Here is a 288358-nt window from a genome sequence, read left to right as displayed (position 1 = left end):
CCCCACCCCTACATGGAAATTAGCGGGAAAAAGACCCAGTTGATCGGCCATTTGCCGGGAAATCAGTTGCAGTGTGTTGAATATTGTTAAAACAATTTAGAAAATGTGTATAATATTTTTTTAACAATTTATGGGATACAAGACCGTGTATGGAATATAGTTTATTTACTTATTTAAAGAATTTGGTGGGAAATCGATTGCAGTGTATGGAATATTGTTTAAACAATTTTGACAATGCGTGGAATATTGTTTTATAAACAACTTAGGAAATATGAGGTGGTGTATGGAATATAGTTTATTTAAAGACTTTGTCAGGAAATCGGTTGCAGTATGGAATATTTAAACAACTGTGGCGCTTTTTTATTCTGTTCACACAGGGAAACGCTGAGTAGGCTGTTTGTATTTGCTGCCACAGTCAGTGATGTTAAGGTTCTTATTTTTTATTTTCTTCACTTTTCGAAGTACAGTGGTGTCGAAGCACAGATTGATACCTGTTACACCATGCATCACAGGACTAGAATATCAAACTCACTTTTGGCTCATGACGGAATGCTAAGGACGCATCCTCACTTTCAAACTCTCTCTTAAGATAACCGAATGTCTCGCCACATACAAAGTCTCGTATCGAGCGAGGTGGCACGGTGGTAAGTACACTGGACTTGCATTTCGGCATTCGGGAGGATGACAGTTCAAACCCGTGTTCGGCCATCCTGATTTACGTTTTCCATGATTTCTCTAAATCATTCCAGGCAAATACCGGGATGGTTCCTTTGAAAGGCCACAGCCGACTTCCTTCTCCATCCTTCCCTAACCCGATGAGACCAATGACGTCGCTGTTTGCAACTCCCCCCCCCCCCCTCTCCCCACCAGATCAACCAACCAACTAATAAAGTCTCTTAAGGTAACAACATGGAGAAACTGTAAATACACTACTGGCCATTAAAAATGCTACATCATGAAGAAATGCAGATGATAAACGGGTACTCATTGGACAGATATATTATACTAGAACTGACATGTGATTACATTTTCACACAATTTGGATGCATGGATCCTGAGAAATCAGTATCCAGAACAACCACCTCTGGCCGTAATAACGGCCTTGATGCGCCTGGGCAATGAGTCAAACAGAGCTTACATGGCGTGTACAGGTACAGCTGCCGATGCAGCTTCAACGCGATACCACAGTTCATCTAGAGTAGTGACTGGCGTATTGTGACGAGCCAGTTGTTCGGCCACCACTGACCAGACGTTTTCAATTGGTGAGAGATCTGGAGAATGTGCTGGCCAGGGCAGCAGTCCAACATTTTCTGTATCCAGAAAGGCCCGTACAGGAGCTGTAACATGCGGCCGTGCTTTATCCTACTGAAATGTATGGTCTCGCAGGGATCGAATGAAGGGTAGAGCCACTGGTCGTAACACATCTGAAATGTAACGTCCACTGTTGAAAGTGCCGTCAATGCGAACAAGAGGTGAACGAGACGTGTAACCAAAGGCACGCCCTACCATCACGCTGGGTGATGCGCCAGTATGGAGATGACGAATACACGCTTCCAATGTGCGTTCACCATGTTGTCGCCAAACACGTATGCGACCATCATGATGCTGTAAACAGAACCTAGATTCATCCGAAAAAATGACGTTTTGCCATTCGTGCACCCACGTTCGTCGTTGAGTACACCGACGCAGGCGCTCCTGTCTGTTCAAAAATGGTTCAAATGGCTCTGAGCACTATGGGACTCAACATCTTAGGTCATAAGGCCCCTAGAACTTAGAACTACTTAAACCTAACTAACCTAAGGACATCACACACACCCATGCCTGAGGTAGGATTCGAACCTGCGACCGTAGCAGTCCCGCGGTTCCGGACTGCAACGCCAGAACCGCTAGACCACCGCGGCCGGCGCGCTCCTGTCTGTGATGCAGCGTCAAGGGTAACCGCAGCCACGGTCTCCGAGCTGATAGTCCATGCTGCTGCAAACGTCGTCGAACTGTTCGTGCAGATCGTTGTTGTCTTGCAAACGTCCCCATCTGTTGACTGGGATCGAGACGTGGCTGCACGATCCATTACAGCCATGCGGATAAGATGCCTGTCATCTCGACTGCTAGTGATACGAGGCCGTTGGGATCCAGCACGGCGTTCAGTATTACCCTCCTGAACCCACCGATTCCATATTCTGCTAACAGTCATTGGATCTCGACCAGTGCGAGCAGCAATGTCGCGATATGATAAACCGCAATCGCGATAGGCTACAATCCGACCTTTATCAAAGCCAGAAACGTGGTGGTACGCATTTCTCCTCCTTACATGAGGCATCACAACAACGTTTCACCAGGCAACGCCGGTCAACTGCTGTTTGTGTATGAGAAATCGGTTGGAAACTTTCCTCATGTCAGCACGTTGTAGGTGTCGCCACCGGCGCCAACCTTGTGTGAATGCTCTGAAAAGCTGATCATTTGCATATCACAGCATCTTCTTCCTGTCGGTTAAATTTCGCGCCTGTAGCACGTCATCTTCGTGGTGTAGCAATTTTAATGGCCAGTAGTGTATAAGGTTTATAGTACATAGAAGTTATTGGTAAGAGAGAAGTAACGGATTAGCTCAGTCAGTGACAGGTATAAAGAATGTGCCGACCTGTCTGATCTCACTCACGTCAGCGAGAGTTTGCAAAGTGACCAGTGTGATGGCTGAGCACTACAGAAGTGCACGTGTGTGTGTTGCGTGAGAGAAGATTCAAAATTATGAGTGTTTGCACTGGACGTGTTGATAACAGCCGAGTTCCTAGCACTCCAGTCATCCCCAGATACCCTGTGTGGCCAGGGGTTGTGCACTCTGGCATACACGTGGGTCCACGATTGCGACTGCAATCGCAGCGGTAGTTTTCATCAACCTCTGATTGTTAGTGGTGGTGCAACATGAAGGGTTTGGCATGATGCCTATGGATCTCGGGACATAAGCATGTGGGATGTGTGAATGTTTCGGCAATCTTCAACATCTACCTGTTGCTATTACTGCTATGGACTGGCTCATGGTTTAAGCATGTAGTGTTTAGCGCTTCTCTATACATTGCAGTGGACTCTGTCTTGCATTGGTATTTGCTGTTGTCTCTGTTCTACCACACAGCAGAACCTTCCTCCGAATGTAGCTTAGAGAACCAATTTAGGAGTTCTCTACTACTTTTAGAAACTGTAACGTCTCCTGGCAAAACACATATGTGGTCAAAAAGGAGAAAAGAACAATTGAACTGGATGACTGTAATTGCCTGGACAATGATTGTATGAACTTTATGTAATGAAGAGAAACCATTATGTGTCATGTTTATACTTGTACAGAACTATGTACCAATTTTTTGAAGACAATATCTGTGTCGGCGAGTACTGAAACCGCCACAGACGATACTTATTAAATATCAAACAAAGATGAGAATATGTCACAACGAGTATAAGTAGTAGTGATCGAGCATTAATTTCTCTGTCATCTTCTTGGAGTTACGTGAGTAGGAAGAGCCTGTGACGTTATACTGTATGCTTGTGTAGCATTCTTTTGTCAAGACTGAGAGAAGGACGCCCTTAGGTACTGATTTGTAAAGGTGTGTAATAATTTAATCTGTCTAAATATTTTGAATAGAGTTACTTAGTGAAAACTTGCATTATGATTTGTAATAAGCTTGCTTGGTATTTTATTCCATCCTTTTAAGACATTTTCAGCTATTTAAATATTATTCGTGGTGCAGATCTGCGCTACGAAAGAACAAACCGCCGCCGCGGCGCATTCAAACTGCATTAAATGAAACCAATCATACCGCAAAGAAGCGGACAGGTAAGAGTGAACTTGAATTATTTCTTTCAGCTTTCGGAATTGCAGGGCAGAGCAGCAGATTTTGTGATGTGTTCAGGTGGACGCGGGCTGCGGATGGTATATTATTAACAGTGCAAAAAGATAATTTACCTTCATGCCATAAAAGAAATCTTGCTGTGCGCAGTTCTGGTCTGCCAAACATTATAGTAAACACATATTTTTCTCTGATAATAGTCTCATGTCCTCGTGTTAGTCGTGGTACTTATTGGTGTTTTACTATTAACAAAAATCTACTGCAAAAATTTGATGTTGAACAAACATTGCGTACTGTAACATCAGTATTGATAACGAAATAATTTTCAGTAACCTTTTCAGTAACTGTAAAGTAAGGAAGGTATGTTGAACTTTGTAGCGAGTTACAGTAACGAAACAATGTTACAAGCCAGATTCAGAATAATAAGAACATAATATACCGTATTTTGTTTTGTTGAAAATTAATTATCCAAAGAAAGTCACAGCACAGCACCACTAAAAAGTATTTCGGGGCTCTTTTCGTAGCAACATATTTTATCTCAGATGTTAGTTGTTACGCGAGCAATAACAAAGCAAAGAGAGCAGCCAAAAAACCCAACTGCAGCGCCAAATTCCCGAGTGATCAATCTGTTTCCGATAGTTGTATTGTGTGCATGCATGCGTTTGGTACAGGCAAGCATGGCCTGCGTGGGGTGGGTCTCTCTCCAGGCTGTGCGAACATGAGCTACCGTGTAGAAGGCAAATGGTGCATGCTACATGATCGCAAGTTTATGTGATTGGTGGGATTTTTTTTCACAAGGTATGTTTGGTGGAATGTTGTGGTGGAGGAGGGTGTTTGTGCTCTAAGACACTGGCGCATACAAGACCTCGGATATGTTTAGTGCTAAGATACGTTAGAGGTGGAAGTTTCATTAATTGATTTGCGTAATGCTTGTATGTGATACTCAAACGTTGAAAATATGTTTCATTATGGGGAAGGATCATCGTAAGGTGGAGGTGAGAGTTTTAAGCAATATATTTGACTCCTGTAAATTTTGGAACAATTTGGTAGGGTAGTGCAAATAGCTTATTTCACTCCAGTTTTGATATCGAAATTGTGTCAGCTCTCCCTTCGTCTCCAGCATTAGCCAATAAGACCACTGTATTGTGAGGAGAGATGAAAACCTCCGTCTGCATGTTTTGGGATGTTGGTTTACAAAGACAAACAGGGAGTGGCCTCTTGAGAAAGACAGGAAGCGAGTCTGGAATTTCCCAATCAACAGAATGCTGCCACTTGATGCTTTGTTTGGAGGCTGCAAGATCAAAGGAGGCTGATATGTGGTCCATGGTTGGTGGTATTTAGTAACATGATCTGTAGTTAGGATATTGGACGTTTTTGACCTTCGTGGTGATGCCATGACAATAGACGCACGCACGGGAGACCCCAAACAGTGGCTACTATACAGCACTTCATGCCATTCATGACCTGTAGACCACTTATGCAGGGTTTTACTGTCAGTGCAATATGACTGCTGTATGTTTCTCGATCTGCATAAAAAAATTTGCTCTGAAATTCTAGTAATTTGTCCGTCTGCAGAGAGTGGCAGTCGGTTTCGAAATATGTCATGAAACTTTAGATATGTACACTACTGGCCATTAAAATTGCTACACCAAGAAGAAATGCAGATGATAAACGGGTATTCATTGGGCAAATATATTACACTAGAACTGACATGTGATTACATTTCACTGAGAAATCAGTACCCAGAACAACCACCTCTGGCCGTAATAACGGCATTGATACACCTGGGCATTGAGTGAAACAGAGCTTACATGGCGTGTACAGGTACAGCTGCCGATGCAGCTTCAACACGATACCACAGTTTATCAAGAGTACTGACTGGCATATTATGACGAGCCAGTTGCTGGGCCACCATTGACCAGTCGTTTTCAATTGGTGAGAGATCTGGAGAATGTGCTGGCCAGGGCAGCAGTCCAACATTTTCTGTATCCAGAAAGGTCCGTACAGGACGTGCAACATGCGGTCGTGCGTTATCCTGCTGAAATGTAGGGTTTCGCAGGGATCGAATGAAGGGTAGAGCCACTGGTCGTAACACATCTGAAATGTAACGTCCACTGTTCAAAGTGCCGTCAATGCGAACAGGAGGTGACCGAGACGCGTAACCAATGGCACCCCATGCCATCACGCCGTGTGATACGCCAGTATGGCGATGACGAATACACGCTTCCAATGTGCGTCCACCATGTTGTCGCCAAACACGGATGCGACCATCATGATGCTGTAAACAGAACCTGGATTCATCCGAAAAAAAGACGTTTTGCCATTCGTGCACCCACGTTCGTCGTTGAGTACACCATCGCAGGCGCTCCTGTCTGTGATGCAACGTCAAGGGTAACCGCAGCCATGGTCTCTGAGCTGATAGTCCATGCTGCTGCAAACGTCGAACTGTTCGTGCAAACGGTTGTTGCTTGCAAACGTCCCCATCTGTTGACTCAGGGATCGACACGTGGTTGCACAATCTGTTACAGCCATGCGGATAAGATGCCTGTCATCTCGACTGCTAGTGATACGAGGCCGTTGGGATCCATCACAGCGTTCCGTATTACCGTCCTGAACCCACCGATTCCATATTCTGCTAACAGTCATTGGATCTCGACCAAAGCGAACAGCAATGTCGCGATACCATAAACCGCAATCGCGATAGGCTACAATCCGACCTTTATCAAAGTCGGAAACGTGATGGTACGCATTTCTCCTCCTTACACGAGGCATCACAACAATGTTTCACCAGGCAACGCCGGTCAACTGCTGTTTGTGTATGAGAAATTGGTTGGAAGCCTTCCTCGTGTCAGCTCGTTGTAGGTGTCGCTACCGGCGCCAACGTTGTGTGAATGTTATGAAAAGCTAATCATTTGCATATCACAGCATCTTCTTCCTGTCGGTTAAATTTTGCGTCTGTAGCACGTCATCTTCGGGGTGTAGCAGTGTTAATGGCCAGTAGTGTAATTGTTCCAATTTCAATCTGTGTTTAGACACCAGTGTGCTTTGAAAAGTGAGGAAAAAAAAGAGCGTTAAGATCCCTGACTGCGGCAGCAAATATAAACTAAGCCTACTCAACGTTTTCATGCGCAATCAGAATAAAAAAGGGCCGCGATTGTTTAAATTTTCCATACTACAATAGATTTCATGACAAGTTCTTTACATAATCTACACTCCTGGAAATGGAAAAAAGAACACATTGACACCGGTGTGTCAGACCCACCATACTGGCTCCGGACACTGCGAGAGGGCTGTACAAGCAATGATCACACGCACGGCACAGCGGACACACCAGGAACCGCGGTGTTGGCCGTCGAATGGCGCTAGCTGCGCAGCATTTGTGCACCGCCGCCGTCAGTGTCAGCCAGTTTGCCGTGGCATACGGAGCTCCATCGCAGTCTTTAACACTGGTAGCATGCCGCGACAGCGTGGACGTGAACCGTATGTGCAGTTGACGGACTTTGAGCGAGGGCGTATAGTGGACATGCGGGAGGCCGGGTGGACGTACCGCCGAATTGCTCAACACGTGGGGCGTGAGGTCTCCACAGTACATGGATGTTGTCGCCAGTGGTCGGCGGAAGGTGCACGTGCCCGTCGACCTGGGACCGGACCGCAGCGACGCACGGATGCACACCAAGACCGTAGGATCCTACGCAGTGCCGTAGGGGACCGCACCGCCACTTCCCAGCAAATTAGGGACACTGTTGCTCCTGGGGTATCGGCGAGGACCATTCGCAACCATCTCCATGAAGCTAGGCTACGGTCCCGCACACCGTTATGCCGTCTTCCGCTCACGCCCCAACATCGTGCAGCCCGCCTCCAGTGGTGTCGCGACAGGCGTGAATGGAGGGACGAATGGAGACGTGTCGTCTTCAGCGATGAGAGTCGCTTCTGCCTCGGTGCCAATGATGGTCGTATGCGTGTTTGGCGCCGTGCAGGTGAGCGCCACAATCAGGACTGCATATGACCGAGGCACACAGGGCCAACACCCGGCATCATGGTGTGGGGAGCGATCTCCTACACTGGCCGTACACCACTGGTGATCGTCGAGGGGACACTGAATAGTGCACGGTACATCCAAACCGTCATCGAACCCATCGTTCTACCATTCCTAGACCGGCAAGGGAACTTGCTGTTCCAACAGGACAACGCACGTACGCATGTATCCCGTGCCACCCAACGTGCTCTAGAAGGTGTAAGTCAACTACCCTGGCCAGCAAGATCTCCGGATCTGTCCCCCATTGAGCATGTTTGGGACTGGATGAAGCGTCGTCTCACGCGGTCTGCACGTCCAGCACGAACGCTGGTCCAACTGAGGCGCCAGGTGGAAATGGCATGGCAAGCCGTTCCACAGGACTACATCCAGCATCTCTACGATCGTCTCCATGGGAGAATAGCAGCCTGCATTGCTGCGAAAGGTGGATATACACTGTACTAGTGCCGACATTGTGCATGCTCTGTTGCCTGTGTCTATGTGCCTGTGGTTCTGTCAGTGTGATCATGTGATGTATCTGACCCCAGGAATGTGTCAATAAAGTTTCCCCTTCCTGGGACAATGGATTCACGGTGTTCTTATTTCAATTTCCAGGAGTGTATATTCCATACACCGCCTTGTATCCCCTAAATTGTTTAAATAAACAATATTCCACAAATTGTCTAATTTGTTAAACAATATTCCATACACTGCAATCGATTTCCCGCTAACTGGCCAATCAACTGAGACGTTTTCCCGCCGATTTCCAGGTGGGGGGTTGAGGGGGATGGTTTGAGGGTTTTCCAGTGGGGGAGGGATCAATCAGTTGATCGATTTAATTAATTAGTCAATCAAATTGATATCAAAAGTGTGTTTATATTAGAGGGAGGAGTTCGCTGAGTGGCGAGTGGGAGGAGGGGGAGTAGGTTAGCCAAATCATGGGTTAAGGACCTGACAAGCAAAAGGACGGATTATTTCCAGAGGGTCAATATTCTCTTAGCAGAACATTAGGTGAAGCACCTGTCAATCAAAAGAGAGCAATAGGTTTTCCCCTGAATGTACACTTGCCCCTACTGTAGGCAACCTGCAATGTGCGCTGATAGCCCCCTTGGCTCAGTACTGTCAGAAGCCTTTTCTCATGTATCACCTAAATACACATGACAGCTCCGCCAAGGGCACTGCCCTTTTATACCTCGTGTACGCAACGCTATCACCATCTGTGTATGTGCCTACCACTGTTCAATGACTTTTGTCATCTCATTGTACTTTGCCCATAAACAGCCTTCAGTGGCTGTTATTATTGCGATAGCATATTTCCTGTTAAGGCTGTAACTGAACTGTGTAAGGGACCTGACTGATAGCACAGTCTATACACTTGTTTTATTGGAAGCCAAACTGGTGTTGGCTGAGACCATAGAGTCCCCTGTGAAACTGTGCACTCACACATTAGACATTCCTGCATTTGGCCGATGAGTTTAAAAGGCATATCAGCCTGGTGGACTTGGGATCCAAAGGGCCTATGTCTGTGGATTTCTTTATAATTACGGTGTCAGCAACACTTCTCTTAAAAGTGATGTTACTGTAGAGCAAATTCTGTGGTGTCTCGAAGTGAATCCTGTCAGAACCTAGTGCTGTTTTCAATTTTCACATTTGTAATTGGATTGATACCTCCTCACACGTAAAAGGACTTTCACTTTTGTAATTGCACTGATACTTGTTCATACGCAAAATGATAAGTTACTGTGGCAGTAATGTACTTGGCGTTAAGTTCTCTTCACAGTTCTGTGTGCCCTGGTTGATCTGATATCCAGTCGTCATGTGGAAGAAGTTTGTGTAGAGAATGTTCTGGTGTGCCCCTCCACCCTTGTGTCATGATACCATTCTCTTGCTTTAGGATGGAAATTATCATAGAACATTTTGCTTTCTCAGTCAGGAGTATGTATGGCATTCCCCATACATTATCAGTTAATAACTTCCTAACAAAGATGCACCAGTGCTGCTTCCTTGCCAATAGTAGTTGTTCTCTATGGTTATTTCTTGCTTTTCGATATTCGTGCGATAGGACATCCTCTTTCCTGTGCAGATACTGTCCTTTGGTAAAATCTTCATTTCTTCCTCAATCCTCATTGTAGTATTGTTAGTTCACATGAAAAAGGTTTAACGTCCTGTTGACATTGAGGTCATTCGTATTTCAAGGATGGGGACTGAAATCGGCCAAGCCATTTCAAAGGAACCATCCCATCATTTTCCTGGAGTTATTTATGGAAATCACGGAAAATCTAAATTGAGATGAACAGACGCGGATTTGAACCATCATCCTCCTCATATGTCATGAGTGTTCTTGTCCTGGATTGATTTTTGGATTTGTGGATTACTTCCTCTTGTGCTTTGACTAATGATTGTATGAGGGAATGTATTTTGTAGCCTGTGTCATATCATTCCAAATTTAAAGGAACGGCCCAGTCGACATGTCGAAGGCTACACTGAAATTTTTCACGCAGGAAGAACTGCACTATCAGAATTTTAAGTTGCTAAGATGCACTGCAAGTATTTAAAAAAATGTTAAAGTTACTCATTTTTTCCACACCAAGAACAGCTTAAAACAAAGGTTTCTACAGCCCTTCCTGCCTATAGCATGAATTTGTGATTAGGCAGAGCATCTGTGACAGGAGGACCTAGTGCCGGCTATCACAAAGCCTAAAGTGAATATACACAAATTTCAAACATTGAAACCATACCAAAAACGTCTAAAATCATTAATTTTTTGAACAACTTGCAGTTCATATCGACAGCTAAATTGTTGTGGAGATTTAGTTGTTACACAAGTGACTAGCTGATGAAAGAAAATCAAGGCAGTGTGTGATGTTACATTGCAAATGACTTCTGTTAGTCAGGGCTTTAATTTGTTGACATTAAATATTTTATAACAATTCCTGTAGCATAGTTATTATGATAATTTTTGAATAATGTATATTTTGCTAACAAAATGGTTCAAATGGCTCTGAGTACTATGGGACTTAACTTCTAAGGTCATCAGTCCCCTAGAACTTATAACTACTTAAACCTAACTACATCACACACATCCATGCCCGAGGCAGGATTCGAACATGCGACCGTAGCGGTCGCGCGGTTCCAGTCTGTAGTGCCTAGAACTGCTTGGCCACCCCGGCTGGCTTTTGCTAACAATGAAACAGTTCATTTTTTATTTCCAGCAGTCACCACAAAAATGCACCAGTAGTCACCGAAAAGCATCTATTGGATGATGAAAATAAACATTTTCTTACACCAGATACACATGACAAACGAAAAATTAATGCATTCGGGCACTTCAGAGTAATTACTAGTTTTATTTAGACAGAATCAGAATGGAATAACAAATGGACAAATGGTCATGAGCTCTGTTCTGCATATTGCGCTGCGTACCAAGCATACTTGATCAAATTCGTAAAATGTGATGGTGCCAACTGACAATGCAGAGATGACTGAAGTTTAACACTAGTGGTCCACTGATGAACCTGAAATGACAAAGAGCTAACAGAAATTAAATTTCCCAACAATTTTCTAAAAAATGCTTTAGACTGCGTTTTTTTTTTTTTTTTTTTTTTTTTTTTTTTTTAATTGAGAGGCTGAATGAAACTAGTAGTTCCAGGTGGAAACAGACTTCTATTAACAATCTTTTCATTGTCCTCCTAAAGACAGAGATGTCATTATGCCCAGGCCATGAATCCAACAACAGAAATGATTTTTTTTCTGTAAATGGTAAGAAGATATTTTGGGTGTAACACTGAAAATTATTCTCTCCCATTTTTCCGGATTTTGCTACATTGATTGTAGGATTTTTGCACAGAACAGATTTTTTTTTTTTAATTTTTGGTCTGAATTTTCCTTGGTATTCCTGAAGACAGCTGTAATGCTGCAGAAACATTAATCCACTGATAGTTGCATTGGCACTGTTGTATGCACATGTGTCATTGCATTCATCGACTGCACAAGTTACCTTGTCTTTTTTTCACATGAAATGTTAAAGAGTGCTTTGCACACTGTTCTTGCCTGAAACCTGACTGACTGGCTTTATCTGCAGCACTTAGGGGATAACAAGAAGCTTCATCTTCACTTTAGCTACAAATTTCTTAGTAGTATCATGTGTTAATGATATCTCCTTTAGATGTTTACTTCAGGTAAACTGTGTCTTCCCTTTCCATATAATTTCCTGAGTCTGTTTAACCAGGTCAAAGAAGGCTGGAAATGATTAATTTCAACTCACTTGTAATTCAGAGTGCCCACTCTCATAGATCTCCCTCAATAATGGTGCACTGATTCTCACAAACAGTTCTAAATCTTTGGAATGGTTTTTCTATCACACTTTTTTGACTTTCATTTCAGCGCGTCTTTCATACTCCATGTAAACCTTTCTGCCATTTGTAAAATTCATCTTCAGATTTTATGAAATGAAACTGGCTTTCCACACTGCTTATCTATAAATATTTCCTCCCTCCTCTGTTTAACCAAAAAATTTACAGCTTTTTCTTTCTCACTGAAAGCTGTTACTGCCCATGTTTTCTTTGGGCTTGGAAGATATTTTATTTTTGTTCCGGTCTTTAATATTTTTTTTTTTTTTGTCATCAGTCTACTGACTGGTTTGATGTCGCCCACCACAAATTCCTTTCCTGTGCTAACCTCTTCATCTCAGAGTAGCACTTGCAACCTACGTCCTCAATTATTTGCTTGACGTATTCCAATCTCTGTCTTCCTCTACAGTTTTTGCCCTCTACAGTTCCCTCTAGTACCATGGAAGTCATTCCCTCATGTATTAGCAGATGTCCTATCATCCTGTCCCTTCTCCTTATCAGTGTTTTCCACATATTCCTTTCCTCTCCGATTCTGCGTAGAACCTCCTCATTCCTTACCTTATCAGTCCACCTAATTTTCAACATTCGTCTATAGCACCACATCTCAAATGCTTCGATTCTCTTCTGTTCCGATTTTCCCACAGTCCATGTTTCACTACCATACAATGCTGTACTCCAGACGTACATCCTCAGAAATTTCTTCTTCAAATTAAGGCCGGTATTTGATATTAGTAGACTTCTCTTGGCCAGAAATGCCTTTTTTGCCATAGCGAGTCTGCTTTTGATGTCCTCCTTGCTCCATCCGTCATTGGTTATTTTACTGCCTAGGTAGCAGAATTCCTTAACTTCATTGACTTCATGACCATCAATCCTGATGTTAAGTTTCTCGCTGTTCTCATTTCTGCTACTTCTCATTACCTTCGTCTTTCTCCGATTTACTCTCAAACCATACTGTGTACTCATTAGACTGTTCATTCCATTCAGCAGATCATTTAATTCTTCTTCACTTTCACTCAGGATAGCAATATCATCAGCGAATCGTATCATTGATATCCTTTCACCTTGTATTTTAATTCCACTCCTGAACCTTTCTTTTATTTCCATCATTGCTTCCTCGATGTACAGATTGAAGAGGAGGGACGAAAGGCTACAGCCTTGTCTTACACCCTTCTTAATACGAGCACTTCGTTCTTGATCGTCCACTCTTATTATTCCCTCTTGGTTGTTGTACATATTGTATATGACCCGTCTCTCCCTATAGCTTACCCCTACTTTTTTCAGAATGTCGAATAGCTTGCACCATTTTATATTGTCGAATGCTTTTTCCAGGTCGACAAATCCTATGAAAGTGTCTTGATTTTTCTTTAGCCTTGCTTCCATTATTAGCCGTAACATCAGAATTGCACTCATCTCATCCCTTTACTTTTCCTAAAGCCAAACTGATTGTCACCTAGTGCATTCTCAGTTTTCTTTTCCATTCTTTAATTAGTACAATAATTATTGTTTGAGCCACAGTTAACAGAATCATCAGAGTTATTTCCTATTTCCTCTAATGTTTCCACAATATCCCAAAAAATTGTTGACATCATTTGAATGAATGTCCCAGAAATTAATTTGTAAATAACACATATGTGGATCTTCAGGAGAAGTAGGTGATATCCTGTAACGTACCAAGTTCTCCTTATTCTGTCTTTGGGAGGATGAAAAATGAAAGCATTAACTGGATACCATATTTCTGTGAAATTCTGGAACCTGTTCGGAGGTAGATGCTATTAGCAAGGATGTATGAAGAAATCACAAAGAAAATTAATTCAGTTTTTTCTCCATGGTTAAAACTTAATGATGCCACAAAGGCAACTTCTAATTATTATAGATATTAAATTAGTAGCAAATTCAAGTGGACAGTAATTGTGAACAATTTTCAGATACTCTGTCAATGGATACTGAAATTTGCATTTTAAATTTTGATCGCATTTGCTGTATTATCTGTTTACTATTATCTGTTATCTGCTTGTTAGCAGTGGGTATGATAAGAAATCCTGTGGAGCTTTATGAAATGCCTTCTCAGAAAACTACTACTTAGAACAGATAGTTCGGAACCCCACTCATTATGGAAAAATATTGGATCTAATGGCAACAAATGGACCTGACCTCTTTGAGGATGTCCACATCAAAATTGGTATCAGTGACCATGAATCAGTTGTGGCAACAATGATTGCCAAAACACTAAGGGTAACTGCTTGTGTCTGTATATGTGTGGATGGATATGTGTGTGTGTGCGAGTGTATACCCGTCCTTTTTTCCCCCTAAGGTAAGTCTTTCCGCTCCCGGGACTGGAATGACTCCTTACCCTCTCCCTTAAAACCCACATCCTTTTTCTTTCCCTCTCCTTCCCTCTTTCCTGATGAGGCAACAGTTTGTTGCGAAAGCTTGAATTTTGTGTGTATGTTTGTGTTCGTTTGTGTGTCTGTCGACCTGCCAGCACTTTCATTTGGTAAGTCACATCATCTTTGTTTTTAGGTATATGTAGGCAGTAGAACAGTTCATAATGGTATGGAACCGCTACGGTATACAGTCACTGTAGAGAAACTTCTGAAGAAACAAAAATTACTGCAAAACAGGTGTAAAACAATGTGTAGGATTATAGATAGAGATGCTAAATAAAATGCATTTGGCTGTCAAGAGAGCAATGCATGATGCCTTCAATGACTACCATAGCAGATTATTGTCAAGTGATCTTTCACAGAACCCAAAGAAATTCTGGTCATACGTAAAGGCTGTTAGTGGCATCAAAGTTGTGAATGAGACAGGAACTGAAATTGAGGGCAGCAAAGTAAAAGATGAAATGGTTAATTCCATTTTCAAATGTTCCTTTACAAAGGCAAACCCAGGAGAATTGCTAAGTATTAGTGTCAATGGTATTGAGAAAAAACTGAAATTGTTAAAACTGAACAAAGCTCTAGGTCCTGATGGAATCCCTGTCAGATTCTATATTGAATTTGTGATTGAGTTAGCCCCTCTTCTAACTATAATCTATTGTAGATGCCTCAAGAAAAAAACTGTACCCAGTTCTTGGGAAAAAGCATAGATCACACCTGTCTATGAGAAGAGTAATAGAAGTGATTCACAAAACTACCATCCAATATCCTTGACACTAATTTGCTGTAGAATATTCCGAGCTCAAACATAACAAGGTATCTTGAACAGAAGGACCTCCTCAATGCCAACCAGCATGGATTTCAATCATGACATACTGAAAGCTTTAATCAAGGCAACCAGGTGGACGTAGTATTTCTTGATTTCCGAAAACCATTCGAATCAGTACTGCACCTACGCTTATTTTTAAAAGTATGATCATATGGAATATCAAGTGAAATTTATGACTGGATTGAGGACTTTTTGGTAAAGAGGATACAGCATATTATCTTGGACGAAGAGTAATTGTCAAATGTAGAAGAACCTTTGAGTGTACCCCAGAGAAGTGTGTTGGGACCCTTGCCATTCATGTTGTATATTAATGACCTCGCAGGTGATATTAATAGTAAAATCAGGCTTTTTGCAGATTATGCAGTTATCTATAAGCTGCATAAATATTCAGTCAGATTTTGTTAAGATTTCAATGTGGTGTAGAGATTGACAACTTGCTCTGAATGTTCAGAAATGTAAAATTTTGCACTTCACAAAATGAAAAAAAAAACATAGCAGCTTATGATAATAATATCAATGACTCACTGTTGGAATCAGCCAACTCATACAGATACCTGGATGTAACACTTTGTAGGTATATGAAATGGGATGATCACATAGGTTCAGTCATGGGTAAAGCAAGTGGTAGACTTCAGTTTCTTGGTAGAGTACTCGGGAAGTGCAATGAGTCTACAAAGGAGATTTCTTACAAATCACTTGTGTGACTGGTTCTAGAATGTTGCTCAAGTGTGTGGGATCCATACCAGATAGGACTGACAGGGGATATTGAACATACTGGTATACAGAGAAAGGCAGCACAAATGGTCATAGGTTAGTTTAATCTGTGGGAGAGAGTCACAGAGATACTGAAGGAACTGAATTGGAAGACTTTTGGAGATAGCTGTAAACTATCCCAAGAAAGCCTATTAACAATGTTTCAAGTACTGGCTTTAAATAATTACTCTAGGAATAAGCTACAACCCACTATGTATCTCTCACAAAGGGATTGTGAGGATAAGATTAGAATAATTACTGCATTCACAGAGGACTTCACACAATCATTCTTCCCACATTCCCTACGTGAATGGAATAGGAAGAAACCCTAATAATGATACAATGGGATGTACCCTCTGCCATGCACCTCACAGTGGTTTGCAGAGTATAGATGTAGATGTACACTCCTGGAAATTGAAATAAGAACACCGTGAATTCATTGTCCCAGGAAGGGGAAACTTTATTGACACATTCCTGGGGTCAGATACATCACATGATCACACTGACAGAACCACAGGCACATAGACACAGGCAACAGAGCATGCACAATGTCGGCACTAGTACAGTGTATATCCACCTTTCGCAGCAATGCAGGCTGCTATTCTCCCATGGAGACGATCGTAGAGATGCTGGATGTAGTCCTGTGGAACGGCTTGCCATGCCATTTCCACCTGGCGCCTCAGTTGGACCAGCGTTCGTGCTGGACGTGCAGACCGCGTGAGACGACGCTTCATCCAGTCCCAAACATGCTCAATGGGGGACAGATCCGGAGATCTTGCTAGCCAGGGTAGTTGACTTACACCTTCTAGAGCACGTTGGGTGGCACGGGATACATGCGGACGTGCATTGTCCTGTTGGAACAGCAAGTTCCCTTGCCGGTCTAGGAATGGTAGAACGATGGGTTCGATGACGGTTTGGATGTACCGTGCACTATTCAGTGTCCCCTCGACGATCACCAGTGGTGTATGGCCAGTGTAGGAGATCGCTCCCCACACCATGATGCCGGGTGTTGGCCCTGTGTGCCTCGGTCGTATGCAGTCCTGATTGTGGCACTCACCTGCACGGCGCCAAACACGCATACGACCATCATTGGCACCAAGGCAGAAGCGACTCTCATCGCTGAAGACGACATGTCTCCATTCGTCCCATTCACGCCTGTCGTGACACCACTGGAGGCAGGCTGCACGATGCTGGGGCGTGAGCGGAAGACGGCCTAATGGTGTGCGGGACTGTAGCCCAGCTTCATGGAGACGGTTGCGAATGGTCCTCGCCGATACCCCAGGAGCAACAGTGTCCCTAATTTGCTGGGAAGTGGCGGTGCGGTCCCCTACGGCACTGCGTAGGGTCCTACGTTCTTGGCATGCATCCGTTCGTCGCTGCGGTCCGGTCCCAGGTCGACGGGCACGTGCACCTTCCGCCGACCACTGGCGACAACATCGATGTACTGTGGAGACCTCACGCCCCACGTGTTGAGCAATTCGGTGGTACGTCCACCCGGCCTCCCGCATGCCCACTATACGCCCTCGCTCAAAGTCCGTTAACTGCACATACGGTTCACGTCCACACTGTCGCGGCATGCTACCAGTGTTAAAGACTGCGATGGAGCTCCGTATGCCACGGCAAACTGGCTGACACTGACGGCGGCGGTGCACAAATGCTGCGCAGCTAGCGCCATTCGACGGCCAACACCGCGGTTCCTGGTGTGTCCGCTGTGCCGTGCGTGTGATCATTGCTTGTACAGCCCTCTCGCAGTGTCCGGAGCAAGTATGGTGGGTCTGACACACCGGTGTCAATGTGTTCTTTTTTCCATTTCCAGGAGTGTATTATCAACCAAGGATATGGGTCCACTGTGTTACCTACAGCTACAGAAGGGGTTGACATTTTTTCAGCCAAGTTAAGAATTCTACATTTTTTAAAAATATTTGCAATCTTTCAGTGTTTTCTTACTGTAAAAAAAAAAAAAATCAGGGCACATTTCAACATGCCATATTTGACAGTTTCCTTCTAAGTCAAATATTTCCATTATTTGTCTTAGCTTTGTCCAGTCAGATTTCTGTAGGTTTAGTAGTTTTTCATTATTTTCCTTGCTTTCTTTAAATGCCAGCAGTTGTATTATGGTGGCATTGTGGTCAGTGTGTGTCAAAACTGGTTGTAACTCCCATGTATATCAAGATGGTAGTGCTGTATCATTTGCTGTGGTAATGTCGATGTTCCTCTCTGATATACTGTTGTCAAACATTGGTGGTTGTCCTTCTTTATTTATTATGTACAGATTGAATTCACAAATAATTTCATTTATGACGATCACTCTAATGTTAGCAGTATCTGCATGCCAAAGTGTTGATAACACATTTATATCTGCTGTGAACAAGAACCTTCTGCTTAAGCAGCCATTGTTTTAATCCATTTGGTATATTGTTGAATGGAGGTCATGGAGTACGGGAGATAGACCGAGGCTATCAGCCAAGTATCATCAACTGTTCTTAACTCTGCCGCTACTGCTTGTCTTGTACACAACTGTGTGTTTTTGGTCACCTCCAACTACTAGCTGCTGATACTGGCACAACTATTCAAAACCATTGATTGTTGTACCCTTACTTCCTCTCTAAATCCATCAATATATGAATCTCTCATACCTAAATTCTACCCTCAACACTTCTCTGCTCAACTCATACAATCAGTTTATTGCATCATAAAACAACTTTATGGGAGTAGAACACATGCCCAACATTTACACCAGTACTGAGAAGAATTTCAGCAAAAGGGTACCATCAAAGGTACTTCCTACTCTGCTAGAGCTGCAATAAACTCCCCATAAAAATAAAAATTGTGATTTGCAGATACAGACAAGAAATGTTTGCAATTACAATTTCTCCACTCCTAACCCACATAATCACCACTACGCAACTCTGCAAATGTTGTGCACACGGCCAAGTTCTTTTGCTAAAGTACAGATTGCAGCTTATTGGCAAAGTTTTTTGAAAGAAGCAAAAAAATAAATAAAAATGGGAGGGGGGCATGAGACATTTTGAGTTTGCAAATGGGGGCACCAGGTAGAGCAGGCATTAGAAGAAAGAATTCAAGTGATGGAAATTTTCAAGATTTACTTTTGTTTAGTGTGAGTGCAGGTGACAAAGTGTTGGAGAATTATGTAAATCAGCAGCAAAGAGCAAAAAGTATGCGAGCATTCAAAAAATTTAGTAAGAACATGTGGTTGTGTGTTACAACACAAGATTTTTGATGAGGTAAACAGATTGCTAGTATTTTCATTATTGGCTGATGAAATGGCTGACATTAGAAGGAAACAACAGCTGTCAGTGGGGGTATGATTTGTAGACTAGAAATCAAACTTTAATAGTAAAAGAAAAATGTTTAGGGTTTTCAGAGCTAACTACAATGAATACTGTGGGAATTTCTTCATCTACTTTAAAATTTGTTGAAAATTTGGGCCTTGACATGAATAAGTTGAGCAGTTTGGGCTTTGATGGCTGTTCTACAGTGGCAGCTCATGAAACTGGAGCACAGACTAGGATTAGGGAAAAGTATCCTTTAGCTGTTTATTTCCACTGTGCATCTCATGGACTAAACTTAGTTGTCAATGCCCTTAACAATGTCCATCAAATTCATAAAACTATCAGAACAATGAAAGAAGTTATTAGGTTCTGAAGAGGAAGTGTATTGTGTAGGAAAACAATAGCTAACATTCCAGTGTTCTGTGAAACTTGGTGATCACATAAGTACACATCAGTCAGAGTATTCTCCTTGTCAAAAAGGATAATCTCAATCATATTAGAAATAACAGCGAAAACAATCAAGACACTATATCACTTGCCAGCCAACCAGATAGTGAAACACCATCAACTACATTTATTATTTGTCTACACATTATATCAAGGTATTTTTCATATCTAGAACCAACAGTGAACTAATTCCAGTGTACTGATATGGATTTTGACTCAATCTACAGATTCATTAAGAGTGAGCTGCAGGACAATTTTCAAAAGCAGGAGGAAAGCATTGATGAATTCATAAACATTTGTTGTAAGGAACTTGACTTGTCTGGAAGGCAGAGCAACAGATGAAATGTGAACGTACAATGCTCACTGCCTTAAGACTGTTTCAAAGTGGCAATTTTCAGTCCATACATGAATTCTATAATCACATCATTTGTCAAAGATTTGAAAAAGATAAAGACATATCTTCCAAAGGAGAAATCTTTCAGCCACATTAATAAAAAAGAAGAAGAAGAAAGAAAATTTCATATGAGACATAAAAAGCCTGCAAAAGTTTTGTCAAATTGAAAACTTGGAAGCAGAAGCCAGATTATGGTATGATGGCTGGACAAATAAGGAGTGTTTGGAGAAAACAAAGCTCCATGATACATTGTACTTCAGAAACTATGTTTTACCCAGCAGTAAGAGACTGTTTATATTCTACCAAACAACTTGCACCATAAGGCATTCCTTCAGCACTATGCACTGAGTGAAGATGTGGCTAAGGAACACTACTGGCAAGAACTGTCTATCAAGCTTGTATCTTCATAGTGTCCATAGGAAAAGAGCAAAAAACCTCAGTTTTGTGCACAAAATGATTGACTTGTTTAGCAATAAGAAAAGAAATTTACAGGTTGCTTTTTCAGAAAAATATTTAAGTCAAATCCATAAATAAACGTGATTTTACAATATCATATTATAATATGGTATATTTGGAAAACAAAAGCAGATAATCACTTTTTTTAAAATACCTTATTGTGTATAGCTCTAGATATGTTATAAATAATTCTTGTATGTATTTCAACTGGTGGTGGAATAAAAGAGTGAGGGAAAGAAAAAAATTGGACACTCTTCTCTTCTTTTTGACAGTGAGCTAGATCATTGCTGCAACAAAAGAGTTGATGGCCATCTCCGATGTAGTTTTAAGTGCCCATTAAACAATATGCCACCCTTATTCTGTGACACCTACCTACCCATAATATCCAATACTTTATCAGAACATTAATAAATTCTAACAATGGAAAGTCCAGAATGGAATAACAACAGATTGATTTTCACCATATAGAGGAAACCACTCAACACCTCCTCTACAGGATGAGCAATAATCTATTCTTTCCATATTGTCATTAACACATTCTCTCAAACCAGAAACCAGGCTCTGTCCTACTCCTCCAAACACATTCTTAACCACTATAGATTACACACCGCTATCACAAGGTATCTAACAAGCATTTGGCCTATCTGCTGTCAGACATTTCACTCGCCAATGTCAATATGACCCCATGTTATTTCATTATCAATATAAATTACTGCTCTTTAGTAAATAGACGTAATTACTTCTCTTTAGGTAGCAATTATTTCACTTCTGAAAAACAAAGATCAGGTATGATCTCTCTTCTCAGTACAGAAGATTAACAGTGTGCTTCCAGATGTTCTACCATGCTTTCTTCTATTTTATGCACTTTATAGAAAAAAAACTTCCCAGAACACCCAACAGCAAATTATTAAAAGTATTTAGTTTTAATTTCTGTTATCTCTATGAGAGACAGATGTCTCACTAAATTTACCAACAATAAAGTGAATATTATTATGTCGCAACACTATCCGTAAGGATTTATGAGCTATCCCAGCTTAGTCCCATTCATCTTACCAGACAAACAATGAATCACCATTTTGTTGTTAAAATCTTCAGTCTGAAGACTGATGCAGCTACACTAGTCTATCCTGTGCAAGTATCTTCTTCTCTGCATAACTACTGCAGCCTACATATATCTGAACCCACTAACTGTTTTCAAGTCTTGCTCTCCTTATATAATTTTTAGCCACCCACTCACACACTTACCTTAAAAATAGAAGAATTGAGTCATTGACAGGCAACAAGGCATATTGGCAAGTGGACTATGTTGGTGTGGTGGTTGAGATGGGTGGGTTCAGTAGAGGGAGAGAGAATTGGGAGACAGGTGGTGGGGTTGGAGGGTGGGTGACTAGCAGCTCAGAGGGAGGCAGCCAGTTTGCCAGCTAGGAATGCAGTGGGGAGGAGTAGCAGTTGCACAGGCTAGGCATGTGATGCAAAGATACTGTAGCTGATGGGGAGTGGCACACCTTGAAGGTGTCTTGAATTGGGAGGGGATGATATGATGGAGGAAGGGGAAACTATTGGGTGGAGGGTGTGAAAACAGTTGGTTACCAGAGATTGATTCCAGGACAGATACAGGAGCAAATGATGTGTTGCAAACATAATTCCCATCTGCATTGTTCAGAGAAGCTGTTGACGGAGGGAAGGATTCATATGACCTGGGTGGTGAAGTGACCATTGAAACTGAGCATGTTATCCTGACCTGGATGTTATGTTAATGGGTGTTCAACTTTGTTCCTAATTACTGTTTGGTGATGACTATTCATACTGGTGGACAGCTGGTTGGTAGTTATACCAACATAAAAACTTGTACAGTGTTTGTAGCATAGTATATGAAAAGGCTGCTTTCACAGGTGGCCCAGCCTCAGACGGGGTAGGATAAGCCTTTGACAGAACTGAGGTAGGATGTTCTGGGTGGGTGGACTGGGCAGTTCTTGGACCTGAGTCTTTCCACAGGAATATAATACCTGCGTCAAAGGGTTGGCTGCGGGAGTGACATAAGAATGGATAGGGTGTTTGGTAGGTTGAGTGGGTGATGGAACACCACTTTAGGAGTGGTGGAAAGGATTTTGGGTAGGATGGCCCTCATTTCAGGCATGTTGATGGATAACCAAAGCCCTGATGAAAGATGTGGTTCAGTTTTCCCACTCCAGGATGATGATGGAGGCACTCCTTTGTAACTGATTCTCGGGGTGGTGAGAGGATTTGGTGTGTGTGTGATGATATGACACAGTGCCTGTCTGTAAAGGCCTTCATGAGACCTCCAGGATATTGGACACAGCAGTTCTAATCACTCCATATATGTTGTCCAAAGATGGTAAAACTGCAAGGGAGAGGTTTTTTTTAGTATGGAAGGGATGGCAGCTGTCGAAATCCAGGTATTGTTTATGGTTAGTGGGTTTAATGTGGACAGAGGTGTGTATGGAGCCATTAGAGAGGTGGAGGCCAATGGCCTGGAAGGTGGCATGTTGGCCTGAGGAGGACCAGGTGAAGTGGTTGGAAGAGAAGGTGTTGAGGTTGTGGAGGAATGAGGATAGGGTGACCAGGCACTGAGTCCAGATCATGAGGTATCATTGGTAAACCTGAACAAGACTAGAGGTCTTACCAGGTGAATAATTCTCCCCAGTCTCAGGATTCTGGGTGACTTTTCCAAACTCTACCCCTTTTCCTTAACCTTTCCAGTTTCTTTCCCTCCCCCCCCCCCCCCCCCCCTTTTCTTTCCCCTTCAACCCTTCCGCCAGAAGAAGGAGCCACTGCTTGCATAAGTAAAACCTTTTTTTGTAAGTGTGTCTTCCTCTGCTATCGCATGGTGAGTAGATTTTTTATCTACCCATTTACATTAAATATGAATATAATAGAGGGAAACATTCCACGTGGGAAAAATATATCTGAAAAGAAAGATGATGAGACTTACCAAACAAAGGCGCTGGCAGGTCGATAGACACACAAACAAACACAAACATACACACAAAATTCTAGCTTTCACAACCAACAGTTGCCTCGTCAGGAAAGAGGGAAGGAGAGGGAAAGACAAAAGGATTTGGGTTTTAAGGGAGAGGGTAAGGAGTCATTCCAATCCCGGGAGCGGAAAGACTTACCTTTGGGGGAAAAAAGGACAGGTATACACTCGCACACACACACATATCCATCCGCATATACACAGACACAAGCAGACATTTGTAAAGGCAAAGAGTTTGGGCAGAGATGTCAGTCGGGGCGGAAGTACAGAGGCAAAGATGAAGTTGGAAGACAGGTGAGGTATGAGCGGCGGCAAATTGAAATTAGAAATTAGCGGAGATTGAGGCCTGGCGGATAGCGAGAAGAGAGGATATGCTGAAGGGCAAGTTCCCATCTCCGGAGTTCTGACAGGTTGGTGTTAGTGGGAAGTATCCAGATAACCCGGACGGTGTAACACTGTGCCAAGATGTGCTGGCCGTGCACCAAGGCATGTTTAGCCACAGGGTGATCCTCATTACCAACAAACACTGTCTGCCTGTGTCCATTCATGCGAATGGACAGTTTGTTGCTGGTCATTCCCACATAGAACGCTTCACAGTGTAGGCAGGTCAGTTGGTAAATCACGTGGGTGCTTTCACACGTGGCTCTGCCTTTGATCGTGTACACCTTCCGGGTTACAGGACTGGAATAGGTGGTGGTGGGAGGGTGCATGGGACAGGTTTTACACCGGGGGCGGTTACAGGGGTAGGAGCCAGAGGGTAGGGAAGGTGGTTTGGGGATTTCATAGGGATGAACTAAGAGGTTACGAAGGTTAGGTGGACGGTGGAAAGACACTCTTGGTGGAGTGGGGAGGATCCTGTAAGTAGCAATTTGAACTATTATTACGATATAGAAAATCAAACAGTGCAAGAATTTTGTATAACCTCAATATGCAGAGTCTACCGAAATAGTGTACAGTGTCAAACATGTAATGTATCCACATTTGAATGTATACAAATAGATATGTATATATTTCAGGCCACTGATGATGCCTTTCAAAATATAAAAGTGAAACATTTATGGCATGTTAAAATTACTTTCTTAGACTTTCCCGGCGATTTGATGACATCTTGTGGAAATCGGGTTTTCTGACGGATATCAGCATCTTCTCGCAGCTTGTCCAGTTTCTTCATATTGCAGCACATTTCCTCCCCGTAGAGTCTTGTGATGTAATTTCTTAGACTTTCCCGGCGATTTGATGACATCTCGTGGAAATCGGGTTTTCTGCCGTATATCAGCATCTTCTGATATCCGGCAGAAAACCCGATTTCCACGAGATGTTAAAATTAGTTTTACTCAGTTGTATATAGATGACCCTACATGAAAGTAATCAACATGACATATATCTGGAAATTTTTATCAATAAACCAATGTGTGTGCTTATTCATGGTATGTGTAAACTGTCAAAACATGATACCGCTTCTGTCTTTCTAAGAGGCTGTGGTATTAATACGATGTTTCATTTAGTTGGCAATATGGCTTTGTATAATAGTACATAATGTATGATTGTTATAAATAAAGATGAGTATAGAAAAGCAGACCATCCCAGTTACTGAACAGTGACAGTATGTTCCAGTGACCATTGACTATAGAGTACGTAACAACAGGTTTTAATTGTGTAAGCTGTGGCAAAATGCTGACCAGCCAACTGTACGTGCATCTAGTCTTCATAATGCACATTGCCAGGACAGCAACTCCGGTTCAGAAAGAGTTTGAAGCAAACAGCACCTGGTGCCATATAAGTAAGTGCACTGTGACGTACTGCTCTTTTGCCAAGATAGCTCACTGTCATGATCATTGTGTGTATAGGTGACAGCTGACTCTTTTTGATTGTTATTGACGTTGAAAGTGAATATAATATGATTGTTGATACTTCTAAATTAACTGATGTGCTTTTTGGACAAACAGTTTTTCATGGTGGCAATACAGTAATTATTATAATGTTAGGAGACTTTAATATAAACACACTAAGCGACAGCCAGGAATGCAAAGGTTTACAAGACTGCATACGATCCTATGATATTAAAGATCTACTGGGTCATGTGCCCACTAGAATAACTGAGTCAAGCAGCAGTTCCATAGATCATGTAATGACCAATTATGAAAATGTTGTGTCGGCACTGACTGTAAACGAGCACATATCTGATCATCTAGGACAATTGTTAGTGATTGGTGATCTTAATAAACTTAAACAAAACAAAAAATATGAGAATAGAAGATTATTTTCTGAATACAACATCACCTTGCTAAAGAAAACTTTGGGTCAAGAATCTTGGGAATCAGTTTATAGAGAAAGGGGAGTTGACAGCAAATTGGAAGTATTTGTAAAACTTCTAACTAGACGTATTGATATTACTATCTCAGAAAAGAAGATCAATGTAAATAAAAATAGACCTCCAGTAGTCAAACGTGTAAAACTGGATGAAAAAACGAAAAAACTCAAAGAAGGGATGGAGTATATGTATAAGCTACACAGAGAAACCAGTCTTGATTCATATAAAGAGGATTATAAAAAATATAAATATGAGTATCGCAAGGAAGTAAGGGGAAGGAAAGTAGAACATATTAGTAAACAGATCAGAAATTCTGACTGTGTCTCAAAGTCGTGCTGGGCAGTAGTTAATGATATGAGGAACACTGATTCAAAAACTAAAATTAATAATATAGAGTTAAGTATACATAATGATAATTTTTCTGATTCTTACATAGTTAACAATATATTTAATGATTACTTTATAGATGCTATTGAAAATGATACTTGCATGAAACAGGAGAGGCAGTTTAAACATGATAAGGAAAAGGAACGGGACTCTAGAAAGCTACCTACAGTAACCATCAGGGACGTAACACAGCTAATTGACAGCCTAAAAAATAAAAGATCAGCTGGATGGGATGTATTTTCTCCTTTTCTATTGAAAAAATGCAAGGGTGAGTTAGCTAGACCATTAGTCCATCTAATAAATTGTGTACTTGAAGAAGGTGTGTTTCCTTAGAAACTGAAACTTGCTATAGTTAAACCTTTATATAAAAAAAGGGGAAAGAAAACAACCACAGAACTACAGACCAGTCGCCAAACCTCAGTGTTTGGTAAACTAATTGAAAAAATAATGCTAGAAATCTTAATTGAGCACTATAATATGAATAACTTAATAGGAGATTTCCAACACGGCTTTAGAAGTGGTTGGAGCACCATATCTGCAGCAGTACAGTTTGTACACTGTCTGATGGACAAAATAAATGAGGGTTACGAAATGGCTGGAGTGTTTTTAGATCTTTCCAAAGCGTTTGACAGAGTTCATCATGGCGCTCTTTTAAGTAAACTTGCTTATAATGGTGTCAGTGGGAAACTTTTGCTTTTAATAGAATCTTACCTTAAAGATAGACAACAATGCACAGAAGTGGTGCATGATAATGGAGAGGTAATCGAAAAAGGAAGATCCAAGATAAGAAATATAAATTTTGGTGTGCCACAAGGCTCTAACTTGGGCCCCTTCTTGTTTATTTGCTACATGAATGATTTCCCAAAAGTATTAGACACCAGTCATCGTATTACTATGTATGCTGATGACACCTCCGGGGTTTGCTGGGCACGTAGTAATGATGACCTAAATTCAGTGGTACAGAATTTTGTTGAAAAAGCCCAAACACATTTTGAAAAAGAAAACCTGAGGGTCAATGTTAACAAAACTAATTTAATTTATTTTAAGACAAGTGGTTCAAATAAAAATACTGCTGTAAATGAGGACATTCAGGAAAATACCTGTTAAGAATGTAAATTTCTGGGAATATATATAGATGACAGACTTTCGTGGAATCAGCAAATAGATCATGTCTGTGGTAAAATAATATCCAGTCTGTATTTACTAAGGAGATTAGTTCAATATTTAGATATTGAAGCAATAAAAATAGCGTATTTTGGGTTGGTGTATCCCCATCTATCTTATGGAATCGTATTGTGGGGTGGGTGTAGCCAATACAATATAAAAAGGGTATTTGTATTGCAGAAAAGAGTAATAAGAACTATGGCAACAGCAAGACCCAGAACTTCATGTAAAAACCTGTTTATTAAGTTTAATATTATGACTATCTATGCAGTATATATGTTTCAATCAATATTATTAGTGAAAAAAGACAAAAAAGTGACAAACAGGAATATGGAAATCCATGATTACAATACAAGACAAAAATCAGACTTTCATATGGTGAGCAGACGATTGAATCTAACAACAAATACCCCATTCATTAAGGGAGCAATATTTTATAATTCTCTGCCAAACGACCTGAAACAGCTTTCTGGTAGAATTTTTAAAAATGAGTTAAAAAAATGGCTTATGTTGAAGTGCCCACACAGTATGGTGCTGACATGATTTGACCTCAGGAATGCTATGTTAAATATACTTAAATGATCTTTTACTTAATAGCATGTAATCTATTTACATTGTGTATCAATAATCTAAATGTAATTATTATAACGTTGCCCATGCATGTTAAATACATGTTTCGAGCTGTAAGATAAATAAATAAATAAATAAATAAATAAATGGTGGTCATATCAATTTTGCAGTGACTAATGATGAAGTTACTGCTCATCAAGAATGGCATTCTATTGATTTGTTCACGTAGGCTCTACTTTACGTCATTAGCTACTAGCTACAATTGACAAAGGTGTTGTTACCTCTGCTGCAGAAGTCTATTACAATAAACCAGTGGTACTGCAGCCAATTTTACATCTGTATGAAGCAGACATCTACCTGTTTGATACTAAGGTAACATTTGTTGCTGGAGGAGTGGGAGAACAAGGCTTGATTAGCCAGTTTGGGTGAGTAGTGTCAAGATATCTTTTAATGGATTGACTGGACTAGAGGGCCATGATACTGGAGACATGTAAAACTCAGAGGCAGCTGAGTTGTGATTCATTGTCATAAGTGCCTCCTAATATTTTTCTTTAGTTAGATTTTTTAAATTTTTATTCAGACTCTCACATTACCTTGTTGTCTTAAGCAGTAGCTTATACAGAGCTACAGAATCAAAGCAAAAGTATGTTTCCATGGCTGGAGAGAGCTAGAGCAGCACATGTGTCACAACATATGGTACTTATAGCATATTGGTGGTGTGAGGAGGAGTTTGCAAGGTGGAAACCTATATGGGCTGTGTTCTCAGAGTGCACGGCACACATCAATCACCACTTTTCATTTTTTAATAATTAATTATGGCTGTAATGACAAGTAATAGCATTGGTGTGAACAAATAGACAGTTCATCATACTATGCTAACAGAGGTGGGTAAGGGCTGGGCAATGAGGATGTACTGCATTGGATTAAGTGCAAATAATTTTTGCAGGCAGAGTTTCATGTGAGATGTTACTTGGATAGCTGGTGGCATGAAGCCAGCTGAACATTAGCCTGTAGGTTGAATTTTACAACCTGCAGCACCTCTGAAGATGCTGGCACCATCAGGCTGGTCTCCAGTCACAGGGCTTTGATACATCCTCATGGGCAGGTGGCATTTCCGGCAGAACACTGAAAGGCAAGCAGAACATCTCCACAAACTGAATAATGCAGGGAGACACTGTTTCCCCCATGGCCATGTTGACCTGGACTCATAAAAGCATCGCAGTCAACATTGCCGGCAAGGAATGTACCTCTGCAAACTCCCCACTCCATTTTTTTTAGCATGGGACAGAGGAACGGAACGTGTCTGTTTAGACGCTGGCACCAAGTGAGCATCTGGAAAGTTTTTTGGACGAGCAGCAGCTTCCACAGGTGACTGCAATTGGCCAGATCAGTGTGACATAAGCAGTGTTTCCCATGCACTCACAGTCAGGTGGGAGTAGTGCTCATTGTTTAAAAGTTTGTTGAAAGGTTGCGTATGGACAGCAGCAGCAGTGAAGCGGTAAGCCACTCTAGATTTTGGCAGAAATCAGACACTCATGTTTCAGCATCTATCTGACAAGAGTGCAGTACTCTCTAGTGGGCAAAACAGAGTAATTGTGGAGTAGTTGCGTACATTATGCAGAACTCTAGATAATATTGCAAAATTGTGTCATGAACGCATGTTGCGGTAGTTGCAGCAACATAACAGCACAACAAGAACAGCTGGCTGTGGACCTTGTCATTGAGCAGAGGAGCAGAATAGGTAATATTCATGGCTCCAGCTGTAGAACAATCAGCCTTGCAGCTTGTAGAAGTTAAACAGGTGGCCATTGACCTATTGAGCATCGCAGCACATTCTCGCATTATTTTTGTGATTAAATAACGATGGAAGGAACATGACTTAGAATCTTGTTATGGGGAAGTGCCAATCCATATTTCTAGGCTTTATAGATGAAGATCATGTTTTACTCCTTTTTCTGTATTAAGATATTAATCTGCACACACTGAAGAGGCATCACCTCATTAAGGTAATTTATGAGTATATGTAAACTGCCAAAGAGAGTAAATCTTATTACACTAGCCAACAATGAAAATGTTTTGGCTCAAAAATATTTAATTATTATGCATTTCCATCTGCTGATTTAAAAAATCACCATAAAATGACAGATTAGCTCTTGCTTTGGAGACACTTCATTTTTATAGTCAACATTTTCAGTTTAGGGAAAATTTTGTTTTCAGAGTTGCCACACCTATCCAATAACAAAACGCAAATGCTCTCAAGCTGTTTGTGAGTCATAAACACAGGTACTGTTGTCGTGACTGTGAGTTTCATATAGTTTCCATTATAATTAAAACAGAATTTCTGGTTTGAGAGTGCTTTTTTGGTGTATATTCATAAAAATGGTGCAAAAATGTGTAAATAAGGTGAATAATTTTTGTTACATTAGTGATGAAATAACATTTTCCTCACAGAAACGCAATCTGACACATCTTGTGAAGACTGCCTGTCAGTATTATTTCAGTATGAAAGTAGGCGACCAGGATAAGTCTTGGGCCCCACATGTATGTTGAAATGCATTTTCAGTTACACTGCAAGAATGGCTGAAAAGTAAGAAATGATCTGTGGCTTTTGTTGTGCGAACGGTTTGGTGGGAGGCTACAAACCTTACAGATGACTACTATTTCTTCTTGACTCCATCTATAAAAGCAGGATTGTCTATGAAGAAAAAAACGAACATTTCAGTACCCTAATCTTTGATCAGCTGAGCAACCCATTCCGCATTCAGATAATTTACCAGCTCCTACTCCACCCAAAGTTATGTTTTTGAAGTAGAAAATGAAGACAGTGTGAAACAAGAAGAAGAAGAAGAAGAAGAGGAACCAAACAAGCCTTCCACATCCTGTACCCTGATTTTGAGGGAAAATATGATAAACCACACACTGTGGGGGTCCGGATGGGGGTTTGTCGGGGATGGCCAGCTCGTCCCACGCATCCCCCGATCGGACTACGACTGTGGTTGCCCAGGATACTGCCCGCATTGAGGCTGATCCCTCACCTGTGGTAGAGTGGGAGGTCGTCTCAAGGTGTGGCAGGGGGCGAAAGACATTCCGGAGGGCTGAACGGAAGGCCTCTCCAGTTTGTCTGACGAACCAGTTTCAGGCTCTGTCTCAGGCTGATACTGATCTTCAGCCTGATATGGCTGCTTGTCCTGTTCCAGAGGTTGCCCCTCAGTCTGCAAGATGCGGGCAGTCCCAGAGGGTGGGCTTACTGGTAGTTGGGAGCTCCAACGTCAGGCGCGTAATGGGGCCCCTTAGGGATATGGCAGCAAGAGAGGGGAAGATAACCAATGTGCACTCCGTGTGCATACCGGGGGGAGTCATTCCAGATGTGGAAAGGGTCCTTCCGGATGCCATGAAGGGTACAGGGTGCACCCATCTGCAGGTGGTCGCTCATGTCGGCACCAATGATGTGTGTCGCTATGGATCGGAGGAAATCCTCTCTGGCTTCTGGCGGCTATCTGATTTGGTGAAGACTGCCAATCTAGCTAGCGGAATGAAAGCATAGCTCACCATCTGCAGCATCGTCGACAGGACTGACTGCGGACCTTTGGTACAGAGCCGAGTGGAGGGTCTGAATCAGAGGCTGAGACGGTTCTGCGACCTTGTGGGCTGCAGATTCCTCGACTTGCGCCATAGGGTGGTGGGGTTTCGGGTTCCGCTGGATAGGTCATGAGTCCACTACATGCAACAAGTGGCTACACGGGTAGCAGGGGTTGTGTGGCATGGAATGGGCGGTTTTTTAGGTTAGATGGCCTTGGGCAAGTACACAAAGGGCAACAGCCTCAACGGGTGCGGGGCAAAGTCAGGACATGCGGGGACCAAGCAGCAATCGGTATTGTAATTGTAAACTGTGGAAGCTGCGTTGATAAAGTACCGGAACATCAAGCGCTGATAGAAAGCACCGAAGCTGAAATCGTTATAGGTACAGAAAGCTGGCTGAAGCCAGAGATAAATTCTGCTGAAATTTTTACAAAGGCACAGACGGTGTTTATAAAGGATAGATTGCATTCAACTGGTGGTGGAGTGTTCGTCGCTGTTAGTAGTAGTTTATCCTGTAGTGAAGTAGAAGTGGATAGTTCCTGTGAATTATTATGGGTGGAGGTTACACTCAACAACCGAGCTAGGTTAATAATTGGCTCCTTTTACCGACCTCCCGACTCAGCAGCATTAGTGGCAGAACAACTGAGAGAAAATTTGGAATACATTTCACATAAATTTTCTCAGCATTTTATAGTCTTAGGTGGAGATTTCAATTTACCAGATATAGAATGGGACACTCAGATGTTTAGGACGGGTGGTAGGGACAGAGCATCGAGTGACATTATACTGAGTGCACTATCCGAAAATTACCTCGAGCAATTAAACAGAGAACCAACTCATGGAGATAACATCTTGGACCTACTGATAACAAACAGACCCGAACTTTTCGACTCTGTAAGTGCAGAACAGGGAATCAGTGATCATAAGGCCGTTGCAGCATCCCTGAATATGGAAGTTATTAGGAATATAAAAAAAGGGAGGAAGGTTTATCTGTTTAGCAAGAGTAATAGAAGGCAGATTTCAGACTACCTAACAGATCAAAACGAAAATTTCTGTTCCGACACTGACAATGTTGAGTGTTTATGGAAAAAGTTCAAGGCAATCGTAAAATGCGTTTTCGACAGGTACGTGCCGAGTAAAACTGTGAGGGACGGGAAAAACCCACCGTGGTACAACAACAAAGTTAGGAAACTACTGCGAAAGCAAAGAGAGCTTCACTCCAAGTTTAAACGCAGCCAAAACCTCTCAGACAAACAGAAGCTAAACGATGTCAAAGTTAGCGTAAGGAGGGCTATGTGTGAAGCATTCAGTGAATTTGAAAGTAAAATTCTATGTACCGACTTGACAGAAAATCCTAGGAAGTTCTGGTCTTACGTTAAATCAGTAAGTGGCTTGAAACAGCATATCCAGACACTCCGGGATGATGAAGGCATTGAAACAGAGGATGACACGTGTAAAGATGAAATACTAAACACCTTTTTCCAAAACTGTTTCACAGAGGAGGACCGCACTGCAGTTCCTTCTCTAAATCCTCGCACAAACGGAAAAATGGCTGACATCGAAATAAGTATCCAAGGAATAGAAAAGCAACTGGAATCACTCAACAGAGGAAAGTCCACTGGACCTGACGGGATACCAATTCGATTCTACACAGAGTACGCAAAAGAACTTGCCCCCCTTCTAATAGCCGTGTACCGCAAGTCTCTAGAGGAACGGAAGGTTCCAAATGATTGGAAAAGAGCATAGGTAGTCCCAGTCTTCAAGAAGGGTCGTCGAGCAGATGTGCAAAACTATAGACCTATATCTCTGACGTCGATCTGTTGTAGAATTTTAGAACATGTTTTTTGCTCGAGTATCATGTCGTTTTTGGAAACCCAGAATCTACTATGTAGGAATCAACATGGATTCCGGAAACAGCGATCGTATGAGACCCAACTCGCTTTATTTGTTCATGGGACCCAGAAAATATTAGATACAGGCTCCCAGGTAGATGCTATTTTTCTTGACTTCCAGAAGGCGTTCAATACAGTTCCGCACTGTCGCCTGATAAACAAAGTAAGAGCCTATGGAATATCAGACCAGCTGTGTGGCTGGATTGAAGAGTTTTTAGCAAACAGAACACAGCATGTTGTTATCAATGGAGAGACGTCTACAGACGTTAAAGTAACCTCTGGCGTGCCACAGGGGAGTGTTATGAGACCATTGCTTTTCACAATATATATAAATGACCTGGTAGATAGTGTCGGAAGTTCCATGCGGCTTTTCGCGGATGATGCTGTAATGTACAGAGAAGTTGCAGCATTAGAAAATTGTAGCAAAATGCAGGAAGATCTGCAGTGGATAGACACTTGGTGCAGGGAGTGGCAACTGACTCTTAACATATACAAATGTAATGTATTGCGAATACATAGAAAGAAGGATCCTCTATTGTATGATTATATGATAGCGGAACAAACACTGGTAGCAGTTACTTCTGTAAAATATCTGGGAGTATGCGTGCGGAACGATTTGAAGTGGAATGATCATATAAAATTAATTGTTGGTAAGGTGGGTACCAGGTTGAGAGTCATTGGGAGAGTCCTTAGAAAATGTAGTCCATCAACAAAGGAGGTGGCTTACAAAACACTCGTTCAACCTATACTTGAGTATTGCTCATCAGTGTGGGATCCGTACCAGATCGGGTTGACGGAGGAGATAGAGAAGATCCAAAGAAGAGCGGCGCGCTTCGTCACAGGGTTATTTGGTAACCGTGATAGCGTTACGGAGATGTTTAACAAACTCAAGTGGCAGACTCTGCAAGAGAGGTGCTCTGCATCGCGTGTAGCTTGCTCGCCAGGTTTCGAGAGGGTGCGTTTCTGGATGAGGTATCGAATATATTGCTTCCCCCTACTTATACCTCCCGAGGAGATCACGAATGTAAAATTAGAGAGATTAGAGCATGCACGGAGGCTTTCAGACAGTCGTTTTTCCCGCGAACCATACGCGATTGGAACAGGAAAAGGGAGGTAATGACAGTGGCACATAAAGTGCCCTCCGCCATACACCGTTGGGTGGCTTGCGGAGTATAAATGTAGATGTAGATGTAGACTAGTCAAGCAGAATTGAGTGATCTCATAAGAGACCTTGACCTATCAAAGAAGGTAGAAATCCATGGGTCTTGACTACAGCAATGGAGCCTTCTTGAAAGTGATGTCACAGTCTCACAGTACAGAAAACAACACATGGAAATGCTTTCCTTTTTGGAGAAGGAAAACAAACTTGTTGTTTGTTGCGACATTAATGGCTTGATAAAATCTTTGAATATGAACCATGATCTAACTAAATGGAGACTATTCACAGACTCCTCGAAGCTTAGGCTGAAAGCTGTGTTACTTCCCAATCGCAACAATCTTCCTTCTATTCCTGTTGGTCATGCAGTTCACATGAAGGAGACATATGCAAATATGACAATCCTTGGACTCAATCAAATATCATGAACACAAGTGGAAAATCTGTGGTGATCTAAAAGTCATTGCCATACTCTTAGGGATGCAACTGGGGCACACAAAATATAGCTGCTTCTTATGTATGTAACCCTACTGAGAAAAATGTCATTGCCAAGCCTCTCGAGGACCCAAAAGATGTTCTTCTTCCACCCCTGCATATCAAACTTGGTTTTATGAAAAATTTTGTCAAAGGTATGAATCAAGAAAGATGGGTCTTTCAGTATGTAAGACAGAAATTTCTGAAATTAAGTGATGCAAAAGTTACGGAAGGTATTTTTATTGGCCACAAATTTGAGAACTTGTAAAGGATCCTGCATTTGACGAAGTTTTGGAGGGAAAAGGAAAGGAAGCTTGGGAAGCCTTCAAGAGAGTTGTTCATGGATTTTTAGGCAACAGAACAGATGATAACTACACTCAGTTGGTGACAGTGCTCCTGCCAAAATATCATAATGGATGCAACATGTCCCTGAAAATCCATTTTCCCCGCTCCTACCTAGACTTTTTCCATGCTAGTTGTGGAGCTGCCAGTGATGAACATGGAGAAAGACTCCATCAGGACATTTCTGTTATGGAACAAAGATATCAGGGCCATTGGAACGAAGCAATGCTTGCAGATTACTGTTGGTCTTTGTGTAGGGATGCTCCAGAACTCCATTACAAGAGACAAGCTAAAAGACAACAATATCATGCAGCCACTATATGTTTCTCTTCAGACCCAACCATCTGTGAGGTATTCTTCCAGCAATGTAGAACTCTTAAAATGTAACTACCATTTTAAAAAATTCAAATACACATTCAATCTTGGTAGCATATGTAATTATAATGTATATTTTTCTCTTAATCCGTTAATATGAAATACTTCCACCTACTGTGTATCACAGAAACTAGAACTAAGGAAAATTTTTCATTATCATATTCGTTTTTCTCAACCCAAAATTAGTAAAAATTGACTTATGAAGTGCAGGAAACATTCGAAAATTGTTTTTTGTTGACCAGTGTTATACTATGTGATCAAAAGTATCCGGACACCTGGCTGAAAATGACTTACAAGTTTGTGGCGCCCTTCATGGGTAATGTATGGTGTTGGCCAACCCTCAGCCTTGATGACAGCTTCCACTCTTGCAGGCGTACGTTCCATCAGGAGCTGGAAGGTATTCTTCACGGAGTGCTGCACTGAGGAGAGGTATCGATGTCAATTGGTGAGGCCTGTCACAAAGTCGGTGTTCCAAAACAACCCAAAGGTATTCTATAGGATTCAGGTCAGGATTCTGTGCAGGCCAGTCCATTACAGGGATGTTATTGTTGTGTAACCACTCCACCACAGGCTGTGCATTATGAACAGGTGCTCAATCATGTCGAAAGGTGCAGTCACCATCCCTGAATTGCTCTTCAACAATGGGAAGCAAGAAGATGCTTAAAACATCAGCTGTGATAGCACCATGCAAAACAACAAGGGGTTCAAGCCCCCTCTATGAAAAACATGACCACACCATAACACCACCACCTCCAAATTTTACTGTTGGCACTACACAAGCCGGCACATGATGTTCACCAGGCATTTACCATACCCACATCCTGCCATCAGATTGCCACATTGTGTACCCTGATTCATCACTCCACACAGTGTTTTTCCACTGTTCAATCATCCAACATTTACATTCCGTACACCAAGCAAGCCGTTGTTGGCATTTACTGGCATGATGTGTGACTTATGAGCAGCCGCTTGACCGTGAAATCTAAGTTTTCTCACCTCCCACCTAACTGTCATAGTACTTGCAGTGAATCCTGATGCAGTATGGAATTCCTTTTTGATGGTCTGGATAGATGTCTGCCTATTACACATTATGATCGTCTTCAACTGTCGGCGGTCTCTGTCAGTCAACGGACGAGGTCGGCCTGTATGCTTTTGTGTTGTATGTGTCCCTTCAAATTCCCATTTCACTATCACATTGGAAACAGTGGACCTAGGAATGTTTAGGAGTGTGGAAATCTCATGTACAGACATATGACACAAGTGACACCCAATCATTTGACCACATTCAAAATCCGTGAGTTGTGCGGAGTGCCCCATTCTGCCCTCTAATGATGTCGCTGATATGAAGTACCTGGCAGTAGGTAGCAGCACAATGTACCTAATATGAGAAACGTATGTTTTTGGTGGTGTCCAGATACTTTTGATCACATAGTGTATCTTTCCTGATATTTCAGACCATATACATTGAAACACCAACCATATCCTGCAACCAAGTCAAAAAATTTTGGTGGCATTAACTTGATGATAATAATTTACATAATTCTTCTGTAAAGTTTGGAATGTAGGAGACGAGATACTGGCAGAAGTAAAGCTGTGAGTACTGGGCATGAGTCGTGCTTCGGTAGCTCAGATGGTAGAGCACTTGCCCGCGAAAGGCAAAAGTCCCGAGTTCGAGTCTCGATCGGGCACACAGTTTTAATCTGCCAGGAAGTTTAATAATTTACATGCAAGACATGGATTGCATAGTCAGATGTCATTAAGTGCATAACAATTGCATTGGCAGAATTTATAATAGAATTCTGCATTCAGTTAATAGTTCATTAGCATATCACCTCATGGTAGCAAAGGAGAACTTGGAGTACCCTTCCCACATTCACTGTGTTTGAAGGTGTTTTACATGCTGACATATAGATCAAGGGTGACCAGAGGATGAGGACAAAGTCACCTGAGGGTATGAAGCAGTATAATGTATAGTAGATTTCATAACACACCACGTCAGTTAGCCAGGGCTTAGATGCTATCCATCTGAGATCTCTGTGTAGGCTATGATCTTAATATTTTACATTTTGAGTGAATTATGTTAGTTATTATCAGAAGTGTATTTCTGTAAAATTCACTGTGACTATTTTCAATAAAGTCATTGTGATGCCAACCCTATTTTTCATTTATTAATGATAGCTACCCTAACAGAAGCAAGCACAATTTTGCTGCTAACTGTGAGACATCATAAGGGGAACTGCAACACAGAGCAGGTAGAAGAAGGTCTAAATGCTTACTCAGGAGGTTAACTGAAGGATGGACTAATCTCACCTTACCTCCCTTGGTTACACTGGTTTGACCTGTGTATCCATACCTAAGACACTGTCCACATGCAAAGTGTCTAATTAAATTTAGGCTTGTCCAGGAAATGGTAACCATTTTGGGAAAAAGTATTAAAAACTTTTTTTTTTCAAGCCAAAAGTTATTTTTACAAGAAGGAGCATTTCTTAAACTATTTTTCTACATAGTTGCCATCATTGCTCAGACATTTGTCATAGCACGAAGTCAACTTTTCTATGTCCTCTTCACATAAAGATGCCACCAGTGAAGACAGCCACTGCAGAACATTTTTTGTATTGTCATTTCTGTCAAAGCACCTTCCTTCAAAACCATGTTTCAAATTCAAGAACAAGTGGTAGTTAGAAGGTGCAAGATCAGGGCTGTATGGCAGGCGATCGAACTGTCCTAAACTGAATTCTTGAATAAGGCTTTGAGTGACACCAGCAGAATGGGGACTTGCATTGTCATGAAGCAACACAATGCCTTGACTGAGACATACACACCTTCTGTTTTGAATTGTGTGCCGAAGTTTTCTCAATGTTTCACAGTATTATACCACACTGATAGTTTCACCTCTGCAAAGGAATTCAACAAGCAGACTGCCCTGTCTGTCCCAGAAAACAGTACACATGATTTTTTGTGCTGACAATGTTGTTTTGAATTTTTGTTTTTTTGGGGGTTGTCGGTGCCTCCACTCCATCAACTGTTGCTTTGATTATGGAGCGAAATGACAAACCCAAATTTTATCATCAGTCAGAATTCTGTTTAAGAATTTATCTCACTCATCACTGAATCAGATAATAAATGTCAAAGCAGCATCAAGTCACTTCATTTTGTGAGCATCAGTAAGCATTTTTGGAACCCAACGGGAACACAGTTGGCAAAAATTTATGTGATTTGTGATGATCTCATGCAAAACTGTTTTTGAAATTTGTGGAAACTCATCACAAAGCATTCTTACTGTGAACTGTCTGTTTACACAAATTGTCTCATTTACTTTCACAACCAAACTATCAGTTGCAACAGAAGGCCATCCATTCCATTGTTTGTCCATCACTGAATTGTCTCACCCACTTTCTCACCATTCCACCAGCCATTACATTTTCACCATAAATCTCTGCAAGCTGATGATAAATTTCAGCTGGCTTAACATTCTTTGCATCCAAAAACTGTATTACCGAACACACCTTATTGTCACGGGTCTCAGAGATTACTTTAAACATTTTGAACGATCAAACAAATGTCAACAAAACACAATCCACTTATAATGACATCAGCGGAAAGACAATGAACCAGAGAGATGAGTGTGAATGTGAGGAACTGTGACACTAGCATTGCAGTGACAGTAGAATGAATCCGTACTTACTTTCCAGTCACATCTCATATTACCGTAGGACCAAAGTGTCAGATGGACATTGCAAGATGGTCCAGTACTCATCCTTTGCTTGTTCATATATAGTCTGTGGCAATAATTATTAACAGATTTGACATTAAAAAGATTAAGCCAAAGATATTTGAGTCTATGACACACATCAGTGGCCAACACTTGCCATTATGCAACCTCATCGCTCATAAGCAGTCACTGAAATTGCAGTAATATTGAGAAATATGGGCAAAAGACTGCTGAAAATGGTACACACATGAAGAAATCAGCTATGTGTGATTATAAGAGGAAACGTTTGCAGTGTGTGCTTCAGCAGGTATTCAGAACTGTGTATCACTGAAGAACTGTTCATTTCTTAGATGGGTATTAACATAGCTTGCAAAGTGACAGCAAAAATTCTTTATTTGGGAAGAAGTAAGAATCCTGAAAGATGGCAAGTCCTTTGGACCTGCCTTTCTTCTGCTTTATTTTTTCAGTTGAGGAGACATATACGTTTAGTCCTTTTATTATGTTACAAAGGCTCTATGGTCAAGTAGAGTATTAAAGAGGGTTGATAGGGGTCATGATACTGTATTCAATGGTAGCTAGGTGCATGAAGTTCAGAGGTGGTGGACCTGAATGCTTGTTTTGTTGAACAGCCACATCTGTGGCAGGTGAGGTTTATTGGTACCAGTTTGGAGAACACTGAAAGACACGAGAGCAATTGCCAAAAGACTGAACGTAGACTTTACCTGGCACTTTTTCACAGTGGAAGCTGAGGCAGAGGGCACAGCCTAAACTACAGGGGATCCACTACCTGTGGAAAGCAGTATCCACAAGGAAGCCACAGTGTATTGTTCCAGAGACTGGAGGCAGAATTTCTTACAACAGCTTTTGCCAAGTTGCAATGGACCAAGGGGCATTTCTGCATGGGTCCTCACATTGTTTCCTAGGAACCTTCATGTAAGATTAGTTAGACCTGTGAAAACATTCTGCTGAAGTGGCCAAAATTGGGCGGCACTGCAGGATGCCCAACACTGTGTCACAGGGAGAGTTGTTGCATTTTTTTGAAGCAATGTAGGCACACAAGCCCGCTGCTTCCCATGCACATAAAATAACAGTATGTTGATTGGGACCCTGACATGGCGTCAGAAAACATAACAGTGTATGCCTGTTTGATGCCTCAAGATGTGTTAGGATTGGAGGAACACTTCTTTTGTGTGTAGGGGGGTGGGGTGGGGGGAACTATACAGTACACAGGGTGATATGCAACTGGCACAGGAGAGTGCCACCACTTTTGATTGGTGGTTTTTAGCTTTTTGGAATGTACTCCACATGGAGTTTTTTGTGGACTTGCATTAAGTGTGAGGAAGCAAGCGTTTTGGTTGGATGCTGTGGAGCAGGTAAGTCGATTCAGTCTCGTACTGTGGAGGAGAAAAAATCTCTCTACTTATAAAAATAAGTAGACATACCAATTTCATTTGCTTCAAGTAATGACATATATTTGAACTTCAGACATATTAAAAATCTCACTCTTCATATAAATATATACTGCTTCATAAGCCTCTTGTATCTTCAAACATTAGAAACAAACTAATTTACATGTAAGAGAAAGTCGGCTTAAACATCCTGTCCAGTCTCAACATGAACTATAATACATGTCTTCCCTTCAACAAGGCTAAGACAAAAGTTTTTCTCAAGAGTATCTTCTCAGCTGTTCTCATTATTATAACAATGGTCACTGACAAAATTAGCACAGACTAACATAGAAGCTCCACAATTCTTCTGTACACTCACTAAAACTTCCATGGATCACTCAACAAGTACTTGTCATTGTCGTTCGACCGCCACATCTACATTCTTCTCGCGACTGAATTTCAAACCTGCACACACAAACATGTGACGAGCAGTAGGTAGGATACTATCACCCCACACTCACTTCTAAAATATCGTGTGTTTGAGACAGTAGAAGGCTGAGTGGTTCTAGAATTTACGCAGTAGTTCTCAAAACACTACAGTGGGGGTCACTATTGTTCCAACTTCTGCGACATAAGATCTGTGTTGCATTGTGAAATAAAATGCAATAAAAAGTTTCTTGGCGCATCCTGAGTTTATTTCACTTTACACACTGTATAAACCTAAAATGTGAATCAGTTCTTGGCAAGATCTCCCGGACAGCAATCAGATCCCAAGCTACATATTATTTATATTGGGTTACACCACCCACATAGTCACTTTATTTCATCAAGCATGTTACACACTTATAAGCAAATAGATACATAACAATTTCCAATCTGTCTGTCTGCTTGTAGAATTTGCCCTGATATAGGCATGTAGAAAACAGAGATGATAAGTCAAAGTTGACTATTACCATATGGGCTGGGTGAAGTCCAGTATGTGTTCTCTAGCCAAAAGTTTTATGAGATGTGGGCACAACAGTATAAACATATGGCCACAGAAAAAGTCCTGTGGGATCTGGACTTTTTGCAACAGGCTAATGCCACCCCTGGATACAAGCTACTGATTTGTTGTTGCTTATCAATAACCTCCTAAACTAGCACAGGCAGTAGCATACCTTGCAGCCATTCCTCCATTGAATCTTGATTTCAAATTGTCCAATGACATAACATAATAATGTGTCTGTTGTCACCTGGCAAACAAAATAAAACAGTATACATGGGGAAGGCCAACCACAGCAGTTTTGTCGCACTGAAGACGATCGCTGCAAAGATGGTCCAAACTGGGACTATTTAGTTGTTTTAGTGTTTTATAAAGCTGTAGCCTAACACCCAAATGAATTTTATTCAGATTGACACTGGCTGTGGGAATCTATGAATTTACAGAATTATATCTTTTTACTTATTTTTTGACACTGTACTATTATGTCAAGTCAGCTACCAGTCTTTACACTATGTGTTGATCATCTGCAGTTCTTCTTGCATTTTGCAGGAATTTTCTTGAGATGCAGGCTACCTGCACACAACTGTCATCTGCATATAATCTCAGAGAACATGCAACATTATCTATTGTCTCACTTTTATATCTCTCATTGACAGTACCATACTACGTTCTGCTGATTATTAAGTTTTCAGTCTAATTAAATACCTGATTTGATATTCCACAGTCACATGTTAACCATAATAAAGAACCAATACGTGTGTGTGTGTGTGTGTGTGTGTGAGAGAGAGAGAGAGAGAGAGAGAATACATGCACATTTTCAGGTCTCTAATGTAGTGTATAAGAATGTGTGAACTTACGTAAGTGCTTTGATTATTATAGGCTCAATATGATTGTTGCTTCAAATTTTGACGGGTAATACTCTATAAGATGGTTGAAGCACATTCTGTTTCCATGTGCTATTAGGCAACACAACTGTGCATAACTGTTAACAGGAAGTCACTACACTATGATCAGTGAACAGTTGACTAACCACAAGGTTGTTTTGCATTTCATATGTGAACATATTGAAAGCCCATCTTTACAAAAATAGAAGACTACCTCAGTTTCCATTAGCCATCCTCACAGCATTACTTCTGCCAGCAACTCATCTCCTATGTTCAAAATTTTTAATATATTGCTAAAAAATCTTCACTAATAATAAAAATGTAAAATAGTCCCACGTCTGATTGAACATACTAATCTCCAGAACTACTAGATGAATTTTCATTGGTAGCTTGAGTGTAGCTTGGGGCAACAAATAGGCTTGTGGCATGAGCATTGAGTTCAATGGTCAATGACTGAGATAGGTCGAATTAGTAACAAACATACATTATAAGTGTGTGACATATTTTAATTTTATTGAGTTTTGCTTTTCTAATTTTATTTGGGGTACCTGGTGTATATTTCTCCTCTTGCATTTAATTAACACTGTGCTGTGTTAACAAAAGAATATTATCAAAGTGCATGTTATGTGACTCCTCACCCCACAGTGGTGACTCTGACATGATTAGTGTGTAGATTTCTCTCTTCTGGTCATAAACGATGTTTCGACGTAATGACAATGACGCCCATCCCTTTCAAGATGGACCACTGGCAATAGGTTCTTCTCTACAGTCACCTATTGTGCCTGGGCCACCTTGTGCCTCTCCTAGTGACACCTTATTGAGATTGGGTGATTAAAGCTATCACCTTTTTGGCCTATCAAGCCTCAATAATGGTTTGTGCAAGTGGACATCATCTCTCTACTGCACAAAACTGCTCCAGATGCAGACCAATTCATCTCTGTCATTTTGCACCTTGACTTGAACGTTATGGAGCAAGTTGAGGATATTGTGCCTAGATACTCTTTTGCAGTCTTTGGGGAGACTGTCTTCCCCCAAGAACCATGGACCTTGCCATTGGTGGGGAGGCTTGCATGCCTCAGCGAAGCAGATAGCCGTACCGTAGGTGCAACCACAATGGAGGGTATCTGTTGAGAGGCCAGACAAACGTGTGGTTCCTGAAGAGAGGCAGCAGTCTTTTCAGTAGTTGCAGGGGCAACAGTCTGGATGATTGACTGATCTGGCCTTGTAACACTAACCAAAACGGCCTTGCTGTGATGGTACTGCAAACGGCTGAAAGCAAGGGGAAACTACAGCCATAATTTTTCCCGAGGGCGTGCAGCTTTACTGTATGGTTAAATGATGATGGCGTCCTCTTGGGTAAAATATTCCGGAGGTGAAATAATCCCCCATTCGGATCTCCGGTGAGGACTACTCAAGAGGACATCATTATCAGGAGAAAGAAAACTGGCGTTCTACGGATCAGAGTGTGGAATGTCAGATCCCTTAATCGAGCAGGTAGGTTAGAAAATTTAAAAAGGGAAATGGATAGGCTAAAGTTAGATATAGTAGGAATTAGTGAAGTTCAGTGGCAGGAGGAAAAAGACTTTTGGTCAGTTGAATACAGGGTTATAAATACAAAATCAATTAGGGGTAATGCAGGAGTTGGTTTAAAAATGAATAAAAAATAGGGGTGTGGGTAAGCTACTACAAACAGAATAGTGAACGCCTTATTGTGGCCAAGATAGACACGAAGCCCACACCTACTACAGTAGTACAAGTTTATATGCCAACTAGCTCTGCAGATGATGAAGAAATTGAAGAAATGTATGATGAAATAAAAGAAATTAGTCAAATAGTGAAGGGAGACGAAAATTTAATAGTCATGGGTGACTGGAATTCGCTAGTAGGAAAAGGGAGAGAAGGAAACGTAGTAGGAGAATATGGATTGGGGCTAAGAAATGAAAGAGGAAGCCGCCTGGTAGAATTTTGCACAGAGCACAACTTAATCATAGCTAACACTAGGTTCAAGAACCATAAAAGAAGGTTGTATACATGGAAGAAGCCTGGAGATACTGACAGGTTTCAGATAGATTATGTAATGGTAAGAAAGAGATTTAGGAACCAGGTTTTAAATTGTAAAACATTTCCAGGGGCAGATGTGGACTCTGAGCACAATCTATTGGCTATGAACTGTAGATTAAAACTGAAGAAACTGTAAAAAGGTGGGATTTTAAGGAGATGGGACCTGGATAAACTGACTAAACCAGAGGTTGTACAGAGTTTCAGGGAGAGCATAAGGGAACGATTGACAGGAATAGGGGAAAGAAATACAGTAGAAGAAGAGTGGGTAGCTTTGAGAGATGAAGTAGTGAAGGCAGCAGAGGATCAAGTAGGTAAAAAGATGAGGGCTAGTAGAAATCCTTGGGTAACAGAAGAAATATTGAATTTAATTGATGAAAGGAGAAAATATAAAAATGCAGTAAATGAAGCAGGCAAAAACGAATACAAACGTCTCAAAAATGAGATCGACAGGAAGTGCAAAATGGCTAAGCAGGGATGGCTAGAGGACAAATGTAAGGATGTAGAGGCTTATCTCACTAGGGGTAAGATAGATACTGCCTACAGGAAAATTAAAGAGACCTTTGGATAAAAGAGAACGACTTGTATGAATATCAAGAGCTCAGATGGAAACCCAGTTCTAAGCAAAGAAGGGAAAGCAGAAAGGTGGAAGGAGTACATAGAGGGTCCATACAAGGGCGATGTACTTGAGGACAATATTATGGAAATGGAAGAGGATGTAGATGAAGATGAATTGGGAGATATGATACTGCGTGAAGAGTTTGACAGAGCACTGAAAGACCTGAGTCGAAACAAGGCCCCGGGAGTAGACAACATTCCATTAGAACTACTGATAGCCTTGGGAGAGCCAGTCCTGACAAACCTCTACCATCTGGTGAGCAAGATGTATGAGACAGGTGAAATACCCTCAGACTTCAAGAAGAATATAATAATTCCAATCCCAAAGAAAGCAGGTGTTGACAGATGTGAAAATTACCTAACTATCAGTTTAATAAGTCACGGCTGCAAAATACTAACATGAATTCTTTACATACGAATGGAAAAACTGGTGGAAGCTGTCCTTGGGGAGAATCAGTTTGGATTCCGTAGAAATATGGGAACACGTGAGGCAATACTGACCCTACGACTTATTTTAGAAGCTAGATTAAGAAAAGGCAAACCTACGTTTCTAGCACTTGTAGACTTAGAGAAAGCTTTTGACATTGTTGACTGGAATACTCTCTTTCAAATTCTGAAGGTGGCAGGGGTAAAATACAGGGAGCGGATGGCTATTTACAATTTGTACAGAAACCAGATGGCAGTTATAAGAGTCGAGGGGCATGAAAGGGAAGCAGTGGTTGGGAAGGGAGTGAGACAGGGTTGCAGCCTCTCCCCGATGTTATTCAATCTGCATATTGGGCAAGCAGTAAAGGAAACAAATGAAAAATTCGGAGTAGGTATTAAAATCCATGGAGAAGAAATAAAAACTTTGAGGTTCACCAATGACATTGTAATTCTGTCAGAGACAGCAAAGGACTTAGAAGAGCAGTTGAACGGAATCGATAGTGTCTTGAAAGGAGGATTTAAGATGAACATCAACAAAAGCAAAACGAGGATAGTGGAATGTAATCAAATTAAGTCGGCTGATGCTGAGGGAATTAGATTAGGAAATGAGACACTTAAAGTAGTAAAGGAGTTTTGCTATTTGGGGAGCAAAATAACTGATGATGGTCGAAGTAGGGGGGATATAAAATGTAGACTGGCAATGGCAAGGAAAGCGTTTCTGAAGAAGAGAAATTTATTAACATTGAGTAGAGATTTAAGTGTCAGGAAGTCATTTCTGAAAGTATTTGTATGGAGTGTAGCCATGTATGGAAGTGAAACATGGACGATAACTAGTTTGGACAAGAAGAGAATAGAAGCTTTTGAAATGTGGTGCGACAGAAGAATGCTGAAGATTAGATGGGTAGATCATATAACTAATGAGGAGGTATTGAATGGGATTGGGGAGAAGTTTGTGGCACAACTTGACTAGAAGAAGGGATCGGTTGGTAGGACATGTTCTCAGGCATCAAGGGATCACCAATTTAGTATTGGAGGGCAGCGTGGAGGGTAAAAATCGTAGAGGAAGATCAAGAGATGAATACACTAAACAGATACAGAAGGATGTAGGTTGCAGTAGGTACTGGGAGATGATGAAGCTTGCACAGGATAGAGAAGCATGGAGAGCTGCATCAAACCAGTCTCAGGACTGAAGACCACGACAACAACAACAACAGGGAGATTGTCTTGCAGTGATGACTTGTCACTCCACAATCTTGTTTGAAAAAAATTATTTGATAATGATTTTGATATTGGGGAATTCCTCATCTCAGCTACTACTCTCATTCTGTGTGCTCGCAGATTAGTAACTCCTTTCAGAGTGGTCCATGAAATTATTTCAGTTACGGCAGGTACTGCAGCAGTTTGTGGAGTTTTATCTGCATTCCGTGAACTGTCTATGATGAACTGGCTCGGAAGGCAAATGCTGTGGACTTCCATGTGGTCAAACTATTATTTCATGCTCAGCAATGGATGTGGTTATGGGTTCCAGCCCCAGAAATGTGCATATCCGGCGTAGCAAGTTATGTTTCACACACTCTGTGTTCTGCTGAGCAACTGACAGAGCCACCTAAGGAGCGAATCCTCACTGAGCTGGTGAGTCTCAACGCAAAGATGATAGTGACAGCCCTTGGAGCATACGGCACACTGACAATCGGTCTCCATGCTGTGTCAAGTGGTGTTGGTATTACAGAGCTTCAGGTGTAAGAGCTTTAGGCATAATGCTAGGCAATATTCATAACCTTGTGGATTCCCAAATGACAACAACAGATGCTTATAGGCATGTGAGGCCATTCCAAAGTCGCCAAGTGCCTTCCTGAATTGCATAATGCCCCCCTCATGGCGTTTATCAGTGGCTGACTTCCTTAAATTTTTCTTGTTATCTACAGACCTCCACAATTATTTCCTTGTACAGCCTCTTTCTAATAGCCACACTCCCTTCCACATTGAACCATGCCATTCTGCCATCATGGAAGGCATGAAAATTTCCGCGTCTCCTGCTTTGTGACAACTTCTCTCCATTACGTGCACGTCTCACTGCAGAATGCACACATGTGTCATGCAAGAAGACTGGATTATGTGATGCATATGAATACACAGAGTGGCTTCATTCCAGCAATTTTGAACTATGTTACAGCAAGAGATGATGCTTTTCACTGAACTTTTCCACAAAGAAGAGGAGTCCTTAAGAATCCGGACTGGCAGAAATGATTGTCTAAAGCAGCTGATTGGTGATACCGAGAAGGCTCTTCACAAGGCCCAGGCAAGAAGTTTAATGACAACATCTGACGGTGTTGTGGATAGTGCCCCATTCTTGCCTCCATCTTTCTCCTTGCCATCCTCTCTGCCCAACGACACTGCACAGCTGTTGATTTGAGAATTCTCTGGTATTACCTACCTGCTATTGGTGCAGTGTCAGCGGAAACATTCCACTGTCCACCACATTCACACACCACCTGGACAACCTGCCACACACCACCCATGGATGACCACAACTGGAAAAGTAAAGAGAGGCTTAAGTCATCTTCAAAGCAATGCTGACATTATAGAACAGTGTCTCAGTAAGACAGTGCTTCGCATCCCCATTACAGATGGTTCATAAGAAAGATGACTCTTGGCATTTTCGCAGTGATTATAAGGGAATGAACTCCCGCACTACGCCATACTGGTACCTAATACTGTTAGATTTCACAATCAGTTTTAGAGAGTGCCTCTGCATTCAGCATCATTGACTGTACTACAGCTCTTTGTGCAAATCCCAGTGGCAAAAGCAGGCAAGACTAAGAATGGCATACAACGCCTTTTGGGTTATTTCAACAAAATTATGCGACTTTCGTGCTTTGCAGTGCTACCAGATGTGGCAGCGATTTATAGATAAGCTTTTGCAAGATATAAATCGCATTTTGTGCTATGTGGATGATGTGTTGATTTTTTTCTGACAATATGATTGACCATGTGCTCCATTTGCATGCACTTTTCTCTCATCTGAATGCATACAAGCATCAAAATTAATAAAGACAGGTGTGTATTTGACAGGGCAGAGGGCATTTCATGGGTTACCGTATATCCAAAGCTGGTATTCCTTCCAACCCTCAGAAGGTGACAGATATTTTGCTTGTGGCCCTTCCCACAACATACAAAAACATATTTAGGTACATTGGATTGATTGATTATTACCAGCGACACCTGTCAAGGTATGTGGGAATTAAAGAACCTATTAACAACCTGATGAAAGGCAATCACACCTCTGGTGTCAGGAAAATTCTGTGGACGAGTGCCCAGGAAGGCCTTTGAGACCTTGCAATAATGTCAGTGAATGCTGTATTATTATAGTGCATTTAAAATAAGTTGCAACTTTTGACAGTTCAGTACGGAGTGAGTGGAGAGAAGCATAGCTGCCAGCGTGTGCTAGGCGCGTCAGCAGCTCGCTTGACTGCGTGCTGTGATCTTTCTCAAAAGCTTTTTAAGGAAACAAATCGGTAATAAATTCTCATTCTTGCACATCTTAAAGTTTAATTAGTTAGCTTCATGATGAAACGCCTATAATTTCCTTAATGGCCATAGTTACTGTGCTATTTCATTAGTAGGTAACTACTGCTACAAAATTCTTAGTTTGAAGTTAAAAATAGGTTGTTGTTGTTGTTGTGGTCTTCAGTCCTGAGACTGGTTTGATGCAGCTCTCCATGCTACTCTATCCTGTGCAAGCTTCTTCATCTCCCAGTACCTACTGCAACCTACATCCTTCTGAATCTGCTTAGTGTATTCATCTCTTGGTCTCCCTCTACGATTTTTACCCTCCACGCTGCCCTCCAATGCTAAATTTGTGATCCCTTGATGCCTCAAAACATGTCCTACCAACCGATCCCTTCTTCTAGTCAAGTTGTGCCACAAACATCTCTTCTCCCCAATCCTATTCAATACCTCCTCATTAGTTACGTGATCTACCCACCTTATCTTCAGCATTCTTCTGTAGCACCACATTTCGAAAGCTTCTATTCTCTTCTTGTCCATACTAGTTATCGTCCATGTTTCACTTCCATACATGGCTACACTCCATACAAATACTTTCAGAAACGACTTCCTGACACTTAAATCTATACTCGATGTTAACAAATTTCTTCTTCAGAAACGATTTCCTTGCCATTGCCAGTCTACATTTTATATCCTCTCTACTTCGACCATCATCAGTTATTTTACTCCCTAAATAGCAAAACTCTTTACTACTTTAAGTGTCTCATTTCCTAATCTAGTTCCCTCAGCATCACCCGACTTAATTCGACTACATTCCATTATCCTTGTTTTACTTTTGTTGATGTTCATCTCATATCCTCCTTTCAAGACACTGTCCATTCCATTCAACTGTTCTTCCAAGTCCTTTGCTGTCTCTGACAGAATTACAATGTCATCGGCGAACCTCAAAGTTTTTACTTCTTCTCCATGAATTTTAATACCTACTCCGAATTTTTCTTTTGTTTCCTTTACTGCTTGCTCAATATACAGATTGAATAACATTGGGGATAGGCTACAACCCTGTCTCACTCCTTTCCCAACCACTGCTTCCCTTTCACGCCCCTCGACTCTTATAACTGCCATCTGGTTTCTGTACAAACTGTAAATAGCCTTTCGCTCCCTGTATTTTACCCTTGCCACCTTTAGAATGTGGAAGAGAGTATTCCAGTCAACAATGTCAAAAGCTTTCTATAAGTCTACAAATGCTAGAAACGTAGGTTTACCTTTTCTTAATCTTTCTTCTAAGGTAAGTCGTAAGGTTAGTATTGCCTCACGTGTTCCAACATTTCTACAGAATCCAAACTGATCTTCCCCGAGGTCCGCTTCTACCAGTTTTTCCATTCGTCTGTAAAGAATTCGCGTTAGTATTTTGCAGCTGTGACTTATTAAACTGATAGTTCGGTAATTTTCACATCTGTCAACACCTGCTTTCTTTGGGATTGGAATTATTATATTCTTCTTGAAGTCTGAGGGTATTTCACCTGTCTCATACGTCTTGCTCACCAGATGGTAGAGTTTTGTCAGGACTGGCTCTCCCAAGGCCGTCAGTAGTTCTAATGGAATGTTGTCTACTCCCGGGGCCTTGTTTCGACTCAGGTCTTTCAGTGCTCTGTCAAACTCTTCACGCAGTATCGTATCTCCCATTTCATCTTCATCTACATCCTCTTCCATTTCCATAATATTGTCCTCAAGTACATCGCCCTTGTATAAACCCTCTATATACTCCTTTCACCTTTCTGCCTTCCCTTCTTTGTTTAGAACTGGGTTGCCATCTGAGCTCTTGATATTCATACAAGTGGTTCTCTTCTCTCCAAAGGTCTCTTTAAATAATAGGTGTCGCTATGAATTTGTGTTTGGCGCATGTTAGGTTACATATTGCTGCGTATTAAATGAAGATAATATATTCAATCATTCTTTAAACTTGGAGCGATATCACTGTCTGTTTCCAATCTCGAGAAAATGCAACATATGTTAAGTGCTCAGTCACGAAATCGTGTATCAGTGAAAGAAAACTAGAATGAAATATTCATAAATTCCTAGTATCTCATAAACGGTTTGAGATATCAAAACAAGATTTTGGGAAATGGTAGCACACAAACCTGAGAGTTTTTTGCCACATGATTAATATAAGAAGCTTCCATACCTATTGCGATATTCAAGCAACTACAGATTTTTTCAATGAAATAATGTAATTATTGAGGGCAATCAATAACTGGCGGAATGAGAACTGCTGTGGGTTGCTGTGAGAATGGGTCATTTCATAAACTAATGACTTCACTCAGCTCAGTTGTTAGCTTAATAACAAGGATTGTGTTGCAACTTCAACTGCATTATAATTTCAAGAGATGAATTTTTCTAAGCTCTAATGTGTTTAAAAGAAAGAAGTAGAATTTAACATGGCAACAATAGAAGCTACATATTCTTGAAAACTCGTTACAGTCCTTCATGAATCGGTCTCTCCTCAACTATCTTTTTGATATGGCTGACAAGTCAAAACCAGTCCTGTCATGTAAAATTTTCAATGGCTTCTTTTGTCAGCATTCCAGCCTCAGTGAGCGTAAACTTCTTGCTGTTTTCTTGTCACATTACTTTTCACCTAGGCCCATATATTTTCAGTCAGATTTAAAGGGGGAAGCCTGGTTCAACTATGCCCTTAGTCGTTAGGCTATTCGTCGACCTGGTAGCGTGAAATCTTTCCTTTTACAGTAGTACAAGTTCCAATAACTTCAGCTTATACATGCTAGGTTCAACTTTATCTTGTGGAACATTTCTTTGCAAAATATCCGCATTCCTCCACCGCATTGTTGGAGCTTTATGCCATGCAACAAAGTGGTACAGTGTTTCGTCCATTCCTATTGTCGAATTCTGCGAGATGTTTTGCAGCAAAATGTTATCTTACCAGTCGGTGGATGTGTTCTTGGACGACACACTTATTGCAAATCATGTATTCAGATGTACTGCACTGTTGTTGTTAATGCAATGCCAACACAAAACACTTGTTCACAATAACTGACAACTCAGAATGCTTTAATGCCATAGCATAAGACATAATGAGAGCTGACGAACATTGATGCATCTAATGCATAACACCATGTCATACTGTTTACTCAAGGTGTAGCAACTGGGGCCCTTTACCAGCAGAACCACAGGCAGTGTGGTAGGTAAAACCAGCTTGCCATTAGTGTTACCTGGGCAATGGCGTCACGTCCCCCTCCAGTCAGCCAAATGTCAAAAGGCCCAACTAATTTTAAATGCACTATAGTTCATCCTGTCACTGGTGCTCAGGTGGCACTTTTTGTCAGTGCTAGCCAGTCTACTGTAGGTGCAGTACTTCAGCAGTGGGCATCAGGAGCTAGGCAGCCACTAGCCATTTTTTTGAAAGATCTATCTCCACAGCAAAAGAACTGGGAATGCATTTGACATAGAGCCCCCCTTGCTATATACCTCTCTGTCAACCATTTTTTACACTACTTGGAAGACATGCTATTCAAAATCTACACTGACCACAAACTCTTAATTTCACTTTTTCAATGGGTTTCTGAATTAAATTCCCAATATCACTGCAGATGTCAGTGTTTCACAGTAGCATTAATGAACAGGTGCTCAAAGCTTTTCAGGTACGTATTTTAGAACACGTTTCTTAGACTGCTTTGCTTCAAATGATTATTCAGTTTACATTCCTGAGTACTGACCATTCCTCCTGGGGCACCCTGTACACTTGAATGATTTTGTAGCAGTTGCCCTAGTGGCTAAACAGCACCTAACAATGTAATTTAGAAAGTAGTAGTTTGTTGGTAAAGATGGCACATTTTTCTACCCTTAGAATAAAATATGTTCAAAAATCTACAAGAGTAACTAAGTGCAATTCTAGAGAGACAAAAAAACAACTCATAATTACTAATAGATAACACAGCACGTGAAAAGTTTGTGACAATGGTTTGTGTGCAGTTATTATTGCACCATTCCTGAAGGTGATTTTTTTTCCGTTGATTACAAGACATTTATAAATGGGCCTCTTTTTCAGTATGCTCAGATTTTCTGGTGTTTTTGAATCTTAGCATTCACCAAGTAAAATGATTATTCAAGACTGCACTCCAGATACTTCACCAGAAGCTACATTTTGTAGTAGGTGGATATGCTTACAAGCAACTCAAAATCTGTCTCATGTCTTTCGATTCCTCCTCTCAGAAGGTCTTTGAAAAAACATGAGACATACTTGGAAATGAGAAGAAACAAGCAAGAGTACTACATGTATGTTCTAATGTTGAAGGCCAACAATATACAAGAGGACGAGAGGTAATTTAGATCACTTTGCCAACCTGTTGTTTAGTGCAATGTCTTGTTATTTATTACAATTCTACTGACGCAGGAACCTCCTACTTGCAAGTTCTTGACCCGTTTACCCATATCTCCATCAGTTGACTATCCAATAGTTTGAGATACTGACACTGTATGTATTACTGAAAACAAAATTAGTTTTTTCCTCTTCAGTACACTCACATTTAAAAAATATGCATTGTCTATCATTCTATCAAATCTTTAGTGACATCCACAAATTCAAATTTTTAAAATTTCAAGCATTCACTCAACTGTTTTTCAGGTCTAATGTCTTTCTTTTAATTTTTTTGGCAGTTTTCAGGAGGGTGAAATGAGATTTCTGCAAGGTTTGGGCAACAGAGAGTTGCCTCTTTTTAAAGGAGGTGAAAATAGTAATCGCCCCGAGGAAAGCGTGCATTGTGAGCAGAACTTCCAGTTACATACGGGTCACTCTTTTTAAATGCCAGTAGGTGAAGGGATTGTTTGTAGTAACCTGTAGTCACTTTCTGAACTCTGCGATGTTAATATGAATACAACACAACTAAATAATAAAGAAGTCATCACTAAAACTTATTTTGTTGAACATGAGATTCTTCTTTCCAAGGAACTTCTTTCAATACTCTTGGTTTTAGTTCAGGACTGTGGCATTAAATGTGGATTTTCAGCAATGGTAATGGTTTCTTACTCAATCATCCTGGGCACACTGTTCCCAAAAACTGCATGCATTAATTTGATCTTTTTCTTTGAAACACAGCAGTCTTGAATCCAGCAAGTACAAATCAGTGACATGTTTAGTTGGATCTTAATACACCAGTGAGTAATTATCACTGTTGTAACAGGCTTTTATGTGGGATTCTTGATGGTCACAAGCCTTTAACAAGACTGGACTATGGTGTGGACTCCCTCCTACCACTGTAGCTCTATCTCTGATCTTTAAAGACTATATATCAATGCAAAGTGGGTACATTAGCCTATTCATGTGTTCCTTACCCAGTTTTCTTTATTAGAATGGAAAAATGTCTTGCATATCACAGCTCTCAATTTTCTACCATAAAAAAACTTAACAACATTTCAAGCTTTTAGCATGTCTATAGTACGTTCATCAAAATGAATGTGTTCATAAAAGTGTAGTGCCAAGTTGCAGTTCAGTACTGGAACTTTTGATAAAATAGTGGCAGCCTTTAATAAGCAACTCTTGTATGAAGTATTTAATTGCAGCATAGTTTTCACCAGCTTTCAAATCATGGTCTTGACTGCTTTTCCTTTGGTCTGAGAGTAGATTGCTGGTAGTTTGCTATTTTATAGTGTCCCACCTTTTAATCTGAGGTTCCCTAATGTTACCTGTACCCTCCCAAGATAAGAATCTGTAGGATCTAAACAATCCTCATTCACATACATGTGTATATGAATATATTTCACACTTAATGTGGTACCAAACATTAAGTGGCAAACCACACACCACCTGTTGTGGGGTAAGGTACAAGAAATACTTAGAAATGTATGAAAAACAACAATTGACATTTCACAAAATGACTACAAATATCTTCACGGTTTCTGTGTACTGCAACAAATTTTTGATTGATTTATAAAACAAGAGCAATAATAAAAAATGGAAAATCACCAATGGAGGAGAAAACTAGGGATTTTCCCCTTTTCATTATTTCCTCATGCATTATCTCTGTAATTACAATTCCCTTGTCTTGTAGTTGTCATGTTCTGCAGCTTGCAAATACTATAAATGTCATTTTTATATGTACATACATTGAAATGAGCTGCCTAATAATGAATATTTTTATTTATTTATCGCCAGACTGGCATAGTTGGCATGTGCTAAGAAAACAATATGTATAAGATGATTTTAGCTTGACAATAAATATTCACTATTAGGCATCTTGTGTCAACATACATATAAAGACTGGCATATTTTCAGTAAGACTGCTTATCTGACAGCTAATATATTATTTGAGAACTAACATTTGTTCAACAGATGCAGTGTCAAATGACACAAAAGGAGAAGAGAAAACAATATTAACTTTAGAATGGTGTCTTTTATTCAATGTTATACACGAATTTTTTTCTGTGCTCAAACAGGCACAACTCAATCTGTGCTTAAAACAATGCATTTTGAATACAGTGAAAGTCAATAAATTAATTTAGCACCTTACAAGGTCAATATTAAAAGCAAATAGCTAAATTTTTATAACAGTACAAGGTATCTCCATATAAAAAATATTCAGATTACACTCTGATGCACAAATCAGTGCCATGCTCAATGCAATTTTTAAAATCATGATGCAAAATATGCAAATTCACTGCATATATATGGTACCAACATCATCTCTCCATGGAAGTGTATCAATAAAAAAATAGTGCATTTTTCAATTGTAATTAAATTACATAAACTATCAATAAATGCAGTTCATAACTGAAAAGTATATACATTGGTTACAACATTATCCAACATTTTTGCATATTTTCAAACAGGAATTTTATTTTTATCACAGTTCATACTGCTGAACTATTCCTCAAGCTACAGACAATCTTTAACGATTCAATATATGTAAATTTTTCCAAAATTTGTAATAATAGAATATGAGAGAATAAGGAGAAAATGTGTGTCAGGCAGTCTCTGTTGGGTCAATATTTAAAATGACAGTCAACAGGAACTGGCTGAGTTATCTGTTGATAAGATAACAGCAAATTTCGTTTTGGAAAAAGTAATTATTCAAGTAACACAAGATGCTAGCAATGCACAAATTTCACCAAGGATATTTGATTCATTGACTTTTCCACTGCTTGCTACGGTATTTTCCGTGATATGACCCCAATATATCACAGGTTGTTTCATACGACACCAGAAAACAGTTTCTGGTGTCACATCATATCAATGTGGTTTTCCAATACATACTGTTCTTGTAGCTTGCAGATGAGCAAAAGTCAACAGTTTGCTCAACAATACAACTTTATTATTTAAAGTAAAACATCTTCTTGATATCGCACAATATAAGAATTATGTTCATTAGAGGCATTTGATTATTACCTTATGAAAGTTACCCTGGAGAATAATGGTCTGCTAACACTTAAAGCCAATGAAAATGTTGATCTACAAAATAAACACATTTGCAGACATTATCAGATAAAACAAAGTTACCATGTGACATAAATAGGGGGGAAACTATGGCACAGTGATCACAGTTGCTAAATTGGATGAGAGAGCAAGGGTTCCAGCAAATTCACTTAAATGATTATATATATATATAAAAGAGTTTAAAAAAGATAAGGGAATGTACCAACAGTTACTTATTTGCGTTCTTTTCTGATGCAATAAATAATGAAGAGGCTCTCGAGCACCGTACCAGATTACATCAACATGATTTCTTAAAATTCCAGCAAGTCATTCTTTTGTTCTCTATTACTGAAACCTACAGCAGTTTTAAATATCGAGTATTTCAGCTCTAATGTAATACTCCTATTTTACGTAACATAAAATGTACACAATGTGTACCCAGGCCTCACTATTTCTCTGCTTTTCACACTTTATTGATATATGTTTTACACACATATAAAATAAAATAGCAATACATTAATGTGGCAGTATTTCTGGATAATAGGGAAGAATGAGGCGAATTGTGATCATGAGAATAGTTTTGTCTTACTGTAATAGAAATGATTAAATACGCAAGTCATTACAAATGACAAGCAACCTCACTATTTGATAGTAATGCAAAATAATGACAGCATAATTGAAAACAGAGATTTCAGGTTTTTGCAATGATAACAATAGCACATCACAGAAAGCATGACAGGTTGTCCTTTTGATGACATATTACAATTTTGTATATTCATAATTCACATAACCAAAAGCATCAACATCAAGGTGCCAGATATGGCTACAGACATTTAATCCAAGAGGAACAACCCTGCAATTTGCTAGCTAACCCAATTTTAATAGCAAAGCATAAGTGCATTGCTAATGCAAATAAAATGAGTGTAGGGTGGAGTAATCTACAGTTAAATGTTTTTGGAAATATATTGTTGGGACTTTTTGTTGATCACATAGAAAACACCAATTTGTACATTAACAAAAGAAATACAAATCAAACTGTAAGTGTACTGTGAAAGCTATTCTAACAAAATAATAAATTGAAATATGAATTCCGACACATTACTCCTCACTTGAACATGACAGTGAATTAGAATCTCAAATTAAAAGAGAGCTCGAACCAGTTTGAGTATTATTTTCTAATTTTTAAGTTATGATATTGTCAATGGCTGCACAGGGAAAATTCTGCGCATTAGGCAACAAGCTTACTTCTTACTGAGATCCAGACACCTCAACTTCACTGACAGCTCCCAGCTGTGCATATAGTTTAATGGCGGGTATGGCACGTTTAGATATAGTAATGACTCACTCCACTGTGCATGTCCATGTACACATTCTGGGAAATGTGAATAGCTAGGATATTTCAGGATGCTTAATTTTACAAACAGAAGACACTTTTCCTTAGCAGGTGGCCTTCATTTGCAAAGAGATAGGAAAGGATTGGGAAAAAAAAGAGACATCTTTTGAATTAAACAGCAAAGCTGCACGAAATGAAAGAGGAAATCAGTGATGAAATAAAAGCAACTTACAAGTTGTGAAAACAAAAATTTACACACGACATAGTGTGCAATCAACATCTAAAAAATGATAATTGTGCACACACTGCAAGTGTAAAGCACCTATTCCACTGTAAAAGAACTCTGCCAATTAACTTTTACAAAAGATATTTCACAAAATACTTTACGATACATTGGGGTACTTTCATCATATCTTTTATAAGGTCAGGGAGAGGCCCTAGCTTTTATAAATGCTTTGTCAAAGAATTCTGACACTGTAATGTGAGCCTAAGAAAGGAGAAGTTAAACTGATTAATAAATGTGGAAGAGTGACAATAACAAGAACATGGGAGATGGAGAAGTGAGAAAACAAAAAAGTTAGAATGAGGAGTAGTTTAAACTCAAAGTAGGTGGGTACCACATCAGATGCAGTAGATCTAATGAATAAGATGGAAATAGCATTTTAAACACTTTCTAATTCAACACTGACACAGACTAAACAGTCTTTAATACACAAATGCCACTGTGAAAAGAAAAAAACGAACCACACACAATATTTACCAAAGAGAGGGATAAAAAAGGCTGAACTGCAGTTTTGAGTCTTAATTGTTCCACATTTCTGCCAGGTACAGAAGAAAAATAATGAAGAGTAAAGTGACAAAAATGAAGAACTATAGGATAAAAAGAAACCAGACAATACTATTTACAATATCTTGTCAATATGTGGAGTACAGGAATTAAACTGAAGACAGTTTAAAATCGGAGTGGTGAAAAGTGCGATGCAGGGGAGATGAAGATAAGAGGTAAAGAAGAATAACACATGAACAAACTAGGAGTAACTACATAGGACACACAAATATGAAGTCAGAGATAATGAACAAAAGATACGGCGGTAAGAAAAAAAACGAAAGATAGAAAAGAAGGAGGGGGTGGGAGAGACAGAAACCATATGTGCTGTGCATTATCATATCCCACTAGTGTTTATGGAGGGTTACTCTTTTTCTTGCCACACCAGATAGTGGCACGCACACGCGCGCGCGCGCACACACACACACACACACACACACACACACACACACACACACAAATTTCCAACAGTGGGAGGGAGGGGAAAGTGGAAAGATGCTGGAGAAAAGCAGGCAACTACTATGTCCATTATCTCAAATTGTTTAAATGTACATATATATGAAGTAACTTTTGTTTTTGATGTTATATATTTTGGCTCATGATAAGGGGTGTTATTATCAGCTCAAAATATTAAATGAAAGATCTGTCCAAGGGGGGGGGGGGGGTTTACATTCCAGTATTATTTAGACTTACAGCTGAGTGAAAGAGTACATTTTCAAGAATCAGGCTAATATTTGTAACCACCACTTTCATGTCATGAACTACAAACTCACCGGTCAAGAGGCAAGAGTTACGGAGTAAAGACTTATTTATGATGCATGCACTGGTAAATCCAAATATTTCTGTAGCATTATTTGATGGAGTATCCAACAAAATCAACATCAAGCATATGCTGAAATACTGATGTGATGATGATTGGTTTGTGAGGTGCTCAATTGCGCAGTCATCAGCGCCCGTACAAAGTCCCAATTTTCACACAGTCCCAGTCCAGCCACTGTGAAAGATGATGATGATGATGATGGCGATGATGATGATGATGAAATGATGAGGACAACACAAACATCCAGTCCTCGGGCAGAGAAAATCCCCAACCTGGCCAGGAATCAAACCCGGGACCCCGTGATCCAAAGGCAGTAATGCTAGCATACTGAAATATTATACCATACTATATCTACAACTCATCTTAAGGAATATGATACACCTCTGAAGGGCTGGTGATGAATGGAATGCCAGTGAATAAAGAAAATGGAAGGCCAATGAACAAAGATTGAATGGCATATACAAAAATACAGACAATGATACAGTTAAGAACATGAAAACTAGTTATTACAAATTAATTTAGTATGCAGAGACAAAGAACTGTTGGAAATTTGTGGTCATGCGCTCATAGCTTGAGAGCAGCACTTGCTTGTATTTTTTAATGTTTTGTGACACAGGTTTTACAACTAGCCAATACAGCGTAAGAAGTTCACATAATGTGGAAAAAATGGAAACAAAAAAATGAGTGATACATCTATCAAGAGTGTTATTGTAATAGTAATTAAAGTAGATTCAGTCTTTGATGATATTCTGTACGGAGATCACAAAGTGTTACAGTTAGCTCAGATCAACAAAGAGGAGAGATCAAACTACCTTGTTGGGAAGGATATAATTTACACATGGAGTGTGGAATTTAGCCTGAAGCCAACAAAAAATAGCAACATTGATGATTTCCATGGCAGTTTTGACAATGATGGTGACACCGATTACAATTATAAAGTGAGCATTACATAAAAATAAAGATATATAAAAAAGATATTAACCCTGTCATAATTTTGTAGCTACCTAAAAACTTAGGTATATGGACGAATCATTTGCATGTTTCTCATCACTAAAATACAAGTGTTTTCTTTATCTAGTTGTGTTTCTCACTGTAAAAAGTTGATGGTCATAGTATGTATAAGAGCAAAACAAATGGGAACTACTATGAGTATCAAGTGTAAATTTTTCCAACGCCCATTCCCACACCCTGAAAGGATATTTCTCAGAATCTATCAGAGAAAGAAACAACCATGAAGACATGCAGCCTTTGTGGTACCAAGCACTTTTTCACAAAGTCAATGTTTCATATTTTATCACTACATACACAAATTTTCTGTACTGTACAAATAATAAAACTTTAGAAGCATTAATTGTATTAACTGGCAACAAACTATGGCAATATGGAAATGATGTACAACCTTGAAGACACTAATCAAATAACAGGAATTCACTTATCCATGCCAGTATATCAGCAAACTTCACACACACTGGCTTTACAGACATTGTTTTACAAATGAAGTAAATTACAGTTCTTTTTTCACAATTAAGTATGGTGAGCCATGGACAAATTACTGCTCCTTACAAGTTATTACATTTAAGAACAATTCCCCATGCCTGTAAATAAAATTTAACACAACAACTAGAATGTTTATGGTTTATGAATTATTACAACAAAGATAGGCATCCTGGATAAAATTCTATTATGAGGACAGTATTTCACCTGTCAGGGAAAAGAATTGACAAATGAGGGCTTGCTGAATATGTGTAGATTTATGTTTGATAATAAAGTTAATTTACAGCTAAAGACACAGCATACATTACATCTTCTGACCAGAATAATAGAAAAATAAACAGAATAAGTCGTATCTCACTTATGGGCATAAACTCCCAAGTGCCAAATGCAGAAAAATAATAAAAAAGCTGGTACTGTATATAAATGCAAGAGTGATGTATAAATGTTGTAACAGAGAGATTACACCACTTGAAATGTAAAAAAATAACAACAATGAACAATTGTGTCATATATACACTGATAGATCACTAAAAACCTACTTATGAAAGTATGCATGAAATATGACAATATGTACAGTGAGCAATATAAGTGCATATTATAAACAACAAGATTTGAATTCTTTAAAACACAGATGCTTAAGACAGATTCATATATCATGGGGGCCATTTAAATTCCATTAGTTATCAAATATAGTGCTTCAGCACATTATTAAATCAGTAGGCCTATGTCTAGCACACACAACAGACAATCACATAGCAACAAGTATACTCTCGAGAGATTCACAAGGTGACAACATGACAAAAGTGTCATTAAAATAGTGCGTATTGCTTTGAGAAAATATTAACAATGCAATTTAAAATTAAAATCAGATGTGACAAAGATTCGTTATATTTAGGCCTGTCATGCAATGGCATTATTTTCTTATGAGAGGTAAAATATTGAAAGACTTTTCTGACATGTGCAACTTTATACTTAACTTTGCTGCAGACTGACAAGCAACTGCATGCCAAATTATACACAAATATTATGAACTGTGACATAAATCAAGTCTTCATATGTCATTAAAATACCATTAAAAAAATATAAATTGTATCATGTTTTGCTTAGGACTAGAAACCGTCATCTTAAAGGTCACATACGTATGAAATATAAATACTGTTATCTCCACACAGCACACATACATTAAAAAAGACAAACTAGCAGTTCTACTCAAAGTGTACAATGATTGTGCGTGCTCCAGCCACACACGTGGCACATACAACAGTGTCTATCTTGTGATGACTGGTACTGCAAATTGTAAAAATGCAATCACGTGGGTTTAAGAAGTAACATTCTTTCCTGCATACTGCTACAGCATATTCATCTTCATATCTTCGGGTTCCATTGTTTGATAATGTACGATTATCATAAAACTTTGCATGCTTCTAAATTGTCACTCACACGCTAACTTGCTATCAAAACTGCTTAAAGCAATAGCAAACGCTTGTAGTGCACACATAGGATATCGGTAATCCATCGTGAAGACATCTTCGGAAATACGACCAAACTGCATTACTATGTAATCAACTGAAAATATAAATGAAACATTACTGGCAATGGCAGCAGTAATAATGTATACATTTGGCGAGAAGGCTAATAAAGAATAAAATTTAAATTATTCTAACATATCAGGTCTGCCACAATGAAAATAAAGGGCTTTTTCTTAAATTTAATTATATTTTATGCCTCAGCTTGTAATGGGACACCCTCCTCTAACATTACTTTTTTATTTTTTTATAGAAATAGCTGATACCAGGAATATTTTTGTATCTTGTATAGGTTAAAATTATCTCAGCTGTTTCACTATTAGAATTTCATATAATTTTGTATATGATGTATTATATTTCGGACTACGATGTATAAAACGCAATTAATCTGTTTCAATCAATGTTCTAGCTCTATTTGTACAGTTAAAATTACTTTTCTTTTAGAAATATTTGAAATTACGAAATATCTGGCCTACTTAAAATTCCTATTATTAATTGCACAATCTGACGATATTTATCAAATTTATTTCTGGACTCATTTATAAAATTGTGATATAATTTGGTGAAAATTCTTCTTTTGTCAAGAAAGTTTGTAAACTCTTTTGATCTGTAAACTCTTTGGAATATTGTGAGTACTGCAGAATGTTGGGAGTAGTGGGCATGCATGCCTCTGATGGAAACGGATGTGTCTTTAATTTTGACAATAATAATATAATTTTTGGTTTTATGAAAATGGAGATTGTCACATCAGTGTGATATAGAAGAATGGGATAAAATAAGAAAGTCATAGAAACAGAAAGTACTTCATCAATTATTATGTCAACTGGAATGCACAAAGTCAAAATTGCAGCCTCAAGAATCTACCCCTATATGTACTGCAGCCAACAACAAGAAAATGAAGATAAGTAAAATTTTTTTTTTGTGTTTCTTACATCTCTCGAAGCTTTTAAAAGCAACAAAGAGACTGAAAATTTACTAGTGATGTGTGGGAGGGTAAAATTACAAGCTGAAAAGCCAAATACTTACTTTTATACAGCAAATATATTTCAAAATCTGCAACTATACGTAAAAAGAAAATTTTATTTGAAATCAACTTAAAACATTTCTTTAAAAAATATGAGCAAGACAAGCAGGAAAAATGTATTGTTATATAATATACATACCATCACTGTCATGAACAATCTGGAAATTTTTTACTGATGCCTGAGTGACTCTCCCATGGAAGTTCAGCACATATGACTGTGTGTCATCATTCCATACTGGTGTTTTATTATGAAGCTCTATGAGATTATCCATATTTTTATTTCGCCAGCACTCTAAATTCACAGACCAATATTGAGTTATGAGTTATTTTGATCTTTCCTGTGATTCAAGCTGTACAAGAACGTATAAAAATTATCTTACCCAGCAAACCTTCATGTTCATCTTGAGGGCAGATTTGTACCCTCTTGTGCTCTTGAGTCATCCCTGGCAAAATAACTGTCATTTTCCTTGGACCTTTGAAGCCAAGAACATTTGTATCCTAATAAAGAGTAAAAAGAAATGAATGCAATTCAGAAAACATGTAAATTATCTCAAATTAGAAAGGTGGAGTAATATACAAGTGGTATTCACACAGTTAATAAATTGCTGATTTGAATAAGGCATAAAGAGCTCTTATGGGCTGATTTTATCCCACAACCAATTTTTCTGATGTACTGTAGTATGGACTGGTAATAATGATTTTAAATGATGGAAGTTGCTGGTTGCTAGGTCAGACTTGAAGGGAGGATGGTTCTGTTTTGGGTGTACTGAGGAAGCACATTACTGCCCAGACCACACAGAGATTTTCAACTACATCTCCACAGATAATTGAACAAGCATTTAGCTGGACACCTTCGCTGAATATGGACTTTCAGAATGTAGACAGTGTATGGATAATGAGACAGAATTTCCTTATGCAAAATGTGATGCCGGTGCAACAAATGTGTCAATCAGTATCAAACTACATTGAAAAGCAATGAACACCATTACTGGCATAACTGTCTGTGGAAAATAAACTGTTCGTAAAAACACCTGTAGCCTTACTTACTTTATAGTTCTTACACACTTTATAACACATATTCAGACTGTCAAACTGCCAAAACAGCATAACAAAAACCTATATTGCTTGTGTAACAAAAACCATTTTTTCAGTGGCCTGGAAATACATTGGGGATTTAACCATAATAATAATAATAATAATAATAATAATAATAATAATAATAATAAAAACAAAATGTAAAATTTCGATCTCCTTGCTATCAAAGGGAATGATATACTCGTCAATGAGAAATATAGCTGTTCCATTGTTTCTGTACCCAGACTATGAAAAATATGTACCTACCACTGCAGTACAGAATTACCTTGATCAGATGGCAAATCTAAAAATGATACTGTTCAAGTACAAAATGTTGAGAATAATCACAAAAAGTGTTTGAGTTATCCTTTTGATTGCACTTCTCTCTTGCTTCAACAAATTATTTTTCAACCCTGTAAGAAATTTAGCACTACCTGCTCTAACACTCAGACACAGTGATCAATGACTTCTTTTTCTTTAACAACAATATAAGGTAGAATGGATTGCACAAAAAATAGGAAAGGTATTAAGCAGGAGACAGGCATACTTAAATGTAATTTTACAGGTGCCTGTCTGCAACCCAACACCACCTCTTTGGAGGTGTAACAGCACATTTAGCAAAATTCCCTTTCTTCCAAACAACAGTAACTTTCTTAATATAAGGGGGCCTCAAATGAAGATAAGACGGATGGAAAAAAGTAAATAAACTGTTTATTATTCCAAAAATAACTGCCGTGACTGTTAATACGAGGTGGTTGTAATTAAAGTTCAGCTACTCACAGGGATCCAGTGTGGGCTGTAATTATCATAGGGCACCGAAACTTGGTAGATGATATACGAGGTGCGGCTAGAAAAAAACCGGACTGATGCTGGAAAAAACATTTATTTACAATTTCATGTTATCTCCTTCAATGTACTCTCCTCCTCGATCTCTACACCGCTCCATACGAATTTTCCAGTGTTCATAGCAATGATGCAGATCATTTTCGGTAAGTCCATACATTACTTCCGTCGCTTTTTCTTTTACTGCTTCAACAGTCTCAAATATAGTTCCTTTCAAAGCTGACTTGACTTTAGGGAAAAGAAAAAAGTCACAGGGGGCCAAATCAGGTGAGTAGGGTGGATGATCTAAGATGGGAATGTTGTGTTTTGCCAAAAACGTCTTCACTGACAACGCACTGTGAGCTGGGGCATTGTCTTGGTGAAGGATCCATGACTTTTTTCTCCACAAATCGTTCCGTTTTCTCCGTACTCGCTCACATAGGGTAGCCAGGACGCTAATGTAGTAATGCTGATTCACTGTTTGTCCCTCTGGTACCCAATCAATGTGCACAATCCCTTTGATGTCAAAAAAACAATCATCATTGCCTTGAATTTCGATTTTGACATTCGTGCTTTTTTTTGTCGTGGAGAACCAGGAGTTTTCCAATGCATCGATTGGCGTTTAGTTTCGGGATCGTAAGTAAAAAACCACGATTCATCGCAAGTAATAACATTTTGTAAGAAGGTGGGATCACTTTCAATGTTTTCCAGGATGTCAGAACAAGTCATTCTTCGGCGTTCCTTCTGTTCAATTGTGAGACACTTTGGAACCATTTTTGAACACACTTTGTTCATGTTGAAACTTTCATGAAGAATCTGCCTAACACTTTCCTTGTCAACTCCTGTTAACTCAGACACTGCTCTGATTGTTAAATGGCGATCTTGTCGAACAAGTTCACCGATTTTTTCAATGTTTGCATCAGTTTTTGCTGACAATGGTCTGCCAGTGCGAGTGTCATCACTGATGTCTTCGCGGCCATCTTTAAATCGTTTAAACCACTCAAACACTTGTGTTCGCGATAAACAATCATCGCCATACACTTGTTGTAACATTACAACCGTTTCACTTGCAGATTTTCCTAGTTTGAAACAAAATTTGATGTTAACACGCTGTTCTTTCTGTACACTCAACATTTTCCGACGCACAGACAAAACGTCAACTACTTAAAACAGACGCCACGGGCAGACTGAGTGCAGGAGGCAGATGAAACTCGAGCAGTAGGCGGAGCGAGAGTCACGTGACAGGCCACGCGACTTTCAGCCTTATTGCATTCGTTTTATTGTTTCACCAGTACTAGTCCGTTTTTTTTCTAGCCACACCTCGTAATGTATTAATGTGGAACCCATTTACACTGGAAAACAAATCAATTCCAATTTTAGCCACCAGGTGCAAATCTAGTGCTGTGAATGCAAGCAAGAAGTAAACAAATGCTTCCATGTCATGGAATAGTAAGAGGATGTGGACAGACAAGGTCAATCAACTGAGAAAGCTGTAATTTGATTTTATTGTTAACTGCCAACTATACAATTTGTTCAATATGAGCACTGGAGATGTTGACCAGATGCTGTATACCATAAGACAATGTGATCAGTAGTTGCTCGTAGCAGTTACAGGGGAATCTGAGCAACATGTTCACATGTACTGGGATTCAGTTCAGGTAGAGACTGAATGTGTCCACAGTAAACATGTTCTATTAGATATATCCACAACTAAAAGTCACGTAGATTCAGATCAGGTGATCTTGCAGGCCATGATCTGGAAAACCTCTAGAAATAACAATTTTGTGGAAGATTGCATTAAGCAAATCTTTCACAGGATGTTGTCCCATCATGCAAGAAAACAGTGGTTTCCACAGAGCTGCACTCTTCCAAAGCGGGAATTACATGCTGTACACGAATGTATCAATAATGTGCAAACATCATGGTACACCTGACAGCCCCCTGGGTGTTTTCTCTTCAAAGAAGTGAACTATAATAAAGGTGCTTGTGAACCCAATATACACAGTCACATAAAGTGAGTGCAATGGCTCTTCATGCACAGTGCATGGTTTACAGCATCCTGAATTCAGTAATTCTGTGTATTCACTGCACTCTGTAGACAGGGTGTACACATGGACAAGGAAAAAAAAATTCCCGGGTTTTTCCTGGATTTCCCGGTTAAAAATACATTTTCTCCCATGTGAAAATACAGTTGTTCCATGTTAAGGGACAGTATACTTTCCCTCGGAACTGTAAAAGTTATAAATCCTTTGAATGGCTCTGGTTTTATACACCGGCGTAGAATTACTCGTCACTTTAGAAAACGAAACTAAGGGGGAAAAAAGACATGTTCCGGAAGGATCTTTGATGTGCAGCAACATGTACGCTACATATTTTCGTATTACGAAAGTATAAATGCGAATTCCACCAAACACCGCATGTTACTTTACAAAGCATAGAAGTCAAGATTGTGATGCGCTTTTGTAAGCCAGACACAGCTCATGTCATGTTAGCTCGGCAGCCAATGACAGCGGAAATTCACAGTATAGGACACGTGATGTAGTCAGCCAATAGCAACATCACTGTTAAGTAGCGCGAACATACAAATAGGAAAAGTTATTGGTTTAAATTAATATACATAGTGTTGTTACAAGAAGAAGCAAAGCTTTTACATATAATATTGATCTCGAAGATTTGTGGGGATGTAGAACCACTGGCTCACCCCGCAATAATATCACTACCCTACCGCAGCGAGAACTGTACCTTTGCCAGATAAGTTCTCTGTAGTACACACCCTACGCTACACGTATTGTGTATACACTGCAAGAATAATAGTATTCATAGTAAGTGATGGGAGTGCGAGCTATTATTTATTGTCTGAATTACCACGACCGCTCTCCACTACCTATAGATTAATAAGCTGCAAGAGAAGCTACACTTTCACATATATTGTTGATCTTTTTTGCGTGCATTACACTGTAAAATGCTTAATAATGACATTAATGTCTGATCTGGGCTTGAAATTCTTCTAAATAGCTCGTCTTCAAAGGGTTTATTTTTAAATGAGAGTCAACACTCTGTGATTTACGAAAATCATCGTACATACTCACACACAGTTCATCTTGCATAAAAGGAAATTTGCTTGGAAAGTAAAGCCTAGTTTACATGACGACATGAGGTCGCAGGCAACTGCGCTACCGGTGACTGTAAATGCATGTCGCATCTTTGCCCAACTCGTTGGTGAAACTAAAAGCTTTCAGTGTGTTCCAACTTTGGCAACACTAGTTGTATGAGTTTTGAGGTTATGTGTGTTCATAGTGTGTGGACAAACTGAAATATGAAGTGGGGAACAGAGAATACTGTTCGCTTTTTGGATATCCATGCTTTGCTTAGGTGTTTGTGGAAATTGGAAATTTGTAGGAAGGTTCTATGGGACCAAACTGCCGAGGTCATCGGTCCCTAGGCCTACACACTAATTTAATCTAACTTAAACTAACTTGCACTAAGGACAATACCCACACTCCCATGTCTGAGGGAGGACTCGAACCTAGGGTGAGCCGCGCGAACCGTGGCAAGGTGCCCTAGACAGCGCGGCATTGTTTGTGGGATTTCAGTTATATTACAAAAATAAGCAACATATTGCTGCTTCTCAGAGCATCATTGCCAATCAGAAGATAGATGGTTTGACAATATTAGAGCTGCAGGGCAAAATTTATTGTACTAGGAACACATACACAACATAATTACGAAAAATACAAGCAAGTACAATTCTAGCTGTGGAAATACTCTCGTCTATTAGACTAAAATCCCATTTCGAGTTGGTCGACTCTTTTTTAAGGAATATTGTTGACAGGAGGAAAGGGTACACAAATCAAGAAGCGGCATTCTTTATCCAGTATTCATCTATTTTAAACGCCGCAGCAGTGCTCCCCATTCACATATGTTTCAATTTTGAAATATTGCCACTCTACAGATCTGTTTCAAAACAGTTGTTTGCAAACCATTCTCTTCTTAATGTGGCCTGCTTTGAATAATTATTGCTGTTAATATTAATAATTATTACTGTTAATGTTAATAATGATTGATGTTAATGAAAAACCATCATCACCAATTAAAACTACATCTTCTAGCATGCATAGTAAAATGCATAATTCGGCTTACAGTGCACATTCGTATTTTCAGATTCCCAATGAAGTAGGCCTTGACTTGATGTTAAGCTTTTCACTGTGGTTTTCGGGATGTAAATTTTCTTTAAACACCAGTACTGTATTATATCAAATTTAGTTCTTTATTATGGCATACTGCCATACATGCTATAAGATGAAAACATACATTTGAAATGCAACGAGCAGTTGAAACTAGCCAATAGTGTGAATAAAACACTTTATTTCAAATAAATTGACTGCCTCAGCGGAAAAAAAAAAAGCCAAATTTCTTTAGCAAACCGACAAACATAACTTCATTGTCCCACAAGGAGATTAATGCTTGACTGCCAGTAAGGTAGAAATAAAATAAGATCTGAAACTAATAACATTTTAGCCCTCTGTAATTATGTGAATATATTTTAATTCACTTGATAGCTCCTGGCCACAGAAATACATTTTGTTTTTATTTCACGTGAGAGCAGTAAACAAAGAGGAAGCAGCAAAATCACCGAACGTAAACACGGGTCACGTGAACACTACCCACTACAACTCGGACTGCTCTGCACATCTGCCTCGGATCTATGATATTTCCGAACCCCCCCCCCCCCCCCCCCACCCAAGTGTTTGAGATAGGATGCCAAAAATTTTAAAAATTAACTTTACAAAAAAAGTTCATTTTGTAGCGCACATCTTTCTGAACAGTCTGATACATAAAACATATAAATCCGAGGAAATGCAAAGCATGTTATTCACTCTTAAGTGCGCCAAAGTGCAGTGCCACGCCTCACACAACATTTTTGTATCACATGTCACTGTATTTTGCTCTGTGGAGTTCAAACATGTCTATTTTGTAATGGGTGCCATCAAATTACATTCACGAGAGTGGAAATTAAAATGTCCTGTGGTGCCTCTCCTGCTCCCAGTCGGCCGGTTTTACATCGTGCCCCTCTTACAAAACTCACAATTAATACTGGATGGGATTACTTGTAACCGGGAGAACTGGAACTCTTCAGAAAATCTGCACTCTTTATTGCCTATTAGCTAATAACTTGCTGTTTTGTGTGACAAAATTAAGTATAAGAAGCATAAAGACAAGACACAAGCAAGACTGTTCATATTTCTTCAATCCTTAGGTCCTAGCATTTTTTCTCTCTCTAATCTTGCTACAGTTTTACATGGCGTGCTTTCCTTTCTGTGAAATGATCTATTACCTCACCAAAGTTCGTAAGATGTTTTGCTGTATGAAAAATAGAAATGTCATTGTCTAATACTGAGAAAGCTGTTAATACAAATAGTATCCAATGCTGGAGTGATTTCTCGATCTGATTATGTATATTTTGTCACTGTCTGCTAGATGAAACGAAACAGGCCTGTCTAACATTCCAGCGATTGTAACACAAACCAAATAAATGAGACTGTTTTGGCACAAATGGTCATTTTTATAGCACAACAGAATATAATTCACATAATGCCAATATTAAATGCTTATTAGGCCTAATAAAATCAAAAAGCTTTATGTTAGGAAATAGTTTCATATTTCATTCATACGCTCCAGCTTCTCAAGCATGAGAGCAAAAAGTAGTAGTACGACATTTTTGTATAAATTTGGAATAGTCACATTCTTCCATAATTTGTGTGATGTCCCCATTTCTTCTCCTTCCTTGTTCTAACAAACAATCTTGTAATGACTAATTCTGAACCGAGCGAGGTGGTGCAGTGGTTAGCACACTGGACTCGCATGTGGGAGGATGACAGTTCAATCCTGCGTCCGGCCATCCTGACTTAGGTTTTCTGTGATTTCCCTAAATCGTTCCGGGCTAATACTGGGATGGCTCCTTTGAAAGGGCATGGCCAACTTCCTTCCCCATCCTTCCCTAATCCGATAAGACCGATGACCTCACTGTTTGGTCTCCTTCCCCAAAAACAACCCAACACTAATTATGAAAATATTCCTGCCAGTGTCAAGACTCATTCTCTGGTGAACTTCACTAATCCTGCAACAATCACCAGTTTTGTTATCCTGCATTTATTCTCCGGTTAGGCGTTATTACATGTTTATATAACGCATTTTCTGTGCTACTCCCAGTATTGAACTTAAGCAGCAACTAGCTAGGGACTGTGCAACTGGCCCTTACTAGTGGAGCGATCTGGCCAAACCTTTTATGTCAAAATTTCATTTTCTTGGATACACCGAGAAGATAATACATAATCTTTCTTATCAGTTATTCCTGTTTGTCGTTTGTTGCTACTCTGGTAGTCCGAGTCTATGGATTTTACTAGTAATTATAAAAAAGCTGATCATTCGCAAACCCAGACAACCACATAACAAACACTGATTGGTATTCACCCGTTAGGCTTTCTTCCACTCATCTCGTATACCCCATCCCCTTTTGAATGCAGGAAAGTTTATTTGCAGATGCAACCAGGATTCCTCTGAGAGGCATCACATACATTATACAAGCATTCAAAAATCAACTTATGATTCATTTAGAAATCAATCAAAAATAATTAAAAAATCAACAGGGATGCGTTTCAGAATCACACGAATAATCGACAGACCAATGTGCGCTGGATGCTAGGTGCTTTGTGAAACCAGGTTTTTCCCTCAAGAATATGAATTTGCCCCCCCCCCCCCCCCCAAAATTGCCGCCCGAGGCGGACACCCCAGCTTGGACGTCATACTGTCATACAAACAGTGAACAGCACTATATTTCCACCTGTTGGCCACAACTGGAACTAATTTTCTTTTCCAGCTTAAATCGGTACCACATTAACACTCAAGCATATCTACCAAGTTTCACTGCTATACAATCACCACAGCCGACACTGAACTTCTGTGCGTAGCTGCACTTTAATTATAATTGCCCGGTACATTAATCCCGCTGTGAGACAAAACAGTTGATGCTTTCAAGGAAAAATGTTTGTGGTTGCCTGCAGAATCTTGATTGTACTCAGGCATCCACCTCTGTCTGAAGCAAATCAATGGCTACAAATGTCTTCCTTCAGGCCACCAAATACAGGGTGTTTATAAATGATTATCAGGGTTTTAATGCTTTATAATATTTATTATATTAAACTTACAGTTATAAATGATATGTCAAATGAACACTTTTACCAAGAACCTTATAAATGTTCAATGTGAGTACCAATTGTCACACGGCACACATCAAGTCTATAGCTTAGTTCTTCCCAAACGTTGATAAGTGTGTCTTCAGTGATTGTAGCAACAGCTGCTTATCTGGTTTCTTAAGGAGGCCCATACATACAATCCTTGATGAAGCTCCAATGGAAAAAAAATCGCATGGCGTTAGGTCGAGTGAACATGGAGACCATGCAAAGCAAGCTTGCGGCCTATCAAGCGTTTGGGTACAATGAATGTGTGCTGTGTGACAAATGGTGCTCACATTGAACATTTATAAGGTTCTTGGTAAGACTGTTTGAGTTGCTATTTATAAACACCCTGCATTTGGAAATGGCATGGGGAGAAGTTGGGACTATATGGATGACATGTAAGAGCTTCCCAGTGAAACTTCTGCCATGTGGTAGAAACAACTTTAGCAACATTCTGTTGCAGGATAATGCCCACCCACATGTTACGAAGGTTGTTTTGACTACATTGCAGAAGCTTTGCTGCCAGCCCTTATACATCTTCCATACAGTCCTGATCTCTCCCCATGTGAGTTTCATATTTTTGGAGCCTCAGGGAAAGGTATTCATGACTGTCAATTTGCTTTGGACGAAGCAGCACACCCCTGGATACAATCATAGTTTTATAAGGAACCACAAACACTTTTACATGAAGGCACTGCCCATCTTGTCTGCTAGGGGTAAATGAATTAATAATTATGGTGATTACTTTTGAAATAATAAACAGCTTATCTGTTTTCATTTGACTGCCCCTAATATAACAATTGTTGATCCAGGATTTCCTATGGAAGCTGAAGCCATGAACTGTAGCCATTTTAAGGAACCTTCATGGCATTAGCTGGCCACAGACAAGCATATTTTAGTTATTTTAGCTATTAACTCTGACAGGCTCCTTTTGTGCATTTGTGGACACACAACCTTTGCGTTATTAGCTACAGTTCTCAGAACCAATGATCCCACCTCATCTGTTGGGTATACACCAACACATTTCTGATGCAGGTCAGATTCAGAAACTCCATACAATTTTGCTGTGTATTTCATGTGACAGCAAGTTTTAAACCTGTCAGACAGTACCACAACAGAAATATGTCTGTGCTAAATCTTTTTAGTTTTAAATCCTTGTAACTCCAACTGGCAGTTAAATAACTATAATCGTGGTGGCCTCTCTTTGTTCTGGTGAAATGTTTTCATGAATTACTGTCGTTTCTGTGGCATTCCTAAAAATAAAAACACAACAAAGTAAAATTTCCACGGCCAGTTTCTCTACATAAACTATCAAGTGCTAACAAAAATGAAATGCACACACTTCAAAGTGCTCCAAATAAAACTGACTCATTCTTAAGTAGTTACGCAGTTGTCATGTTCAGTAGTTCTGACAAGGGAATAGTCCACTCTGACATGTCTAAACTTGCCCTGAATTTTTTTTATACAGGAAGAATACACTGGAAGAAACACAATGTCAAAATTGTAGCTGCTAAAACACACTGGAAGTATTTTTTTAAAACATGTGGAACTTTGCGAAATTCCTAGCTCACCAGGTGGCTGGAGAATGTACTCCCCTGCAATAGCTGTAACAGATGGAGCATGTGTGGCACATGTGTGCTCCCTGCCGCCGTTGGATAAGCAGCTGCAGCAGCAAGTCGTATACTCCTAGCTCACTCATTTGTTACATAGTTTAATTCTTAATTTATTTGCGTGTTTTTGGTACTTGCATTGTTAAATTCATAAATTTCGTGCGTATTATAGTATTTGAGAGTTGTAGCATCGCGTTTTAGTACCTGAATAGTGTAAATTCGCGTAGTCGTCTGTCTTATGTTTTTGTTTTGAACGGCCAGTGTCGGTTGGTCACAGTCAGTGTGCTCCCTGCCGCCGTTGGATAAGCAGCTGCAGCAGCAACTCGTATACTCCTAGCTCACTCATTTGTTACATAGTTTAATTCTTAATTTATTTGCGTGTTTTTGGTACTTGCATTGTTAAATTCATAAATTTCGTGCGTATTATAGTATTTGAGAGTTGTAGCATCGCGTTTTAGTACCTGAATAGTGTAAATTCGCGTAGTCTCCTTCCGCCGCCGAGCAGTGTGTCAGCAGTGCACAAGTTACTGCATTTACTAGACAATCTCGTATTTTAATAACCGTTTAAATTTTGTGTCGATTTGTTTGCGCTCTGTGTAGATTAGTTCAGACGTTCTTTGCACAAGTTTTTAGCATGGATAGGGACTGCAACTGCTGTGTTCGGATGCAGGCTGAGTTGGCATCCCTTCGCTCCCAGCTTCAGGCAGTGTTGGCTTCGGTCACACAGCTTGAGGCTGTTGCCAATGGGCATCACTGTGGGGGTCCGGATGGGAGTTTGTCGGGGACGGCCAGCTCGTCCCACGCATCCCCCGATCGGGCTACGACTGTGGTTGCCCGGGATACTGCCCGCATTGAGGCTGATCCCTCACCTGTGGTAGAGTGGGAGGTCGTCTCAAGGTGTGGCAGGGGGCGAAAGACATTCCGGAGGGCTGAACGGAAGGCCTCTCCAGTTTGTCTGACGAACCGGTTTCAGGCTCTGTCTCTGGCTGATACTCAGGCTGATAATGATCTTCGGCCTGACATGGCTGCCTGTCCTGTTCCAGAGGTTGCCCCTCAGTCTGCAAGATCCGGGCGGTCGCAGAGGGTGGGCTTACTGGTAGTTGGGAGCTCCAACGTCAGGTGCGTAATGGGGCCCCTTAGGGATATGGCAGCAAGGGAGGGGAAGAAGACCAAAGTGCACTCCGTGTGCATACCGGGGGGAGTCATTCCAGATGTGGAAAGGGTCCTTCCGGATGCCATGAAGGGTACAGGGTGCACCCATCTGCAGGTGGTCGCTCATGTCGGCACCAATGATGTGTGTCGCTATGGATCGGAGGAAATCCTCTCTGGCTTCCGGCGGCTATCTGATTTGGTGAAGACTGCCAGTCTCGCTAACGGGATGAAAGCAGAGCTCACCATCTGCAGCATCGTCGACAGGACTGACTGCGGACCTTTGGTACAGAGCCGAGTGGAGGGTCTGAATCAGAGGCTGAGACGGTTCTGCGACCTTGTGGGCTGCAGATTCCTCGACTTGCGCCATAGGGTGGTGGGGTTTCGGGTTCCGCTGGATAGGTCAGGAGTCCACTACACGCAACAAGCGGCTACATGGGTAGCAGGGGTTGTGTGGCGTGGGCTGGGCGGTTTTTTAGGTTAGATGGCCTCGGGCAAGTACAGAAAGGGCAACAGCCTCAACGGGTGCGGGGCAAAGTCAGAACATGCGGGGACCAAGCAGCAATCGGTATTGTAGTTGTAAACTGTCGAAGCTGCGTTGGTAAAGTACCGGAACTTCAAGCGCTGATAGAAAGCACTGAAGCTGAAATCGTTATAGGTACAGAAAGCTGGCTGAAGCCAGAGATAAATTCTGCCGAAATTTTTACAAAGGTACAGACGGTGTTTAGAAAGGATAGATTGCATGCAACCGGTGGTGGAGTGTTCGTCGCTGTTAGTAGTAGTTTATCCTGTAGTGAAGTAGAAGTGGATAGTTCCTGTGAATTATTATGGGTGGAGGTTACACTCAACAACCGAGCTAGGTTAATAATTGGCTCCTTTTACCGACCCCCCGACTCAGCAGCATTAGTGGCAGAACAACTGAGAGAAAATTTGGAATACATTTCACATAAATTTTCTCAGCATGTTATAGTCTTAGGTGGAGATTTCAATTTACCAGATATAGACTGGGACACTCAGATGTTTAGGACGGGTGGTAGGGACAGAGCATCGAGTGACATTATACTGAGTGCACTATCCGAAAATTACCTCGAGCAATTAAACAGAGAACCGACTCGTGGAGATAACATCTTGGACCTACTGGTAACAAACAGACCCGAACTTTTCGACTCTGTAAGTGCAGAACAGGGAATCAGTGATCATAAGGCCGTTGCAGCATCCCTGAATTTGGAAGTTAATAGGAATATAAAAAAAGGGCGGAAGGTTTATCTGTTTAGCAAGAGTAATAGAAGGCAGATTTCAGACTACCTAACAGATCAAAACGAAAATTTCTGTTCCGACACTGACAATGTTGAGTGTTTATGGAAAAAGTTCAAGGCAATCGTAAAATGCGTTTTAGACAGGTACGTGCCGAGTAAAACTGTGAGGGACGGGAAAAACCCACCGTGGTACAACAACAAAGTTAGGAAACTACTGCGAAAGCAAAGAGAGCTTCACTGCAAGTTTAAACGCAGCCAAAACCTCTCAGACAAACAGAAGCTAAACGATGTCAAAGTTAGCGTAAGGAGGGCTATGCGTGAAGCGTTCGGTGAATTCGAAAGTAAAATTCTATGTACCGACTTGACAGAAAATCCTAGGAAGTTCTGGTCTTACGTTAAATCAGTAAGTGGCTCGAAACAGCATATCCAGACACTCCGGGATGATGATGGCATTGAAACAGAGGATGACAAGCGTAAAGCTGAAATACTAAACACCTTTTTCCAAAGCTGTTTCACAGAGGAAGACCGCACTGCAGTTCCTTCTCTAAATCCTCGCACAAACGAAAAAATGGCTGACATCGAAATAAATGTCCAAGGAATAGAAAAGCAACTGGAATCACTCAACAGAGGAAAGTCCACTGGACCTGACGGGATACCAATTCGATTCTACACAGAGTACGCGAAAGAACTTGCCCCCCTTCTAACAGCTGTGTACCGCAAGTCTCTAGAGGAACGGAAGGTTCCAAATGATTGGAAAAGAGCACAGGTAGTCCCAGTCTTCAAGAAGGGTCGTCGAGCAGATGCGCAAAACTATAGACCTATATCTCTGACGTCGATCTGTTGTAGAATTTTAGAACATGTTTTTTGCTCGAATATCATGTCGTTTTTGGAAACTCAGAATCTACTATGTAGGAATCAACATGGATTCCGGAAACAGCGATCGTGTGAGACCCAACTCGCTTTATTTGTTCATGAGACCCAGAAAATATTAGATACAGGCTCCCAGGTAGATGCTATTTTTCTTGACTTCCGGAAGGCGTTCGATACAGTTCCGCACTGTCGCCTGATAAACAAAGTAAGAGCCTACGGAATATCAGACCAGCTGTGTGGCTGGATTGAAGAGTTTTTAGCATACAGAACGCAGCATGTTGTTATCAACGGAGAGACGTCTACAGACGTTAAAGTAACCTCTGGTGTGCCACAGGGGAGTGTTATGGGACCATTGCTTTTCACAATATATATAAATGACCTAGTAGATAGTGTCGGAAGTTCCATGCGGCTTTTCGCGGATGATGCTGTAGTATACAGAGAAGTTGCAGCGTTAGAAAATTGTAGCGAAATGCAGGAAGATCTGCAGCGGATAGGCACTTGGTGCAGGGAGTGGCAACTGACCCTTAACATTGACAAATGTAATGTATTGCGAATACATAGAAAGAAGGATCCTTTATTGTATGATTATATGATAGCGGAACAAACACTGGTAGCAGTTACTTCTGTAAAATATCTGGGAGTATGCGTGAGGAACGATTTGAAGTGGAATGATCATATAAAATTAATTGTTGGTAAGGCGGGTACCAGGTTGAGATTCATTGGGAGAGTCCTTAGAAAATGTAGTCCATCAACAAAGGAGGTGGCTTACAAAACACTCGTTCGACCTATACTTGAGTATTGCTCATCAGTGTGGGATCCGTACCAGATCGGGTTGACGGAGGAGATAGAGAAGATTCAAAGAAGAGCGGCGCGTTTCGTCACAGGGTTATTTGGTAACCGTGATAGCGTTACGCAGATGTTTAACAAACTCAAGTGGCGGACTCTGCAAGAGAGGCGCTCTGCTTCGCGGTGTAGCTTGCTCGCCAGGTTTCGAGAGGGTGCGTTTCTGGATGAGGTATCGAATATATTGCTTCCCCCTACTTATACCTCCCGAGGAGATCACGAATGTAAAATTAGAGAGATTAGAGCGCGCACAGAGGCTTTCAGACAGTCGTTCTTCCCGCGAACCATACGCGACTGGAACAGGAAAGGGAGGTAATGACAGTGGCACGTAAAGTGCCCTCCGCCACACACCGTTGGGTGGCTTGCGGAGTATAAATGTAGATGTAGATGTAGATGTAGATGGGCACCATATCCTTGATTGATGACACATCACTAAACAGATAACACAGCACAACGCAATCGTAATTTGTACATCAAATTTCAGTTTCCACTCATAGGTTTTCCAACACAACTGTTCACAATCACCATTCACTCAAATTTGTAGCTCATTTAATATTCATAATAATTAGCAGTTGCCTTTGCAGTATCTCCAAGTGTTAACAGTGGAGATAAAACTGAATCAACTTCCTTTGTGATTTCTTGGCATATGCCTGCTAATAGCATCTGTCATTGTGCAGGTCCCAGAGTATCACAGTAATGTGGAATCCAAGTTTTCAACTTTCCAAAAATAAAATACAGAAAACAAGGTATGCAATAAAAATCACCTATTTCTCCCGAAGACCTACATATATGTTATTTATTTGTTAAATTCTTGGACGTTCATGTGAATGGCATCAACATTTTGTTAGAAATTGTGGTAAAATTAAAAGAAAAAGAGATAACCGTGACAATTTGATGAACTGTGGTTCAAACGATGACTGTTGTGGTAACTAAAGTCCAGAACAAAAATAAGAGCACCTCCTAAGCTGAAAGAAAATATGTGCAGTAATATCTTTCAGTGACAAAGAAAAGGTATACTTTTTTTCCTGGAAGGAGAAAACACTCAAACTTAGACAGCGAGCAAAACCAGTTTCATTTAGAAAAATTGGGGCACGAATTGAATAAATGGAAGAAAGATTTACATGAAGTACGAAATATGCACTAAAATGAAACCCGCAAAAATCTAAATCAAGGTTTCTTCGACCTGGTTAAATGGATTCAGGAAATTATACGGAGGAGGAGGTCACAACACACTGTTGCTACTCATCAAAACCAAACTGTGATTAACATCTTACGCACCTCTGGTTCGACAGTAATTGTCCCTGTCAAGCAATACAGTGGAGTGTTAAACATAATAATTTCTTCTTTTACTTAAGACTTACACACAGTAATGGACAGTCATGGTGGATTGTAAATAATTTATGGAGTAAAAGTAACAACTTACTGAATAGTAAAAATACTAAATGAAAGGCACATAAACAAGACAGAACTTTGCTAGCTTTTGGATGAATTCGTTTTCAGAAATACAGAGGCCTCCCCCCCCCCCCCCCCCCCCCAACACACACACAGTGTTGAAAGGGTTCCCCTCCCAAAGTGATATTCTGGCACGAACACCATCTACGCAATGCCTCAGTCCAAACTTACGCCACAGCCACTCTGAACCCCCTGCCATGTAGGTCATACACCTGTGGAAGACTCTTCTTTCCCTCTGATCTGTTTTTTCCTCCCAATGTACTGTAGTGTGTCTTCACGCATTGTACACAACTCCCCTTCTTGTGGCCCGAATGAGCTTATGGTGCCACACACTGTTGTCACATACACCTGCTGCTCTCATTCCCACCCATTAGCCACTCTCCCTCCCATTTTCAGGCACCTTTACTTCTAATTTCATTACTTATAATTATTACTGTAAATTCAAAATAAAATAGTACTGTAATTAAATATGCACAGAGACAGCAAAAAAGCAGCTGAATAACCAGGTATAATACAATTATAAATATATACTTAATTTTAACTTTTTGTTAATCTTTAATATTGTCATAAATGTGTTCCTTTGAAATGTCTAGATGAGGAAACTAAGTACACAATTTAAACAAGGAGTTGTCAGCAAGCTAGCAACATTCTCAGCCTTGTTCATGTTTATTTGCTTATAAATGACTGACTGCATCTTCTACTTGATGGGTAATTATGTTTACTCACTACATTATTGATATTCAAATCTAGATTTTCCATTGGCATATGAAACTAAAAATGGAAATACAGAGAGATTGAGAAAGTCCCTATAACTATCTAATTTGTACAATGGGGGAATTAAAAATTTGTTTTTTAAGTACCCCAAATTTGCATTTGAAGACAAGCATAGTTGTCAAAAATGTATTATTCTGTTTCAGTACTGCTTCATTTTAGTTGCGAACCACAGCTGATGTGAGTGGACACAGTTACACTGTTTACAGACAGGACACACAAATGTTCACAAATATGGCAAAAACAAGAGAGATAAGTGTGCATTCAGCAAGCACTTTGACAAGGGCCCCCTTGTGAAGCAACCTTGCTTGATTAAGGACAACATACTTTAGTTTTAGGTGGTCCACTTAGCACACACAAGAAAAAGGGAGAGGAAACCTTTGCCGCCATCACTCATTCAACTGAGCACTCTCCAATGAAATCCATTCACAAAAAGGGCAGCTGAACTTCAAGTACTGTGATCAACAGTGCATGACCTCATTAAAAAAGATTTGAAAATGAAAGGATTTACATTGTCATTTGTGACATGGAGCAGCGAGCTGCAACCTGCTATGCTTTGTTGGCAAAATTTCGAAATGCCAAGTTTGGCTGAAGAGTGTCATTTTTTGATGAATGTGTGATATACTATAGTTCACACATGAGCAATATGCTTTTCTGGCCTTTGCAAAATTTTCATTATATGCAAAAGGTGGATAAGAATCCACCTCATGTTAGCATATGGGGAGAGATGTCATTATGGTACCTGTTCAAACAATATTTTTTTGAATGGATTGTGAATTATGTGGACATGGTGCAGACCAGACTCTCAAGCAGGCATGCCTACGTGTAAAGTGTGCCAGCCACAAATAAAATTGTTTTGCCCTGTTCCATTGTTGTTTCACAGTTAAGACACCATACCTATTCCTTCCTCGTTGCTTCAGTTAACACGGTAATAAATTGTCTTGTCATATGTCCAACTGAGCACCAGTAGTATAAAATAAAAAGAGAGCTAGGTGAGAAAAACATTATGTTGCATTCAAGGAAATGATTCAGATTATGGGCTAGCAGCACACTCCCACTAATTATCTATGAGATAATTAACAGCTAAATAAGTGGATGGCTAGGATCTGATGCAACTGCACTATTTAATGCTTTGTGTAGGTCATTACAGTGGGGTATCAAATGTCCGTGGCAACAGAGTGATGTTATGAAAGTTTATTTCATTATTGTTTAATTAAACAGTGTTTTCCTCGTATTACGTACCAGTAAGTGTATTTTATCACAGTTTAGTTATATAAGATTAAACAGTGATTTTACTCATACATGTTTACCTTGGTAACATAAAGACAGCTATTATTTACATGCATACAAAGTATGTCACATATCCATACATGTTACAGAAAATGGCGTGCTTGCTCAAGGATTAATACCTACACTCGAAGACAAGAAAGTCATGGATGATGTGTTGTTACAGCAGGATGAAGCTTTAGCACACTCTTTTATTCAGCTGCACGAGTTCCTTGATGAAGAATTTCAAAGTCGCTGGGTTGGGTGTGGGTCTGCACATATAGACCCACTGAAATGGCCACCATGTAGCCTGGACCTTACCAAGCCTGCAACTCATTATGGGAAATAACCAAACCTCATGCATTTCAATACTGATGTAAGACTAATGAAAGACGACACAAAAGAGGAAGGCTTTCGAAGCATAACTCCCAAGATGTTCTGTAAGTTTTCTAGGAGGACATAAATAAACAAAGATCTCTTTGTTAATGCACGATGGTACACACAATCCACTAGATACATATTTTTTATATGTGAGTACAGTAATATAAAACATACTGTTTCACCTAGGGTACAAGGACTTCTGCAAAACACTGTAGATGTACAAAAACAGACTTCATAAATAATTAACTTACAGATTTTATTTATTTATTTATTTATTTATTTATTTATTTTTTTGCACACTGCATACATTGATGAGCCGTAGTATTGTGACTACTTGCTTCATGGCAAGTTGTACATCACTGGGATGCAATACAACTGTATGGCATGTATTCGACAATCTTTGACAGGCTTCTGGAAGTACATGGCAGTTTATGTCTATGCACAGGTCATGTAATTCCTGTAAATTAAAGACATGGTGTTGGCACTTGTTAACATATCAGATGAGTTCCATTAAGTTCATATCAGGCAAATTTGGTGGGCAAAACATCAACGTGAGCTCACTATCATGCTCCTCACTGTAACATGATTCTGGCTTGTTACATGGACATGGGAAGATGCCATCACTGTTGGAGAAGACATCAAGCATGAAGGGATGCAGGTGGTCCACAAGAATGTTCACATAGAATACAGCTATCCTTAAACCTTCAATTCCTACCACAGGTCCCTTGAAAACCCAGATGAATGTCTCCTACAGCAAAATACTTCCCCCACCAGTTTGCATCTGTCGTGTAGTGCATGTTTCAATCAGCAGTTCGTCTGGATGACAGCATATCCTGACATCACCACCAAGCTGGTGTAGCAAGAAATGTGATTCATTCTACTAGGTGACTTGTTTCCACTGATGTACAGCCCAATCCCAATGATCCTGTGGTCAATGTAGCCATACTTGACAGTGTCACTCGGCTAAAGTGTGAACACATAGTGGTCTTATTCTGTGGAGTCTAATGATAAACAATAAGCCCTGAATGGTGTGCTCAAAACATGCTTGTGACTGCACCAGTCATGTACTCTATAGATCTGCCACAGATTGCTGCCTACCCTGCTTCACAGATATGGCAAGCCTTCGACCTCCACATCCTGTGATGAGGTGTGGACATCCAGCACCCCATCATCTATCCATGTTTTCACCATCCTTCAAGCACTTTCCAAAGCTGTTCACAACAGCAGCAATGAACAGCTAACCAGCTGCACCTTTTCCGTGATGCTCATTTCTAGGCACCAGGTCATAGCGATTTGCCCCTATTCATCTCTACTCCATTTATGTACACTGGTGTCCAAAATTAAAGCAACAAACTGCTGTTTACCCACCCTGTGTCTAATTCACGATACAATCGTACAAACTGTCATCAGATGTTAGTAACAAACTGTCAACAGATGTTTGTACAATCATGTTCTGCATGAAAGACGGCATTTCGGGCCACAGGCAACCACACCAACAATGATGTCAGGGCACCTATCAAACAGGGTAGCGTTTGCTGGGTAGTCTCACATCCACATTCGCTGTGTCCACAGCCACAGATGGTGCAGTATGGCACAGAGAAGACGTCTACCAGACTCTGCAGTGGAGAGCCATAGGAAGAATGGAAGCAGGACAGTTGCAACTGACAAGACCCAATGGCTTAATGTAATCATGCTGGTGTGCTCAGATGTGGCGACAGTTTATAGAGATCAAAACTGTGTCCTGAAGGGCCGACCACAAGTGACATCAGAAAGAGAGGACAATTATTTGGCTGTAAGGGCACAAAGGTACTGCCTCAGTACTGCATGAAACTGGCCTCTGACCTTGCAGCATCCACTGCACATGTTGTAATGAGGCAAACGTCATACAGAAGGCTTTGGAAGAGTGGCCTTTATTGTCAGAGACCTGCTGTATGTGTATCTCTGACACATCTTCACATAAGGGAATATCTTGAGTGGAGTCATCCACATGCCATTAGGACGGTCTAACAGTGAACCAATGTCCTTTTCACAGCTGAGTCCTGGTTAGTTCTGGGGAGTGATTCACGATGGATTCACATCTGGAGGGAATGTGGAACATGATTCTGGGACTCGAGGAGGATCTCTAATAGTGTGGCCAGGGATTATGTTGATCACTCGAACATATTTTCATGAAACTGTTTACGAGAATTGGCAAGGTTTAACTGCTGTCAGGTATAGCGACGAGATCTTGGTATCTCATGTGCGATTGTTGTGAGGTGCTGTGGACCCAGACTTCTTACTGATGATCGATAATGCTCTATCCAATACAGCTTGATGTTTTCTTGGAAACAGAAGATATTGCACGCATGGAGTGGCCTGCTTGTACTCCCGATTTCAATATCATAGAGCATCTCTGGGATGCGCTAGGGAGACGGGTTGCATTATGTCAGCATACAACAACCATTCTCCAAGACTTGCCAACAGCTCTGCAGGAAGAATAGGTGTTATTGCCTCAACATGAGATTGATGATATCATTCACAGCATGTCCTGTACTGCTGCCAGAGGTGATCACACCTCATACTGAGCAAATTAATCAGCTGTCGGAATGTGTGTGCAAATCCATTAAGTAGGAAAAAGTGAAGAGTATTTTTGTCTACTGTTATGCATGTTGCAGTTTTTTATGTTCTGTACACTCTACATTGTTGCTACTTAACTGCCATCCATTTATGATGTTTTGTGGAAAAATAAACCCAATCTTGCAAAATTTCTGTGTGTTGCTTTAATTTTGGACATTGGTGTACTTTCCTTAGTGTCATATGCCTGCAATGCCATCAAGTGGAATTCAGTCTCTCGATGTACTGTGATGAATTTTTGGCTCATCAGTGTAAAATTCATGGTAAAGTTGGAGAAAGGGAGCGTAAGGATAAATGGGAAGAAAGTAAGAAAACAACATTCAAAGATAGGAAGGAAGGAAGAAAGAAAGACAAGAGATTTAACACCAAATAAGTGACAAGGTCATTACAGATGGAACTCAAGCTCAGATTGGAGGAAGACTGAAGAACGAAATCTACATGTTCTTTTCTAAGGAACCATCCAGGCATTTGCCTTAAGTGATTTATGGATATCATGAAAACCTAAATCTGGATGGTGTGATGGGGTGCCTTTCTCCCAAATGCAAAAAGACTATAGGGCACTCTAAGCACTCATCAGCGACTCGAAATAAGCGGGAGAGAAGTAGATACATAATTAAGGCCTTCCTTTCTTCTTCTAAAGCAATGCAAACTGATAACCCAAGTACAAAAATGAATTCAGTTAAGATTTTTAAATTAAACTCACATAGACTACAGCAGCCAATTCCTGTCGAGGTGAACGTTTCCAATCTTCTTTTGACTCAGCTTTTTTGGGAGAATAGCCATTGTCGTAAACTGTGAAATGAGTTCCTAGCAGGTTGGATCTTAACTTCCCAACATAGGACTCTCCAGTTCTTGATAAATCAGTTGGATCTGTAGATATGAGGTAGTTACTTGTTGTGCTCTTCTTACGTTTTCTGCCAGCTAGCAAAAACACCTGTAATATTTGGCAGTAGATAAAAAATATAATGGCTCCATACATTCAAATCTTTGCATTTCAAGTATTTCTGCAATATCATTTGTCTCACAATACTAAAGATAAAAGTATATGTTACAGTCAAATTTACATGAGATAAGTAAAACAAAGATTATAATAGCAATTACAATAAGTAAGCTGTGAAACACTAGGAGCAATGAAGTTAAAATAACAACAAATAAAATAAATAATAATAATAATAATAATAATAATGTGTGTGTGTGTGTGTGTGTGTGTGTGTGTGTGTGTGTGTGTGTGTGCGTGAGAGAGAGAGAGAGAGAGAGAGAGAGAGAGAGAGAGAGAGTGAGTTGTGTGTGTGTGTGTGTGTGTGTGTGTGTGTGTGTGTGTCGGCTATTTTTGACGAAGGCCTTACTGGCCAAAAGCTTTATTTGTGACAGTCTTTTTGTTGTGTCTATCTGCGACTCAGCATCTCCACTATGTGGTGAGTAGCAACTTTCCTTCTCGTAATATCAGAATAATAATAATAAAAAAGATAAAGCTGAAAATGTAATTTGCCCCAACTGTCTCTCAAAAGCCCAATGTGTCGTCCACATCATGGGATATGGCATGAGTAGTGGAGAAGTACACTTGGGACTACGTGCCCCCTGCGTGCGTAGATGTGAAAATCCTACAGGAACCCAAAAAAGTGATGGCTACTGAGACTCTCATGAAGCTACGATACAACCAACAAGCCAGTAGTGGATAACCCTCTGCTTTCTGCATTGGAATAAGTCTCAGAAAGGACAGTTACAACAAATGATGACCTGGCAGAAATATGAATTATGATAGGGAATTTTCAATATTCGGACACTGACCGGGGAGGTGAAGTAAATGGTGGATACCATGGAAAGATGGAAATTCTATTTGTTGGGTTGGCAGAAACAAGGTATAAAGGAGAGAAGTGAGAAAAGAAAAAGACTGTTGATTGCACTGGAGTGGGAGTGACGATGCAGTGGAAAATGGGGTGAGAGTAGTAGTGAGTGATGGGTTAAAAGAATCAGTGGAGAGAAATAGTGATAGGATGCTGAAGATAAAAATATCAGAGAAGAGGAAGACTGTGGAGCCATTACAAGCATATGCCCCACAGCTTGGCTGCACTTCTGCAGAATAACAGGAATTTGAAGGGGAGTGCAGAAACAGATGGGAGGAAAGTGTCATAGTAATGAGATATTTTAACACAGATGTTGGAAGAGAAAGACAGGGGTATGAAAGTGTGCTATGACCAGAGGATTGGGGCAGTCGAAATGAGAAAGATGAAAGAGAATGGTTTGTTGGTCGGGAACTCCTGGTTCAAGGACAAGGAAATCCACAGGTTTGCCTGACACAGTAATGATTTGAGCTGAAAGTCGGTAGTTTACTATATCCTCCATGACAGAAGAATAAATAGGAACATCATAAATATCAAGGTAATACCATCAGAGGCCTCAGATCGTGACCACCAATTTCTAATAATGAACCTGAAAGGGGCTAAAGATAAGAGAGGGACAACACAGGCATATAAGGGTATGGAAGCTGGAAGAAGAAGAAGAAGAAGAAGAAGAAGAAGAAAAGGGCACGAAACTCTCCCAATGGATGCACCACAAATAGTGCAAGAGACATAGGGGAATATTTAAGAGGACATTTGTGGATATGGCAAAAGTAGTATGTAGGAGGACTTAAGCAACAAAAAGAGAGGGGAGAAACCACCACAGTGGAATGAAGAAAGAAATATACAGTGCAGAAGAAGAACACAGCCTTTAGGATATGGTTCCAGAACAGAATATGAAAGACAAGAGAAGAGTACTAGACAAGAAAGAAAGAGGTAGAAAGAATCATGGCAGAAGAGAAGGAGGTGGATGGAACAGTACGCTAGAATGAGGGAGGATAGTGAAGGTTTAAAAAAGATCCTATATGGAATGGTTAAAATTAGAGGTGGAATATATGGTTGACTATGACTGGAAATTTTGAACCCAAATGAAGGCCTAGGAAAGAGGGAGAAACTGTGGAGATGAAGAGAAACTGCAAAACAGAAAAGGAAAGGTGTTAACATGGAGAGAAGTGCAATATCCGTGGAAAAGATGCCAGGGGGAAGACACCAGGTTTGGATGAACTGAATGTAAAGATGGTGACAGCAGCAGGAGACCCTTTTTTTTTTTGGGGGGGGGGGGGGGGTGTTTACAATGGCTCTATTAAGTTATGAAAACTGCGTGAAAAGAGAAGAGGACCCCAGGGAATAACAGTCCTGATCTTCAAAAAATGTAATAGAAGAGAGGGCAAAAACTATTGAGGAATCACACTAATGAGACATTGTGCAAAGATCTTTGAGAAAGTTTGGGAAATACAAATTCAGATAAAAATTGAAGGAATGATGAGAGAAGGACGACGTGGGTTCAAAGTAGGAAGGTCCACAGCAGATCTAATTTTCCACTGTAAGACAGCTACAGGAACACACTATAAGTAGGACAGACCTACTGATGGCCTTCCTGGACACTGAAAAAGTATGCATTAACAGGGTGTATACGTGGACAAGGAAAAAAAACCCGGATTTTTCCCGGTTAAAAATACACTTTCTCTCGGGTGACAGCATATTTTTCCCTTACCAATCCTTTGAATGGTTATGGTTTTATACACGGGCGTACAATTTCCCGGCACTTTAGAAAACGAAACTCAGGGAAAAGGACACGTTTCGGAAATATCTTTGATCTGCAGCAACATGTACGCAGCGTATTTTCGTATTACGAAAGCATGCATTGGAATTCCACCAAACACCACCAAAAGCAAATTGAGATTTCGATGCGCTTTTGTAAGCCGTTCGTAGCTCATGTCACGTGAGCTCGCCAGCCGATGACAGCGGATATTCAGAGCATGGGACACGTGACGTAGTCAGCCAACAGCAACATCACTGTTAAGTAGCACAAACACACAAAAAGGGAAAGTTAATAGTTTGAACTAATATACATAGTGTTGCTACAAGAAAAGCAAAGCTTTCACATGTAATACTGGTCTCAAGCTGCAAGAGAAGCTAAGCTTTCACATATAATGTTGATCTTTTTTGCACATGTTATACTTTAAGATATCTCACGCAAATGTGCCAGTACAATTTTTAATAATGACATAAATGTCTGATCTTCAGGGTTCAAAATTCTTCTAAATGGATCATCATCAAAGAGTTGATTTTTAAATGAGAGTCAAACACTCTGTGATTTAAGAAATTCATGGTACATTCTCGCACATAGTTCAACTTACGTAAAAGGATATTTACTTTGAAAGTAATGCTTTTCAAACCACCATTTGCAATATTTTCCAGCGATCTGTTAGAAATAGGTTTGTTTCAGCAGTTGCCAGAAAGCGCCAGATAACAGGCGACACTGCGCTTGCGCAGCTACCATGATATAGGAAGCCCGTATATACGTACATGTAAAACATTGAAAGATCGGACATCACAGGATACTCCCAACCGCATCGAAATTTCATGAACTATACTAAAATGTGCACATTTAAAGTGCACATTCGTATGTCTAGATTCCAAATGAAGTAGACCTCAGCCTGATATTAAGCTTTTTAGTGTGGTTTTCGGGATATAAATTTTCTTGGAGCACCAGTACTGTATTATATCATGTTTGGTTCTTTATTATGGCATAATGCCATACATCCTAGAAGATGAAAATGTGCACCTGAAATGCAGCAAACAGTTGAAACTAGCCAGTATTGTGGAATTAAATATTTCATTTCAAATACTTTGACTGCCTCTGCGGAAAAGGTTAATAAAAGTCAAATTTCTTTAGTAAACAGACAAAAATAACTTCATTGTTCTGCAAGGCGATTACTGCTTGACTGTCAGAAAGGTGGAAATAAAATCTGAAACTAATGACGTATTTTAGCCTTCCGTAATAACATGAATGTATTTTAATTTATTTGATAGCTCTCGGCCACAGATATCCGTTTTGTTTTCATTTGACGTGAGAGTAAACGAAGGGGAAACAGCAAAATCATTAAATGTAAACACGGGTCACGTGGAGAGTACCCACTATAGCTCAGACTGCTCTGCGCATCAGCCCTGGATCTACATTTGCGAACCAGGTCAATACTAAAAAAACTGAATTTTCAAGATATGTTCATCTTGTAGCGCACATCTTTCTGAAAAGTCTGAAACATAAAACATATGTATTCGAGAAAATGTAAGACATATTATTTGCTCTTAAGTATTCCAAAGTGCAGTGCCATGCCTCTTCATAAAGCATTTTCTACCGTACGTCCAAACTGTATTCAGGAGAGTGGAAATTGAAATGTCCTGTGGTGTCTCTCCTGCTCCCAGTCAGTCAATTTGACAGCCTGCCCCGCTTTAAAAAAAATTTCGCAATTAATAGCGGATGAGATTATTTGTAATTGAGAGAACAAGAACTCTTCAGAAAATCTGAACTCTTTATTGCCTATTAGTTAATAACTTGCTGTTTTGTGTGACATAAAATTAAATATAGGATATATAAAACCAATACTGACAAGAGATAAGCAAGAAATTACACATTTCTTCAAACCTTAGCTCCTAGCATTTTTTCTCTCTAATCTTGCTACAGTTTTACATGGCGAGCTTTCCTTTCTGTGAAAGAATCTATTAACTCATCCAAGTTCGTCAAATGTTTTGCTACATGCAAAATCGAAATGTAGCTATCTAATACTGAAAAAGCTGTTAATACAAATAATACCCAAGACTGCTGTGGTTTCTCGATCTGATTATGTCTATTTTGTCACTGACTGCTAGATAAAACGGAATAGGGCTTTCTAGTATGGCAGCAATTTTATAACACACCAAATAAACGAGACTGTTTTGGCACAAATGGCCATTTTTATAACATGACAGAATATAATCCAATAAGTACCAATCTCAAATGCCTATTAGGCCTACTACAAGCAAAAAGCTTTATGTTAGGAAATAGTTTCACATTTCATTCATACGCACCAGCTTCTCAAGCATGATATCGAAAAGTAGTATTACGAAATGTTTATATAAATTTGGAATCTTCTTATTCTTCCATAATTTGTGTGATGTCCCCATTTCTTCTCCTTCCTCGTTCTAACAAACAATCTTGTCATCATCAAGGCTGGCCAATGTGGCCAAGCAGTTCTAGGTGCTTCAGTCTGGAACCGTGCGACCGCTACGGCTGTAGGTTCAAATCCTGCTTCAGGCATGGATGTGTGTGACGTCCTTAGGTCAGTTATGTTTAAGTAGTTCTAAGTTCTAGGGGACTGATGACCTCAGATGTTAAATCCCATAGTGCTCAGAGCCATTTGAACCATTTTTTGTCATCATCAAATTCTGTAGCTATTGTGCCAATGTCAAAATTTGTTCGCCGATTAACTTCACTACCCCTGCCAGAATCACAGATTTAGTTATCCCGCGATTGTTTTCCGGTTGGCGTTATTACGTGTTCGAACAACAACTTTTCCGTGTTACTTCCAGAATAGAACTTACGCGGCTGCTAGCCGGGGACTGCGCTAATGGTCCTTACTAGTGTAGCGATCTGGCCAAAAATTTTCTGTCAAAACTTCGTTTTCTTGGATACACCGAGAAGATAATTCGTAATCTTTCTCACCTGTTATTCCTTTCAGTTGTTTATTTCCACTCTGGTAGTCTGAATCTATGGATTTTGCTAGTAATTATAACAATGCTGATCATTCGCAAATCCAATCAACCACATAATCAGACAGCGATTGGCATTCATCCGTTCGGCTTTACTCCCTCAGCTAGTATAGCGCCCCCCCCCCCCCCCCTTTTGTCCACGGAAAGTTTATTTCTAGATGCTACGAGGATTCTATTGACAGAGACATCACATACACTATGCACGCATTCAAAAATCAACTTAAAATGTGTTCAAAAATGTTCAAAAACCAACAGGAATGCGTTTCAAAACCATATGAATAATCGATAGACCAATGTGAGCTGGATGCTAGGCGCTTTGTGAAACAAGTTTTTTTCCCCATGAGAATATGAATTTGGCGTCCCCTTTTCCCGGTAGCATCTAGCTGCTTGCTGCGACTGCTTGCACAGCCAACAGCCACATTCCTGTTGCCAGAAGTGGGAGAATCTACTACTCAAACGTGACTCAACTGCGCATATGCATGAGTCCGCATGTAACTGCTAAAACAAATTGAATGTAAACAGTTGTGACTTCACGCTCATTGGAAGCAATTTGTTGTTATGAAACACTGCATAGTCTTCCTAAAGCCTTTGACACATTTTCAATGGGCAGACGCTTGCACGAGCACTGTGTGTCGTCGTATATGGCGCATTTCCTTTGCAATTTAAGTTATTTTCCTTTTTTTCTCTTGTTTATGTTTTATTGTTGAAGTATTATTCTGCAGTAGCGGGATACAGCAATATCCTTTGTTAGAGTATCGGTTCTTACCAGTCAAAATTATATAAATTTAACTGAAAACTACAACAATGAAAAATTCCCAGAATTCTAAAAATATCTCAGGTTTTTCCCGGTTTTCTCCCGGATGAAATAATTCCCGGGTTTTCCCCGGATCTCCCGGTTTTCCCGGGTCGTATACACCCTGATTAATGGATTTCGAAACAAGGTGAGGAAGTCTTTGGAGAATAGAGGTATAATGAGCTGGGGTACAAAGACTGCTATGAAGAGGTGTAGGAGCCGATCTTCTCTGTGTCAGGATGGTGTTCTGGATTTGATGGGTTGGAAAGTGCTTTTTGCCAGGAAGCTGACATGAGGAGTAAGGTGGTTGCAGCAATACGGGCATTGTGCTTGAAAACTCTTTACTGTTCCAAAAAGCTGCAGGAAAGTGACCTCGTCTGGTGGCACAGCCTGCGGTCAATCCTTGCTATCCTGGTTCTATGGCACTGAGAAGCTGTGATGCAAAGACAGAAATAGCCACTTGGCTCTGTGCAGTCCAAGTACAGAGCAAGATAGCCTAGACAAGCTTTCCCCAGTGGTGCTGTCAGATGCTGATGTGGCTGACTGATATTTTCGCACTGTTGGAAGGGTAGCTGAGTATGTGACATGCTGGTTGGCAGCTGGTGCAGACAGAGCCAGTGGCACGAAGGCCAGGTTCGGCCGCAGGTGAGATTTTCTGGTGGACAGTCTGGTGCAAGGCGATAGAGGCTTCTGGGTACAAACACCGGATGTGCATGTAGCTGGTGGCAGTTTGATCGGAGGCAGTGGAGTGATCTAACGGCAGAAGCCGATACAACAATGGTAGAGGTCTCGATGTTTCACCGATGCTTAAATGACCTGCCTGACTGGACAGCCTGTGGTTATACTCACAAAGTGGGTATGCTGTGGTGTTGTGGCTGTCAAAGCCACATATGGCTGTCTATCAATGGGACCCTGGTTACAGTGCAAGCTGGGACTATAACTGGCACATGGGCATGGACGCTGTGACATATTGCTGTGTTGGTGAACTGCCACAAGTAGCCTACTTATGACACCAAGCCCATGTAACTAGACCTGTGAAATTTCAGAGGAATGCAAAAGCAGATAACATGCAGTATAAGAGAAGTAAACCAGAAGTGTGAGTGTGTGAAAATGGGAAGAGGGGGGGATCAGACTGGCTGGAAAAGAAGAATGGCTTGAGGCAGGGAAGTACACTTTCCCACTGCTTTTCACTGTGGTGGTGGATGAGGTGAAGACCAGAGTGGCCAAGTAACTGGTGAAGAAAAGATGAAAGCAATGATATCTGCAGACAATTTGATGATCTGTGGAAACAAGGACAAAGAAGTATGGAAACAGTTGCATGTAGGGCACTGAATAGTACAAGGTTATGGGATGAAATTTAGCAAGGGTAAATGTGAAACTATGATCACAACTATGAAGGAGGAGAGTCAGAACTGGAATAACATTGGTGGGGATCAACAGAGGGAGGTGGAGAGTTTCAAGTGTCTGGGAAACTTAATACAGGAGAATAAAAGAAATGACAGAGAAATAAATGAGCAGGACTGACAGCAGGAACATACTGGAAGGGCATTAGAAGCCTGATATTGAGCAAGGATGTCCCTCAAAAAAGTGAAAGGGTTATATATAAGGTATAGTATGCTCCAATGCTGATGAATGCCTTAAAGATCTGGGCAATGAAAGAGAGAGAGAGAGAGAGAGAGAGAGAGAAGCAAATACAAGTTTGTGAGAGGAAATTCTTGAGACATAATATTGGAGTGAGAAAGATGGACAGGTTATAAGGAATGAGAGGACCAAGGAATTAATGAAGGAGGAATCATTAGAGGATAGAATGTAGGAATCAAGGCTTAAATGGTAGGGACTTGTTAAGCAAATGGAGGAGAAAAGGATACCCAGAAAGATATATGAGATAAAAGGGAAGGGAAAAATACTAACAGACAGGTGGATGGAAGGAGTGAAGGACTGGGTGCAAAACAAAGGGGAAGACTGGAGAGGTAGTGGAAAGACAGAAAATAATGATGAAGCCTGTGTTCTACGGAGACCTGTCCAGCGGCTGGAAACTGTACAAGATGAAGATGAAGTTGAGGAAGAAAAAGAAGAAGAAGAAGATTATTATTATTATTCTGGATAAAATGGACATTACTAGGTGGTTGAGTGGCTTAGTGTCAGATTACAAATTCGAAGGTCAGCATTTCAATCCTCAGAACATTCTAAGATTTTTACTATCACTTATAACCTCTTTAATTTCTAAAATTGACATGTTAATGAGAAAAACAACAAATGGTAAAGTGATTGGAGACCATGCCAAACTGTAGGCTCTTGATAAGTGGTGGGGTAAGTGAGTTCAAAAACTGGAAGGATAGGGCGGGCATACCATCTCCTCTAGAACCATGTTTAGTACTTCGTAAGGTACTGTCAACTCTTTTTTTGTTTTGTAAATAAAAGCTGCCTTTTCTTGCTGCACTGTAATTTATTTCTCCTAGATGTGTTTCGCCCTTTTTTACTCTAAGGTATCTTCAGTGGGATAGTTTGTTGAGATCTGCATTTCCTCTCATCTGGTCTGGAGGTCAGACTACCAGTCCATTTCCGAAAAATATGCACTTTTTCATATTCCAAACTTTTTCCTTCACACTGTTCCCCATATTAACCCCTATTTTTGTGGTTCACCACTACTCTTTTGCCACTAGTTATAGATATTTGTTCAAAAACTGTGCTTTTAAAGACAAACAGCAATCACTTTATTAATTACTATTCATATTGCATGTGCAAATAATTTATCCTATATTAACCTTCTGTACAGAATTTTAATAATAATCATAAAACTCAAATTCTACGCTCCTCATATCCAAGAATTCTCTTTAATTGTAGACTGGATTGTTAATTAACCATTTACACGACTTTTTTTCAAAATTAGTGAGAGTTGTACTGATTGCAGAATGTGGCAGTTTATTAAAATATTTTAATCAGTTCACTTTGTGAGAGTTGCCAGTTTTTGTCAGCCTATGCTTCTTGTTTCTGATGTAACAACATTTTATGTTCTCTCTGATGCCAAACTCTGCTAGGCTGTTTTTCACATACATCAATGATACATGGATATAAAGATTTATCACTGTCATTATTTTGGTCTTAATGAGTAAAGGGTGAGAGTGTACCCTTTGACCAAACTTACACATTACTCATAGCACCCTTTCCTGAATCAGTAATGCATCACTGACCTGACTTGACTGATCCCGTAACAACGGCCCCTAAGGTATGTGAGACTGGAAAAGTCCAAAGTAAGCTATTCTAAGATGTTCACTTCTCAACAGATCAGGTAATTTCCATATGAGATAGGACACCCTTGACAATTTTCCGTAGACATGATTAACATATCTTGAGAAAGTTGTGTTGCATGCATAGCAGATAACTGACTGAAGCCCAACATAATATAGCAAATTGTTAATTACAACAATGAACAAGAACAATCCAAGGACCGAGCCCTGGGGCACACCAGATGTGACTTTATTCAGAGAAGAATTCCTGTTTTGAATTGACACAAACTGCGTCCCGTTATTTAGATAAGAATTAATTGTTTCTAGTGCTATGTTATTTATTCCATAATACTGTAGTTTGGCTAATAAGATGCCAGAGGGGATACAGCCAAAATCCTTACTCAAATCTCATAGCTCAAGTGAGACCGTATTCTTATTTTTAAATGCAGTTAACAGCTGTTTAATAATTTCAACGACTGCAGAAGAAGTACTTTTTTCTTCTCGAAAACCATGCTGTCTACTACAAAGAAGGTTACAACAATATTACAAAAAGGATAGCTGCTACTCACCATGTAGCAGAGATGCTGAGTCACAGATAAAGACTGTCAAAAGTGAGCTTTTGGCCAACAAGGTCTCCATTGGAAATAGACAACATACAAACACGCACTCCCGCAAACACAACTCACACACAAATGACCACAGTCTCTGGCTGCTGAGGTCAGACCCAAAGTAGTTTACGTTTTTCAAAGTAGTTACAAAGTTGTATGTGAAAAACAGCTTCAAATACTTTGGAAAAGATTATAACAATAAACTCTGGCCTGTAGTTCTTAGGGAGATGCTTTTTCCCTTTTTGTATATAGGTACAACTTTTGAAATTTTGAGCTGGTCAGGAAAAACTCCCAACTCCAGGTATTTATTCATAATAAAAGCAAGTGGATTGCAAATAAAGTGTATTATCCTTTTTATTCTGTAGTTAGTTAGTCAGCAGTAGTCCTTGCTTTTCGATTCAGAAAATTTTGGAACAGCATTTATTGTATCTATGGGCGTGACAAGATTCCAATGAAATTCACATTATATAGGATGCTGATCAGATAGTGTATCAGTTGCTAATTTGTTTGAATGATTAATTTTAGATCTTAATTCATTTACTATAGTAGTAAAGTATTTACTGAACTTTCCTGGCTTAAGCAGAATGTCTTTAGTTTGGTAGAAGTGGGTTCTTGTGTTATAATACCTTAGTAAGCCTTACATTGTTCGAAACTCCTTCCACATAGTTTTCATATGCAACTTGTTTGGAAAGTTTAAGTCCAGCTTTATAATGTTTTTTACAATTCAGGTGGGATCTATAAGAAATGTCATACTGCTCTGTGCCTTGTTTGCGATTAATTTTATAAATCTTGTGCAGTGACAGCATCTTTTCCCCAATACCAGAAAGCAAAAATTTCTTTTCAAAGATGAACAAGAGTGCCATAAATCAATATATATCTTAAAGAAATTATTAATGAAAGTTTCAACAACTGATTTATCTACATCATAATCATGAACAATAACTTATATATTCCTCTTTCTGACCTCTAACCCATGTCATGCTTGGCTTCTTATTGGCAGTCACATAATCATTATCTGACTGTTGATAGTGACATTGTGGGGAGTAGTGGATCATGATCTGCAAAACATTCATCTGCTACGATAACAGTGCATAGGTCTCTTGAGAAATTAACTATAATACTGTCCAAACTGGCATTCCCAAGTGTTGGGCTATTGTTAGTACAGGGTGCAGCACATATAACAGGCCCATAAAGTCTACATAACATAACTAATACTCCTCTTCTGTCAAGTTAGAATGAACTCCTCCAGGATTCCCAAATAAACATCACTGTTCATTGTTGTCTCAAAGAATATGGGCCCCAAAAACGCATGTGGCGGAAATGGCACACCAAACATTAATCTTCTCGTCACGCGAGGGCGCCTGGTGGATTGTGTGTGGATTTTCTGTCGACCAGTACTGGTTGTTTTGAGAATTTATGTACCCAGGCAGGTGGAACCACGCCTTGTCACTCATGCTGAACCTTCGTGCATCCAAGGCACCACTGGCAACATTTTTCAACAGCTGAGAACAGAAATGCACTCTCTTCTGCAGGTGAGGCTCCTCCAGTTCTTGCACAACACTTATCTGAAATGGTTTCAACATCAGTTCCCTTAAAACAAATCTGCAACTTCTCTCATTTGCATGAACCTATTGATTCAATCTCATGGTTGACTTATGAGGGCTTCTTGTCATTATCTTCTGCATCTGGCTTTTTAACTTAGGTGTGCAGACAGTTGGTCATCTGTTCCTGGGAGCATTTCAAACCGATACCGTACACCAGCATTTTTCAATCAATTTCTGTATGGTGCTTTTTGCTGGCACAGCAATTATTCTGTCAACCTATTCACACAGAAAAAGTTTCCCTTTAGAACTTAAATGTATCCCATGTTGGGTACGCAACGATCAATCAATATTGCCCGCATCTATAATGTCACACGGCGAGAGAGAGAGAGAGAGAGAGAGAGAGAGAGAGAGAGAGAGAGAGAGAGAGAGTAGCAAGAAGTCTTCTCATTCACCTGAATTTAAAATACCCCTGTGTCATGCTTTCATGTTTGTGGAGTAGTGGAGCAGTTGTACTATCTTTTCAGAGAAGAACAATGTCTCTGTGTTTGAGAAACATTCCTCTGTAATTACTGAATTGGAGGTGGAGGTGGTTGGGGGGGGGGGGGGGGGGGGAAGCACCACAGCTATTTACAATGAAACTTTATACAGAAATGCATATAAACAACATTTAAAACTAAACTGGAAATCTCAAATTAAGCAGCTGATTTCGTCACTCAACATTTCTCTAAAGATCGTAGTAGTGTTAATAAGCTGAATACTAAAACCAATCAGTTTTTTCTAAATTTTACTGGCTTACCTTTTTACCATAATCACGCTCAAGATGTAAAAAGTATGTTGGATATAAGCCCCGATCCATTCCCTTTCTGTCCCTTGTTATTCTACACTTATAGTGAACACCTTGAGTTCCTGGTTCCAAAACAAAAGTCTCCAGGCTTCCTTCAACATCACCTTCTATTTCCCGCTCCTGCAGATAAGAATTATTAAGTGTGATTTAGTTACACTCAATGATTAAGCTTTAAAACTAGTGTTCTAGAAAAATAAAATTCATTATTAGAAGGAGATATTCATAAATTTTACAGAACATAGGCAATATTAAATGAGAAATTGTGTGTCATATTATCAAAGTCATTCTTAGTCTAGCACTGTTTTTCATTGCTCACTGAGGTACACAATTACAATTTTACAACAATTGTGAATCAAGAAGAAAAGTAGTTGATACAAATTAGTTTTGTTTCAGTGAGAGATTAGTGAGGGAGGAGAGACTGAGAAACTTTAGATGAGTACCAAAACTGATATTAGTTTACATAAATATAAAAGCACAAATGATAAACTCATAATACTATTAGCCTAGGATAGGGAGTGTTGAAGAGCAGTAGACACATGTAAAAGACAGAATTGCTGAGCTATTTATCTTCCATGCCTTAGAAAACAATAGATAGTGATCTACTTGTGAAAGTGCGGAAGGGAACAAAATCTCATTCGATACCTCAGCTGACAAAGCAGACAAAAGCTGCTGTAAATAATCTGGAAGTAGAAATGGATATACGAACCTGGCTTGAAACCCCACATCTGTCCAAAGTCAAATTTTGCCATCTCTTTTTCCTCACATACATATTAAGTTTTCATTTTCTTATTGGATGCTTCCTAGTTCCTTGATGAATAATTTCTTTGAAACTTCCTGGAGGACTTAAACTACGTGCTGGACTCCAACTCAATCACTGCTTTCATGGGCAAATGCTTTACCAACTGAGCTATCCAGGTACAACAAGATCCTTCCTCACAGCTTCACTTTCACCAGTAACTCTCTTCTACCTTTCAAATTTTACAGATGTTCTCCCACATACATAATAAGTGTGTTACTCCTGGAACGCTACTGCAGAGAAATGGCTGTTTGTGCCAATCACTGACACTGAGTCTTGTCCACACAATCTCACAAGCAGCTTCAATTACTGTCTTGGGGGAACTTACTAAGTCTCTGGTTCACACCTTCCGCTTGACTTACAAGCAGGGGCTACGATCAGTTCTGCAGACAACACTGCAAATTTTGAGCTTTGTTGAAACACTGTGGGGAGGCTGGTCTTCTCAACCTCCTCTGTCAGCATTGTTTGTTCCAATAAGTTCCAGAATCTGTAACTGGTCACACCCTGTTTACTGAATGATTGCCTGAACAGCCTCTTCAAAAAGCTGAATGAAGATCCTGGCATAAACACAGATATAATTCTTTCTCTCTCTTGCCACTATTTCCCTCATGCAAACCACTATGCACTGTACATGTGAACAGCTGAGAATTAAGAGCCCCAATTCTTTTTTATTTGCTTCCTCTTTAACACAGGACACAGCAGGTTTACCCACAGGTGAAGTGAATCTCACTGGCAGAGATTCAGTTTCAGTGCAAGCCACCAGCTCAGACTTTTACTTTTTTTAAGCCATATATTTTCAAATTGTTTGCAAAACTAACTTATCCTCTTCAAAGTACTCTCCACTACAACTTATACATTTGTCCTACTGGTGCTTCCACTGCTCAAAACATTTTTTGCAGTCATCTTTAGAAATGGCTGACAGATCCTCCCTCATTTTTTTTCTTGACAATCAGTGTCCTTTAATGCCCTTTTTCATGTGTGGAAATAAGAAAAAGTCACACAGATCCAGATAAGGTGAGTAAGGTGCATGGGGGCAGTGTCTAAGAAATGGCTGTGTGTGCAGGTGTACTGTCGTGGTGGAAGTCTCCTGTCTGCTGCAAATCAGGTCTTTTCCGATGAACACTGTTGCTCAATCTTCCCAAAACTTCCAAATAAAACATTTGATTGATGGTCTGATCTGGGGGAGCCAATGTTGAATAAACTTTCCAATATTTTCGTTGATTTGGGCAGCTGATGGATGTCCAGAATGAGGTGTCATCAGTCGACATGTCGCCATTTTTAAAATTGAGTGAGCCACTTGTACACTTGAGTTTTTCACATAGCCTCATCTTGGTACACTGTTTTCAACATTACAACAGTTCCAGCAGCATTTTTACCAAGTAGAAAACAAAATTTCACAGCTGCACTTGTTCACTTAGACTTGCCATCACAAAAAATGAACCAAGAACAAAACAGCAATAGCAAAAACAATCACTGCAGATGAACAGAACAAGCCAGGTCAACAACACATGCTGCACTATACTGGCAATGAGTTGCACTATACATGCACAGTGTTGGTAATACATACTACACAAGCTCCGTCCACAGCAATGTAATTTCATTCTTCTTTTTTTTTTTTTTTTTTTTTTTTTTAACTTCATGCAAGGGGAGTGGTGTAATACCCTAAGTTCCTGAACCCTGCCTTCTCTGTACAGGGGCCCTGAACCTACCATTGATAAGCCACTCACAGTCACGTGAAATACTGGTGATAGCTCCTACACTTGCTGTGGAGGAAACAGCATCCGTAGGAGCACAGTATGTGAAATACCTTTGATATCCTTGGTGCGCGTCTCTCGGTAGCCCTCCCTATTTACCTGTACACAGCAGCTTCCAATCACTTGACAGTAGTCAGGGCGATTTACAGCTGCTCATGAACAAGAATGAACTCATTCCCTTTCCCAGAACCACATTGAAATTCGGGCTAGTGCAATGTTTTGGAGAACAGTACACAAATAATGTTGAACGAAGCTTGCTGAGTCTTTTTTAATTTCCTGGAATGTTACGCAACAAGTATTACCAGTTCCATTTAATAAATGAAGTGATAAAAACCAAACAAAAATATTTCTACCATGACAACACAAAACCCTAGCACACAAGTTAATTGTTTGCCAAAACTAATTGGAACCTTTCTTGAGGTTACTGGCATTAACAAGTACTCTCAAGTAACAAACTAAAAAATAGTGACAATGTTTAATAAATGCATACAATATACCATCTTCTGACTGGTTTGATGCTGTCTGCCTCGAATTCCTTTCTTGTGCCAGCCATTTCATATAAGCAAAGCCTTTGCACTCTATGTTCTCAATAATTTGCTCGATATATTGCAATCTATGTATTCTGCAACAGTTTTTACCTTCTATAACTCCATCCAGAACCATGGATGTTATTTCTTGATGTCGTAAAACATGTTCCATAATCCTGTCCCGTATTCTCATCAGTAATTTCCAAATGTTCCTTTCTTTGTCGCATCTACACCTCCTAATTCCTTATCATATGAGTCTGCCTAATTTTCAATATTCTTCTATAGCACTAACACTCAAACACTATGATTCTCTTCCTTTCTGGATATCCCACAGCCCATGGTTCACTGCCATACAATACCCTGCTCCAAACGTACATTCCCAGAAATTCGTTCGTCAAATTAAGGCTGACATTTGATACTAGGAGGAACATGATGGTATAGTTATAATATGCTCTACATTAACTCACAATTGCTGATTTACTACAAAATATGTTATGCACAACACTCACTATACTCTAATCGAGTCCCAACTCTGTTGGCCCAGCTACATCACAACAAGCACTGACAAGCTGTTTCACAAGGTTATCCTGCCTTTTCTGTAGTGCATGTTTTGAATTACTGGTGACACAATGTTTTGTCATGCAAGGAGAGTGTTTATTTACCCCTATATGTGCTAACGCATCATGGAATAAAGAATTAGTAATTAATATAACAAATGGTAGAAAAAAAAACACAAAAACAGAATCTACATAAATCACTGTACACTATGTCCGCAACACGTGGCCAAGTGTCTAGCGTTGCTGCCTCTGGATCATGGGGTCCCGGGTTCGATTCCCAGCCAGGTTGGGAATTTCCTCCACTCAGGGACCAGGTGTTTGTGTTGTCCTCATCATTTCATCATCATTCATAAAAGTGGTGAGATTGGAGTGAGTAAAGACTGGGAATTTGTACAGGCACTGATAACAGCACAGTTGAGTGCCCCACAAACCAATCATCATCATCATCATCATCATCATCATCATCACTTTATGCTGTATGCACTGCTAGTTGGAAAACTGATTCTTAGTCATTCTGTGAAGCAGCTGTAGCATTCTTCCGGGGAAGACCAGTTCCCCACTACAATGGCTGCTTGTTCTTTAGTTTATAGAAATATTATACTTACATAATTTGTAACTTCCAAAAATTTTCAAAAATATGTGGTTATTAATGTAGCAATACAGAAAAATTTGGGTTGAGCATTTTTTTTTTCAGAGAGGATACCATTTCCAAAATTGTAGAAAGCACAAATGTAGATTACAACTGACAATATAGCACAAAATACGTTTTCTGCAGCATCAACAATCAAAAATACACTCACTCACTCACTCTCTCTCTCTCTCACTCTCTCTCTCTCACACACACACACACACACACACACACACACACACACACACACACACGTTTTAACACAATTAACATGAAAATAATGTTTACATTATATGTGAATTATTTGGACTTGCATTTTTAGAAGTGAATTTACCTAACACACATGATTTTACTCATATGCAAAGGAAATACTGGAAGTCTGCTTATACACATTAATAAATGTGCAAGGTGTACAGACTCTGCACTTAGCTGGTTTCATGACGTCGTCTACACAAGTTTACCAAAGACCTACATCTACATCTATACTCTGCAAACCAACCGTGTGGTGCATGGCAGAGGGTACTTCCCATTGTACCAGTTATTAGGGTTTCTTCCTGTTCCTTTCACATATGGAGCACGGGAAGAGTGACTGATTGAATGCTTCTGTGTGTGCAGTAATTATTCTATCTAACCTTATCCTTACGATCCCTATATGAGTGATTTGTAGGGGGTTGTAGTATATCCCTAGAGTAAGGTGAACACTGTAGCATCAGTATATCCCATTAAAAGAATGAAAATCGTGGAGCACATCAAAGCATGTCTTCTGTATAAGACGGCTTACAATCCCAGAAAAAAGTGCCGAGAAAGGAACTGTGTGTAATGAGATAATATACAATGCAATATTTCTTCCTAATAGGATTTTGCAAAGTGGATCAATAGAAAACCCATACAGGAATATAATTATCTGAATATATATCACCATTTTCTGAATGCATGAGGTTTTGAGCAGCAGACAGCTACACAAAGAAAGATAACAACTAGCTAGATTTTGGATAAATCATCCTCCAGATAAAAAGCAAGCCTATAGCATACTAGACTTCTGAATTGCCCCCTGCCCCCCACCCCTCAGGCCAAACTAGTTTTCCCAAACTCTGGGGATGGGAATTTGCTCTCCAATATTTCCCCTCATCAAGGTACCCTTCTGGATTTAGCCTCTATTAACACCCTCACCTCCAATTCCTCCATATGGTACAAATTTATTACTTATGTTTACTTTTATCCCCCTTCTCTCTTCTTCCATCTTTTCCCCTATTTCTTACCTGTATTATATTTTTCACCTTTCATTTCTCTTCCTCTTCTAATAATTATTTACTTCTCACAGTGGCCCCTATCACCTTTGAAATGAAGATGGCAAAGTGATTACCAAAGTATTATCTTTGACTTCTTACAGCTCTTCCTTTAATTTTGTGTCAGGTCTTCCTCCAGAAGGTTGGCTCCTGCCCATATAAGGTCTGAGTGACCTGCCACAGCCCATCCCTCCCATTCTTTCCAAACAATCCATCTTTTCTCACTGAAGTAAGATCATGCAAGATGCAAAACATAGGATTATTGTTTTCTGTCTTACGTATTTTTTATTTGCTATACTGGGAATTACACCTGCTGAACTTCCATCCTGTTATAGTTTTCTCAGTATTTTTTTATACTGTATCACCCTTTACATTTACATCTACATCTATACTCTGCAAAACACTGTGAAAAGCATGGCAGAGGGTACATCCACTGTACTAAAGAGGGTATGTCCTATTGACCAGTTATTGGGTTTCTTCCTGTTCCATTCATGTATGGAGCATGAGAAGAATGATTATTTAAATGCCTCTGTGTTTACAGTAATTATTCTACTCTTATCGTCGTGATCCCTACGTGAGTGATATGTAGAGGGTTGCAGGATATTCCTAGATTCACCACTTAAAGCTATTTCTTGAAATTTGGTTAACAGACTTTACATCTATCTTCAAAGTCTTCCAGTTCAGTTTCTTCAGGATCTCTGTGACACACTTCCATGGATCATACAAACCTGTGTCCATTCATACTGTCCTTCTCTGTTAGTCTGATTTGGTATGGGTCCCACACACTTGAGCAATATTCTAGAGCCAGTTGCATGAATGATTTGTCGGTTGGTTGATTCGGGGGGAGGGGACCAAACAGCAAGGTCAAAGGTCCCATTGGATTAGGAAAGGATGGGGAAGGAAGTCGGCCGTGTCATTTCACAGGAACCATCCAGGCATTTACCTGGAGTGATTTAGGGAAAAATCATGGAAAACCTAAATCAGGACAGCTGGGTGCGGGTTTGAGCTGTTGTCCTCCTGAATGCGAGTACAATGTGCTTACCACTGCACCACCTCACTCGGTGAGCAACTTGTAAACAATCTCCCTTGTCTGACTGCACTTACCCAGTATTCTACCAATAAACCAAAGTCTTCCACCTGCTTTACCCACAACTGAGCCTATGTGATCATTCCATTTCATATCCCTACAAAGAGTTGCACCAAGATATATGTATGAGTTACTCATTGATTTTATAGGCATAGTATACTACATTTTTCCATTTTGTGAAGTAGACAATCTTACAGTTTCAAACACTTAAAGCATGTTGCTGATCTTTGCAACACTTGAAACCTTAATCAAGCTCTGACTGAATATTTATGCAGCCTCTTTCAAACAGTACTTCATCATAGATAACGGTTTCATCTGCAAAAACTCTGACGTTACTTTTAATATTGCCTGCGGGAACATTGACTTACAACATGAACAGCAAGGGTCCCAACACACTTCCCTGGGGCACATCTGATGACGACTCTCCATTCAAGATAACACACCGTGTCCTCCCAACCAAAAAGTCTTCAATCCAGTCAAAAATTTTACTTAATACCCCATATGATTGTATTTCTGAAAATACGTGTAGGTGCAGTATTGAGTCAAATACTTTTCAGGAATCAAGAACTATCTCCTGCTTTGATCCAAAGCTTTCAGTATGTCATGTGGAAAAAGTGCGAGATGGGTTTCACATGATCAATGTTTTCGGAATCCACGATGGTTGGTATTGAGAAGGTCATTCTGTTCAAGATCCCTCATTATGTTTGAGCTCAGAATATGTTCTAAGATTCTACAATAGACAGTGAAAACTTCTGAGCAAAGCAAGATTTTATAATGTAATTGCAGCATATTTCCATGTATTAAATTACATTGCACATTCCAAAAAAGAGACTGGAGTCCAAGAAGTACATATATTCAAAGACATTTTGGGATTGCAGCTGGTCATCGTAAACTTCATTCCACGATATTTTGGCTGAAGAACTGCCAGCTGAAATATCATGGAATGAAGTTTACGACGACCAGCTGTAATACCAAAATCTCTTTGAACAGTTGATTCGCAGTGAAAATTTTAAATTTTACAAGTACATAAATCTGATCAGTTTAAATTAGGTGTAAAGCATGTCTTTGTGTTATCCATATGTCTGGCAACACATGCAAAAAATAATAATAACTATTTACAATGATTATCAGTTTGTGTAACTAAGGTTACTGAGTCAAAAACCATGCACTCGAATATTGACTCAGCTGCAAGTAATCTTTTTTTTCACAGTGGTTACTGAAATACGATGCAATCAAAATGGGGTTTTAGCTTTTTTTTTAGGCTGTAAGAATACAAAGATTCTTAATAATCTTACAATGCAACTTATACTGTTGGGTTTACAACTGTTAGAAATAAAGACCCTCAAACAGTCAAGTATATCTTTAAAATAGTGGGGTTTTTGCTCCTTTATGTCATTTGTCCTATGATACTGGAAACTTTAGGTAAGATTATTACTTGGCCATCTCACAAATCTGTTATTCACGGTGTATATGTGGACAAAAAAAAAAAAAATGAAGCCCAGATTTTTCCTGGATTTCGCGGTTAAAAATACACTTCTTCTGGGTGAAAATTCACTTTTCTCCAGGTGAAAATACACTATACTCTGGGTGAAAGTACATTTTTTTTCTCATTAAGTGACAATATACTTTTTCTTGGAGCCATAAAATGTATAAATCTTTTGGACAGTAAAGGTTTTATACACCAACACAGAAATTCCCGGCACTCCCAGCAAAGAGCAACACATTTTGGTAAGATCTTTAATGTGCGCCAACATGTACAGCGCTTATTTCGGTATTATGAAAGTATAAATATGAATGCACCAAATACAGCATGGTAGTTTCTGAACACAGAACATCAAAATGTAAGAAATGTGATGCCCATGTTACGATAGGGGAAACAGAAACCGTAGTAGTGCTTTGAGTGGCCCGGCAGCAAATTTCGAATTATGGAAAATATTGCTCAATAATAAGTATTCTTCCTTTGCGAACATGACTACTAGATGATATTTTTCATCAAGAAAAGCTAAGCTTTCACTGGTCGGAAATTTTTTTTTGCTTTTTTTCCAGGCATGTGGTTAGGCAGTATCCTAAGACCACAGCTTAAATTGCAGCAGCTGAATATTTCTGACAAGCATGATTGTAAATTTCACTGCAGTGCACCAAACATTTCGTGAGTTACTTTATTGAATACATATCCCGTTGAGCACTTCAACCTTTCCATAGAAAAGCCGATTACATGGCTGTCAGTGAATTTCATTGATAATTATACTTTATGCCATCGGTATTGCATAATTTGAAATCTGTGAAAAAACTGAAACAAATATGAAAAACTAATCTTGAAGCTTGGTCTTTTTAGTGTATGTTACCCTTTAAGATATATCAAACAGAAATGTGCCATTAAAATTTTAAAACATGGCATCAATGGTTGGTCTGAGTGGCTGATCCTCAAAGCGTTAGCTTTTGAGAGAGTCAAACGCTCCATGATTTAAGAAATTCATCGCACATTCTCACACATAACATAATTTGTCTTGTGTGAAAAGGGATTTACTTTGAAAATAATACTTCTCAAACCACCATTAACAATATTTTCCAACAGCCTGTTCAAATCTGAAAGCAGTTTGTTGTTACGAAGTATGACATAGTCTTTATCCTAAAGCCTTTGCACTATGTTTTGTTGTTGTAAATAGTGCATTTTCTTTGCAACTTAACTTTTATTTTGGTGTTATTCTCTCATTTTTGTGTTTTATTGCTACAATATTATTTGGCAGTAACAGGCTAAAGTCAATTCTTTGTTACAGTATCCATTCTTACCAGTCAAAACCTACAGAAATGTAAAATAATGAAAAAGTCCTGGAATCCTAAAAGAATTCCCAGGTATTTCCCAGATGAAAGAATTCCCAGGTTTTTCACAGATTTCCCAGTGTGTATACACCATTTTATTGTTCAGATACTTTCAGAACCATTACTTTAAAGTTTTTAGCATTATTATCAATTTTAATAAATAATACTTGGTTTAAAAACACAGGAACAAGTGATGACAGCATAGTTCACGCCTGAGCAAGTGATAACGGGCAATCTGTAAACAAACAATGGAAAACAATGGAAAATCCAACGTGGACTGTAACAATATTATGAAAGGAAAGTTGCTACTTACCATATAGCGGAGATGCTGAGTCGTGAAAGTTGTGAGCAGTCTTTTTGTTGTGCCTATCTGCGACTCAGCATCTCTGCTATATGGTGAGTAGCAACTTTCCTTTCATAATATTGTTAGAGTCCACCCTGGATTTTCCATTGTTTGATTTTTAAGAAATTAAACTTATAAAAATAACTTGCTCAGAGAACAGCAATTTAAAAAATCAAACTAAAACAACATTTAAAGCACCCTGTGTAAAGTTAAATTAATTTAAAATGGCAATTGTTTTCTGAAGGGAGCACATACACTCTTCTGAAAGTTAATAGGTTTTCCCTGCAGAAATGTCTGGAGATTCAACAATAATTGACACCTTGCAAATATCCTCTCTCTCTCTCTCTCTCTCTCTCTCTCTCTCTCTCTCTCTCTCTCTCTCTCTCTCGCTTTTTTTTTTTTTGCCAATGAATTGATGGAAAAGTTTCTGTAGGATACATAAACTGAATAGGAACATCATCAATGAAACTATATGGTTCCAGTGACCTTTTCATGTCTCAAACTTCTATGATGTTTATATGCAGAGTGAAGTGAGAAACAAAAATTTGTGCCAAGACCAGGATTTGAGCGCCCATGTCTCTTGCTCACTTGCAAGATGCGCTAACCACTATACCACAATGGTACACCAGCTTTGCACAACTGCATGGACTACATTAGCAGGCCTCCCTCCTCAATCCAAATTTCCATTCATGGTTTGGCATAGTGGTTAGCGCATCTGCCTAGTGAGCAGGAGATCCGGGACTGAATTCCAGCCTTGGTACAAACTTCCATTCATCTACACAGTAACATAATGTTCTGTTGCATTTATTTCATTTATGACCCCTAAGCATCACAAATTGTAATATTTACAAGTTTACCTATCTATATGGGACCAAATTTTCTTCTCTCACAACAAATGTCAATTTATTCCTTAAATTTTATTTCCACTTAGATCCACATCACCACTGATCCTCCTTGCTTCAGACTTTCCAAATCAAAAGTTCTGGAAACTTCTGGGTCCTTGAAGCGTTTAAAGTTTGGCAAAATATTACACAAGATTTGAACATGTCTGATTAAAAGGCTCTTCAGAAATAAACTACAATAAAAACTAGCATAGGCCATGTTAACTCTAAGGAACTGAAACAAAACTGGTACAGATAATATTTGATTTTGTAGATTATATCAAAACTATTGAATTGCCCTGACCGAGATGAGATGTTACTTGTAGACACTATGGAGAAAAGGAAAGATGAAGAAGAATGTGAAGTTAGTGAAGAAGCCGCTGAGGAAGTATCAGTGCAGTAGCGAGTCGCATATTTAGCTTTCATATTTGTTTTGTAGTTTGATTCTTAATTTTTTTCCGAGGGTTTGTGCACTTGCATATTTAATTACATAAAATCCTTGCGTATTCTCGTATTTGAGAGGAGTTGTTGTTGTTGTTGTTGTTGTTGTTGTTGTGGTCTTCAGTCCTGAGACTGGTTTGATGCAGCTCTTCACACTACTCTTTCCTGTGCAAGCTTCTTCATCTCCCAGTACATACTGCAGCCTACATCCCTCTGAATCTGCTTAGTGTATTCATCTCTTGGTCTCCCTCTACGATTTTTATCCTCCACGCTGCCCTCCAATACTAAATTGGTGATCCCTTGATGCCTCAGAACATGTCCTAGCAACCGATCCCTTCTTCTAGTCAAGTTGTGCCACAAACTTCTCTTCTCCCCAATCCTATTCAGCACCTCCTCATTAGTTATGTGATCTACCCATCTAATCTTAAGCATTCCTCTGTAGCACCACATTTCGAAAGCTTCTATTCTCTTCTTGTCTAAACTATTTATTCTCCACGTTTCACTTCCATTCATGGCTACACTCCATACAAATACTTTCAGAAACTACTTCCTGACACTTAAATCTATACTCGATGTTAACAAATTTCTCTTCTTCAGAAATGCTTTCCTTGCCATTGCCAGTCTACATTTTATATACTCTCTACTTCGACCATCGTCAGTTATTTTGCACCCCAAATAGCAAAACTCCTTTACTACTTTAAGTGCCTCATTTCCTAATCTAATTCCCTCAGCATCACCCGACTTAATTTGACTACATTCCATTATCCTCGTTTTGCTTTTGTTGATGTTCATCTTATATCCTCCTTTCAAGACACTGTCCATTCAGTTCAACTGCTCTTCCAAGTCCTTTGCTGTCTCTGACAGAATTACAATGTCATCGGCGAACCTCAAAGTTTTTATTTCTTCTCCATGGATTTTAATACCTACTCCGAATTTTTCTTTTGTTTCCTTTACTGTTTGCTCAATACACAGATTGAATAACATCGAGGAGAGGCTACAACCCTGTCTCACTCCCTTCCCAACCACTGTTTCCCTTTCATGTCCCTCGACTCTTATAACTGCCATCTGGTTTCTGTAAAAATTGTAAATAGCCATCCGCTCCCTGTATTTTACCCCTGCCACCTTCAGAATTTGAAAGAGAGTATTCCAGTCAACAATGTCAAAAGCTTTCTCTAAGTCTACAAGTGCTAGAAACGTAGGTTTGCCTTTTCTTAATCTAGCTTCTAAAATAAGTCGTAGGGTCAGTATTGCCTCACGTGTTCCCATATTTCTACGGAATCCAAACTGATTCTTCCCAAGGTCGGCTTCCACCAGTTTTTCCATTCGTCTGTAAAGAATTCATGTTAGTATTTTGCAGCCGTGACTTATTAAACTGATAGTTGGGTAATTTTCACATCTGTCAACACCTGCTTTCTTTGGGATTGGAATTATTATATTCTTCTTGAAGTCTGAGGGCATTTCGCCTGCCTCATACATTTTGCTCACCAGATGGTAGAGTTTTGTCAGGACTGGCTCTCCCGAGGCTGTCAGTAGTTCTGATGGAATGTTGTCTACTCCCGGGGCCTTATTTCGACTTAAGTCTTTCAGTGCTCTATAAAACTCTTCATGCAATATCATATCTCCCATTTCATCTTCATCCTCTTCCATTTCTATAACATGTCCTCAAGTACATCACCCTTGTATAGACCCTCTATATACTCCTTCCACCTTTCTGCTTTCCCTTCTTTGCTTAGAACTGGGTTCCCATCTGAGCTCTTGCTATTCATACAAGTCGTTCTCTTTTCTCCAAAGGTCTCTTTAATTTTCCTGTGGGCAGTATCTATCTTACCCCTAGTGAGATAAGCCTCTACATCCTTACATTTGTCATCTAGCCATCCCTGCTTAGCCATTTTGCACTTCCTGTTGATCACATTTCTGAGACGTTTGTATTCCTTTTTGCCTGCTTCATTTACTGCATTTTTATATTTTCTCCTTTCATCAATTAAATTCAATATTTCTTCTGTCACCCAAGGATTTCTACTAGCCCTCGTCTTTTTACCTACTTGATCCTCTGCTGCCTTCACTACTTCATCCCTCAAAGCTACCCATTCTTCTTCTACTGTATTTCTTTCCCCCATTCCTGCCATTTGTTCCCTTACCCTCTCCCTGAAACTCTGTACAACCTCTGGTTTCGTCAGTTTATCCAGGTCCCATCTCCTTAAATTCCAACCTTTTTGCAGTTTCTTCAGTTTTAATCTACAGTTCATAACCAATAGATTGTGGTCAGAGTCCACATCTGCCCCTAGAAATGTCTTACAATTTAAAACCTGGTTCCTAAATCTCTGTCTTACCATTATATAATCTATCTGATACCTTTTGTATCTCCAGGCTTCTTCCATGTACACAATCTTCTTTTATGATTCTTGAACCAAGTGTTAGCTACGATTAAGTTGTGCTCTATGCAAAATTCTACCAGGCAGCTTCCTCTTTCATTTCTTAGCCCCAATCCATATTCACCTACTACGTTTCCTTCTTTCCCTTTTCCTACTAGCGAATTCCAGTCACCCAAGACTATTAAATTTTCGTCTCCCTTCACTATCTGAATAATTTCTTTTATTTCATCATACATTTCTTCAATTTCTTCATCATCTGCAGAGCTAGTTGGCATATAGACTTGTATTACTGTCGTAGGCGTGGCCTTCGTGTCTATCTTGGCCACAACAATGCGTTTGCTGTGCTGTTTGTAGTAGCTTACCCGCATTTCTATTGTTTTATTCGTTATTAAACCTACCCCTGCATTACCCTTATTTGATTTTGTATGTATAACCCTGTATTCACCTGACCACAAGTCTTGCTCCTCCTGCCACCGAAGTTCACTAATTCCTACTATATCCAACTTTAACCTATCCATTTCCCTTCTTAAATTTTCTAACCTACCTGCCCGATTAAGAGATCTGACATTCCACGCTCCGATCCCTAGAACGCCAGTTTTCTTTCTCCTGATAACGACTTCCTCCTGAGTAGTCCTCGCCCGGAGATCCGAATGGGGGACTATTTTACCTCCAGAATATTTTACCCAAGAGGACGCCTTCGTCATTTATCCACACAGTAAAGCTGCATGCCGTCGGGAAAAATTACGGCCGTAGTTTCCCCTTGCTTTCAGCCGTTCGCAATACCAGCACAGCAAGGCCGTTTTGGTTAGTGTTACAAGGCCAGATCAGCCAATCATCCAGACTGTTGCCCCTGCAACTACTGAAAAGGCTGCTGCCCCTCTTCAGTAACCATACGTTTGTCTGGCCTCTCAACAGATACCCCTCCATTGTGGTTGCACCTACGGTACGGCTATCTGTATTGCTGAGGCACGCAAGCCTCCCCACCAGCGGCAAGGTCTATGGTTCATGGGGGGAGTAATATGGCTTATTGATAGCTGTAGAGTAAAAATTCGTGGATTCGTTAGTCAGTTGTTTGTTTTGGACAGCTCAGAGAGCCTTGAGCAGCCGTTGGTGAAGTATTAGTGAAGCAGCAGTGCAGTAGCGAGTCGCATATTTAGCTTTCATATTTGTTTTGTAGTTTGATTCTTAATTTCTTTCTGTGTGTTTGTGCGCTTGCATATTTAATTACATAAAATCCTTGCGTATTCTCGTATTTGAGAGGAGTAATATTGTTTATTGATAGCCATAGAGTATAAATTCAGGGAGTCGTTAGATATTAGCAGTAGGATGGATAGGGTGTGTGCGTGCTGTGTGCGGGCGCAGGAGGAACTGGCCGCTTGCGAGCAGCTGAGCATGCTGTTGGCCACGGTCAGCCGCCTTCAGGCTGTTGCCTTGAGGTGCAGTGACGGCAGAGGGTCTGGCGCGTCGCTTGAAACACCCCATTTGCTGCGTCCGCTTACTCAGCTGCCGAGGCACCTTCTAGTGTACCCGGCATGTTGGGGCCACCCTCACCTCAGGGTGAGTGGCGGACTGCAACGTGTTTGTGTCGCTCGAGGGGGAGGGCCAATGTAGAGGCTGGCCTCGCCCCTTCATCCTGTCAGCCGGCCGCTCCTTCAGCAGGGCCCGAGCAGGCACACGGGGACAAAGGCTTGCTGGTTATTGGGAGCTCCAACATTAGGCGGGTGATGGAGCCCCTTAGGGAAATAGCGTACAGGGCTGGAAAGAAATCCAACGTGCACTCGGTTTGCCTGCCGGGGAAAGGGGCGGGGGGGGGGGGGGGGGGGAGGTGGGGGGGGGGGGGGCTCATCCAAGATCTGGAGGCAGCCTTGCCTGCGGCTATCGAGTGTACGGGGTCAGTCGTCTGCAAGCAGTTGCTCACGTCGGCACCAATGATGCCTGTCGCTTGGGTTCTGAGGCGATCCTGAGTTCGTGCAGGTGGCTGGCAGATTTGGCGAAGATCGCTGGCCTCGCACGCAGGCTGCAAGCAGAGCTCTCTATTTGCAGCATCATTCCCAGAGTGGATCGGGGTCCTTTGGTTTGGAGCCGAGTGGAGGGTCTCAACCAGAGGCTTCGTCGACTCTGTGACGGTCTTGGCTGCAGATTTCGAGACTTGCGCTATTGGGTGGGGAATTGTAGGATGCTCCTAGGTAGGTCAGGGGTGCACTACACAAAGGAAGCAGCTGCTCTGGTAGCAGAGTACTTGTGGCGTGCACATGGGGTTTATTTAGGCTAGGCAGTAGTGCGAGGTGTCCTGATGAACACTCACCAGTCAACGTGCAGGCAGGGAAATCAGGACGCGCTCAGTGTAAAGACACAACAGCTATCACGATATTAGCAATAAATTTTCAGAGTGTTCCGAATAAAGTTCCTGAATTTACTGCCCTCCAGGAAGCATGTGGCGCACAAATTATTCTTGGGACTGAGACTTGGCTGAACTCTGAGATAGGAAGTTCTTAAATATTTAGTGAGGGTTGGAACGTGTATCGGAAAGACAGATTAGACACCGTAGGAGGTGGTGTCTTCATTGCAGTTAACAAAAATATTGTGTCAACTGAGGTCGAAGTAGAATTTGATTGTGATGTTATCTGGACATGTTTAACAGGGCTAGGGGAAATAAAGTTAATTGTTGGCTGTTATTACCGGCCACCAGGTTCCACCGTGACAGTTCTAGAATCATTCAAAGGGAGTCTACATTCTGTATCGCAGAAGTACCCGGATCACACTATATTAGTCAGAGGCGACTTCAACCTACCTAGTATAGACTGGGATGTCTATGGATTCATTACAGGTGGTACAGACAAGCTGTCGTGTGAATTACTTTTGAACACATTATCCGAAAACTGTCTTGAGCAGCTAAATCGACAGCCAGGACAGAATAACATCAGAATTAAGCAAGGAGAGAGGTGAGAGCTTACACTAAAAGATATATGGTTGATATGGGAGAAGGAGACACTGCTAGAAGAATGGAAATTGGCTATAATATCTCCAATATAAAAGAAGGGAAGCAAAATGGAATGTGGTAACTACAGAGGAATCAGCTTGTTGAAAGTAACACGTAAAGTACTGTCCATCATTATCCTCTGAAAATTTCAACCATTCATAGAAAACAACATACACGAGTACCAAGTTGGCTTTCGACCAAACCGATCGACAATAGATCACATTTTCACACTAAGACAATTGTTTGAAAAGCACTGGGAATATGATAAAGATATCTGCAGCCTGTTCGTCGATTTTCAATGTGCATATGACAGCATCCACAGGAATAGCCTATACAATGCAATGAGTGACTTCAGAATCTCTGATAAGCTAGTGAGAATGATGCAAGCTTGTATGGAAGGGTCAAAGGCAGCGTTATGTTTTCGAGGAGCCACATCAGAAACATTTGTGGTTGAGACAGGCCTCAGACAAGGGGATGCTCTCTCATGTGTTCTGTTCAGTGCCATCTTATAGAAAGTAATAAAAGAGTGTAGGCAACAGTAGTGGACTGGAGTACAGGTGGGTGAACTTTTCTAGTTATAACCATGTAGTTAAATTACTTAACAATTTCATCTAAGAAATAATTTGTATTTAGTTGTGGGGAGGAGTTATTCACAGCACTTCAGAAAGTCATTCACTTTATGATATCTCTCAATCTTGGGAGTGAATCTTCATGGTGACGAGCTTATAATAAAATTCTGTGGAATTAACTTACATTTGAGCTGAGTGTGATGAAGTTTGAATCAGCCGATGGTGCCACAGCAAGGGCCAAGGTGTTGACTGGGGTTGGTGGAGATACTGGTGTAGATTCTTCATCTTCAACATCTTGGTCTTGATCCCCTAGTTGCAAAGTCTCTACTTGACAAACATCTGTAAATATAAAACACATGATACTTTCGAAACATTATTCGTATTCAAAATTTTTAAAAAAAGTAGGCAAACAATATTTGTGGTGGGACAAGTGGCTAGTAGCATTCATTAAAACTATGACTAGTACCGACACATAAGCGAATTTAAAAACAGTAATCAACATCAAGCTTTCAGAAGTTATAAAAATTCTTGGAAATACGGAAGCGTCCGATCCCGCCCGTCTACTTTGACCCATGACATCACAAATATGGCGGAAACAAACACACACACACACACACACACTTTCCACAAGAAGCCTAATGACACTAACGGGACAAGTGCGGGAAATGGGGTGTTTTGGGTGGGGGGGCAAACTAAATACAAACAAATTTAGGCGCCTTGTGTAGCTACAACGTGTAAGTGAAGACAGCCATGCATGAATACCCGCCCACCTCCCCAGGGGTCGTAACCCCTGCAACCCATAGAAGATAAAGATGCTTCAGTAGCTGATTAGTGTTTTTTGTCTTTAAAAAAAAAAAAAAAAAAAAAAAAAAAAAAAAAAAAAAAAAAAAAAAAAACCCTCACGGGATAGAACGAACAGATCAGAAAGATAAATATAATAAACTAAAACAGAAATTGGAGGAAACCGATAATTAAAATAAGTGATAAGTGTTTTTAAATTAAAAAAAAAAATCTCACGAGATAGAACGAACAGATCAGAAAAGTAAATAAAATAAGATAAAACAGAACTGGAGACAGCCACACTCAAACCAAACTCCGCGCCGTCATGACGTCACACACGACAACACCCTTACGTCACGGGTCAAAGCCGATGCGTGGGATCGGACGCTTCTATCGACCCAAATTCTTTCATTGGCAGACAGGGGAAAGAATCTGGGTGGCTAATCAAACTCGGGAAAAAAAGAGTTCTCTGAGAATTCCTGGTCTGAGAAGGAAGATGGTGTCAAGAGGCTCCTGACAAATTAATGGTGAATGGGGTGCAGCATACCACAACACAATAAAGACTCTTTCCTCTTAGTCCAACCATGTATCAGCAATAAGCAGTAATTTAACCAGTTTTTAAATAATGATAGTTTATAGGGAATAATGATCATATAATTTACATACTTCAAGATAGTAAGCATTTTAAAATTTGTAATTTACGGAACTTTATAAAATTCCATTTCTATGCTAGGTTAAAAACACAGAATTCCCTGAGATTTTTTGAAATTCCTGAAATTCCCTAAGATTCCCCTGATTTTTCAATTCTCTAAGATTCCTCTGATTTTTCCAGAAAAAATTAATTCCCTAAGAATTCCAAGTTTCTCTGAAGAATTGCCACCCTGAAAATGTATAATCAAAAGGTAAGATGCAGGTATCTTGAATGCTAAGAAACACAACTTCAAAACTTGAATGAAAAGCAATGTGCATGAAGTGATTGAAAGAAACAGTGGAATAACGGCCATAATACAAATCCCATTGTGTGTAATAATGTTCTGTTACTAATAGGATAGCAGCAGAGCTGAACAAACAAAGGTACACAGTGCAAATGGAAACAAAAGAAATAAAGGACAAAAAAAGCATGAGTCTCCTAATGAAGACAATTATTATTACACAGAAAAAGCCTGTGGAAGGGAAAGTAGAAACTAAGTGTGATTAAATTATTGTAAATTAAGATCAGATTGCTAACGAGATAAAAATCAAGATGCAGACACTGCTTCTGGAGCACTACACAGCCCTGTTCTGAAGACGACAAAGAAATCTGTTATGGAGGTGAAGTGCCCCGGCCAGCAAAAAAATTAATCAGAATGGTTTCAAATGCAAAAATACTTCCAAAATAGAAAGGACTGAATTTAATGCCTCATCAGCATGCGTAATTCAGAGAAAGTGGCAGTAGGAACTAATTAGGAAAGTGATTTCATAAAATTAAAAACAGGATGGTCACATAAGTATTCAAACCCCGACTACTTTGCTGGGTAGCATACATAAGTGAGTTTTTAATTTTTTATCCATTCCCATTTTTTTGGTGGATGGGGTGGAGGTTATTAAGATCTTATTTCAAAACATTTTCCATCATGGGTGTAAGCAGGTGTCTATCTAATCAAACCACTTGGTGATGACTCAATGATATTCCTCCATGTTAATACTGTTCACAAATATGTAATAATTAAACACAGCTTCTGTCAGGCATTCAAAGCAATTGAGTTGAAAAGAGAGTTACACATTTAGATTTTGACCAAAACCTTCTTCAGAAAAGGAAACACACACATTCATTCACACAAGCAAGCGCTCCCCATGCACACATAACCACCGTCTCCTGCATCTTGGACCGGAATGCCTGTTGTAGCACTGCAAGGCCCTCTTTTTCGTTTGTAGAGTAGCTCCTCTCAGGCTTGAGAGTAGTCTGGAAGTGTAAGCTACAATCTATTCAGCACCTTCCTGCATTGTATTAGAAATGTAACTATGATAAAATGGCTAGCATTAGTGTGAAGTTCTGGGATTCTCATTATACAATGGTAGGACTGGAGCAGATGATGGCACATCCTTAAGGATGCATCTCATTCATGGAAAATTTGGTGTCGCTCAGCAGTAGTTCTTGCTAGGGATGTGCTTTGGTGCAGAAGTCTTATAAGCTGCCAGCAATACAAGTACATTCTGAGAAAACTTCTTGCATCATGTTGTTGTTGTGGTCTTCAGTCCTGAGACTGGTTTGATACATCCCTCCATGCTACTCTATCCTGTGCAAGCTTCTTCATCTCCCAGTAACTACTGCAACCTACATCCTTCTGAATCTGCTTAGTGTATTCATCTTTTAGTCTCCCTCTACGATTTTTACCCTCCACACTGCCCTCCAATACTAAATTGGTGATCCCTTGATGCCTCTGAACATGTCCTACCAACCGATCCCTTCTTCTAGTCAAGTTGTACCACAAACTTCTCTTCTCCCCAATCCTATTCAGTACTACCTCATTAGTTATGTGATCTACCCATCTAATCTTAAGCATTCTTCTGTAGCGCCACATTTCGAAAGTTTCTATTCTCTTCTTGTCCAAACTATTTATCGTCCATGTTTCACTTCCATACACGGCTACACTCCATACAAATACTTTCAGAAACGACTTCCTACATTTACATCTATACTCGATGTTAACAAATTTTTCATCTTCAGAAATGCTTTCCTTGCCATTGCCAGTCTACATTTTATATCCTCTCTACTTCGACCATAATCAGTTATTTTGCTCCCCAATTAGCAAAACTCACTTACTACTTTAAGTGTCTCATTTCCTAATCTAATTCCCTCAGCATCACCCTAGTTACCTCGACACTACATTCCATTATACTCGTTTTGCTTTTGTTGATGTTCATCTTATACCCTCCTTTCAAGACACTGTCCATTCTGTTCAACTGCTCTTCCAAGTCCTTTGCTGTCTCTGACAGAATTACAATGTCATCGGCGAACCTCAAAGTTTTTATTTCTTCTCCATGAATTTTAATACCTACTCCGAAATTTTCTTTTGTTTCCTTCACTGCTTGCTCAATATGCAGATTGAATAACATCGGGGAGAAGCTACAACCCTGTCTCACTCCCTTCCCAACCACTGCTTCCCTTTCATGTCCCTCGACTCATATAACTGCCATCTGGTTTCTGTACAAATTGTAAATAGCCTTTCGCTCCCTGTATTTTACCCCTGCTACCTTCAGAATTTGAAAGAGAGTATTCCAGTCAACATTGTCAAAAGCTTTCTCTAAGTCTACAAATGCTAGAAACGTAGGTTTGCCTTTCCTTAATCTAGCTTCTAAGATAAGTCGTAGGGTCAGTATTGCGTCACGTGTTCCAACATTTCTACAGAATCCAAACTGATCTTCCCCAAGGTCGGCTCCTACCAGTTTTTCCATTCATCTGTAAAGAATTCGCGTCAGTATTTTGCAGCCGTGACTTATTAAACTGATAGTTAGGTAATTTTCACATCTGTCAACACCTGCTTTCTTTGGGATTGGAATTATTATATTCTTCTTGAAGTCTGAGGGTATTTCACCTGTCTCATACATCTTGCTCACCAGATGGTAGAGTTTTGTCAGGGTTGGCTCTCCCAAGGCTGTCAGTAGTTCTAATGGAATGTTGTCTACTCCCGGGGCCTTGTTTCGACTCGGGTCTTTCAGTGCTCTGTCAGACTCTTCACACAGTATCATATCTCCCAATTCATCTTCATCTACATCCTCTTCCATTTCCATAATATTGCCCTCAAGTACATCCCCCTTTTATAGACCCTCTATATACTCCTTCCACCTTTCTGCTTTCCTTTCTTTGCTTAGAACTGGGTTCCCATCTGAGCTCTTGATATTCATAGAAGTCGTTCTCTTTTATCCAAAGCTCTCACTAATTTTCCTGTAGGCAGTATCTATCTTACCCCTAGTGAGATAAGCCTCTACATCCTTACATTTGTCATCTAGCCATCCCTGCTTAGCCATTTTGCACTTCCTGTCGATCTCATTTTTGAGTCGTTTGTATTCCTTTTTGCCTGCTTCATTTACTGCATTTTTATATTTTCTCCTTTCATCAATTAAATTCAATATTTCTTCTGTTACCCAAGGATTTCTACTAGCCCTCGTCTTTTTACCTACTTGATCCTCTGCTGCCATCACTACTTCATCCCTCAAAGCTACCCATTCTTCTTACACTGTATTTCTTTCCCCCTCCTTGTCAATTGTTCCCTTATTCTCTCCCTGAAACTCTGTACAACCTCTGGTTTAGTCAGTTCATCCAGGTCCCATCTCCTTAAATTACCGCCTTTTTTAGTTTCTTCAGTTTTAATCTACAGTTCATAACCAATAGATTGTGGTCAAAGTCAACATCTGCCCCTGGAAATGTCTTACAATTTAAAACCTGGTTCCTAAATCTCTGCCTTACCATTATAGATTCTATCTGAAACCTGTCAGTATCTCCAGGCTTCTTCCATGTATACAACCTTCTTTTACGGTTCTTGAACCAAGTGTTAGCTATGATTAAGTTGTGCTCTGTGCAAAATTCTACCAGACTGCTTCCTCTCATTTCTTAACCCCAATCCATATTCACCTACTACGTTTCCTTCTCTCCCTTTTCTTACTGACGAATTCCAGTCACTCACGACTATTAAATTTTCATCTCCCTTCACTATCTGTATAATTTCTTTTATTTCATCATACATTTCTTCATCATCTGCAGAGCTAGTCGGCATATAAACTTGTACTACTGTGGTAGATGTGGGCTTCGTATCTATCTTGGCTAGAATAATGCATTCACTATGCTGTTTGTAGTAGCTTACCCGCATTCCTATTCATTATTAAACCTACTCCAGCATTACCCCTATTTGATTTTGTGTTTATAACCCTGTAGTCACCTGACCAGAAGTCTTGATCGTCCTGCCACCGAACTTCACTAATTCCCACTATATCTAACTAAGCTATCCATTTCCCTTTTTTAAATTTTCTATCCTACCTGCCCGATTAAGGGATCTGACATTCCAAGCTCCGATCCGTAGAACGCCAGTTTTCTTTCTCCTGATAACGACATCCTCTTGAGTAGTCCCCGCCCGGAGATCCGAATGGGGGACTATTTTACCTCCGGAATATTTTACCCAAGAGGACGCCATCATCATTTATCCATACAGTAAAGCTGCTTGCCCTTGGGAAAAATTATGGCTGTAGTTTCCCCTTGCTTTCAGCTGTTCGCAGTACTAGCACAGCAAGGCCGTTTTGGTTAGTGTTACAAGGCCAGATCAGTCAATCATCCAGACTGTTGCCCCCGCAACTACTGAAAAGGCTGCTGCCCCTCTTCAGGAACCACATGTTTGTCTGGCCTCTCAACCCTCCGTTGTGGTTGCACCTACGGTACGGCTATCTGTATCGCCAAAGCATGCAAGCCTCCCCACCAATGGCAAGGTCCACAGTTCATGGGGGGGGGGGGGGGGGGGGGGGAATGAATGAATGAATGAATGAATGAATGAATGTATCAAGGAACTGGAAAATCTTTGATTGCCCTCCTTTTCAATTTGCTGGGTGCCCCTAGATTTTTATTACTTTGGCAAGAGAGAGGCACTTTAATGGATTCAGGTGGAGGCCAGCAGTATAAAAAAAAAAGGGAGAGAGAGGGGGGGGGGGGGAGAGAGAGAGAGAGAGAGAGAGAGAGAGAGAGAGAGAGAGAGAGAGAGAGAGAGAGAGAGAGAGAGAGAGAGAGAGAGAGAGAGAGGGGGGGGGGGGAGGGTTTTTAACTCTTCACGGACCAACATATGTTATGAAGGCAGTCTTTTCCCAGTTAGCTTTTTCAACCTGAATTTGACAGCAGCCTGTCTGCATGTCCAAAGTTTAGAAATACTTCCCTCCTTTCAAGCAGTCTAGGGTGTCATCAATGCACAGCACAGGGTATACATCTTTACTTGTGATTGCTTTTAGTAGTTGGTGATCAATGCAGAAACTCCATGTGCCATCCTACTCTTTCACAAGAAGGTTCAATGCCATCTTGCAGCAGCATCATCTCCACTTTCTCCTGGATTATCAACAGGCGACACCCTACACGAGTAATAGGTACTTGGTGGATGATCCCCAGTTTTGATAAGGTGTTTCACCAATAGCTGCTTGGACTGTCTTTTCTCCACCCTGGATTTCAAAGCAACCAAAAACTGGCACAAAATGGCCAAAAATGACCGACACTGCTCCATGGTCAGGCCAGATCCCATTGGCAATTCAGTAGGAGCTCCCTTCCTCTGAACTGTCTGTCATGATAGTGGAGCATTGTCATCGATGGCATTACACTGCCTTTCCTCAACTGGATTGGCTGTCCCTACAAACATACCTTTAGGCTCCCATCCAATGTTGTATCTCATCTCTTACAGCCTAGCATATGAAACGGGAGAGTTCATGCTAATCTTCCACAACTGTCATACTATATTTTGTTGCATTTTCTCAGTGTGCTGACACCACTTGTATTCTTTGGTTGCTACGACATCTGTTACCAGAATAGCTTCTGTAACAACTTTCATCAAGTCTGATATTTTGTCAACTTGTGTAGTATTAAGGTTAAAAATGTGGCACAGGGCCAAAACACACTGTATGTAGGTCTATTGTTTCTTCATTATGTTTCAAGTCTCTCTTCAATTATTTTTCTGCTAAATAGATTTGCTGCCGATTGTCACCAAATTATTATTATTATTTTCAGTTTGGCCCAGAAATTATCCCAGCTACTGAGCTCTTTGTTGCTCTCAAACCACTGTTGAGCTGTGCTGTACATGTAAAAGTATACTTTTGTCAAACGCATGATGTCATTCCACCTGTGTAAATGGGGACTTGATCGATGTCTTTTTGTTAGGTCCTGACCAGTATTTCCAGAAAACACTGAAGCATGCCTAGCATGCAACTGAGTTTGTGCTGTTTTAGATCCATTTTCCTGAATATATGGACTTGGGAATTATGTCCTGCTTGAATCTTGGTTCCTGTCCATTTACTTGACAGCTTTTATGTTGCCTAATTGGAGCCATGTCAATGTAGATGTTTTGAAGTACCCAGAGACTCCACTAAACAATGTCCTGCATAACCAGAATCAAGTTCATATCCAAAAGCAGGATCATCAATGAAATACAACACTAAATGCATATTTATTATGGAGGCCAATGTGCAGCCAGAACAGAACAGAATTGAACCATTGGACAGACAGTATTGCTATTAATACACAAACTGAACATTCCAGAATACACAAACATAAGAAATTTTGAGAACCTTCCAGAAGAAATAAAACTAAATTACAAATAAATACTGAGGGTAAAGTTTAACTGGTGATCTGCAGCTTCCAGCCAGTGACACTAACTGCTGTGCAACACCACCTGCTGCGTTGTTTGAAGCAATATTAATCATTACTTGTTTTCCCATCTTAATCATAACACACTTTATTTACAAAGAATCTTTAGTCACCATTTTATAAATATAGTAATCATGCGTTTATACATTTTATTACTTATACATTAAAAACAGTATTCTTCATGAATTTCGCATAAAATTTACTTACAGTGTTTATCAATGGGCTTTTCCCTTGTTAACAGAAGCTGAAGTCAAAACTTAGTTACACTGGGCAACTTTTTGACTTTTATTAAAACACTTCTTTAGCGCAGTGCGAAAAATGTGAGGACAATCTTACTATGTACATCAGACTTTTTCTTGAAGCCAAATGCATCAATATATTTTGATAACAGTGAGAGTGAATTATATTGGTTACAGCCATGCATATATTTACCTCTTGACTGTTATCCATGGACAAATCAAAGCCAACTGACCATGGATATGGAAAGAAGCCATATCAAGGATATAGTTGCAGAATTTTTAAGGTACAACATAAATAGCTATAAAAACATACATTATTCTTTTGACAATAACATACTGAGTGAAATTGTGTAGTGTTAAGGCAATGGACCCATATTGGCAAAGGGTGGCGTTCAAACTCCCATGGGGCCAATATGAAGTTGTAGTCTTCAGTCTGTGAACTGGTTTGATGCAATTCTCCATATCATAAAAGTGGCATGTCCTTTGAAAATATGTTGGCTGTTGTTTTCCACAGGTTTCAGCAATGTTGTAACATCAACATATCAGGGCCATAATGGGTATGTTAAAAGGCAAAATCCTTCGATCAGCCAGACTGTAGTTGCTGCAAATGCTGAAAAAGTTGCCATCCATCTTGAGGACCAGACATACAGAAACACAAAAACACTATCTCTGTGTGATGATGTAACCACAATAGGGCTCTATGCATTGTTGAGACATCCATACTACCTCACTATGGTAAGATTGAAGTTTTGTATGGGACGAATATGAATCAATATCTAATTTATTTCAGAAGTCCGATAAGATACATCAAATGCTCAAAAAATGGTTCAAATGGCTCTAAGTACTATGGGACTTAACATCTGAGGTTATCAGTCCCCTAGACTTAGAACTACTTAAACCTAACTAACCTAAGGACATCACACACATCCATACCTGAGGCAGGATTCGAACCTGCGACCACAGTAGCAGCACGGTTCCGGACTCAGCCACAGTGGCCGGCTTTTGTGCTCAAATGACAAAAAAATCAACATAACATGTCACTCAAATGGGATAATTGCTCATATTCCATAGATTCTAATGAACTGAGTGTGGTGGTGAAGTGGTAAAACAATGGAGGCATTTCAAAGAAAATCCCATCTGGCCATCCACATTCAGGTTTTCCCGATTTCTCTAAATGGTTCAATGCAAATGCCAGGACGCTTATATTGCATGAGTGTAGCCAACTTCCTTCCACATCCCTCCCTAAACTGAGGTAAACTGTCAATGGGATGAGAAACCCTAATCTTTTTTATGTCATTTTTGATCTGTGAAATAGAAGATTCTTCAGGTGTGTAAAACAAGTCAAAACACAAGTTAACAAAAGAAGAAACAAAAAGGAAGACAATAAGGGCAAGGTATTAACAATATGGCTATATTGCTTAGTGCTATTTGTGTTTATGCTAGTTATTTTTAATGCAGCAAATCAAAAGACATGTCAATTACACAGATGGCTGCTGTTTGTTTTCTGCAGATACCTGAATATTTACATACTTACATTAGTGCTTTTCAAAGGAAATGGCTACCAAAATGTTACGAGACTGCTCTGTCAATAATGTGCTGCTATTTGACATACTTACAGTAAAGCCTGATATGTGCCACTACCAAAGCAAAAATATTCAGTCATTGACTGTAGATCAGATAATTTGTACACAGAGTGGGTCTTGCGGAAATTTTTTAATTTTCTTTCCGATTCGTAGAGATTCCAAATTTCTTTCGTTATGTTAGCTGGAAGTTTGTTAAATACCTTTGCACTAGAATACAAAACTTCTACATTGACATACATACTCCACAAGCCATTGTATGGTGCATGGCTGAGAGTATCTTGCACCACTACTTCAGTCCTAACCATAGACACTCCGACCTCCTTAAAAAGACATTCACAAGAAGTGTAGTTATATAAAACAATTGGGTAAATGCTTGCAGAAAATGGGGAACTGGACAGGATTTCAAACAATGATTTGTGCACTAATCAGTGGAGTAGGACAATACACTGCTAGATGATGTCTTATGGACAACTTGTATTTAGCAAGATCATTCCCAAGAGTTATATTACATATTAGTATTTCACCACAACTAAGATTTTGTATTCACTTTCCTTGGCTTTGCTGACTCAACCAAATTGTCACTATCAATAACCTACACGTAAACCTACTCTACAGGTTAGTGACATCATAAACTACATTAAAAAAAAAAAAAAAAAAAAAAAAAAAAAAAAAAAAAAAAGGCAGTTTGTTCGCTTCTTGTATCTGGCTGCATATCTTTGTGTCATGGAGCACGTGACATTTACTATCTGTAAATGAACATAAGACATAATCCACTTTTAGCAAGATTTCTCTCCAGTAAGAAGGTTATCTTAGGTTTCTTCTTTCTTTTAAAAGGCTTAAAATACCTTTCTGACTGACGGCAAGGATTCTACAGGGAGTGTTCATGGCGGGAGAGGCCAAGAGCAGGAGACGGATACATGGCTATCAAAAATTAAATCGACTGGTAGTATGATGATTGTTATAATGCCATTAAGAGCTGCGAAGTCTAACAGTTCATACAAGAATGTATCAGTGAGTTTGCTCTTTTTTTTTCCTCTGACTTTTCTTTCGGTTTTAGTTGTGTGTGGTGCCATTGCCCCAGTTAGAGCTTTAACAACAAATTAGTGTCAACATTTGTTTAAATGTTTGAAGTAAACTATTGTTCTTGCAATGAATTAAATGTTGCAACAAAAGTCTATGCTACTCTGAACGATAAAGGTGTTGCTAATATATGGCATATTTGATATTTAAAAGCAACAGTGTTATTACAACGGCCCAGTTTAATTACTCATATTTATTTCACTTCATTGAGAAATATTTATTGGGCAGGTAGGGAGTAAAAGGCTATCATCAGTATCGACGCACTGACAGTTATGGCTACGTGTGTCGTATCGTCTGAGTGATAAATAGGAATTGGACAATACGATTTTTACCGTTTTCCTCGCGGTGTGAAGCCTCTGAACCATTCGCCGGTAATGATATCACCAGATCTGGATTCCCTGGCTCCATTGTGAACTGCAGGGGCCCGTCATATCCTTTACGAAAAGAGGAACAAACATATGATAATTATTCAATATTACACAGTAATAAAAATTACAACAATTATAAGTACAAACCATGCAGTTCTCTTCCTCGTGATGGGAGCGAAAGCCTCGGCTGAAACCCATTTGGGCCTTTAGCTGAAGAAGCACGGGCGTCTGAGGCTTGAACCATACCAAGTGTTTGCCTTTTCTGGCGCATCTTCTGTTCCATCAATTGACGCTGAATAACAAGAATTATTAGTACTTGACACAGTAATTACGTAGAACAATTTTGCCGATATGAAACAACGCATTACCTGTTGCTCCAATTTCTGTTGGCGCAGATTAACGGCGCTCATCCTGGTTTATTTTGTTGAAACCATTCGCAACGAGAAACGTTAACTACCTGTCAACAAATTGTTAGTACTACCAATGACAAGAAACGTGAAGACAAAAATCAACATTGTACGCGCCAAAGATATAATACATTATACACAATAAGCAACATACCGAAAAAAAATTTTTTTGGTATAATTCTAGAAATAATACGTAAGGACTGCATAACTGGACTAGTATGTAAAAGACGACAGAAAAACGTATAATTACATACAGTATAGAAGGATCAGCTAGTACACGTACATGTTACTTTTCTAGTGATGTCTGCGGATCAATGTATCACACTATAAAATCAGAGATGTTTATGAACGTGGGCCATGTGGTCATTTGCGGTAAACACTCGTGCTGTTGTTGTTATGTTTTTGTAATACAAAGTGTTTTTTAAACAAGTATCTTGTTGACAGCATCATTCGTCCAGTAACATAGACGTAGAATGGCGAAAAGTAAGCATTTTATATACTAAGGAAATGCGGATCTGATTTAAATCACCAGTCTAAGATAATCGATAAAATATAGCATTGTACGTCTAATTTAACTTTATTGCTGAATTTATTAGTTTGATGATATTAGTATTACAACTCTATGTTAGTTACTTCATCAAGTTACACTTACGATGTATAACAAAAAATCGTTTTTGTTGACAGCTATATGTATTCGATAGACGATTTTGTTGCCTACTTGTAATACAGGTGATCTGAATGAGTTATGTAGTGACTGATGTAACTAAACGCAAAATAAATTTTAACTCTAATAATTCCAGTCTGTATCAACAAAACTTTTATGTCCTCTTAAAATAGTGTTTTGTGCAATAGAAAGTCCTGCAGACGAACTTCGTTACATATTCTAATGCACATTGTGTATGGGCCTAACACTTAATGTGTCGTAGTTACAAAAGGCATTTCTTGCATGAAAATGCAAACATTCTTTATACTCTGAGCTTTTTTTTCGTAATTACGGGAATATAAAACTTCCAATGAATCTGTAAAGGAAAGCATAAAGTCAATATTGGAAAGACAGAAAAACAAACATGCAGCATACCAAAGTAGAAGATGTAATTATGACTGTGATGAAAAAGATATGGTTGTAGACAAGACATTCAGGTAGGTGAATGTCTGGTAGATGGCGCAAGGATGTTGTTTGCTGCAATGCAAGAAATATCAAAAGATTGAAACAAAAGTCTGATGTAAAACGGTAGACAATATTAGAGAACAGCCATGAGCTACAAATCGATCACTGTATTTTTTGACAAAGTTTGAAAGGTAACTTTATTCAGCAGTGAAAGTCAAGTCCCTATTGAAGATGGTGTTGATGGTAATATGTGAATTGAACAAAAACTTACTGTATTAAGTTCTGTATATTGTGGAAGTTTATTTAGACTACAATACTTTGTCATCAGCAAAATGAATGTAGTTCATATATATTCTTTAATACATATTCTTTCTTTGTTTCAGCAGTTGAAGTACTGGTATGTGAACTCTTAAGATCTGCAGAGAATAGTGATGGTCATATGGATTTCATTGCCAGATACTCTTTGTAATTCAAGGTTTCCCATTATCTTGATGAAGTTTATTGAAGTAATGATAATTAAATCGAAACCCTCCTCCATCATTCTGGTCCACTGTTCCATCCACTTGATTCTTTCCTCCGCCACCACTCTTTTTACTTATTTCTTTCTTGCGTGATATTCTTCTCTTGTCTCTACTGTTCTCTTCTGGAACCATACCCTAAAGACTCTATTCTTCTTATGTACTATATCCTTTGTTTTATTATTCCACCAGGGTGTTTCTTTCATCTCCTTTTGTTGCTTGGCCTCCCACATATTGCTTCTGCCGCACTTATTAATGTTCGCTCTTCTACAATTTTTGGTTCATCCTTTGCAATGCTTTCCTTTACTACTTGTTGGTACTGTAGCCTGCTTTCTTCCTCCTTCAACTTCCATACCTTCATACGTCTTTCCTGGTTTTCTGTCCCTTTAATATCCTTAGTCCCTCTCAGGTTCATTACCAGCAAACAGTTGTCGCTACCCAAGGCCTCTGATGGTATTACCTTAATGTCAATGATGATCCTATTCATCTCACTATCATACATGAAGTAGTCAACTATCAAATTTCTCTTTAAGACTTGACTGTACTCTCTTCCTGAATCAAGAGTTCCCAACCAGCAAGCCATTCCTTTGACAGAACTCCAATAGTCTTTCACCTTCCTCATTTCGGCAGCCCCAACCCTCTGGTCCAAGCACACTTTCACAGCCTTGTCTTTCTCTTCCAACGTGTGTGTTTAAATCTCCCATTACTATCATACTCTTTGTTCCCATCTGCTTCTGCATTTCCCCTTCAGACTCTTGCTTCCCCTCAGAAGTGCAACCCACCTGCTGCGCATACACATGTATTACCTCTATGGTTGTGCCCTTGAGTGATATTTTGGTATTCATCATCCTATCACTTATTCTCTTCACTTCCACTTTTAATCCATCTCTTACTACTATTCTGACTCCATTTCGCCTTCCCTTGTGATTTCCACTCCAGTACAATCAGTAGCCTTTCCTCAGTTCTCTCCTTCCTTCTCCTTTCCATCTCATTTCAGCTAACTCCAATAGGTCTGACTTCTTTCTTTCCATCATGTCTATCATCTCTTCCACATTTCCAGTCAATGTTTGTATATTTAATGTTCCAAATCTTAGTCCTTGTTTGTAGCCAGTTCATTGTCGATTAAAGCTGTCCTTTCCGAGGGCCGTCCTATTTTTGAAAGCAGAAATCGTAATCCTCTACCGGCTTGCTGGACCTGCATAGCTTCACCAAAGCCCTGTTAGCTGTCACTTTTCAGGGTTCCTGTAGGACCTTCACAGCTACCGTAGTGGTCCCGGGGCACACACAGTCCCCACTGTACCTCACTTCTACAGGCAATCCCCTACTTCACACCATTGCCCATTTCCCACGACTAGGATGAGGGGTTGATCTACATAATTAAAAAAGTGCATTTCTGTCAACATTGTAAAAAAAAAAAAACAAAAAAAAAAACTTTCTATACGTCTACAAATATTATGAATTATATAGTTTTGCTTCTCTGTAACCTAACCTATCTTCTGAGATAAGTCGAAAAGTCTTCCTCCTAAGCAGCTTCTCCAAGTTTTTTTTTCCCATTCTACAGTGCATAATTTGTTTCAAGTATTTTGCTAACATGAGTTATTTAACTGATAGTTCAGTAAAAGTCATTCCTGTTGACACTTGCTGTCTTAGGAATTGGAACTATTACATTCTTCTTGTAACCTGAGGGTATTTTACCCGTCTTGTATATCTTGCTCAGTAGATGGAATAGTTTTGTCATGGCTGGCTCTCTCAAGGATTTCAAGAACTCTGAGAGAATAATACCCTCAGTATACAACTGATTTGGCATGGTCCATATGCTTGCCACTAATCTTGCAGTTGAATACTATCAGGTTCTTTTTCTGTATTATAGTCTTAATCTTGCATTTATCCATGTTTCCGTAGAGGTGCTGTTTATTATACGAAGTAGAAATTTTATTCATGTCTTTCTGCATTTCCTTGTGATTCTGCCCTGTGTACAATTACGTCAGTAAATGAACAGATGCTGCTGCTGACCATGCCTGAAATCACTCATAGATGTTGAGGACATTAGAGATCTGCATAATGCTCCCATATCTGATGTCACTGTAGTTTTTGCTGAACGTTTACCGTCTATTATAATATGTTGTGATTTAGTGGACAGAAATCCATTGCTCCACTTACATATCTCTGAAGATAATTTTTACAATTGGATTTTGCTTGTTTATTGACAGTATGTTACAGCATTGAATGCCTTTTGAAAATCTAGGAGTGCAAAAACATCCATTTCATCTGCATCTAGCATTTTTTCAAGTCTTATTTGTGTGAATATCATAAGTTGTGTCCCAAACAAGCGGTTTTTTTCCGGAATCCTTGCTGATTCTTTTTCAGTCTTGTGATTTGTGACTCCATGCCTGATTGATGTGTTTCTTTTTAGATCTGTATCTTTTTTTTACTTTGCATCTTATGGGTTACGATCTATTTAGAATTAAAAAGTGTTTTAGTACTGTTACCTTTGGTAGAGTTTCTTTATTGTTTGGTTAAACATACCCAGTTTCTTTGTGAGCCCTATTTGCTCCTCACCAAATTAAGTACTAACAGGTATAGTATAGTATGTTATTATAAGAATTTCTTACTGTCCCGTTACTGATGATATCATGAATAATATACCTTTGTTTTCTGAAAGATATACCATGAGATTAACTTTTTTTGTTTCTAATGTGTAGATTGCAATTGTCATTTTCATGTTTTTAATAAAGATAGTATGAGTTTGAATATTTGCATTTATATGTTTGTGAATGTTTTCAGAAGGGAAGATCAGATCGAAGAATGGAACATTTAAGCCAAAGAAAAAGTCAACAAACCTCATTAAGAAAGATTTTAAGAAATGGAAACCAAAGAGTAAAGTTGGAAGGATTGTTTTAAAAAACCTGCCATTTAAGGTATTTCATAACAGTATTATAGCTTTTGTGTGGCAAGTCATGTAAACTATTTTGTTGCTGCCTGTAACAAGCAGTCAGTGTCTGTTTCTCTTTCAGTGATGCAGACTATTAACTATGGTAGAGTATTCATTATTGTAGAGTATGATTATGCTATTGTGTTGATTTATACACTATTGAATTTATAACCAGGATACAACCTGTCACATAAACTATAACAAAATGAAACTTGTGGCGTTGATGCTTGGAAGGCCATGGTTTCATATCAGTGAGTTGAAGTAGTTGCTTAAATCCACACTGTAGCAGCACCACCGTTTAGTTTTGTGCGATATTCAGAGCACGAGTTACAGCCAGGTGCGGGCCGGATTGCAGTAAGTTACGCATACCAGCAGTTGCGAAGGCAAATAGAGGCCACAGGGGTGTAGAACTGCTGGAGAGGGCGCACACAGCGGTTTCCATGGTGCAAGTCACAGGCAGAAGAGGGCCACTGGCCAACCTAAGTGTTATGTATGTGACGTGAACTGGCATGCTTGGCAAAACAGCCAAGTATAAATAGGTGCTGTTTTCTAATGAGATTCATTCAAGTGTGGCAGCTCTCCTGGACGGTGAGGTGTGTCACACCGTCAGGCTACAAGCAGTAACAGATGGGGGTGACAGCGTCCCAGTCCACGGCGGGTCATTAGTTCGACCCTCTGAGGTCGATGCAGGGTCGGCAGCCAGTGAGGGCGGGCCACTCCTTGGCTCGCTAATGCGGGCAGTCATCTCGGCTCTCGATACACGCCAGAGACTTTCGAGGCAAGGGCCAAAGATTCGGACGCCAGATAATGGGCACTTGTTTGTCACCATGTTCTCAGCCACGCCGGCGAGAAGAAGGAGCAGCTGCCATCCGCGGCTCTCACTGAGCATCACTGAGTCTCCTGGGACGCAGACCACTGAGTCAACCGTGGCATCCTGACGACGATGCACTCCGCTGGCATACAAGGCCGGCACGACACTGCGTTGCGTTGCACAGGCCGCGTGGGGTGCGCCCTCAGCATTGCGGGGCCTGTGACGCAGACCGAGGTGAACGGTGCACTGTAGTAGAAGCAAATAAATCATTTGGAAAGTTCTCGCCGAGTTTTAATACGGCACCTCCTGGCACCCATCCACTACAGTTGGTGTCAGAAGTGGGAGGAAAATAATGTGGTATCAGACGCCAAACGTGGCATATTGACACCAAGTTAGTGGGTGGTTGCCAGGAAGTGCTGTATTAAAACTCGACGAGAACTTTCAAAATGAATTATTTGCTTCCACAACAGTGCTCCATTCACCTCGGTCTGCGTCACAGGGCCCCGAAATGCTGAGGTAGCACCCCAGTGGCCTGTGCAATGCAATGCTGTGTCGTGCTGGCCTTGTACGCCAGCTGCAGAGTTCCGATTACGTCAGGGTGGCTGCGCCAGCAGCCGACTCAGCGGTCACTGTCCTTGTTGTCTCCGCGCCATTCGGCTGGGAGCTGTAGGCTGGCCCCGATGGTGCTTCTTCCTCTGCTGGCATAGCTGTGAAAGCGGCGGCAACAACCACCTGCGATCCGGTGTCCGAGTCTGATACCCTCGCCTTGGAAGTCTCTGGCGCATGTCAAGAGCCGAGGTGACTGCCCGCGGTAGCGAGGCGAAGAGTGGCCTGCCCTGGCTGGCTGCGGACCCCGCGTTGGCCTCAGAGGGTTGAACCAATGACCCGCCGTGGAATGGGACGCTGTCGCACCATCTGTTGCTGCATGTAGCCCGGCGGTGTGACATGCCTTGACGTCCAGGAGAGCTGCCACACTTGAATGACTCTCGTTAGAAAATGACACGTATTTATACTCAGCTGTGCGCCTCTATTTTGCTAATGCACTGCTTCTCATTATGTACGCGTAACACTTAGGTTGGCCAGTGGCCCCCTTCTGCCTGTGACTTGCGCCATGGAAACTGATGTGTGCGCCCTCTCCGCCAGTTCTATGCCCCCATTGCCTCTATTTGCCTTCGCAACTGCTGGTATGCATAACTTACTGCAATCCGGCCCGCACCTGGCTGTAACTCATGCTCTGAATATTGCACAAAACTAGCTTCCCCTATCCTAAACGGTGGTGCCGCTACAATCCTTTTTCTTGCACAATCGCATACAAAAGCAATACTGAAGCCACCGCATATTACTAATCTATGCTGCTTCCTATAAAGTGAACCAAAAATCCTCTCTAGCTTGAGCACTAATGATCTGAAGTCAGAGTTGAGGACCTATAAACAACAACAATTAGAAGTTTAGTTTCACTAAATTCAACTGCCCTTGCACAACATTCAGTACCTGTTCAGTGCAGTGCCATGATACGCCAATGGATTCAAATGAAATACTGTTTATTATGTACATGGCCATGCCCCCATTCTGCTAAGAACTCCTTGAAAAACAGCCAGCTAATCTGTATACTGGTAAAGGAAGCCTCTGAATTGTCAAATTATTTAAGTGGTACTGTGATAAACCAATAACGTCAGAGTCAACATATATAAGCATTTATCTCTAATACCTCTTATATTTTGATGAAATATGCTAATTCCTTCTCTATTTGGATACCTGACCTCCTCTGAAGGTGATTCCTTTGTTACAGCAATTTCCTTTAAGCAAGTATACCTATCAGCTGTCTGGACCACTTCAGCAAAGAATCCCATCCCTGGCCAATACCCAGTTGCTCATCTTATTTCTTAAATACTACCTGAACCATGGAATCAACCCCATTGGCCTAACTATAAAAATTCTTTTCTATGGATCCCACCACTCTTATCACAATGACCTTCACCTTTTCAGATTCTGCCAGACCATGTCCCTCACAAACCTGGTGCTGCAAAAACACATTTCCATGGCATAGGGTTCTCAGAACCACCTCTGCTCCCTCCGTGCAATATCTAGTTCGTATATCACATCTCTGAAACCGAATCCCTTGCTCTCCAGCACCAGCATTCCAGACACCACCCCCGTAGTAAGTTATCCAACCTAATGATATCCTGCTGTTGCCACTATCCAACCCCTGTACTTCCCACAGTGTATCTCCTCGTCGAGCCCTCGTAATGCCCAGACCCTGCCTAGCTGACCTTTTCAACTTTCCACACTCATCCCCCAAAACTCCCTACAACACTACACCAAATCCAGAGCCAAAATGGTCCGGGAACATCATTGTTAATCTTTGCACCAAAAACCACAGCCTGACAGGAGTCTCAGTCCTATCTAAAGGCCTCAGCTTCAGTCCTACACCCAAATTGACCTACTCTCCCTCTTCCAATTCCAGCAATGAAAACACTTGTCCCAAGCCAACGTAATCCCAACACTGAACCCTGGCTCTTCCAGTTCATTCCACCATCCAACCGTGATCCTCCCACCTAGCCATCCCCTGTTGCCTTCTAGGGATTTATTACCTTCACAACATCCTTCCCAAGGTCCCTTCCTAAGAACAGTAAACTTTCAGCAGAAGAAAAGACAGCCATACACAACCTCAGAACAGATCCTCATCTAAAGACAAAGGTTCCATTGCTGTTTTTATGAATTACAGTGACTATCTGGTGGATGCCTTTCCTAGGTGTCTGACTCCTCCAACTGTAAATTCGGCAAGAATGTTCCCATCCTAAAAGTCCAGCCTAACTTCCAGTCCCAGCTTAAAATGCTACGCCTTTCCAGAACCTCTCCCCTGAAGCTGTTTCCCTCCTCTCCCCAACGACACCCCGCACATCCACATTCTACATGCACCCCCCCCCCCCCAAAAAAAAAATCTGCAAACCCAACAATCCTGGACACCCTATTGTAGTTAGGTATTGTGCTTTCTCCTACAGAATTTTGACTGTCAGTGACAAAACCTACAACCAGTTGCCCAGGATCTAGCATCGTACATTAATGATACCAACCACTTCCTTTACCGACTCTCCACTATCCCTACCCGTTTACCTCCTGGATCCCTATTTGTCACTGTTGATGCCATCTGCATGGCAACTTGCTTGCGGACCTGTTTATGGGCCATCCCCTAAGAAACCTTCCTAATCTCCCAAAACCCTAAACTCCTGGTCTGCTTCAAATTCATTGATGATATATTCATGACCTGGAACCAGGACCAAGACATCCTGTTGTTCTCATTCCTTCACAAACTCAACACCTTCTCTCATGTCTGCTTCACCTAGTCCTCCTTAGTCGAGTGTGTCAACTAAGTAGACATTGAGCTCCTACTCTCTGATGGCTCTGTCCACACCTCTGTCAGCATAAACCCACCAACCACCAAAAGTACACGTATTTCGACTGCTGTCATACCTTCCACACCAAAAAATACCTCCAATACAGCCTGGCCACCTGTGGACGGCATATCTGCATTGGTAAGCACTCCCTTGCCAACCATGCAGGAGAGACGCTCAGTAGCTCGCTACGGGCTTTTGTTGAAGTTTCAAGAACATACCTTCACCGAAGAATCAAACAGTATATTGCTCCCTCCTACGTATATCTCGTGAAGAGACCATGAGGATAAAATCAGAGAGATTAGAGCCCACACAGAAGCATACCGACAATCCTTCTTTCCACGAACAATACGAGACTGGAATAGAAGGGAGAACCGATAAAGGTACTCAAGATACCCTCCGTCACACACCGTCAGGTGGCTTGCAGAGTATGTATGTAGATGTAGATGCTGAAGATCTCACAAAGGTCTTCACAGACAGGCATTACCCCCCTCCCCCAGCCCCCCCTCCCCCCAGATCTAGTCTGCAAACAGATTTCCTGTGCCATATCCCATACACACCCAATCATCCCACCACCCCCCAAGAACTTGCTACAAAGAAGTGTCCCCTTTGCCACCAATTGCCACCTTAGACTGGAACAAATGAACCACATTCTTCATCAAGCACTGATTACCTATCATCATGCCCTGAAATGAGGAACCTCCTACTATGATGCTTCTCAAACTGCCTAAAGTGGTTTCCCATCACCCACCCAACCCTCATAATGTCCTAGTCCATCCCTATGCTACTTCCAATCCCAGCCCCATGGCACAGGGATCATATCCCTGTGGAAGACCCAGGTGGAAGATGTGCCCAATCCAGCCACCCAGCATTTCCTATTCCAGTTGTTTCACATGCTTGCTGAACCCCATGAGAGGCTGAGCCACCTGTGAAAGCAGCTATGTTATATACCAGCTGTGATGCAGTTTTCTATATGGGTGTGACTACCAACTAGCTGTTCACCAGGATGAATAGCCATTACCAAACTGTGGCCAAGAGCAAAGTGGACCATCCTGTTGCACAACATGCAGCTGAACATAACATGTTTGATTTTAATATCAGCTTCACAACCTGGGCATCTGGATCCTCCACTTTGCCATCAACTTTTCTGAGCTGCACAGGTGGGAGTTATCCTTACAACACAGTCTCTGTTCCCAAAATTATCCTGGCCTTAGCCTACGATAACCTACTGTCACCACAGGCTCCACCCAGCAGTTTCCAACCCCTCTGTCCTAATATCTCCTCCCAGTTCATGTCTTCTCACCCTCAGTTTGCTCTTTTTGTGCAAAAGCACCCTCCAGTCTTTTCCCCATTTGCTCCTCTCCTTCTCCGCTACCGTATTTACTCGAATCTAAGCCGCACTTTTTTTCCGGTTTTTGTAATCCAAAAAACCGCCTGCGGCTTAGAATCGAGTGCAAAGTAAGCGGAAGTTCTGAAAAATGTTGGTAGATGCCGCCACAACTAACTTCTGCCGTCGAATATATGTAGCGATTCACATGCATGTTTTTCAGGCACAAAGATAAATACTGGCGCCAAAACCTCTGCGTCAGTAAATAAATAAAAAAAAAGGTGGAAGACGAAATTTTTTCTCCGCCCCGAGTTTCGACCACTGCATTTTCACACATTATCCAACGAAGTAAATACAAATTCCGTATTGTTCGTCTTCGAATGTAGCAACATTTCAATGTACTGTACTACGAAAATCCGACTGGCAAGACTGTTTGGGATGTTTGTCAATATGGCCAACTCTACGTTCTGAATTTTTTCTACCTATGAGAAGAGATGGTTGCTAATAGGAACTTTTATGTATTGTGAATCACATGAAGTATTCTCTTCACCATAAGAATAATATGTATATAAACATTTTGCCATGTATTCTTTCGTGTTTGCTGCTATCTCATTTAAATCCTGTCTGCTTAATAAACTACGAAACTAGAGTGAGACAACAGCAAACGCCGAAGAATATACATATCATTTCATGTTTATATTCGTATTATTCTTATGCCTAATAGTGATACAGTCAGAAATGAAGCACGTCAATTGACTAGATTTTTAAATCTAAGATGACTAATTTCTGTGCAGAATGTTATGTACTAAAGACGTCTGCAAAGATTTTCAAACAGAGAAAAATTTTCGCTAAACTCTCGTTCAGAACATCTTCTATCATACGCAGTCTATTATTTGGTTCTTGTTGATCGTCAAAGAAAGCAGCAGTGTTAGTAACAACAAATAGCAGTCTCTTGCCATTGTTTCGCTAATGAGACGATTCCTCTCTTTTTCTTTTTTTAATTGTAAGCGGCGGTAGTGCGCACAAAAGCAAGCCACGCCGCGAGCGGCGACAGGCCGTAAACACTGATTATCAGAATGTGACAAACAGTGCATGACACAGTACAGTAATGCATTTTCAGCTTAGAGTGACGTAAACACCTATAACAAAGAGAACGGCACTTATCAGATCAAAGAAAAATAAGCATTCGATCCAAACCAGACGAAGCACATGAAAAATGAAGGGTACCCGTATAAATATGGACGGAGCACCTGACGCATAGCAATGGCTACCTGGTAAAACCTAACTGCTAAGCTTACTACGAGAACCAAACTACTGTAGCAGTATCGTCATCCATTCGACCTAAATTGTGTCTCATATTACAATGGACCAACTTTGTTTTGATTTGGAGGTGCGGCCTAAAACTTTACTCTCCCCTTGAATTTCGAGTCTCATATTTCAGGTGCGGCTTAGATTCGGGAAAATTTTTTTTCCTTGATTTCGAGTCTCATTTTTCAGGTGCGGCTTAGATTCGAGTGCGGCTTAGATTCGAGTAAATACGGTACTCATTTGCCCCCCCCCCCCTTCCCCACAATCTCATAATGCTGTCTTTTAGTCTCTCCATGCTCCACCAGACAGCTATCTTCTCTCTCCCCATCTGTACTGTGCTATCCCTCCCCCTTCCCTGCCCCATTCCTGATTGCTGCTTTTGTTCAACCTAACTGTTGCAGCCTGGCTAGAGCAGCTGGAGATAGCGGATATGTGTGCATGTGGTGTGCCTGCTTGTGTGAATGTGTGTGTATGTGTGTGTGTTTTCATTTCTTTCCTGAACAGGGCTTTGACGAAAAGTGTAGTGTGTAACAGTCTTCTCATCATGCCAGTCTGCAGTTTGTCCAGAATGCCATTGCCCCTATTGTAAATTTCATCTGGTGGAATGAGCATACTTTACAGAATACCTCCGTCAAAAGATGTAGTGTCACAACAGAAAAACTTCATCAGTTTATGATAATCAAGGGAATTTCAGTTCACTGACTTACCTGTGAGCCTCACATAGTTAGGACAAGTGCTGTTGACCGGATTTCTTGTGAAATTTTTCTGGTACCCTTATCCAAAAATTTACCTTGAGCAGTTGAAGAATCATCTTGTGATGTTAACCTTTTACATCTTAACGTGTGTGTGTGTGTGTGTGTGTGTGTGTTTTTACTCTAGCTCGAAAAAGGATTACTCCAAAAGATAGGAAGCTCTCTCTCTCTTCTTATGTGTGCCTATCAATGACTCAGTGCTTCTGCTTTTTAGTGAGTGGTCACCTTTAATCCAAAAGTATTTTTATATGTACTGCGGACTTTTATGGTCAATACTTGAATCCTTGGTGTATTTTGTTAAATGGGCATTAGGCCTTGTCTAAGGCATGTTTCTGTGTCTAAAGTTCCAAAGTTCCATCTTGTAAAACTGATGATGTCTACTGCATTAGGAAACAGTGTATTAGGCATAGAAACATGCCTTACACCAAGATCTGCTGCTCATAAGAAATGAGCATCCGAACATGTGAGGATTGTGGTAGAGAAGACGAATGATCATCTTGGTCGCCTTCAGTTTATTGGGAGAATTTTGGGAAAGTGTGGTTCATCTATAGTGGCGAACATGAATGATTGGCTTCAGTTTATTCTGAGAATTTTAGGAAAATGTGGTTCATCTGTAAAGGAGATTGCATATAGGACACTAGTGCAACCTATTCCTGAGTACTGCTCGAGTATTTGGGATCCCGACCAGATTGGATTAAAGGAAGACATTGAAGTAATACAGAGGTGATCTGCTAGATTTGTTACTGTTACGTTTGAACAACACTCAAGTATTATGGAGATGCTTCTGGAAATCAAATGGGAGTCCTTGGAGGGATGGAAAACATTCTTTTCAAGGAACACTATTGAGAAAATTTAGAAAACCTGCTTTTGGAGCTGACTGCAGAATGATTATACTGCCACCAGCATATATTTTGCATAATGATTTCAGATATAAGATAGAAATTAAGGCTGATACAGAGGCATATGGACAGCTGTTTGTCGCTCGCTCTATTTGTGAGTGGAACAGGAAGACTAGTAGTGGTACAGTGTACCCTCCATCACACACTATATGGTGGCTTGCAGAGTATGTATGTAGAGCAGATATAACAAAGATCACAGAAGATACTAGCTGCAGTTTTGAACTGTCTTCTAGTGATTGGTATGAAAGACCTCACAGTAGATAGAACTAAACATGTTGCTCTCAGTTTGTATAAAGTCATGATGTGTGAAAGTAGGTCTAATAGCTTTGTGCTTATGCTGAGAGAGGATTATAGTGCTGTTGCTGTTCATGATGCTTGTAAATGATCTTGTGAATAAGACTGAAATTTCCATATCATTTTTACAGGTGATAACACTGTATACAGGGAAGTCACAATGCAAGGAAATTGTAGTTGTGTTGAATGATTACATGAAACTAGTTGTATGAAAGGCACAGTCCAAACCAAGATTGGCCCATCTTCCTGGAAGATAGGGCCGAGCACGGGGGATGTGTTAGCTGGTCATTGCATTGGGAGCTCCAGTATTAAGCAGGTGCTGGAGCCTTAGAGAAATAACAGCCATGTTGGGAAGCAAGGCCAGTGTCCACCCTTTTCATTTCTGCTTGTCTGGAGGAGGGCGGGCAGCTTGTCCTCGTCTGAGGTGTGAAGGAGGCTGTTCCAGCAGCAGTTGAGTGCAGAGTGCACCAGTCTGCAAATCAAACCTCATTGTAGGCACAATGCCTGCTGCTTGGGTTCACAGGCTGTCCTTTGTTCCCGTAGATGGCTGGCTACTTTGGTGAAGACAGATAACCTCGCTTGCGGGGAGCAGAACTAGCATTTTGCAGCACTGGTTTGGGGCTAACACCCAAATCTCCAGATGTCAGACACTCAGAATGGTGCCAAACATTATTTGTTGATAGAGACGCAACCAAAACTCCAATTTAGTGTGTACTGTGTGCTGTCGTCTGGCAGAAAGGGGATTAAACATTAATTAAAAGTGACACCAGAACTATGGAGCACAGGAAAAGCATAACTGTGAACAACTAATATGTATAGCTTATGTGTAGTAGAGTGTACCAAGGATCCTGGGTTCAAATCCCAATGATGACCTTTCTTTTTTTTTCCCCAGTATTATCATGAAAGTGTTATATGGGACTATTAATACTCACACATCTGTGATGTTGTTGTTTCTTTATTCTGCTGTACCAATTGTTTAAGTTTATTCTGTGAAACTACATGCTCCATCTCAAGAGTGTGTCTGTTCTGTTGTACATGTCTGATAGAACACCACACCTATCTATACACATGTACTCTGTAGGTTTGCTACTTTCAACTAACGAAACAAAAGCAGACTGCCAAAATAACATTGCTACAAACTCTGAAAAGTTGTTTTACACGCCAGGAAAATGTTCTCCCATGTAATTCTTTCACACTCAAACGGAAAGGAAAAAAACTGTCATCAGTGGGGTTTGAACGCAGGACCTCAGGTATGACGACTACACACTCTACCACCTCACTCATGAGATATATAGAAGGCAATTATTCACAGATACGCTTTTCCTGTGCTGCGTAGTTCTGGTGTTACTTTTAATTACCATTTACACATGTTCTACTGGACAACAGGACATAGCACGAACTAAATTGGTGTTTTGGTTGGTACATACTCTGTCAACATACAACTCTTGGTACCAGTCTGAGTGTCTAACATCTGGGGTTTGCGTGTAAGTGGAATGCTTAAACCTGCATCTTGGATGCAGATTTATCGACCTCTGGTATCAGATGAAGATTTTTAGGACCTCTCTGAATAGGTCAGGTGTGCAGTGTGCACAGGAAGAGGCTATGAGGGTGTTAGTATTATGTAGTATCCACATGTTTATTTTTTAGGATACAGAAATCCCTCCAAAGGCTGGAAAGGATACATTTCTATTTCAGGCAGAGATGAATGTCAAACTCATTAATTAAAGAGAGAAGCGTTCATCTTGGCAGAGTACAGAAAGAAAATATGTTAATGTAGTATTAAATAACTGCTGGAGTATCCATGGAAAGTCTCCAGAACTCGACACATAGTACTAGCTGTCTGAACCCAGATGTTAAAGCAGTGAAATTTTAAATTCCAGTTGGAATGTACACCGCAGAGATAGGCTGAACACTGGTGGTGGAGGGGTGTTTGTATCCACAAATAATAAATGAAATGTTGTCAGTTTATCGCATATCGTGGATGTTAACTAATTTGGATGACTGTAAATGTTAAAGGTGGATCAAACATGGTAATTGGATGCTTTTATATGTCCCCCAATCCCAGGGGCAGCAGTGGGGGAACATTTTAAGGAAAACATACAGGAGGTTGTGCATAAATTTCCTGTTCTTGTTACAGTATTTGGGAAATGTTTCAACTTACCAGCTATATACTGGGAGACTCAAGTGATTAGAATGGGTAGTAGGGATAGGGAATCATGTGAAGTTGTTCTAAGTGCCTTATCCAAAAATTCTTTGATCAATTGATCAGAGAACCAACAGTTAGAGTTAAAATCTTAGATCTCCCAGTTGCAAACGAGCCTGAACTTTTTTATTCAGTTAACGTAGAACAGGAAATCAGTTATCATAAGGCCACAAGTATGGAGTATGGCTGTAAAGGTAGGTAGAAAGATATTTTTGCTTAGCAAGTGCAATAAAAAAAGAGACTTAAAATTACCTGGTCAGTCAACATGAAACATTTATTTTTGAGACAGGAAATGTGGAATATAATTGGACAGAAAGCAAAGGAAGCTTCGCTGCAGATTTAGACATAACTAAAGGATGACAAGACAAGCAAAAACGGAATGAAGCAAAAATTAGCATAAGATGAACCATGCTTGAAGTGTTCAATTTTATCTATTGATCCAACAAAACATCCTAAGAACTATGGATGAACAGCAACAGGCAGATTCCGTATTGCAGAATTTCTGAAAGGCAGTGCCCCACTGCAGACTGTTAGCGAAGGTACAAAAATATGCAATACATCCTCAGGTATGTGAGTGACTCAAAGACTTCCTAAGTAATAGAACCCAGCATTTTGTCCTCAACGGCGAGTGTTCATCAGAGACTGGGGTATCATCAGGAGTGCCCCAAGGAACTGTGATATGATGCTATTCTCTATATCCATAATCGATCTGATGGACAGGGCGAACAGCAGTCTGGGCAGTTTGCTGTGGACGCTGTGGTGTGTCAGAAGGTGACATCATTGAGTGACTGTAGGAGGATACAAATGACATAGATACAATTTTTAGTTGGCGTGATGAATATCAGCTAGCTCTAAACGTAGAAAAATGCAAGTTAATGCAGATGAGTAGGAAAAACAGTCCTGCAGTGCTCGAATGCAGCATTAGTAATGTGCTGCCTGACACAGTCACATCATTTCAGTATCTAGACATAACATTGCAAAGTGATATGAAATAGAATGAGCTTGTAAGGACTGTAATAGGGAACTTTAGGTTATTGGGAGAATTTTAGGAAAATATGGTTCTTGTTTAGAGGAGACTACATGTAGGACACTAGTGCAACCCATTCTTGAGTGTTTGGCATCACCACGTAGTCAGATGGAAGGAAGACATCAAAGCAATTCAGAGCAGGCTGCTAGATTTGTTATCGGTAGGTTCAGACAGCATGCAAGAATTATGAAGATGCTGCAGGAACGCAGATGGAAATCACTGGAGGAACACTATTGGGAAATTTTAGAGAATCAGCATTTCAGGCAGACTGCAGAACAATTCTGCTGCTACCAATGTACATATCATGTAAGGACCACAAAGATACGATGAGAAATTAGGGCTCGTACAGGGGCATATAGATAGTAATTTTTTCCCTCGCTCTATTTGCATGTGGTCATCCACCATGTGGTGACTTTCTTAGTAAGTATGCAGATGTAAATTAGAAGTTTTGGTCTTACATTAAATCAGCAAATGGATCAAAACCATTTGTCTGGTGTTACACCCCGCCTTCAGTTAAATAAAATTGCATTTGAATTGCATGTGCTTACACAATTACAAGATGTGGCAAGTATATTGTGGCAGAGAAGTATCACAATTGTGTTTGGGATACTTAACTGGAATCTTTAGTTGTTGGAGGTATTCATCGATTACATCTGCTTGCTGCAAAAATGTAGTTTTGAGGTGTATTATTTGGTATAGTTTGTGTTCATATAAAAATATGAATGCATCAAATATGTACACACACTTCATTTGATGACTTTTAAACCTTTTTTGCCTGAATATTCGCAAAACAAAATCATCTTTGACACCATATGTGCATGCTGTCATGATCTTGTGCCATTATATTAATTAAACTTGCACTGCTTAGGTGGGTGTTGAAACCTTAAATAGGGTTCAACCATATCAAGTGATCCAAGAAAAAAATAATTGGTTGGTTGACCATCTCAGAAAAATTTTATATTTGCTGGGTGAATTCCCCAAAGTTTAGTAGTCACAACAACATTTTTTTTTTTAATTTATTGTTTATTATTTTGAAATAGTCGCCATATTTGTTCCAGACCGCATGCGTTCTTTCATATTTGCAAGCATCTACATTTTTTACAATTATTCAGTAATGGATTGTCCTAAGCCTTTCAGATAAAATGCATTTAGTTCGGCACACTCTGGGCTACAAATTAACATCATTATCACTTAGCTGAATGTATTCTTCAGTGTATTTTTAATAGTTCAAAGTTATCAGCCACAAATTAAAAAACTCCATTTTTGAACAGTAGTTTTCCAAAGAAAGATTAATTTCTCAGTTTTAATATGTTTTCTGCTATTACACTGTTAGTGTAGTTACTTTTTATAGAGTATCGATGGTGAGCAGCTTACACCTAAAAAAATACACTATTTTAAAAAAATGGATTTAAAAAATTTTTCCATTTTGTGGCCTGCAATATCTTTGTTGGGAGACCAGATAAAAAACTGAAAATTTCACAGTTAATAGACCTGTATTATGTCAAACTACAGTATAAATTTCAACTTTGAGATTCAGTTGGAAGTTATGGAAAAAAGATTACAAACACAAGTCAAAAATACGTTTTTTAACATCTGCGATATTGGTAGGCTAATCAAATAAAGTATACCAATTGCATAATGTAACACACCACACACAACTATTAAAAATATATTAAAGAATACATTCAGCTAAATGATAATGATGTTAATTTGTAGTGCAGTGTGTGTTGAACTAAATGCATTTTATCTGGAAGGCTTAGGACTATCTACTACTGAATAATTGTAAAAAATGTAGATGCTTTGCAAATACGAAAAAACACCTGCGGCCTGGAACAAATATAGCCACCATTTCAAAATAAAAAACAATAACTTTTTAAAAAAATCTTTTTGTGACTACTAAACATTAGGGTATTCACCCAGCAAATATAAAATTTTTCTGAGATGGTCAAGCAACCAGTGCTGGACCACTTGGTATGGATTGACCCATAGGTGTACTCTTAACAATTAAAACCAGTGCGAGTATAATGACAATAATGTTTTAGCTTATTTATAATTACAAAAATTGGTTACAGAGCTATTGAAACACACCATTGCGTGCTTAACAAATTGCAAACATAAATTGTATAGTCAGAATTAAGTAATATACATTATTTCAGCTTCAATTTCATAATGTATGTGTTTGTAACAACCAAAATTGTCTTATATTAACAAAACATAAAAGTACTTTACCAAATATGTTACTAATATTTGTGCCAGGACTTAACAGTGTATTGAGTCATTGTCATATTTTTACTTATGTTTGAAGTTATTAAAAAAAATATATTAGAAACATAATAGTGTTTGTGTGGCGAACATCTGTATCTTTTACATATTTGAGTAACAGTGATGTTGATTATGCTTACAAATAAGCTAAAGAATAGTAGTCAGCAGTAGTGAAAAAAAAAGTTGTATTATTCAGCTTTTGCATTTGTGTGAATAGATGTATTAGCGTGATTGCTAAAGATATGTATCACATTCTTCAATTATTTGTATCGATCTGTTACGTTACATAGATGGTCTGTGACCATAATAGTGGGGAATGACACCAAAAAGGAGGATGACAGAGAGAGACTGAAATACTAAATTCCTTGTTCCAAAATTGTTTCATTGAGTAAGATCATTCTCCAGTTCCTCCTCTAAACTGCCTTGTGACCAGCAGAATGACAGATGTTGAAATAAATGATCAAGGAACAGAAAACAAACTAAAATTGCTCAAGGAAATGCGATTGAACCTGTAAGGATACCTAAATGTTTCAAAGTAGAGTATGTGACGGAACTTGCTCCTTGACTAACAGCAGTGCACTGTAGGTTGCTATAAGAGCAAGCCATTCCCAGTGAATGGAAACACACGTAAGCCACTCCCGTTTTCAAGAAAGGTTGTTGAACAGACGACAAAACTATAGACCTATATTGCTGATGTTGCTATGTTACACAGTTTTGGAACATGTTTTATGCTCTCTTAGTATGACATTTCTTGAGACTGAAAATCTCCTCTGTAGGAATCAACATGGATTCTGCAAACAATTCTGTGAAACTCCCGCACCCACCCCCCCCTCCCTCACCCCACCCACCCCATATTATGTGATTATAAGATTGTAGACAGTCACTGAAAGCAGCTGCATCCATAAATTATCTGGTAGTATGCATAGAGGGCAATTTAAAGTGAAACAACATAAAACTAGTTGAGACTGAGCTTCATTGGAAGAATTCTCAGGAGGTGTACTCAATCCATGAAGAAGGCAGCTTACAAACCCTTATTTGATCAATACTTGAGCATTGCTCGTCAGTCTGGGATTCCTACCATTTTCATTTGATAGAGGAAACAGGGAAGACCTGAAGAAAAGCAGCATGGTCTGTTGTCACATGTTCAGTTAATAAATGCAAAAGCATCATGGAGGTGCTAAACGGACACCATTGGTAGATATTACAAGATAGGTGTTGTGCATCACACTATGGTTTGCTGTTACAATTCTGAGAGCATACATTTGTAGAAGAGTCAAGCAATGTATTGCTTCCTCCTATGTGTATCACATTAAAGACCATGGAGATCTAATCGGAGAAATTTGAGCTCACATGGAGACTTCCGACAATTGTTCTTCCTGTTGAGCCGTTCTGACCAGTTCCAGTGGAAGATTATAAAATAGTCATTTTTCATAAGGAAGGTTACTGATGTTGATTTTCTGAGATGCATTTTACAAGAAGAGTCTAGCAGCTTATTACTGCTTCACACGTTCTTCTCATGATGTTACTGTGACGAAAATTGTGTAGAGGTTTACTGGCAGTTTCTTCCTGGTAACGGTTTGTCAGCGTGATCACGTGACATTTGCCAGCGGAGCAGGAAAGAGGAAAATAATAGTGGACCATAAAGTAGCCTTTGCCGTATGTTGTAATGTGGCTTTCAGAGTATTTATGTAGATCTAGACATTTATTACAAATGTTTGTTACACTCAGAAAATCCAGCAGTAACAGTATATATTTCATTGCTTTCCAGGCATCCAGAGAGGATATACAGAAACTTCTACTTGCATATGGTGACCTTAGAGAAGTGAAACTGCTTGAGAGACCAGATGGTTCTTCAGTAGGGTGTGGATTTGTACAGTTCACAAGGAAAGAAAGTGCAGAAAAAGCAATTAAAATGTGCAATAACTTAGATTTTATGGGTGAGTGTGTAAGAGACTTCTCATATTTACAATTTTTTTGATTTTTTTGTTTTTGAGCTCCAGGACATTTTGAAAAAAAAAAAAAGATTGATTTATCTTACTTGTGTCACATACAATGTGTGTTTATTTTACAGTTATTTTGTAACCAACAAATTATAATCCTACTAGACTTCTAAAATATTTTAAAATTTATGTCTGATTAGCCCTTAATGGCTACAAACTCGTCTAATTGCAGTAGCAAAAACATGTTGTATTTGTGTTGCGGAAGAGCAGTATGTGAATTCTGGTTTATCAACTTTATCTTGATACTGACATGTACAGAAAAAGAATCAACTGTGGTCATAATTAAAAGAGAAATGTGACAGTGATTTGTTGCAATCAAGGTAGATAACACACCTTGACTGCAAAAAATCAGTGCCATATTTCTGTTTTAATTCTCTGGCCATTGGCACAAGGAATATTGTTATGGAAAGATGTGCTGTCTATAATCATTGGAGAGAAAGGTGATGGTGCTTAGAATCGACGAAGTTGGAATAAATATTCAGTTTAGGTATTGAGGGGTGGAAGTTGCCAATCATTGGCCTGCAGAAATGAATGGAAAGACAAGGCACCTCACCTTTAGCCCTACACCCAAATTTAACCATACTGAACTTGTCAAAGATATAGTCTCCTTCTCCTAATCCCTGCAGTTGAAGCACTTCTTTGCCACCAATCCCTCCAACCGTAACTACCCTAATTCCAATATTGAACCCTGTCTCTTCCAGTTAATACCAGCATCCAACTGTGATCCACCGCCCCATGTAACTGCCCACGGGAATTCCTTACCTCCAACTTCGCCTCACCATCCTTCCCCAGGTCCCTTCCTCAGAACACTAACTTTTCAGTAGAAGAAAGAACTGCCATGCACGACCTCAAAATGAATCCATAGCTAATCATCCTACCTCCTACCTGCAGACAAAGGTTCCACCACTGTTATGAATCGCAGTGACTACCTGGCAGTAGGCCTCTGCCAATTATTTGGCTCCTCTACCTGTAAACTCTGCCAGAGTGAGCCCAACCTAGAAGGCCAACACAACCTCCAGTCCCCGCTTAAAGCCATAGGTCCTTCCCAGAGTCTCTCCCATGAATCTTGTTTCCCTCCTCACCACTGTGACACCCCGCACCCATCTTCTACATGCTCCCCTAAATCCACAAACCCGACAATTGTGGACACCCAGTGTGCTGGTTGTTGTGCCCCCACTGAAAGAATTTAGCCTTCATTGGCCAACACCTCCAACCACTTGCCTGCAATGTAGCCTCCCACATCAAACAACAACAACTTCCTTCACCAACTCTCCACCATCCCCACCCCTTTACCTGCTGGATCTGTACTCGTCACTGTTGATGCCCCTCCCTATACACCAACATCCCTCATGCCCATGGTCTTACTGCTATTAAACACTACCTTTCCCAACATCTTTCAGACTTCAAACCAACTACCTCATTCCTCATACACCTTACTAACTTTATCCTAACCCACAGCTACTTCTCCTTTAAAGGGAATGTATTCAAACAAATCCACAGCACAGCCATGGGCACATTCATGGCACCCTCCTATGACAACCTTTTTATGGGCCTTCTAGAGCAGACCTTCCTACCCTCCAAAAGCACCAAACTCCTTGTCTGCTTCAGGTTAATTGATGAGATCTTCATGATCTGGACTAAGAGCCAAGACAACCTTTCTTCATTCCTTCACAACCTCAACACCTTTTCTCTTCACATGGTCCTTCTCAACATTCCTAGATGTTGACCACCTCCTCTCTGATGGCTCCAACCACACCTCTGTCCGCATTAAACCCACCAACCACCAACAGGACTTGCATTTTGGCAGCTGTCATCTCTTTCACACCAAAAAAATCTCTCCTATACAGCTTGGCCAGCTGGGGATGGCAAATCTGCAGTGACAAAAACTCCCTTGCTCAGTACATTGAGGATCTCACCAAGGCCTTCACAGACAGGCACTATCCCCCTGGCCTAGCCCACAAACAGATCTCTCACACCATTTCCCCTCATAACCCCAATCCTCCCCCCACCGCCAAGAACCAGCCATCATCACCCAGTACCACCCTAGACTGGAACAGATGAACCACATCCTTCGCCAGGGCTTTGATTACCTATCATCATACCCTGAAATGAGGGACATTCTACCCGAGATAGTTCCCACCCCTCCTAATGTGGTGTTCCGTCACCCACCCAACCTCCACAACATCCTAGTTCATCCCTATGCCATTCCGAATCCCAACCCCTTGCCACAAGGGTCATACCCTTGGGAAGACCCAGGTGTAAAACCTGCCCAATCCACCCATCCGGCACTTCCTACTCCAATCCTTTCACAGGCTTACCCAACCCATCAGAGGCTGAGCCACCTGTGAAAGCAGATGTGCTATATATTAGTTGTGATGCAATTATTGCACAGCTTTCTATGTTGGTATGACTACCAACCAGCTGTCCACCAGGATGAACAGCCACCACCAAACTGTGGCCAAGAGAAAAGAAGATCTCTGCTTCTATAATTATTCTGGTCTCAACCTACAGTAACATGCTGTCCCCACACTCTCTACCCAACAGTTTCTACTGCCTCTGCCCTATCATTCCTCCCCATTCTCATTTCCCACCCTGTTTATTTGCCACCCTCTGCCAACACATCCGTCTTGTCTTTCACCACTCCTCTCATTTTTTACTCCTTTTTTCCCCACCTCCCTGCCCTACAACCTCCTGATGCTGTTCCTTTTGGTTTTCTAGTGCCTGCACAGTCCACCAGACAGCGCTCATGTTTCTCCTCACCCATACACTACTATGCCTTCTCCTTTCCTGCCTTCTCCAGACTGCTGCTTGCATCCCACATGATAGTTGCATTCTGGCCCAAAATGCTGGAGTTGGCAGTGATATGTTAGGTGTGCTTGCTTGTGTGTGTGAATGCTGTGTGTCTGCTTTTGCTGATGAAGGCTGTGGCCAAAAGCTTTATGTTAGAGTCTTTTAATTGTGCCTGTCTGCAACTTAATGTGTCTGCTTTACAGTAAGCAGCAATCTGTCTTTTTCTGCAGTGTTAGTACAATTGCTGCTGCAGGCATTCGTATTACTTGTCTTCACACTGCATATATGGCATAATTGCTCGTATCTGGTCAAGTACTACTGAGCACTGAATTTCTTTTCCTTGAATTTCTTTTTCCTGTTAAGTGCACACACTTTGTTTTTGGGTAGGCGAGTCTGGCTGATAGAAGTCTTTGCCCTGATGCTCACCCTGGTACCCACAAGTAAATGGCAGGAAAAGCAAGGGACTGATGACCATGACCTAGCAGTTTGGTGCCTTCCCCCCTCTTTAAACCAACCAGGAAAAGCAATGATGGGGCAACATCATCATTGTCACCAATATCAAATAGTAGCCTTTTACAGCTATCATTTGCAGGCTTCTCTCCTATAATTTTATTAATTCAACAGCATTAATATTTAGCTGTGATTAATTTATACTTCTCACTGTTTGGTGAATGACAGTGCCCGTAACATCCTATTAAACTATATACTGGCATTGGTTGTTCACAAGCTTGCCAAATGTGTTCATTTTCTATTATGTCAAGCATTTGAATCAATAGTCCATCAGTTTAGCAGTTGAAATGCCCCCTCTGTTGCCAGCATAACATGTGTCCCATAAGTTCACGTGCATGTTGCATCACCCAGATTTCTTCTCCCATCATGAGCTATAACTCACAGCCTGGCATAGGCAGCCAGAGTCAGTGTTTGTGTGTGTGTGTGTGTGTGTGTGTGTGTGTGTGTGTGTGTGTATGTGTGTGTGTGTTTCTTGTTAGGTAAGTAGGCATAGGGAAGATTTTTATTACTCTATTCTTGCCATGGTTCAGAGTCCTTATTCATCTGTAGGTTTCCTATAACTTGCTGGATAAGTCAGTTCAAAGGCCAGAGGAAGACAAAGGCATCCCACTCCCTATAATATCATGTGAGGTATTCATATTAGCCTGTTGGGTGTTTACATCTCTATCTTCACTGTCAAGAAGTGACAAAGTGATTGATATATCACCCTTTCACAACCTCACAGTAAAATATTAAGCACAAGCTGCAGGAATATTTCAGTCCATTTGCTTGTTTCTTATTCTCTAAATAATATTTGTCATGGTGAGAAAAATGTTTATGAATATGGCAAATTGTTTATTATCTCTTTGAATCAATGCAAATAATCAAACATTGCGCATTGTTTTTTTGGAACAGTATAAGCATTTAAAACAGTTCAACTCCCTTAACACTCACTCATATGGATTTGCTTTTGTGTAGAATTTGGAAATGAGAATCTGTGTACTGATTGTTTCATGGAGAAATCTTTTCCATTTGTCGCCTCTGAACTGATGTGTATTGTCTGACAGTAGGTTTCCAGGCTTGTCAATCTTCATCAGATAATCTTTATGACTATGCTCGATAATAGACATCTCCCTTTACCTATTAAGGAATTTGCTTTGAGTACTTTGAAGTGACAATGTACAGCAATAACATATAATTTATGCCTCCCTGATCTGTTGGTAGGCATCCATGAATATTGACTGCTACAATTGTTCGTGGAATAAGAGGTCATGCAGTGACTTAGTAGGATTGTTTCTTCACTTATAACAAATGTTTTTATCACATTCTATAACATGTGTCTTATTCCAGGAAAATAGCAATATCCATTCAATTTGTTTCCACACTTCACCACACCAGATTGTCCCCATTGTCTTCAAGATTAATTTTTGAAAAGGATAGTTTGCTACTCATGATATAGCGAAGATGCTGAGTTGCAGACAGGCACAACAAAAACACTGCTAAACAACTAAGCTTTTGGCTTTGGTCCTCACGGTCTGTTGTAATCCTCTTGTGCCTGGTTCTGGGCCTGTTAACATGCAGACGGCGAATTTCTCAGTAGCGTATTGTATAGATCAGTGTGAAAATTTCACAGTTTTTGAAATCTCCACCTGTGATTTCCCTTGCTCATGAAAAGCTTTATCTGTGTCGCTTTTCTAAATTGAGTTTGTTTCTTTTAGGCACAGTGCAGCAGTATCACCAATGTTACAGATTTAAACAGGAAAAGAGCACTAGATTAGTGATATGTGTCCGCAACGAGTGGATGTAGCAAATTGATTAGTACACAGAAAAACTTTCAAATGAGGAATTATGTGACACGAGATATTTTATTGGCGGCTTAGAGGTGGATCATTATTTCTGCTGACAAACTACTTTTTAAACGTAATGGTTTATTCTTTACTGTTACATATAATGCACAAGTGCAAAATTTGTAGGATGCGCAATACTTTGGTCAAGGGTGTATTACACTTAAGCCAGTGACTGTATCCATTGTCACAAAAAGTGTGACACCTCCATTTGTAATTGGGACAGCTTACTGCATTATACCTATGGTTTCTGACATAGAGCTTCTTTTAGATTCTTTAGTGGACAACATCCGAAGTTTATGTTTCACTCAACAGCCTTAGTGATTGCTCACCAGATGCATGGGCCTCTTCTTGGGTGTGACATGTTTTTTTTTTTTTTTTATCATTCATATGACTTGCTGTCTGGCATCTCCTGCTCTTATTATTTTTTCACTAGGAACATTATGACATCTGCATTCCATGTGGTAGCTATCTCTCTCCACCAGTCATAATATATCGTATTCTCCTGTTTGGCAGTCACAAGCTTCAATTCTCACCTCTGTCTGCAATAGAGATCTCATGAACGAACACATAAGGACAGTAGTAGGAAAGTTGAATGGTCGACTTCGGTTTATTGGGACAAGTTTAGGAAAGTGTAGCTCACCTACAAAAGAGACTTCTTATAGAATACTAATGCAACCCTTTCTTGACTGCTGCTGGAGTGTTTGGAATACCTACCAGCTCGAAGAAAGACCTTGAAACAGATCAGAAGTGTGTTGCTGGATGTGTTACCAGTGGGTTTGACCAACATATGAGTGTGGTAATTTAAATTGGAATCTGTGAAGGGAAGCCGATGTTCTTTTCGTGAAACAGTATTGAGAAAGATTACAGAATGGGCACTTGCAACAGAATACAGAAAAGTCCTAATGCCACCAACATACATCTAGCATAAGGACCTTGAAGACAAGGTAAGAGAAATAAGAGCTCATAGAGAAGCACGTAAACAGACATTTTTCTGCCTCTGCATTTGTGGGTGCCATATGATGGCTTGTGGAGTATCTATGCAGATGTAGATGGCACGTAACTTCTTTGTTTGTATCCAGTTTTGTGAGCTAACATACGTGATTTATGTCCAGATTGTATGCTTTTATCTTTTTTCACCAAATTTAATCTGTTGGTTACTGCCAGAAATATCATCTGAATGGTAATCAACTTCTCTTTGATTTTTAGGTATTACATGTTTTTTAAAATTTGCATTATATTGCTGTAATAAATCATGGTTCTGGTGCTTTACTCTGTTTAAGTATTTTTCAATGTAAAGTGCCTCATATGCATTTATAAGCTTCCAGATTTAAAACTACTTTCCATACCTTTTCCTATATCTTTCTGACCAATATTGTACCAAGAAGATACGCGAGAAATCCTCATAGGTCTCAAATCGGTCAGTTGCTTCCGTGGCCAATGAGGTACAATCACCCTGTGTGTATTTTCTGTCCGTTGCTCCAAATTCATGGTAGCTGTGATAAAAACTGCTGGGTGCAGTTCTCTTATGATAGTAAATGATCTAAAATGATTTTTTTGAATCGTGATGTCTTTGGCTCAAAGCCATTTCCTGTGTTATTGGTTCCATTCAGATAATTTTATGAAGACAGAAACTACTACTGCACTCTTGCCACAAAAGAGACTGCAAGGAAACTGGCAGAGTAAAGTTAATGAAAACATATGATTTGTAATAAGGGCTATGTGTGAAGTCTACAGTGATTTTCACAGTCATATGTTGGTGAAATATCTGTCAGACAATCTTTGGAAATTGTGGTTATATGTAAAGTCAGTGATGAGATGCAAACCTGCCATTCTATCTCTTATGGATCCATCTGGTTTTGAAACTGAAGACAGGAGACAGAAAGTAGAAATTTTAAATTACGCATTTAAAAAGGTATTCAAGCATGAATATACTGCTGTACTGGTGTATTACAACATCACGTATGAGTCAGTGATATCGACATAAAAACTATCAGTATTGCAAAACAGTTAACTGCTTAAATCGAATGAGGCACCAAGCTCCACATAATTCCAGTTACATTTTACATTGAATACACAGACTTAACTCCTTTCATATCTATCTTTATCCAGAATTTCTTGCAGAGCAAATAGTCCCGCATGACTGAAAAAAAAGTGCATGTCGCTCCTGGTTGCAAAAAGGGTAAAATATCGGATGCACAGGATTTCAAACCTGTATCACTAAACCCATCTGTTGCAGGGGCCTAGAGCATATTTTAAGCTCAAATGGTATGATCTTCATGGAGTAAAATGAGTTTCTTTCAAAGGATCAATACGATTCAGGAAAATACACAGCTGGCTTTATTCATACACAACATCCTGCAAACAATAGATGGAGATGAACAGGTAGATTGTCTCTTCCTAGATTTCTAGAAGGCATTTGGCGCTGTCTAACATTGTCGAACCCGGGTCTCCGGCTTACTAGCTAGACGCATGCTGAACACTGCACCACTTAGACACAGTGATCTTTACAACTGCATGGACTACACTAGTATGCCTTGCATCAGGCCCGAATCCTCAACTTATCCACACCTATACTTTCTTTGTGTCTTGACAGATTCGTAGTGACTGTGGGCTCAAAGAGTGTCTGTTCTTTCGGTCATGTCTGAAAGAACATATATAATTAAGGTGAGGATGACCAATTGATCACTTCAGTGCAGATGTGCACCATGCTCGACCTCTTATGGAAATCAGTGAAATGCTGCGAGTAATGAGGACAGTGAGCAAAGGGTGCTACGTTAGTAGTGTATGGATAAGTTGAAAACCTGGGTCTGACGGGAGGCGTGCAAGGGTAGTCCGTGCAGCAGCGGTGACCACTGTGTCTAGATAGCACTGTGGTCAGCACAACTGCCTTGTAAACCACAGACCCAGATTCGAATCCTAGCCTAGCAAAAATTTTCAATGTTCTCCATTTATTTAAAGAGTGCCCACTAACAGCTGATGTCAGTCCTTTGTGACTTGATCAGTACAGTAAACAACCTGTATCTTTTGATGGTCAGAGAACTACTAACACTTCCTTTGATTCATATTTCAGAGTTGGTTTATAATGAATAATTATTTTTTATCATTTTTACAGTAAGGGACATGCACAATCATGATGAAGTGGTTGTTAAAACACTGCAAAGGACTACCTCAAATGATAAAGATGATACTACATTGTCTTGTTTTTATCAACTCAAAATCAAACAAAGAAAACCACATTTGCACAAATACAGGATGAGTTAAAAAGGACTTTACAACTTTGGACTGATATAAAAATTTATTGAGATAACTTACAGAATCAGTAGATGCGCCATTTTTTAGCGAACAACCTCAAGTTTGATTCATGTAGTACATGAGTACCCCATTTTGCCACTAGGAGTGCCAATGTAATGCACTGTTAAAAATGGCTACCGTATTTACTCGAATCTAAGCCGCACTTTTTTTCCGGTTTTCGTAATCCAAAAAACCACCTGCGGCTTAGAATCGAGTGAAAAGCAAGCGGAAGCTATGAAAAATGTTGGTACGTGCCGCCACAACTAACTTCTGCCGTTGAATATATGTAGCACGACACAGGCATGCTTTGTAGGCACAAAGATAAATACTGGCGCCAAAACCTCTGCGTCAGTAAATAAATTAAAAAAAAAAAAGTGGAAGACGAGTTTTTTTTCTCTGCCGCGAGTTTCGACCACTGCATTTTCATACATTATCCAACGAAGTAAATACAAATTCCGTATTGTTCATCTTCGAATGTAGCACAATTTCAGTGTACTACGAAAATCTGACTGGCAAGACTGTTTTGGATGTTTGTCAATATGGCCAACTCCACGTTCTGAATTTTTTCCTATCTGTGAGAAGAGATGGTTGCTAATAGGAACCTGATGAAATTTGAATCACATACAGTATTCTCTTCACCATAAGAATAATACGAATATAAACATTTTGCCATGTATTCTTTCGTGTTTGCTGCTATCTCATTTAAATCCTGTCTGCCTAATAAACTACGAAACTAGAGTGAGACAACAGCAAATGCGGAAGAATATACGTATCGTGTCATGTTTATATTCGTATTATTCTTATGCCTTATAATGATACAGTCTGATATGAAGCACGGCAAGTGACTAGATTTTTAAATCTAAGATGACTCTAATTTCTGTGCAGAATTTGATGTAATAAAGAAGCGGCCGCAAAGATTTTCAAACGGAGAAAAATTTTCGCCTAACTCTCGTTCAGAACATGTTCTATCATACGCAGTCTATTATTTGATTCTTGTTGATCATTATCAAAGAAAGCAGCAGTGTAAGTAACAGCAAATAGCAGTCTCTTGCCATTGTTTCGCTAATGAGACGATTCCTCTCTTTTTTGTTTTAATTGTACGCGGCGGTAGCGCGCACAAAAGCAAGCCATGCCGCGAGCCGCGACAGGCCGTAAACACGCACTATCAGAATGTGACAAACAATGCATGACACAGTGCAGTAATGCATTTTCAGCTTAAGAGTGACGCAAACACCTATAACAAAGAAAACGGCACTTATCAGATCAAAGCAAAATAGGCAATCGATTCAAACCAGACGAAGCACGTGAAAAAGGAAGGGTACCCGTATAAATACGGACGGAGCGCCTGACGCATAGCAATGGCTACGTGGTAAAGCTTAACTGCTAAGCTTACGACTCGAACCAAACTACTGTAGCTGTATTGTCATTCATTCGACCTAAATTGTGTCTCATATTACAGTGGACCAACTTTGTTTCGATTTGGAGGTGTGGCCTAAAACTTTTCTCTCCCCTTGAATTTCAAGTCTCAAATTTCAGGTGCGGCTTAGATTCGGGAAATATTTTTTTTTCTTGATTTCGAGTCTCATTTTTCAGGTGCGGCTTAGATTCGAGTGCGGCTTAGATTCGAGTAAATACGGTACTTTCACTGGTGTGGAGTGTGCTCGCTGTGTGTTTTGGTTTCATGAAACAAACTCTGCAACAGCTGTTTGGTGCCAATTTTGCACCGAATATGCTAAATAACCTCCAAATTGAAAGTGTATGGCTCTTTCTTCTTCATGGAGAAAACTGTCACTGGTAGTGTTTATCTGGATATGCTTGAGAACTTTTTAATTCCCCAGGTTGATGAAAATGACCAAAACAGGATGGTTTACTACCAGCAAGATAGTGCACCACCCCATTTCCTCATGGAAGTTTGAGGTTTCTTAGATAATTGCTTTGCAGGTCAGTGGATTGTCACATGGTCACATCGCTGCCCAAACTGGACACCATTAGATTTGTTTCTCTGGGTTTTCGTTAAAGACCATGTGTATGTTGCTCCCCTGCCAAACAATTTAACCAACCTGAAAAATCGCGTCTATACTGCCTTTCCAGAAAATCGGGTGTAACTTGTGCAATGAATGTAGGAAGAAATTAATTACTGTTGGAATGTTTGCCGCATCACAAATGGTAGTCATATCAAACCGAAATGACACTTCACACTTATATGTGAAACCTGAGGTTGTTTGGTACAAGGTGACACATCTACTGATGGTGTAAGTTATCTGAATAAATTTCTATTTAATTCCAAAGTTGTAAAGCCCTTTTTGACTCAATCTGTATATAAAAACATAATTATTGTAAACATGTCTCCTTGCAAGTGGGAAAACAGTTATCTCACTAGCACTTATTTTGTAACCATGCATCATTTGATAGCAAACTCGCAGCTGTTACATTGTCATTATACGTACCCTCATATTTAATCTCCTTCACTTTAAGTTTGATTGTGCAGATCCTGATTTGTACAGCTTTGAGATCAAGATCAACTTCATCGTGTACCATTTTTAAATTCGATGCTGCTGATTCTTGCACTCTGTGTTTTCTATCACATTACCATGCTTAACTTTGAGTCCAGCCATTCTTTTCACCAGTTCTTATATTTCACACACAGTGCCCTCCTTTCAGTTGGCAAATATCATTTTGAAACTATTTTTCAGGTGTGTATCATTCATGTTCTTCATGCCATTCGTCTAACTTCTTACTCTGGGCTTCTTCTCCAGTCACTGTTTTTTTTTTCTTCTCCTAGACGTTTGCTGATAGCCCATCTTTCCAGTTAGCAAATTTTCTTTGTACTGCCTCACACTGTTTTTAATTTTTTTGCTGAGAACCATCTCAGGTTATGCTGTCATTCAGTTATTTTTGTTTTTTTGTTTTTGATTTTGGAAATTGATTTATTTTCTGCACTCATGAAACACTGTTTCACTCAACACATTTCACTGTGACACTGATAGTATCTGTTAGCGTTTTTAATTAATTTATTGGCAGTGGTGAATATTTCAGATTAGGCCCGATTAAAAATTGTAGATTAAATTTTGGGTACAGAAGTGACCACCTCTAATTCGAATTGTAATATCTAATCACTATTGAATTACAGTGAGAACAAAAAATTGTTTGCCAAGTGGCTTGCACACTGCTGTTTCTGATGTTTGTGAATGGTGCTATCACTGTTGCAGGAACATTAATCTCAAAGTTAACCGTTTATTATTTAATATAGTTCCAAGTAGTTGTAATTACATAGGTGGCTTTTCTTTTCTTTTTATTTTAGGTAGGAAAATAACTGTAGACTGGGCTGTACCAAAAGCTGAATATATTTTGAAAAGAGCACCTAATGATTTTGGAACCACAGAATTTCATAAGCAAAGCCCTGACAATGCACTTGACATAAGTGAAGCTTGTGAGTCCGATGTTCCACCTGAAGCAGACCTTGTTGAGGCGCAGAATCACCAACTCAAGAAAAAAATAAAGGTTTGTTGGATTTGAAATTAATCAGCTTTTTGAATCATGATACCTTCTAGATATTTATGATTTAATTTGGAAGAACACTGCCCAAGTGTTTGAATTCTGGTCTGCTACACAGTGTCGCATTTCTGTGTTCCACAAAGCAAGGGATCAGAGGAACAATCCAAATCAGATTTGAGTAGGAGTAAGGATTTCATTCAATTTGTGTCTGACTTGATGGTCTGCTGCACTATAGGAATGTCCTTTTGGCTGTTAGCAATCCAAGACCCAGTATCCGATACCAGGTGGCAGTTGGCTTTGTCTGTAGGGCCAGAGTTGACAGGTTGGTTTTTCCCTTATGAAGTATGCAGTAGGTGAGATACACAATACATTCTGGGCATTGTGGTCACATATTATAGGTTCACTTAAGGATTACAGACTTTCTAATGACATTGAGTATTTTCTAACATCATTTACCACAGTTGGGAATGTGAGAAGTCATGGCAGGAGGCAGCACTTTTCAGAGGAATGCTGTTGATAGGAAATGGGGATAGATTCAGTGAAAGCCTTGAATGTTTAAACAATTTTGGGTGTGGCTGGAAGTTTACAAAATCTGGGAGCTTGTCAGCAACTCTTGCTGGGTGTGGGAGGAAAGAGTAGCCCCTGTAGGGCAGAGTTCATGCATGTGTAAAAGTGTTGCTTATTTCTTATCGGCAGTGGCTGATAAAGCTATTATTGCGATGTGGAAATGTTACGAAAATTTGCAATTTCATTCCTGTGAGCAGATATTGGAATTCTGATTAGGCATTTCCAATTTTATAGGTGAGTGTTGCGATCTAGTGTGCGAGTTTTTGGTTGTTTGTGTTGTGCTGTGCATTCATACTGCGTGGTCGCCACACATAAGACGTGGCCACCTTTTTCTCGAGCACCATGTGCCAATGTTCCGGTGGCAGTGTACTTCAAAGTGCTCACAGTGGGGGTGCCACAAGAGATGTGATCTAGTGTGTGAGCTTTTGATTGGATGTGTTGTGCTGTGCATTCATACTGCTTGGTCGCCGCACATAAGACGTGGCCACTGCCTTCTTGAGCACCGTGTGCCAATGTTCCAGTGGTGGCATACTTCAAAGTGCTCACAGTGGGGGTGCCAGCAGTCATACTGCTGGAGTCAACGGAGCCAATCAGGGATGCAGCTCCACAAGATTAAGTTGTGTTGTCGTGGCCCAGAAGGGGAGTCATCTAGTTGGCCTTCTGGGATACGGAGTAGGTTTCCTCTGTCACAACACTGTTACTGTGATAGTGCTTACAGGAGATGAACTTTGGCTATGAATGATTATGCTGAGTTATGTTTCACCTTGTTTTCATAATAAATCTTCTAAGTTGTAATTTATTCCGACTTTTCCATTTGGTAGTTTGTATCAAATAGTGCCACCATTAGCTAGCTGGAGGTGATATTTGATAATCAGTGGTAATTAATGACATTTGTTCCCATCCCAATTTGAAGTGCTTCATTTTTGGTGTGACTGTGACTTACATAGCAGTGAACTGCTACTTTATTTTTGCCTTTGTGGATTTGTGCAGAAATTACAATATGCAGGTTGGAGGCAGTATATTGATTGTTATTGGTGCATGTCTAACAGTCCAGTGGTCTAATCTCAGAATCCTCCTGAATGCGGTTAGATTGCCACATGTTAATTATCATTGCTATTAGAGTAGTGCCAATTGTAACAGTTTTCCAGGTCAAAACTGGGCTGAACCTTATTCAGATTGTTTTTGCTGTGTTGCAGTGCATAGAATTAATCTGGATGTGCCTGTCAACATTTTGTTATGATTCAGCATTGTAGTGCATTGCGTAATTTATCTGGTGCACTACTCACATCTAAGAGGGTGTGGATCCTGGTTGCAAACGTGTTGAGACTTTTGACAACACATTATCTTTGAGGGCAAATTGCAGAAATTTTTTCAACTGTTTTAATTTAGTACCATAGTGGAATTTTATGAAATAATCTTGTATATTCTTTAAGTGCACAAAAAAGAGGATATGTGACAAATGATGAAAAGTAAATGTTGAGACCTGGCAAGCATTTGAAGGCTATTTTTTTTTTTTTTTTTTTTTTTGTTCTGATATTTTGCAGTTGTAGTAGGTTTGAACAAAACTATCAGAAAATTCCAGTGATACAGTATTTGGTTACTGTTTGCAGTTTTACCACGCACAGAAGTTTTACATACATGTAGTAATGAATAAATATGTTATGACAGTTGAAAACTTGTGCCAGATCGAGGCTGGACCCCATCTTAACCATTAGGCTATATGAGCATGCCTATAGGCCTTATTCAATCTCTTGTAGCCACTGATGATTCAGCCTATGATTTCTGAACACTACATCCGGAGATGATTCTCTCAAATGCATCTGGAAATACCATCACCGGGGAACAGATTTTAGTGATTTGAATATTTGGGGAGTTTCAATTTCCTACTTGACATTTATTGATAACTTGTTGAAGAGATTTGAACCAGTGTGTAAAAATCTATTCTTAATCGTAGACTGGGATGCATCATCTGTATGAAAATTATTTTTAAGTCTATTTTTATAGTTGTGCATTTTGCAGCACATCCTAATTTCACGCTTACTACACTCGTAAAAAAAGCTGTTGGCACCTGACATGATATTTACTTTTTATTGTACAGTTTTCCTAGCTGATTTCAAATCTGTAATACCATTTTGCTTTATTGTGTCAGGTTTCGAAAATATTTTATTTCTCATTGGGTGCAGTTTGTAGGAAATTTTTCATTGTTTCTGATTATTTTTTGTACAAGGCTGTAAATTCCCTTGGCACCATATCCAATGAAACCATTCTTTGCGTGCAGTTTATACATACATCTGCACATTTTCATGTTCAGTTACTGTCAGGTGGGCTCACATTGTGTGCTGGGGTAACTGTGCCCACTTGTTACACAGTTGGATAAAGATGGCAAACCGTAGCTATGCAGCATTTGGAATTCCTATGCTACGATGTGAGTCATGAAACCAAAGTTTTGAATTTAATTGTCTTTGCCAAACATCGCTGGATTCTCCTGCAAAAGTTGTTGATTTGTAAATTATACAGGCCTTTCCTAAGTTTTTACACAATTCCAAATGATCTCATTACTTTTCGGTTACATACTGCAACATAGATGATGAAGTAGTGCAAAAAGACATTTCTCTTTCATCACTTTCCAAGGACTCAAACTCTGACTACCAATCTGTTGAACTTACTTATCTGATAATTGATGATGAACTTGCTTGCGTCAAGTACAGTTTCTCACTTTCAGTATGAACACAAAGAACGTATGCAGCCTCAGTGTGCAACACAGCCTTTGAAGAGTGGTGACGCTTCATCAGTTCATATAAGATAGGTTTGAAGGCAGTGTTATTACACAATGAAAAAAGATATGCATCTGTACCAGTTGTAAATTCTGTCCACATGTGAGAGACATATTATAGCCTGTTACTCATGAAAATATATCCTGCAGCAAGCACAAATGGTATATCTGCAGTGATAGATATTCTCATGGGAATGTAGGCAGGTTACATGTCTTAGAGGGACAGCAGAGGTAGAGAAACACCACTAAATCAATAAGAATTGGCCAGTCAGAGATAAAATGCAGCCAGGATGTAAAACCATATTTCATGCCACCACTTGTATAAGGTGGACATTATGAAGTTCATAGAGATAAAATGCATGTCAGGATGTTAAACTGTATTGCATGACCTACCATTGGTTGAGCATGACAAAGATTTCATGCCACCAATTATATAAACTGGGGTTCGTGAAGAATTTCATAAGTGTGATGGAAAAACACTTGCATGCTTTTCAGAACCAGTGTAACAAGTTTCTCAAGTTGAGTTATGCAAAAGTAAAAGAAGGTGTGTTCATGGGTCCACAGATATGGAACATCATTGCAGTCAGCCACTTCCAAGACTTACTGAGTGGTTTGAAAGACATGCATGAGTGGTATTCAGGTCAGCCAAACCAAGCCCCTTGGAAATTATAAGTCTATTAAGATGTTGTGCAAAAGAAGTTTAGTATGTATAGACACCTTTATTGCATTCATCTCCTTGCCTCACATTTTGACTTCTTCCCCATGAACCTAAGTTCAGTCAGTGACAAACACTGTGAAAATTTGCACCATGACATATCAGTAATAGTCACACTTTTGGAGCTATTGGAGAGCAGCGGAGTTGGCTGAGTACTGCTACACAATTTAGTGTGACACACCACATGTTCATCACAAATGCTAGTCTACGGGTAAGAAATTGAAACCAAAAACACCTTAATGTTCACACTCAGTCTTTCTTGTAGTGTGTGCCCATTGATCTCTACTTTTGGTACTTATAAATCATTTTTATTTGTTTAGAATTCCATAATATGACTTTTTGTAAGATTAAAAAGTTAAATTATTTACTGTGAATGAGTTGTAAACCTATTCAGTGTTCTCTTGATTGTGTTTGGCATGTGCTCTATAACAGTGTAATTGTATCAACAAATGTCACAGTTTTTTAAGAGTTCTTATGTATTTTTTTGTAAATCATTTATTTAGGTCAAGATTAGGAGAGGATCAAGTACTGAACCTTGCTTAACATCATATTTAATGTTCCCCACTCTCAATTTAGTTTTATTACTGTGGTAATATGTGTTAAGTGACCCTCTTATTTCTGATGTTGTGATATGACCCCATCCATGTAAGGGATACGTTTAATGACATAATGTTTTAATTTCGCTTCCAGAATATGATCTGACAATTGAAGGCATGCAAGTTTACAGAAAATGCCACCAGGGTAATTTTTCTTATTTAGTGGTTTCAAAACTAAGTTTGTGAGATCACATATTACTTTCTTTGTAGATATATTTTACAGTAACCAGACTAAGTTGTTGTTAAAAGGTGATTGTCAGGAAAAGGGTTCATTATTCTGTTGAAAGCTGTATTTTCTTTTTTTTGTTAAAAAAAAAAAAGAGAGAAAGGAAAGAAAAAAAGAGAGGAGATAGGGAGAGAGACATGTCTATAATTATAGGTCACTAACTTATCTCCACTTCGTAAGTTGGTATCATTGTTGCGTATTTTACTGTTTTAGTAAAGATACCCTGACTGATTAACTGATTACAAAAGTAAGCCAATAGTAGCACAAGATTTCAGTACTTCGGTTGAAATACCACAATAGCCACACAAGAATTAATGTTTTTCGGTTACCTAATGATTTTTATGCTCTCTCTAACTGTTAAATTTGCAAAACTGAAGCCTGTTGCTATCTATATTAATGTAATGGACTTGCTTTCACTCTCCATTTTTTGTCCCTGTGTCTTCAACTGTGATATTAGGAAGTATTATTGAATTTGGTGGTCAGTGATTTGAATCGAACCTCACTTGTCACAGTTAGTATTATCTAGAAATTGAGTGTTACTGTTTCTTACCAAACCCATTGCTACTATGACCCAGGCTCTGACCAGTACATTTCTCATCATCCAGTGCCACCCAGGTCGTGAATTGTTGATCTGAATACCTTGCCAGGTCTACAGATACTCTGGTTATGCCCTGAAATGAATGGTATCCTACCTCTACCTGTATTCCCTAAAGTAAAATTTCATGCTACATCCACCTCACACAATGTCCACCCCTATGACACACCTGCTTCCAAACTTGCATCCAAGAATCATTCCCCTGTAGATGAGACAGGTGTAAGATCTAGCCCAATGACTCATCCAGCAATTCCTATTGTAGTTTTGTAATAGGCAGTTCTTATCTGATGATACGTACGCAGTAAGTGAAAGTGCCCTGGTAAGTGTAAGTATTGTATAACATTATATGTGAGCATGCCTGGCTATTGCCAAACTGTGACTAACTGCAAGTTTTACTACTTTGTTTCTGTATGTGTGGCACAGAGTTGATTTCCTGTCTGTTCTCAAACCAGCTCCATCTCCTGCTTCCCCCTCCCATTTCCTGGAGTTTGTGATTATTACTTCTCCTGACCAACCCTTTCCTCACCTCATATACAGGGCTGCAACACACACATATATGTGCATTGTGGGGGTGGGGGTACAGATGGATGCTACTCATATACATAACTGCAACACACGGAGAGCTGTGTGTGTGTGTGTGTGTGTGTGTGTGTGTGTGTGTGTGTGTGTGTGTTTTTTTTTTTCCTGATTTGAATTACAATTTAAATACATATGTGTGTGTCAGTGTCAGTGTATTTAAAATATTTTGATCATCTTAATGTGTTACTAATTTAAAGTTATTTTGTGGGATAATATGTAAAAATAAAGGAAAGGCAACCTCTCAACTGTAGCTGACTTTCTAGTAAAAACACACACACACACACACACACACACACACACACACACACAAGGCTGACTGTTGATTATACCTTGTACAGCCTTCCACTGCCCCATCTGGGTATTCTCCCTCCCACTCTCTCCCCTCCTCCTTCCCTCCCTTTCTCCTTTTCGCCCCCACTCCCCCCTCTCCCTTTTTCTACCTCTTAAATGCTCTACCTCTGAACTCCTCTCATATTGTTGTGCAGCTCCTGAGTCATCTGTCGGGGTACCTGCCTCACGCTGCCCAGCTACCAACTCCTTGCCTCATGCGTTCTTCCCTACTCCCACCCTACCTCCATCTGTCCAGGCAACTGCTATCAATAATCAACAGTTAGTGTTGCAGTTGCATTTGGGGATCTGTGTGGTTGTGTGTGTGAATGTGTGTATTTATGCTAGAGAAAGAGCAAGAACTTGAAAAGCTAATGCAAATACTATGTTTTATTACTTGTTACTATGTGCCACAAATCAGTCAGCTGTAGGTGAGTGATTGCCTTTCCTTTTTTATGTGTTATTCCATTCTTGAGTTTCTGTTATTGTTATAAAGTTATTTGATGCTTATTCTCTTTGTATATGTAATTGGTAATTGACGAAGTAAAGCTATAAAGTCTGTTGCACTTGGCCAGCAGTTTGACTCTCTACAATATTATGAAGACTCCTTGTGTGGTCTCCTGATTGTCATAATGGTATTGTGCATATAACACACTCTTATGCAAGATGATTTCTTTTCACAGAAGAAAAATAAGAGTTACGATCTCCATACCAAAAATATGTCTAATTCAGCAGTGAAAAGTCAGCAATATTCTCCTAAAATTGAACAGGATGAAGCAGGTTGGTTCCAGCATTATTTTTATCTCATCCAGTAAATATACAGATTAAATAAAATTTGTACCTATTTCTATGGTTTTGTTTCCCCAAAACAGGAAATTTCATAACCAATACAGAAGGCTTCAAGCAGGAGCATGAATCATCAGATAGTAAAATGGATGCCAGCAACACTACAGATGAAATAAAAAATGAAAATAGTGAATCATTTAAAAAAGAGAAGAAAAAAAGGAAGATGGAAAAACGTCCAAAGAAAAAGGGAAGATTGATAGTTAGGAATCTCTCATTTAAGGTGAGTGTGAAATGTAGTTTATTAACCTGTTAATGTTTTTTGCCTCCTGTATTTAATTAGCAGGCTACATCTAAATGAGGGAAAAGTTTATTGTCCCTAGATATACCTCACTTTTCAAACTGTACATTGTTATGGAGTATTGGCCAGGTATTTCACTTAGCTTTTAATAAGTAATATCTTGTTTGAATTGGGAAAAGCAAATCGACACATGCCTAACAATAGGTGTATCTCAAAAATTGTGACAGGGCTGATGATTTTTGGCATATAATATAGCTACTAGGTTACTCTTGATATGTGAGGCTCCAACTGCGTAAGTCACTATCTAGGTGAGAGTTCTGTGGATCAGTTAATGTCAGCAGATGTCACAGTGGAAGAAAAAAGAAAACGAGTGTAGTACTCTTTTTCTCAAGAGGTGATAAAAGGTCGGTTCTTGGAGGAATAGTGTTAAATTGGTTCTAGGAGTACAGTGTTAAATTGGCTCTTGGAGAATAGTCCTGTATCGCTTTATAGTATTCATATGATTTGGAAGATAACATAACTGATAACTTAAGCCTCAAGAGTGGTTCTCACTCCGTTTGGTTTGCTTCATCAGTTTGAAGAATGTGCTACCATAGTATGGAAACTAGTAAAGGAGATTAGTCTCAGTACAAATGCTTGTGCTCAAATACACTCTCTGTTCATACCAACTTACAAGATCATATGAGAGTGAGAAAGATTCATTATTGTAAGTATGTGCCTCTTAAAACAGGAGCGTATGAGGCAACAAGTCTCACAGTATAGCACAGTGCTTAAATGTTTGAATCTTGATGATTGCAAAATTACTCTTAAAAATTAGTTTTATTACTGCAATGTCAAGTAAAAGCTTCAAGGAATAAGAAGGTGAATACTTGAAAATGCTACAGATACCACAATCACAACATCTTGCTTTCTCAAGACAATGCTAGTTCCTTTCATTGCCTTAAAAAGGACTGTTGAAAGTAACAGGTCCCGAGCTACAGCCTTGATTTAGCATGATTTACTTCGTGTCCGCAAGTGAAGGCAACACAGACGAGGACCTCAAGCTACTGTCAGAGTGTGCCAGTTGCCAGAAGAGCCTCTGGAAGAATAGTTTGGTTTAATAAGTTTTACACATATAGAGATGCATTGAATGGTAAGGAAATTATTCTTAAAAGTGAAACAATTGGGGCTTCATTACAAAACATCACTGTTGTTAGATTTACCCAGATGGCTTGTGAGATGAATAACATCCTAAGAGTGTTCAGTTCATTGACATTTCTGTATATGTACTGAAAGACGCAATCCAGAAAAAGATCTTGTGTGATCTCTTAATGATAAACAAGAAATATGAAAATCAAAGGCTGACAGCTAATCCAAAATATACAGCTACTGTACCTGTAGCAAAAACAGTAATGAATGAAACCGTCACTATATAACATTATATCAGTGAAAATACTCAGTATTTGAAAATATGATATAATATGGATAGATAAAAAAATATATATATATGTTCACCAGGTGACAGTAGAAGAAAACTGTATAAAAAATATACTAATGTGCAAACTTTCAGAGCTAGTGGCACCTTCTTCTGGCATCAGGGTTGAAGGGAAAGGAAGATAGATCAAGGAAACTGAGTGGTGACATTTGGGAAATGAGAAGTGTTACGGAAAAGTTGCCCAGAACTGTGGATCAGGGAAACTTACTAGCTGGGTTCAGTCCAGTAAGTCTCCCCCGACCAAGGGTTCTGGGAATTTCTCGTAACTCTTCCTGTATTCTAAACTTAGCTCGTCCTTTACCTTCTCCCCTATTCATTTCCCTTCAACCCTTCTGCCAGAAGGAGGAGGCACTGGCTCTGAGTACTTTTCTCCTGGCACTGCTTGGTGACTCTATGAGATTAGACATTCTACAATCATCTGCCATGTGGCAGATATATACAGTACCCTCTACAGAAGCTGAAATATTTGCTAGTGTTCAAGTAAGTCAGTTGGTTAGCTAGTTAGTTTGTTAGTTATTTGCATACTCTATGCATCAAAATTGCAAACTCTCACATTGATATTGAACAAGTCAGTTTTACAATTATGACTCACTTTCTCAGTGCAAAATATAGCAACATGCTGTCCATTTAAATCATTTATTAAGATTTTTTTTCTTCTTCTTCCTCCCCTCCTCTTTCTCTTTCTTTTTCTCCTTCTCCTCCTCCTCCTCCTTTTTCTCCTCCTCTCCACCCCACCCCCCCCACCCCCCACTCTCTCTCTTTCGGGTTCCGTATCTCAATCAGTAAAATCGGAACCATTCTAGGGTCACTTTGTTGTATTTCTGTCTGTCTGTTCAACTGTTCAAAACCCCGTTTCTCAGGAACAGATAGACATATCAAGTTGAAATTTATGTCACATATGAAGAGCTTGGGTTCCTTAGCAGTGAAAAAATGTGAAGCTTCTAAATTCATGCAGTCAAACACTATGGCCATTTACGTCACATGCGTTGATACCCACACACTTACTTATTAAAACCTAGAGGGTACTCCCCTGATGTAGACTCAAGAAATTTCACAAGAAGAAAGGTTTCACAGCACAAGTAAAGGAAAAAAATCAGAAAATTGTTAATTTGTAATTATTTCTTGTGAAAAGAATATTTCTTTTGTTATTTGTTAGCTTACTTCAAACTTGAAATTAAAATATTCTTGAAAGTCTTGGAATCCCTGTCACTGATATCTTGCTAGTATCAGATGTCAATAACAGACTAAAATAGTTAAGATCCTCTATTCCTGAAATGGATAAACTGTCTACATGCAAAACTGAGTTTGTATGGAACCCACAGTGCACGAGTCCTACTCTCACTTGTCCCATTTTTTCGATGTATCTTATCTGTGATCATTCTCTCTCTCTCTCTCTCTCTCTCTCTCTCTCTCTCTCTCTCTCTCTCTCCCCCTTTCTCTTTTACACACACACACATCATATTACTACACATTCATAAATTCTTATATGGAGTAGGAGGAGTGAAGCAGATATGATTTCAGTTTGTGTTTGAAATGAATTTTATAACCAATTAACTTCTTTGCACCCAGGGTATGTGGTCAAAGATTTTTATGGCCGAATATCTCATGTCTACATCTACTTTATTAGCCTCCAAATTACAGTTAAGTTCCTCAAACCTCCTTCAAGCTGTTTCTCTACTGTTCTGTTTGTGAAGAATGCGTGGGAAAAATGAGCACTTAAATCTTTCAGTGCAACCTCTGATTTCTCTTATGTCTCTCAATGTAGGCTGGTGCCAACAGAATACTTTATCAGTCAGAGGAGAAAGTTGGTGATTGAAATTTCATGAGGAGATCTAGTAGTAATGAAAAACACCTTTGTTTTAATGATTGCCACCCCAATTCATGCATTATGTCCTTGCCACTCTCTCCCCTAATTCGCAGTAATACGAAATAAGCTGCCCTTCTTTGAACTTTTTTGATGTCCTCTGTCAGTCCTATCTGAAGCGGGTCCCACAATGCACGGCAGTACTCCAGAAGAGGGTGGACAAGTGTAGTCTAAGCAGTCTCTTTAGTAGACCTGCTGCACTTTCTAAGTGTTCTGCCAATAAATCACAGTCTTTGGTTTGCTTTACTCACAGCACCATGTATGAGATCATGGCAATTTAAGTTAATCATAATTATAACCCCTAAGTATTTTAAATAAAAGCACCACTAATTGTAACCCCCAAGTATTTAGTTGAATTTTACAGCCTGTAGACTTGTGTGAATTATTGTGTGACCAAAATTTGGTGGGTTGCTTCTAGTACTCTCTCTCTCTCTCTCTCTCTCTCTCTCTCTCTCTCTCTCTCTCTCTCTCTCTCTCTCTCTTTTTTTTTTTTTTTTTTTTTTTTTTAGTATATGCTTTTCAGTATATACAGTTAATTGCTACTTTTTGCACCATACAGATATCTTGTCTAAATCATCTTGCAGTTGGTTTTGATCATTTGATTACTTTACATCATCTGCAAACAATCTAAGAAGGCAGCTCAGATAATCTTCTATGTCATTTATGTAGATGAGGAACAGCATAGGGCCCATAACACTTTCTTGGGGAATGCCAGATATTACTTCTTTTTTACTTGATGCTTTTCCATCAGTTACTCTAAACTGTGATATTTCTGGCAGAAAATCACAAACCCAGTCACACATTTAGGGCGATACTCCATAGCCTAGTAGAAACCCTTGGGTAACAGAAGAAATATTGAATTTAATTGATGAAAGGAGAGAATATAAAAATGCAATAAATGAAGCAGGCAAAAAGGAATACAAACGTCTCAAAAATGAGATTGACAGGAAGTGCAAAATGGCTAAGCAGCGATGGCTAGAGGACAAATGTAAGGATGTAGAGGCTTATCTCACTAGGGGTAAGATAGATACTGCTTACAGGAAAATTAAAGAGACCTTTGGAGAAAGGAGAACCACTTGTATGAATATCAAGAGCTTTGATGGAAACCCAGTTCTAAGCAAAGAAGGAAAAGCAGAAAGGTGGAAGGAGTATATAGAGGGTCTATACAAGGGCGACATACTTGAGGACAATATTATGGAAATGGAAGAGGAGGTAGATGAAGATGAAATGGGAGATATGATACTGCGTGAAGAGTCTGACAGAGCACTGAAAGACCTGAGTCGAAACAAGGCCCCCGGAGTAGACAACATTCCATTAGAACTACTGACAGCCTTGGGAGAGCCAGTCCTGACAAAACTCTACAATCTGGTGAGCAAAATGTATGAGACAGGTGAAATTCCCTCAGACTTCAAGAAGAATATAATAATTCCAATCCCAAAGCAAGCAGGTGTTGACAGACGTGAAAATTACCGAACAATCACTTTAATAAGTCACAGCTGCAAAATACTAACGCGAATTCCTTACAGACGAATGGAAAAACTGATAGAAGCTGACCTCGGGGAAGATCAGTTTGGATTCCGTAGAAATGTTGGAACATGTGAGGCAATACTGACCCTACAACTTATCTTAGAAGCTAGATTAAGGAAAGGAAAACCTACGTTTCTAGCATTTGTAGACTTGGAGAAAGCTTTTGACAATGTTGATTGGAATACTCTCTTTCAAATTCTGAAGGTGGCAGGGGTAAAATACAGAGAGCGAAAGGCTATTTACAATTTGTACAGAAACTAGATGGCAGTTATAAGAGCCGAGGGACATGAAAGGGAAGCAGTGGTTGGGAAGGGAGTGAGACAGGGTTGTAGCCTATCCCCGATGTTATTCAATCTGTATATTGAGCAAGCAGTAAAGGAAACAAAAGAAAAATTGGAGGTAGGTATTAAAATCCGTGGAGAAGAAATAAAAACTTTGAGGTTCACCAATGACATTGTAATTCTGTCAGAGACAGCAAGGGTCTTGGCAGAGCAGTTGAACGTAATGGACAGTGCCTTGAAACGAGGATGTAAGATGGACATCAACAAAAGCAAAACGAGTATAATGGAATGTAGTGTCGAGGTAACTAGGGTGATGCTGAGGGAATTAGATTAGGAAATGAGACACTTAAAGTAGTAAGTGAGTTTTGCTAATTGGGGAGCAAAATAACTGATTATGGTCGAAGTAGAGAGGATATAAAATGTAGACTGGCAATGGCAAGGAAAGCATTTCTGAAGATGAAAAATTTGTTAACATCGAGTATAGATGTAAATGTAGGAAGTCGTTTCTGAAAGTATTTGTATGGAGTGTAGCCATGTATGGAAGTGAAACATGGACAATAAATAGTTTAGACAAGAAGAGAATAGAAGCTTTCGAAATGTGGTGCTACAGAAGAATGCTGAAGATTAGATGGGTAGATCACATAACTAATGAGGAGGTATTGAATAGAATTGGGGAGAAGAGGAGCTAGTGGGACAACTTAACTAGAAGAAGGGATCGGTTGGTAGGACATGTTCTGAGACATCGAGGGATCACCAATTTAGTATTGGAGGGCAGTGTGGAGGGTAAAAATCGTAGAGGGAGACCAAGAGATGAATACACTAAGCAGATTCAGAAGGATGTAGGCTGCAGTAGGTACTGGGAGATGAAGAAGCTTGCACAGGATAGAGTAGCATGGAGAGCTGCATCAAACCAGTCTCAGGACTGAAGACCACAACAACAACATCCATAGGCTTGCAACTTGATGAGAAGGTGCTTGTGAGGAACTATGTCGAAAGCATTATGCAAATCTAAAAATATGGAACCTTTCTGACAAACCCTCTTAATAGCACTGTGAATGAAGAGCTGGTTGTGTTTCACAAGAATGATATTTTTTGAATTCATACTGACTTTGTGTCAACAGACCATTTCCTTTGAAACAATTCATAATGTTCGAAGACAGTACATGTTCCAAAAACCTACTGTAAATTGATGTCAGTAGAATGGGTATGTAACTCATCACTTGACTTCATTAAGTAATGTAAGCTGCTTCCTACACCGAGGATATCTACTTCTGAGTTACTATTGCTGCTGGTTGTTCTTGATTCGATTTTTGTAATATCTACTTTGTCTTCTTTTGTGAGTTTCGGAAAACTGTTTTTAGTAGCTCTATTTCAGTTGCTCTGTCGTCAGTGACATCACCATTGTTATCTTGCAGTGAAGGTATTGATTGTGTCTTGTCGCTGGTGTACTTTACGTATGACCAGAACCTCTTTGGGTTTAGCGCCTGTAGAACTTTGCCTATCGTGGGATTTTGCGTTCTTTTAAATTCAGCATGCCTTTTTTTGTTGCTTTTGTAACAGTGTTCCGACTTCTTTCAGTGCCGCACTACGTCTGAGTGATGGATAGTGTGAGTCATTCCTCCATACCTTAGACATACTTGATAAATGGGACCAAGCAATAACTGTGTAAGTTGAATTTGTATGTTGAAGTCCAATTTTGCATATAAATACATACAAATTGTGTTCAGTTGAGACCAGGGACTAAAGAAGACAATTTATATTAGGAGATAAATGTTTAATATAATGTTCAACAATATAAAAAATTATATTACATTACAGTATTATGCATTGCAGCAATGTAAACAGAAGTCGTCGTGCTCTAGAAGGTTTCATAAAATCTAAAGTGTCGTCCTTCTCACGCAACATTTCCTTGTAGCCTGCTACTAAATTTTTTATTCCCCATTTCGTAGCAGAAATTCACGTTTTGTTGGAGTCTGTTTTTTCTAAAATTTGTAACCTTTTTCAATTGAACTGAGGTCTTTTGACAAGTTTGCAGCCGTCATTTGATCTTCTGATTGAAATGGGCCTAAAGAACCAGGTTGTTCAATGTTGTGCACTTTCTCACACATTTCTATAAGCTCATCAGTTGTCACACCTGATTGTGTGAATCCAACACTTCTTGAATGTCATCACCATCCACCTCTAAATTTAATTGTGTGGCAAGATCGACCATTTCTTCAATCACATTATCAAACTGATCAGCATCTAGTATTGATTCCCCTGTGTTTTAGTGTAGAAGGGAGGCTGGGGAAGACTCTCTCTCTTCCAGATGCCATTTAAAGTTTTTTGTGACATTTAATTCCAAGATTGTCCTACAATTCCCATGGCATTTAAAACGTAGAATAGCTTCCAAAAGTCTTTAACAGAGAGCTCATTGTTCTGTCTCATAGCTTCATGTAGATACACATATGATCACCTCACTTTCGTAAGCTTTAAATAGTGTATGGTCCATCAGTTTGTAGGAAGCTTATTGTATTTGGTGGTAAAAATACAGCTTTCACATCTGGGTTGAAATTAATTAGAGTTACAGGAGAAAGACCTGGTGTGTTGTCCATTAATAGCATCACTTTAAATGGGATCCATTTTAATTGGCAATAATGTTCAACTTTAGCTATGAAGTGAAGACCAAACTAATCCTCAGACAGGGGAGCTGTCACCCAAGCTTTAGCATTTGACTTACAAATCATGGGCAACCCATCTTCAGCTCTTGGGTTTTCTGAGTGATATCCTAAGAGAAGTTTCAATTTACAATCACCAGCTGCATTCGCATCAGCTGTAACCATCAGTTGATTTGTGGTTGTTTTAAAACCCTGGAAAGCTTTTCTTTTCAAGTGCAATAAAAGTTATTTTATGCGTCTTCTTCCAGAACAGTCGAGTTTCATCTACTTTGAATATGTTGGCTGTTATAGCCAGTTTCTTCTGTCACTGCCTTGAGTTTCTCTGAATAGAGTGACACATTCTCTTCATCAGCACTTGCCGTCTCTGCAGTTTCTGCAATGCCACCCTAATTATGATGGCTTCAGAATGGCCAAACCCAATCATTACTAGCTTTAAACATTTCATCTTTGGCTGCCTCCCCAGCTTCTTTTTTCAGTCTCTAAAAAAAAAGTTTGGTTTGAGAGAATACGCTGTTATGATAAGCAGGACAGTTTTTCACCATTGCTTGATTACCACACTTTAATTTTAACATTGTTTCCATCTGAACCATAATACCATGACATTTATGAATAATACTTGAATTAAAAGACTAAGTATTTTTCACAGTGTTGAGATTTTTTTCTCTACCTTTTACAGTTTTTCTGACTGTAGATCAATCTTCTTTGCCAGTTCAACAATTTTAATTTCTGAATCAAAGTCTTTAATATTATTAAGTTTACACTGCAGATATAATAATTTTCTTTTCATATTTGCTGCAAATGAATCAGGCCTGCTTTGTGTGGATAACATATTTAGAATCAATGGATAAAATGATTCCTCACAAAATACATCTGAACCTGTTGTATGCTGATGCTGTGTGGGCAGTGCGGGAGGATGGATGTGTGCAGCACTCAGCATACAAATTGTGTAGCTTTGGGTTTGTATAAAATGTGGGGTAACATTAGTCAGGGTATTACTGTACTTATTAATGTTGTTATTGTTTTCAAACTGTGATTGATTATTGACAGAAAATGTAAGGGAGAAAATGTACTGCGAGGCTGTTGATGTTATGACCAAGGTGCCCCATTATCTTGACCACCCTAAATAAATGTTTCTCCAGATGCAAATTACAAAATGTTTCAATAAATGTTCTTTAGCCATTCAGTGGGACATCAATCAGCATGATGGTCTTCATTGTAACTTTATTTTTTACAAAGATATGAACAGCGGTATGGTTTTTTTAAATGGCACCCTGTATTTTTTATTTGGTAATTCATTTCCTATCCTAAAAACATACTCAAAAATGTATTACAGTGTACCATTCACTGAAACACAATGTTATTGATTATATAACACAACCTTGGCATTGACACTCCCAGCACTTAGTGCAGGTACTCGGGGTAAAGGAACACATCCACGTGCTGACGTTGACAGAGGACAAATGTAAACATAAGTAGAATGCACACCAGTCATTCTGTCAATCATCGTCAGTTGAAGAGTTGTGTGAGTAGAATGTACACCAGCGAAGAGAAGATAGAAATGCTACTCATATATGGGGAATGTAAGTTAACAGAACAGTAATTGCAATACTGTTTTCTTATATACGGGTAAATATAGTACAGTAGTTTAGTCTTTTTAAATACTGTTGTGTAGAGTAGGCAACAGTAAAGGCTTTGCTTCATACAAACTGCATTGACATAATGTTTCTTTTATTGGTGTTGTTGAAGGTAGGTGAAATGCTACACAGGCAGCGGAACTGTACAGAGAGCGATATGCTGACAAGAACCCACCTTCCCAACGGATGTTTTCTCATCTTGTTGCAATGCTTCAGGAAAAAGGAAGTTTCAATCCACGACAATGCAATTGTCATAGCACTCACACAGACACAGTTGCCAAAGTTATTGTTCTCGCTTCCATTGCTATGAATCTACATGTGAGCAGACAACAACTTGAACACGAGATTGGTATTCCTAAAACCAGTGTACACTTATTCTTACACGTCACTGGTTCCATCCTTACTATGTACACCTACACCAAGAATGGCATGGGAATGATTTCCAGAATCACGTACAGTTCTGTCAGTGGGCACAGCAGCAAATCCTCGCCAACCCAAACTACTTCTCCAATGTTCTGTTTACTCGTTAAGTGTTCCTTCTCAAACAAAGGACAGGTAAATACAAGGAACTTGCATTATCAGTCCAGCGACAAACCACGATGGCTTAGACAGGTGGAACATCAGCTTCAATGGAGAGTTAACACGTCTGGTGTGGGATGCTTGTAATTACAATTATTGTCCCTTATTTCATCAATGGTAGTCTAAATGGCACAGCAATGCCAATTTCCTCAGACAAATTCTTCCTCCTCTTCTGGATGAAGTGCCGCTAAGAACCAGAATGCTTATGTGGTATCAACATGATGGATGTCCAGCACATGCCTTGCATGCAAGTTGTGTTCTGAACCGAAGATATCCTACCAGATGGATTGGTCGAGCAGGAACAGATACGTGGCGTGCTGGGTCTCCTAATTTAAATCCACAGGACTTTTTTTTTCTTTGGGGATGCATTAAAGACGTTGTTTGTCACGATATTCCAACAACCAACCTCGTCTCCTACCTTCCAAACTTCACAGAAACTTCTGTGAAGTGTGGAAGGTAGGAGATGACGTACTGGCAGAATTGAAGCTGTGAGGACAGGTCGTGAGTCATGCTTGGGTGGCTCCGATGGTAGAGCACTTACCTGCGAAAGGCAAAGGTCCCGAATTCGAGTCTCGGTCCGGCACACAGTTTTAATATACCATGAAGTTTCATATCAGTGCACACTCCGCTGCAGAGTGAAAATCTCATTCTGGATTAATCAGCATGACTGCCATTCTTGTAACTTGTTTTGAAATTTGAAATGCCATCCTATATTTTTTTTATTCACTAATCCACTTCCTCTCCACAAGATGTTATCACAAAGTATCACATTGTAACATTCACATAGGCATGGCGTAATTAAGCCCACAAGTTAGAATTGACTTTGACTCTACTAGCACACATTAGACCTAAAAGTACCTGTGATAATTTAACTCTTTCAATTTCTATAGTTGACACTAAAGATATGGAAACTTAAGGAAAATGCACACTAGTCATTCACTCAACCTCCATCACATGAAGGTTTGTGTAAATATGATTAAGGTCTGTCTTTACTATACACAACATGTTTAAAAGAGCTACAGTACTACAACAGCAGAAATTCCTGAATGGAATAATATGTAATATATAGAGGAAAGGCAACCAGTCACCTTTAGCTGAATGCTGTTCGATGCATAGAAACACACAACAGAAAATACTATAAAGACTGTTTTCTGGTACATGTTCCTACATCTACATCTACATTTATACTCCGCAAGCCACCCAACGGTGTGTGGCGGAGGGCACTTTACGTGCCACTGTCATTACCTCCCTTTCCTGTTCCAGTCGCGTATGGTTCGCGGGAAGAACGACTGTCTGAAAGCCTCTGTGCGCGCTCTAATCTCTCTAATTTTACATTCGTGATCTCCTCGGGAGGTATAAGTAGGGGGAAGCAATATATTCGATACCTCATCCAGAAACGCACCCTCTCGAAACCTGGCGAGCAAGCTACACCGCGAAGCAGAGCGCCTCTCTTGCAGAGTCCGCCACTTGAGTTTGTTAAACATCTGCGTAACGCTATCACGGTTACCAAATAACCCTGTGACGAAACGCGCCGCTCTTCTTTGAATCTTCTCTATCTCCTCCGTCAACCCGATCTGGTACGGATCCCACACTGATGAGCAATACTCAAGTATAGGTCGAACGAGTGTTTTGTAAGCCACCTCCTTTGTTGATGGACTACATTTTCTAAGGACTCTCCCAATGAATCTCAACCTGGTACCCGCCTTACCAACAATTAATTTTATATGATCATTCCACTTCAAATCGTTCCGCACGCATACTCCCAGATATTTTACAGAAGTAACTGCTACCAGTGTTTGTTCCGCTATCATATAATCATACAATAAAGGATCCTTCTTTCTATGTATTCGCAATACATTACATTTGTCTATGTTAAGGGTCAGTTGCCACTCCCTGCACCAAGTGCCTATCCGCTGCAGATCTTCCTGCATTTCGCTACAATTTTCTAATGCTGCAACTTCTCTGTATACTACAGCATCATCCGCGAAAAGCCGCATGGAACTTCCGACACTATCTACTAGGTCATTTATATATATTGTGAAAAGCAATGGTCCCATAACACTCCCCTGTGGCACACCAGAGGTTACTTTAACGTCTGTAGACGTCTCTCCGTTGATAACAACATGCTGCGTTCTGTTTGCTAAAAACTCTTCAATCCAGCCACACAGCTGGTCTGATATTCCGTAGGCTCTTACTTTGTTTATCAGGCGACAGTGCGGAACTGTATCGAACGCCTTCCGGAAGTCAAGAAAAATAGCATCTACCTGGGAGCCTGTATCTAATATTTTCTGGGTCTCATGAACAAATAAAGCGAGTTGGGTCTCACACGATCGCTGTTTCCGGAATCCATGTTGATTCCTACATAGTAGATTCTGAGTTTCCAAAAACGACATGATATTCGAGCAAAAAACATGTTCTAAAATTCTACAACAGATCGACGTCAGAGATATAGGTCTATAGTTTTGCGCATCTGCTCGACGACCCTTCTTGAAGACTGGGACTACCTGTGCTCTTTTCCAATCATTTGGAACCTTCCGTTCCTCTAGAGACTTGCGGTACACGGCTGTTAGAAGGGGGGCAAGTTCTTTCGCGTACTCCTATGCGCCACACATCAGTCAGCTATAGGTGAGTGGTTGCCTTCCCTCTATTTTACATATAGTTCTACAGTACTGCATAGTGTACTTGTGTTGTATATAAGGAAATGTTGTTGCAGTTGCTGTTCTGCTAATTTTCATTCTACCTTCTCTTCTTTTGTGTACATTGTACAAGTAAAGTGTAGTAGTTATTGCAAATGATCAGCAGTTCAAATCAGACATTCACGAAGTTTAACATTTTTCTGTGCAGAGTTTCTGTAGATAAGTTAAAAGTTCAAAAAAATAGTAAAAATGATATTTTCACAACTGTAGAATGTAATAGTAAGAAGTAACAAATTCCAGCTATGCAGAAATACAGGGTGTATCAAAAAGAATAATCCAATTTGGCATATCTGTATTTCTGAAACTAATAAACATATACAATGAATTTTGTTTTTTGATGAATGGGAAACTCAAAATTTTTTTTTTTTTTTTTTTTTTTTTTTTTTTTTTTTTTTTTTTTTTTTTTTTCCTAGGTGTCCAGTATGCTCCCCTTGAGGTTACAGCTTCCACAGCTGCTGTTATGTGATGTCTCAGTTCATTCATTATTGTTGGCAATGGAGGCACATAAACATTCTTTTACAATCCCCCACAAGAAAAAATCACATACAGTCAGGGCTGGTGAGTTTTGAGGCCAGTAATATAAGGCTGGATCATATGGTCCAGTGCGACCGATCCATCGTTCATTAATCCTTTGATTTAAAAACTCCCGCACTTCCATGTGTAAACATCGATGCCCCACACCCTAGACAGACATCGGGGGCATGTTGAACTGTCAAGCTGCATGGCAAATGGATTTCTGTGGACTCCTTGTGAAACTATGACAGATGTGTTTGATGGCTGTGTCAGACACTTGGGGACGGCCCGGAAATTTGTCTTTACGCAAGCAACCTGTTTCTAAGAATTGTTCATGCCATCATCTAATTCTCTGTGCTGTAGGAGGATCCACCCCATACCTAGTATGAAAGTCACGCTGAACAGTTATTATTGACTCGCACTACACAAAATGTAGAACACAAAATGCTTTATGTTGTCCCAGCAAAATTTTTCTATTACTGGAGTGGGCGCACACTCCTGCTACCTAGTGTAAAACTCAAGAGTTTGCTCTTTCCAACAGTACATTGTTCATGCACACATCTCATCTTTAAATATGTCTGCTTGTGTCTGTATATGTGTGGATGGATATGTGTGTGTGTGCGAGTGTATACCCGTCCTTTTTTTCCACTAAAGTAAGTCTTTCCGCTCCCGGGACTGGAATGACCCCTTACCCTCTCCCTTAAAACCCACATCCTTTCGTCTTTTCCTCTCCTTCCCTCTTTCCTGATGAAGCAACAGTTTGTTGCGAAAGCTTGAATTTTGTGTGTATGTTTGTGTTCGTTTGTGTGTCTGTCGACCTGCCAGCACTTTCATTTGGTAAGCCACATCATCTTTGTTTTTAGGTATATTTTTCCTACGTGGAATGTTTCCTTCTATTATAACCAAGTACAACTCACACACACATGACCACTGTCTCTGGCCACCGAGGCCAGACTCAGTGACCAGAGACAGTGTTCATGTGTGTGTAAGGTGTGCTTGCTAGAATGTGTGTGGGTTGTCTTCTTTTCTTCTTTATGAGAAGGCCTTCTGGCCAAAAGCTCACATATGTAGCAGTCTTTTTATTATGCCTGTGTGCGACTCAACATCTCCTCTATATGATGGGTAGCAACCTGCCCTTTTCCTAATACTGTCATTTTTTCTGACATTAATCTGACCATCAAATTGCAACACAGTAACAACAACAAAGATACTATGTAGGTGCAATTACACATAAGCAGTTACACAAAATACAAACCACATACATAAATGGTTCAACTGAGAATCAGTTTTGAAATCTGCTTCAGAATAGTGTATGGAATTTAGAGAATTTTCAAAATTTTCCTTGTGGATGAAATTATTTTTCAAGATAAATTATTGATATGTAACTGTAATGCTGCTCAGCTTTACTTTAAACCAAGTCATCTCATGATTGCTGAATAAACTTAACTACTGAACTCTGGGTTTACATTTTACTGCAGTCTTTTACAACTTCATTTATAGCACAACACTAAGATACTAACTCAGAATGTGAAGAAGAAACCTGTCCTAGTTTGCCTGTGCCTTTAACAGAGAAATCAGTCTTCACTCAGTGTGAGAATTAACATAAAACATTGATGCATTTACTCAGTTGCGATGTACTACGGGAAGGCACCAAGAAGCTATGACATTTGTTCGGTCATGTGGTCTCTCTTCCACAATGGCACTGTCATGGCTCATTAGATCATTATATGGCTCTTCTTCTTGCCATTACAGGCCCTATAATTGAGCTGTGGAGCTAGACATGTCAGTCATCTTACTTTGGCTTGCAATATCTTGTGAGGCTATTTCATCCAAACACTTTTCAATTAGCTAAGTAGTTCATCTGTGCACACTTGCCTCTGCGAATGTAATCATTCCATGTAGGTTTCTGTTCATCAGTGTCATGGGTTGGCACACACATGCTCCCACCTTTTCCTTTTGTGCCTTCACGTTTTCCAACCATCAAGGTACTTCCTCCATCACACTTTTTTCCTACAGACATTACAAAAACTTTCTAATAGATAGCTCCTATGCATGCACATATCAGTCATCTGATTTTTCTTAATACAAAAATTAGCTATAATATATCCATGTGACACTTTGCATTAATTAATAAATTTCCCTATAAATATCCTTTTACAAAATTTAATAGCAAAACATTTGGAAAAAAAGATATTCTACTTATGACGTGGAGTGTATGCTTGACAACAAGTTGTAGTGTTACAATCTGTGTAATGATGGTAAAAGTAAACCTGCAATCTCAGTGCAGTTCAGTAGAGTGCACTGCATCTTTAACCAAGAAAAGCACCATTTGGCTTTTTAATGATATTACACATAGCAGTGATATTTTGTTACAACAGATAATTTGATGGACTTTTATTTAGACCCTGTACTGCTACATGTATATCACGACTCCTTTACATTTGTTAATTTGCATGTTCGTCTTTCTTCAGATAGAAGAGCAATGCGAAAAATGATGACTTTGTATGAAAAATGTGAGATTAAAGTCATCATAGTATAGGCCATCAGCAATTGTATGTAATTTACGGCCCACCTAAATACATGGAACTCAGGATTTTGTGGTGTCATTCCAAGATCAACTTAAATTCTTTCTGCTTTAATATACTTCACAGTTTTTTTTTTTTTTAGTTACATAATATTAAATAGTTTTCATTCACTTACCTAGAGTATGTTACTCAAATCTTTATAGCAACTATTACTCAGTTTAATTATATTTCATCAGTGTGTTTCAAAACCTAAAATATTCTTTCTTGCTTTTCAGATTGTTCACATATATATATAAAATATGGGAACTGGGTTATTGCTGTTAATTTTCAAAATCGAGTCTGCTTGGTTTATTAACATGAAAGAATACATGACATTGCCATGTAATCAAAAACATTAAGTAAAGCAGTAACATATATGTTATAAACTGATTACAACATTGATATATTCAGTAATTCATACATTTTTCATTTTGTTTCAGTAAATAGTAATAACTGCCACAGGAGACTTGGCATGGCATTGGGGTTTGTCTTTTGGTAGATGGCTGTTGACATGATGAAAATTTAATCTGATGACATGAAATTCCCATGCTGTGAAAAGAACAGCCAGTCTTTGTGTTGCTCATGCAACAAAGAAAACACAAAACAAACACTGTGTACATTTTCAACTTTTCACAACATAATGAATAGTTCATTAAATTTTGGGCATGCAGCCGTGCAAATAAAATTTCTTCCACTTATATTTTGGCTGCGTATCATCTGGCAATCCTCAGAGTAAGTCGCAAGACTGACGACAAGGTGCCAAGTGTGGCCTTATATGCTCCACCACAGCGGTATGTACCTGCGAGTTGCAGGCGGTGGTTGGCAGCAAAGATTCCTTGCGGAAATTGTGAGTAGTCATACATAGGTCAAACAGCATTCTCCGTTCATGAGAGATGTGTGGAACATTGAAGATACACATGCTTATCACATCCAGACAAGTCAGTTGTGGCTGAACATTGTACTGATACAGGGCATTCTATGAACTACAATGATGTGAAGATTCTAACATCCATCTCTTCCTTTTGGCATTCTGTCTTCAAGGAAACCATAGAGATTAGATTAGCTAGTAATTTAATAAATGAAATGGAATCCAGCTCTTGGGATAATTAAACTGCAGAGGAGTCATCATAGTGTCATCGCTGCCGAACATACATTGGTAAGTGAATCGAATGTCTATGCCTTCGCCACAGGTGGCACATGTGGAAGCACATCTCTTTGCTGCTAACCAGCTTTTGTAACTCGCAGGTGCATACCGCCATGGTGGAGCATACAAGGCCACGCTTGGCACCTTGTCATCAGTCTTGTGACTTACTCTGAGGATGGCCGGATGATACAGGGCCAAAATATCAGTGGAAGACATTTAATTTGTGCGGCTGCATGCCCAAAATTTAATGAATTAAACATTGTGTAGTTCTGTATTAAACAATTACTTCTATAAAATGATTTATGTTCACATATAACATATTGTGTTGCATACTTTACCATGTACCATGGAGGTGGAAAAATCTACAGTAGTACAGCCCAACTTCAGCATCACTACAGTTTGCATACAGTGTTCAGTGTGTCAACATGCCTCAGGTAGTCATTTCAAGGTTTTATTATGCAAGCATTGTCACTGTACAGCAAGAAGGGTGGTTGTCTGCGTGGTAAGTTGCTTGGTAAATTTATGTACATCACAGTGATGACCCAGACTGTATGCAACCATCTTGGCATGATCAGTTTGATGTCTATGTGTCTACGCATTATGTGGTTTTAGAAGGTGGGTAAGGGACATCTTTGACTGGAACTTGTGTCAGTGCTATCTCTTCACTAATGAGTGCAGGGTTCGTCATGACACATGAAGGACTGTCTTAGAAGAGTGTGGAGGTGGCCAGGTACCAATGCACATCTCAGGCATGTGCTCCCACGGATCCAGCAGTGAGCCAGTTCTCTGTCTACAGATGTTAGATGCCTCTGATCACTATTGAGAGTAACTTGAGAGCTGTGCAGTGTCAGGACTAAATCCTCCTACCTATTGTCCAGTCCTATTATCAACATCAGTAATGTATGAACACACCATACCCATCTGGTGAGCACCGTCTAGGAGACAGAAATCAACCAAATAGAATGCCCTGTGGTATCTACTGACATGAATTTGATTCACCTTGCTTGGGACCAGTTGAAACTTGCAGTGTGTCATTACTGGAACCCTCCTAGCTGTGAATAACCTCAAGAGAGCCATCTTCGAAGAGCTGGAGTGACCACATGGACAGCATGCTGAGGCAGGTCCAAGGATGTTAAAATGCATGGGTTGGAACACCATCATATTGAATGTAAACCAACAGCAGATTTCAAAAATGTTCATTTTTGAACAGATTTCATAAATTTTTGTTGTTGATTTGTTATTTCACAATAAAGTTATGTTTTTCAGGTTCTTAAGTCTTCTTTTTTCATTCTCTTTTCCCATTGATTATAAGCCCACACATGTTCACAGATATGCATATTATGTGTGTGTTTATTAGGTTTGGAAAAGGTCATTGGATGAAAGCTAAGCTATTACCTCGACATCAGTTTTATATGCCTGTCTGCTACAGGACATCCCAACTACACATTGACTCTTTATCCATACTTTTTCTATTGTTTGTATTAAAAGTACTTCATTTTTTGAATATTGACATTGTATTTGAGTTTGTTTAAAATAAATTGCTTTAAAACATTTCAGATAACTGAAGATATCCTTCGAGAACATTTTAGCAAATATGGAGATATCACAGAAATTAATTTACTGAAAAGACCAGACGGAAAACTTGTTGGTTGTGCCTTTATTCAGTTTGAAAGGGTGCAGAGTGCAGCAAAGGCAATATTGGGTTCCAGTGGGAAACCATTAATAGGTACCTGTTTAATTCTTAATGAACTCTTTGCTATGAATTTCTTTTTGTGTTTTTTTATATTGCAAATATTTTTACAGTCTCTTGTTTCAGTATTTTAACACTGCTTAATTTCATGTCTTGTAAATTTGGTACTTGTTGTCTTTTGATTTGCTTCATCTTTCTTATATAAAAACTGAAAATTTATGTTTTTTTTATAAAGTACTTTATTTGTATCTAATTTTGAAAAATGTAGTTGTAATTGGAAAACGTAAAAGAGTCTGACAAAATCCCTCTCTCTGTACAAAGCATTATTAGGACTTTTGGACACATTTTATCTTTTCAGTATATACCCTGTTCGGAAGATACAGCGTTTATTTCTTTCACTCAAAGAAGCTTGCTGTGTTCTGTTAAAACTATTGTATGCAATGCAAGGAATTTTAACCTCATGGAGTGTGTGCGTTGACTTGTGCTGAGCAGAACCACTGCAGAAACCAATGCAGAATAACATGGAGTATTTGGGACAAGTATGTCTGCCTAACTTTGTATGTGAGGACAGTTCATTCAATGGAAGACACCTTGTGACCACATACATGGTGGCAAGGTTGACTTAATATATTTATTGAAAGTGTCTTCCTGATTAATATTTCTAAGACTGGCTTTCCAGTAAATCTTATTTGTGTACACTTTTTGAATTGTTCACTGGACTCCACAAATGATTCATTTGGAGAGTCACATGGACAAATGAAGATGGAGTTACACGACTCTGAAATCAGTGACGTATTGTACATATTAACATAATAGATAAAGACAGTTGATTGGAACATTTTGAATATACAGCCAAGTGCTCAAGAAGTCCATTTGAGAAAAAAACTGATCACACAAAAATGCTTTAAATATTTGATTTTTGTAAATGTGAACACTGATGAGTTGATTATGGCAGCAAGACTCCATTTTACACCAAGGCACAAATACTTGTTACTTGTGGCCTCACCCTTTGTTGCAGACAGAGCTAGGTGTGCATTGGTTAAGACTGGATTTGTCTTTGAAAGGACTAGGCTAGAAATCCCTGTCTGTGAACCCGGACTTAGGTGTTGTGTGACTTCTTTGCGTCTGCTTAAGGTAAACATGGGGATGATTCCTTTGCAAAGGACACTGCTGAATGACTTCCCTATCTTTTTTCCCGATCTGAGACTGTAATCTGCCTCTAATGTTGTTGATGTGATGTTAAACTTAAATCTTCCTTCATTCATTCCAAGTCTAATGAGTTTCTTTTAATTATCTCTTAGTAAATATTCACCACAAGAAAAATTTTACACATGTCCAGGCAACTTATACACAACTCTGATGATGAAGTAATCTGTGCTGTTGGACAGTGACAGCATCATCCAGAAACTTCCATACAGTGAAGTAGATGTATGCAGTATAACTTGGTGCTTAGCTAGTCAGAGGAGAGGAGTGTAGGGGATAATCTAGGTGTGGGAGTTCTTGAAAGAAGCCATACACTGCATGGGAAGCCTTGATCTCTTTCACTTCTGTCTTCTGACGCACATAATCTTATGTATCTAACCACAAAGTACTCTACCTGCACCAAAAATGTTTATCAAGTGTAACGCTATGCTGTTTTATCATCCAAGGTAGCAAATAATGGTCAGCAGTTGACTGGTAACTGAGCTTGCAGGTGCTTGGTCTCAAATAGATGAACTCACTCAGTGTCTTCCTGTGTGCCCTTTAATTACAACTGAGCAAGGTGCAACCACGACATAATGATAGATTTGTGTCTGAGAGAATCTGGATACAAATACAGATACAAATGTGGAAATGTGCCTCACAAATTGCACCACCATACTCAGGTTTAATCAGTCCTTTGATACTGAGCTTAGTGAAACTCCTTAACCAGTAGCCCGGATGATGCATTGACGGTTTTAATGAAGATTTCTTGGCCTCTGCTATTTGTGGAGAATGAAATGGCCCCCTCCAATTGGTTGGATCTTCAGTGTATCCTCCTGTTGTACACTTTTCCCCCATGCTGACCCCCTTTCACCCACTGCTGTGCCCAATTTCATCCTTGTCTCCTCTAATGACTGTTACACAACAGTGAAGCATGTCTTAAATTTTTTTCTGCCAGGGGATGGAAATTTGATGAGTCAGCAACTATCTAAACTTCATGCTTACTCAACACTTGGAATTTTCATCTTTTGGACAATTGTTTGTTTCTTCATGTACTCATTTTATGTTATTTTTCAGACTGTATTCAGCTGCTGTGATCTCCTTTCAGGTAGAACTGTTGTTATTGATTGGGCTGTTCCTCATACAAAGTATGTTGAGGCTACAAAAAATGAGAAAGATATGACAATTGAAGAAGAAGATGAATCCAAAGCAGATATCAAATCTGAGATATCATCACAAGCATCTATAAAAGATGAAAGTGATTCTGAATCAGGCTTTGAGTCTGATAAGGTTGCCAAAGAGGAAAGCACATCAAATGACTCTTCTAAGGTTATCAAAGCAGAGAACAGCTCAGATGAGTCTGAAGATGATGAACTTATCACAGAGGATGAGTGAGAAAATTTATGATTTTTTTATTTATTTGTTTATTTTTGCCTTTTATTGTGTGTTTGTTGATAAATTTCTTATCAATGGTGCTGACGCATTAAGTGTTCTGTGAATGTTATGGTAAATTAAGAGTTCCCTTCTGCACTTTACATAAATTTTGAAATGAATTTTAGAGTCATAATATTGTAATTTTATCTTTCTTGAGCAATATGTGATGGTTATTTATTCTGATTGGTTTGAGGAAAATGCTTGTACAGCATACAGTGGTATGTCGCATGGTTTGCATTTATACCTGGTTTCTTGGCACACTTTCAGTTTCAAGCAAACTGCACTTCTAAACATCAATATACCATCTCGTGGGTGATCAATTTGAATAAAATTTGGAAAATACCTCCCTTTGAATAATAGAGAATTATCATGAGGGTGCCTTCATTTACATTTATCTATAGTGTTGGAAACTGTTTTACAAGTTCAGACAAAACCTTGTTATGAATATTTTTTCCACTTCTTTATCTCCGTGGAGAGTTTGAGCATTTATGTTAGGACAGGGCAGATCATGGAAAATAATTGTGTATTCCATTTCATAGTCTTATGCAGTAATCCAGTTTATCCATAGCATATCAGAGAGATCAAATGCCACAAAATGTAAGTTGTAAACAACACATTGTGGCATCTTAATTTTTACAGAAGTTGTCCAATTAGTCTTTCTGGTCTGGAGTTCTTCTTTAGTATTGCAGGTAATTTGATCCACATTTTTCTGACATTGCAACACTTAATGGAAAACATTGTTTCAAATGTCATAAACTGTATTTCCTTTGGTGTTCAGAATTGACCTACATGCAGTGCTTCCATGCTGCCCTGCCATAATTGATTGGTGTTACATGTATTGAGACAGTTAGGACAGGTCAGAAGATGTTCTATATCCCAATATTCACCACAATGACATCTGTAATCATATTCATCCCTAAGGTCCCACATTATAAGGGTTGCCTTCACTGGTGCTATGTCTCTTCTGAAGCAGTTCAGGCTCCTCCAAATCTTCCATCTCAGGCTCTTGCCACTTGGCATTCCCCGTAGTTGAGGGTAATCATTTGCACGTTTGATAAGTTCTTTGCTCAAGAATCTCTCTTGGGATTTGAGATTTCCTAGTCCATAGGTAGTTCCAAATAAGATATGGCATTCATTGAAGGTATGGATAAGCTTTTCAGTGTGTTTGTGGTTGGACCTTCAAGATTTGGTGTCCGTGAATCCTGCCCCTTTGTATAGTTTATTGAGGGGCATGCAACCAGTTATTGAACAGCATATTTTATTTAAGCTTAAATTGATCTTTTTGACATGAATAGATCTGGACCATTCTGAGCAATCATATTCTGTTGTGGAGAAACACAGTGCCTGGGCTGTAGTTCTCAGCTCGATTGGTTTGCCTCCCCGTTGGTTGTTAACTAATTTTGTCAGTGCGTTATTTGTTGCTGTGACTTCATAATGGGTCTTCTTGCAGTTATATATCAATGCCTGGTCATGTACGACACCCAAGTATGTCAGTTTATCAATGTGTTCCTGGCTGATGCTATTCTAGGTTACATTCAAGGTTTTGGTTTGCTTTTTTTGGGTGATGATGGAAGCTGCTGACTTGTATCTTTGAGGGATTAATTTAAAGAAATTTTCCTGGTATTCTTCTGAAATGGTGCTTACAGCATGTTCTATGTTTTGTTCTACCTCGTCAAAACTCTTTCCTTGAGCTATTTTGGCCAGATCATTGGCATATGGGAAGTGGGTCCTGTAATTTGGTGTTGGTTGGTCATTGTTACACAGATCGATTAAATGGGGGGGGGGGGGGGGAAGCCCACTGCCTTGGGCAAGACTATTTTTCTGCTCTCTCCGTTACCTGTGTTTACTCTCCATCATGCCATAGAATGGCTGTTTTGTTTTTATAAGCTGGTAATCTTAAAGACTGTCAAACACTTTTGTAATAAGTGACCAATGATTCACTGTGTTGTTTGCACAGCTTAGTTAGACCAAGGCTAGTCTTGTTATTTGTTTAGTTTCATGTCCTTCTATGTGTTAGTAAGGCACAAGGTTTGGCTATGTAATATTGTCATGATCTAAAACTGGCCTGTTGGGGGATGAGCTTTGGGTCCAAAATGCCTGCTGTTTGGTTCAGTATCAGTCATTCAAGAAGAGTGTGTAGCTGACGTAAGAGCAATATCGGAAGATAGTTGTTCGGGAAACCTATGTCTTTCTCATGCTTTATGAACCATAGACCTTGCTGTTGGTGGGGAGGCTTGCGTGCCTCAGCAATACAGATAGCCGTACCATAGGTGCAACCACAAAGGAGGGGTTATCTGTTGAGAGGCCAGACAAATGTGTGGTTCCTGAAGAGGGGTAGCAGCCTTTTCAGTAGTTGCAGGGGCAACAGTCAGGATGATTGACTGATCTGGCCTTGTAACACTAACCAAAATGGCCTTGCTGTGCTGATACTGCGAACAGCTGAAAGCAAGGGGAAACTACAGCCGTAATTTTTCCCGAGGGCATGCAGCTTTACTTTATGGTTAAATGATAATGGCGTCCTCATGGGTAAAATATTCATCTACATCTACATCTTTATTTATACTCCGCAAGCCACCCAACGGTGTGTGGCGGAGGGCACTGTACGTGCCACTGTCATTACCTCCCTTTTCTGTTCCAGTCGCGTATGGTTCGTGGGAAGAACAACTGTCTGAAAGCCTCCGTGCGTGCTCGAATCTCTCTAATTTTACACTTGTGATCTCCTCGGGAGGTATAAGTAGGGGGAAGCAATATATTCGATACCTCATCCAGAAACGCACCCTCTCGAAACCTGGCGAGCAAGCTACACCGCGATGCAGAGCGCCTCTCTTGCAGAGTCTGCGAATTGAGTTTGCTAAACATCTCCGTAACGCTATCACGGTTACCAAATAACCCTGTGACGAAACGCACCGCTCTTCTTTGGATCTTCTCTATCTCCTCCGTCAACCCGATCTGGTACTGATCCCACACTGATGAGCAATACTCAAGTATAGGTCGAACGAGTGTTTTGTAAGCCAACTCCTTTGTTGATGGACTACATTTTCTAAGGACTCTCCCAATGAATCTCAACCTGGTACCCGCCTTACCAACAATTAATTTTATATGATCATTCCACTTCAAATCGTACCGCACGCATACTCCCAGATATTTTACAGAAGTAACTGCTACCAGTGTTTGTTCCGTTATCATATAATCATACAATAAAGGATCCTTCTTTCTATGTATTCGCAATATATTACATTTGTCTGTGTTAAGGGTCAGTTGCCATTCCCTGCACCAAGTGCCTATCCACTGCAGATCTTCCTGCATTTCGCTACAATTTTCTAAGGCTGCAGCTTCTCTGTATACTACAGCATCATACGCGAAAAGCCGCATGGAACTTCCGACACTATCTACTAGGACATTTATATATATTGTGAAAAGCAATGGTCCCATAACACTCCCCTGTGGCACACCAGAGGTTACTTTAACGTCTGTAGACGTCTCTCCATTGATAACAGCATGCTGTGTTCTGTTTGCTAAAAACTCTTCAATCCAGCCACACAGCTGGTCTGATATTCCGTAGGCTCTTACTTTGTTAATCAGGCGACAGTGCGGAACTGTATCGAACGCCTTCCGGAAGTCAAGGAAAATAGCATCTACCTGGGAGCCTGTATCTAATATTTTCTGGGTCTCATGAACAAATAAAGCGAGTTGGGTCTCACACGATCGCTGTTTCCGGAATCCATGTTGATTCCTACAGAGTAGATTCTGGGTTTCCGAAAACGACATGATACGCGAGCAAAAAACATATTCTAAAAGTCTACAAGAGATTGACATCAGAGATATAGATCTATAGATTTGCGCATCTGCTCGACGACCTTTCTTGAAGACTGGGACTACCTGTGCTCTTTTCCAATCATTTGGAACCTTCCGTTCCTCTAGAGACTTGCGGTACACGGCTGTTAGAAGGGGGGCAAGTTCTTTTGCGTACTCTATGTAGAATCGAATTGGTATCCCGTCAGGTCCAGTGGACTTTCCTCTGTTGAGTGATTCCAGTTGCTTTTCTATTCCTTGGACACTATTTCGCTGTCAGCCATTTTTTCGTTTGTGCGAGGATTTAGAGAAGGAACTGCAGTGCGGTAAAATAGGCCCCCATTTGGATCTCCGGGTGAGGACTGCTCAAGAGGATGTCGTTATCAGGAGAAAGAAAGCTGGCGTTCTACGGATCGGGCATGTAATGTCAGATCCCTTAATCGGGCAGGTAGGTTAGAAAATTTAAAAAGAGAAATGGATAAAAGTTAGATATAGTGGGAATTAGTGAAGTTCGGTGGCAGGAGGAGCAAGAGTTTTGGTCAGGCGAATATAGGGTTGTAAATACAAAGTCAAATAGGGGTAATGCAGGAGTAGGTTTAATAATGAATAAAAAAAAATAGGAGTGCAGGTAAGCTACTACAAACAGCATAGTGAATGCCTTATTGTGGCCAAGATAGACACGAAGCCCATGCCTACTACAGTAGTACAAGTTTATATACCAACTAGCTATGCAGATGATGAGATAAAAGAAATTATTCAGATAGTGAAGGGAGACGAAAATTTAATAGTCATGGGTGACTGGAATTCGATAGTAGGAAAAGGAAGAGAAGGAAACGTAGTAGGTGAATATGGATTTTTCGGGGGGGGGGGGGGGGGGGGGGGGAATAAAAGAGGAAGCCGCCTGGTAGAATTTTCCACAGAGCATAACTTAATTATAGCTAACACTTGGTTCAAGAATCATAAAAGAAGGTTGTATACATGAAAGAAGCCTGGAGATACTGACAGGTTTCAGATAGATTATGTAATTTTAAGACAGAGATTTAGAAACCAGGTTTTAAATTGTAAGACATTTCCAGGGGCAGATGTGGACTCTGACCGCAATCTGTTGGTTACGAATTGTAGGTTAAAACTGGAGAAACTGCAAAAAGGAGGCAATTTTAAGGAGATGGGACCTGGATGATCTTACTAAACCAGAGATTGTACAGAGTTTCAGGGAGAGCTTAAGGGAACAATTGACAAGAATGGGGGAAAGAAATACAGTAGAAGAAGAATGGGTAGCTTTGAGGGATGAAGTAGTGAAGGCAGCAGAGGATCAAGAAGGTAAAAAGACGAGGGCTATTAGAAATCCTTGGGTAACAGAAGAAATATTGAATTTAATTGATGAAATGAGAAAATATAAAATTGCAGTAAATGAAGCAGGCAAAAAGGAATACAAACGTCTCAAAAATGAGATCGACAGGAAGTGCAAAATGGCTAAGCAGGGATGGCTAGAGGATAAATGTAAGGATGTAGAAGCTTATCTCTCTAGGGGTAAGATAGATACTGCCTACAGGAAAATTAAAGAGACCTTTGGAGCAAAGAGAACCACTTGTACGAATATCAAGAGCTCAGATGGAAACCCAGTTCTAGGCAAAGAAGGGAAAGCAGAAAGGTGGAAGGAGTATATAGAGGATCTATACAAGGGCGATGTACTTGAGGGCAATATTATGGAAATGGAAGAGGATGTAGATGAAGATGAAATGGGAGATATGATACTGCGTGAAGAGTCTGACAGAGCACTGAAAGACCTGAGTCGAAATAAGGCTCCGGGAGTAGACAACATTCCATTAGAACTACTGACAGCGTTGGGAGAGCCAGTCCTGACAAAACTGTACCATCTGATGAGCAAAATGTATGAGACAGGCAAAATACCCTCAGACTTCCAAGAAGAATATAATAATTCCAATCCCAAAGAGAGCAGGTGTTGACATATGTGACAGTTACCAAACTATCAGTTTAATAAGTCACAGTTGCAAAAAACTAACGCGAATTCTTTACAGACGAATGGAAAAACTGGTAGAAGCCAAAAAGCCGAACTCGGGGAAGATCAGTTTGGATTCAGTAGAAATGTTGGAACACATGAGGCAATATGACTTATCTTAGAAGTTAGATTAAGAAAAGGCACACCTATGTTTTTAGAATTTGTAAACTTAGGGAAAGATTTTGACAATGTTGATTGGAATACTGTCTTTCATATTCTGAAGGTGGCAGGGGTAAAATACAGAGAGCGAAAGGCTATTTACAATTTGTACAGAAACTAGATGGCAGTTATAAGAGCCGAGGGACATGAAAGGGAAGCAGTGGTTGGGAAGGGAGTGAGACAGGGTTGTAGCCTATCCCCGATGTTATTCAATCTGTATATTGAGCAAGCAGTAAAGGAAACAAAAGAAAAATTCGGAGTAGGTATTAAAATCCGTGGAGAAGAAATAAAAACTTTGAGGTTCACCAATGACATTGTAATTCTGTCAGAGACAGCAAGGGTCTTGGCAGAGCAGTTGAACGTAATGGACAGTGCCTTGAAACGAGGATGTAAGATGGACATCAACAAAAGCAAAACATGTATAATGGAATGTAGTGTCGAGGTAACTAGGGTGATGCTGAGGGAATTAGATTAGGAAATGAGACACTTAAAGTAGTAAGTGAGTTTTGCTAATTGGGGAGCAAATTAACTGATGATAGTTGAAGTAGAGAGGCTATAAAATGTAGACTGGCAATGGCAAGGAAAGCATTTCTGAAGAAGAGAAATTTGTTAACATCGAGTATAGATTTAAATGTCAGGAAGTCATATCTGAAAGTATTTGTATGGAGTGTAGCCGTGTATGGAAGTGAAACATGGACGATAAATAGTTTCGACAGGAAGAGAATAGAAGCTTTCGAAATGTGGTGCTACAGAAGAATGCTGAATATTTGATGGGTAGATCACATAACTAATGAGGAGGTACTGAATAGGATTGGGGAGAAGAGGAGTTTGTGGCACAACTTGACTAGAAGAAGGGATCGGTTGGTAGGACATGTTCAGAGGCATCAAGAGATCACCAATTTAGTACTGGAGGGCAGTGTGGAGGGTAAAAACCATAGAGGGAGACCAAGAGATGAATACACTAAGCAGATTCAGAAGGATGTAGGCTGCAGTAAGTACTGGGAGATGAAGCAGCTTGCACAGGATAGAGTAGCATGGAGAGCTGCATCAAACCAGTCTCAGGACTGAAGACAACAACAACAACAACAACAACAACAATGCAGCCAATGTTTGGCTCCAGGGCATAGCGTTTAATTCCACCAGAGAAACAAGTGTGTGGGCACAATACCGGTTGTAATAGTGTATGTACCTATTTCAAATTCAGGTAGGTCTTCATAAATCTTGCCACTATGTCATCGAGGTACCCAATTTCTGTTATTCTGTTTCTGCCTCTTGTCTTCTTCTTCATCTTTCAAAAACATTTCTGCTTATGCAGGTCATTCACAGAGCGTCTTTGAATCTTCTTTTTTTGCCCACAGTCCAGTATTCCCTCTCCCATTGTTGTTCTCTTAGGTTCACTTCATCCTTCAGCTGGTCCCTCCATCTTGTTCATGATCTTCCAGATTCTCTTCTTCCGTATATTGTCCATTTGAGAGCCCTTCTTTGAAGTCTTTCTTGTTCCCTTCTTTTGTAGTGGCCAAACTATTTCAGCCTATTTCTTCCCATAGTTTCTTTTAGGGAATTGATTTGATGAGTGTTTCATGTTGTTTAATTCCTCATCCTGTCTCTTCTCGTCTTACTCTGGATCTCTCATAGAAAGTGCATCTCTGTACTTGTTTTCTCCTCACATCTTTCTTTATCCAAGTCCAACATACTGATTGATTGGTCAAAATTGGTAAGCAACATGACTTGTACATCGTGATATTGTTTTTGGCAGATATTTTCCAATTCCAAAATTATGTCGGACACTCAATAACAAAATTTCAAGCAGTTTTCTGTCCTCTCCAAATATTCATTATTGATGTTTCCTTTCTTGGTTAGATTAATTTCTAGACATTTGATGAAAGTATGTACTACTTCAATAATTTTTACATTACAATTTACATCCTTCATTCTTTCATTTTTACTGCTGATTTTCATTACCTCGCCTTCCATTTATTTCCGAGCCATACGTGCTTCTTCAGCTACCCTCTATCAGGTATTTAGTTGTTCCTTCAATTTCTGCTCATTGATTTCACAAATCATAAAACTGTCAGAATGTGGTATGACTTTAATATAATTTGTTGTTGGCCCACTTACAATGTTGTCCATGGCTGTATTGAAGAACAGTGGAGAGCGTACTTCATTGCCGAACCCCTCTATCTGTTCAATACCTTTCTGATTTTTTGTCATCTATTATGACACAATTAAGTGTTTCTGATTCTGAGTTCCGTTCCTCTTGAAGGTTCCAGTCTATTCAGACCTTGCTATGTCTCTTCCATTATAACAGTTTATAAAATAAAAAAAATTTAAAAGTAAAAACTTTTAATGCCTAGTCCACAATTTTCCTATCACAATTAAAGTTCAGTTACTGGTTTCAGTTACTATCTGCTTCCATCTTCAGATCATTCAAAATATTAAAAGACCGTTAATAAACATTGGAGATCATCATTTGCTGTTGTCATGCATTTGTAAGTACCAAAACAATAACAGTACAAGTTGAAAACGTCACTGTGAGCAAGCCATGTTGTAGATATATGGTAATTTTGCAGGTTGACGATCATATAGGAAATTGTCCATTTACATCAGTAGAAGTTGGATCAAAGGCTCATTACTTGCAACAGTATAACGGGTATTATCGTGAGAGCATTATATGCAATGGCTCCAAAAACTCTCAGCTGTTCTGTAGCCTGGCTTTCACAAGAATGATCCTGCGTGGCATATAGCTTAGTCATCTTCATAAAATATGCACAAATTAAGGGTAATATAAGAACACTGCACACCACCAGTCTGACAAGATACGTCAAAACATTTGTTGTTGGATGCCTATAGCTAACAATGCTTTCCATTGCTTATTCACCACCTTTTCATATTTTGAATGATCTCAAGATGGTTGCAGGTAGCAACTGAAACTAGTTATCAAATGTTAATTGTAATAGGAAAATTGTGGTCTAGGCATTAAAAATTTTTCATTTAAAAACTTTTTATTTAATAAACCACATTGAGACCACCGTCTGTCCCCCTGACCATGTCAGGCTTCACTAACTTTCTAACAGTGTCGTAAGCTTTTTTTGTATGTATGAATGCAACTACAGTGTTTCCTAAATTCCCATTTCTGTTCTACTACCTATCTAGCTGTAAATGTGGCACCTGTAGTTGATCTTATAGGGCAAAATCCTCCTAGTTCTGTTTTTAAGTGTAGTTTTATCTTGTTCCTGATTTTCTGAAATATTTTCTTTTCATAAATCTTCATGCATTGGCACAGTGATGCTATTCCACTGTAGTTCTCGCTGAAAGCCTTCTTACCTATCTTAAATACAATAATTTGTATCATGAGTAACTTGTACAAAGTTGTGTACAGCATATTATCAGGGCTTCTTTCCAAACAGCACTAGATTGTTAAAATCTTTTGATAAAATTTCTGTCAGTTCTTTTGCACTTCCCTGTTTATGTTTTATTCTTGTACAGTGTTGGGCACTGGCGTAGCTGTTTTTTGCTACTGGATGAAGGGTTTGTGGTAAACTTTTCTGGCTCATACATCCTTGCAATAGCTATCGATTACTGAACACTTCAAGTAAGTGTTTTCTATTTTCTTCCTTGTTAGCTTCCTATAGGTGTGGGTGTGCTCAACACAAAAATGTTAAAAAAATATTTAAAGCTATTTTACGGTACAGTTGTGTTGTTATTCACAAAAGTGAGGAGTAAGTAGTCATTTGTTCTGAAATATCTTCGCCATTCTTCCATAATGCCTGCTGGGTATCTATTATTTCCAAATTGGTCCTTCTTACCTGATTGCCGTATACAGCATCTGCATTGTTCTGTTGACTCTTTGCCTACAATTTCCCAAGGAGTTGTTTTGTGAGAGGAACTGATTTGTAGTAATTACCAATAATAGCTGTTTGGCTCAATTGGCTTAGTTACTAATAAGATATAGCTTGTATTTCTCTGTCAAATTTTTGAGTGCAACAGTTATGTGACCTATACAAGTCACCCTCTGTAGGGTATATGGAATATCATTGCATGTTTTGAAATTTATTTTTGTGGCCTTTTACTTGTGCTGCGAACTATAGAAATTAAATTATTACTTTAAATGGTACTATTGTTCCATTTGTGGCTACATTTCACATGATGCGTGCTCTGGACAATGACTCCTCTGCAACATGTCTGATATTTTCCGACGTAAGTTTCATCAACCTTCCTAGCTGGCTTATTGTCTTCAAAATAAGTGCAATGCAGGAATAATTGAAAACAGTTTCTGCTTTTTAGTGAATAACAGTTCCAAAAACCCTAGAGTTCTTCAGGATAAATAGCATTTCAACACTTTATTCGCACACTGGGACTTGTAATGTTGTTGTCTCAAAACTGTCCACCATTTCTCTTCATATCAACCACTATCAAATTAATTATTTCCTCATCAAACATATGTTAAAAACATGGTGTCATTTCAAAGGATTCTTATCTATAGGACAAGATGATTTAAAACTTTATTGTTCGTGATTAGTATGTTACAATCCCTTTCACACAACTACCATTGCTGCAGATTGATTTTCTTCTGCACAAGAATGCTAACATTCTTACTCAGTCATCTCCATCACCATAAGCTTTGTCAGCAACTACACCTCCTTTGTAACGACACTCCAATAGTTACAAATTATCAGATTAAAAATGTGAGTTTTGCAATAGCCTTAGAGTATCCTTTTGTTAATGCATATGCCTCTACTCTGGTATGTGATCCATTTGAACTATTCATAGTATTTGTTTATGCAGTATTCACCTATTAATAAAGTTCAGAAATATGCCGTCAACTTCATGTTGGATAAAAATTGTGTGATAATTAGTAATACATAACTTAATTCAGTATAAATCTTCCAAAGAATAAATCTAAAAAACAAAACCAAGCTACACTTGATTTCTTGCAAAAACCACTATCAACACAATCAAAGAATACAGACTAATACACAGAACTGCAAGAAACTAACATCAAACAGAACGATCAGATTCCACAACTGTGATCAAAGTTTGTCTTCTGTATCAAACCATTGAATTTATATCTACAGGCTGTGTGACATCTAAGTTGTAAGTTTTATCAACAAGCCATATGCATAATTGTAGACATGCTTACCTCCAGATGTAAACTAGCTGAAGAATGTGAGCATTTTGGTCCCTGAAATTCACCCAGCATCCTGCATGGGGCTTTGCTGTGACCACCAGCAGCCTTGTAGCAGCCAATACGTTAAACAAGTTTGTGATCAGTTTCCTTGTCCACTGTTTTCTATTGATCCTCTCTCTCTCTCTCTCTCTCTCTCTCTCTCTCTCTCTGTGTGTGTGTGTGTGTGTGTGTGTGTGTCTGAATCTTCCCTGAATCACCTAAAGCAAATGTTAAGATGGTTCTTGTACTTCCCAGGAGAGTTTATCAGTGATGTCTTCTTCAACTAAAGTGCACTTCTATGACTTATGTAAACATGTGCTTAGTCTTCTTCTCACTATAAGCACCTGTCTTATTTACATTTCCTGTCCTTGTCTCTCAGTAAATTGTCTGTTTATATTAATCTATTTGTTTTTCATTCTGCCACCGTAAGAAGCTTCCAATTTTCCCCCCTTTCTTCTTCTTCTTCTTCTTCTTCTTCTTCTTACAATTTTCCTTTTGGCGATGTTATTTTGGTCAAGCAATGTTATTGATGCTGGAATTTTATTTCACTGGTTTTTGTGATACATTCAGCAGTAGAACATATTGTTTGCTGTGGTTTTTTCCACCCTTAAAGTTTTCACTACTGGTCTTCCAGCAAGCATCCAGTCAAACATCTAATCTGATACTGTTTTCAATATAATATTCTTCTGTTTGTCCTGATTTTATGAGCTTGTCTTCTTCATATAGTTTTAAAGGCAGCAAGCCTCCTCTTTTCCAGGAATTGTGTTCCTTCACCTCAATAGATACTGAAGAAGATATAAAATATGTATCTCTTGGTGTATTGGTGCCCTGTGGCATTTCATTCTGTGCTCATTAAATATATCTCTCTGTAACTGCTGTTTTTCACATGTTTCATATATATCAGAACTTTGTTAAGGCTGCTGCATATTATTTTTCTTTGTCCATATTTTAGTTTCTATTTCACAGCACATCCCCCCTTCCCCCTTTTCTTTCTCTCATTTTGAAATAAGAGCATCTTCTCTTCCTGTAAGCAAGCATTTCATTGTTCTTTTTAAACTAGTTCAAGATATACTGGACACCTCTAAAATGTGGATTAATTGTTTTGACTTTAACATGTGACTTTATAAAACCATACCTCTTTTATCTTGTGAACAAAGAAAACAAAGTTTAAATCGATCAATTATTTTACCCATTGTTGACTGGTTTTATTTTATTCCAGGCAGATGGAACCTACAAAAGAAAAACTTAAAAAGCCAAGAATTGTTTCCAATGATGTAACAGAAGGCTGTACAGTATTTGTGAAAAATGTTCCATTTTCTGCAACTAATGAAGAATTGAAATCCTGCATGGAACAGTTTGGTCCTGTGGTTTATGCACTGATATGTATTGATCCTTTGACAGAACATTCTAAAGGAACAGCGTTTGTAAAATTTAAGGTATAAATATTTCAACAGTCAACAAGCTAATGTTGGTTTTCACCTATTTGCATTATTTCAGTGTCATATTTTTTTCTCAGTCTTACCCAAGGTTATCAGCAATTCTCTTGTAAGCTTGAGTAGTTCAGTACAAGATAAGAGTGATAACCAATTCTGTTTAGTTTCTCACTGCAATTTGTGAGGGTGATAATTCTTTAATTTTGCTACTCTCAAACACATTGTTTTTCAGATGTTAGATATACACCACTATTGTACCATCACATTTAAAACTGGTTGTATACACCTTACTGTTCTACAAGTAAAACAAGGGTAATGGAAAGTAGTTGAATCAGATCAGATGATACTAAGGGATTTAGATTATGAAACGAGATATGGAATGTAATAATGAGTTTTGCTATTTGGGCAGGGAGAACTGATAATGGGAGAGAGAGAGAGAGAGAGAGAGAGAGAGAGAGAGAGAGAGAGTGTGAAGTTAGAAACTGCAGACTGCCTGTTGCAAGAAAAGCTTTTCTGACAAAGAGTAATTATTAACATCCACTACAAATTTAAATGAGAGGAAGTTTTTTTTAATAGCACATGTGTGGAGTGTAACCTTGTATGGAAGTTAAACGTGGACAGTAAGCAGTTCAGATGGGAAGAGAATAGAAGCTTTTGAAATGTCATGCTAACGAAGAAAGCTGAAGATTAGATGGGTAGAATGAGTTACTAATGAGGAGGTACTGTGTCAGATTTGGGAGAAGCTTATGACACACCTTGACAAAAAGAAGGGATCAGTTGGTAGGACATATCCTGAAGTATCAAAGAATTGTCGGTTTGGTAATGGAGGGAAGTGTGTGGGGTAATTGTAGACCAAGGTATGAATACAGTAAACAGGTACAAAGGTATGTAGGTTGCAGCAGTTATTTTGAGAGGAAGAGGCTTGCACTGGATAGACTAATATGAAGAACTACATCGTACAAGTTTTTGGACTTAAGACCATGACGACAACAGCAGCATGTCCAGATATTGAACTGTCTTCTGTAATTCTATGTTAAGAAACTAATTAAGTAGTTTTCTTAGGACCCTGTTTCATAGTACAGTCCTTAAGATTATTTGAGATAATTATTTCATACTATATGCCTACGTAACTTGAATAAAATAACTTTGTGATTGACAGATTGCAGTGTGGGAGCCATATTGTTGGCTTTCAATAAGCCACGTCTGACAAGGCTCTGCACCTATTTACAAACCAGATAATTCACAAGAACATGACACTTGAGAAAGAACTATTAATTAGTTGATGGCTTGTCTCCTTCTGTTTAACTTGTTGAAATACTAATCACAAATTATTCGGTCAACATATTGTTAGAATTGTCACAGAAACTACTGCTGCACAATTAATTAATAACTTACATTTACGGGGTTTCCAGAGTTTAGACAGCTAGCATAAGAGCTCATTGTGTATACTGAATTTTTGAAACAAATTCACTGTTTCTGTGAATATTGTGACCCCTGCCTCAAGATAATACCCCAGATTATTGTAATTCTGTTTATTGTTGACTATATCCATAGATTTTTCCTTCTTTCTTTTTTTTCTGTTGTAAAAATCATGTATGACAGGGATTAACTTATTGACAATGAAACCCATTTATTATTACATTCCTTAAGACTTTATGATGGATTAGCTGTAGAAAAGGTTCTTGCGTGAAACGTCACCCAAGAACAATTCTTGTGGATTTATTGTTATTCACTTGACTTCTAGAAGGTCATTGTTACAGATTTTGATAAGTTTACTGTAAAAGTCAATTTATTTCTTTGATTATTTCATAGTTGTATGCATTATCACAGTGAATTGTTAGTTTTATTTTGTGTTCCAGGAAAAGGAAAATGCAGAAGAATGTTTAAAAGCTGGTACAGAACTCACATTAAGTAATCAAACATTGGATGTGTTTCGAGCTTTAAGTAGGGATGAGATTGGTCAAAAGATGAACAGAAACAAAGATTCTGATAAGAAGAAAGATAGTAGAAACTTGTATCTGGTGAAAGAAGGAGGTAATTAATATGTTTGTCAATGTCTGTGAGCATGTTGCAAAGTCACAATTGCATTTACAAGAACCAATACTAGTAAAATATGTTTCAGCCATCTCTCCCAAATTCCTCCATATGTAGCCACCTCCTTGGATTCATATTAAGTTTCTCTGTTGCTGGCACTTTTATTTTCTTCATTATATCTTTGATCTTGCCTTCAACTTTAATATTCAAGAAGACTACCTGAAATTCCAGTCTCCAGTTGTGTTAGGGTTTTACAGTGTCTTTGAACTTCACATCAAAATCCAGTGCTGAATTACCTAATGAAGCATCAACCAAAAGTATTTTTATTGGTATAGGTCTCCTAGATTACAAGGGTAGTTTGAAAATTTTGCCGTATCACCACCAGATGTCAGCACTATTTCAATGAGTTTTTCATGTAATAGTATGCTGTACTTTATGAGTAAACATGCAACATGCCAGTGATCTGGACAGGGATCTGTGGTGCCGACATCTCTGTGTCATTGTTCCTGTGTAGTGATTTGTGAAAATGGAAGAAAAATCGAGATTCGAGCAGTGATAAGTGCCTCATAAAGAAAAGCGTGAAAGCAAAGGAAATTCATACCAGTTTTCAGAAAACACTAGCAGACTGTGCTCTTTGGTGAGGACAGCTTGGATGGTGATCCATATAGTGGTCGGCTGAGATGTGCTGCTACCTAGAAATTATTGAAAAAGTGCATAAAATGATCATGGAGGATTGCCAACTGGAAGTACGAGAAATTGCTGAAGCGACAGGGATGTCATCTGTGCATATCACATTTTAACAATGCAACTGGATATGAGAAAATTATCTCCTAGATGGGTGACATGACTCTTTTAACGCAGGATCAGAAATGCTTCAGAATGGAAATGTTCGAACAGTGTTTGACACGTGATTTTAAGTTTCCCTGGTGAAGGAAATCTTGAATAGTTCTCAGGTACTCAGGCAGGTGGCATCATCTAAAAGGCGTGATAATTTCTAGCAAACTTCTTGCTATCTTCAGACATTCATGATGACTGGATGATATCCCCTGGATGCTGCCTTAATATCCTCCGCCCCCTGCTCCCAGTGTCTCTGGGAGCATTGATGGGGGAAATGCAATGCCACATTTCAAGCCAGAGCCTTCAGTAGTGCCACAGCCAGCACCAAATGTGAATCTCTGTGGGCGTAGCGACAACACTTCTTTGTTCTCTTCAATTGCCATGATGGGAGCGGACCTTCATGTAGACTGCCATTGCTCTCTGGTCAGGCTCAAGGCTGGGTCCCAGGCTTTCCTTAGTTGGTAATTAATAGCCTGTCATGGAGTCGGATTCCTACAGCTTCTTTGAGAATGCAGTTCCAGAAGGTTTTTGATTGTTGCAACAACTTGGTTTCATCATAATTCGTGGTATATCCATGGGAGATGCAATGCTCTGCCACAGTGCTGTGCAGCAGGTTACTCTTGCACTTCCACAGCTCACTGCAGAGAAAATACGATGTGGCTGCAGAGAAAATACGATGTGAAGATGAATTGCAGCACTGTTCCATATGAATGGTTGTAGCAACTGCCAGATACAACGTGCCTTAAAAGCTAAGACCACAGCCTTCCGAAAACAAAGATAAAGCAGTTGTGACAACAGTTATTCCATATGTCAGGAAACGTCAGCAAAATTTGGAAGAATACCCAGGAAACACACTGTCAAGGGTGTGTTCAGCCCACCAGTCAAGATGAAAACCTTATGGGAACCAGTCGAGAATTACCTAGGACATCAGAAACCAAGAGTCTGCCTTATCCCTTGCCATTGTGGAAAAATGTGTATAGGCCAGAGTATCCGGAAAGTACATGACAGATGCACTGAGCATAAATGCCACACGCACAGTGTTTTTCCAACAAAGTCCGTGTAGCAGAGCGCTGCGTCTCCCACAGACATATGATGAATTATGATGACACCAAGTTGTTGCAACAATCCAATGCCCTCTGGGATGGTATTCTCAAAGAAACTGTAGAGATCAGGCTGCATGGGGGACTAATAAATAAGGACAGCAGTTTTCAATGAAGCAAGGCCTGGACCAGCTCTGATAACGAGCAGAGCGCAGTGGCAGTGTATGTGAAGTTCCACTCTTGCCATGACAACCGAAGACGATGAAGAAGCATTGTCACCATGCCAGCAGAGATCCGCGTCCGGCGCTGGCTGCACCACTACTGAAGACCTTGGATCGATGCCCGATGCAGTGCTCCCACCACTAATGTACCAGGTCTATGACAAGCTGCATGTGGAATGTCGCCAGGGAAACTTAAAATCACGTGTCAAACATTGTTCGAACATTTCCATTCTGAAGTATTTCTGATCTGGCGTTAAAGAGTTATGTCACCCATCGAGCAGATAATTTTCTCATATCCAGTTGCATTGTTAAAATGTGATATGCACAGATGAGAGAAGGGAGGGGGGGGGGGCAGAATATATAATGGTAGCACCCAGCAGATATCAGAAAGTCGTCAGGAACACCTGAAGATGGCAGGAAGTCGGCTCGCCAAAATATCGTGATTTTTAGAAACACCAGTGGTTGAATACCTGAGAACTATTCCAAATGTTTGACCCATTAACAGAGCAACCAACAAGATTTTTTTTGCCAGTTCTTGGTTACACATGAAACTTGGTTCCAGTACTATACCTCTGAGGCAAAACAACAGTCAAAGCAGGAGAAACATGTTGGTTCACCTCCACCAAAGAAAGCAGAAGCAATACAGTTGCCGGAAAGGTCATGGCATGAGTTTTCCGGGATGCAAAATGGATTCTTGTGATAGATTTTCTCCCCACTGATCAAGCAATTATGGGACAATACTACACTAACCTCCAGGATCAATTACAGCAAAAGATATGTGAAAAAGTCAAGATTTGGCAAGGAAGAATGTCATCTTCCATCAGGACAATGTGCACCTACACACAAGTGTCATTGCCATGGCAGAAGTAAATGAGCTAAAATACAAATTGTTGCCACAACTGCCTGCCTTTCCATAATTTGGTTCTTTATCAGATGACCATCTCTTCCCCAAGCTTTTCAGATTACCCTCATACCTCTGCTGGTGCTCTTTTTGTCTTCACTCTTATTGTGTTATGTCACCATCAATTTCTCTCATTTCACAACTATCTTCATCTCCTGTCATGGGACCCACATCATCTCCCCATCATGGCACCTACAACAGATTATCTCAGTCACATGTACCGTATTTACTCAAATCTAAGCCGCACTCGAATCTAAGCCGCACCTGAAATATGAGACTCGAAATAAGGGAAAGAAAAAATTCCCAAATCTAAGCCGCACCTGAAATTTGAGACTCGAAATTCAAGGGGAGAGAAAAGTTTTAGGCCACACCTCCAAATCGAAACAAAGTTGGTCCACTGTAATATGAGACACAATTTAGGTTGAATGAATGACAATACAGCTACAGTAGTTTGGTTCGAGTCGTAAGCTTAGCAGTTAAGCTTTACCACGTAGCCATTGCTATGCGTCAGGCGCTCCGTCCGTATTTATACGGGTACCCTTCCTTTTTCACGTGCTTCGTCTGGTTTGAATCGATTGCCTATTTTGCTTTGATCTGATAAGTGCCGTTTTCTTTGTTATAGGTGTTTGCATCACTCTTAAGCTGAAAATGCATTACTGCACTGTGTCATGCATTGTTTGTCACATTCTGATAGTGCGTGTTTACGGCCTGTCGCGGCTCGCGGCATGGCTTGCTTTTGTGCGCGCTACCGCCGCGTACAATTAAAACAAAAAAGAGAGGAATCGTCTCATTAGCGAAACAATGGCAAGAAACTGCTATTTGCTGTTACTTACACTGCTGCTTTCTTTGATAATGATCAACAAGAATCAAATAATAGACTGCGTATGATAGAACATGTTCTGAACGAGAGTTAGGCGAAAATTTTTCTCATGACACGATACACATATTCTTCCGCGTTTGCTGTTGTCTCACTCTAGTTTCGTAGTTTATTTGGCAGACAGGATTTAAATGAGATAGAAGCAAACACGAAAGAATACATGGCAAAATGTTTATATTCGTATTATTCTTGCGGTGAAGAGAATACTGCATGTGATACAAATTTCATCAGGTTCCTATTAGCAACCATCTCTTCTCACAGGTAGGAAAAAATTCAGAACGTAGAGTTGGCCATATTGACAAAAATCCCAGTATTACCAGTCGGATTTTCGTAGTACATTGAAATTCGAAGATGAACAATACGGAATTTGTATTTACTTCGTTGGATAATGTATGAAAATGCAGTGGTCGAAACTCGGGCGGAGAAAAATGCTCGTCTTCCAATTTTTTTTTTAATTTTATTTACTGACGCAGAGGTTTTGGCGCCAGTATTTATCTTTGTGCCTACAAACTACAAAGGATGCCTGTGTAGCGCTACATACATTCGACGGCAGAAGTTAGTTGTGGCGGCACCTATCAACATTTTTCAGAACTTCCGCTTGCTTTGCACTCGATTGTAAGCCGCAGGTGGTTTTTTGAATTACAAAAACCGGAAAAAAAGTGCAGCTTAGATTCGAGTAAATACGGTACTCTTTCTACATTTTTTTTTTTTCTGAAGCCGAATTGCAGTTCTTACCCAACTAACAACTTTTATTATTATTAAATATAAACAATTTTCCATTCTTGTGTGATGTTAAACATTCTCAGGAGAAGTACCAGGTTTCTATTTGTGGCTTTATTGCAGTTGTGATGGCTGGAACTCCTGCAGCAGATGGTGTATCAGTTGCAGACATGTCTCGTCGGTTGCAATTAGAAAAATGGAAGAGTCAGATACTGCGCAATCTCAACATGTTTGTCTCGCCAAAACGACTTATTGTACACAACATACCACCATCTTGGACTGACAGTCAGTTAAGGAAACTCTTCCAGGACCATAGTGGTCAAGGAGCAATCATAACAGAAGTAAGTTTTTTGTTTCTACAACTTCCTTCATATTTGAAGTTAACAGATACTGAGTATTGCAATAATTGTAATTTGCATGTCTGTAATTAAATTATGCTGCATTGCCCCATAACTGTCATGCAACCAGGAAAACCACAACTCTAGAGGCTCTACAGGATTAGGACCCTTTCATTCTTCATGAAATGCTTTCCATTTTTATTTCTAACTTTCCTTCATTTTTTTAGTTAACACTTAATCTGGCTTATTATCAGATACTGTGTTGGTGCTAACTGTGTTGTTTCCTACATCTGTTAGATGTCTGCTGATAATTCTGAAGAATAGGACATTTCCTGTCATGTATACAGGAAATTTCTGTAACCAAATTCAAAGCAGTTGTGTAGGAAAAATTAAACTACTGAAATTTTGATAGATATTATCTTTTTATTAAAAAAGGTAAAGCTGTCATCAACACATTATACTTCCTATAGTGTACAAAACAAAATTCTATTTTAAGAAAATACGTGAATTGCAGGTTATAATTTGGCAATGGGTGATGTCGATTGTTCGTGTGATATGGCGGACCCTGTGACAGAATTTCTTTCTATAAACATCATCATGAAGTTGTATATCTAAAAACAAAGATGTACCTAAAAACAAAGATGATGTGACTTACCAAATGAAAGTGCTGGCAGGTCGACAGACACACAAACGAACACAAACATACACACAAAATTCAAGCTTTCGCAACAAACTGTTGCCTCATCAGGAAAGAGGGAAGGAGAGGGAAAGACGAAAGGATGTGGGTTTTAAGGGAGAGGGTAAGGAGTCATTCCAGTCCCGGGAGCGGAAAGACTTACCTTAGGGGGAAAAAAGGACGGGTATACACTCGCACACACACACATATCCATCCACGCATATACAGACACAAGCAGACATATTTAAAGGTCTTTAAATATGTCTGCTTGTGTCTGTATATGTGTGGATGGATATGTGTGTGTGTGCGAGTGTATACCCGTCCTTTTTTCCCCCTAAGGTAAGTCTTTCCGCTCCCGGGACTGGAATGACTCCTTACCCTCTCCCTTAAAACCCACATCCTTTCGTCTTTCCCTCTCCTTCCCTCTTTCCTGATGAGGCAACAGTTTGTTGCGAAAGCTTGAATTTTGTGTGTATGTTTGTGTTCGTTTGTGTGTCTGTCGACCTGCCAGCACTTTCATTTGGTAAGTCACATCATCTTTGTTTTTAGGTATATTTTTCCTTCGTGGAATGTTTCCTTCTATTATAAAAACAAAGATGTTGTGACTTACCAAACGATAGCGCTGGCAGGTCGATAGACACACAAACATACACACAAAATTCAAGCTTCCGCAACCAATGGTTGCTTCATCAGGAAAGAGGGAAGGAGAGGGAAAGACGAAAGGATGTGGGTTTTAAGGGAGAGGGTAAGGAGTCATTCCAATCTCGGGAGTGGAAAGACTTACCTTAGGAGGAAAAAAGGACAGGTGACACTCGCGCACACACACCCATATTCAACCGTGCGGTCATACACTGCTAGCAGGACCACCGTGTGGCACAGATGATGTCTTCTTTTGTGTTGTAGTGCTTGCCATGAAGAGCTTCCTTCATTTTGATGAACAGGTCACAAGTGCACAGACTCGTATTGGGTGAATATGCTAGATGTTCCAGTATCACACAACCTCACGTATGCAAGAGCTCCTGCACAAGGTTCACTATGTGGCACCATGCATTGTCATGAAGGGTGATGGGATTCGGTGCCAGAAGGGCAAAGGTCATACCTCAAGAAACTGTTGTAGTTGCTGCTTTGATTATCTGTTAGGGAATGTAAACTGGCCTCCTGCACTTTCAGAACATACACACAGCAACTGACTCAAACACATCCATCACTGCACTCTGCACTATATCATCTGGTCTTCTGCAAACAACTACACACATCCTTCATTTTACAGCAGTGTTGCCACTACTTTTTATCTAAACCTATTGAATGTGGTGTTATACTCTGTGTGTGTGTGTGTGTGTGTGTGTGTGTGTGTGTGTGTGTGTGTGTACCTCGCTGTGTCCTTCTGACACCAAACCCACCACATCATTCCTTAAACATCCAGCCGATTGCGTCCTCACATGTAACTACGTCGTCTTTGAGGGAACGATATATTAACAAATCCCCGGCAAGGCCATAAGTACGTGCATAACACCATCTGATGCCAATCTATTTGTAGTCCATGTGGAAGAAACATTCCTAGCCTCCCAAAACTGCAAATCTCTTGCTGATTCATGTTCATTGATGATAGTTTCATGATCTGGACCCAGGGCCAAGACACCCTATCCTCATTCCTCTACAGCCTTTCCCATTTGTCTCACCTGGTCCTCCTCAGCCCAAGACACCACTTTCCTGGACATTGACCTCTACCTCTCTAATGGCTCCATCCGTATTTCTGTCCATATCGAGTTCACTTACCATCATCAGTCCCCGCATACTGACAGTGGTTACTCCTTCCATCCCAAAAACATTTCTCCCAAAAGCCTGGCATCCCGTGGGCAGTGTATCTATAGTGATAAGAATTCCCTTGCCCAGTTTCCTGAACATCTCACAGACAGGCATTACCCCCTAAATCTACTCAGCAAACAGATTTCCCGTGACATATCCTGACACAAGCTTCCCCAGTCCTCCCACCACCCTCAAGAATCAACTACAAAGAAGCACTCCCATCATCACTTAGTATCACCATGGACTGGAACAATTGAACCATATCCTTTGCCAGGGGTTTGATCTTCTCTCATCATAACCTGAAGTGAGGGACATCCTGCCTAAGACACTTCTCACACCATCCATTGTCCAGTAAGCCTCCTCAACATCCAAGTCCATCTCTCTGCCACTTCCAATCCCGACTCCTTGCCTTAGGGGTCATATTCATATCCCTGTGAGACTGAGGCACAAGATGTGCCTGATTCTCTCACCCAGCACATCCTACTCCAGTGCTTCACAGGCTTATCATATTCCATTAGAGGCCAGGCCACCTGTGAAAGCAGCCATGTCATACACCAGCTCTGCTGCAGTTTGTGCACTCTATGTGGGCTTGACCACAAACCAACTGTCCACTTGAATGAATGGCCACTGTCAAACTGTGGCCAAGAGCTGAGTTGACCACCCAGTGGCAGAAAATGTTGCTGAGCACAACATGCTCGATTTCAGTGGCTGCTTCGCAGCCCATGCTATCTGGATCCTTTCCTTCGGCATAAGCTTTTCTGAGGTACATAGCTGAAAGTTATCCTTGCAATGCATCCTTTGTTCCCATAACCCTTCTGGCATCAATGTTCACTAAACCCCTTCCTCTGTTTGTAATCCCCTCCCTATCCTGTTCCCCATGTCATAGACATCGTACACTGCACGAACTCACTGGCTCCAGTGTTTGGCCCTGTGCCACATACTTATTTGTGCATCTCCCTCTATTTCTAATCTCTCACCCTTACTACCTCCCTCCAAATCATCAGCCACCCTTCCCCAGCCATTCCTCCCTTCCGCTCCCTGCCTTTTTTCTCTCCTCACTGTCTCCACCCAGGAGCCCCTCAGCCACTCACTCCAGTCTATCTGCAAACTGCAGTCTTGGTATTGAGTATTCCATTAGCACAGTGTAGCACTGTGTGTGTGTGTGTGTTTATTTTTATTTTTTATTTTTTTGTCTGTTGAAATTTCAACACTTCCACCTTTCAGCGAGTGTTACCTTCACTCCTAAGTTATTTATATTCTGCCACATATTTAAAATTTTAAATACTTATTCATACTCCTCTGTAATGTTACAGGCTCGTATCATGAGAAACATGAAAGATATTAATGCTGATGGCACTGGAAAGTCGAAGGAGTATGGATTTGTGAGCTTCTCTACTCATGAAGCTGCTCTTCAAGCTTTGCGTAATATTAACAATAATCCAAAAATATTCACACCATCAAAGGTAAGCATTTCAATGAAAAAATTCAAATGTGTTTTACAAAACTTCTCTGGAAACCTTAATTCTTGTCTTTAGCAACAATGGCCCAAGCATACAAATGGAAAAAAAAAATCCTTGTAATTACTAGAGCCATAAAGGTGCATTTCTTAGTTTAGAAGCAGGTTACAGGCAATATGTATAACAATTTCTGCAAAAGTGCAATTATTATGTACTATTAAAATTTTGCTGTATTAACAAATAGACAGATGAGCTTACCGTGTAATTAGAAGATTTGCAGAATGCTGCAGAGAGAGTTGTTTTGTACCTGTCTGAACACCATATAAGTACAGGGAGAGAGAGGTTAATGCTTATATGCTGGCATCATTTTTATTAGAATCGATATGATGAAAAGAGGAGTTCCCACACATCTAAAACTTGAACATAAAGTCAATAATATTGAAACAAGAAGTTGTTGCATTGAACAGAACCTAAACCACAGATCTACATTGTGAAAATTTCAACTATTTGTGAGAAATCTGGATTTATTGCTTTTTATCAAACAAGAAGAGAGGCTTCATATAGATTACTTAAAAGATTCTGACAGAAAAATATGGGTGGGAAACATTTGGCTGTACAATCTGACTTCAGCAGTGAATTTTCCACACACAGAAAGATACCCGTTTCCTGAGTCATAACATTTTCATAGACAGTGTGTAAGCTCTTCATTGTTCTTGTGAGTAAAGCATTATTAGCTCAGGGAATTTTTCACTCAAAGTAGAATACACCAGTGTTAAAGTTCTTCCTGTTTAAATTGACTGGGAAAATGTACCATATTTACCCGAGTATAAGGCAACTCTGATTATAAGACGACCTCCCATCCCTTTTTTTTTCCGAAAAAGCTACTTGTGAAATTTTTTAACATTTTCTGACTAAAAATTATCTGCCTGAAAGGTTAACATTATATCTATTCTAAATTTATGGCATTTATTAATTTTCTACATTTTGATAATATGAGGAGAGATAAAATAAACAAAAATAAATAGTTTACATTAGTTTGTAGACTATTTTCCACCCTTTTTGCTTAGTAACCCTGTCGTCTGTTGTATCACTAATTTTAATCATCATTCTAATAGCACAGCTGTGAAATTTATATCTTCATCACAAATATTTGGCTGTTTCTTCCGAATACTTTGCGATTTCTGAGTTTGTGGTTACTGTGGGACGTGAGAACACAGCTGTTTTTATCTGAATACATATCGGATTTCACTTTTATACTGACATGAGAATGTTACAATGTCTCTTGCTTCCAATAATATTGTCTGCCTGCCACTCTTTCATTGAGTGCATGGACACAGCAGCTGACTCACCCCCTTTCATTCCCATGATATGTCATGGTGAGCGTTAACAACATTACAGCACGAAACACCTAAGTACGCCACTGGCCACTATCTAGACTTTTGACACCTCCTGCAGAAATTAATACTGTTGTTGACTAATTGTCCAATTTTAAACTCAGTTCAGTTGGGACAAAATGTAGTAGGTGTTCCCAAAAACCAAAGTATGCATTGAGTCCCATGTTTGGCAACACGACACAATTGCTGCCCACTCACAACTTCCCTCCCCACATTCATCTAGCTCTCGGCCAAGCCAATACCATTGTTCCCCCTCCTGCCCTACCGTAGTCATGTGCTTGAGCAACTGTGAAACAGGGTCTACAATATCTTTTCCGGTGGAAGTCATACGTAACAAAAGCAGCTAGTCCATAAATAAAAGATCACAATCGTGGTTCAGTCCAGTTCTCAAACTTTTGCTCCTCCCCGTGATCTGCTGATGTCTGTTGTTACTATCTCTGCATTGGGTCGGGTTTTGCCATTGTAATTTATTCTTGTGACAACAGTTAGTGAACTTAGTATGATTTATTTCGTTTTTTAGACATTTTGACTGTGGATTAATTTTCCTTCTTGTTACATTTGAATGTCGTCGTCATGTTCTAAAACTGATTAACAGCTGGCAATGTTTTTACCTGGTGATATAATACGTGAACAGCAACCGAATGATTCATTTGGAACTCACTTAGTAAATCATCACAATCTCTCATAATCAAATAAAATATTGATCTTGAATATGAATCAAGTAATGTTTTTTGAAGGTCAATATTTCCACTTTTGAATGTTATTTATACTTAAAAAGCAGCAGCAGCAGCAGTATTATTTTGTAGAAAGTAGCCATACATGTATGAGAACTTATATTGCAAACCTGTTCAAATACAACAAGAGTTTGTAAGGTGATAGAATTTAGGGCTATTTCCTCTTGTGTTTCACAAAATTGTCAAATTTTAAGCAGAGCAAAAGGTTGTTTGGCTAATTGATATTTTCATTTGTATCCCATGCACTACCACCAAGTGAGTCATATGTCATGTGCATATTCAAGCAAAGTTGATACTGTATCGAGCACTTCGACATATCAGGAAATCTTGAGAGTTTTCAAACGCAAGTATCGTTTGCTCATCCCTGCCTTTCTGAATTCTTCAAAATAAATCTGCATGTGACCTCAGTAGCCAAAGTTTCATCTGTAAGTGGAAGACAACCCCTATATACTCTATTAAATAACGTAAAAATGTTAACCCTCAGCAGCAGTAATGTAATCTCTGAATATAAGATAAACTTGTATTTTTCGAATGACGAATTTGGGAGAAAACCACGCAGTATGATCGGGTAACTACGGTAGGTAATTATAGCCCAGTTTTCTTTATAGCTTATTTTTCTACAATCTTCGAGAAAGACATGCACTTGAATCGAGTTTAATGTACTTAAGTGCAACACTTAGATAGGTGCAATTTACTTAACACAGCATAGTTGGATTTCAGAAAGTTTGCTTAACTCAGACTGCCATTTATACATTTCACTCACACTGTAAATAACAAAACATCACCACTTGATATTTTTTGTGATCTGAAAAGATTTGGTAGAACATGACACACATTTAAAAAAGCTTAAGTGTCATGGGAAAAAACACAAAAAAGTTGAGTAATTCCAATTATACAGGACTGGGGAGAGAATCTTAGTTAAAAAAGCTTATGTTTCATGGGAAAGAATATAAAAATGTTGAGTTGAGTAATTCAAAATATACTGGACTGAAGAGAAAATTTTAATGACTGAGGAGAAATCACAACTGGAATCCCAAGGGATTAAATTATGGACCCAGTGCCATTCTTTATATTAGTGAATGGCCTTCTACTTTACATACATCAAGAGGTACTAGCAACAGAAAAATGAATTACCAGTGCTTTCCAAAGAGTTAATGAGGTTTTCTTTCTAAATTGACTCTCTTTTAATTTAGAAAAATACAGTAAATTCAGTTCCGTACAATCAACGTATGGTAGAGTGCTCACAGTATTTTGGGTGTGTACTGATAAAATTTGAAGTGAAATAAGTATGTCATTGATCTTCTCAAAGGGCCAGGTTCATCAATTTTTGGCATTCTCAAAATTGCTATTTTTGGAAAAAACAAAATTTTAACATATTTTCTGTATATTCGCTCATCATTGTGTTCATACTTCTTGGGTAAGTCGTCACTTAGGAAGAGAGAAAGGATTGCGTGAAAGGGAATAGTAAGAACAATGTATTCGATGCTCACCCATAGATATTCTGTAGGCACCTGTTCATGGAGTTAGGCATTCTAACTGCACCTTCAACTTTTTCTCCTCAAATAAATTCTGACTCTTGCAAGAATTCTCTCTCTCTCTCTCTCTCTCTCTCTCTCTCTCTCTCTCTCTCTCTTTCTCTCTTTGTGAGTCATCAGTCTTCTGACTAGCTTCATGCAGCCTGCCATGAATTCCCCTCGTGGGCCACTTCATCACAGAAAAGCACTTGCAACGTACATCGTCAAATATTTGTTGGAAGTTTTGTAGTCTCTGTCTTCCTCTACAGTTTTTACCCTCTGCGCCTCCCTCTAGTACAATGGAAGTTTTTCCCTGAAGTCTTAACAGATATCCAATCATCCTGTCCCTTCTCCGTATCAATGTTTTCATATATTCCTTTCCTCTCTGATTGGGCTCAGAACCTCTCCATTTCTTACCTTATAAGTACATATAATTTTCAACATTTGTCTGTAGCACCACATCTCAGATGCTTCAATTTTCTTTTGTTCCGATTTTCCTACAGTCCATGTTTCACTACCATACAATGCTGTGCTCCAAACATACATTCTCAGGAATTTCTTCCTCAAACTAAGGCCCATGTTTGATACTAGTAGACTTCTCTTAGCCAGGAATGCCCTTTTCTCCAGTGCTAGTCTGCTTTTTATGTCCTACTTGCTCCATCCATCTTTGTTTATTTTGCTGCCTAGGTGGTAGCATTCCGTAACTTAATCTACTTCTTGGTCATCAATCGTGATGTTAAGTTTCTCACTCTTCTCATTTCTGCTACTTCTAATTACTTTCGTCTTTCTTCGATTTACTCTCACTTCATATTCTGTACACATTAGATTGTTCATTCCATTCAGCGGATCCCATAATTCTTCTTCACTTTCATTGAAGATAGCTGTGTCATAATTGATATCCTGTCACTGTATATTTTAATTCCACTTCTGAACCTTTCTTTTATTTCCATCATTCCTTCTTCGATGTGTAGACTGAATGGCTGAGACGAAAGATTACATCCCTGTTGTACACTCTTCTTAATCCAAACATTTTGTACTTGGCTTTCCACTCTTATTATTTCCTCTTGATTCTTGTGCATATTGTATATTATCCATCTCTCCCCGTATCTTACCCTTATTCTCACCAGAATTTCGAACATCTTTTGCCATTTGACATTGTTGAATGCTTTTTCCAGATAAACAGATTTTATGAAAGTGCCTTAATCTTGCTTCCATTATCAACCTCAACATCAGAACTGCCTCCCCAGTGCCTTTACCTTTCCTAAAGCCAAACTGATCGTCATCTAACACATCCTCAATTTTCTTTTCCATTTTTCTGTTCATTATTCTTGTCAGCAACTTTAATGCATGAGCTTGTAAGCTAATTGTGCTGTAATTAGCTTTTAAGCTGATTGTGCTATAATTCTTGCACTTGTCAGCACTTGCAGTCTTCGGAATTGTTTGGTTGCTATTTTTTCAAAAGTCTGGTGGTATATCACCAGACACATACATTCTACACACCAGCATGATTAGTTTTTTTGTTGCCACTTCCCCCATTGATTTGAGAAATTCTGGTGAATGTTATCTATCCTTTCTGCCTTATTTGATCTTAAACCTACCAAAGCTCTTTTAAATTCTGATTCTAATAGTGGATCCCCTATATCCCTTCTATATTGACTCATGTTTCTTCTTCTATCACATCAGGCAAATCTTCCTCTTCATAGAGGCTTTTAGTGTACTCTTTCCACCTAGCCGCTTTGTCTTCTACAGTTAATAGTGGGAAACCCATTGCACTCTTGATGTTATCACCCTTGCTTTTAATTTCACTGAAGTCCATTTGACAATCATTTCATTTCAATTTCTTCACATGTTTTATATACCCATTCCATCTTAGCTTCCACGCACTTCCTGTTTATTTCATTTCTCAGCAACTTCTACTTCTGTATTCCTGATTTTCCTGGACATTTTTGTACTTCGTTCTTTCATCAACCGACTGAAGTATTTCTTCTGCTACCCACAATGTCTTCGCAGTTACCCTCTTTGTATCTCTGGTTTTCTTCCCAACTTCTGTGATTACTCTTTTTAGAGATGTCCAGTCCTCTTCATACTGATGTGCCTACTGAGCTATTCCTTATTACAGTCTCCATAGCCTTAGAGAACTAAAAAAAGTTTATCTCTTAATTCCTTTGTACTTCCGTATCCCCCTTCTTTGCATATTGATTTTTCTTTAATAATTTCTTAAAATTCAGCCTACCCTTCATCTCTACTAAATTGTGATCTGAGTCTGTATCTGCTCCTGGGTTGTCTTACAATCCAGTGTCTGATTTCAGAATCTCCGTCGGACCATGATGTAATCTAACTGAAATCTTCACATATCTCCTGGTCTTTTCCAAGTACACCTCTGCCTTTTGTGATTCTTGAATGAAGTATTCACTGTTACTAGCTGAAATTTATTGCAGAACTCAATTACTCTTTCTTCTCTCTCATTCCTAGTATGAAGTCCCTATTCTCTTGCAATCGTTTCTTTTATTCCTTCCCCTACAAGCACATTCCAATCCCTCAAGACTATTAGATTTTCATCTCCCTTTACATACTGAATTATCTGTTCAATACCCTCATATACCTCCTATATCTCTTCATCTTCAGCTTGCAACATTGGCATATGTACCTCGGCAATCACTATTGGTGTTGGTTTGTTGCCGATTCTGTTGAGAACTGTTCACAATAACACACTCTCTGCCCTACCTTCCTATTCGTAATGAATCATACTCCCATTATACCATTTTCTGCTGCTGTTGATATTACCCGTAACTCATTTGACCAGGAATCATTGTCTTCTTTCCATTTCACTCCACTGACACCCCACTATACCTAGATTGAGGTATTGCACCCATCGTCTAAGGGTAGCATCTTTGATGAGTAATCAAAACATCCTCAGTCTTAGGTTCAAACCCTTCACTAGTTAAGTTTTGAATAAAAATCTTCAGCATTGGTGGCAGAAGACTTCTGGCATTAGTCACCCTCATTATGCCAATGGCCTTGTCAAAGAGAGTGGAGAAGCAGTAAGAGGTTCAGGGCACTGTCTTTCCTTTGGGGTGGGAAACTGCCCCTAAAGGTGGAGGATTCAACACTGAGCAACGGCATGAGGATGCAGAAGGCAGTGAAAACCACTGCATTAAAGACACATGATGTGTATCCGCAGAACATATTGTTGTTGTTGTTGTTGTTGTTGTTGTGGTCTTCAGTCCTTGAGACTGGTTTGATGCAGCTCTCCATGCTACTCTATCCTGTGCAAGCTTCCTCATCTCCCAGTTCCTACTGCAGCCTACATCCTTCTGAATCTGCTTAGTGTATTCATTTCTTGGTCTCCCTCTACGATTTTTACCCTCCACGCTGCCCTCCAGTACTAAATTGGTGATCCCTTGATGCCTCAGAACATGTCCTACCAACCGAGCCCTTCTTTTAGTCAAGTTGTGCCACAAATTTCTCTTCTCCCCAATTCTATTCAATACCTCCTTGCTGTGCTGGTACTGCGAACGGCTGAAAGCAAGGGGAAACTACAGCCGTAATTTTTCCCGAGGACATGCAGCTCTACTGTATGATTAAATGATGATGGCGTCCTCTTGGGTAAAATATTCCGGAGGTAAAATAGTCCCCCATTCGGATCTCCGGGCGGGGACTACTCAGGAGGACGTCGTTATCAGGAGAAAGAAAACTGGCGTTCTACGGATCGGAGCGTGGAATGTCAGATCTCTTAATCGGGCAGGTAGGTTAGAAAATTTAAAAAGGGAAATGGATAGGTTAAAGTTAGATATAGTGGGAATTAGTGAAGTTCGGTGGCAGGAGGAACAAGACTTTTGGTCAGGTGATTACAGGGTTATAAATACAAAATCAAATAGGGGTAATGCAGGAGTAGGTTTAATAATGAATAAAAAAATAGGAGTGCGGGTTAGCTACTACAAACAGCATAGTGAACGCATTATTGTAGCCAAGATAGACACAAAGCCCATGCCTACTACAGTAGTACAAGTTTATATGCCAACTACCTCTGCAGATGATGAAGAAATAGAGGAAATGTATGACGAGATAAAAGAAATTATTCAGGTAGTGAAAGGAGATGAAAATTTAATAGTCATGGGTGACTGGAATTCGTCAGTAGGAAAAGGGAGAGAAGGAAACATAGTAGGTGAATATGGATTGGGGGGAAGGAATGAAAGAGGAAGCCGCCTTGTAGAATTTTGCACATAGCATAACTTAATCATAGCCAACACTTGGTTCAAGAATCATAAAAGAAGGTTGTATACCTGGAAGAATCCTGGAGATACTAGTAGGTATCAGATAGATTATATAATGGTAAGACAGAGATTTAGGAACCAGGTTTTAAATTGTAAGACATTTCCTGGGGCAGATGTGGATTCTGACCACAATCTATTGGTTATGAACTGCAGATTGAAACTGAAGAAACTGCAAAAAGGTGGGAATTTAAGGAGATGGGACCTGGATAAACTGAAAGAACCAGAGGTTGTAGAGAGTTTCAGGGAGAGCATAAGGGAACAATTTACAGGAATGGGGGAAAGAAATACAGTAGAAGAAGAATGGGTAGCTCTGAGGGATGAAGTAGTGAAGGCAGCAGAGGATCAAGTAGGTAAAAAGACGAGGGCTAATAGAAATCCTTGGGTAACAGAAGAAATATTGAATTTAATTGATGAAAGGAGAAAATAAAAAAATGCAGTAAATGAAGCAGGCAAAAAGGAATACAGACGTCTCAAAAATGATATTGACAGGAAGTGCAAAATGGCTAAGCAGGGATGGCTAGAGGACAAATGTAAGGATGTAGAGGCTTGTCTCACTAGGGGTAAGATAGATACTGCCTACAGGAAAATTAAAGAGACCTTTGGAGAGAAGAGAACCACTTGTATGAATATCAAGAGCTCAGATGGCAACCCAGTTCTAAGCAAAGAAGGGAAGGCAGAAAGGTGGAAGGAGTATATAGAGGGTTTATACAAGGGCGATGTACTTGAGGACAATATTATGGAAATGGAAGAGGATGTAGATGAAGACGAAATGGGAGATAAGATACTGCGTGAAGAGTTTGACAGAGCACTGAAAGACCTGAGTCGAAACAAGGCCCCGGGAGTAGACAACATTCCATTTGAACTACTGATGGCCTCGGGAGAGCCAGTCATGACAAAACTCTACCATCTGGTGAGCACGATGTATGAGACAGGCGAAATACCCTCAGACTTCAAGAAGAATATAATAATTCCAATCCCAAAGAAAGCAGGTGTTGACAGATGTGAAAATTACCGAACTATCAGTTTAATAAGTCACAGCTGCAAAATACTAACGCGAATTCTTTACAGACAAATGGAAAAACTGGTAGAAGCCGACCTCGGGGAAGATCAGTTTGGATTCCGTAGAAATGTTGGAACACGTGAGGCAATACTGACCTTACGACTTATCTTAGAAGAAAGATTAAGAAAAGGCAAACCTACGTTTGTAGCATTTGTAGACTTAGAGAAAGCTTTTGACAATGTTAACTGGAATACTCTCTTTCAAATTCTGAAGGTGGCAGGGGTAAAATACAGGGAGCGAAAGGCTATTTACAGTTTGTACAGAAACCAGATGGCAGTTATAAGAGTCGAGGGGCATGAAAGGGAAGCAGTGGTTGGGAAAGGAGTAAGACAGGGTTGTAGCCTCTCCCCGATGTTATTCAATCTGTATATTGAGCAAGCAGTAAAGGAAACAAAAGAAAAATTCGGAGTAGGTATTAAAATTCATGGAGAAGAAGTAAAAACTTTGAGGTTCGCCGATGACATTGTAATTCTGTCAGAGACAGCAAAGGACTTGGAACAGCAGTTGAACGGAATGGACAGTGTCTTGAAAGGAGGATATAAGATGAACATCAACAAAAGCAAAACGAGGATAATGGAATGTAGTCAAATTAAGTCGGGTGATGCTGAGGGAATTAGATTAGGAAATGAGACACTTAAAGTAGTAAAGGAGTTTTGCTATTTAGGGAGTAAAATAACCGATGATGGTCGAAGTAGAGAGGATATAAAATGTAGACTGGCAATGGCAAGGAAAGCGTTTCTCAAGAAGAGGAATTTGTTAACATCGAGTATAGATTTAAGTGTCAGGAAGTCGTTTCTGAAAGTATTTGTATGGAGTGTAGCCATGTATGGAAGTGAAACATGGACGATAACTAGTTTGGACAAGAAGAGAATAGAAGCTTTCGAAATGTGGTGCTACAGAAGAATGCTGAAGATAAGGTGGGTAGATCACGTAACTAATGAGGAGGTATTGAATAGGATTGGGGAGAAGAGAAGTTTGTGGCACAACTTGACTAGAAGAAGGGATCGGTTGGTAGGACATGTTTTGAGGCATCAAGGGATCACAAATTTAGCATTGGAGGGCAGTGTGGAGGGTAAAAATCGTAGAGGGAGACCAAGAGATGAATACACTAAGCAGATTCAGAAGGATGTAGGTTGCAGTAGATACTGGGAGATGAAGAAGCTAGCACAGGATAGAGTAGCATGGAGAGCTGCATCAAACCAGTCTCAGGACTGAAGACCACAACAACAACAACAACAACCTCCTCATTAGTTATGTGATCTACCCATCTAATATTCAGCATTCTTCTGTAGCACCACATTTCGAAAGCTTCTATTCTCTTCCTGTCGAAACTATTTATTGTCCACATTTCACTTCCATACATGGCTACACTCCATACAAATACTTTCAGAAACAATTTCCTGACACTTAAATCAATACTTGAGTTAACAAATTTCTCTTCTTCGGAAACACTTTTCTTGCCATTGCCAGTCTACATTTTATATCTTCTTTACTTCGACCATCATCAGTTATTTTGCTCCCCAAATAGCAAAACTTCTTTACTACTTTAAGTGTCTCATTTCCTAATATAATTCCCTCAGCATCACCCAACTTAATTCGACTACATTCCATTAGCCTCATTTTGCTTTTGTTGATGTTCATCTTATACCCTCCTTTTAAGACACTGTCCATTCCATTCAACTGCTCTTCCAAGTCCTTTGCTGTCTCTGACAGAATTACAATGTCATCTGCGAACCTCAAAGTTTTTATTTCTTCTCCATGGATTTTCATTCCTATTCCGAACTATTCTTTTGTTTCCTTTACTGCTTGCTCAATATACAGATTGAATAGCATCGAGGAGATGCTACAACCCTGTCTCACTCCCTTCCCAACCACTGCTTCCCTTTCATGCCCCTCGGCTCTTATAACTGCCATCTGGTTTCTGTACAAATTGTAAATAGCCTTTCGCTCCCTGTATTTTACCCCTGCCACCTTCAGAATTTGAAAGAGAGTATTCCAGTCAACATTGTCAAAAGCTTTCTCTAAGTCTACAAATGCTAGAAATGTAGGTTTGCCTTTCCTTAATCTTTGTTCTAAGATAAGTCGTAGGGTCAGTATTGCCTCATGTGTTCCAACTTTTCTACTGAATCCAAACTGATCTTCCCTGAGATCGGCTTCTACCAGTTTTTCCATTTGTCTGTAATGAATTCACGTTAGAATTTTGCAGCTGTGACTTATTAAACTGATAGTTTGGTAATTTTCACTTATGTCCACACCTGCTTTTTTTGGGATTGGAATTATTATATACTTCTTGAAGTCTGAGGGAATTTCACCTGTCTCATACATCTTGCTCACCAGATGTTAGAGTTTTGTCAGGACTGGCTCTCCCAAGGTTGTTAGTAGTTCTAATGGAATATTGTCTGCTCCCGGGGCCTTTTTTCGACTTAGGTCTTTTAGTGCTCTGTCAAACTCTTCACGCAGTATCATATCTCCCATTTCATCTTCATCTACCTCCTCTTCCATTTCCATAATATTGCCCTCAAGTACATCGCCCTTGTATAGACCCTCTATATACTCCTTCCACCTTTTTGCTTTCCCTTCTTTGCCTAGAACTGGGTTTCCATCTGAGCTCTTGATATTCATACAAGTGGTTCTCTTTTCTCCAAAGGTCTCTTTAATTTATCTGTAGGCAGTATCTATCTTACCCCTAGTGAGATAAGCTTCTACATCCTTACATTTATCCTCTAGCCATCCCTGCTTAGCCATTTTGCACTTCCTGTCGATCTCGTTTTTGAGACGTTTGTATTCCTTTTTGCCTGCTTCATTTACTGCATTTTTATATTTTCTCCTCTCATCAATTAAATTCAATATTTCTTCTGTTACCCAAGGATTTCTACTAGCCCTTGTCTTTTTACCTACTTGATCCTCTGCTGCCTTCAGTATTTCATTCCTCAAAGCTACCCATTCTTCTTCTACTGTATTTCTTTCCCCCATTCCTGTCAATTGTTCCCTTATGCTCTCCCACAGAACATATGGCCTTTAATTAAAAAAAGTGTCTTGATTTCTCCATTGGCAAAAGATTCCGTGAGGGGACGGTCAAGGGGGAAATGACCACGAGGAAAAGATTGAATAACCAATAATATGATAACATTCTACAAGTCGGGTGTGGAATGTCTGAAGTTTGAACGTGGTAGGGAAGCTAGAAAACTCGACAAGGGAACTCCAAAGACTCAGTCTAGATATAGTGGTTTCTTTACAGCTAGACAAATAGCAAGTAATGGAACTATGGTGTTTTGCACCAGAATAGAAGATGAATATGAGAAAAATTTGGTAGACTAACCTTTCGTAGGTCCGACAAAAATCTGGAGTAAAAATTCGTTGAATATGGATTTTTTTGGTATTATTGTGGTCATTTGGAGTTTTTTATGGATTGAGGCACTGTGTCATGTATATGAGGATTAGACTTTACAAATGTTTATACATTTTTTGTGCCAATGAGAATGTTAAATTTCTGAAAGTCATTCAGCCTGATTTATAGTCTGATGAAGTCTCTCTTGTTTCATTGAAATAGATTTCCGTTGAGGATGGTGTAGACATCAAATAACCCTTGACTCAGTGTCACTAGTTTCTTAAAGAGTGGAATAAACTTCCCGACACTATGCCAGTCAAAATAGTCACAAGACTACATGAGCCCCTTATTCAATGGATTTTTGTTGCATAATTTGTTTTCCAACATACAAAACAGTTATATCAATGAATTTGTCTCATAAGATCTGCTATTCTGGCTCAAGCTCTTAGTCACTACTCTATACAGAAAAATATATTGCAAAAATCTTTTGAGTTCATCATAAATGATCCATAGCAGTTTGCAAAAAAATAATAATATCCATAGCTACAACACTAGAAAGAAAAATAACATTTATTATTCCTTACTAAAGCTGTCGGTGTCCGCCCCTCGTGGTCTTGCGGTAGCGTTCTCGCTTCCTGAGCACGGGGTCCCGGGTTCGATTCCCGGCGGGGTCAGGGATTTTTCCTGCCTCGAGATGACTGGGTGTTGTTGTGTCGTCTTCATCGTCATTATTCATCCCCATTACGTTCGGAGGAAGGCAACGGCAAACCGCCTCCATTAGGACCTTGCCTAGTAAGGCGGTGCGGGTCTCCCGCATCGTTCCCCTACGCTCTGTAAAGAAGCATGGGACTTCATTTCCATTTTTTCCAAAGCTGTCGGTTGCTCATTAAGGGAGCTCAACATGAAGCCACGAGAATATTTGATCATTTGCCTACTAACATAAAATATCTGACAGGTAGCAAAACAAAGTTAAAACTAATGTAAAATCATTCGTCCCTGAAATAATTTTTTCCTGGACTGCTCCTTCTAGTCTCCAGATTACGTGTTGTGTAGTAGACATATTTACTTTGCTGTTAAAATATATGTTTTGCTTGTAATATGAGTAGTTTGTTAAATTTAATCCATTGTGCTATTTCATAATCTGTAAATGACCAGCAGGGAACCATACAACAAACAAATCATGTGGAACTGAACTATTCCACATCTAGCCAATAGATATTGTTCCAATGAAAAATGGAATGTAATTAAGTGTACAGCTGAATAGTGCACATTCTTTGTTGCCATTTCATAACGTTTACCTTACTTCACCAAGAAAATCTCCAGATAAACAAATTTAGCTAATTTTCTGAGTAATTATTGTTGTAGATTGGGAACAAAATTAGATCACCATTGTAATGACAATTGCAGAAATATTCCTCTTTCATATTTTTTTCCAGAATTTGTTTTACTGCATTGGCAACTCAGGGCAGCTGTGAGCACACTGGGCTTCCTTTGATGACTATGTGGATGTAAAATATCTCGGAGAAATTGCTTGTGATCCAGACTCATTAGAAACAAATGAACATTTCCTTTGGGGAGATTAGGAATACTGCCTAAGGGAACATATTGATTGTTTTACAAACAGAATTCTTTTATGGCCTCTTGCAGCCTGGAGTCATACAAATGGTATCGTTACCAGTTTTGACTTCACAGAAAATCATCATAAGATGATTTGAATGCATTACATAGCAATTTATCAAAAATTATGTGACTAGAACTTTGGTTCTAATTTTTGCAGAAGTACAGTACACATCCTTTTTGATGAGATACTATGTAACCTATTCATATGATCTAATGATAACTTTCTAAGTTGAAACCAGTAATGATTCCGTTTCTAATGAGAGGTTATTTTCATTGGAGTTGTCCAAGTAGGAACAATTGTGAAGGGTTGATGAACACAGAATGGGAAAATATAGAAATGTATGCAAAGGTAATACCCCATTTTTAAGCACATCTTTTATGAAAACTGAAAGGTAAATAGGAAAAAGTTACGGGAAGATGTGGGTGGAAACATCATTGAAAGTCATGACTTGGGAGGAAAATATGCAACAAAAACTAATATGTAACAACTGATGTGTCTGTTTCATTGCACAAGTCAATTTTATTCACACAACTTCTGAAAAATAGACAACTTTTACAGTGATGGAAATTCTGACATGAAAAAAACAGAGTAGAAGTGGCAGGTACTCACATAAAAATGAGTGGTAATATGTCCCCCCACACCTCTCTCTCTCTCTCTCTCTCTCTCTCTCTCACACACTCACTCTCACTCGACCCCTTCATTTTTAACTGGTATGTTCTATCTTTACCAAAATTTTCTGAATACCAGATTATGTCCCCTATAAAAATTTTGGCAGGGTCAGTACAGGTAGCAGTACAAAAGTTAACCTTACTCTCTGTATGTCTCCTATTAAGCTGTCACCTTCAGCTGTTGGGCTGTTAATTGAAAGAAGAGGGTGATGATTTGAAATATTGAGTAAACAGTCCTTCAAACTACAGTTGTCTGTTAATTTGAGCTGTCACAAATCTGGTGCCATAAGTGAAAGTAAAGTTTAATTGTAGTTTTCTAATTGTATCAGACAGTTGCATATATTCACTGTGTTAGTAATTTTATTTTTCAGAGACCTATTGTTTCATTTTCAATTGAAAATAAAGCCATACTGAAGGCAAAACAGCAGCGGCTAGAAAGAAGTCGCACAAACAACCATCCTGGCAGAAATCCTCCAAAGACTGACTGGAAGTCGAACCATGTAAATAAGGAAGCAGCTCAGCAACATGAAACAAAAAAGCAGAAGAGGAAGCGAAAAAATGTGGAAATGAGAGCTAAAAAGAAGTTGAAGAAAGAAAGTAATGCAGCTCATAATAATGAAACAGAGACTAATGAGTATGTTGGTATTATTTCAAAACCAGGGAATGTGAAACTTCCTACAAAATTTGCTCTTAAAAAGCAAGCAACTCTTCATGTGAAGCATGTGAAACAAAGTAAAAAGAAAGAAAAACTGAAACAAAGAAGATTAAAGCAGCATATTTCTCAAGAACCAATAAAACAGCCAAAGGTATGTACATAATGCAGTCTTCAAAATACTGTTTAAAAGAAAACATAAAATTTGAGAATATGAACAAGGATAGCAACAGCTCTTTTCCAAAGTTTCAGCAAAAAACTGAAATAATGGCCACATGACTTAGAATAAATTTAAGCATCTTTTATTCTGTAAATGCAATAAGAGTTCTTAAGAAGGGACAATTTATAGGAAATTATTGAAAAAGTTGTTTTTATAGGCATTCAAAACAGAAAACATAAAATCTTTTACTTTCAAGCTGTTGTTGCCCTTTATTTGTCACATTGGTTGCATTACAGTTTGTTATTTATTTTAGCCCTTCTCACAACAGTCTCATTTATCTGAGTTTTATTTCCTTAAGTTACTGAGAAAATCTAAGAAATTGCAATACTTTCATTATTTACATGTAGAAGGCAAATTTAAATGTAACAGCACTTCAATCTCGATGTTCATAATATTTTGTTTTGAGAAACAGTGTGATCGTTCAGGCTTTTGTACAAAACCTCCATTTCTTTATGCTGATTTTCTTGAAAGATGCAACAGAGTTATTACAAATTTATAACAATCCTCCTCCGTGTGTCACTATTCTGAATTATCTTCTGTATGTTTATTTCATTGTTCTGTTTCAGCAAAAACAGAACAGCCGAAGAAAACATAAGGAAGAAGACAAAACATTAAATAAATTAATAAATGCATACAAGTCTAAACTGAATTCAGCTTCTGACTTCAAGAAGTGGTATGAATGAAATGTAAAGGTGTGTTTTGTATTTATTTTATGTTTATGTACATATCACATGAAACTTTAATTTTGTACAATATTTTGTATTTTAACGCAGTTTCTGCGTTATTTGTAAATAAATGTTTCAGTTTTTTATAACTTTTTATTATCAGAATATACAGAAAAAATGTATATTTCTTTAATACTGTCTTCAAAAGTTTGATATGCAAGACAAAAAAATTTACACAAAAGTGACAACACTTGATAATGCCATGAGCTTTGATGCTAAAGGCTTTGATACTAAAAATGATGATATGCCAAATTTTCCAAGCAAGCAAGAAAGAAAATGAAGAAGACATAATAATATATTGACACATGATACAGTAAAGCTCATTTTCAAAACAAGTCTAGGAGGACCTGTTGGAGAAACAATTTAAACAGTGATTTTCAAGTTTCCATGTGTGGAGGCAAGTTAATATCGTAATATTTCTTGTACAATATTTTGACAATTTCTCTAGTTGGTTGTATATTATTTCACATAAGAGAGGAAGTAAATTGACAGGATGACACATCAGAACAATTCTGGAAGTCTCTGTCAAACTTCTTGTCAGTTAACTGCAAGAGACTTTTAAATAGATGTGCTGTATTTGCCTGAGTATAAGATGACTCTGAATACAAGACAATTGCTTTTATTTAAGAGGGTTCTTGGGAAAAATTTATTTCTTAACATATTCTGACTAATCGAAATCACAAACTTTTGTTGATGCAAGGTATTTGCCTAAACAATTAACATTACACCTATTCTACATTCATACCATTTATTGATTCTGTACATTTTGATAATATAATAAGGAATAAAATAAGTAGAAACTGTTTACATTTTTATCTTCATTGCCTTTTTTGTTTACTTAGCCTGCACTGTTTTTAAACATCATCATCATCTTTAAAGGATGGCTGTGAAACTTATAACTCCATTGTCACAAATATTTGGCTGTTTCTTTCGAGTATGTTGCTATGTCTGAGGTTTTGGTTCTGATAGCACCAGAGAACATTGCTCTCTCTCTCTCTCTCTCTCTCTCTCTCTCTCTCTCTCTCTCTCTCTCTCTCTCTCTCTCTTTTTTAACATAGTGGATTCCACTTCTGTATTGACATGAGACTTACAATGTCTCTTTCTCCCAGATAAATATGTCATCTGCCTGCTCCTCTCTCATTGCCTGTGTAGAGCCAGGCCAGTAGCTGTCACACCTTCTATTGTTCCGAACATTCCTTATGGTGAGACTTGATAGTGTTTCTATACAAAACATGGAAGTATCTCACTGGTCCAATCTAGACTTTTAGCATATTCTGCAAAATGTGTGCTTTTGTTGGATATTTGTACAATTTTAAAGTCAGTTCAATTCTGAGTGCAAATGGACTGCAGTTTAAATGTGGTAGATGTTCATAAGAAACCAAAGTACACAGTACACATTCACATGGTTAACACTATGCCCCTCCACGCACACAACCTAATTCACAGACAAGCTGGTGTCACTGTGCATAATGCTATGCTTGAGCAACAGTGAAATGTGGATGGCAATATCTTCTAGGGTTCAGGTCATATGTAACAACAACAACTAATACATAAATAAAAAGATCACAGTCATGGTTCAGTCCAGTTGTTGAACTTTCACCCATTCCGTGCCATAGTAACATCTGTATGCTACTATCACAATGGGTCTTTTCGCTGTAATTTTTTATTACGATAACAGTTGCCGCCAGTTTAATGCAGCTTTTTTCATTTTTTGAGTATTTAATTCTGGACTAGTTTTCTTTCTCATTTCATCTGAAAGGCATCATTTTGTTCTAAAGTTGATTAAAAGATGGTAACATTGCATGAGCAGCAACCAACTTCCTCATTTGCAATCCTTGTGGCAAAACATTATGGTTTCTCATAAACAAATAAAATGTTGACTTGGGTTCAGAATCAAGGAACGGTTTTTGAAGGAGATGATTTTTGCCTTTGAATGTTTCCTTTACCTAAAAAGCAGCATTAATCTATGTATACGGTATCCATACCTGGATGAGAAGTTTTATTGCAAACCTGTGAGGATACAACAAAAGTTAGTAAGTTGATGGAGTGTAATGTATTTCCTCTAGTGTTGGAGTTTTCAAGCAGAGATTTAGATTATTTGTAATTCTTAGTTCATAGTTTCTCTCAGATCCCATGCACTAGCACCACAAGTTAAATGCTCTGTAGTGGTTCGAGCAAGGTCATTTCTGTATCGAGTGCTTCAGCTTATCAGGTATTATATTTTGGTTGCTTATTTACAGCACTTCATCAAATAACTGTAAGAACCCATGTAAATTAAGTTTGTTTTGTTCCTTTAATAAATATTGTGGGTTTTTCTTCTCTTCTACAAAAATTTCCAATTCTTCCAAAACATTTAATAGGGGCCTTTATCAGCAGTGTGGATAATTTTCATACTATAATAATCTTACATAATTTATGTTTGATTGTTCTCTCTTGTTACCCAATGCTGTATGATTGTGATTTAAAGTCCAGTGTTCTTTATAATGTATTTTAAATGCTCTTCCAGTTTGGCCAATGTATGTGCTCTGACAATTTTGGCAATTCCTTTTATGTACTCCAAACTTACTGTGTTTGTCCCTGTGTACATTGTCTTTTGTGTATTAGTGCATGTCTTTGTGTATTAGTGCATGTCTAAAGGAGATGCTAGTTTGAAATGCAACTTTAACTTTCTGTTCATTTGAGGAGTGAATCTGATAAATAAAGAATACTAAGTGTGCCTGTATTTGTTTTCAAAATCTTAGTTTTAACAGTCTCTTCCCGTGCAGATAATGCCTGCTCTTGTTAACCTACATGTTTGAATACAGTACCTTACATATAATACACAACTTCTTTCACACAGCTCAGCAATGAACACTTCAGTTTGCCATGGGACAGTATAATAAGGAGCCATTTGAAATTAGAGTGGCAAATGAATTAATGAACAGGAACAGAGGCTTCAATTAAGTAAATTGTATATTCAGTGTACAATTTGCTTGGATCACACTGAAAAGATTAGCTCTCGGTTTCTCTGTATTCAGTAAGCCTTTTATTCTTTAGCAGTACTGGGAAACAGTCAGTAGGGTGGTGTGCATAATGTCCCACTCACAGTTTAGTTGGAGTCTAAACAGCAACAATGGAATCTATGCTTGACACCATATGAAGTCAGCTAAAGAAGTCGTCAAAATATTGTGGAAGAAAAGTGACAGCATTAACTTGGCTACAAATTCAGAAACTTGGCAAGGATCAGTTTCAGTGTGGGCTTGGCAGTGACATCATTTACACTTGGAGGATGAGGAGGTGGTATTCTGCAATGTAATTAATCCTGATAAATTCTGTTAGGAGGAGTGCCAGCTTCTGTGCATACTGACATGTATGGGATGCTAGGATGAACAGGTTATACTGGCACTTGCTAAAATCAAGCATCATGTCATTATCTAGGCAACCAACAGGATAAAATGTAACGCCAACCTGTCAGTAATTGGAGAGGATTTGAGAAACTTGATGGACACTGGATGTCACTTCAAAAATCTTCTTTATCTCAGCATTGAAACAATCAGATTAACTGGGGATGTTTGAAAGATTACAATTCAAACAGTGCCCAGTAAAGATATTGCTTGAGATGATAGTTTATGAAAGCAAAGATAGTTAACAGGATGATCTGCATTGTTTTTATTTATTTTACATGCTCAGAACTTAGATATACAAAATAATTAAAATGTGACATGATAGGGGAAGGCGGGGCAAGACGGGGAGGTGGGGTAAAACGGGGAAGGGCTATAAGCTACAGTTAGAGTGCTGACATCTGTGGATAGCTACGTCAGCATCATCAATGCACAGGTCACAGTGTGTTGACATTGCTGAACCTTAGTTTCGCGGTGGTTTCTGTGAGCTTTGCAAGGTACATACAATTGTTATACTGATTTGCAATGTTTTACACCTTTCGAGGTCCTAAAACGTGTTTTGTGAACTTTTGTCCAGGCTGTATATATAGCACTGAATAGTATGTCTTATTAACAGTAAACTGCTGTGTCAGTAGTCAATGTTCACTAAATAGTGTTCATGTAGGCGTAACATAACCTGACAGGATGGTAGGGGGCAAGACGGGGTGGAGCAAGATGGGAGCTTCCCCGACTTGCCCCTACTATTTGTCCAACCATTATGTTCTTATCATCTCATGTGTTTACCTCGCTGCGGGTTTTGAACAAGTACATTATACGTGGAATACAATTGTAAATAGAATGGTATTCATTATTCCAACATTTCCTAATTAATTACAAAGTATGCCTTAGGCTATATGGTGAATACAAATACACAAAACATGCAAAGTCAGTATTCTTGCTATTCTTTAATGACTGACCATTGGATATATGGTATTTACTATATAATATAGATTACCAGGAATGATCTGACTCAATACTACGTTCCATGTGCTTTATTTCAGATGGTTCGCAAGTATCGGCGACAAATGTCTAGGCAAGATTGGTCATTGGAGTCAAAGGAAGGTGCTGTAAATGCTGTTATAGAAGGTCATATGGGTTCTTTCAGGGCTGCTCGACAGTTCATCGTGCCACAGACAATGATTGAATGACATGTGGCAACGAAACATGCTAATCCTGACTATTTGTTGTTGTTGTTGTTGTTGTTGTTGTTGTTGTCTTCAGTCCTGAGACTAGTTTGATGCAGCTCTCCATGCTACTCTATCCTGTGCAAGCATCTTCATCTCCCAGTACTTAGTGCAATCTACATCCTTCTGAATCTGCTTAGTGTATTCATCTCTTGGTCTCCCTCTACGATTTTTACCCTCCACGCTGCCCTCCAATGCTAAATTTGTGATCCCTTGATGCCTCAGAACATGTTGTACCAACCGGTCCCTTCTTCTTGTCAAGTTGTGCCACAAACACCTCCTCTCCCCAATTCTATTCAATACCTCCTCATTAGTTATGTGATCTACCCATCTAATCTTCAGCATTCTTCTGTAGCACCACATTTCGAAAGCTTCTATTCTCTTCTTGTCTATACTATTTATCGTCCATGTTTCACTTCCATACATGGCTACAAATACTTTCAGAAACGACTTCCTGACACTTAAATCTATACTAAATGTTAACAAATTCCTCTTCTTCAGAAACGCTTTCCTTGCCATTGCCAGTCTACATTTTATATCTTCTCTACTTCGACCATCATCAGTTATTTTGCTCCCCAAATAGCAAAACTCCTTTACTACTTTAAGTGTCTCATTTCCTAATCTAATTCCCTCAGCATCACCCGACTTAATTTGACTACATTCCATTATCCTTGTTTTGCTTTTGTTGATGTTCATCTTATATCCTCCTTTCAAGACACTGTCCATTCCGTTCAACTGCTCTGCCAAATCCCTTGCTGTCTCTGACAGAATTACAATGTCATCGGTGAACCTCAAAGTTTTTATTTCTTCTCCACGGATTTTAATACCTACTCCGAATTTTTCTTTTGTTTCCTTTACTGCTTGCTCAATATACAGATTGAATAACATCAGGGACAGGCTACAATCCTGTCTCACTCCCTTCCCAACCACTGCTTCCCTTTCATGCCCCTGACTCTTATAACTGCCATCTGTTTTCTGTACAAATTGTAAATAGCCTTTCGCTCCCTGTATTTTACCCCTGCCACTTTCAGAATTTGAAAGAGAGTATTCCAGTCAGCATTGTCAAAAGCTTTCACTAAGCCTACAAATGCTAGAAATGTAGGTTTGCCTTTCCTTAATCTATTTTCCAAGATAAGTCGTAGGGTCAGTATTGCCTCACGTGTTCCAACATTTCTGCGGAATCCAAACTGATCTTCGCCGAGGTCGGTTTCTACTAGTTTTTCCATTCGTCTGTAAAGAATTCTCGTTTGTATTTTGTAGCTGTGACTTATTAAACTGATAGTTTGGTAATTTTCACATCTGTCAACCCCTGCTTTCTTTGGGATTGGAATTATTATATTCTTCTTGAAGACTGAACCCTGACTATACAGTTGTGAAAAGGTTAGGACCAATCACTAGTGTGTTTACCCCAGAACAAGAGGCAGAACTTACGTACTAGTTAACACAGATGGAAGGACAGTATTTTGGCCTGACACGTAAAGAACTTTGTGAACTTGCTTTTCAGCTAGCTGAATGAAACAACATCAAACATCCATTTAATACTGCAGCAAAATCTGGTGGAAGAGATTGGTTAAATGGATTTCTTGCACGAAATCCTACCTTAACAATACGAAAACCAGAGGCCATATCAATCGCACGAGCAATGGGGTTTAATCGAGTTGCTATAGATCGGTTTTTCGATCTGTTAGAAAGTCAATTAGACACATTCAAGTTTATGGGAGACAGAATTTTCAATTGCGATGAGACTGGTTTAATAGTTATTCCAAAAGGTGGTTGCTTTGCAAGGGTGCAGACAGGTGCAAGCAGTTACTTCAGCAGAAAGAGGCCAGACTGTGACAGCATAAATCTGTGTTTCAGTGTCAGGGTGCTACGTACCACCTATGTTAATTTATTCTCGAAAACGAATGCAACAAGCGTTTGAGACTGGCCTGCCCCCTGGTGCCTGGGCAGAAGTCCAAGAAACTGGTTGGATGACGAAAGAACTATTTTTGACTTGGTTTAAGAAGTTTATTGCATTTATTGGAGCATCAAAGAAAAGACCAGTACTTCTCATATTGGATGGCCACAAAACACACACCAAGAATTTGGAACTGATAGATGTGGCCCGCGAAAATGTGGTTGTCTTGCTGTGTTTGCCACCACACTGCTCACACCGTCTTCAACGATTGGCTGTGGCATTTATGAAACCTCTCAGTAAAGATGAAGTAAGATCGTGCCTTCGCACCCTTCCTGGAAAATTTGTTACACTGCATCAGATCGCAAGTTTATTCAGCAAAGCCTTCATTCATTCAGCTACAATGTCCATAGCAGTGAACGGGTTTCAGAAAACAGGCATTTGGCCTGTAAACAGAAATGTGTTTCAAGAAAGTGATTACCTTCCCTGTTCAACTACAGACATTCATCAAGCTCACACATCTGAAGTTACAGGAATGGAAGACCAAATACCAGAGATGTTGTCAAGACATAAAACACCTGAACAATTAACAGCTGACGATCAAGCCTCTGTTTCTTCTAACTTTCAGGTTACCAGCCCTGAAATGGTGTTAGCTATTCCAAAGATGGATAAAAAAACCAAAAGGAAACCATCTAACAGGCGTGGAAAACCCGTTGTTTTAACTGAATCTCCTTATAGGACTGAACTATCTGAATAACTTAAACAAAAAGGAGTCCCCAAACGTGCTGCATATAAATGAAAACTCTTCTCAAAGACGTTTAATAAACCTGGGATACCACCAAAAGGATATAATGACGACGAAAAAGCGACGAACATTACTGACGTCTTAACCACCCCTTCATGCTCAAGGGATAGTAAACTGAGGTTGAATGACAACAAGGAAGAGAGTGAAGAATGTTTTTAATGCTATGACTTCTCTGAAGGAAGCTGGATACGGTGTATTAGCTGTGGACACTGGGCCCAAGACACTTGTGCAAGGATAGAAAGTGATGATGATGAGGCTGTTCACACTTGTGTACTATGTGAAAGTAAGAGGCCTAAATAAAACTTAATACCTGATTCTACAATTTGCAGAACCATGTTTCGAAACCTTATTGTCAAATGATTTCGATATTCCAGTCCTTATTTAAGCTTTAGAGATCAATTCATGCTAGTTCCCCATCTTACCCCGCGTATGGGGCAAGATGGGGAATTGGTAGTTTATGTTTCAAATCGAGATATTTCTAACTAAATCTAACAAGTTTGCAGGTTTCTTTGCATGCTATTGTAATTCAGTGATTAAGTAATCAAATGGTAATCAAACCTACTTGAATTTGTTTATTTTTGTCCCTTTTGTAGGGGTTTAAAGTTAGCTTCCCCATCTTGCCACCCCTTCCCCTAAATAAAATTACAGTACAGTAACACAAGAAACTGAAAGTAATAACATAACACACATATGGCTTTCTATTAAATGGACTGCAAGCTCCAGAATTCTGCGGTTATGATGGCCTTATCACTTGCTGCATAGAGACATTCTGTGGTGCATGGATCGGGCAGGATTCTGCAGACCGGAAGATGTGTGTCCTGTAGGTCACCACCACCTCCTCAGTGTTGTAGCCCAACTTGCTGTGGCTTGCCTTGCTCCTCGACACTCCTGTCCTCAGCTGGTTTAGAGTCTTCTCTGTCACATATGGCAGATGAAAGCCTGCGGCAGGTTCCTCTTGGATGTTCTTCTGTCCCTTTCAGTTAATGAATCTCGTTATACCTCTCTTTGACAAGGTCCTCCATCAACTCTGTTGTGCAAAGTGACAAAAAGGCCTCTGTTTTGCAGCAAACGCTGGATGACCTATGTTAAGCAGTAGTCTTTTATAATTGAATATACCTTTCTAATCAACTTCTTGTAGTTGATGATGTCATACACTGCTGAAAGATCTGTGAATGCCACTCCTGTGACTTGTCCTCTTTTGTGTCCATCTTCTGTATATTGAATCAGATTGAAGATTTGACCACATCATGACCTTCCTGGGCAGAAACACAACTGCTCATTTATAAAGTTTTTGTCAACCTGTTGTGAGATGCAATTGGGGATCAGCCTTTCCAGGACTTTCTACAGTTGGCAAGGGGAAACTAGTCCGAAGTTTTTAGGGGTAGTTGGTTCCTTTCCAGCCTTCACAAATGATACTGCATATTACCAGTCTTTTTGTTCCATAGACTTGTGATCATATCAGTACAGCATAGTCACTGAACATTATTTTATGTTTGATGAGGATGCTCAAGTAACTTACATTCATCAAAAGACTTGCTAGTGATGAAGTTGAAGCATGAAATAGTTGAAGGTAAGTTTGTCACAGAGGTGAACACTACATTCTTATAAAGGATCATAAAAAATTAACCAACCAGTATAAAAATGATGCAGAAATTAAATGGACATAGGAAGTTAATGTGTCCAAAATTTGGGGGAGGGGGCTTCTGTATGGAGGGGATCATGTAAAGTTACGACCTATGGCAAAAGAAAACTCATATGTACAGTGCCGGTTGATTGCAAACAGCCTGCGGCAAGAGGAAGCTCATGCACTGCGGAAGTCTGTTGCCGACAGGAAAGCTTACCATCGTGGAGAGGAAATTTGACCTTTGTCATGTAGACCTATTTCAATTCAGCGAGACACACTGGAAATGATGTGGCTACTTCGTGACTCATTTCTGGAAGTAAGGATGTGAGTAGAAATGGCATTGCTATGGTGATTCCTAAGACGTCTGGTAATGCTGTCATTGTTTACGAGACCGTTAGGGATAGAATAGTCTCCATTAAAATGAATGCTTCTCCTTGCAATATTAACACCATTCAGATTTATGCTCCCACTGCAGCTTCATTGGACATAGAAATTAATGAGTTTTATCAGCTGTTGAAACATATAACAAGAAAGATACCTCAAAAGGATATTAAAGTGATCCAATGTGATTTTAATGTGAAGGTATGTGAGACTATAGATGATGGGCACATGAAAATTATGGTTGGACTTCATGACTTGGGCATGAGGAATGAATGTCTGGATTTTTTGTGAATAATATCTTAGCTATCTGTAATACCCTTTTCCAGAATCATCTACGCTGTTACTACAAGTGGATTTCTTCTGGGGATGGGGTTAAGAATCATATTGATTTTATTTTTGTGAGGCAGTGTTGGCATACTTCAGTCCTGTATTGCATACTATGTTATCCATGAACACCCAGATAAAACTGAAATTGATCAGGAAGATAAGACTGGTTTTTATTGCAGACAAAAGAAGTGGTTTGGAGAAAGAAAAAGACCCAGACCCCAGCAAGTGGTGGAGGAACGAGTAGCCCCCTCCCCCTCCCCCTCAAAGTGGGACAGAATGAAGGAAATAATTGGTTCATCTCTTCCTGAATATGTTACTAATAAGATACCTCTGGCAAAACATCCTGGGGTTTTGGACACTACTGTTCAAAGAGGAGTGCACTGAAGAAGCATAGCAGACAAACTGTTCAAGATAATGAAGCATCCCAAGTACTTTGCTGCAAAATGCAATGTAACTGCCGAACTGACAGGCCACAATACCTTACCAGTAATTGTGATGAAATAGGCCAGAATTAATTGCTAAATCAGATGCATGGCCTCTTCAAGAAGATAAACAGTGTTACCCAAGAGTTCAAACTGAGCACGTAGATGATGGAAGATGTAAATGGCAATTGTATTAGCGAAACAAAAGAAGCAGTAGTTAGGAGGAAAGAACACTGTGAAACCCTGTATTGAAAAGGAAATAACATCAAGAAAGAAAACATTTACATGGAAGCTGATATTTTAATTAGTCAAATCGGCAATTCCATCAAGCATTCAAAAAGTAACAAAGCCTCAGGTAAGACATTGTTTCCACAGAAGTGCTGACTGTGATGGGACACAAAACTGTGTGTGCTTTATCCTTAATGTATAATAAGGTGTGGAAAACAAGAATGACATAAAGACTGGACTACATTAGCTCTAACTCCTCTTCGCAAAAAATGGGTGACTTGACTACATCATGTGCAACTCATTGTTATGAAGTTACGCCTTTCAAAACTCTTGTTTGGTCCATTCTTGAGCATTCTTTCTATGGCAGAAATCCTTATAAATTGAATCATAGGTTTGTTTCGTTACAATGAGAGAACAAAGCAGGAGAATGACTGCCGACATCCTCTGTATGGTCATCAGGCAGCAAGATCCCGCCTTAAATCCTGCAAGAGTTTCCTTGCTAGGTCTGTGCCATTGGAGGGAGCACCAGAGGCAGTTTGTCTTGCAACATGGAAGAGCTCACTGCCCATAGACGTCTCACCAAAATACCAACTAGCTCCTGGTGCAAACCTACAATACCCTGTATGGAGGTCCTGCAACCGCCTAAGATTGGGCGTCCCCCGATACAAGACCAACCTGAAGAAATGGGGAATCCTTCCAGCAAGTGTGGACGCCTTTTGCCACTGCGGGGCTGAAGAAGATCCAAGCCACCTCCTTTATTATCCCCCTCCTGGACAACCCGTGCACAATACAAGATGTTTACGAAGGAAATGACAAAGCTATTGCGCTGCTAGTTTTTGGAAATGCTGACTGGGCACAGAAATGAAATGAAATGAATGAGTGAGTCTGATACATTCAGGAAACTCTGCTGGAAAAGCTAAGACAAACAAAAACACACAGACAAACACATTTTTATATCCGTACTCACACACACTGATTCCATTTGTCATTTGACGATAGTGGTGAGATACGGTTATTTCTATTGGACTACTCATTAAAACAATGTTACTTTATTTAAAAGCATGTGTTACAATGATACAAAGGAAATATCCAGCCTTCTTTTCAGGGTCAGGATGTTCCACTATAGAAAACCATTCTTTGCCTCTACCAAATATTTGAGAGAGCACACTTAAACCTCTGGAGTTCCATTGGTTACAGTGCTACAAAGAGGAGGCAAATTTATTCTACAGCTTTGACATAAATATATTTTAAGAGGTATACTGTATAATAATTGTTTCTTGTATCTTTTGAATAGAATAAATGAGATTAAGTTAAAAGAGAAGAGGATGTGTTTCAAGGAATAAGATAACCATCTGTGTCATACTTCATACATGAATGGGATAGTACAGAAATTCATCAATATTGGTATGAAATGTTACACAGTATTTCCTCTACGGTGGTTTGTGGACTATGTATATAGATGTAAATAGGCCAGAGAATATTAGACAGTTTTTTTTTTTTTTTTTTAATCTGTTCTCTTGTATAAATGCTTGAAAGATGCACAGACATGCAATATTTCACTGAAACTACGTGTCGCATGCCTAACACAATGGACATTGCATCTCAGGTGGTGCAGATGGTGTATAGGTATTGTAAACAGCTCAGTTTGGGGAAAAATGACACTTCCAGTCATCTACTGTAGGCAAGTAAAGTCGACTTTTGTGGACTGTAACAGTGAAAAGACACACCACTGTGCAGCAATTCAGTGGTGGCCATAACAACCATTGAGTGGCCGTACCAGTCAGAACCATGACTTTGTATAGAGTACATGAACTTTCAGTTTCATCCTACACTTACACCTCTGATCACAGCATGTCACAGAGCAAAAAGATTTGCACAGTTACAAGAGGAACATCATTTGATTGGTAGCTTGTGAAAAAATTTGTGGACTGAAGTATCCCATCACATTTTTGTATAAGCTAATAGCAAGGACTGATATCACGTAGATATTCTCTTATGCCTGCCATAGTCTTTCACCAAAACAGTTTTTAATGTTGAATCATGTGCTCCCACTTAGTAATTTATTCGTCCAAGGACCATTTTACAATGTTATAGGGGTCTGTCAGCTTCACCTAAGGAAAAATATATATGAACAGGAGTATACACATTTAAATGAAGATAGCACAGGACAAGTATTTTGTTGAAGGAACCATTTAAACATTCACCCTTAAGTGAGTTTGGAAAACCTAAATCAGGATGGCCCCACTGGCTTGAGCTTCCATCTTCTCAAACCTGAGGCTAGTGTCTCAACAAAACACTTCCTCATTTTGCAATACAGTTTTATTATTTTTGTACAAATGTGGGACAAGGTAGCTTAGTAACGTAAGAAATAATTATACACTGTTCAGTTAGTCTATTCACACTTTGGACTGCAATCAACCACAGCATTATCTCTGACACCTCCTTGAGCAAATTAGTATGGAATTTTAATTCCTGACATAAAATACTACTTAGAGTTTTTTATTTGTTTTTCCTTTAAAACTTAAGTCAGAACTGGCTCTTGTTCCATGACTATGTGGGACTATGGGTGAAAAACTTTATAATCTTTTTTCCTAATGTGTGTAACAGCCTGGTAGGTGTATTCACTTGGAACAGAAAGGGAACACAATGTTGTAACACATTTCTTTACAATGAACACAACTACTACTTTTAGTCATTATCCTTATGCCCATTTATGCAGTTTGAAAACTGAGTTCCTGTTTTGTGCATTTTATCTCCAGAAAAGAACCAATAACTAAGAACTGAGTGTACATAGTAGCAAACTATCTGATCAAAAACTCTCCAGACACTGCTATGTAATGCAGAATTGCGTACTAGATATCAAGTATAAAAGGAAATGAGGAGTGCTGTTTTGTCAGAAGAGAAGTAGTAACAAGAGACTGGGTCTATCAGGAGAGGTCACTGGCATTAGTCACGGACTGGACACTGGATGTCACCTGAATAACAAATCCATCAAGGACATTTCAACCCTTATGAAGTTGCCCAAGATGACTGTTGGTGATGTGACTGAAGTGGAAATGTGAAGGACAACCACAGCTAAACCAAGACCAGGCAGACTTCATGTACTAAAAGACAAGCACTATAGAGCATTGTGGAGAGTGTAAAAGAATCACATGAAATCAGTGGAAGGAATGACTCATTAGTTCCAAAGTGGTAAGAGCAGTCCAGCTAGCACAACGTGTGTAGGGAGTTAAAAAGAATGGAGTACAGTGGTCATGCAGCTGGTCATAAGCCATACATTTGCATAATGAAAGAAAAGTGTTGATCAAGTAATGCCACTGGTCAGTGGATGACAGCAAACTAGTGATGTGATGACTGGAAACCACTGATGAATTACACTATACCCTGTGGCAATGCAATGGAAGTTTTTTTTCCATCATTTGTGAGGCAGTGCCTAGTGGACTGTTTTGTTGCAAATAATTCACTCAGCACAGTTGATGGAAACTGAGGCACCTTCCTTGGCTACTGCAAGAGCAAGACAAACCTGATTTATTTATTTATTTATTTACATTTTCTTTGCGAGGAGCCATCATAATGATGGCTTTTGCAAACATCAGACTTAATACTATGGTTATATTTATACTTATAAAATACACTATATTCTGTAGCTGTTGCTTCTTATGTCTATTTTTTACATTTATCACATTACAACTGTTATGCTAATGCCTCATGTTACAATCACTATCTTAAAATTCATTGAAAGAATATAAACATTTTTCTATTAGAAAAGATTTTAATTTTGTTTTAAAAACATTTCCCGTGTGCGTTATTAGAGAGTTTGGTAGCTCGTTATACCAAATCAAACCACTGATATAGGGACTTCTATCAGTCATTTTTAACGTTGTTCTGTTATGGAAATAGTTACACTTTGTTCTAGTCTTGGGATCGTGTGCATCACTGCCCTTGATAGCTTCTGTTGGTTGACTTATAAAAAATACAACTATTTTGAAGATGTACAGAGAATATATTGTCAGATATTCATGCTGCACAAACACTTCACGACATGAATCTCTATGTCCCATCCCATGTATAAGTCTTATTGCTCTTTTCTGTAGTAGTAGTATTCTTTTTAAATGTACATCAGCTGCACAGCCCCATAGTACAATTCCGTAATTGAGAAAGGGGTAAAGTGTTCCATAATATACTAATTTCAGTGCTTGGCTAGGAACTATCTTTGCGAGCTGGCTAAGGAGATAATGGCACTACTGACTTTTCCGCATACGAAATTAATGTGGTATGTCCACTGTTAATTTTCATCAACAAATACACCCACCAATTTACAGTTACCATTTTCTGTTGCAGAGATATTACACACACTACTCATATTGTTGTGATGAGAAATGCCTGTTTTAAATGTCAATAGTTGAGATTTGGTGGCGTTCACCTTGAGTCCCTGATCATTGAAGTATTTTGTTACTTCTGTTACACCACTAGTAGCAAGAGATTCTAGTTCTTTAGATTCGCTCCCATAGTATAAGACAGACGTGTCATCTGCATAGCTTTCAATATGGGAGTTAATGGGTTGTGCAATGTCGTTAATATACACTCCTGGAAATGGAAAAAAGAACACATTGACACCGGTGTGTCAGACCCACCATACTTGCTCCGGACACTGCGAGAGGGCTGTACAAGCAATGATCACACGCACGGCACAGCGGACACACCAGGAACCGCGGTGTTGGCCGTCGAATGGCGCTAGCTGCACAGCATTTGTGCACCGCCGCCGTCAGTGTCAGCCAGTTTGCCGTGGCATACGGAGCTCCATCGCAGTCTTTAACACTGGTAGCATGCCGCGACAGCGTGGACGTGAACCGTATGTGCAGTTGACGGACTTTGAGCGAGGGCGTATAGTGGGCATGTGGGAGGCCGGGTGGACGTACCGCCGAATTGTTCAACACGTGGGGCGTGAGGTCGCCACAGTACATCGATGTTGTCGCCAGTGGTCGGCGGAAGGTGCACGTGCCCGTCGACCTGGGACCGGACCGCAGCGACGCACGGATGCACGCCAAGACTGTAGGATCGTACGCAGTGCCGTAGGGGACCGCACCGCCACTTCCCAGCAAATTAGGGACACTGTTGCTCCTGGGGTATCGGCGAGGACCATTCGCAACCGTCTCCATGAAGCTGGGCTACGGTCCCGCACACCGTTAGGCCGTCTTCCGCTCACGCCCCAACATCGTGCAGCCCGCCTCCAGTGGTGTCGCGACAGGCGTGAATGGAGGGACGAATGGAGACGTGTCGTCTTCAGCGATGAGAGTCGCTTCTGCCTTGGTGCCAATGATGGTCGTATGCATGTTTGGCGCCGTGCAGGTGAGCGCCACAATCAGGACTGCATACGACCGAGGCACACAAGGCCAACACCCGGCATCATGGTGTGGGGAGCGATCTCGTACACTGGCCGTACACCACTGGTGATCGTCGAGGGGACACTGAATAGTGCACGGTACATCCAAACCGTCATCAAACCCATCGTTCTACCATTCCTAGACCGGCAAGAGAACCTGCTGTTCCAACAGGACAATGCACGTCCGCATGTATCCCGTGCCACCCAACGTGCTCTAGAAGGTGTAAGTCAACTACCCTGGCCAGCAAGATCTCCGGATCTGTCCCCCATTGAGCATGTTTGGGACTGGATGAAGCGTCGTCTCACGCGGTCTGCACGTCCAGCACGAACGCTGGTCCAACTGAGGCGCCAGGTGGAAATGGCATGGCAAGCCGTTCCACAGGACTACATCCAGCATCTCTACGATCGTCTCCATGGGAGAATAGCAGCCTGCATTGCTGCGAAAGGTGGATATACACTGTACTAGTGCCGACATTGTGCATGCTCTGTTGCCTGTGTCTATGTGCCTGTGGTTCTGTCAGTGTGATCATGTGATGTATCTGACCCCAGGAATGTGTCAATAAAGTTTCCCCTTCCTGGGACAATGAATTCACGGTGTTCTTATTTCAATTTCCAGGAGTGTATATAAAGAAGAGAAAGGGTCCATGGATTGAGCCCTGTGGTACACCTTGTAATACAGGTTCACTGGTGGACTGGGCGTTCATGATTTTATTATCTAGTTTGTATGACAATTTAGTGCTTTGCTTACAATTCAACAGGTACGTGGTTAGAACATTCATGGCTTGATCCCCAATACTATAAGATTTTAGCTTTTTAAGAAGTACTCTATGGTTTACCGTATCAAATGCTCTTGTCAGGTCCAAAAATATACCTGCAGTCTGCATCTTCTGGTCCATCAGACAGTAAACGTTATGGATAAACTGTGTAACAGCTGTGGTTGTACTTAGCTCTTTTCTGAAGCCATGCTGCGAATCTACAAGCAGTTTATGTTTTGTGAAAAAGGCAGTTAGTTGAGAAAGGATAATGCTTTCGAATATGTTACTAAAAGTGGGAATTAGTGATATTGGTCTATAGTTGGAGACTTCTTCCTTACTTCCCTTTTTATACTCTGGTTTCACTACACTCATTTTTAGAACTGTTGTATACATGTTTTCTGTAGTGCTGCAATTAATCAGGTGAGTAAGAGGTTTAGAAATTTCTGTTAAGCATTCTTTAGTAATAGCACTGGATACGCCATCCCATCCAGATGAAATTTTTTTCTTTAGCTTGTATATTGCCCTGCAAACCTCCTGCTCATTCACTTCCACAAATTCAAATTTGGTACACTGGGTGAGATGGCATCGCATCTCTATCTGTGAATCTGTAATATGCGTTGATTGTTCACCAGAAATGTTGTAGTTATTAAAAATATTACATACAGAATCTGGGTTTTTTATGATGTTAGCATCATGTCTTATGCTGAGTGGTTCCATGTTCATCTTCTTGGGACCTTTTCGGTATTTGTCAATCAGCTTCCAAGATGCTTTGCTTATATTGTCAGACTGTTCTATTGTTTTGCTGTTAATCTGCTTCCTTAGATTGACAATTTCAGTTTTAAAAGTTTGCTTGGCCCTATTGTATTTTTCCTTGAAAACCTGCATAGTAGTAGCTTTATAAAGCTGGTTTAGATCATGTACTTGCTGCCTGATCCTAATCAGATTTGTTGGGAGTTTTAGTCGAGGATTACTTCCTTTTGAAAGTGTTTAACCACCTTCTGGATTTCTCTGACTGGACAACTATATTCATAATGATGCAATAGGGTTGAGTAGAATTCATTCCATTTCTCATCCGACCCTTTTACCTGGTACATAAAATCTCATTTCTCATTCACTAGTTTGTCTTTAAGAGCATTAATATTTGAGGTATTCAGCATTCGTTTCTGTAGCACAATTTTTGTTATTTTAGGCACAACTGAATTTTTGTATTCTATCACCTGACAGAAGTGGTCAGAATAAAGAAAATCTAAGTTACTGTAATTTACCTTATCTATAACATCTTTGTTGATTATAGCATAATCTATTCTAGTGGAATATGTGTCCATCACTCTGGTGTCAGAGTTCACTATATTTACAAGGTTGTATGAGGTCAGTAAAGCCGGCTGAAGTGGCCGTGCGGTTAAAGGCGCTGCAGTCTGGAACCGCAAGACCGCTACGGTCGCAGGTTCGAATCCTGCCTCGGGCATGGATGTTTGTGATGTCCTTAGGTTAGTTAGGTTTAACTAGTTCTAAGTTCTAGGGGACTAATGACCTCAGCAGTTGAGTCCCATAGTGCTCAGAGCCATTTGAACCATTTTTTGAGGTCAGTACATCACTAAGTTTCAAGTTTACTATACTATTTGAGTTTGCATCTATATTAAAGTCACCTTATATAGAAAGGTCATTAGAACCAGCCTGACCAGCAACACTACTAAGGTTATCCATAAACAGCATTACATCAGCATTTGGTGGCCTATACACTCCAATCACTTTATGCTTTGGTAACTTACGATCATTACTGTGGAGTACAATACCTATCATTTCAATTGATCCTTCTTTGGTGTGGTGTTCAAGTAAGGAAATTTTTTTAGCTTCTACATCCTTATTAACATCAATTGCCACACCACCACCTTTATGGTTTTGCCTACAATAACTACTTGCTAGTAAGTAACCTTCTAATCTATAATATATTATTTCACTGCATTTTAGCCCATGTTCCGTTATTACTAGTACATGTGGCAAGTGTTCCTCTATGAATATTTGTAGAATGCCTAGTTTGTTTCTGAGATATTGCACATTTAAGTGCATTAACTTTGAGGGTGTTATCCCTTCTTGTTTATTTACCATTTTGCACAAATCAAAATTGTTTGAGTTACACTTTTCACGACATTTTGCATACACTGGTTTTTTGGAACTGACCTGCAATGACTGAGCACTTACTTCACAGCCTGGCTTTTCTTTGCGCGCATGGGACTCAGTCATATCCGAAATACGTCCCTGAAAACTATTATTATGGTCCTTTATTCTAAAAAAGTCTTGCTGTTGTAGCCCGGAGCAATTGAAGCTTTCTCCACACTGTCTTTCTCCCACAGTTTGCTTATGTGGGTAACTAGCTTGGCCTTCCCTTTCCTGTTTAAGTGGAATCCGTGATGCAGCAGGTACTACAGCCATGACACCAAAATACCAGGTGTACCGGTATGAAATGAGCGTAAAGGTACAAATGTGTAGATAGGGAACATTTGTTGTGAATGAGCCTTAATTTTTTTTTGTTTGGTTGGTATGACATCTGTCAGAAATATTTAGTATACATCAAGTCATGGAACAAACATCATATGTTTTCATCATGTTAACAATGTCGAATTTTGTACCAGATAGTGATTATTTGCGGAAAGCATTAATTTTTTGTTTTCATTTGAAAAAAATTGCTGCAGAGTCACATCGAATGCTTGTCGAGGCATATGGTGATAATGCTCTATCAGAAGCAACATGCAAAAGATGGTTTCAACGATTCAGAAATAATAATTTTGATGTGAGAAATGAAAAACTTGGAAGACCACCAAAAAAGTTCAAAGATACCGAATTGCAAGCAATATTGGATGAAGATGATACTTTGTGCATTGCTAAATGCTGCACAACAAACAATTTCTGACCGTTTGAAAGCTATGGGAAAGATCCAAAAGTGTGGAAAATGGGTGCCACATGAATTGATTGAAAGATAGATGGAAAACTGAAAAACAATTTGCCAAATTTTGGTTCAAAATCAATTTTGCATCGAATTGTTACTGGCGATGAAAAATGGATTTATTTTAAGAATCCTAAATGGAAAAAAGCATGGGTTAATCTGGGACAACCATCAACATCGACTGCAAAACCAGATCGATTTGGCAAGAAGACAATACTCTGTGTTTGGTGGCATCAGAAAGGTGTGGTGTATCATGAGCTTCTAAAACCTGGTGAAACTGTGAATACTAATTGCTACAGGCAACAAATGATCAATTTGAACTATGCATTGATCGAAAAAAGACCAGAATGGGCCAGAAGACATGGCAAAGTAATTTATTTACATGACAGTGCACCTGTACACAAAGCAAAATCGGTTCAGGATACAATCGAAACACTTGGCTGGGAGCTGCAACCCCACCCACCGTATTCACCAGACTTGGTCCCTTCCGACTACCATTTGTTTTCATCAATGGGACACGCATTGGCTGAGGAACACTTCGATTCCTACGAAGAAGTCGAAAATTGGATGTCTGATTGGTTTGCTTAAAAAGAAGAACATTTCTATTGGCATGGTGTCCAAAAACTGCCAGAAAGGTGGTCAAAATGTATAGAAAGCAATGGTCAGTACTTTGAATAAAATGCTTTTACTTTTCAATTCAAAATTAGTGTTTCATTTTCACAAAAAAAATCACTCATTTCATACTGGTACACCAGGTATTTTGTTCATGCTGTTGCCAAGTAGGGTGACCAGAGTCACAAAAACAATGTCACAGAAAAAAGGCAGAGCCACTATTGTTATGTATGGCCTGATGACTTCCTGCTTTGGCCATGGGTCTGTTCTGACTTGTGTGGAAGAAACTAGTACGTAGCAAAATAGGTACAGATCAAGCCCTTGCAAATATTCCTTGTTTTCAGATAGAGGTATTGCAGTCTACCAGCAACTAACTATGAGGAGGGGCCTATGACTGTCCGTAGTCTTCATATCTACCAATCTGTGAGTCTTCACGGTTTTAGGGTGTTGTGTGTTGTCCTTAGGTTAGTTAGGTTTAAGTAGTTCTAAGTTCTAGGGGACTGATGTCCATAGATGTTAAGTCCCATAGTGCTCAGAGCCATTTGAACCATTTTTCTTCACAGTTATACAAGTCTTCTCAGGATTTAGTTACTGCTAACTGCAGTGCTGCTAGTCTGCTGTCATTTGTGTGGGCTATTGAGAGCTGCATTTTCTGTGCAGGGTCTCCAACATGGTCACACGTGCCTTGGCGATCCTCACTCAGGGTTGTTTGCGGCCTCTAATTGATGCAGTATTCCTGTCATGTTGGGTCAGTGGCCTGCGGTGTTGCTGGTGCTGACGGCACCACATCCTGATCCACTGCCTGCCTGTGTCCATGCTGATATAGTATCTTCCTTGCTTGTCAGACACTGGTACTCTAGGGCAGCAACCCAACTACTGATGTCCCAGAGTAATAAATGAATGGTTGTCCAATGCTGTTTTTCTGATGTCTCATTGGGTGTCTAGTAGAACACCCCGCTCATCACACAACTCCTACCCCAATTTTTGGTGGTGGATTACTGGCATCCTGACTCTGTCTCTCCAGTTCCACCAACCACCATAGTGGCCGACCATTCCAGTCGCTATAGGACAATTACATTCCTGTAGAGGACTTTTGTGCCCAAAGAACTGACCTGAAGCCTTTGGAACACTTTCGGGTGAGCTATACCGTCAACTTTGCTCCAGATCCCAGTGTCTGACCTCACTACTTCTCTGGTTTTAACTTTTGATGAAGAATGGGCTGCAATTCTTCCACGGACATTCAGACACCTCATTGAAAGTGTCCTCAGCAGAATTCAGGTGGTCATAAAGGCAAAGGGCGGACATACTGCATATTAATGTTCACCAGTAGGTGTCCAGACATTTTTAATCAGTGTAGTATTTCACCACAAGGCACTGACTATTACATACTGATGACCAGGCTCTAAAGACATAACATGTTGACATTCTCTTTGCCAGTATATTTGCATGTTCATTCCATTTGAATTGAGGATCAATACTTGTTTCTATATATGTTGTTTGCTACACAGTCTACAGATATATGCGTGACCACTAAGGTCGCAGGTTCGAATTCTGCCTCGGGCATGGATGTGTGTGATGTCCTTAGGTTAGTTAGGTTTAAGTAGTTCTAAGTACTAGGGGACTGATGACCACAGATGTTGAGTCCCATAGTGCTCAGAGCCGTTGAACCATTTTTCTACAGATATATCATTTATGTGTTAATTGACAGAACTGATTTCCCTCTTTAAGCTGAAAACCATTCTATTTGGTTTCTTTATGTGCAGCGTTAATTTACTACATACTGCCCAGTTGTTTACACCCTTGAGGGTTTCATTTTCCTTCTCAACCAGAAGTTCTGGCATTTTATCAGTGAGTATAATTTTGCTGTCATCAGCAAAGACAATTATTTTGCTACATGTTGAGTTTTGTCTAGAACAGAATTGGTGCCAACACAATCCATTTAGGAAGATGAATATTAATATATCTGGGTTCTGGGAATATAATAAATACTACAAATACTATATATACCATATTCTATATACTAAAACTTTGGCATCATTTCAAGTGTGGGCTTCCTCTAGGTTCCACATCCTGTTCACAAAGTGTGGCTGGAATGTTCATTGGCTGCACCTCTAATACATAGTGTTCCTATTTTGCTTAGCAGTATTTCATGGTATTTATAACTTATACAGAAACCAGATGGCAGTTAGAAGAATCGAGGGGTATGAGAGGAAAGTATTGGTTGGGAAGGAAGTGAGACAGGGTTGCAGCCTATTCCCAAAGTTATTCATTCCCTAGATTAGGAAATGAGATCTTGAGAGTAGTAGATGAGTTGTGCAGTTTGCTATTTGGGCAGAAAAATAACTGATGATGGCTGAAGTAGAGAGGATATATAATGTAAATTGACAGTGGCAAGAAAAGAATTTCTGGAACAGCGGAATTTGTTGACACCTGATATAAACTTAAGTGTTAGGACATCTTTTCTGGAGGTATTTGCCTGGAGAGTAGCCATGTAAGGAAGAGAAACATGGATGATAAACAGTTTAGACAAGAAGAGAATAGAAGCTTTTGAAATGTGGTGCTACAGAAGAATGATGAAGATTAGATGGGTGGATCATGTAACTAATGAGGAGGTACTGAATAGAATTTGGGAGAAGAGAAATTTGTGGCACATCGGTTTTTAGTGCAATTGGTGTGCTATTTCTTCACATCAGAAATCTTGTTATTCCATTCACAACGCCGCCCCCTCCCCCCCCCCCCCCCCCCCGCCACCCCTCCCCAGTGCAATCGGACTTCTTTTGTGCCACATATACCTGCTTCACAGAGTCATAGAAGAAAGACTGGACATCATGAAAGCTCAAAAAGTAGTAAGACTCCTTCACACTGCAAAGGTAAAATTATATTCTACTACAGTTTCAAAAGAATAATTTCAAATATTTACCGAAAATTGCGAAAAAATATAATATGAAAGGAAAATATCGGCACCCGAAATTGCCATTTCGATATAGATACGTCGGTTAAAGAAATATCGCCCGTGTATATCGATAATTTTTGTGAAAGTGTCGACATCTACATCTACATAAATATTCCGCAATCCACCATACGGTGCGTGGCGGAGGGTACCTCGTACCACAGCTAGCATCTTCTAACCCTGTTCCACTCCAAAACAGAACGAGGGAAAAATGACTGCCTATATGCCTCTGTACGAGCCATAATCTCTCTTATCTTATCTTTGTGGTCTTTCCGCGAAATAATAGTCGGCGGCAGTAAAATTGTACTGCAGTCAGCCTCAAATGCTGGTTCTCTAAATTTCCTCAGTAGCGATTCACGAAAAGAACGCCTCCTTTCGTCTAGAGACTCCCACCCGAGTTCCTGAAGCATTTCCGTAACACTCGGGGTTGATCAAACCTACCAGTAAGAAATCTAGCAGCCCGCCTCCGAATTGCTTCTATGTCCTCCCTCAATCCGACCTGGTAGAGATCCCAAACGCTTGAGCAGTACTCAAGAATAGGTCGTATTAGTGTTTTATAAGCGGTCTCCTTTACAGATGAACCACATTTTTCCAAAATTCTACCAATGAACCGAAGACGATTATCCGCCTTCCCCACAACTGCCATTATATGCTTATCCCACTTCATATCGCTCTGCAATATTACGCCCAAATATTTAATCGACGTGACTGTGTCAAGCGCTACACTACGAATGAAGTATTCAAACATTACGGAATTCTTTTTCCTATTCATCTGCATTAATTTAACTTTTTATCTACATTTAGAGTTAGCTGCCATTCTTTACACCAATCACAAATCCTCTCCAAGTCATCTTGTATCCTCCTACAGTCACTCAACGACGACACATTCCCGTACACCACAGCATCATCAGCAAACAGCCGCACATTGCTATCCACCCTATCCAAAAGACCATTTATGTAGATAGAAAACAACAGCGGACCTACCACACTTCCCTGGGGCGCTCCAAATGATACCATCACCTCCGATGAACACTCACCATCGAGGACAACATACTGGGTTCTATTACTTAAGAAATCTTCGAGCCACTCATATATTGGGGCACCAGTCCCATATGTTCGTACCTTAGTTAAGAGTCTGCAGTGGGGCACCGAGTCAAACGCTTTCCGGAAGTCAAGGAACATGTCATCCGTCTGATACCCTTCATCCATGGTTCGCAAGATATAATGCGAAAAAAGGGCGAGTTGCGTTTGGCAGGAGCGATGCTTTCTAAAGCCGTGCTGATGCATGGACAGCAACTTCTCTGTCTCGAGGAAATTCATTATATTCGAACTGAGAATATGTTTGAGAATCCTGCAACAAACCGATGTTAAGGATATTGGTCTGCAATTTTGAGGATCCGTCCTTCTACCCTTCTTGTATACAGGCGTCACCTGCACTTTTATCCAGGCGCTCGGGACTTTACATTGGCAAGAGATTCGCGTTAAATGCAATCTAAGTAAGGAGCCAATGCAGTAGAGTACTCTCTGTAAAACCGAATTGGAATCCCATCAGGACCTGGCGATTTATTTATTTTCAACCCATTCAGCTGCTTCACAATCCCAGGGATGTCTATCACTATGTCCTCCATACGGGAATCTGTACGAGACTCAAACGGTGGTATGTTTGTACAATCCTTCTGCGTGAAAGATTTCTCAAATGCTAAATTTAAAATTTCAGCTTTCGTTTTGCTGTCTTCCGTTGCCATACATATTTTATGAACAGCCCTAGTCTGTAAGCAATGGAAGTACGAATATTGTATCATCTGGGCACTCAACTGGTTTCCAACTATATAACTTTGTTTTACCAAGTGATACAGTATAATCGACAACTGTAGCGCAATTTGGCGACTATACAGTAAATAAGAAACTGGTACACAGAATCGTCGCCACATACCCGACAAAGACAACTGAGAACCTAAAATTATTCTCGAACTAAATATATCAAAAGGAGATAACCATATACAGACAATGCGATCAATAGATCTCACATTAAGTTTGGACGGTCAAATTAAATAAATATTACCCGTTGCCATGTATCACTTGCGCCGTCACATCAGTGGGTTTCAACAACTAACAGCATGTGAGTAAAAAAGAGCCCCAATTAAAGATTAAATTAGTAGGTACAAGTAATCGAAAATGCGCAAGTCTAAACTCCCCGAGTGTTCATTTTTTCTCACGCACGTTGCTGTCACAGTGGCATCTACATCGGTGCATTCCGCCTGCGACCGACATCGACCGAAGACAGTAGATGTTTTCAAATCAGTGCGCCAATACGTGCAAGGTCTCAACGCCACCGATCTCTATACCTGAACGTAAAGACTTCGGATGACGGTTGGCGTAATTAAGATCAGTCCGTTTTCTTCGGTCGAATCACGTGACATTGCCCACAAATAAAAGAAGGATTGTGAGAAAATCTTAAGTTTAGTACAAGAAAGGAGGAGTTTGTGGCATTCTGAGGATGGAAATATAATAAACAGCGGTGTGTCTCGGACTTTATGATCTGAAATCGCTACTTTATTGGAAACCGCAAGTTACTCGGAAGTTAAAAATTTAATAATAATTAATTGAAACTTACCTCTTGGCTATACATAAAATTCAGCATCTCATGCAGGCAAAATCTATGTCGGGACTCTTAAGTCTAGGCTATAACACGAAAAAGGTATGTGTGCAGGTGGGAAAGGTGACGTATGACACTTTTGATACTTTAAGTTACTGTAGTTGAACTTTTTTGCGTTGTGGGAGGTGGGCGTTAGATGTCTACGAGTTATTATTACTGCTTCTGGTGTGAAGATCACGTCCTGCATTAAGTATAGACATGGGACAGCCATAGAACATGCATAATGTAGTATGAAGTAACGTTCAATTAATTATTATTAAATTTTTAAAGTGTTCGAAACTTGCGATTTCAGACCATTGATTCCGAGACAAAATACCTGTTATTATATTTTTCATTCTCAGAATGCAACGATCTCCCCCTTAATTGTACTAAACTTAACTTTCTCACAGTCCACATTTTGCGTGTGGGAGAGTCGGCCGAGTCGACCAAAGAGAACAAACTGATTTGAATTGGTCTCTTCGCGAGATATACAGGGCTATTACAAATGATTGAAGCGATTTCATAAATTCACTGTAGCTCCATTCATTGACATATGGTCACAACACACTACAGATACGTAGAAAAACTCATAAAGTTTTGTTCGGCTGAAGCCGCACTTCAGGTTTCCGCCGCCAGAGCGCTTGAGTGCGCAGTGAGACAAAATGGCGACAGGAGCCGAGAAAGCGTATGTCGTGCTTGAAATGCACTCACATCAGTCAGTCACAACAGTGCAACGACACTTCAGGATGAAGTTCAACAAAGATCCACCAACTGCTAACTCCATTCGGCGATAGTATGCGCAGTTTAAAGCTTCTGGATGCCTCTGTAAGGGGAAATCAACAGGTTGGCCTGCAGTGAGCGAAGAAATGGTTGAACGCGTGTGGGCAAGTTTCACGCGTAGCCCGCGGAGACCGACAGCACTGACTTCATCTTTCAACAGGATGGTGCTCCACCGCACTCCCATCATGACGTTCGGCATTTCTTAAACAGGAGATTGGAAAACCGATGGATCGGTCGTGGTAGAGATCATGATCAGCAATTCATGTCATGGCCTCCACGCTCTCCCGACTTAACCCCATGCGATTTCTTTCTGTGGGGTTATGTGAAAGATTCAGTGTTTAAACCTCCTCTACCAAGAAACGTGCCAGAACTGCGAGCTCGCATCAACGATGCTTTCGAACTCATTGATGGGGACATGCTGCGCCGAGTGTGGGAGGAACTTGATTATTGGCTTGATGTCTGCCGAATCACTAAAGGGGCACATATCGAACATTTGTGAATGCCTAAAAAAACTTTTTGAGTTTTTGTATGTGTGTGCAAAGCATTGTGAAAATATCTCAAATAATAAAGTTATTGTAGAGCTGTGAAGTCGCTTCAATCATTTGTAATAACCCTGTACGCAGGAGGGAGCAATATACTGCTTGACTCCTCGGTGAAGGTATGTTCTCGAAACTTCATCAAAAGCCCGTATCGAGCTACTGAGCGTCTCTCTTACAGAGTCTTCCACTGGAGTTTATCTATCATCTCCGTAACGCTTTCGCGATTACTAAATGATCCTGTAACGAAGCGCGCTGCTCTCCGTTGGATCTTCCCTATCTCTTCTATCAACCCTATCTGGTACGATCCCACACCGGTGGCAGTATTCAAGCAGTGGGCGAACAAGTGTACTGTAACCTACTTCCTTTGTTTTCGGACTGCATTTCTTTAGGATTCTTCCAATGAATCTCAGTCTGGCATTTGCTTTACCGACGATTAATTTTATATGGTCATTCCATTTTAAACCACTCCAAATGCCTACTCCCAGATAATTTATGGAATTAACTACTTCTAGTTGCTGACCTGCTATACTGTAGCTAAATTGTAAAGGATCTTTCTTTCTATGTATTCGCAGCACATTACACTTGTCTATATTGAGATTCAGTTGCCATTCCCTGCACCATGCGTCAATTCGTTGCACATCCTCCAGCATTTCAGTACAATTTTACAATGTTACAACCTCTCGATATACCACAGCATCATCAGAAGATGACACGGTAGCTGGTAGACATCCCTTGGGCCTTTAGGCCTAGATGAGGAATTCGTATCTAGAACGAAATTAGTGGATCGCATATTATCGCCTTAGGTACATTGACTGTATCTCCTGATCATTGATGTGAGTTCATTTTTTCATACAAAACTGAAGCAACCCAACAGTATTGATGGAGCAAGTGACACGTGGAGACGACGAGTAATTATTTAGTTATGCCACTCTGAACTCAGTGCGCACTTTTGCCCTCGTGAATCTGATATGTTAAAAAAAAATCCATGGATTTGAGTGTCTTTGTCGGGAAAGTAGGGGTAATTTCGAGTGTCTTACGAATTGCAGCGGAAACTCTACTCGTGCGTGCGTTGACACTCCTGCCTCCCAACACCGCAAAAAAGTCTGAAAAAAGGAAGCAAACTTCAACACGATAAAGTTTTATCATTCAATCAGGGGCGTTCAATAAGTAATGCACACCGTTTTTTTTCTGAAAGCAGTTCTGCTATTTTCAGGATTCCAATATACCATATAGTTCCTCGATCTTTTGGCTACAATACCTGTACCAGTGAAACCCAGTGAAATATTGCAAATAACTTGGAAATGACAGTGAAAGAAAAAAAAAATTAGTATTAGATTATAAGTGAACACTAACCGCTCAGGCGAGATACAATTTTCTCTCATGCGTGTTACTATTATTATTATATAAAATTCTGTGAATCCTTCTTCTCTTGTCTTCGTTGCGAGTAGACGGACATCTTGGCGAGTGCCGTCGAATGTAAGCAATACTGTATCTTTAATGAAATAATATATTAATTTCATGTTATTATTCACTTTTAATTTGTAAGAGGTGAGCCCTATCTCATGCCCGCTTCCTTGAAATAACCTGCATCTTAAGTGAATTGCAGCGCAACAGTTGCGGCGGCCGTTGCAGCCAATGACGCCATTACTTGGCAAACTTAAATCATAAAATTAGCGGAAGCGAAAAACTCGCCCGCTACAATTATAATAACATTTTTTTTTTCAAAGCCGCCAGATGTTGCAGCAGAGCACGTAGTTTTAAGATTTCTATTTTCAGTTCAATAGCCGAGATCCAGAGTCACGACCCAGACTACAATACAAACTCTAAAAGTGATAAGAAACAATTCTCTCGCGCGTGTGTGAGGAAAATGCAAATAGTAATTAAAGATCTCATGCTTGATTAAAAAACCTAATTAGCCGAGGCAATAATCTGAAAAAGTTTATTTCATTTTTCGACATGTATGTCCATGTTCTAAGATCAGTATCTTATAGTAAGTAAAGTGACAAATAATTTTGCTAAAGATTAACTTTGATTAAACGGACATTTTCCACAAAAGCAATGTAATGTAACACAAAATCAAAACCAAATTATCAATTATTTTGAGCAAAGCCCACCACCTTACGACAACAATACTCCATCATTATCAATGCATAATTTGATGTAAAAAATAATAAATCACATTGTCACGTGAGAAACCCTATTTTTCAACATAATTTCCGTTGAATGCGACAGCCTTACGCCATCTTACAGGGAGGGCCTATATGCTCACACCGTATCACTGTACTGGTCGACATAGTAGCCAATGTCTTACTGCATCAATAAATAAACTCCTCGATCATTCACGTACGCTTTCCGTGGAGTGCACCATTCACTTAGCCAAACAGATGGAAGTAGGAAAGAGTGAGATCTTGGCTGTAGGGTAGGCGAGGAAGAACAGTCCAATGAAGTTTTGTGAGCTACTCTCAGAAATTCAAACTTGCGTGAGGCCTTGCGTTGTCCCAGAGAAGGGGAAGTTTGTTTTCAATTTTGTGGCGACGAACACGCTGAAGTCGTTTCTTCAGTTTCTTGAGGGTAGCACGAAACATTCCTGAGTTCATCGTTGCAGCAAGGAGGAGGACATAAAAGAGCATAACCGCTTCACAGTCCCAGAACTTTTTCGCCAGAGGAGAGATACTGTGATGTCACTCCATGGATTGCCATTTTATTTCCAGTTCGAAGTGATGAACCTGTGTTTCATCGCCTGTGAAGATATTCAACAGAAAATGCTCACTATCAGGCTCATGATCAGCCTCGTAACAACCAAGCGATTCCACACGGGTGGTCCTTCGTTGCTCTTTATGGTTTTCTGTTAGGCGGCGAGGAACCCAGCTGGTGCACACCTTTGAGTATCCCAACTGGTGGATGAGTTTGTCATTATCACCGACAGAGACGTCCAGTTGAGGAGCATGGTGTTTGATTATGATTCGTTCATCACTCGAACGAGAGGGTCCGCACGTTCCAACATTGCGCGAGTCACAGCTGCGTGTGGCCAGCCGGCACGCGGGGGATCATACAGGTTTTTCGCGACCTTGTTGCGATGATGAGGGACGCGCCGCCCAACGACTCACAGTGCTTATGTTAATTGTCAGGTCTCCGTAAATATTCCGCAAGCGCCTACTATACTCTGATTTTCCCAAAAAGAAACTCAATGATAGTTCACTGCTTTGAACGCACCTCCGTTACGGACGCCATCTTGAAGGATACGCATAGCGCCGCAACCTATCTGAACTTCCTGAGAGCGGGAATAACCCACGATGTCCCACAATAAATTCCGCAGTTCTGCAACCGAAATTGGCTTTGAAAAAAAAAAATGTTGGATTACTTATTGAACACGTCTCGTATTTTGTTCTTGTGATTCTAGACTAATTCACAGAAAGCGGTATACGACGGTTTTACACCGGACACTTGAAACACGTATTGCGCACTTCGCGCGATGGACTTTCAACACAGTTGCCGCGCATTATTTCCGCCAGGTGGCCCGGCATTGTCGCTCCCGCAGTGGGGTAATAAAGATACGGTCTCATACCCAAGTCGTCAGGCTAATTATGGCGCTGTTAGACGTAGGAGGGCCTAGATAGAGGTTGGAAGCTGCCGAGGCGAAACGGAGCTAAAGCGAAAGCAGCCGACGAAAGACGAGGAATGGGAGGGTCGTGTGCCACGGCGCGTCGCTGGCCCACACGACTACACGGCAGCAGAGTAGCGCATTGTAGCAGCCCGAAGAGGAGACGGATGGACGAAAACGTCAGCAGCAACATCGCCGACAGTCGGCTGCTCGCTTTGACCCCACCAGATACGAGCGACTTTACCAAGCAATTTTAAACAATATTTCGGATACCACTGAACTACGAGGTTCTGCTATGGAAAATGAAGTGCTACATTTAGCGGCAGAGGGAGCTGATCTCCTTCTGCTGACTAATACTAGAAAACTTGTATTGGGACGCATTTCTTGGGAACTATAGGGTACCTATTGAATACATTACGTTTTTCATTGACGCCAAATGCTTTGCTTACATGTTTCCAGCGCGTATTTTACAAAAAGATTTTAAAGTTCTCAGTCCCCTCTTCATTTATTACTCATGTAGTGTAACTACAGGTATTTACGCTACTCGCCATTAAAATTGCTACACCAAGAAGCAATGCAGATGATAAACGAGTATTCATTGGACAAATATATTATACTAGAACTGACATGTGATTACATTTTCACGCAATTTGGGTGCATAGATCCTGAGAAATCAGTACCAAGAACAACCACCTCTGGCCATAATAACGGCCTTCATACGCCTGGGCATTGAGTCAAACAGAGCTTGGATGGCGTGTATAGGTACAACTGCCCATGCAGCTTCAACACGATACCACAGTTCATCAAGAGTAGTGACTGGCGTCTTGTGACGATCCAGTTGTTCGGCCACCATTGACCAGACGTTTACAATTGGTAAGAGATCTGGAGAATGTGCTGGCCAGGGCAGCAGTCGAACATTTTCTGTATCCAGAAAGGCCCGTATAGGAGCTGCAATCCCTCCGCCACACACCGTCAGGTTGCTTGCGGAGTATGGATGTAGATCTAGATATGCGGTCCACTGTTCAAAGTGCCTTCGATGCGAACAAGAGGTGACCGAGACGTGTAACCAATGGCACCCCATACCATCACGCCGGGTGATACACGCTTCCAATGTGCGTTCACCGCGATCGCCAAACAAGGATGCGACCATCATGATGCTGTAAACAGAACCTGGTATTTAGAATGAGATTTTCACTCTGCAGCGGAGTGTGCGCTGATATGAAACTTCCTGGCAGATTAAAACTGTGTGCCCGACCGAGACTCGAACTCGGGACCTTTGCCTTTCGCGGGCAAGTGCTCTACCAACTGAGCTACCGAAGCACGACTCACCCAAAGGTCCCGAGTTCGAGTCTCGGTCGGGCACACAGTTTTAATCTGCCAGGAAGTTTCATATCAGCGCACACTCCGCTGCAGAGTGAAAATCTCATTCTGGAAACATCCCCCAGGCTGTGGCTAAGCCATGTCTCCGCTATATCCTTTCTTTCAGGAGTGCTAGTTCTGCAAGGTTCGCAGGAGAGCTTCTGTAAAGTTTGGAAGGTAGGAGACGAGATACTGGCAGAAGTAAAGCTGTGAGTACCGGGCGTGAGTCGTGCTTCGGTAGCTCAGTTGGTAGAGCACTTGCCCGCGAAAGGCAAAGGTCCCGAGTTCGAGTCTCGGTCGGGCACACAGTTTTAATCTGCCAGGAAGTTTAATATCACCGCACACTCCGCTGCAGAGTGAAAATCTCATTCTGGAAACATCCCCCAGGCTGTGGCTAAGCCATGTCTCCGCTATATCCTTTCTTTCAGGAGTGCTAGTTCTGCAAGGTTCGCAGGAGAGCTTCTGTAAAGTTTGGAAGGTAGGAGACGAGATACTGGCAGAAGTAAAGCTGTGAGTACCGGGCGTGAGTCGTGCTTCGGTAGCTCAGTTGGTAGAGCACTTGCCCGCGAAAGGCAAAGGTCCCGAGTTCGAGTCTCGGTCGGGCACACAGTTTTAATCTGCCAGGAATTTCAGAACCTGGTATCATCCGAAAAAATGACGTTTTGTCATTCGTGCACCCAGGTTCGTCGTTGAGTACACCATCGCAGGCACTCCTGTCTGTGATGCAACGTCAAGGGTAACCACAGCCATAGTCTCTGAGCTGATGGTCCATGCTGCTGCAAACGTCGTCGAACTGTTCGTGCAGATTGTTGTTGTCTTGCAAACGTCCCCATCTGTTGACTCAGGGATCGAGACGTGGCTGCACGATCCGTTACAGCCATGCGGATAAGATGCCTGTCATCTCGACTGCTAGTGATACGAGGCCGTTGGGATCCAGCATGGCGTTCCGTATTACCCTCCTGAACCCACCGATTCCATATTCTGCTAACAGTCATTGGATCTCGACCAACGCGAGCAGCAATGTCGCGATACGATAAACCGCAATCGCGATACGTTACGATCCGACCTTTATCAAAGTCGTAAACGTGAGGGTATGCATTTCTCCTCCTTACACGAGGCATCACAACAACGTTTCACCAGGCAACGCCGGTCAACTGCCGTCTGTGTACGAGAAATCGGTTGGAAACTTTCCTCATGTCAGCACGTTGTAGGTGTCACCACCGGCACCAACCTTTTGTGAATGCCCTGATAAGCTAATCAGTTGCATATCACAGCATCTTCTTCCTGTCGGTTAAATTTCGCGTCTGTAGCACATCATGTTCGTGGTGTAGCAATTTTAATGGCCAGTAGTGTACAATGGGGCTTCGCAGCCTCGATGTGTCTGTAGACATATTATCAGTTCAAAAATGGTTCAAATGGCTCTGAGCACTATGGGACTTAACATCTTAGGTCATCAGTCCCCTAGAACTTAGAACTGCTTAAACCTAACTAACCTAAGGACATCACACACATCCATGCCCGAGGCAGGATTCGAACCTGCGACCGTAGCAGCCCCGCGGCTCCGGACTGCAGCGCCTAGAACCGCACGGCCACCACGGCCAGCTCGTATTATCAGTACCAGCACTGGTTTCCATAACTCTTGTTGTAAATCGTGTGAAGGGTAGTTAGATTATGTGAATCGATAGCCGTCGCATGGGATCGTCGTCTGAGAAGTATGGCTGTGGAATAGGCGCATCGTAAACATCTAAATTAAAATGTCTGCTTAATACTACTACTTCATTCAGTTTAGAAGTAGAATACTTTAATAATGCGTCTGGTTGTTTCACTAACAATTTAAGATCACCAGTTGGAGTTCAGTGTATTGTGAGCTCCCATGAATTTCTACGTCTACAGCACAAGCATTTAAATGTTTTATGAATATTTCAGAATGCCAGAAAATTCATTCAGCTTACAAACGAACAAGTTGGAAGTCCATCCAAAATAGCGAAACACACTCTGGTGAAAAGCCAGCACACCAGGAGAGCGGCTCGCCGTTTGCTTGAGGTTAGTTAGTATATAATATAATTAACACACACTGTGGTGTGTCCAAGGTTCTCGGGTGTCCAGCCGGATCCGATCGTCGAAGTTCCACGATATTTCGGCGAATAACCGTTCCGCCATCATCAGGTGGTGCTGATGGAATGATCTGTGTGCTGCTGCTGCTCTCATCTATTACTTTCCCCTCTTTGGGGAAGTGTGAGGGGGAGTTTGTAGCCTTTCGGCTTTTACTCCCCTGTGTACTTTTGTGTGTGATTATTTCTGTACTTTTTGGTGTCTGTGAAATGTGATGATTGTTCTGTGTGTGTCTGGTACTTGCCTGAGGTTTGGCGAGATAATTGTAGTAATTTGGGTAGGAGCAGGGTTTGGGAATGGATATTGGGATTTTCTCTTCGACTTAGTCGTCAAAGATCGTCATGGGGCGATTGTGCTTATCGTGGGACATGTCATACCGACCTAGGGAGTGGATGAGGGCGTTTCCCGACCTGGAAGAACCTTCATAGAAGGCCTCTGCCAGGTCTTGAAAACGCTCTCTCAGGAGTGGGATTTCAGCAGCGGCATGCAAATCGTCAATGGGGAATCCAAGAGGTAGACGCAGTGCCCTCCTGAGGTGGCGGTTCTGCAGCCTCTGGAGTTCGTCCAGGTGCTGCTTCGCCGCGTATCCCCAGACAGGACACGCGTATTCCATGATTGGCCGGATCAGGGCCTGGTATACGTTCACTCCTACTGAGCAGGGAAGGGAGCTGGATGAGTTGAGGATTGGGTACAGGATGGACATTCTGGCGCAGACCTTCCTATGGACCTCGTCTATATGGGGTTTCCACGTGAGACGAGAGTCCAAGGTTACGCCAAGATACTTGGCGGTTCTGCGCCAGGGGAGTTGGGTTCCGTTTAGGTGAAGGTGGAGGGGTGGAGGAGGTTCGCGCCTTCCGAGCCTACGGGTAATCAGCATAGCCTGCGTTTTTTCGGAGTTGATGGTGATTCGCCAGCGACGGGCCCAAGTTTCTGTGTCATCTAAAAGCCTTTGTAGCCTACGGATGACCAGGTCCTTGTTCGCGTTTCTTGTGTAGAAGGCTGTATCGTCAGCGTACTGAGCGGTGTGCACCAGGGGGGCCGTTGGTGTGTCCGCAGGGTACAGACTGTACAAAACGGGCCCCAGGACCGATCCCTGTGGCACCCCAGCACGAATACGCCTCTTGGTGGAGGTGGCAGTTTCTACTTTGACAGAGAAAGTTCTGTTCGAGAGATAGCTTTTGATCTGCTTAACTATGCTCCTGGGGAACCCTTGTGTGTACAACTTGTAGAGTAGCCCTCTAAGCCATAATGAGTCAAAGGCTTTGGCTACGTCTAGTAGCACTATCCCGCAGTAGCCTCTGTGGCTGAAGCCCTCTGTGGCTGCTTCAACCACTCTCATGATCTGTTGTGGGGCAGAGTGGTTCTGCCGGAATCCGAATTGGAAATCCGGCAGAAGTTGCTCTCTGGTAATATGTTCCTGTATGGGTCTTAGCAGGAGGCGCTCATAGATCTTGCTGAGAGTTGGCAGGAGGCTAATCGGCCTGTAGTGCTGCGGGAATAGAGGGTCTTTTCCTGGTTTGTGTATCGCGACCACTTCCGCGTGTTTCCAGCAAGCTGGGAACTCGCGGGTACGAGTAATCTCGTTGAAGACGTTCGCGAGGTGTTCGATCGCCGTGGGTGGGAGATTTTTGACCAACTGGTTGGTGACACTGTCATGTCCTGGCGCCTTTTTGGAGGGGAGAGACCTAATTACTTTTGCCACGTCTTCAGGGGCAAAAACTGTGGGTTCGTCCTCTGGGTCCTCCTCAGCAATGAGGAAGACAGCCAGTTGACGACGGACCACTCTTTCATGCTCATCATCCTGGGGTTCTGCCGCTTGGAACTGCTTCTCGAAAGTGTCGGCGAGGGCGTTGGCCTTTTCAGCATGGCTGTAGGCCAGACCCCGCTCGCCATGCAGTGGCGGCATCCTAGCGCGTCTTTTTGTGAATTGTTTGGTTGCTTGCAAAAGTGTGTGATCGTCTACTTTGAGGGCTGTGAGGCGGTTTTGCCATTGCTGGTTTCTGTACTCATTGAGCGCTACCTTCAACTCTCTCTGTAGACGATTGAGCAGCCTCCTTGTGGCCTGGTTTCTGGTTATCTTCCACTCTTTTGCCAATCTGTTCTTATGTCGAATTTGAGCTAGCAAGTGTTCCGGGAGCTGTATTTGCGGCGGCGGGCCATCCCTTTGTGGAGGGGTGGCCTCTTCTGCTGCCTGCAGGATGGTACCTGTTAGGTCTTGTAGCGCTTGCTCTACTGTTTCAGCAGTAGGTGGCGGAGCGCGAGCGATATCAGAGGCGACAGTTTCTCGGTATCGCTCCCAGTTTGTACGTTTGTAAGACGTCTGGTACCGTGGGAGTGCTACCCATTCTCCCACGTCGACCTCTAGAATCACTGGGTTGTGGTCGGAGGACATTCTGTTGATTGTCCTCCCGGTCACAAACCCGGTAATCCTCTTGGTGAGAGCTATGTCTAACACGTCGGACCTGCCTCCATTTTTTGGAAAATGTGTGGGCTCGACTGGACCCCATGTAATCGAAATGGTGGTTGCGCGCTAGTTGTTGCAATCTGGCGCTTGCTCTGGAGGTTACTCTAGAATTCCAATCAGGATGTTTGACATTGAAGTCGCCCCCTATTATGAGTTTGCCTTCAATTTGCCCTAGAGTAGCTATGTCTCCCTCATATATCTGGTCTTGTGGGGGTCGGTAGATTGCAACGATTGTTAGGGGTCCAGTGGCAGTGGCTACTTCCATCGCCACTGCTTTAATAATGCGTCTGGTTGTTTCACAAACAATTTAAGACCACCAGTTGGAGTTCAGTGTATTGTGAGCTCCCATGAATTTCTACGTCTACAGCACAAGCATTTAAATGTTTTATAAATATTTCAGAAAGCCAGTAAATTCATTCAGCTTACAAACGAACAAGTTGGAAGTCCATCCAAAATAGCGAAACACACTCTGGTGAAAAGCCAGCACACCAAGAGAGCGGCTCGCCGTTTGCTTGAGGTTAGTTAGTACATAATATAATTAACACACACTGTGGTGTATCCAAGGTTCTCGGGTGTCCAGCCGGATCCGATCGTCGAAGTTCCACGATATTTCGGCGAATAACCGTTCCGCCATCATCAAGTGGTGCTGATGGAATGATCTGCGTGCCTGCCTGCTCTCATCTAATACATTCCCCTCTTTGGGGAAGTGTGAGGGGGAGTTTGTAGCCATTTGGCTTTTACTCCCCTGTGTACATGTGTGTGTGTTTTTTTTTCTATATATTTTCGGTGTCTGTGATATGTGATGAATTGTTGTGAATGTGTCTGGTGCTTGCTTGGGGTAGGCGAGATGATTGGTGTTATATGGGAAGGAACTGGATTAGGGATTGGGTGTTGGGATTTTCTCTTCGACTTAATCGTCGAAGATCGTCATAGGGCGCTTTTGCTTATCGCGGGACATGTGATACCGACCTAGGGAGTGGATGAGTGCATTTCCGGATCTGGAGGAACCTTCATAGAAGGCCCTTGCCAGATCCTGGAAACGCTCTCTCAGGAGTGGGATTTCGGCTGCGGCGTGCAGGTCGTCTGTGGGGAATCCAAGTGGTAGATGTAGTGCCCTTCTGAGGGCGCGGTTCTGCAGCCTCTGGAGTTTGTCCAGGTGCTGCTTTGCCGCGTATCCCCAGACAGGGCACGCATACTCCATTACCGGCCGGATCAGGGCCTGGTATACATTTACTGCTACTGGGCAGGGAAGGGAGCTGGTTGTGTTCAGGATAGGGTATAGGATGGACATTCTGGCGCAGACCTTCCTGTGGACCTCGTCTATGTGGGTTTTCCACGTAAGACGAGAGTCCAAGGTTACGCCAAGGTACTTGGCGGTTCTACGCCAGGGGAGTCGGGTTCCATTTAGGTGGAGGTGGAGGGGGGGACGTTGAGGAGGTTCGTGCCTTCCGAGCCTTCGGGTAATCAGCATTGCCTGCGTCTTTTCAGAATTGATGGTGATGCGCCAGCGACGGGCCCAGGTTTCTGTGTCGTCTAAAACCCTTTGTAGCCTACGAATGACCAGGTCCTTGTTCGCGTTTCTTGTGTAGAAGGCTGTGTCGTCCGCGTACTGCGCGGTGTGCACCATGGGGGCCGTTGGAGTGTCCGCAGTGTACAAACTGTACAATACGCGCCCCAGGACCGATCCCTGCGGCACCCCGGCACGAATACGCCTTCTGGTGGAGGTGGCAGTTTCTACTTTGACGGAGAAAGTCCTATTCGAGAGGTAGCTCTTGATTAGCTGAACTATTCTCCCGGGAAACCCTTGTGTGTACAACTTGTAGAGTAGCCGTCTATGCCATACTGAATAAAAGGCTTTGGCTACGTCTGGTAGCACTATCCCGCAGTAGCCTCTGTGGTTGAAGCTCTCTGTGGCTGCTTCAACCATTCTCATGACCTGCTGTGGGGCAGAGTGGTTCTGCCGGAATCCAAATTGGAAATCCGGCAGAATTTACTCTCTGGTAATATGTTCTTGTATGGGTCTTAGCAGGAGGCGCTCATAGATCTTGCTGAGAGTTGGCAAGAGGCTAATCGGTCTGTAGTGCTGCGGGAATAGAGGGTCTTTCCCTGGTTTGTGTATCGCGACCACTTCCGCATGTTTCCAGCAAGCTGGGAAAACACGGGATCGAATAATCTCGTTGAGGACGTTCGCGAGGTGTGTGATTGCTGTGGGTGGGAGTTTTTTGACTAACTGATTGGTGACACTATCGTGCCCTGGTGCCTTTTTTGTAGGGAGGGACCTGATTACTCTTGCCACGTCCTCGGGGGCAAAATGTATGGGTTCGTCCTCTGGGTCCTCCTCGGCATTGAGGAAGACAGCCAGCTGACGACGGACCACTCTTTCATGCTCGTCATCCTCGGGTTCTGCCGCTTGGAACTGCTTCTCGAAGGAGTCGGCGAGGGCGTTGGCCTTTTCAGCATGGCTGTAGACCAACCCCTGCTCGCCGTGCAGTGGTGGCATCCTAGCGCGTCTTTTTGTAAACTGTTTGGTCGCTTGCCATAGTGTGTGATCATCTACTTTGAGAGCTGTGAGGCGGTTTTGCCATTGCTGGTTTCTGTGCTCATTGAGCGCTACCTTCAGTTCTCTCTGTAGACGATTGAGCAGCCTCCTGGTGGCCTGATTTCTGGTGATCTTCCACTCTTTTGCCACTCTGTTCTTGTGTCGGATTTGTGCTAGGAAGTGTTCCGGGAGCTGTATTTGCGGTGGAGGGCCATCCCTTTGTGGTGGGGTGGCCTCTTCCGCTGCCTGCAAGATGGTGCCTGTCAAGTCTTGTGGCGCTTGTTCTACTGTTTCGGCAGTAGGTGGCGGAGCGCGAGCGATATCAGAGGCGAGAGTTTCTTGGTATCGCTCCCAGTCTGTGCGTTTGTACGACGTCTGGTACCGTGGGAGTGCTACCCATTCTCCCACATCGACTTCTAGAATCACTGGGTTGTGGTCGGAGGACATTCTGTTGATTATCCTTGCGGTCACAAATCCTGCGATCCTCCTAGTGAGAGCTATATCTAACACATCGGGTCTGCTTCCGTTTTTCGGAAAATGTGTGGGCTCGACTTGATCTGCGTGCACTGTGTCCGTGGTATTTATGTCCGCGGGGTCCCGAGTCGTACCCCGGCGCGGCCGGCCGGCTGGGCGCCGCGTGGTGGGAAGAGTGGGGGTAGCTGCAGCCACGCCCGGTGGTAGGCGCAGTTCATCTCCGTCCGCCGTGCCGGAAGGATCTCGCGTCCGCTCGCGCCGTAGCTCCTTGATGGTGTTTAACAATGGTTTCCAGGCCTTGCTAAGTTGAAACCCGCTGTCCCTGTTGATGAGGTTATCTGTTACTCGAATTTCTATGACCTCCTTGTAGATACTGTCCCAATGGGCACTTGTGGCCGTCGGGATTTTTGTCTTTTCGAAATTCGCTGTGTGTCCGGTTTCAATGCAGTGTTCTGCTAGGGCCGAATGGCTGGGTTGGCGTAAGCGGGTGTGACGTTCGTGTTCCTTGCATCGGTCCTCGACCGTGCGAACTGTTTGGCCGATGTAGGATTTGCCACAGCAGCACGGGATTTTGTATACGCCCGCTTTCTTAAGCCCTTCGTCATCTTTTGCCGTTCCTAGCAGGTCACGAATCTTTGCTGGTGGTCGGAAGACTGTGTCAATCTTGTGTCGCCTTAACAGTCTCCCTATTTTTGACGACACGTTGCCAGCAAACGGCAGAAAGGCCAGAGCCTGCTTCTCTTCTTCGGGTTGTTCTTCATCTCGGTTCTTGCTGCACTTCTGTCGTCGGAAGGCGCTTTGGACGGGACTTCGACGATCGGATCCGGCTGGACACCCGAGAACCTTCGGTACAGCACATTCTCCGGGGAAGCCTCAGATAACACACACTGTGTATATTGGTAATTAAACATATGATATCAACGTTCATCATTATTGGTTTCTGTTTATGGTCTTCAGTGTTTTCTTCAGTTTCGCGCAATAATGATTCATACCGCTAAGACCACCTATGAAATCTTCGTTTGTTATTATATCTACTGTCCATCTTTTTCAGGTATTTGGCCACTGGAGATGCACTAAACACGATTTAATTTAGCTATCGCATGGGCCACAGTGTGGTTCACAGGATCGTACGAGAAACCCAGACAATATGAAGGACGAATTGATGCCTACTCTGACAGAATAAATGTGGAAGAACATCGCTAAGAGTTATTATGAAATCTGGCATTTTCCCGAGCTTTATAGGAACTTTTGATGAGATATGCATTTCTATCCAGGCTCCTTGGATCACCGGACCACTACTCTTTAATAATGCGAAGATATTCTCCATAACTTTGTTGTCTCTTGTAGATGCTCACTATAACTACGTATATTGCTATTGATATCTGCGCAAAGAAAATGTTACAGCTATAGCCAACACTCTCAAACAGCAATCTTTTACCTAGCTGGTTGTATTCATTGATGTAAAATCGGAAATATACGCCCATTTACTTACCACTTACTTTTGTTTCTGCTCCTATTTTATTCTAGAGTGTATTATTCAGCTCTGTGTCCATGTATTTGTGATAGGAGAGATCATTCAACGCAGTATAGTTGCCTGCTAATTCATTAAGTTTCTCGTCATTCATGTTTGTATTATATAATCATAAGACAGAGATTTCGGAATAGATTTTAAATTTTAAGCCATTTCCAGGGGCACATGTGGACTCTGACCACAATGCATTAGTTATCAACTGTATATTAAAACTGAAGAAACTGTAAAAAAAGTAGGAATTTAAGGAGACAGGACCTGGATAGACCAAAAGAACTAAAGGTTGCAGAGAGTTTCAGAGGGAACCCAAGGGAAAGATTGACAAGAGCAGGGGAAAAGGAATACAGTAGACGAAGAATGCGTAGCTTTGCGAGATGAAATAGTGAAGGCAGCAGAGGATCAGGTAGCTAAAACAACGAGGACTAGTAGAAATCCTTGCGTAACACAAGAGATACTGAATTTAGCGGATGACAGGAGAAAATATAAAAATGCATTATATGAAGCAGGTGAAAGGGAGTACAAACGCCTAAAAAATGAGATCGACAGGAAGTCAAAAAGGCTAAGAAGGAATGTGTAGAGGACAAACGTAAGGATTTAGAAGCATATATCACTAGGGGAAAGAGAGATGCTGCCTACAGGAAAATTAAAGAGACCTTTGGAGAAAAGAGAACCACCTGTATGAACATCGAGAGCTCAGTTGGGAAACCACTGCTAAGCACAGAAGGGAAAGCAGAAAGGTGGAAGGAGTATATAGAGGGTCTATACAAGGGAAATGTTCTTGAGGGCACTATCATGGGAATGGAAGAGGACACAGATGAAGATGAGATAGTAGATGTGATACTGAGTGAAGAATTTGACAGAGCACTGAAAGATCTAAGTCAAAACAAGGCTCCAGAAGTAGACAACATCGGAAGAGCCAGCCATGACAAAACACTTCCATCTGGTGAGCAGTATATGTGAGACAGGCGAAATACCCTCAGACTTCAAGAATAACGTAACAGTTCCAATTCCAAAGAAAGCAGGTGCTGACAGGTGTGAAAATTACCGAACTCTGAGTTTAATAAGTCATGGCTGCAAAATACAAACACGAATTCTTTAGAGAAGAATGGAAAAACATGTAGTAGCCGACCTCGGGGAATATCAGTTTGGATTCCGGAAAAATGTAGGAACACCTGGGGCAATACTGACCCTACGATTTCTGAGAGAAGACAGGTTAAGAAAAGGCAAACGTACGTTTATAGCATTTGTAGGCTTAGAGAAAACTTTTGACGATGTTCACTGGGATACTCTCCAGGGGCAAATGCAGGGAGTGAAAGGTTATTTACAATTTGTACAGAAAGCAGAGGGGAGTTATAAAGAGTCGAGTGGCACGAGAAGGAAACATTGGTTAAGAAGGGAGTGAGACAGGGTTGTAGCCTACCCTGGTGTTATTCAATCTGTATACTGAGCAAGCATTATAGGGAACAAAAGAAAAATTTGGAGTAGGAATTAAAGTCCAGGGAGAAGAAATAAAAACTTTGAGGTTTACCGATGATATTTTACCGATGATATTGTAATTCCGTCAGAGGCAGCAAAGGTCTTGGAAGAGGATCTGAACGGAATGGACAGTGTCGTGAAAGGAGGATGTAAGATGAACATCAACAAAAGCAAAACAAGGATAATGGAATGTAGTCGAATTAAATCATGTATTCTTAGGGAGTTAGATTAGGAAATGAGACACGTAAAGTAGTAAATGAGGTTTTCTATTTGAGCAGCAAAATAACTGATGATGTTTGAAGTAGAGAGGACATAAAATGTAGACACAATGGCAAGAAAAGCATTTCGGAACAAGAGAAATTTGTTAATATCGAGTATACATTTAAGTGTCATTAAGTCTTCTCTGAAAGTATTTGTATGGTATGATGCCATGTACGGAAGCGGAACATGGACGATAAACAGTTTAGACAAGAAGTGAATTGAAGCTTTTGAAATGTGGCGCTACAGAAGAATGCTGAAGATTATATGGCTAGTTCACGTAACTAGTGACAAGATACTGAATAGAATTTGGGAGAAGAGAAATTTGTGGCATAACCTGACTTGAAGAAGGGATCAGATGGTAGGATATATTCTGAGGCATCAAGGGATCACCAATAGTACTGGAGGGAAGCGCGTGGGGTAAAAGTCGAAGAGGGATACCAAGAGGTGAATTCAGTAAGCAGATTCAGAAGGATGTAGGCTGCAGTTGTTTCTCGAAGATGAAGAGTCTTGCACAGTACAGAATGGCATGGAGAGCTGAGTCAAACCAGTCTTTGGACTGAAGATCACAACATTTATTATGATAAACTACTGCACAATACAACAAACTGACAGTGCTGCGGTCTTGAATTGAGAAAATACCGGCCGCAAGAAATACGGCGGTCACGGTATGGCATCGGCAGGACGACCTTTTGTACTGTCATGATCACGGCACTGGCGGGCGTGAACACTGCCCTTGAAATTGTAGGTCAATGCCTTCAAACACATCGACGGTAGAACTGTAAGTGGGCTGCTTCTGCGTTGGGAGCGCTGTGTAGTGCTTTACATTGAATCTCTGACTGCGCTTTCTTTGTAAGAGACTTTGTGGCTGGTCGGACTCGTTGTTGGAAGTTAATCGCCAGTACTGTTGGGCAGTTGGAAGTGAACAGTCAGCAGTGATGGATGTTAGATGTGAGAAGTTAACATTGATGGAGGGTAGAGGTCTGAAGTTTTGGCGTATGCTAAAGATCTGTACATGTTCGACTTGGAAATTGAATATTATTCATGATTATATACCTTTGTACTAGATGTCAATGACGATTTATATTCATGTCAGAACTAGATGTCACATTATTAAAGTAAAAAAATACATTATTTGGTTGGCAAAAAAATCTTTCCTTTGCTAACCACATGCCTTTTAGTAGTTAGTGGCTTTAGTAGTTAGAATCTGTTATTTAGCTGGCAGTATTGACGCTCGCTGTATTGCAGTAGTTCGCGAATGGAAATTTTTGTGAGGTAAGTGCTTAATGAAATGTATAGGTTATTGTTAGGATTTGTTTTTAATCAGGGCCATTCTTTTGAATTAATTATTTGAAGTCAGGATATCTTTTTTTGTGCAGTCAGATTGCGTGGCGCTAGGATATTGTGGGTCTCAGCCATTCAGCAATTTAAGCACAGCCACACTCATTTAAATAAAGAAGTTTCAGAAAGTGCCAGTCACGGCTCTGTCGCGTCACTGATGTGTGTGAATCGGCCTTTAAACTTCACTTTTCAGCGTGGTTGGGATTCCTTGAATAACTACAAATTCTAATGACAGCTTCTTACTCGCTGTGGGCACAGCGAAGCGAACAAAAACAACGCAACCACTCTAAAAACTCGATAGAGTCGCAGTCAGGCAGCCATATTGACATCACATATGGCACATTCATCGCATGCAATTCATCAGATTAATTGGAAATTCTGAGCGATCAGCGATCGGTCGCTGCGGTCTGCAATTTGTCCATACACGTGCATCTACGGACAGACGCGGCGACGGAATGCTGCGACATATCACCCGTGTGTCGGGCCAAGGGACCTGCGTACTCACCAATTTATCAGCGGACCGACTGACAAATCTTAAGTGTGTAGGCTTGTTGGCCGACCGAACATGGCGGACTACCAGGTGGATAGAAGTCTGATAACACAGTGTCTGGAGAAGTTTAAAGAGTGCAGATGTTTGTGGGACACTTCGTGAAACAGGTATAACAATAGAGATGCATGAAATGAAACACTAGTTTCATTTTAAAGGAATCCATAATGGTTTCATGTGGCAGTGAAACACATCTAGTGTTACGAATAGAAGTCCATCGACGGTCTGTAATTCGGTTTTTAGGTTTTATTTCCTATACTTACTGCAAATGAAATCTAAAAACCGAAAGATAGGCAGATTAGATTTTAGATTTCATTTCAGATACCGTAAAACGGGGTTGCTTTTTTCTGTGAAAGCATCAAGCCTCCTGACCAAATTCAGCTTCTGTTCAGGGTATAATGTGCAGCACAATGGTTACAAAAAATTTAAAAAGAATACTTATGTTATCTCATTAAGCGCCCTCAATTTAGTGCAAACGTATATCCCACTGAGATAAGGTATCAGAGACTTTTGTACTATTCACACCCAACATAAACATTTTCTCTGATCTTCAAGAAGTAGCAAGATCAATTTCTGATAAATAAATACTTTCAACGTGTTTTAAGATTTTAAAGGATTTTTGTTACTTTACAACATGTATGAAAGTTCACCGAAAAAAATCATAGAAGCAACACAAAATACACTGAAGCGCCAAAGAAACTGGTATAGGCTTGCGTATTCAAATACAGATATATGTAAAAAGGCAGAATACGGCGCTGCGGTCGGCAACGCCTATGTTAAGACAAGTGCCTGGCGCAGTTCTTAGATCGGTTACTGCTGCTACAATGGCAGGTACTCAAGGTTTAAGTAAGCTTGATTGTGGTAGGTGCTACAGTCGGCGTACGAGCGATAGGACACAGCATCTCTGAGGTAGCGATGAAGTGGGGATTTTCCCGTACGCCCATTTCACGAGAGCACCGTGAATGTCAGGAATCCGGTAAAACTTCAAATCTGCGACATAGCTGCGGCTTGGAAAAGATCCTGCAAGAACGGGACCAGCGACGACTGAAAAGAATTTCCAACGTTACAGAAGTGCAACCCTTCCGCAAATTGGTGCAGATTTCAATGCTGGGACATCAACAAGTGTCAGTTCAATGAAATATCATCGATATGGGCTTTCGGAGCCGAAGGCCCGCTCGTGTACCCTTGATGACCGCTCGATAGAAAGCTTTACGCCTCGTCTCGGTCCGTCAACACCGACGTTGGACTGCTGATGACTGGAAACATGCTGCCTGGTAGGACGAGTCGCTTTTCAAATTGTATCGAGCGGATGGACGGGTACGAGGAGACCACCTCATGAATCCATGGACCCTGCTTGTCAGCTGGTGACTGTTCAAGTTGATAGAGACACTGCAGTGGTGTGGGACGTTTGCAGTTGGAGTGATATGGGAACCATGATACGTCTAGATTCGACTCTGACAGCTGACACGTATGTGAGCATCCTGTCTGATCACCTGTAACCATTCGCGTCCATCCACTGCGCATTCCGACGAACTTGGGCAATTCCAGCACGATAATGCGACGCCCCACACATCCAGAACTGCTGCAGACTGACTCCAGGAACACATTTCTGAGTTTAAACACTTCCTCTGGCCACCAAACTCCCTAGACATGAACGTTATTGGGCACATCTGTGATTCCTTGCAATGTGTTGTTCAGAAGAGATCTCCCCTCCCCCCCCCCTTCCCCTCATACTCTTACGGATGTATGGATAGCCCTGCAGGATTCGTGATGTCAATTCCCTGCAGTACTACTTCAGAGCCGCGCGGTCTGGGGCGTCTTGTCACGGTCCGCGCGGCGCCCCCCATCGGAGGTTCGAGTCTTCCCTCGGGCATGGGTGCGTGCGTTGTCCATAGCGAAAGTTAGTTTAAGTTAGATTAAGTAGTGTGTAAGCTTAGGGACCGATGACCTCAGCAGTTTGGTCCCATAAGATCTTACCACAAATTTTTACCTCTACTTCAGACATTGGCCGAGTCCACACCACGTCTGTTGCGGCACTTCTACGTGCTCGCGGGGACCCTACACGATATTAGCCAGGTGTAACAGTTTCTTTGGCTCTTTAGTGTAGATAGCAACTTTTATCATACAGTAAAAACAAAACTGCTCTTCTCTTCATCTTTCCTTCAAAAACATCAGTCTTTGACCATAACTTACATTAGGTCCATTGCAACTTTAAAAATTACTGTGAATAGATAGTGGTAACCAAACAAGAAACGAAAGTAGAAATATTAGATAGGCAGGTGGGCATTATCTTAGAATCTAAGAAAATTTTCACTTCTTGATGTCAACTGAAAGTATTTCCTTTCTAGAATTTTGTTTGGGTGGAGCCAGTTTGAAAATTATCTGTGAGGTTACGCCAAATTTCGTCTACTGCAACGGGTTACTTCCAGGAATTGCCACATTTTATCATACATGAAATCTTGATGTCTTCTCCATCAATCAGTATGATACGCTCTAGATAATGTGACCCCACGTTGCCGGCCAGGGTGGCCGAGTGGTTCTAGGCGCCACAGTCTGGAACCGCGAGACCGCTACGGTGACAGGTTCGAATCCTGCCTCGGGCATGGATGTGTGTGATGTCGTTAGGTTGGTTAGGTTTAAGTAGTTCTAAGTTCTAGGGGACTGACGACCTCAGAAGTTAAAAGTCCCATAGTGCTCAGAGCCATTTTTGATCCCAGCCGGCCGGAGTGGCCGTGCGGTTCTGGGCGCTACAGTCTGGAACCGCGAGACCGCTACGGTCGCAGGTTCGAATCCTGCCTCGGGCATGGATGTGTGTGATGTCCTTAAGTTAGTTAGGTTTAAGTAGTTCTAAGTTCTAGGCGACTGATGACCTCAGAAGTTAAGTCGCATAGTGCTCAGAGCTATTTGAACCATTTTTGACCCCACGTAGTCAACAAGAATAATCTCGTATTTCTACGGCGAGATCAGCAATGGCTTCAGAAGGGAAGTTAGCAGCAGGAACACTGTGACCCGATCCGTTTTCTTTGTCCTCTTGACCGTCACTCACGGCACAGAGTTCTTCCATCGCAGGCAAATCATCTTCATTTTCTTCACAGATCATAGAAGATTCGCAGGTTTCAGTTCGGTTTCCCTTTCTTCCTTGGAGATTCTTCTGGTTTTCTTTTTATGGCCTAACCGTGGCAGTGGGGACTTCGTGGGGAAACCCCTCGGGGGTAATACCTTGTCCTGGAGGAACATTTACTTTTCTGCCCCTCTTGTTAGGCACCCCCGGTGTGTCCTTCCTTGGTAGTTCCCTTGAAAGATTGTCGCGTCGTAATTAAACTCAGTTTCGAAACCCCTGTTAATTTGCTAAACGTGTAGTCGCGACACAGGCTTATTGTTGTAGACTCAAAAATGTGCGCATCGGAACGCATCCTCGGAGCAGGAAAGAACCGCACCATATTGCTATTCCATTACCCTGAGGAACGGTGCACGAAGTCTCATAACCTGAGGCACTTTTCAAAGGCACCGTCGCGGGGCAGTAAGTGTTGCCTTGTCGGTGGCGACCTGCCTTCTCCGCTACAAGACGCAGCCGTAAGTGCCCTTGTTGCAGTAACGGAGCGCCCATTGTACGCGCACACATTGGCTACGCACGTCTACGCAGGCGAGTCGCGTTCCGCCTAGATACCGGAGAAATGTGCTCCTCTGCAGCACACAGAGCCCTCACACAGCGTGGCGCGCCACACCCTCTACTGAGAACTGGCGCAGCTCCTGACGCGGCGGGCAGCTTTGATGTCGCCGCGTCTACTACGCCGACCACAGCGCCGCTATGTTTCAGTTATGCCGTGGAAGCTGATGAGATGGGGTTGTCGTGCCACAAAGCAGAAAAGTCGGACCTGCGCATTATACAGAGTGTCCAGGTTAAACATACACTCCTGGAAATTGAAATAAGAACACCGTGAATTCATTGTCCCAGGAAGGGGAAACTTTATTGACACATTCCTGGGGTCAGATACATCACATGATCACACTGACAGAACCACAGGCACATAGACACAGGCAACAGAGCATGCACAATGTCGGCACTAGTACAGTGTATATCCACCTTTCGCAGCAATGCAGGCTGCTATTCTCCCATGGAGACGATCGTAGAGATGCTGGATGTAGTCCTGTGGAACGGCTTGCCATGCCATTCCACCTGGCGCCTCAGTTGGACCAGCGTTCGTGCTGGACGTGCAGACCGCGTGAGACGACGCTTCATCCAGTCCCAAACATGCTCAATGGGGGACAGATCCGGAGATCTTGCTGGCCAGGGTAGTTGACTTACACCTTCTAGAGCACGTTGGGTGGCACGTGATACGTGCGGACGTGCATTGTCCTGTTGGAACAGCAAGTTCCCTTGCCGGTCTAGGAATGGTAGAACGATGGGTTCGATGAAGGTTTGGATGTACCGTGCACTATTCAGTGTCCCCTCGACGATCACCAGTGGTGTACGGCCAGTGTAGGAGATCGCTCCCCACACCATGATGCCGGGTGTTGGCCCTGTGTGCCTCGGTCGTATGCAGTCCTGATTGTGGCGCTCACTTGCACGGCGCCAAACACGCATACGACCATCATTGGCACCAAGGCAGAAGCGACTCTCATCGCTGAAGACGACACGTCTCCATTCGTCCCTCCATTCACGCCTGTCGCGACACCACTGGAGGCGGGCTGCACGATGTTGGGGCGTGAGCGGAAGATGGCCTAACGGTGTGCGGGACCGTAGCCCAGCTTCATGGAGACGGTTGCGAATGGTCCTCGCCGATACCCCAGGAGCAACGGTGTCCCTAATTTGCTGGGCAGTGGCGGTGCGGTCCCCTACGGCACTGCGTAGGATCCTACGGTCTTGGCGTGCATCCGTGCGTCGCTGCGGTCCGGTCCCAGGTCGACGGGCACGTGCACCTTCCGCCGACCACTGGCGACAACATCGATGTACTGTGGAGACCTCACGCCCCACGTGTTGAGCAATTCGGCGGTACGTCCACCCGGCCTCCCGCATGCCCACTATACGCCCTCGCTCAAAGTCCGTCAACTGCACATACGGTTCACGTCCGCGCTGTCGCGGCATGCTACCAGTGTTAAAGACTGCGATGGAGCTCCGTATGTCACGGCAAACTGGCTGACACTGACGGCGGCGGTGCACAAATGCTGCGCAGCTAGCGCCATTCGACGGCCAACACCGCGGTTCCTGGTGTGTCCGCTGTGCCGTGCGTGTGATCATTGCTTGTACAGCCCTCTCGCAGTGTCTGGAGCAAGTATGGTGGGTCTGACACACCGGTGTCAATGTGTTCTTTTTTCCATTTCCAGGAGTGTATAATAGTATACACCATGAGCGTACACAGCGAGGGGGGCGGGGGGGCAGCTGCCCCCTCCTAGAAGATATTCGAACTCGTTTCGCGCAGATCCGGGAGTAATTTTTTTCGTCTTTGGCACGTTACTGTCGGCAGGGAAGTTTATAGAAATAATCAATTTAGCGATAAGCAATCCGCTCTGCTATTCGCAGGCATGTTACGTCGCCAAGGAACAGCGTATTCACTTGTAGGCAGTAAGGGATCATGACTATGTGAAGTTTCTAACGAACAATCCACCATCCCAAAATGACAACGAATACTGGCGACGTTCGCTGGTAATACCATACATCGAATCATTCATGTCATCATTAAATACACGATTTTCACCAGAAAATACATCTGCTTTTGCTCTAAATAAACTACATCCCTTGAATATGAGCAATTCTAGTGTAACAGACTTCCTTAAAAGTGCAGAACTGTTTAAAACATTTTATGGATTGGATGATATTGCCGGAGAACTGGAACTATGGTACAATTAGTGGAGGAAAAAGAATATAACAGAACCTAAATTAAAGGATATGGAAGTCGTTGACCTGTTTAACGGGACCAATATTTTTTCCCTAGCATGAAAAAAGCACTAAAATTTTTGAGCACTATTCCATGCACAACAGCGACTGTGGAACGATCTTTCAGCACACTTCGAAGAGTGAAGACGTGGCTCAGAAGCACTATGGGAGAAGAAAGCCTCACAGAATTGTGCCTGATGAGCATACGCCGCAATCATGTAAAAGAAAACTGTGAGATGTTAGAGAATAAAGTAATTGAGGAATTTGCGGCAAATCCTAGAAGATTATTACTGAATTAAAAAGTTGTGTTTTTAAACAAGTGCATTCTTAAATTTAAAATGTTTATTGAAAGCAGTTTTTCACTGGTTTACTGTTTTATTTAATAAGAAGTGCTGTATATTTTCTCGAGTCCTTGTTTCCTGAGACTTGTATGACGTGCCCCCCCCCCCGCCCCCCCCTAGTTCAGATCCTGGGTACGCCCTTGGTATACACTGAAGCGCTAAAGAAACTGGTATAGCCATGTGTATTCAAATACGGAGATTTGTAAACAGGCAGAATACGGCGCTGCGGTCGGCAACGCCTATATAAGACAAGTGTCTGGTGCAGTTGTTAGATCCGTCGCTGCTGCTACAGTGGGAGGTTATCAAGATTTAACTGAGTCTGAACGTGGTGCTTTAATCGGCGCATGAGCGATGGGACACAGCATCTCCGAGGTAGTGAAGAATTGGGTATTTTCCCGCACGACTATTTCGCGAGTGTACCGCGAATATCAGGAAAGCGGTAAGACATCAAATCTGCTACATTGCTGCGGCCGGAAAAAGATCCTGGAAGAACGGGACCAACGACGACTAAAGAGAATCTTTCAACGTTACAGAAGTGCAACTCTTCCGCAAATTGGTGCAGATTTCAATGCTGGACCATCAACAAGTGTCAGCATGCGAACCAGTCAACCAAACATCAAAGATATGGGCTTTTGGAACCGAAGGCCCACTCGTGTACTCTTGGTGACTGTGCCTTGCCTGGGCCCATCAAAACCAACAATGGACTGTTGATGACTGGAAACATGTTGCTTGGTAGGAAAGTCTCGTTTCAAATTGTATCGAGTGGATGGATGTGTACTGGTATGGAGACAACCTCATGAAATCATGAACCCGGCATGTCCCGGGAACTGTTCAAGCTGATAGAGGCTCTGTAAAACTACACACGAACAGGATTAATGCTCTTCCTGTTAGAGAAAATAGCAACTCTAACCATTTTTAAGCTCTGAAACAGAGCAAGCGGGTGTCTTTCCGTCTCCTCTTATTGTACCCCCATTGATAATCATTTTCTTCCCAATTTTGAAGTTAGTTATAGGCTACACTTCGAGTATGAACATTGTATACCTAAGTTTGCTAAAAACCTTTCTACACCATGTTTCATACAAATTTATTATTGCTATAATAATTTATTATCCACTGATTTTAGAAGTATAGTTACTTTTACTGGAAACTCTATTAATACAAAATAATGAGTAATTGTACTTATCATAACGATGTGTAAGGATGAAGTTTCGCTGAGCTAGTCGGTCATATTAGACATGTTAACACCACTCATTGGAAAGCGAAGACTTCAGACTTCACAAAAACATGCTTTAATTTTCTTAAAACCAGTTAAAGGAAGACATAACTGCAATGAAGTTCCGGAAACACCCTAAGCCACTGTTGTCTTATGTCAGTACGCCTATTATATTCCCAAGTGCAACACTACTCTTTTGTTGCTCTAATTTTTATCAACTTAGTGACTTCCTTCAGTAAGTGATTAAGCCATTAATTAAAACTTGCATAGATTTGCGTGGGTGGTTATAAATTTGAAGACGGAGCCTGTACTCGCAAAGTGATACTGCTAACGCGGATGTGCAAAATTGGTTCGGTGATCTTTTGCATACAGTGCCCATACACCCGATTTTTTAACCTTCCCCATTGTATACAAATGTCACACAATGGTGGAGTGATCATTTCATCACATTTTCCATGCACTTGTTACAGTAATATGGCACTAAGATTGTAAATTTTAAACGGTGATAGAATTATCCACAATCTGTTCCAGTGCACAAAACCCTGCGATTCGTCATAAATATACATTTTTAATTTAATTTTTCCACAGAACACGAACCAATAAAATAAACAAACCAAAGATTATAATGATGTAAAGATATAGTGCCTTTCCTTAGAGATCATTGATTCTGTATTTGGGAAGGTGGTCGAGATGCGGTGCGATTATATTGAGGGCATGTAATACGGTGAGCGTCTGTCAGTGAGGTCAGTTATGAATTGTAACAGCCTTCCAATATTTTTTATCCAACCTAAGTAAATACGTATTTATGGTCCACAGTGTAAGTTAAAAAAAGTGGTTCAAATGGCTCTGAGCACTATTGGACTTAACATCTGAGGTCATCAGTCCCCTAGAATTTAGAACTACTTAAACCTAACTAACCTAAGGACATCACACATATCCATGCCCGAGGCAGGATTCGAACCTGCGACCGTAGCGGTCGCGTGGTTCCAGACTGTAGCGCCTAGAACCGCACGGCCACACCGGCCGGCAGTGTAAGTCAGTGATGATCTCTGAGGCAAGGTACTACATCTACATCTACATCTACATTTATACTCCGCAAGCCACCCAACGGTGTGTGGCGGAGGGCACTTTACGTGCCACTGTCATTATCTCCCTTTCCTGTTCCAGTCGCGTATGGTTCGCGGGAAGAACGACTGTCTGAAAGCCTCTGTGCGCGCTCTAATCTCTCTAATTTTACATTCGTGATCTCCTCGGGAGGTATAAGTAGGGGGAAGCAATATATTCGATACCTCATCCAGAAACGCACCCTCTCGAAACCTGGCGAGCAAGCTACACCGCGATGCAGAGCGCCTCTCTTGCAGAGTCTGCCACTTGAGTTTGTTAAACATCTCCGTAACGCTATCACGGTTACCAAATAACCCTGTGACGAAACGCGCCGCTCTTCTTTGGATCTTCTCTATCTCCTCCGTCAACCCGATCTGGTACGGATCCCACACTGATGAGCAATACTCAAGTATAGGTCGAACGAGTGTTTTGTAAGCCACCTCCTTTGTTGATGGACTACATTTTCTAAGGACTCTCCCAATGAATCTCAACCTGGTACCCGCCTTACCAACAATTAATTTTATATGATCATTCCACTTCAAATCGTTCCGCACGCATACTCCCAGATATTTTACAGAAGTAACTGCTACCAGTGTTTGTTCCGCTATCATATAATCATACAATAAAGGATCCTTCTTTCTATGTATTTGCAATACATTACATTTGTCTATGTTAAGGGTCAGTTGCCACTCCCTGCACCAAGTGCCTATCCGCTGCAGATCTTCCTGCATTTCGCTACAATTTTCTAATGCTGCAACTTCTCTGTATACTACAGCATCATCCGCGAAAAGCCGCATGGAACTTCCGACACTATCTACTAGGTCATTTATATATATTGTGAAAAGCAATGGTCCCATAACACTCCCCTGTGGCACGCCAGAGGTTACTTTAACGTCTGTAGATGTCTCTCCATTGAGAACAACATGCTGTGTTCTGTTTGCTAAAAACTCTTCAATCCAGCCACACAGCTGGTCTGATATTCCGTAGGCTCTTACTTTGTTTATCAGGCGACAGTGCGGAACTGTATCGAACGCCTTCCGGAAGTCAAGGAAAATGGCATCTACCTGGGAGCCTGTATCTAATATTTTCTGGGTTTCATGAACAAATAAAGCGAGTTGGGTTTCACACGATCGCTGTTTCCGGAATCCATGTTGATTCCTACATAGTAGATTCTGAGTTTCCAAAAACGACATGATACTCGAGCAAAAGACATGTTCTAAAATTCTACAACAGATCGACGTCAGAGAGATAGGTCTATAGTTTTGCGCATCTGCTCGACGACCCTTCTTGAAGACTGGGACTACCTGTGCTCTTTTCCAATCATTTGGAACCTTCTGTTCCTCTAGAGACTTGCGGTACACGGCTGTTAGAAGGGGGGCAAGTTCTTTCGCGTACTCTGTGTAGAATCGAATTGGTATCCCGTCAGGTCCAGTGGACTTTCCTCTGTTGAGTGATTCCAGTTGCTTTTCTATTCCTTGGACACTTATTTCAATGTCAGCCATTTTTTCGTTGGTGCGAGGATTTAGAGAAGGAACTGCAGTGCGGTCTTCCTCTGTGAAACAGCTTTGGAAAAAGGTGTTTAGTATTTCAGCTTTACGCTTGTCATCCTCTGTTTCAATGCCATCATCATCCCGGAGTGTCTGGACATGATGTTTCGAGCCACTTACTGATTTAACGTAAGACCAGAACTTCCTAGGATTTTCTGTCAAGTCGGTACCTAGTATTTTACTTTCGAATTCACTGAACGCTTCACGCATAGCCCTCCTTACGCTAACTTTGACATCGTTTAGCTTCTGTTTGTCTGAGAGGTTTTGGCTGCGTTTAAACTTGGAGTGAAGCTCTCTTTGCTTTCGCAGTAGTTTCCTAACTTTGTTGTTGTACCACGGTGGGTTTTTCCCGTCCCTCACAGTTTTGCTCGGCACGTACCTGTCTAAAACGCATTTTACGATTGCCTTGAACTTTTTCCATAAACACTCAACATTGTCAGTGTCGGAACAGAAATTTTCGTTTATATCTGTTAGGTAGTCTGAAATCTGCCTTCTATTACTCTTGCTAAACAGATAAACCTTCCTCCCTTTTTTTATATTCCTATTAACTTCCATATTCAGGGATGCTGCAACGGCCTTATGATCACTGATTCCCTGTTCTGCACTTACAGAGTCGAAAAGTTCGGGTCTGTTTGTTATCAGTAGGTCCAAGATGTTATCTCCACGAGTCGGTTCTCTGTTTAATTGCTCGAGGTAATTTTCGGATAGTGCACTCAGTATAATGTCACTCGATGCTCTGTCCCTACCACCCGTCCTAAACATCTGAGTGTCCCAGTCTATATCTGGTAAATTGAAATCTCCACCTAAGACCATAACATGCTGAGAAAATTTATGTGAAATGTATTCCAAATTTTCTCTCAGTTGTTCTGCCACTAATGCTGCTGAGTCGGGGGGTCGGTAAAAGGAGCCAATTATTAACCTAGCTCGGTTGTTGAGTGTAACCTCCACCCATAATAATTCACAGGAACTATCCACTTCTACTTCACTACAGGATAAACTACTACTAACAGCGACGAACACTCCACCACCGGTTGCATGCAATCTATCCTTTCTAAACACCGTCTGTGCCTTTGTAAAAATTTCGGCAGAATTTATCTCTGGCTTCAGCCAGCTTTCTGTACCTATAACGATTTCAGCTTCGGTGCTTTCTATCAGCGCTTGAAGTTCCGGTACTTTACCAACGCAGCTTCGACAGTTTACAATTACAATACCGATTGCTGCTTGGTCCCCGCATGTCCTGACTTTGCCCCGCACCCGTTGAGGCTGTTGCCCTTTCTGCACTTGCCCGAGGCCATCTAACCTAAAAAACCGCCCAGCCCACGCCACACAACCCCTGCTACCCGTGTAGCCGCTTGTTGCGTGTAGTGGACTCCTGACCTATCCAGCGGAATCTTCACATAGTTATAATTTTTGTTTTTTTATGTTATTGGGTCGTGTTCCGTGGAAAAAATTAAATTAAAAATGTATGTTTATGACGAGCCGCAGGGTTCTGAGCTCTGTAACAGATTGTAGATAATTCTATCACCGTTTAAAATTTACAATCTTAGTGTCATATTACTGTAACAAGTGTCTGCTATACGTTTTTCAACAAAATAAAGCCGGCCGTTGTGGTCGAGCGGTTCTAGACGCTACAGTCTGTAACCACGCGACCGCTACGGTCGCAGGTTCGAATCCTGCCTCGGGCATGGATGTGTGTGATGTCCTTAGGTTAGTTAGGTTTAAGTAGTTCTAAGTTCTAGGGGACTGATGACCTCAGAAGTTAAGTCCCATACTGCTCAGAGCCATTTGAAGCATTTTTTGAAGAAAATGAAACCACAACAAACAACTGGAGGCATCCAGCTAGAAAATATGTTACACAATATAATTGTTCCACATCAAGATAAGAGTGTAAACGCATCAAGGATGAAATAAAAGGAGTGACTGACGCAGATAATTGTTTCATTTGACCTTTTATTGCCATAAACAGTCGCAGTTCCGTACAACACTCCAAATGGACGACGTAAGGCTAACAACAAAATGGTTCAAATGGCTCTGAGCATAGGAAGTCATCAATCCCCAAAACTTAGAACTACTTAAACCTAACTAATCTAAGGACGTCACACACATCCATGCCCGAGGCAGGATTCGAACCTGCGACCGTAGCAGGTTTCTGACTGAAGCGCCTAGAACCGCTCGGTCACAGCGGCCGGCGGTTAACAACAGTAACTGGAAAGGTGCCTGGGTGAGACACGTCTACAGATGCCGTCAGTAGATGCACGACCGCAGTAAGCGGGCAGTTGACCGAGACGAGCTCAATGAGTGGGATGGCAGACTGCGAGTGGTGGCCCGTGGTGAGCTGGAGGGGCGCGGTGCCCCCCCCCCCCCCCCCCTCCGTGCTGCGGAGTTGGCGCTCCGGACCCGTTGTGGCGCCCGCTGGTCCGCCAAGTTGCCGGCAGCCGCCGCTACAGCTGCAGCCACGCCGCCGCAGACACCGCAGAGCGCACAGTGAGTACCGGCGCCACGGAGTTCGGACGCGCAGAGCGAGAATTCAGTCCGCAGCATCTCCTGCAGCTCAAGTCACGCGATTTTGGTTCGGTGCATTATGTCCCGTACAGCACTTAGCGTATTTTCAGTGCTATCACTTTGCTGCTACAGATAGATCATCTTCAGAAGAACCGTGAAACTTTGTAGACGCGTTTTACAAACATCTTAGGAATTTGATACCAGGAACTGAGGTTGACTTAAAAATGTGAAGAGCAATAGTAAACTGCTTTTTCGCTACAGATTCCACTTTAATTGTGTGTTTCCGGTAACGGCATAAGAATTGACAGCCAAAATATTTTCTTACTTTTTATTTTGCACTTATTCCTATTGTTGTACCTCTGTACTAATTAATTAGGTTACAATGACACTGCCCGCCGGGTTGGCCGTGCGGTCTAATGCACGGCTTTCCGGGCGGGAAGGAGCGCCTGGTCCCCGGCACGAATCCGCCCGGCGGCTTTGTGTCGAGGTCCGGTGAACCGGCCAGTCTGTGGATGGTTTTTAGGCGGTTTTCCATCTGCCTCGGCGAATGCGGGCTGGTTCCCCTTATTCCACCTCAGTTGCACTATGTCGGCGATTGCTGCGCAAACAAGTTATCCACGATGGCGGCGATTGCTGCGCAAACAAGTTCTCCACGTACACCACCATTACTCTACCACGCAAACATAGCGGTTACATTCGCCTGGTGTGAGACGTTCCCTGTTGGGGGGGGGGGGGGGGTCCACCGGGGGCCGAACCGCACAGTAACCCTGGGTTCGGTGTGGGGCGGCGGAGGGTTGAAGTGGACTGCGGTAGTCGTTGTGGGTTTGTGGATCATTGCGGCTGCGACGGGGACGGAGCCTCTCCGTCGTTTCTAGGTCCCTGGTTAACATACAATAAAATACAATGACACTCTAGACTGCGGCAAAGTGCCACGACAAAACAACGCGTTTGCAACTCTGAAATTGTTACAGTAAATATGGTAAGAGATTTGCCACCTGCGTGTCTATTATTATTTTCATTTTTTTATCGTTCTGATTTTTATAGTCAAGTAAAATACCTATAACAGTTTTTCGCCATCTCATCAGAAAAGTAAAACCGTATACTATGCACAAAAAATAAAAAAATAAAAAATGCAAGATCAGTGCTCGAATTATGAAGTAATAAAGGAAGTGACAGCCAAAAATACCTTTTTTTAAGGTTTTCTGTTGTAATGATTCATGTTGTCGAATCTGTTATAATTAATTACGTTACTATGACACTATAGAGGAAACTGTCTCATGCAGAAATAGATACACACAAGGGTTTGAGAACACGCGTAAATTGGAGAAAATTAATCAGACTATCATGCATAAAATTTTACCTACATCTGAGCATACCAGCCGGCCAGAGTGGCCGTGCGGTTCTAGGCTCTACAGTCTGGAGCCGACCGACCGCTACGGTCGCAGGTTCGAATCCTGCCTCGGGCATGGATGTGTGTGATGTCCTTAGGTTAGTTAGGTTTAATTAGTTCTAAGTTTTAGGCGACTGCTGACCTCAGAAGTTAAGTCGCGTAGTGCTCAGAGCCATTTGAGCATACCAGCGAAACGTATACACTGACCGGCAGTATACTCAAAAACACTTGCAAATTTATCTAGCACTTGTCTCGTAAAGACATGGCCATAAAATCGCGGAAATTGTCTCTAAAATACAAGACTTTATAATATCGTATCTCGATATTTTTCAGCAATGATGTGCCTCATATCAATATGACACAATTATGCATTTGTTGTACATAGGTGTAAAAAGTAAGTGGTCCTCCTTCCACGCACTTCTACTTACGTCCGTAACAACGACAATCCTGCACCATAGCTGTTACTAAAACTCAAACGTGCAAAAATGTATGCAAAACAATGTGAATACGTGTAATATTCCAGTTTTGCTATTACTACAAGTTGTAGACATGCAGCGTTGTCCCAAACTCACACGACTAGCCCAGTTTGATACTGAGAACATGAGTGGTAGACCAAGCTCACTCCATAGATATACATACTCTATACGACAGTGCGGCAGCGTGAAAGTGCAGTCGGAAAGTCTGATACGATTGTCATCAGGGAGATCTCGATAGGTTGTTCAGCCGAACAATCGTGAAGGGTTGTCTTCTTCTGAACACAGTGGTCCCTTTTCCACGTGGTGTATGAGAGTGTTGTCTTATGCCTCTTCTGCACGAGTGATTTTCTTGTCTCAGTCGATCACTAGTGGCAAGTCGGTCTACTGCAGCCC

General features: G+C 40.4%; 2 protein-coding genes across 4 annotated transcripts; one reads left to right on the top strand and one right to left on the bottom strand.

Annotated features, from left to right (window-relative positions):
- Nucleotides 1–59800: 59800 nt before the first annotated feature.
- On the bottom strand, nt 59801–127919 carry LOC126094633 (protein king tubby). Its single transcript, XM_049909120.1, has 9 exons — nt 127787–127919; nt 127566–127710; nt 127383–127484; nt 116187–116341; nt 98914–99081; nt 86059–86289; nt 64394–64511; nt 64153–64305; nt 59801–63029 (listed from the first exon to the last, which is right to left on the bottom strand). The coding sequence occupies exons 1-9, from the start codon at nt 127826–127828 to the stop codon at nt 62896–62898; spliced, it is 1248 nt and encodes a 415-aa protein (XP_049765077.1). The 5' UTR covers nt 127829–127919; the 3' UTR covers nt 59801–62895.
- A 253-nt stretch (nt 127920–128172) lies between these two features.
- Nucleotides 128173–262726, top strand: LOC126094876 (RNA-binding protein 28). 3 transcript variants are annotated; one of them, XM_049909509.1, is made up of 15 exons: nt 128173–128308; nt 132236–132369; nt 148427–148595; nt 160377–160576; nt 167632–167728; nt 167821–168014; nt 186523–186691; nt 188946–189228; nt 201629–201845; nt 203702–203876; nt 208596–208813; nt 212606–212755; nt 227714–228148; nt 228781–228906; nt 262705–262726. In XM_049909509.1, exons 1-14 carry the CDS (start codon nt 128299–128301, stop codon nt 228895–228897), a joined length of 2568 nt encoding a protein of 855 aa, XP_049765466.1. In that variant the 5' UTR covers nt 128173–128298; the 3' UTR covers nt 228898–228906; nt 262705–262726. The 3 variants fall into 3 exon arrangements, with proteins under 3 accessions (XP_049765466.1, XP_049765465.1, XP_049765464.1); XM_049909508.1 differs by lacking the exon at nt 262705–262726 and adding an exon at nt 233360–233378; XM_049909507.1 differs by lacking the exon at nt 262705–262726 and having other exon boundaries at nt 228781–229028.
- Nucleotides 262727–288358: the final 25632 nt, after the last annotated feature.

The sequence above is a fragment of the Schistocerca cancellata genome, chromosome 8, assembly GCF_023864275.1.
Source record: "Schistocerca cancellata isolate TAMUIC-IGC-003103 chromosome 8, iqSchCanc2.1, whole genome shotgun sequence".
NCBI lineage: Eukaryota > Metazoa > Arthropoda > Insecta > Orthoptera > Acrididae > Schistocerca > Schistocerca cancellata.
The sequence above is the reverse complement of the archived record's forward strand: the minus strand, read 5'-3'. Positions and strand labels throughout refer to the sequence as shown.

Coding starts and splice junctions, on each gene's coding strand:
- LOC126094876 (XM_049909509.1), top strand. Junction 167,729..167,820: donor AATTGAACAGGATGAAGCAG/GTTGGTTCCAGC, acceptor TCCCCAAAACAG/GAAATTTCATAACCAATACA. Junction 189,229..201,628: donor GAACTTATCACAGAGGATGA/GTGAGAAAATTT, acceptor ATTTTATTCCAG/GCAGATGGAACCTACAAAAG.
- LOC126094633 (XM_049909120.1), bottom strand. CDS start 127,828: ATGAGCGCCGTTAATCTGCGCCAACAGAAATTGGAGCAACAG. Junction 86,290..98,913: donor AGCGTGATTATGGTAAAAAG/GTAAGCCAGTAA, acceptor CAAATATTACAG/GTGTTTTTGCTAGCTGGCAG. Junction 64,306..64,393: donor TGAACATGAAGGTTTGCTGG/GTAAGATAATTT, acceptor CTGTGAATTTAG/AGTGCTGGCGAAATAAAAAT.